Source organism: Tursiops truncatus, chromosome 1, assembly GCF_011762595.2.
Source record: "Tursiops truncatus isolate mTurTru1 chromosome 1, mTurTru1.mat.Y, whole genome shotgun sequence".
NCBI lineage: Eukaryota > Metazoa > Chordata > Mammalia > Artiodactyla > Delphinidae > Tursiops > Tursiops truncatus.
Window position 1 is genome coordinate 150922016 of NC_047034.1, and position 280431 is coordinate 151202446.

The 280431-nt window shown below is 47.6% G+C and overlaps 4 protein-coding genes, 1 long non-coding RNA gene and 1 pseudogene across 17 annotated transcripts; 3 read left to right on the forward strand and 3 right to left on the reverse strand.

The window, feature by feature from the left end:
* Positions 1-4896: 4896 nt before the first annotated feature.
* KCNQ4 (potassium voltage-gated channel subfamily Q member 4) lies at positions 4897-61779 on the reverse strand. Its single transcript, XM_033837063.2, has 14 exons — positions 61127-61779; positions 29169-29259; positions 28386-28512; positions 28002-28177; positions 27234-27359; positions 26722-26832; positions 26435-26530; positions 23347-23435; positions 21419-21580; positions 14451-14671; positions 12618-12717; positions 10298-10429; positions 7648-7777; positions 4897-7072 (listed from the first exon to the last, which is right to left on the reverse strand). The coding sequence occupies exons 1-14, from the start codon at positions 61438-61440 to the stop codon at positions 6860-6862; spliced, it is 2088 nt and encodes a 695-aa protein (XP_033692954.1). The 5' UTR covers positions 61441-61779; the 3' UTR covers positions 4897-6859.
* Positions 61780-73995: 12216 nt separating this feature from the next.
* NFYC (nuclear transcription factor Y subunit gamma) lies at positions 73996-137102 on the reverse strand. Of its 4 annotated transcripts, none has more exons than XM_019938029.3 (10): positions 136928-137102; positions 103808-103920; positions 96005-96076; positions 94470-94583; positions 90821-90916; positions 85801-85974; positions 81893-82051; positions 78200-78307; positions 75678-75737; positions 73996-74720 (listed from the first exon to the last, which is right to left on the reverse strand). In XM_019938029.3, the coding sequence occupies exons 2-10, from the start codon at positions 103910-103912 to the stop codon at positions 74289-74291; spliced, it is 1320 nt and encodes a 439-aa protein (XP_019793588.1). In that variant the 5' UTR covers positions 103913-103920; positions 136928-137102; the 3' UTR covers positions 73996-74288. The 4 variants fall into 4 exon arrangements, with proteins under 4 accessions (XP_019793588.1, XP_019793587.1, XP_073647470.1 ...); XM_019938028.3 differs by having other exon boundaries at positions 136889-137102; XM_073791369.1 differs by having other exon boundaries at positions 73996-74408; positions 136889-137089.
* Positions 137103-137155: 53 nt separating this feature from the next.
* On the forward strand, positions 137156-148705 carry LOC109550405 (uncharacterized). 3 transcript variants are annotated; one of them, XR_012325703.1, is made up of 4 exons: positions 137156-139220; positions 141754-141827; positions 142073-142551; positions 147141-148705. It is a non-coding gene; the product is annotated as an uncharacterized lncRNA (long non-coding RNA). The 3 variants fall into 3 exon arrangements; XR_012325704.1 differs by lacking the exon at positions 147141-148705 and having other exon boundaries at positions 142073-142158; positions 142380-147114; XR_002176911.3 differs by lacking the exon at positions 147141-148705 and having other exon boundaries at positions 142073-147113.
* Positions 148706-156127: 7422 nt separating this feature from the next.
* On the forward strand, positions 156128-217809 carry RIMS3 (regulating synaptic membrane exocytosis 3). Of its 8 annotated transcripts, none has more exons than XM_019938033.3 (9): positions 156128-156266; positions 170948-171120; positions 176427-176593; positions 176960-177207; positions 182529-182670; positions 185893-186005; positions 188547-188648; positions 188986-189125; positions 189841-195802. In XM_019938033.3, exons 4-9 carry the CDS (start codon positions 176991-176993, stop codon positions 190051-190053), a joined length of 927 nt encoding a protein of 308 aa, XP_019793592.1. In that variant the 5' UTR covers positions 156128-156266; positions 170948-171120; positions 176427-176593; positions 176960-176990; the 3' UTR covers positions 190054-195802. The 8 variants fall into 8 exon arrangements, with proteins under 8 accessions (XP_019793592.1, XP_073647564.1, XP_073647578.1 ...); XM_073791463.1 differs by having other exon boundaries at positions 176549-176593; XM_073791466.1 differs by adding an exon at positions 159664-159756 and having other exon boundaries at positions 156172-156266; positions 176427-177207.
* LOC101337746 (general transcription factor IIF subunit 2 pseudogene) lies at positions 217763-218603 on the forward strand (annotated as a pseudogene).
* A 38841-nt stretch (positions 218604-257444) lies between these two features.
* LOC141275689 (uncharacterized) lies at positions 257445-270557 on the reverse strand. Its single transcript, XM_073791457.1, has 2 exons — positions 269785-270557; positions 257445-265600 (listed from the first exon to the last, which is right to left on the reverse strand). The coding sequence occupies exons 1-2, from the start codon at positions 269819-269821 to the stop codon at positions 264654-264656; spliced, it is 984 nt and encodes a 327-aa protein (XP_073647558.1). The 5' UTR covers positions 269822-270557; the 3' UTR covers positions 257445-264653.
* Positions 270558-280431: the final 9874 nt, after the last annotated feature.

The following is a 280431-nucleotide window of genomic DNA, read 5'->3' on the forward strand; positions in this document are numbered from 1 at the left end:
CCCCCTCCTGGGAAAACTATAATTCAAAAAGATACATGCACCTCTGTGTTCATAACAGCACTATTCACAATAGCCAAGTCATGGAAACAACCTAAGTGTCCACCGACAGATGAACTGATAAAGAAGATGTGTTATATATATACAATGGAATACTACTCAGCCATAAAAAAGAGTGAAATAATGCCATTTGCAGCTACATGGATGGATCTACAGATTATCATACTAAGTGAAGTGAGTCAGAAAGAGGGAGACAAATACCATGTGATACCACTTATATGTGGAATCGAAAATACGACAGAAATGAACTTATCTACGAAACAGACTCACAGACATAGAGAACAGGCTTGTGGTTGCCAAGGTGGGGTGGGGAGGGACGTGGGGGAGGAATGGATTGGGAGTTTGGGATTAGAGGATGAAAACTATTATATATAGAATGGATAAACAACAGGGTCCTACTGTGTAGCACAGGGAACTATGTTCAATATCCTGAGATAAACCATAATGGAAAAGAACATTAAAAAGAATGTATATATATATATATATATATAGTATGTATAACTGAATCACTTTGCTGTATAGCAGAAATTAACACAACATTGTAAATCAACTGTACTTCAATTAAAAAAAAAAAGAAGTGTGGATCTCCATTGGTTTCTGAGTAGTGGCTCACGGTTTGGCTGGACGGTCAGGACTCAGAAAGCACAGAATTGGTGGATTGCAGATAAGGAAGACTTGGAAAGAGGTATTTAGGTGGACGTTCGGAAATGGGCGCGGGGTGTGAATATATTTCTATCCCAAGGAAAAATCTCACCAAAGGGCATCCACAGAGAGCAGGCTCTCGATATTCAGATGCTAAGACAGCACATCCTGTGGGTGTCAGTCAGCCTCTCTCCGGAGTCCCTCCAGCGCTAGCTCAACATGCTCTTGTATAATGTGGTCATGGTGGCAAGAATGAGACTACTTATGGGTTCAACGATATGGACTTACCTCACCGAGGCTGGTCTGGCTAAGGCCACAACTGTATGTACGACCCACCGTCAGCAGGGACAGGTGCTGAACACCCAAACTATCACCACTCTGTGGGGCTTCATCGAGCCACCTGGTACCAGGTTGATCCCACTGGATCTATTCTCTCCTGGAGGAGGCGGTGGTTCATCCTCACTGACACAGCCAGTATATAAGGCTTCAGGAAACAAAGGAAGGTAGGTGAGAGTGGCGTCTCTCATGATTACACCAAGTAACCGTCAGTATTAGTTTCCTGTAGTTGCCATAGCAGATTACTATAAACTTGGTGACTTAAAACAACAGAAGTTATTGTCTCACGGTTCTGGAGGCCAGGCGTTGAACATCAGCTTCACTGGGTCTACATGAAGGTGTGAGCAGGGCTGCACTCCCTCCAACACCCTAGGGAAGAACGCCTTCCTTGATTCTTCCAGCTTTTGGTGGCTGCTGGCATTCCTTTGCCGAGGCCACATTACTCCAATCTCTGCTTCTGTCTTCACATTGCCTCCTCCTCTTCTGCATGTGTGAGATCTCCCTCTGCCTCTTTATTATTTTTTTTTTAAATAAAGTTATTTATTTATTTTTGGCTACATTGGATCTTCACTTCTGCGCGCGGGCTTTCTCTAGCTGTGGTGAGCAGGAGCTACTCTTTGTTGAGGTGCACAGACTTCTCATTGTGATGGTTTCTCTTGTTGCGGAGCACGGGCTCCAGGCAGGCGGGCTCAGTAGTTGTGGCACGTGGGCTCAGTAGTTGTGGCACACAGGCTCAGTAGTTGTGGCTCGTGGGCTCTAGAGTGCAGGCTCAGTAGTTGTGGCACACGGGCTTAGCTGCTCCGTGGCATGTGGGATCTTCCCGGACCAGGGCTCGAACCCATGTCCCCTGCTTTGGCAGGTGGATTCTTAACCACTGCACCACCAGGGAAGTCCCTCTGCCTCTTTCTTAAAAGGACACTGGCAATTGGATTTAGGGCCCCTGGATAATCCAGGATAAGCTCCCCATGTCAAGATCATTAACTTAATCACATCTGCAAAAATCCTTTTTCCTTATAAGGTAACATTTTACAAATTCCAGAGATTAGGACCTAATATCTTTGGGTGGTCATTATTCAGGTTACTACAGCCGCTCGTGAAGCTTTTGCTTCGTGTCCCCACGACACTGGCCTCCGATAGTTTGGAGGTCTCAGTTATCAAGGGAAGAAGGGAAGCAACACAGTTCTCGTTGAATTGGAAGCTGAAACTTCTAACTGGCTATTTTGGGCTTCTCATGCCACTCAAACAGCAGACAAAGAAAGAGTTAACATGCTGGCTTGCCAGACTGATCCTCACTGCCAAAGGGAAATTAGGGTGCCGATATACAGCAAGGGCAAGGAAGGGACCCAGGGGATTCTTGTGGGTCCTCTTAGTACTTCCATGTACAGAAGTTAACAAAAAGCAATGGCACTTGGGGCTTCCCTGGTGGCACAGTGGTTGAGAATCTGCCTGCCAATGCAGGGGACACAGGTTCGAGCCTTGGTCTGGGAAGATCCCACATGCCGTGGAACAACTAGGCCCGTGTGCCACAACTACTGAGCCTGCGCTCTAGAGCCCACGAGCCACAACTACTGAGCCTGCGTGCCATAACTACTGAGCCTCCGCGTCTGGAGCCTGTGCTCTGCAACAAGAGAGGCCGCGACAGTGAGAGGCCCACGCACCGCGATTAAGAGTGGCCCCCGCTCGCCACAACTAGAGAAAGCCCTCGCACAGAAACGAAGACCCAACGCAGCCAAAAGTAACCTTATTAATTAATTAATAATAATTTTAAAAAGCTATGGCACCCAGGGCTTCCCTGGTGGCGCAGTGGTTGAGAGTCCGCCTGCCGATGCAGGGGACACGGGTTCGTGCCCCGGTCCGGGAAGATCCCACATGCCGCGGAGCGGCTGGGCCCGTGAGCCATGGCCGCTCAGCCTGCGCGTCCGGAGCCTGTGCTCCGCAATGGAGAGGCCACAACAGTGAGAGGCCCGCGTACCGCAAAAAAAAAAAAAAAAAAAAAAAGCTATGGCACCCAAAACTGTGCAGGACCACTGAAGCTTCAGACCCTTCAGGAATGATTATTTGGGTCACTCCACCATGTAACAAACTCCAACTAGCTGAGATCCTGGCGAGGGCAAAGGGAACATAGAATGACAGTGGAAGAAAGAAGTTTATTCACTCAATTAGTGAAATATATATGATATATAAAGAGAAACATTTACTCAATTAAATGTATCTATGTATCTATCTATGCATCTAACAACTATGGCACTGTGATCAGTTACCAGAAGGAGGTCTACTGCAGTTACGTATATGTTCTTTGCTTGGTGTGTGTGTGTGTGTGGTGTGTGTGTGTGTGTGTGTGTGTGATATTAAGTGATTTTTTTCCCTCTCCTCTCCTTTTCCCTTATTATTATATTTTTTTTTTTTGCAGTATGCGGGCCTCTCACTGTTGTGGCCTCTCCATTGCGGAGCACAGGCTCCAGACGCGCAGGCTGAGCGGCCATGGCTCACGGGCCCAGCAGCTCCGCGGCATGTGGGATCTTCCCGGACCGGGGCACGAACCCGTGTCCCCTGCATCGGCAGGCGGACTCTCAACCACTGCGTCACCAGGGAAGCCCTTCCCTTATTAGTTTAAGATTGTAAGCAATTGCTAACTTTACTCTTCAGTTGTAGGTGCAACTGTGACTGAATTAGAGTAATTAACGTCACTCTAATATGGATTCAGTGACTTAACTCCTGGAGCTGGATACATCTATTGGATGTCGGGACTACTTGTTTTTCTCTTTCCGGGGAGTGAGTTAGAGTCTCTTCATTTGTATGCAGGATAGTTGTTAGATGGACATTCAAACGTGTGGATTGACGTGTGTGGATACTGAGTGTCCAAAGGGGTGGGCGGTGCGAGTTATGAAGCTACTGTCTTTTCGTTCCAGATTCAGCCTTCTGTAATCTGCTCTGTGAAGCTGGAGCTGGGACTCTGCAAACCACATCAGCTTTGTCAGCTAGTTTTGACAACTAGGGACACTGGGGAAACACTGGAAGGCAGAAGGAGTGGAGATTTTCCTTCTTTGCTTACTAACCTCATCGGCAACAGCCTGGTAGCCACAGCCGCTCCCAGCCCTCAGCTACTTTTCTGTACTCCCAGACAAGCTTCACTGTGTCCCCTAGGAGGTACTAGCATCAGCCAGACAGCACCCCCTCTCCAGACCTCTGAGCCCTAGCACTTTAGGGTTCCCCCAATCAAGCCTGTAGGTTCTGTTAGTCCCAACCTCTTCCCTGTACTCCTGCCTTAGGAGTGGGAGCTGCTTCCTGCAGTGGTTCTGTTTGTTCTTACCGTCTACCTACATCAGTGTAACCCATTCCCTATAGTAAAGCCTTTGTGTTGAAAAACCTAGTGTAGTTTCTGTTTTTCTGACTGGACCCTGGCTGATGCAAACTATTAGAAAAGTGGTACTCACTTTTCACTGGGGCACTAAACCAAAAGAAAGTAAATTTGGAAGTGCCGGAGGTCATCTTGAGAGGTCAGCCTGCCTAAGAGGAGAGCTGAGACAGAAGAGAGATCCCTGACACATTTAAGCACCTAGATCTAGCTGTGCATGAAGCCAAATCTATCCCCTGGACTTTTTAGTTATCTGGGCCAATAAATTTCTCCCTCCCTCCCCTTCCTTCCTTCCTTCCTTCCTTCCTTCCACTTAAGGCATATCGTGTTTCATTTCTGTTGTTTACAACCAAAAGAGTCCTGACTAATCCAAATCTCCTCGTCCTCCTGTGCAGCGTTGGTGGTACAGTGGTGAGCATAGCTGCCTTCCAAATCTCCTCATCCCCACCCCCAGACCAGATGCCCCACTCCACAGGCACTGAACAACCAAGACCAACCACCTCCTGCTGAAAACTTTAATGAAATCAATAAGTTAATAAGTTAACAAAGTGAGGTACTTGCATATCCGAGAACCGGGTTGGTGGGGAACCTTGATCGTGGAAGCAGGAAGGGCTTCTTCCCAAGTCTCCTTTGGTCATAGGGTAATCCCATTCTCCTGCCCCTCTCCACAGCTCTGTCTCTCAGGGGGCGGAGGTGTGGCTCTCTGGGGACAGTGCAGTGCAGGTGAGGTGAGCCAGGATAGGCTCCATCCAGGGCATGACGGTCACATGCAGAGGGCACGTGGGGGCAGAGGCTGGGCACCATGGGGCTGAGCAAGATCCAACCCCAGCCCTGGCGCTGGTGCATGCAGGTCCCCAGTCATGAGATGCAGGCAGCTGGGCCTGAACCCCTTACTCCCTGGTGCCCCACAAAGGGTCACCATTGGTCCACTACCCATCACCCTCCTGCCACCTGCACTGGCTTTGCAGAAGAGGGACAAAGGGGTAGGGATACCAAAGAGGTGCTGGGGGCCTGGAGCGGATGGGGGCTTATGCGGTATGGGGGCTGCCAACTGAAGTGAAAAGTGGAGTATGGAAGGAGGGGAAACAGTGCATGTGAGCGCCATATGCAGTTGGTGCCTGACAAATGGTACTCACTAGATGCCTTATAATTCTCTCTGGGAGTGAGTTAGAGTAACTAGGAAGAGGGCAAGCCTAGATGGAAGTGGGCCTGATAACCACCCTGCGGAAGGGCCTGTGGTCTTTCCAGTGCTGTCCAGGCCCCAGAGGCCTAGGCCTGAGTTGTGCTGTGGGGACGCTAAGGAGGGCCCTCGGGGGCAGGCAGAGGCAGCAGTTAGGGCTCCTGGACCTGTGCGGAGCAGATCTTCTTGAGAAAGGGGAGCTGGTAAAGTTCTGGAGACCTGGAGTCACGTCAGAGCTCCCTCTCCTGCCTGGATGTAGTTGGTAGGAGTGGACATTGCCCTGCAAGGCCAGTCCACTGGCCTCAGCTACAGAGGCCCAGGAAAGGCTGAGTGGCTCTGTGCTCAAGTCTCCAAGTGTGGGTGACTGTGTGTGTCAGCGCGAGTGTGAGAGACTTCCTGCATGTCTGGGGAAACTGTAGGGACATGTTTGTGTGATGGTGGGAGCATTGTCTATGGGAGGTTGGGGGGAGAACACAGAAACTTGTGTTGTCAAAGGTGTCTAGGGCCAGAGGGGAGTGAACATTGGCAGGAAGAGGGAGCCCCTGGGAGGGGACACCTGCAAATGGGAAGAAAGGCCCAGACACTGCCCTTTGGGAGGCAAGGGAGAAAGAGGCCCCATGCTGGGAGGTGAGCAGTTGATAAGCCAAAGAACAGGGATGGGGGTCATAGCCAAGCAGCCTGAGACCAGCTACTGCTGGGGGCCCATCTCCCAGTGGGGGAGGGGCAGAGGGACCCCATGGGGGTCCCCAAAGTTGCATATTTAACATAGTTTGCATATATGGTGCCCACCTGCCTTGCGGCAGGGTCCTGTGCTTGTGGGTACCTGTATGGGCACCGTGGGCCCACCCCCAAGTGGGGCGGGGACTTGGCCGGAAGGCTTCCCTGCTCTGTCCAAAGGGCAGGCCAAAGACCTCACCTTGCATAGCTGGAAGCTGACTCAGGGCTCAGGGCCCCAGCGCCCCACTCCCACTCCCGGAGCAGTGCCCCTGCCCGGCGGGCCGTGTCGGGCCTTGATGGAACGGGCAGGGCACTGGGGGGTCCCAGAGGCCGCGGGACAGCCGCCGCTGCTGCCCTCCGTACGGCCTGGCATCTCACGCTCCTGAGGTGGGGCGGGTCGCTGGCACCCACATCGGGTATCTCGCCCACCCAGGCAGCTCAATACTGCGTGTGGCCTCTCTCCCCACGAGGGAGCGAGTTCAAGTAAGAGAGGAGTCCGGAGGCCTCAGAGGGCGGGTCCGAGTGCCAGGCCGAGGGGCTGGCCGTGTGCTACCCCGCCCCTGAGAAGCCCCTCAGTCCATGTTGGTGCTGACCGAGCGGGAGGTGCTGAGAGTCTGTGCGGAGACGGAGATGTCCTCGTGGTCCACAGGGCTTTGGTAGTCGGAGGTGATGTCGGGGTCGAAGAGCGGCACTTGCACGGTGCCCAGGCTGGCCGAGGTGCCAGAGCGCAGGCAGCGCGAGTAGAAGCCCAACAGCAGGTCCAGCTTGTGCTCGATGGACTGCACCTGGGGACAGGGCGCAGCTGGAAGCGGGGCCTGGCCGGGACTGGAGGCGGGACTTGGGGGCGGGACGCGGCTGGGAGGCGGGGCTTTCCCGGGGAGGGTCACGTCTGGGAGACGCGGCTCCTCCGGGAGGGGGGTGCGACAGGAAAGGCGGAGCTTGACCGGAGGGCGGAACGAAGCTGGGAACCTGGGGTTTATTCCCCGCCCCGCCCCCCACGAACGAAATTTAGTTGTGATTGGTTGGGATAGTCCGGGTGATCGACAGAGACAAGTGAGGAGGGGGTCAAATGAAGCAGGTGGGACTTCGACGGGCTTATCTGAGACGCTAGCAACCTAGGGCGGGGCTTGGCTGGAGAGGGTGGGTTTATCGGGGTCGTTTAGCAGGAGTGGGCGGGCCTCCTGGGAGGCGGGGCTTATCTGTGGGGCGGGGTCGGTCGGGCAGGGGATGCCTGCCCCGCGGGTGCTCTGGGCTGCTCTGAGAAACGCACCCTCCCTTTGGGCTTGACCCGGGGGCCTTCCAGAGCTTCTCGGTCGACGACTAGCTCCACCACACCAGCGAAACTCCCTCCGACACTCACCTGCTTCTCCACCTTGACCACGCGTCCCATCATACTGATTTCATCCACCGCCTCCGTGTCGGAGGGCCCTTTGTCGCCCTTCTCCCGGGACTTCCGGTCCCCGGGGCCCCGGCCGACAATCTGGTCCACCCTGTGGGGAAAGGGAACTGTCAAAGGGCCCAGGCACTCGCCACAACTCTCTCCTACAGGAATTTGAGTTTGCCTGCTGAAAGGGGAGAGAGACATCCTGCAAGGTGGGAGCAGGCAATCTGAGGGCGGGGCCAGTTTGATCTGCCAAATGGAGGCCGAGTTAAACGGAGGTACCCGGCCGCTGCTTTGAGGGTTTTCCAAACAGGAGAGCAAAGGCACCACACGCAAGCATGACAAGTAAAACAGCTGCCTGATGGGAGGACAGGCAGGCAACGGTGGACTGGGTAGAGGGAGAGACAAAAGTGGGAATGTGAGTTATAAGGAGGACAAGGCTGGAACTGGATGCACGTTATTTTTCTACTCCTCTATATAGCAAAATTCTTGAAAGCGTTATCTCTACCCTCTATCTTCAGTTTCTCTCCGCCCTTCCTCTCCAAAACCTCCCCAATCAGGCTTTCATTCCCACCATTTCACCAAAACTACTGTTGTCAAGTTCCCAAATGACCTCCACGTTGTTAAATTTGATTCTCATTATACTTGACCTATTAGCAGTGCTCAGCACATCTGATCACCCCTTCTTCCTGCATGTTCTTCATCTGGACTCCCAAACATCAGCCTCGCCCAGTTCTCCTCCTACCTCACTCACTGCTCCTACCTCACTCACTGCTCCTTCTCAGTCTCCTTTTCTGGTTCCTCCTTTATCTCCACAATCTCTAAACATTGCAGGACCCAAGGCTCATTCCTGGGACTTCTTTATTTCTATTTATGCTCACTCGCTAACTGATGTCTTCAGTTCCAGATTTTCAATTCCTCTATACACTGTTGACACCAAATCTGCATCTCCAGCCTACACCTCTCCTCCCAACTCCACACTCCGCTGCCAGATCAACACTGCATTTAGATGTCTGATGGACATCACAAACCCAACATGCCCCAACTCTCCTGAGCAAAACTTGCTCCACTAGGGCTTCCCTGGTGGCACAGTGGTTGAGAGTCCGCCTGCTGATGCAGGGGAAACGGGTTCATGCCCCGGTCTGGGAAGATCCCACATGCCGCGGAGCGGCTGGGCCCGTGAGCCATGGCTGTTGAGTCTGCGCGTCCGGAGCCTGTGCTCCGCAACGGGAGAGGCCACAACAGTGAGAGGCCCGTGTACCGCAAAAAAAAAAAAAAAAAAAAAAAAACTTGCTCCACTCATTGACCTCCCGCATGCCAATAAACAGCAACTTTTTTCCTCTTGCTCAAGCCAAAACCTTAGCTTTATCCTTGATTCTCTCCCTCTCTCTCTCTTTTTTTCTCTTACACCCCTTCCAAAAACCCTGTCTGCTCTACCTTCAAAATATATCGAGAATATGACCATTTCTCCCCACCTCAACTGCTGCCACCTGGTCCAAGTCCCCAGCATCTCTTGCCTGGATGTCTGAAGTAGCTCCCTCACTGGTCTCCCTGCTTCCATCCTAGCCCCTTATAGGCCATTCTCAACACAGCATCCAGGGTGATCCTTTTAAAATATACCTCAGATTTCATCAGTCCTTTGCTCAAGGCCCTCCAATGCTTGCATCTTACTCTGATGAACGCCAACATCTTTGCAGTGGCCTACAGGGCTTTATATAGTCTAAGTGCCATTAGCTTTCTAACCTCATCTCCTGCTTCCCTCATGCCAGGACAGGCACACTGGCCTGCTTGCTGTTCCTAAATCATCACCCCAGGCACCTGCCCATCTCAAACCCTTTGCACCTGCTGTTCCCTCTGGAAACTATTTAAACAACAACCATGGGACTGTTTGCCTCATCTTCAATTTTTTTTTTCTCAAATGTCACCTTCTCGCCTATTTAAAAATCACAAATCCCAACACCCTAACCCTTATTTTTCTCCTTAGCCTTTATCATCATCTGACATATTCTAGTTTCACTTACTATCATCTGTTCTCCTTCAACTGGCATGAAAGCTCCATGAGGGAGGGGCCATTTGCTTTCTACCGTATCCCCACTGTCTGGTAAGTAACAAATAAATACCCAGTAACTATTTCTTGAGAGAACAAATGAATGGGCAGTGAGAATGCAAGCCACAAGAGGAAAAGGGCGAGTTGTAGGTGATTGGGGTCTTGACGTGAGAATCTACCTATACGCTGGGTGGAGAGAAGAGGTGCTGGAGGATTCCAGAGGCAAGAGGTGAGCAGCGTTGAGGACAATTTGCCTATTCCCTTAGGAGATGGGAAGTCACTGATTATCTTAAGCCTGTTACTTCAGGACGAGAAAACAGTCATCTAAAGACGTTCCCGAGGCAAGCAGGTCAGTAGGTTCGCAGGGAGGACCTGCGGCTTGGCGTTTCTTCAGGTTCAACAACAGGTGCGGGCTCTGGCTGCAGAGCGCTGCAGGCCAGAAACTCCAGCTCCCGCAGAGGGCCCTAGGGGGCGCTCGGGGCTCCGTTCGGGAGCCGGCAGAGAGGCTCCAGCGGACCTCGTGCGGGGGTTGGTGCCGCGGCCGCCCTGCCCCCCTCCCCCTTCGGAGGCCGGCTCACCCACCGGCCCTGCAGACTCTTGATCCGGCCCAGCATGTCCAGGTGCCCTGCTGAGTACTGCTCGATGACGTCCTTCACGTCGTATGGTCGTAGCGTCTCCTTGAATTTCCTTTTGGCTACCAGGAACTTCAGGATCCTGTCGGGGGAGGGAGTCTCAGAGGACAGGGATTCTTTTCCAGCCCCCACTCCGTCCTTTGCTACTTTGTCCAGCACGAGGGCAGCTCCTGCTTGGGCCACCGCAAACAGCCACTGCTGGGTGTCCAGCCTGCCTACATACCCGCCGCGCTCCTGCCCCGGCCCCCTAAGTTTGTTTGGTATTCTTTAATGTGCCTGTATCTTCAGTCAGCTGGGAGGGCAGGGACTGGGCCTGGTTTCTCTCTGCTGGGTGGAACACAAGGTAGGCATCTGTGAACACTGTTGCTGATGACAGTTTAGGGAAAGACATTTTTGCATATGCCTATTAGCACTGCTGTGCTGGACCCCGGGCACCCAAAAGGGCATCAGATCCAATCCCTGGCCTCAGGAACACTGGTCTGGGGTGGGAGACGGAGAGGACACAGACAATTATGGGGTGACAAGGGTCATGTCAAGGAATGGAGAAAGAAGACTGGGGACCATGAGCAGGGAGAGCTTGGATGGGGAAGTCAGGGGACAAGTCTTAAGCGTGATACTTTGCAGTCCCAGGGCAAGAGGTGGGGAATGAAGGGAGGCTTTCTGGACACAGACAGGCAAGGAGATGTGTGAGTGAGAGTCAGTTCAGAGTAGCTGGAACAGGATGTGAAGGAAAAGGGTTAATCCCTGGGAGGCAGGGGAGGTGTGTGTATGTGTGGTGGGGCCGAGGGGGGTACTCTGAAGAGCTCTGAATCCCCGGCAGCGACTGGGCCCTGGGAGGTTGGGGCAGTGGGGACGGCCGTGTGGCTTCCTCTGCTTCAGCATAACCATCCTCTGCAGGCCTGTGTGGAGGATGCCCCGGACGGGCAGAGTCCCGGGTGGGAAGACCCACTGCAGGGGAAGAGCTGGGAGAGGGCAGTGGGGTGGAGACACAGGACAGCCCTGAGCAGTGCAGGAGAGAGGACCGAAAGGCTTCTGAGTCTGAGTCCAGCATGACTCCCATGGCTTGGGCACCGGGTGGATGGCGGTGGCACTGCCTGACATGGGGACATGGGAGGAGGAACAGGATTGGGGCATGCTGCGTGTGAGGCGTCAAGGAGAGCTGACCTGAGCCAGGGGGCAGCTCGGGCGTTGTGTTCCAGAAGCTGGGCACTTGGAGGGGAGAGACGGGATGTGTAAAAAGCGGGTGGGGAGAGGCCTCAGACTCTCTGGGAGGAGGGTGCCCAGCTGACTCTGATTTAAAAGGGTTAGGCAGGTGCATGAGGCAGGGAGGAGAGGGGGTAAGTCTAGAAGGCCTAGGGGTGAAGCTGGAGCGGCAGTGTGGAGACAGAGACTAGGCCAGAACTCCATTCCAAGGAGCGTGGGGCCAGATCCCTGGCTGGATGGCTAAAGGGCTCAGGAGACTCTGCCCCCCCTGAATTGTTGAGGGAGACAGCCAGTAAAGCCAGTAGGGCAGGGGCCTTCAAACTTTTTGACCAAGACCCACCATAAGAAATACAGTTTACAGAAGCTAGTATACGCACACACACGCACGCACACACACACACACGCACACACACAACTGAAACAGAAGTTTCATCAACATTTTTATTCTTACTATGAGGGATGCACTCTGATACTTTCTATTCTTTTTTTTTTAATGTTGACCATGGCCCACTAAATTGATTTCACTAAGTTGATTTCAAACTGTTGTGACCTGTGGTTTGAAAAATACTGCTCTGGAGGAAGTCCTGGGGAAGACAGACAGGCAGAGGTCAAGACACCCAAGGAGAGACAGTAAGTCTGAGTCACAGAGGCAAGAGGAGGATGAGACTGAGACACAGAGATGGAGCAAAACTGCCTGTAAGACAGAGACCCAGGGAGAAACAGGCAGATGCCGATACCAGCTAGGGAGAGAGAAATAAAGAGAAGAGAGCCTGACATAAAGTAAGAGAGAGGAAGGGGAGAGAAGCAGAGAGGACACCACAGGTGTGAGCAGAGGGACCATGATGGGCAGCGGTGCCCACCGCCCCACCCGGCCAGCCCTCCAGACACGATGAGTCTGCAAAAACCCTGCTGGGAGCCATATGCTGTCTCTCCACCCCACCCGCCTTCCACTGAGGGGACCAGGCAGGCGGCAGCTGGCGTGCTGGATGCTAGGCCAGGCCTGGCCATGAGGGCGGGCCCCAGACGGGGAGCAGCAGTGGGTGGCCCACCTCCAGCCTCAGTCTCACCTGACAGAGCGGATGACCGTCTTCACGGCAGGCATGACATCGTCCACTGTGAGTTCACACTGGTAGCTCTTCTCCTCTGCCACTTCCTCTGAGGGGCCCTCTGAAAAGTCCGGGGCAGGGGGACAGGTGGTGGCAGCAGAAGGGGCCATTCCCAACCCCTACCACCACCCTTAGAGGTACGGAGAGGGAGACAGAGCCTCAGGAAGGGCCCAGAACCTTCCTGGGGGCACAGAGCAGACCAGGTTCCTGCCCCCCTGGCTGTCCTGCCCAGAGTGAAAACCTCGGTTTGCCGCATGCCCGTCTGCCCCGTGTAAACATCTGCCTGGTGGCTGGCACGCAGGAGCTGCTTTAGGGCACATCTGGTCTGGCCCGGGGTAAACTGCACACAGCCCTAGAGGAAGTCCCACCCGTCCCACCACGCAGGCCAGTGAGCGCCAAAGACAAGGGGCTTGAGGCCTCTGCACATAACTGCGCACACAGCCTCATCCTTCAGCCAGGAGCGAATCAAGGGACTGGGTCCCACCCCCCAGCTCTGCTCCTGACGCAGCCTCTGAACCAAGTCATTCTCCCTCCCGCCCCCACGAGAGAAACAGCTTCTCCGAGGCTGGTGCCCTGCGCTGCACAGACAGGTAATGCTATCCTGGCCTCACAGGGGCAGGAGGGGCAGGAGGCCAGGCAGCTTCTTGGCAGGGAAGAGGAGGCCCCGGGCACCAGCCATGCCCAGACTTCCAGCACCTCCCAAAGACTGGTTTGTGGGGTTCTGTAACTTTCCAGGAAAGGGCTGTCTGAGTGGTCAGCCAGCAGCATGCTGGGGGTTGATAACAGCACGGACAGAGGCAGCATGGCTGGGTCCCCTCCCTCCGAGGTTCCCGTCCCCAACCTCCATCCTTGTCTACCCCCCCAACTCCTTTTCCCACCCAGGGCCCTGAAGCAGGTCAAAGCTGGGAGAAGTCTTCCAGGGGACTTGGTCCAACCCTCCTGTTTTCCAGAAGAAGACACCGAGGCACAGAAAGGGGCAGTATCCTACCTAGGTCACAGTGCAAGTCAGGAGCAGAGCTCGAACTCAAAAAAGTGACCTCTCTAACCAGTTAAAAGCAACCCCACCAGGTTCACAGCCTCACATCCCCAGGCTGGGCTGGCAAAGAGGGCCAGGGTGGGGAGTGTGGGCCATGGAGCTGGACAGACGTGGCTGGGGATACCAGCTCTACCACTCACTAGCTGAGAGAGCTCAGTCTCCACATCCATAAAATGGGGATAGAGACAGACCCTACTTCCCAGGGTTGTTGAGAGAAGTAAACGAGATAATCCACCCCCCAACAGTCAGGGCTCAGTTCAGCAAGGATGGCTTCCTGCTCCTTCCAGAGCATGTTTGTAATACTTCTAGCTTTTGTTGGGCACTTACTATATTCCAGAACTCTTCTGCTCACCTACTGTGGATAATCTCATTTAATCCTCACAACAATCCTATGAAGTAGATATGCTTCTTGTCCCCATTTTATAGATGTGGAAAATGAGGCCCAGGGAGATTAGGTTACCTGCCCAACATAAGTGACAAAGCCAGGATTCAAACCCAGGCAGCCTGGCTCTAAAGTCTGTGCTCCTAACCACTACCAAATGCCACCTCTACATTCTCCTCTGATTCTCAAACTGTCTGGAGCATCAGCAAAGCAGGTATTATGATGCCCATTTTACAGACCAGAAGACTGGTGCCCAAAGATAGTCAACCTGCTGCAAAGCTGGGGCTAGAACCAAGTTATTCCCACCCCCAGCCCAGACTCTGTGTCCGCCCTGCCACCCTCAGCAGGTCCTGGCCCCAGACCCGCAGGGGCTCACCCTCAGCGGAGGCACGGGGTTTGAGTCTCAGGGAGGCCCGGAAGCGGGTGCGGTCATTGAAGCTCCAGCTCTTCTGCACCTTGGTGGGGCTGCTGGCCTCCCCCTCCTGCTCACTGCTCGGGGAAGTGGGCATCGGTGGAGGTGCTAGGTGCTGCTTGGAGGGGCCTGTCCGTCGCTGGGAGCTGCCCATGCGGATGCGGTCTTTGATACCCATCCGCCTGCTGGCACAGCAGGTCGGGTGGGGGAGAGAGCCAAGTTAGCCGGAGCTGGGGGCCAGTGCGAGTGGGGACACTGCTGACTTAGGGCTTGGGGGCAGGTACTGGGGCTGATTCTCCACCAAGGGGAGACTTCCTGGGATGGGACAAGGGTGTGGTGAGGGAGGCCCTGACTCCTATGAGAAGCTGATCCAGGGTCAGTCTGAACAGCTCCCCTCCCCACTCCGACCTCCCACCCCTTGTTGCCCAGACAGATAAGGGGTGCACAGGAGACAGATGTCAGAGTGGAAAGAGTGACAGAAACCCAAGAAGGGAGTCAGAGACAGACAGGGGGACTGGGGAGCTGGGCCTGGCCCAGGCAGGTGGGTGGGTGGAGGTGGTGACCCCTCTGGGGACAGACAGGCTGCTGAGGGATGGAGAAGCTCACCTGGCCACGCACACTGAGTTAGGCCCCCAGCTCCTCCCTGTACACGGGGGCGGGCTGCGTGGAGTTGAGGGCACGTGCATGTGTAGGGTGTGTGCTTGCATGCACACAGGTGCCAGTGTGTATACCTACGTCGGCATGTGTATACACGTGTCAATTTATATTTTCCTCCTTTGCCCACCGCTGCAGCTATCTGACCCCACACTGGTCAGGTCAGGGCTTTAGGACATGGTACAGTTGTACAGGCAGTGCACTGCAAAATTCCAAAGTCTCCATCACTCAGACTTCAGTGAGAATGGTGCCCCTGGAGGTGTGCAGTGCACTGGCCTGCTGGGGCTCTTGGCCCAGCATGGGCCCACAAGTATGCCCAGGCCATGCCTGGTGCCCCTCCTCCCAGTGAAGGTCTATAACCTGTTCTTCTGTGGTCTCCCCTGCCTGAGCCCTGCCCACCCAGACTGACGTCCTGCTTATGTGACCCCCCCAGCCTCCTGAGTCTGCAGTTCAACAGCATCTACATCTCCGTGTACGTGTGAACATACGTGTGTATCTGTGTGTGTACTCAGACTTCCCTTCCCGCACCCGAACTCCTCACCCATTCCCCAAATCTTGGAGGAAGACAGGTGAGGGGAGGCCTCAGGTTCCCGGCGACAGGCCCTGCTTAACCAATACCTGGTAGAGTAACTCTGTGTCCAAGAGGTTCAAGGACCACGTTGTCGCTGTCTGAATAGGACCTATGCAAACATCCCCATCCCATGGCCTGTGGTGTCACCACTGCCTCCCTGCTGTGGCTTGCCACTTGAAGGGCCCCCTTCAGACACGTCTGGGGCCCTTCCACCCCAGACGTCCAGGGCCCTGGCTCAGGAGAGCACCAGCCAGTCTGGGAGGAATTCTGAGATGGGCCCGGGGCTGGGGGAGGACACTGTGTCACCTGGTCTCTGGGACTTTCAGATCCAGGGTTGAGGAGAGGACAGACTCTGGTTTCAGGGCAGAGTGGGAGCTATGGTCCTCCATGCCCAGGGCATGGGGGACAGAGTATAGAGCCGAGGTGCTGAGGTGCGGGAGACTTCGAAACCAGGGGCACCTTCAGCAGGTGCCTTCAGGAAGGCAACTGGGATGTAGGGCCATCCTTAGGGGTAGGAACCTCTGCCCGGAGGGGAGAGGTTACAGGTCAAGGATGCGAGCCCTGACGATATGAGGACAGGGCGGCCCCTGCAATCCAGCATGCTGTTTGCTGGCCCAGGACCCCCTCAGCACATCCCAAAGATTCCAACCAAAGTTTGAGGTTGGCTCTCCCAAACTTTCCTCCGCCGAGCTGTTACTTCAGGCTCTCTTCATGCTGGCAAGCACCCCCCAACCCCGTCCGTGCAGCCCCTCCTTCTGTCCTCCACTCTTCCAAGGGGCAGAGGAAGAGAGGGGGGCGGAGAAGGCCCTGACACTCAGCCAAGGGCCCAGAACTCTGGACCTCTGTGACCGGCACATCACTCCAATGGTGTTCTGGGGGGAGGGGGTGAGCTCCCTGTCACGAGAAGTGTGCAAGACTGAGTTTGCACTCAGCAGGACGGATAAAGGAAGGGGGTGGGGGCTTGCCCTAGAGGTCTTGAAAGGTCCCTCTCCAGCTCTGATCTGTGATGGTTGAAGGAGCTTCCGGCGTGGTTTGTGGGGTTCTGTAACCTTCCAGCCAGCCAGAGACCCTGGACTCCTCTTCAAGGTAACAAGGCACTGTTTTCCCAGGGGCGGCCCTGGATTCCAGCTCCTTGGGCAGCGCCCAGAAAACGGCTCATGTCAGCCTCTTTGAAGCCTAAAAGCTCAAAGAAAATGGAAAGAAACCTGGCACACAGTGGACATCGAAAGAGCTCCTTCCCTCCCTGGCTCCTCAGAACACACAAGGTCCACTCTGACTGCCTGAGCCTTTTCAGCTCTCAGCCACTTCAGGTGGCGGGCTCCAGTGTTACCTCCCCTATTTTACAGATATGGAAGGGGGTGACTCGGCTTCCAGGTCATAGAGCTCCTCTGGATGGAACGAGGCCTGGAACCCAGTTTTCTGTGACCGCAGAGACTATGTTCTTTCCCTGGGGCAAGCCGCCAGGATAGGGTGTCGGGCAGTGATGCTCAGGTGGGGGCTGTTTTGCTCACCAGGGGACATTTGGCTGGAGACATTTTTTGTCGTCACTCTGGGGGGTGCTCCTAGCATCCAGGTAGAGGCCAGAAACGCAGCTAAACATGCTGAACAATGCATGTGACAGCCCCCAACAATAAAGAATTTTCTGACCCAAGACATCAATGGCGCCAGTGAGAAACTGATTGCAGCGTCTGTTGGTGTCTGGGGGATAGATGTGTGGGCTTGACTGGGGCTTCCCCGTGCGAGAGGGTAAGCTCGGGGCACTGGCTGCCCTCTGACTGCTCTGCTGGACCCAACCCCTGTGCTCACTCCCACAGGGATTTCTTTAAGGACTCCATCTGCCTGCCGAAGGCCAAGCTCAGCGGTGGAGGCGTGGCGGGAGGCAGCCTACCCCTACTGGTGCTGCATACAGCCCCTCTCTTCAGGACTGGGAAACAGCACATGGCTGGCCTCGCCCTTCCTGCCCACCACACCCACACATCCCAAGGAATCTTGCAAAGGGGCAGATCTGACCCAGAGACTCCTTGGTTTTATCCTCCAGCATGTGCCCCTGTCCTACAGCCACGGTTTCCAAGCTCATATCATAACATACCAAACTGCATGAGGCCGACATTTATATAGCACTTCCTCTGAGCCAGGCACAGTCTGAACGGAAGCAGACCCTACGATCGTCCGCATTTTACATGGGAGGAAATGGAGGCACAGAGGGCTTATGCCCGAGGTCCCCTAGCCAGGCTCAGATCCAGGACCCATGTTTCTAAGAAACACTGCTTCTTGGTAGAGCAGCCAGGAGCTCCGTCACCCGTCTCCTCCTCATGGGTCCCCTGATCCACAAGGCTCCTGATGCACTTTGGGAAACCCAGGACTCTGTAAGCCCAAGCTGCCAGGCAGTGCCAACAGTATAAAGCTCACACGGGGCCCTTGGCTTCTTCGTGACCCAGCCTCGGCTCCCGACCTCCACGCTGGGCTGCCTGTTCTTTGCCAAAGCCGCGCTCTCTCTCACCCCCTCCCCTTGGTGCGCGTCGCTTCCTTGGCCTGGAAGGCCCTCCCTCACACCCACTCCTTTGGGGGCCTTCTCCGGGTGAAATGCCTGACCCAAGCTCCACAGGCCCCCTGCTTCTGCCTTCAGTTGTGCTCATCACACCGAAGAGCAGTTACTCTTTGCAACTCTCTAGGCACAATGCTTTATTCATCATTGTGTTCCTAGTGCAGGGCCTGGCACAGGGCAGGTACCAAGGGATGTAGTGGCTAAAGGAGGCAGCTAAAGAACTGGGCTCTGGAGTTAGCGAAGGAGGTGCCAATCCCAGCTCCTTCAGGCGCCTGCTAGGATCTAGGTGGTCAGCGGGGAGCCAGGAAGCTAAAGGCCCGGCAAAGGTCAGAGTGGGAAGGACCCTCAGAGAGCCTCTAGTGCAATCTGCCCATTCCATAGATGGGAAACTGAGGTCCAGAGAAGGGAAGCAATTCGGCCAAGATCACGCAGGGGCGCCAGCGGCAGAGCCAGAACTCATCCCAAGGCTCCTGTACGTGTCCCTCCTGGCAGACTGGGCACCAGACCTGACAGAGGCATCCCCAGGAAGGCGAGGGGCTCATCAGGGCCCCAAGGCAGATGGCAGGCGGCAGGCACATGCACCTTGTCTCTGGCCCATCCTGTCCGCCTCTCCAGCCCCAGAACTGGGTGGGGCAAGGAGGAACGGCAACAGGAGAAGGCGAGGGGGTACCTCGGTCTCCAGCTGGCGTGGATCCGAAAGAAACTCCGTTTATTACTAAACATCTGGCTGGAAAGTTGAGAACAAGACACAAACAGAGGTTAGTGGGAAGGAGGCAGGTCGGCAGAGCATGGGGAGCTGCCAGGATGGGGCTGGCCTCCCGTGGCTGGTGGGAGAGAAGGACCCCCCAGCTCAAATCATCCTCCAGCCCACGTGCCCAGAATGCAGAGGTTCTCCAGCTTTGCATAAGGATCTCATGGGGAGCACGTTAAATATGCAGAATTCTGTGCCTCTTCTCCAGAGATGCTCATTCCGTGGGCTTGGGGAGAGGTCCAGTATCTCTGCATTTTGAACAAATGTCCCATGGGATGCAGACGCAGGGAGTCAGTGGACCATGCTTTGAGAACCACTGTCTTAGCACCTCATCACAAAACCCATAGAGAGAGGTGCTGGCCCTGCAATGCCACCCCTCAGGAAGTCCTGCTCCGTGTAGCCCTGGGAACGTGCTCAGCCTGGATCCACCCACAAGCACCACTAAAGGTGTGGCCAACCAGGGGTGTGTGTGTGTTGGGGAAGGGGGTCCTGTCTTGGGCACCCACCCCACAGGGCCCAGAGAGCCAAGATTAAGGATATGGCCATCTGGCCTGAGGCTGGTGCCTGATCTCCTAGAAATCCCAGCTCAGCCCCTGGCGTCCCTGGGAAGAAGGGACACTCCAGCACCAGCACCATAAGCCCCAGCCACACAGACACTGCAGGGCAGACAGACACAGGCCGGAAGTTAGTGATGGCCGAGCTCTCGGCAGTCATCTGTTCCTAGGCCTCGGGGGGCCAGAGACCCAGAGCAGCTGCGGGGGGTGGTACCAGTACTGGAGTCCAGGATAATCTCCATTTTCAGTGTCTTCCTACTCAGGCAGAGTGAGACGAGAGCGAACTGAAGCTACAGAGAGCCCTGGCGCAGGCCGTGGGCCGTGGTGCTCAAATGCCAAAACTTCTGAGTTTCTACCTGTCAGCTGTGGTTGGCTGGGTGTGGGGATAACACTGTAGGACATTCAGATAGTGACAAAGGATACAAGTGGGGCTGCACCGTGGACCCTCTTCCAGTGAACTCCCAGCCTACCCTGGCCAATCACGCTTCCCTTCCTCCCAGAGACCTGGAGGGGCTCTCCCTCTCTACCCACTTCCTGTTCAGCCCCTGGCCAGAAGTGCCCTCACTGAGACCGGAAAAGGAATTCTGCTCCCAGCATCCTCTGCACCAGAACCCCCTCCTCCCTGTTCCCCAGGCCCTTTTAGCCCAGAAACCCAGAGCCCCTGATCAGCCTAAAAACTGCTGATTTTCTGCCCAGAACCCAGAGGCTCAGAGTAGCTTGATGACTTTCTCAAGGACACGCGGCACCAGGCGGCGGAGGCTTTCAGGGCACCTCCACCTTCCGATCCCCGAGTGGCTCACCTCTTCTCCCCTCCCTTGTTCTGGGCCTGGGACTCAGAATCACACCTGAGGCTCAAGGACCAGATGTCCACCTGGCTGATTCAGGGATGATATGTAAAGATGAGACAAAACAAAGAGATGGGTAGGCAACGGGGTGATTGTGGTGGCGGGGGATTGAATCCTTGACCTCAAAACTACGCCTCTACGGGAGAAGCTGCTTTCCCATATTGTGAGTTAGTGGGCCTCCCTTACCCAAATATGCCTGAAATTCCACTATTTATGAACATTTACGTGAGGGTAAGCATTGTTCTTTCTTTGTTCTTCTTTCAAGATGCAAAAGCTCCAGGAGAGGCAGGTCAAGGGGAAAGAGACTGTTGGGACAGCAAAATGTCCCTCTGTAAGGAAGAAAGACATTGTGGGAGAATCCCAGGAGGACCCTCTGGGATTAGCAAAGCTGTGGACAAGGCTTGCACACGACAAGAGCATTAGTCATTGGTTGAGTTTACATAGGCCCTACAGCAGTTCTTAGTCACGGAGCTCTCTTTCCAGGTGGCATCTCGTTCCCGAGAGGCGAGTTCAGCGTCAAGCCCCTTCTAGAGGAACATGCTGGGGGAGGGGGGGGTTCCTGCCCTCACACCCCAGTATGGTGTCCACGATTACCTGAGCTGTAAGCACCTGTGGCCAGCGGCCTCCTCCTCTCTCCAGCTTCCCGGGAGGGATGGGAGTGCAGGGATGGAAGAGTGAGGGGGATGTGGAAACAGAGAAAGAAAGAGGACAATGGAATGAATGGAGGAGGTGATGGGAAAGGATGGTGTGGACATCTCCCCCACTCAGACCCTTGGAACCCAAGGTGACAAAACGATGAGTCCACTCTGGCCTCTCCAGAGAGACCCTCGTTCTGTACCCGTCTGACCCTCTGATGACAACTGGTCCAGGCCTCATGACAAGGCCTGGGAGTCCCCAGCACAGGCCCAGACACCCACATAGTGGCTGGAGGCAGGTCTGAGAGAGGATGAGACAAAGAATGGAAGAGGAGGAGGAGAAGCAAGAGGAGGTGGCAGCCCCGGGGGGCCCCTACCTTTCCCCAGGGCAGAAGTAGGTGCTGCCCGGCCGGTGGCAGGTGGCAACGGGCGGGTAACGGGAGGGCGCTCCGTCGGGTACTGGCGCCCGCCGCACCTCCAGGGGCCGTAGGCCCCCGTTGCGGGCCCGTTGCACGTGCTCAAACAAGAGGGCCAGCTCTCTGCAGGACAGGGCACCGTCAGCAGCAGGCAGGGCCTTGGCACCACCCCCTCACCCAAGGGCACTGAGCTCCTGACAGATCTTGCCAGGCCCTGCCTCTCTGGAGGTGCTCGGCAAACACCCCAGGCCCGCGTGGGCAGGGGTGGGGGTGGGAGACTAGCCTTCCCCCCTCTCTCTCTATACTCAGCTCCTGGGAAACCCTCAAGGGTGCCAAGTATGACAGTGCAGGGTGGGCGCCACTCGAGGGCGCCCTCCCAAGGGGGCAGGTGGGAGCGCAAATCCACCTCACTCTGTTCAGCAAGCCGAGCTCCTGGACGTGGAGCTGTGCCCACCCGGAGGCCAGCGGCAGCCCTGAAATCCTCGCCCTCCAGATGCGACTGGATTTTAGGGGGAAACTGAGGCTGAGGAGGGAGCCTTGATAGTGCAGCCCAGCTTCCTCCTCCTGCAGCATTCACTCTTGCCACCGGGCTCTTGGAGACCAGATTGAGGGCTCAGCTTCTTAACTCTCAGGCTTTCTTGTTTCTATAACAAACTTTCTTGTTTCTATAACCCAAGAAGGATATCTCCTCTCTTTGTCCTCTTTGTCTATTGTATGGATGAGGAAACTGAGGTCCAGGGAAAAGGAGGACCAGTGGACCCAGAATTTCCAAACCAAGCTCTGTTCCTCTTTCCAGAGGACCCAAGACCACCTTCCCAAATCTTTCCTCCCCATCACACACATCATATTTCTAACAAACCAGCCCCTGCCCCACTCCCCAAGGCCTGGCCTTGAGTCCTTAGGACTGCTTCTAGAAAGGATGACTCCTTCTAATCTAACCGGCATCCCCGTCTCTAAGGTGGGAGCTTGCCTCTGCCAGGTGGAGAGATGGGGGGAACCAGTGTGATTCTGGGAGCCCCTCCTTCCCAGTCCCTTCTCTCCTGCTCCTCCCCTGGAAGGCCACTGGGGCTGAGAGGGAGCGGGGATGGGGGCAGCCAGGTGTAGGGGTGAGTGGGGTCACGCAACAGCTGCTCTTGGAGAACTAATGAGGCAAAAAAGGCACCGGCAAAAACGCTGAGCGCAGCAGCCTGGCCCCGCCTTGCTCACTGCCCGCCTGCCCACGGGACTGAGCCGCTCTCCAAGGTCTTCATTCCTGCCTCAGGGCCTGGCCAGGCACCTGGCCACACGAACCTTGGTGATGCTATTAATGATCCCCTGTGCGGAGCCACCCCCGTGCAGTCTTACCCCAGCCTGGGCCAGTGGGGCGAACCCACTTCTGGGCCCTAAGGCTGCTGCCTGGGACAGTAAAATCAGTTACGCATGGGGGTGCTGGGGTGGGTGCTTGTACCCAACATGGCACACACGTTCTTGCCCACGCCACGCTGTCTCTACCCAGCTGTCTCTACCCGGCAATACGCCAGGCTGGCGAGCACTAACACTGCCCCCAACTCAGACCGCGGGGAGTGAGCTGCCTGGGCCACTGCCCTGAGTGGCAACAACTCTGGGTGAGCATGTGGCCTGCTAACACCCCAGGACCCAGGGCTCAGCCAGCAGGGCAGGGTTCCACCCCATGCCCTGTGTCCAGCGTCACCGCATTCCCTGGCATAGCAGAGTGGGAGAGAGGACGTTCCAGGCTCTGGGTGACATAAGATCTACAGGGCCAGCCCCAGATGCTCCCATGGGAGCTGTCACCCCTTTGCCCCCCCACCAGGGTTGAGTCCCAGCCATTTGTCCCCAAGGGGCATTACTACCAGCCACCCACCTCCCCTTCCCCCTGCAGTAGGACCTACTTGAAGGACGGGAGGATGCTGTCATAGTAGTACCAAGTGGCTGTCAGGTAGGCCCGGCTCGTGTCGGTGGAGTACAGGCGCCATGCAGCCTGGTGGTGTGGAAGAAACGGGAAGGAGGTGGTGGGGGACAAGGCATCAGAGAGGCCTCTCAGCCCCCCACCAACCCTCTGCCCCCAAAAGAACCCAGTCCTCAGGCCAGTTGAAGGGTACTCAGAGCCAGAGGCCAGTTCCAACTCCATAGCCACCAGCAGGGCTAGAAGGAGGCCTGGAGAGAAAAGACTGCCCCAAGGTGACGCACAGTCAGCATCAGAGCCAGAGGCCTTGGAGCGTGGGAGTTAAGAGCTGCGGTTTTGTCATCAGGTAGAAGTGGGTTTCCAATCCCAGCTTTGCCACCTACTCATGTGGGCAAATTAAGTAAATGTGCAGAGCCTCAGGTTCCTCATCTGTGAAACGGACATAATACTACTTACCTAACAGAGTGTTGTGAGGACTAAATGGGCAAATGTATATTAAATGCCAAGCGCAGTGCATGGCACATAGCAGGCACTTAATACCTAGTTCCCCCCCTTTTTTTAAACATCTTTATTGGAGTATAATTGCTTCACAATGGTGTGTTAGTTTCTGCTTTATAACAAAGTGACCAAGTTCCAGTTTCTGCTTTATAACAAAGTGACCAAGTTCCCCCTTTAAACACTCCTGTTATCCTGTTACCACAGCTGATAAATATCTATTCATTGTGTATTTGATTAACGTCTTTCTCTCTCCTTAGACTGTAAGCTGTGTCTTGGTCAGCACTGTATCCTCTGGCACCTGATGGGTGCACTGCAAGTGTCTGGGGAATGAACACTGACTGAATAAACCATTGTTACTAATAATAACCCCACCCCCTCCTTCCCAGCTGCCTGTCACTGCCCATGGGATTGACGAGGGGAGGAAACAGCATCACCTACCAACCCCTCAGCACCCATGAAGTTGCAGGGTTTCCTCTGCGGCAGGAGGGATGACGATCAGACAAGAGGAAGGACAGTCCCTCTCCCCCCAGGTAAAGAGAAGAGCCAGGTAGGGACTGTGAGTGGGGTAATCAGTGAGGGCAAGAAGGCTTGGGAGGTGCTGGGCAGGAGGAAGCAGAACTGGTCCCTTCTTCGGGTGCCTCTTGTCCTTAAGGGACGGCCCACTGCTGACCTCACTGGCCAGGCACCCTCCCAAGACAGGAATATTTTTACTTCCTGCTTGCCTAGGCCCCTGGCTTGGGCTGGGGAGCAGCTGCCAGAGCTGTCTCATTAATTATGGGCACCACAATACCAGCTGTCTCTCGGCCTGGCCAGTGCCAGCCGCCTGCCCCTACAATGCCCCTCGGAAGGCCAGCTCCCAGGGAACAGCAGCCATTGTGCCCCAAGGGATGCTAAGAAGGAAAGGTTGGGCTGGTGGCCGGAGATAGTAGAGATGGGAGGGGGGTTCCACCCTGGGGAGGAAAGATAAGGGGGGCCTTGAGTCAGACCTGGGCTGGGGGGTCAGAGCATGGCCAGCTGGGGAGCAGGCCGAGGCAGGCTGTGCATAGGTGCCCTGAACTATTTCTCGCCGAGGTTCCTCTTGCACAAGGCTGAGTCACGGAGTCACAAAAAAATCAGAGTCTTGCCTCAGCCCGTGCCCCGTCGGAATGCCTCAGACAGTGGGGGAAACTGAGCCCACACACTCCTGCTTTTTTCCCACCCGTCTGGCTGTTCCTCCTCTGCCTCCTTGGCTGGCTCAACTCTGACCACCCAGCCACGAAGTGCTGAGGTTCCTTAAAGCCCAGCTCTGGACCATCTTCTCTTCTCCTTCTGTCCTCTCCCCACTGGGCAAGCACTTCATTACCATCCGCACACAAGGCCCAGCACATTCCTCACCTCGGCTGCACACCAGTACATCAGTGACCTCCTCAACATCCCCCCTCGGGGGCTCAGAGGCCCCTCAGACTCTGCGTGCCCCAGCCAAACTCACACTCTTCATGCCCCCAAGTCTGGTCCCCCTCCAGTGAGGAGGGTCATCCACCATCCAGTCAGGCAAGCCAGTCACCCTGCCATCTCCCTCTCCCTCACTCCTGATGTCACCAATTTCACCTCCTAAATACGCAGCATCTGCCTATTTCCTTCCATCTCATCTGTTGCTACCCTAGTCCAAGTCACCCGCCTTGGACTCACCCAGACTGTTCCCAGAGCCTCTTATCTGCTCCCTCCACACACGCAGGTCACCCTCCAATCCACTCACCACCTTTCAGAACACATATCTGATCATGTCACCCCTTCCTCCTGCCCCGTACCTGTTAATGGATCCTCATTGTTCTTAGGAAACTGTTAAATTCCTCTCTCTGGCCCTCAGGTCTAGGCCTCGCCCACTTATCCAAACCCTTCCACTTGAGCTTTCTGTTCCCGTCTCAACTAGCTTCCTTCCTGTTCATCAAACACACCCTGCTCCCTTTCACCACGGGACCGTTGCACACGCTGTTCCCTTACCTCGAAGGCTTCCCCCTTCACCTCTTCACCTAGTTAACTCCTACCCATCCTCCAGCTCTCTGCTCAAGTGTCAGTTTCCCAGTGTAGTCATCCCTGAGTTCCCCTTTAAGGTCAGATCAGGCCAGGTCCCCTGTAAAATGCTCTTCAGAGAACCATTTCTTTCTTTCAACGTGTTTCTCTCGGTTTGTAGCTACAACATTCACTTGTGGGAGTGCTTGCGGGGTGAATTAAGGTGTTGGGAGTAGAACAGGCTTACTGATGACTGCACAGCTGATGGGTGGCAGGACTGGGTTTCCACTAGGGACCTAGGGCCTCTTGTCCAGTCTCCACTCCACTTCAGGCCATGTAGAGTTGGGGTTGCAGTGGGTCAGTGGGACAGCTCTGGCTAGCCCTGAACTGGGCATGTGGTGCAGGGAGAAATTTCTGAAAATCTTAGCCAGCGTCCTAGCTCTGTCCCTGACTTGGCATGTGACCCCAGAAAAGTCACATCTCTCTGAGCTTCAAAGTGGAGTCATAGTTGTGAAGCTGGGACACGAGGGTCATCATACAGAGCTGACACACCAATTCAGTTCAGGGGCTTCCTGGGCGTCCTGTACCTGGATGAGGTTGGCTGCTGGCATCCTCCGCTTCTCAAAATGCTTCTGCCTGTGCTGCTCCTGCACCTTCAGGGCAAAGCCGGAGCCAAGGATGCCCTAGGAGGATAGGCATGGTTCGCGGAATATGGTGATGGTGGGGACAACAAAAGGCAGCAAAGGTGCCCCCACCTCTGCCCATCTGAGGTGCCCACCACCACTCATGCAAATGCTGGACGGGGCTTAAGCAGGATCTGTCCCCAGGACGCCCCCGCCCAGGGCTGGGCCATCCGAAGTGGAGGGGGACTCACGGCAGGCAAGGCAAAGAAGGAGACGCCTAGTAAGGCGAAGCCAGCAGCCAGGACCCTGCCCAGCCACGTGTGTGGTGTCTTGTCACCATAGCCAATGGTCGTCAGTGTAATCTGGGAACGCAAACAGGTTACCTGCAGGGGTGGTTACGGGGGCCACCCACAGGAGCTTGTTGGGTCCCAGGCAGGTGGGAGCCTGATCACAAGGGAGGGGGCCTCCATGGTTGCCCACAGGTACTGGTCACAAGGACTTGTCAAGGGGGCTGGTTAGAGGCATAAGTGGATTCTCCGCCTCCCCCGTGCTGGTGGAGGAGAGGGGTACAGGTCACAAGGACTTGATGTAGGGAACTAGATGGGGTCACATGCTGGTCCACTGGAGGACTAACACAGAGGCTGGTCACGAAGGTCCCAGCCTGAGTCGAGAGGACAGGGACAGGCCCCTAGGTCGGGGTCACGACGATCAGGCCGGGGAGGGTCCCAGGGAGAAGGGCGGCCCTGCACAGACCCTCACGCACCGTCCCCCACCACAGCGAGTCGGCGTAGGAGGAGAAGTCGGAGTTGGCGTCCTTCTCAGCCAGATAGACCAGGAAGGAGGCGAAGATGAGCACCAGAAACCCGATGTACCAGGCGGTGATCAGCTCCTGTGGGGTCAGCAAGGGATGAGACCATACACCTGGCACAGGTGGGGAGGTGGACGGCTCCCAGAATGGCCTATGGGAGGCGTTCTGAAAGGGGATAAGAGTACCCACCTCTCGGAAGTCCCTGGAGGTGGCTCTGCCTGCCTTTCTTTCTCAGCAACTCCCTTCAAGGAGACCCTGCCCCGCCTTCAAGGAAGAGCGAGGCCCTCACAAAACCTCAGAGCACGCCCCGGCCCTGCCCTTGACCCTCCAGGTTCCACGCTCAGACCTCCGCCCACAAGCCCATCTTGCACCGCCCCCCAAGCCCCACTTTCAGGCTTCCATCCCGCCCCACATCCTGTCCCGCCCCAGCCCCACCCTCAGACCCCGCTCCAGCTCCCCACTTCCCTGTAAGCGTAGACCCCCAAACCCGGAAGCTTCCAATTGAGACTCTCAAGCCCTGCCCTTCAGGCCCCGCCTCCTGGCCTGGTTCTGACCTCCCCTCCAGACCCCGCCCTTGCCCCGCCCCCCGAGGTAGCCCCTGTGGCCTCGCCCGCGCTGGGTCCCTGGTCTCCCCTACCACGGCCCCGCCTCCGCTCGGCCCCGCCCCTCCAGCTGCCGCACCAGCTCCGCCCCGGACGCGCCCCCGGACACGCCCGGCCTCACCTTGCTGTGAGCGAGAACCACCGAGCCCAGCAGCTTCCAGGTGCCGCCGCGGCGGTCCATGCGCACCATGCGCAGGATCTGCAGGAAGCGCATGCTGCGCAACGCAGACGTGGCAAAGATGTTGCCCTGCGTGCCGGCGGCGATGACGGCCACCGAGGCCACGAACACGATGAAGTCTGCAGGGGCGGAGAGCGGGCGAGGTCATGGCCAGCGCCGGGGAGCCAACCTACCCTGTGCCTGGACCCGAGGTTGGGGGTTCCTGGGGCCGAGGGGGCGATTGGGAAGGTCTGTTGAGTCTGTGTCAGCAGCCAGGGTCCTGGGGTCAGGGTGTTAACCCTGGGGCTTGGGGGTCAAGAGTCAGGCGGGGCTGGGTAGGCCCATTACCGATGACACAGAAGGGTTTTCTGGCAAAGCGGAAACGGCCCTGCCATCCTCGGTAGCGGCAGCAGCATCCCGCGGACCAGATGCGGATGATGTACTCCAGACCAAACACCACGATCATCACGAATTCCTGTGGGACCAGGGGCCTGAGTTCTGGTCCCCACTCTTCAGGACCGGGGTCTAGGTCACACGGCACCCACCCAGCCCGGAGTCCCTGGGTTAGGGGTACTAGGATTTCCTCACACCACCTCTCCTGGAGGTTCTTACACCTGGATGGACCTGAGGAGGATTCCAGAAGGAAGTGGCTTCTTCCATGTCTTCCAAAGAGACTGAAAGCCCAAATCTATCCTCCCTTGCTGTCCCCATGAGCTGTCTGGGTTTTTCTTCTCCTCATCCCACCCTCCCCCTCCCAGCCATCCCAGCCTCTGTACCCTGACCAGGTGACATAAGAGGTGGTTGGTTGTCTGTCACTGTGACCCTCCAAGGTGCTTCCCGTTAGGGGGAAAACCCCCATCACACCAGGGGTGGTGTTAGCAGTTTTGATCCTGAGAAGGAGTGGCTCTCCTCTGGGCCCATCATAAGCCCTGGCATAGAGGCGGGAGCTCTCCCAACACCTGCTATAAAGCAAGGGATGAAGCCCAGAGAGGGGCAGCCACCAGGTCAGAGAACACAGCACAGCAAGCCACTCTCTGAGCCATGGTATGAGAAGCCTCACTCCACTTTCACCCTCAGACCAGAGGTGCCACCCCGACACAGCCTCCCTCAGACCCAGACTCCGGCACTCACCAAGATAAGGAGACACTCGTTGGCAATTTCCTGGTGCTCTGGGATAGTGGACAGCACGGACAGCACCAGGCAGCTGAAGACCAGCAAAAATCTGCAATAGCAGCATGAAGGAGAGGGTTAGACTGCTGGATGGACAGGGCAGCCAAGGAGCCTCTGGCAGGGGGCTGCAGAGTCAGAGGAGAAGGAGGAGGAGGGAAGCTTCATTTGGGAAGAATAATCTGGAAAGCAGACTAAGAATCAGAGTTCCCTGGAGCTGTGGCTTGGTGCTGGACACCAAAGGGAGAAGCCCCGAGCTCCAGGAGGCTGCTGAGCTCACAGACACCTTACAGCCCTCTCAGTTGCCCTTGAGGCAGCTGCCGCTCACAGAGGTGGTCACTGAGCTGTGGGTGGTAGGTCTGTCTGGGCTGGCCGAGGGAGGGACCCAGGAATCCCCCCTTCCCTATGAATTCCAAGATGGCAGAAGCATGGTTTCACCTGCAGAATGAGGACAATTGCCTCTGCCTTCGTGAGTTCTCATGGAATTAAATACTGAGACAGCTAGGGAAGGAAAGGGGATTGGGGAAGACAGATAGGGAGGGAACATGCAGAGGGGGAGAGGGTGTGGGAGGGCAATCAGGCAGCAGGGAGCCATGCCATCGAGGCCTGGAACTTCCCTGGAACTTCTCGGAGGGCAGTGGAAAGCTACTGAGTGGCTCAGAACCAGATGGTTAGAAATAATCCAACTCATCTGACACTCCCCTCAACCCTAATTGCACACATGAGGAAACTGAGGCCCAGAGGAGGAAAGGGATTCACCCAAGGTCACCCAGGATGTCCAGGACAGGGGTGAGATTAGAGCCAGGGTTTCCAACTCCCCAGTGGATGGGAAGAGGGGAAAGGGCGTGAGGAGAGAAGCTGCTGGACTCAGGGAGAATGTGAATATGTGAGGGAAGACAGGATGTGGGGCACAGGCTGCAGATGCGGCAAAAGGGAACGATGCTGGTCTCCCGGAAGCACTCCTCCTTTTGATGGGGGTGTTGCTCCTGGAAGAGACTCCAGAGGGCATGGGCTTCTCCAGAAACGCACAGACCTACAGCCTCTCCAAAGTGTTCCCAGAGTGTCCCCACCTGGGACTGCTGACACTGCATTCTGCCTGAAACGACTCACCACTGGAGCCTGATGAGATGCTGTTCACGCTCCCCTCGCCCCAGCGCTCCTGCTGGGATGCCCCCATCCCACTGTTCCCTCAGAACGCCCCTCCCAGTGCTCGCCTCCCAAGTCACTGTCTATGGCGCTTTATTTGCGTTCACATTTCATCGCGGCAGGGGCATGGGCTCCGAGTCAGAGAGACCCGGGTTCAAATTCCGGCCCTGCTGTGTGTGTGACCCTGGAAAAGTCACCTATCTTCTCTGAGCCAGTCTCGGCATCCGTAAAGTGGGGGCTGACGGGGAGATGGGGTGGGACATGGGAAGGGCGTGGCTCCACCCTGGCCCACTTACACCTCCCTGGACAGGGCTCCCAGCCTGCGTGGAGGGCAGGTATAGGGCTGCAGCCCAGCACATGCCCCGGGGCGGGGGGGGGGGGGGGGGACGTAGGTGGTAAATGTCAGTAAAAGGTTTTGGTTGAATGAGTGAGGAAGAGGAGGCCTCCTGTGCCAGTTCCAGGCAGGAGCTGAGTCAGCAAAGACGTAAGGCACAGGGAGAGGTTGGGGAGAACACCAGCTCCTCATGTTCAATAATTAACCACAGCAAACACAGCGAACCCAGTGCCGCATCCACCGGGAATGGGGACCACCACCGACACAGGGCTCAGGGGCGGAAGGGTACTCCTGAGGCTATTCCATCCAGCCCCCTCCTCTGGGAGGCCTGCAGCCAAATTCTGATGGGCCTTCACCCCAGCCCTGGACAGAAATCCTTTAATCCCACTGCTCAGCTGACCTCAGAACCTCAGGCAAATGGGTCACGTTTGGGGCTTCCTGCTGAGTGTTTAAAGATTTTTTTTTCCTCACCACTATTCTTTCCATGTCGATAGGTACACATCTCTAAAATGTCCACTTCACAATAGGTTACGTGAAAAAAGCAGATTATGAAACCTTAAAGCAATGTGATTCCAACTTTTAAAATATAGATTTTTAGTGTACACATACCAAGGGTCAGCAGGGCTGATCTCTGGGTGGCAAAATTAAGAATGATTTGGCGTTTGTTTTGCTTTTTGCTTATCTTCATTTCTTAGTTTTTTGGGTTTTTTTTCGGTACGCGGGCCTCTCACTGTTGTGGCCTCTCCCGTTGCAGAGCACAGGCTCCGGATGCGCAGGCTCAGCGGCCATGGCTCACGGGCCCAGCCGCTCCACGGCATGTGGGATCTTCCCGGACCAGGGCACGAACCCGTGTCCCCTGCATCGGCAGGCGGACTCCCAACCACTGCGCCACCAGGGAAGCTCATTTCTTAGTACTTTTAAAGAATAAACATGTGCTGCTTGGGTAACAACAAACTAACATCAATTTTAAAATGCATTTCCTTAAAAATACAAACGGGGGGGAAAAACCTTTAAATTCTGTCCCCACCCCTTTACCACAAGAGCCCTGGCCACTTTTTTTTTTTTTTTTTTTTTTATTTTTATTTTTTTGCGTTACGCGGGCCTCTCACTATTGTGGCCTCTCCCATTGCGGAGCACAGGCTCCGGACGCGCAGGCTCCGGACGCGCAGGCTCAGTGGCCATGGCTCACGGGCCCAGCCGCTCCGCGGCATGTGGGATCTTCCCGGACCGGGGCACGAACCTGTGTCCCCTGCATCGGCAGGCGGACTCTCAACCACTGCGCCACCAGGGAAGCCCTGGCCACTTTTTAAAAATAAATTTATTTATTTACTTATTTGTTTGTTTATTTATTTATTTTTGGCTGCGTTGGGTCTTCGTTGCTGTGTGCGGGCTTTCTCTAGTTGCGGTGAGCAGGGGCTACTCTTCATTGCGGTGCACAGGCTTCTCATTGCAGTGGCTTCTCTTGTTGCGGAGTACAGGCTCTAGGCACATGGGCTTCAGCAGTTGTGGCACATGGGCTCAGTAGTTGTGGCGTACGGGCTTAGTTGCTCCATGGCATGTGGGATCTTCCCGGACCAGGGATCGAACCCATGTCCCCTGCATCGGCAGGCAGATTCTTAACCACTGTGCCACCAGGGACACCCCCAGCCTTGGCCATTTAGCAGGTGTGAGGGTGTGGCAGCCTCTCCCCGAGTCCAGTTCACCTGTCAACGGCCTGCTCAACATCTCTTCTCGGTTGTCCAGGGGCCTCTCAAACCCAACGTGTCCGAAAACAAACTCTCAATTTGCCCTAAAATCTCTCTCCTCTCCGGTTGCCCCATCTCAGGAATGGTGCCCCCTTCCATCCAGGGGCTCAGGCCAAGTATCTAAGAGTGACCCTCGACTCTTCCTTTCCCTCCCCCTCCACATCCCGTCCTTTAGCAATTTCTATTGGCTCTAACTACAGAATGTAGCCCTGGACAGACTAACCCCCATCATCTCACCCCGACTGGTCTCCCTGCCTCCACTCTGGCCCAACAGGAACCCTCTTCAAAGCAATCAGTGTGATTTTCCTACAAAGCAAAGCTGGAAACCAGGACTCTCCACAGAACTCTCCTCTGATTTCCTGTGGCACTTAAAGAGTGGCAGTCAAATTCCTCAGCATGTCCAGCAAGGCCCTGTGAGATCCGGTCCCACCCAGCCCTTGAACTTGATCTGCTTCTCTCCAGCCCCTCCATCATTGTGCTCTGGCCATTCTACCTCCCTGCCATTCCTGGAACACATCAAAAGTTTTTCCATCTCCAGGCTTTGCACTTGCTTTGCTGTTTCCTCTGCCTATTTATTGCTCCCGTACTCATCCAGAACTCTGTTCAAACATCACTTCCTTGGAGAGGCCTTCCCCAGCCACCCCCTCTCCAAAGTAATGGCCCCATCCCCGCTCTCTCTCCCCTGAATCTGCTTTATTTATTTTTTCATAGACTGAGTAAACGAACAGCAGAAATTCACCTTAAACAAACCTCAAAACATCATGTCACCAAAGCCCCCAGTTTGTACCCACTGCAGAGGCTCCCAGAGTTCCAAGCACATCCATCCCTGACCCGTTGGGCCCCCCAGCAGCCTTCCTGAGAAGCAAAGAGAAGGCAAGTCTCCAACCCTGACCAGCTCTATTTGGTAGACACTGTTTAGAAAACGCCTGAACTTCGCCTCCTCCAGCCTTCGTACACTGGCTAGGGGTTAGATGCTCAATACAGTTGAACAGATATACTTAGTTTGTCAGAGAACATCTTGTGTTCCAGGCAGCTGAATAATTATCCCCATCTTCCAGTTGAGGAAATGGGCCCAGGGAGGGGCAGACTTGCTCCAGATCACTCAGTGAATCCATGGCAGAGCTAGGGCCCAAGCTGCCTTGGCCCTCCTGAGAGGTCCTCACACAGACACCCATTCTTGGGACAGCAGAGAGGGATCATGTCTGGAGCTTAGGGATGGAGGGGACAGGGAGAAGGAGCCCTGAGCTGGGATCTGGTCATGTCCGCCAGAACCAGTGTGTGACTTCATTCATACAACAAATAAGGATTGTCTAAGGATTGTCTCTGGCCCCTTCTGAGGCTTCAGTTTCCCCATCTACAAAGTATAGATGGTACACAGGAGCTGGCTGGCTTGGGCCCTCTAAAATCAATCCAGGGCTTCCCTGGTGGCGCAGTGGTTGAGAGTCCGCCTGCCGATGCAGGGGACACGGGTTCGTGCCCCGGTCCGGGAAGATCCCACATGCCGCGGAGCGGCTGGGCCCGTAAGCCATGGCCGCTGAGCCTGAGCGTCCGGAGCCTGTGCTCCGCAATGGGAGAGGCCACAGCAGTGAGAGGCCCACGTACCACAAAAAATAATAATAATAAATAAATAAATAATAAAATCACTCCAGCAGAAAGGCCAGGCTGGCAGCCGCTTACTGGAGCATCTTTGCCCAGCACACCTGGCTGCACCTTGGGGCCCATGTTCTCCCTTGCGCAGCCCAGCAGGCAGAGCTGGGACGGGTGGGTGATGCCTGGCTGGCTCTCCCTGGTTAGAGCTTATTGTGAGACTTACTGCAAGCCTTGGCCCACTCACCCGTTCTGTAACTATCCCACTCATTCAGGAAGGCAGCAAGGAGATTAGGGATGAATAGGTGACTGGTTTGCTTGGATCCATGGTTGTCAAACTACAGCGGGCATCAGAATCACCTGGCAGGCTTATTAAAATACTGATTTCTGGGCCTCATTCCTAGAGCATTTGATTCAGTAAGTATGAACTGGGGCCTGAGAATATGCATTTCTACAAAGTTCCTGGTGATGCTAACGCTGCTCCCCCAGGGACCACACTTTGAGAATCACTAGGTTAGTGAATGGGGGTGGTCGTGGCTGACTCAGTTATTAGCCAACTCAAGGCTTTTTAAACAGCTGTAACCATTGCCGCCCCCCACCCCCACCCCGCCCCGTGGCCTTCCTCAAATTAATGCCAGGGAACCCCAACCCTAACCCTAACCCTAGCCACAGTGTACGAAGGCGGGGGTCGGGGTGGGGGAGGAAAAGCCTGCTGGGGAGGTGGGTCTCATGCCAACCTCAGCTTCACCCCAGTTCGCTGTGTGACCCCATAACTGGTCCCGCTGGCCAAGGCTTCCTGTTGGCCAGGCACTGGCGGGGCCCTCCACGTGCATATTCATAACCCCTCCTCCCAGCACTTCCATGAGAGCAGCACCACAGTCACCATGGTCCTTCAGTGAGGAAACAGGCTCCAAGAGGTGTACGGTGGCTGTACAACTCTGTAAATACACTAAAAACCACTGAATTGTGTGCACCTTAAAAGGGGGGCACATGCGGGGCTTCCCTGGTGGCACAGTGGTTGAGAGTCCGCCTGCCGATGCAGGGGACACGGGTTCGTGCCCCGGTCTGGAAAGATCCCACATGCCGCGGAGTGGCTGGGCCCGTGAGCCATGGCCACTGAGCCTGCGCATCCGGAGCCTGTGCTCCGCAACGGGAAAGGCCACAACAGTGAGAGGCCTGCGTACCGCAAAAAAAAAAAAAAAAAACGGAAAAAAAAAAGATAGAAAGAAAGGCATACTAGGTTGTCCAAAGCCATAGGGCCAGGACCTGAACCCAAGTCCACCTGGACCACCAAGGCATAGTGCCTCTCTGGGCCTCAGTTTCCCTGTCTGCAATATGAGGTGGGGAGTGTCAGCCTTACGACTACCCAGCAGTGGGGTAGAAGGGAAGGGTGAGCCAGGAGCTCAGCTCCACACTCTTTGGGGATGTCCCTGGAGAGACAGATGCTTGAAGGCTGGAGAGATGGGGATATGAAAGACAAGAGGGCTGGGGTAGGGTGGATTAGGCAGCAGAAAAGAGGTTATCGCCTAACCTCTCTGAGCCACATTTACTTAAGAAATGTTCATTGGAGGGACTTCCCTGGTGGCACAGTGGTTGAGAATCCACCTGCCAATGCAGGGGGTACGGGTTCGATCCCTGGCCCGGGAAGATCCCACATACCGCGGAAAACTAAGCCCATGTGCCACAACTACTGAGCCTGTGCTCTAGAGCCCGCGAGCCACAACTACTGAGCCCACACGCCACAACTACTGAAGCCGGCGTGCATAGCACCCGTGCTCCACAACAGGAGAAGCCACCGCAATGAGACGCCCGCACACCACAAGGAAGAGTGGCCCCCACTCACCGCAACTAGAGAAAGCCCGTGGGCAGCAATGAAGACCCAACACAGCCAAAAATAAATAAATAATAATAATAAAAAAAGAAATTGTTCATTGCCATCCACACTCAGCCAGTTTTATTGTAAAGCCAGCAATTAATCATACAGGTCCCCAAGAAACTAACAAGTGTAACACAGTGGTGATATGATGGATGAAGTGATAACAGTGTACCCAGAGGCTGGGGGGAACCCCAAGATGGCTTTAGCAGAGTCAAAGTAGAGGGATCAGTGAAGAGGTGGAGGTGACGAGGACAGGGGTGGGGTGCCCCAAGCAGAGGAAGCAGGATATGTGTGCAAGCAACAGAGATGTGGGAGCCTGGAGGCAGTACAGGGCAGCCGGTAGTTCTAGCAAGTGTGGGCCTAAAATGAAGGGGCAGAGGAGAAACCAGAGACGGCCAGATCAGGCACCCTCAGACCTTACGAACGTTACCTAAAGGCAATGGAGAGCCATTGAAGAGTTTTAACAGAGGGAATGATATGGTCTGATTTGTGTTTCACGACCACAACCCAGGGGCAGTGGGGACCATGGATTAGAGACTGATCAGGAAAAGCAAGTAGGAAGCTCCACAATAGTTCAGATGAGAGATGACAGTGCAACGCGAAAGAGAAGTGAATGGACTGGAGAAAGTGTTAGAAAGTGTTAGGAAGTAGGACTTGATGGTTAATTGGAAATGGGGACAATGAGAGAGAATAACTCATATTTCTGGTGTGGGGACTGGATGGATGAAGGTGCCATGACTGAACTGAGATGGGAGAGCCCAGGGGAGGAGCGGGTGTGGGGGTGATGAGCTCCGTTTTGGACGTGTTGAGATGGAGAGGGCTGGGCAAACACTCTGGGTATGAAGATAGAAACCTGAGCCGGAAATGTGGATCTGGGGGACATCGAGGGAGAGGTGGTGACTGAGACCATGGGTGCGGCTGAGACAGTCCAGAGAGCATGAGGCAAATTTAGAGGAGGAACCCATGGAACCCCAGAGGTGCAGAGGGTGGAGAGACCCTCTACCCAGACTGGGAAGGAGCAGCCAGTGAGATGGGATAGAAACCAGAAGAGAGAGGTGCCAGGCCAGGAGCAAAAAGTGTTTCAAGGAGGGAGTGTGGACAACAGTGTCAAATGCTGCCGAGAGGTCAAGCAAGGCCTGAAAAATGTCCACTGGATTTGGTGACACGTTGGTCACTGGGTACCTTGGCAAGGCCAGCCACGGGGGGGTGGGCGGGCTGGAGCAGGTCTAGATGGGATGAGAAAGGGAGAGGGGCCGTGAGGAAGTGGAGACAGTTGAGTGGAGGTATAACTATTTAAAGAAGTTTAAAGTGTAGAGGCTGAGATCCGTAGCTGGAGAAGGATACGGAGCACAGGGAATAAGCCATTGTTCTTTTTGTGGTTGTGGTTGTTGTTTTAAGATGAGAGAGCCAGAGTGGAAGGAGCCAGGAGAGAAGGAGAAGTTGAAGATGTGAGAGAGAGACGGAGCGATCAGTGGAGTGAAGTCCCCAGGGCAGCTGGGAGGCTGGGATCCAGAGCAGGGGAAGCGCTGGTGCTGAGCAGAGAGGACCCCGGCGGTTTCCATGGTGACAGGCGGGAAGAGGGAGAGACCAGGTGGGAGAGGAGATGGGGGGACAGATGGGAGAAGCCTAGAGAGTCCCCATCAGGGGACTCGACTTTCTCTGGGAAGAGGAGGCCAGATCTACTTTTCAGTAGGGAGCAGAGTGGGTGGGGGTCTGAAGAGGTTTGAAACCGCAGGTGTGGAGAATGGGAAAGTGAGCTGACCAGGCCCTGGAGAGGGGTCCAATGGGAACACAGGACCGTTATCCCCATAGGGGAGGATGGGAGAAAAGACCTAGAACATCGCAGGTGCTCCACACACGCATTTTTGGTTTGGCTTTTTTTGCTTTTTAAAGCATGATGATTCTGAGGGAGGAAGGAGCCTGTGTGGGATGAGGGGACCTCCCCGCTCCCCACAAGGCCAAAGTAAATGCAGTTCCAGGCCCTGCCCCTTCCTTCCCACTGGGTCTCCTTCCTTCCTTCCTTCTCTCCAGTGTCCCTCCTCCCACACTGAGCCCTGCCAGGGTCTGCCCCCCGGCCTGGCCACCAGCCGGCTCTCTCATTTCTGCATCTGGCCTTGGGAGAGAGTGACTCTTTCCTTGCCTCCCAGACCAGGACCCCAAATGCAAGGTTCTATCTTCCCTTGGCTATGGAACCCTGGGGCCAGTCTGTCCCCATCCAGCCAAGGTTCCTGGAGGGCAGAGGCCATGACCCCCACCACCTTCCAGCAGAAAAGGGCTTCTTAAACCCCAAACCCGAGCTGATACTGACGAAGGAACTTCAACTAGACCTGAGAGGCACTTCCTGACAGAGGTGCAGTGTGGCCCAGAGGGTCCCAGGCTCCTCTGGGGAGAACAGGCTCGAACTTTCTCTTGCAGGGGGATAAAGGGTAGGGGCACTCAGCCAGGCCTCAGAGTGAGGCTCTTTCCAAGAATCCTCAGGGGCTGAGACGAGAAGTTTCCCCTGATCCAGCGATTCTAAATATGGCAAAGGGAGCAAAAGCACGTGACCCAGGGCCCCGCACCAGGGCTGCTGCTGCTGCGGCCGCCGTTTCTCTGGGCCAGAGGCCTGTGCTGGGGCTCAGGGCTAGGAGTGAGGTCTCAGTGGAGTCCCAGTTTCCCCATCTGCAACATGAAGGTAGGGGACAACTCAGCAACGGCTAAAGTCCCTTTAGCCTTACAGCTCTCCAGCCGTGGGGCAGAAGGGAAAGGGCTGGCCTTCAGCTCAGTTCCAGATTCTTTGAGGATGTCCCTGGAGGGACAGCAGCTGCCAGTACATAGTACAAACTATGAAAAAAATGCGCCCTCCTGGAGGACCAATTAGAAAAGGCATTCCCTTTAGCATGAAAAATGATAGAAACTGACCCTTCCAAATGACCCCGTTAGAACCAGGTAACCCTTGCCCTGGGCTGACCCACCCTCAAGCACAGGCACCACTCACCCTCTCGGCCCAGCCCTTTGCATCATACAGGGCACACAGGACATGGGGCAGCCCTGGAGATGGCCCTGACAGCCAGCACAGCCCTGGAAGGGCCAACCCCTTGTGGTACCACGTGTCTCCGTGCCCCTCTCCTGGCTGCCGGGAGATGGACGCTTACCCAAGAAAGCACCCCCCCACACACATAGGTTGGGCTGAGACAATCAGACTCTTTGTCTTAGGCATGGAATTAAGGCCCACCATAGAGACCTACTCAATATTCTGTAATGGCCTATATAGGGAAAGAATCTAAAAAAGAGTGGATATCTGTAGATGTAGGACTGATTCCTTTTGCTGTACACCTGAAACTAACACAGCATTGTAAATCAACTAGATTCCACTAAAAATTTTTAGGGCTTCCCTGGGGGCGCAGTGGTTAAGAATCTGCCTGCCAGTGCAGAGGACACGGGTTCAAGCCCTGGTCTGGGAAGACCCCACAGTCCGTGGAGCAACTAAGCCCGCACGGCACAACTACTGAGCCTACGCTCTGGAGCCCACGAGCCACAACTACTGAAGCCCTCATGCCTAGAGCCCGTGCTCCGCAACAAGAGAAGCCACCGCAATGAGAAGCCCCCGCACCGCAACGAAGAGTGGCCCCCGCTCGCCGCAACTAGAGAAAGCCTGCACGCAGCAACGAGGACCCAACACGGCCGAAAATAAATAAATAAATATTTTTTTTAAGTTAAAAAAAAATTTTTTTAAAGAAATAATACATGAATGAATGAAAAAAAAGAATAAAAGATTATGTATGACTTAGGGGAAAAAAAAGAACCATAGAAGCACGTTGGCGGAGGTGCAGAGAGAAGTGGAGATGAGACTGTCGCTCCGGAATCCCATCTCCCCCTCTCGACTCCACAAAGCCCAGATGTGCTTCCTGCTATGAAGCCTTACAAATTCTTCCCTCTCCTTCCGGTAGGTGTTCTCCACCTCCACATGCTTTCTTGAGCCCGTGTGAACGGTCTTGGTCCCAGTATGGTACAGAAGGCGGTGTCTTCTCGACAAGGTGCTTTATGAGTCACAGCCTTGTCCTCTCCCACCTGAACCAGCTCCAAACCCTCCTACTTGTTCTTGCTGCTTCCCTGTACCATGACAGCTAGACTACCTGGTGCACCAGGTAAGTGGGCCGAACAACATGTCAAGGGTGGCAACGAGGAGGGGGCAGGGGCTATCCATCTGTCCAGGGCTGGCCAGGCAGCGCTGACTCCTCAAATAAACAGGGAGCGTGCCCTCCCAAGCCCGAGGCCAGCAAAGTGAAAGCAAACTAAGGGGTGGAATTCAGGCAGCCTGAATTTTGGAGACTTAAACAAGATGGCCAATGGAAACTTGCCCCTGGTTCTACCTGAGCAGCTTGTGTGGATTTGGGTGACTCAGTTTTACATGCTGAGCTTGGCATAAGATTTCATTTGAACAAAGAGCTTTGCTGCTTTTTGTTCGTTTGTTTAAAGTGTGAAATCCACCGACTTGCAGGCTCAGGCCCAAGCACCTTAAGCATGGTTGCAAGGCAGGCCCTTACTCACCCCGCCACCTGACTCTCCACCACTCAGTGCCCCACCTGGCACAAAATACTCCATTGTCACAGCTCTGTTCCCCCCAAAAAAAGCAAACAGAGCTTTTTTGCTCTGTTTTTTGCTCCTCACCTTTGCTCATGCTGTATCTGCCCCTCCTCCAATATGGCTGGGTTAGGTGGGAGCCCCCACTCTATGCTCCCTTAATCCCCCACCTCCAGCTCTACACTCACCTCCATCATGGCATTTGCCTCAACATGTGAAAAGCACTGTTTGAGTACCAGTCTCCTCCCCCAGACCAAGAGCTCCTTGAGGTCCTGTCCTTTTCACCTGGAATGCCCTGTTCCCAACTCAGGATGGGAGCTGGGTAAAAGTTTCCTGAAAGAGGGGACGACCGAGCACTGGACCTCTGACTGGTACTGGTACCCAGGGTGCCCACACCCTGCTGGCCGCTCCCAGCTCCACACCTCAACCCTCCCCGCAGCAGACGGGATTATGAGGGAACTGGGGTGGGCAGCAACACCCAGGAACCCCACAGTCCAGAGCCACAGAGCATTCACTCACTCATTCAGTAAGTACGTATTTACTTAGTGCTCACCGTGAGCCAGGCACAAAGACCGACAATATCCCTGCCTTCATGGAGCTTACGTTCTCATGGGGGGAGATGGACAATAAATAAGACAATGTTCAAAATGTCAGATGATGATGGAGAAAAATAAAGCAGGAAAAGGGAACAAAGAACACTGGTATGGGAGTCGGGAGCTATTCTATAGAGGGTGGTCAGGGAAAGCAGCATTGAGAAAGTGACATTTGGGCAGAAGGAAATGAGGTATGAGAGAGGTGCCTGAGACCTGAGCCAGAGGGTGCCTGGTGTGTTCCAGAACCAGCAAGAAAGGAGTGCTCGGGGCTTCCCTGGTGGCGCAGTGGTTGGGAGTCCGCCTGCTGATGCAGGGGACGCGGGTTCGTGCCCCAGTCCAGGAGGGTCCCACATGCCGCAGAGCAGCTTGGCCCGTAAGCCATGGCCGCTGGGCCTGTGTGTCCGGAGCCTGTGCTCCGTGGCGGGAGAGGCCACAGCAGTGAGAGGCCCACGTACCGCAAAAACAAACAAACAAACAAAAAACAAACAAACAAAGAAAGGAGTGCTCCCAGAGCGGAGTGAGGAAGGGGGAGAGTAGTAGGCAGTGGAGGGAGGTGGGAAGCAGAGCATCTACTGGCTAGCGTGAAGATTTGGGCTTTTAGTCCAAGTGAGATGGGGAGTTTTGAGCAGAAAGTAACATGATCCGACTTATGTTTGCAGAAGATCACACAGGAGGTTGAGTGGAGAACAGACTATGGCACGGAGAGGGGATGGGGAAAGCAATGGCATTCACCCCTGTCTTGAGTTGACACGCTAATGGTTAATCCAAGCGACAGGTGATGGTGACTTGTACAACGGGAATAGAGGTGGCAAGAGGTGAGCAGATACTGACTATATTTTGGCACTGAAAGATCCCTTAGGGTCAATGAATCCTCTCTTTATAGTTGGGAAACTGAGTCCCAGAGAGGGGCATGACCTACCTGTGATGATACAGGAGATCAGTGGCAGAGCTGGGACTGACACCCAGATTTCCCTATTCCTAAGGTAATGTTTTTTGACTTCTCCTCTTTCTGTAGAAGGACCCAGGCACCTGTCCCTCATGCCCACCTTGAAAATTCCTTCATCCTGGCGGCAGAATGGGGCCCGTCCCTGCCCTTCTCGCTGTATGTGTCAGGGTGGCACTGGGTTCGAGGATTACCCAGGCCTCCAGGTACTTGAGCCTGGCAGGGGTCAGGGTCACCTCTTAGAAGCCTTCTGTCCTCTGAATCAGCAGAACTTGTGCAAAGGGGGAAGGGGGAAGGGAGGGAAGAGTCAAAAGAGGGGAAAGAGTTTGGTTCTCCCAGAGCAGAGAGGGCACCAAGAGCTGGCAGGGTGGAACAGGAGCTTGGGGAGGGCCGGGCCCCCTAGGGAGGACACCCTGGGAGTCCTGCAGACTCAGCCATTGAGGATCTCACCCAGGGGGAGGTTTAGGGGGATTGATAGGGGAGGAGCGTTTGGATGCATTTGCTATTAACAAGCAAAGCGTCATGCAAACTCATAGGCCACACCTGGGGCAGTTGGCTACAGCTGCCCTGAGAGCATTGCTCACCATGGGAATCCCAAATCCAGGACCAGCCAGACTGAATTCAGCAAGACTGTCTCCAATGGGCCCTGACAGCTGGGAAAGGCTTGCTGAGTGACCTTGGCCTGCTCCACAGCCAAGGTGGAGGGGTGGTGAGGAGGGTCTTAGGCTGGAAGCACATCTGCAGGCATCTCCCCCCGCAAGTTTCCTCGGCCTTTAGGGGGAGAGGTTCCGCCTGATTCAGAGTCCCTTGAAAGGCAAGGCCCTGCTTCGTGGCTCTGAGAAAGGTGTCAGGGTTGGGGGCAGCAGACGGGGAGGCACAGGATGTGGACACAGCTAGGAACCTGGATCAACAGGCTCTCTATCCTGACTCTGCCACCACTCAGGAGGGGTTGGAAAGCTGTCTCTGAGTTACAGTTTACTTCTCAGGGAGAGGAAGGGGTTGAGTAAGGGTCTCCAAGAGCCCCATGTTTTGCTGATCCATCTGGGACTGATGATTTTGACTTCCCAATGGGAAATGAAGGAGGCAGCTCCTGAAGCTGCCAGTCCTGAGGGACTTCTAGGGTCTCCCGGAGGTGGAAGGTCTTCTACATTTCATTTGCATGGCACTCCTGTGCGTGGAAAGTCTAGAGAGACCTCCTTCTACCTCCAAAACTCCCCTATAATTGAATAATCATAGCAAGGAGGAGTCAGGGTAGACCAAAGAGGGACTTCCAATAGCTCATTAACCACAGAAACAGTGCTGGAGGTCGGGGGAAGGGGACAAATTGCACCTCTGGTACTGACGCCCCCTCCTCTTCTGAGGAAGACAGAACCCTACACGTTTGAGAGCGAAAAGAACAGGGCTTGAATTCAGCTCCGATCCTGATCCCTGCCAGGCTCAAGAATTCAGCTTTGGCTGCATGACCTTGAGCAAGGGAACTGTCCCTCTCTGGGACTCAGTTTCTCCATCTGTCCAATGGGGCCAATGATCCCTAGTGCGGCAGCCTGGAGGCAGGGGTCTGGCCCCGATGAACCCCGAGCTGAGGGGTTGCAGAAAGGCTTGGGTTCACTTCGGGACGCAGAGGAGGTGGACACCAGGCGGGGTTCCTCGGGGAGAGGGAAGCGTTCCTGGGGAGGAGGGCTCCTGGGGGACTCCTCCCCCGGCACGGCCTCTGCCCCTTCCCCCTCAGGGGCCCCTTCCCGCTCAGGGGTCCTCGGGGCTGACCCCGCCTTGTCAGCAAGGGGAGGGACATACTGGAAGGGGCGGGACGCGGTGGTGGGCGGGGCCCCGGGCTGTCCCTGGGAGGGGCGGAGCGTCGCCGACACCCGGCACCGCTCGCGGGAGGGGCGCGGGCGACGCTGCGGCTCCAGTTACCTCCCTGCGGCCTCCCCCGCCCCGCCGGCTTCTTTTTCCGTTTCCAAATTAACAATTGAAAACGCGGCGGCCTGAAAGGCGAGCAGCGGGCCAAGCGGAAAGTGTGAAGGTGCCGCCGCATCCCCGAGGACGGGGGCGGAGATGGGGGCGCGACACCCCAACTGCCCGCGGCTCGCCCACCCATCAACGCTGCGTGCTGGGGACTGAGCGCTCCCGGACCCAGAGGTGCCAAGGGCCCTAAATCGGGTCCTGGCCTGATCCGGCCCCTGGTACTGCCCTGGCCAGTGTTGTAGGACCCAGTGCCCAGACTCGGGGTGGTGCCAGCCCCCGAGGGAGGCGGGGGGGAGGCACTAGGGCTGGGTTACTACTCTCGAGGCTGAGTGCCCAGGAGGGGCAGGTGCCAGGCCACACCCTCATTGCACAGTCCTTTAAGGGCTCCCAGAGTCAGGTAGGTTCGCATGTGAACTCAAACAAGTCATTTCACCTTACTGAGACTCAGTTTCCTCACCTGGCATATGGGGAGGGAAGATACAGCGACCACACAGAGCTGGTTGTGGGGAATAAATTAAATGAGAAGATGCATGAGGCTGGCCACAGTGAACACAATAGATAGTAGCTATTATTATCTTGGGTTGATAATGACGATGATATTGAGCCCTGGGCACACCTCCACCTCCACCCACAGCCAAAGGAGCTGTCCACCAATGGGGAATACTGGAGTTGACAGGCCTTTCCCTCCCCTCACTTCCTCTGGGCTTCCCCAAAGCCCCACTTGACAGATAAAGAAACTGAGGCCAGGAAGGTTCTTGTAAGGGGCTCAGACTCACATGGAAATGAAAAGGGCTACGGCCTGAGCCCAGGTCCTGCGCCCAAGCCCGGGCTCGTCTTATGGAGATGGGTGGTCCCTGGGGTCGGGACCCTGAGCACTGGACCCCCTTCCTCAGTGTTCTGAAGATGGGTGCTGATATCAGGGCAGCTGGGATGAACGAGTGGGTAATGGAGAGAGTCCCTGCTCCCGGGTATCCAGAGGTATGGGCCTGAGGGTGGACACCAGGGAAAGATACAGTTTCTGGGCCCCTGGCCCCCCATAATGTAAGCTCCATGAATGCAGTGACTTATCTATCTTGTTCACCACTATCCCTCCTACACCTGAAACAGGGCTTGGTGCAAGAGCAGATTATCGATAAATATTTGTTGAGTGAATGAATGAATGAGCAGGTCCCCTCTTATACAGCTTATACAGTGGCCTCACACTCCCCACCTAGATGGGGAGGGGGGTTTGGGAAGAGGAACTCCTCTCCCCAGCATGGAGACCCAGGGCAGCAGAATGGTGGGAGACAGAGGCAGGAACCAAGACAGAGCGAAGGAGGACATAGCGAAGAGGCTCCAGAAGGCAAAGTTGAGATCAGCTCTTTCTTCCCAGCCCCCCACTCCTGCCCGGTCAAGCACTCGCCCCATTCCTCCTCCCTCCAGCACCTCTTCACTGACCACCACGATTCCAGCACCATCCTCATCCTCACCCGCAGCCCACTTACCTTGCAGTCTGTGCACCCCTCCCCCATTTACAATCCTACAGTGGCTTCTCATGGTTCACAACCTGAGGTCCTCAGCCCAGAGCTTGAGGCTGTGCACACACTAGGCATCAGCCACACTCCACCCCTCCATACTCCGTCTATTTCCACCCTGGTGACTTTTGTGCTCTCTCCTCTCCTTGAGATGTTCCCCCTTCCTCCCCAAGAATCCCTGATCTGCTTTGAGGAGAAGTGCTCCCCCAGCCCCTGGCTGGGATTCCTGGCCCCCTCTGGGCACCCCAGGACCTCTCTGTGCTGAGACAGTTCCTACCTCTGTCCACTCCCCACCCCCCACCAGCTCATTAGGATCCATCCATCAAAGGCAAAGCCAGTTCTGACTCCTCCACTTCCCGCGGGCTGGCCAGTACATGCTCAGACAGTATCTTGGAGGCAACAAGAAGGTCCAGGTCTCCAGGGCCTTAAGCATCAGTGAGTCAGGAATGTCCCACTGTCCTCTGAAGCCCAAGAGTTCTCAGCAAGGGCATCTTGGGGTTGCTACAGAGGTGGGTGGGTGGGTGGGTGGGTGGAGGGAGGGCCAATGCAAGCCTACCTGGTGGGGCTGGGAAAGAGGACAAATGGAGACGCACACACTATAAGTCTGAATATTTAAAAGCTTAAATCAAGCTAACAAGCTGTTAAATAAAATATGACCTACCCTTCCTGACACATACAGCTTCATAAGGATCTGGAAGGCTAGGCCTGAATTTAAAATCTTGGATCCCTTGGAGTCCCATGTTGGAATCTGGCAGGGAGGGGACAGCCCCTGCTACCCTCCAGTCTCTGGCCCATGGTGTGCCCTCTTCTCTTCCCACACTGGGATCATCCCTCACCAGAGGGGGCCTTGGCTACATTCCTGTGGCTGCCCCCAGCCTGCTCTCATCCACATTGGCTGCAAACAGCTGCCCTTCGACCTAGGAGCACTCACACAACAGTGGCCCTTGGGATGGCGAACCATCAAAGAGGTCTGTGCAAGCCATGGGGTGGGAACTCCAGGGTCCCCTGGAAGGTGTTCTAGAACAAGGAGGGCCGCGCACAGGCTCCAGGTTGGTGGTATGCAGGGCCATAGAGTGAGTGGGCAGAATTCTGGAACCCCACCTTTGACTCACCTGGAGCAGCCCTGCTTTGATGTATTTCATATACTGTGTCACTCCTGTGCTCCTGTGTCACGTTTCATTTAAAGAACCAGATCTACTGCTTAAAAGCTTGCAAAACAGCAGTCAGGACCCTTCCCTCCTACTGAACAATGGGGAAGCTGAGGTTACAGGGACCACAGTCATGCAGCAGTTTAGAGCAAATCCAGTGCTCGATCCCAGGGCTCCCGCTTCCTGGCCAGGCCCTGGCCTCCGTGGGCACATTTCTAATCAGCAAGACCCAGTGCCTCCAATGGACATGCCATTGGGCGGTGGTGAGTGCCCAGTCCCTAGTGGGGTTTAAGCAGGCCTGCTGCTGGGGACTCCTGCCTTGACGGGGGCTGGACCCTCCACTCAGGACGCTCAGCTCAGGAGTGGATTGAGAGGCCAGACCAGGCCCAAGAAGGAGAGGGAGTCCTGGTATAAATAACCGTGGGGGGCTGAGATGTTTGGGCTCGTCTCCTGGGCGACGGCTGTGTTTACCGCCCAGCGAGGGGGGGGCATAGCCCACACATTTGCCTCCCTGACTTGTAGCCAAATTTCTCCAGGAAGGGGTGGCCCAGCATTAGCCCCAAACACTCCAGCTCTGTACCCCTATGAGGTCTTCCCCCTAACTCTGCCCCAACATGGGCCCCAAACCTCCCTGACATTGCCCCCATCCTTCAGCCCCAAATCCTGCATGGCACTGCATCTCCACCAGCCACAAATGCCCCAGCATTTGGTCCCATAAGTCCCAACTCTGCCTAAATCAGTGGGGGGATGGAGGGTGGCGGGAGCGTGAACAGGGCAAGGGAAGGCCCCAAGCAGAGTAGCTGGGTGTGTGCCAGGGATCTGAGCTGGGGCCACTGGGCACGGGGGCAGAGACAAACCTCTCCCACGGCCCTGGCCAAGACAGAGGAGGGCTGCAGCCCCCAGATTAGGAAAGTGCAAATCCCTTTCCCCAGCCCAGTGACCACGCCATGCCTGTCATGTGCAGGGCATTAGATGGCCAGACTCCATCGTGGGAGGGGCTGGCAGGTGCCTGTTGGTCATCCCACGACCAGCTCCTCTCCCCAGCTAGCCAGGCCAAGAGAAAAAAACCTCAGTGCAGCAGGGCAAGTGGAAAGGTCCCCTTCCCCATGGGGCAGCAGCTGCAGCCTGGCCCAAGCACGGAAGCACAGGGGTTGATGTGAGCTGAGTTCCAGCCTGCAGGCCAGCCCAGCCTAAAACACACACACACACACACACACACACACACACACACACTCTCTCTCTCTCTCTCTCTCTCTCTCTCTCTCTCTCCCTCTCTCTCTCTCTCTCTCTCTCTCTCTCTTTCTCTCTGCCCAACCAACTGATGGATCCTGCTTGGGACACCAGCTGCTTTTCACTGAGAGCTCAAAATAGGAGCTGTGTCCATCAGGGGTCCTACACAGGTGCCTAGACACCTGGGCTCCAGTCCCATATCAGCCACTTCTCAGCTGAATGCCCTTGGGCAAGTCATTTCTCCTTTCTGAGCCCCAGTATAAAATAGCGTAATAAATATCTTCCTCCAGTGTTATGAGAATTCAATGGGATTCATCGAGTAAACATTAATTAAGCCCCACAATGGGCCAGGTATGCCTTAAAGCATCAAGCGGGAGAGGCGATGTTCTTCCCAGTATGAGGCAGCATTTTGGACCCAGAGGCTGAGGCTCAGGGATGTGAAGAGACCTACCCAAGACAACACACAGGGGACCTGAGCCCAGGCCAGCTCTGCAGAGAGGTTTTCACTGTTATTTATTGTTGTTAGGGACAATTGAGACTCTTGGGCTGAGTCTAGGCTCTGCCACTGACCTAAGTTTGGTCTATGCCCTGTTCTGGGCCTCAGTTTCCCCATCGGTAGAGTGAGGGGGCCGGGTGGGATCCGTGATTTCCACACCCTGTTGAGCTGGCAGACAGGGACGGAGCAAGGAGCTTGGCAGGCTGGGCCTCCTGGGCTCTGCCCCCTCCCCAGGGCACTCCCGCCATCAACTGGGCCTAACCCGGTGCTTTCATGGGGCTGCTCTAAGGTCACTGTTCTGGGGACCCCCTTAGACCCCAGACCCCCTTTGCAGGTAGCCTCAGGGCCTGCATCCACCCCCTCTGCCTCCAAGGCCTCCCTCAGCTCATTCACACACACCTTCCCCCAAGCCAGCCTTTGCATAAGCAGCTGAACTTTCCATATAGGCAAAATCCGAGGGCTTCAGGCCAGGTCTGGCCAGGCCCCGGCAGGGTTCGTGGGCAGCTCCAGAGGAGACGCTCAGGGGGCTGGGCCGTGAGGGGAAGGCGGAGGGAGAAAGAGGCCAAATGGCTGGCATCCCCAGGGCACCCTGCTAGAGTCTCCCCACAACCATCCTCCTTGCCAGACCCAGAGAGGTGTTTCTAAATTACCAATCTGCCCATGGCACTCCCGTCCTCAGTTCCTTCCTAAACTCTAGCCTCCTCCAGGAAGCCACAGCTCCTCAGCCTGGAGTTCTCAGCCTGGCCTTGCTCACGTTCCAGCCCCTTCTCTGCACACCTCCTGCCCCGTCTAGGCTCCCACTCTCCTGCCATCTTTCAGTTCTTTACAAATGTCATGTTCAGACCCACCTCTGGGCTCTGCCTATGCTAGTCCCTCTGCCCGGAATGCTATTCCCTCCTCCTGTTTGCCTTGACTCCTACTCACGTTTCAGGTCTCAGCTGAAACCTCTTCCTCTGGGAAGCCTTCCCAGCCACCGCCAGTTTGGGACTGGGCCGGCCCCCACAGGACTCCACCCAGACAGCTGCCAGCCTCCTGGTGCATCTCCCCTGCCCCACCCGGGGAGCACAGCAGGGTCTGATTCATTGCTCTGTCCCCAGCACGTGGGATAGGCCCTGGCCCCCGGGGACTGCCAGTCAAGGCTTCCCAAATGAGAGAGGAAGAAAGAAGGAATGAATCTCAGTGTAGAACTGGGGTGGAGATAGGACCTGAACTTTAAGGCTCAACTGGTCCTCACAGCAGCCTCCCAGCAGGCAGGCCCATCAGGGCCAGTTAGGCATAATATGGTGGAAAAGATGACAGCCTCCAGAGCTGGACTTCTGGGGTTTGAATCCTGGCCCCACTACCTACACCCAGGCAAATTACTCAACCTCTCTGTGCCTCAGCCTCCTCATCTGAAAAATGGGCACAACCGTAGTAGCTACCTCCTCTGGCTGTTGAGAGGAAAAAGTGAGAGAAAAAGGGCAAGTCCTCAGAGCAGCATCTGGCGTACAGCAGGCACTCTATAAGCATCGGCTGTTATTGTCTTTATTATTATTTTTTTTTTGCGGTACGCGTGCCTCTCACTGCTGTGGCCTCTCCCGTCGCGGAGCACAGGCTCCGGACACGCAGGCTCAGCGGCCATGGTTCACGGGCCCAGCCGCTCCGCGGCATGTGGGATCTTCCCGGACCGGGGCACGAACCCGTGTCCCCTGCATCGGCAGGCGGACTCTCAACCACTGTGCCACCAGGGAAGCCCTGTTATTGTTTTATTATTATTGAAAGCCATAGCAGCGGGGGACGCTGAGCGTCCGAGACGGAGGTGACTGCCCAAGGCCACCCAGCAGGAAGGTGTCTCTTGCTTTCCCACCCTAACCCACACACCCCACATACACTATAAGTGCCCCCCACGCCAGCCCGCCCACGGTGGCCCGGCAAACCTGCTCCCACCCGCTCACTCCACGGAGTCCCTGCACACTCAGGCTTCACTTCCATCCTCCTGGACATTCACCGCTTAGTGGCTGCAGGACAGGGCTTATGCTGACCATTTAAACTTCAGTGTCCTCTTCTGTAAATGGGGTAATGACAGTGCCTACCTCCTAGGGTTCTGAGAAGGATTAGATGAAGTAGCATGTGGAAAACACCCCACATCTGGCACCATACCCCGTATAGGTTAGACTATGAAACTTATTACTATGTGAAAACCGTTAGAACCCTTGAGCTTCTGAGCCCCCAGTAAGGTGGTCACAGAGCCCCGGCTGCTGCGCAGGGGGCTCCTGAGGAAAGCAAATGCCAGTCTGGCCGATATGCTCTTACAGGCCGTGTATACCAACCACCCTCCCCCACAACATCCCCTCCTCAGGGCTGAAACCAGTGCAGGCCAGGGCGAGATGAGGGGTCCAGGACCCAAGAGAAGAGGGAGCACGCGCCGGGGAGCAGGGAGAGTGAACGCACAACAGGCCCTCTTCTCGTCAAAGCACTTTGTAGTTCATGAAGCACCTGATGCAGGCAGCGGCCCTGGGAGGTGGGCAGGTGGAGGTGATAATTGTCATTCTACATGAATGGAAGCTGGAGCCTCAGAGAGGTTGAGTCGCCTGCCTGGGGTTACACAACCTTTAAGAAACAGAGGCGGGAGCCAAACCCCGGCCTGCTGACATCTGGTTCAATGTTCCTTTAACTGCGGGGTAAGCCCTGATTCTGGGTGACCTAACCCCCGACCCCTGCCCCGAGAACAATCTTGGCAAGAGCCCTGGGCTGGTCCTCACCGCACTCCAGGGCAGGCAGGCCCTGAGGCCCAGGAGGAATAGACCAGGGAGACTGATGGCTGCCCCAGCCCTCTAATCCTTTCATCCCCACCTGGACCCCTCCCAGCTCTGGCCCCAGAGCTCAGGAGGGAGAAGGCAGGATGGCACCCAGACTCAGGGATTTCACGCACCGGTAAAATTTTCAAAAACAATTTAGGGACTGCATGAAGTTGTCAGCTTTTTATTTCGCCAAGTAAGGACATTTTTAAAAAATTCCCAGGCCCGTCATTTCATAAAAGAAAGGACATAATCTCAGACTAAAAGACAGTCCTTTAAATGAAATAAATTGAGCTTTGTGGCCAAGTCACCACGTTGTCCTTATTTCTCTCAGTTTTGCCTTAGGCCACTGAAGAAAGCCCGGGTCTGCTGACGCGTGTGAGAACCATTTTGCAGCTTCGGTTTGGGAGTCACACAGACATGGGTTTGAATCCTGATTCCACCACGGGCAAGTTGTGTCATTTGGTGCACATTATTTCCCCTTTCTGAGCCTCAGTTTCCAATCCACAAAATGGGAACATGAATAGTGCTGCCACACAGTGGTACCTGGAGAGCTACGTGGTCTAGAGTTTGCAGAGCACTGGTTCTGAGACGAGATCAATCAAGCCCAGGCTCCCAGCCAGCGGCGCCTCCCTGTCCTGACGCTGCCTATGGCTCCCCGTCGTCCACAGGGTAAAGCCCACCTCTGTAGCCAGACCCTCTGGACACACCAGACTCTGCAGATCCTGGGGCAAAGAGAGTAGAATAACAGAGTCCTGCCTCAAAGCCTTTGCTCTAGCTGTGGCCTCCACGTGGAGCGCACTCAGGACAAAAATCACAAGGGCTTCCAGCTCACTGCCTGCACCCAGAGGACCCAGGGGTCATTTTTCCACTTCTCTCTAGTCGGCAAAACCCTTCTCATCCTAACAACCAGCCTCAATGTCACCTTCATTCCCTGGCTCGGCAAACATTCACTAATTACCAACCACGCACTGTGCTCAACCCCACCATACAGAAGAGCGCAGAATACACAAGGGAGGGTGAATAGAGATCAGGGGGCTCCAAGGGCCCCCAGTCAAGCCAGGGGTGGGGGGCGCAGGGAGCGATTCCAAGAAGAGGTGGTGCTCAAACTGGGATCTGAAGGATAAATAGGAGTTCGCTAGATGACGGGGTGGGCGGGAGAGGGGACGGACTGTGGGGTGGAAGGAAAAGCATCCGGAGTATTAAAAGCACACCTGGGGACGCTCTAGGTTGTTTCTTAGGCGAGAAGCAAAGGATGCTCGAGAGAGGGCTTCCTGACTTGGGCACTGCCGGTGAAGGGGTCACTGTTGGGGGGAGGTGGATACGTTTGGAGATAGATGCTGAGGTTGAGGTGCCCAGGGGATGAGCAGGTGAGGCGTCCACAGGAAGCTCAGGGATGAAACTGCAGAGGGGGAGGCTGTCATCACAGAGGTGACCCCCCAAAGTCACAGGAGTATGTGCACACACATGGAAACTGTGCATGGAGAGGAGGGCCCAGGACAGAGTCCCCAGGAGACCCAACATTCAAGGGGAGAAGGAGGGGGCAGAGCTGCTGACAGAACCCAGGGAAGAGCCAGGGGGGTGTTGAGGAGAGTCAAGGGAAGGGGGTGTGCGAGCAAGGAAGGGCCCCTCGGGAGGCAGCCCAGCAGCATCCCAGGAGCCACAGTCTGGGTTCAAATCCTGTCTCTACAACTTATCAGCTATGTTGACTTTGGGCCTTAATTTCCCTATGTGTAACCTGGGGCTAATTTACTTTTCGACAAAAAGGAAGATAAAGGGCATGGAGGGAGGCTTGGGTCACATGTTCCCCCGGCCCCCATCCTAGGTCTCTCCCACCAGACTGGCACCAGTCCCCGGAGGCCAGAAGATTAGATGAGCGAATGAAATCAGGGGCTGCCCCCCTCCCTCAGAGTAGAGGGCAGAATGGGAGGCAGCTTTCCTCGGTCCTCGGCAGCTCCAGCACCAGTCTCATCTATCGCGGAAGGGAGGTGGAGAAGGCCCCAGGTGTGCTGTGTCCTTCCTCTTGGCCTCAGTTTCCCCACGTGGGAAACAAAGCCATGAATCTGCCTGAGCTCGGAGGCCCTTCCGCCTCTGATGCTCTGCGGCAGGACGAACGGAGGAAGGGTGAGGGGAGAAAGACCTAATCCAGACCTACTGGTCCTGCCCCAGGGGAGGAGGTCCCACAGGGGTCTGGGTCCCCATTGTCCCCAGGGACTGGTCCCTCCAGAAGAGGGTGGCAGCCGGACCAAGGAGGGCAGAAGCAGAGGTGCCAGGATTGTGCTGACACAGCTGTTCCTTCTCCCCTCCTCTCTCCCTACCCCTCCCCTCCAAGGGGACAGCCGAGCCCGGCAAAAAATAAACCCAAAGGCAGTGACCTGGACGGGCCCGAGGCTCCCAGGGCGGAGTGGCAGGGAAGCAAGGATGGAGATGACCACACCCCCCACAAAAAGCGAAAGGGTGCCTGATCTGACCCCCCCTGCCCCCCCACCAACAGAGGGGCTCAAAGGGAGCGGCTCCATCCACTCTCCTTCCATCACGCTGGGAGGGGTGGGTGCCACCTGCTTGATAGGTACAATGGGCAGAGTAAATCTTGTCCAGGCCAGCTAGACATGGGTTCCCAAGTTTTGGAAAAAGTACCCCAGGGAATCTCACTCTACCTCCTGGTTTGGGGCAGTCAGTCCTTCCTCCTGTCTGACCTCTATCTCGCCTGCTTCAGTGGGCCCATTTATCTCCAGCAAACTGCTCTCCCCCTGTCCCACCTGCCTGGCCTAGATGTCTGAGGAGTCTCAGGAGAAAGCGTTCCCCAGACTTCCCTGCAGGGACTGTGGAGGGCCCCCGGGCCGGAGACCCCGCTCCACCCACTGTTCCCCAAATCTTTGAGAGGAAGGAATCGCTGAGCTCCCTGCTCCCTTGCCTCCCTCCCTCAGGCACTGCCCAATTAGTCTGCTGCCTGGGGCTGCCCCTCCCGGTCTCACCTCCCCAGGTGCCAACCCCCAGGGCACGCAGATCCTGCCCTAGGGACAAGTTGCCCAGAAAGCCTAGAGTCCTGGGGGGAGTGCTTTACGGATGCCCCAGAAGTGTGACCAGCACCCTCTCCCCGGCCCCTCAGAGTCCTCGCTGGGGGCAGGCAGCCTTCCCGGTGCCCTTCTAAGTGCTGCCCAGTCCTCTGAGGAGCTCAGGAAGAAGGTACTGGAGGAGAACTGCCACCACCCCGCACCCTACCCCTACCCCCACCCTACAAAACTCAAGGTCTGAGACAGCGGCTCCTCCCATGCATCCAGAGTCCCTCTGTGCCAGGCAGCCCTTAGGATCCACTTTCCTGCTCAGCCCCATTTTACAGAGGGGGAGAGTGAGGCTCAGGGATTGGGGTAGAGCAGGGGTGGGCACCTTCCCAGTAAGTGTCGGGACTGAGACGTCTAAGTCTCCTGTGGGATTCCCCGTCCCTATTCCCCAGAACGACAAGCTCAGGAGAGAGTGGGGGATGGCCCTCCCCTCCCAGGAGTCCCTGGCTGTCCCCCTGGGCACCAGGGCTTCACTTCCACCTGCCTGGGGCCAGACTAGCTGCAGGGTTTGATAACGAGGCCCACATCTCAGCCGTACAGCAACAGCCTCACATACGCCATCCTCCCTGTACACACACAGACACGCTCACACCTACTCCGTCTCTGCGAGACCCTGGGAGAGGAGGCAGGAGAGCCCAGTGGTCCAGGCAGCCTCTACAGCCTCCTCACTGGGCATCCCTCCCCCCCCGCCCCCCCCCCGCACTCCCGGCGGGGCGCAGGCGTGGTCTGTCTCTCCCTCTGCCTCCCCAGACCTGGTACGGGGTTGATGCTCTTTAACTCTGTTTGTCAAGGGAAGGAAGGAACAGTCAGTGAGATCCTAGGCACCCAGGCTGACGTCCCGGTGCCACCATTACACTTGCTGTGTGACCTTGGGCAAGTGGGTGATGTCCCCTCAGCAGCCCCGCTTTCCTCAAGTGTGAAGTGAGGATATGTGCCACTGTTATGTGCCCACCTGATGTAATGGCGTGAGGGTTAAGTGAGAGAATGCCGGGAAGAGGCAGGGCACGGCGCATCCTAGGCGCTCCTCGGATGTCCACAGAAACGCGTCCTCAGGCTCCCGGCGCAGAGCCGCTCACCCCGTAACCCAGGCGAACGCAGCTCTTGGTCACTCCCAGGTACACCCAGACACACTCACCGTGCTGACAAGGACATCCGTCACACCTCTCTCCAGGAAGGAGGACGATGATGATAATAACGATATAATAATAATAATAACGGTGATAAGATAACGGCTACTATTTGCGCCCAGCATGGTGTCAGGTGCTTTAACTCGGCCCTGACAATTCCAGATGCGGGTATTATTAGTCCTATTTTTCAGATGAGAAAATGAGAGCTCAGAGAGGTTAAATAACTTGCCCAAGGACACATAACTGCTAAGAGTGGAACCAGAGATGAACCCACATCTGTCAGACTCAGATCCCATGCTCTTAACCCCCTGCGGGGAAGCCTCTGGAGAAATGAAAAGTAGCCCCTCTTCCTCCACCTCAGCCCCACAACTCCCATACAGGGGCCTTTAACAAAGGGGCCGCCTACAGGTCAGACACTCAGAATTCCCCTCTGGGCCCCCTAGCCCACAAGAGGGTCGGCCCTGGCCAAAGACCCACATGGGTGCAGGGGAGGAAGGGGGATGAGAAAACCTCCAGCTGGTTTCTCCAAGTCTGGGGAAGTTCCCTGCACAGCCTCCTCTGGGGACACGGCCTTGGCCCGCTCTGCAGAGCCTTCCTCTCTCCTTGTTCCCCAGATAATTTCAGCTCCCCTGACTGGCTCAGAGAACCTTAAATTAATCACCCATTCAAACTGCTGCCATCAGCCCAAGAATAATCACCGCTTGAAACTCTCCTGGCTCCGGCATTCTGAGAATATAGGCTTCTGCAGCAATAGGGATTGAAGTTAGACAACCAGCAGGGCTTCATCGATGGAAGGAATGAATGTACCATGGAGTTGGGGTGGGGTAGCAGACAGTGAGAAATCCAACCTGCTCCAGTGACCCCAAAGGAGAACGTGGAAAGGAGGGAGCAAAGGGGGTGTAAGGGGTAGGGAGAGAGATAGAATAAGGGCTAGAAGCCCGGCAGGATGGTCTCTCCATTATGCCCTTCTTACAAAGACCAAACAGAAGGACCAGGACTGAAAAATAGCGGCACGAAAAATTTGGGTCACACCTTAAGACTTTCTCCATCGCAAAGCCAAGTTCTTGGAGCAGTCTCCCCTATTGGCTGGGCAAGGAAAAATACTATCTAAAGTCCTGATCTGGGAGGCAGAAGGCCTGGGTTACTGGCATAGTTCTACCACCGACTCATCAGATGTGACCTCGGACGAGTATCTGCCCCCTTTCTGTGCCTTGGTGAACCCAGCAGTGCACCGCAGGGCTGGACAGAGGACCTCGGAGGGAGCTTCAGGAGAAGCAAAGGCCAGCAAAGTCCTAGGAAGCCAGCCACACAGTCCCACGAGGGTCTAGGGCTGCCCTCCAAGGCGGATGCACAAACACACACAGATCCATAAGGGCAGACCTGTAGCTGTGAACAGGTGGAGGCAGAAAACGCAAGAGATGGGGCCGACTCAGCTCCGTCCTAGAGGTCTAGCCTGGGGCGCAGGCCCAGGTGTGCGTCTGTGAAGGCAGAGAAAAGGTGGGAGCAGCTGTGCATTAGATTTCTTTGCATTGGATGTATGCTGTGTGTGCGCTTGTGACACCCCTGGGCACGTGTTTCCAAGTGGCCAGGAGTGCGTGCATGAGACAGACCAACGGGCATGTAGCAGGGATATGTGTGTGTGCAAAGTCGTGCACAACAAAAGTGTGACTGCACTGGGTGAGGCTAGGCAGTTTCCACCCGATTCCACAAAATTCTGCCGCTGCCCACTCCCCCAACAGCCCGTGTCCTGGGGGGACAGGGGGACAATGACGCAGGAGTGTGGCTCCTGAGCAGCCCAGGGTTGGGGTGCCGGCCGGAGCTGAGGTGCAAGAGGAAGACAGCACCGAGGCAGCACCAGCTCTGGGCTGAGGCTCCTCCACGCTGACCGGGGGGACCTCTCTTGAGCCTCAGTTTCCTCACCTGCAAATGAGGAGGACCCCAGCACCTGCCTTACCACGCTGCTAAAGGACACAGTGAGAGTGGTTTATAAAGGGCATCAGCACGGTGCCCGGCACATGGCTGATGCTCCACGTGTGACCAGCAATTTCAGTTCAAACTCCAAGGGCCAACCCAGGTAGCCTCAGGGAGCAGCGGGGAGGCCCTGGACAGAGCATCAGGAGTCTCCGGCCTGAGCCTGCATCTGCCACTGATCCACTGTGTGATGTCAGTCTCCAGAGCCTCAGTTTTCCCATAAACAAAATGGGGCTGTCGAAATGTGTGAACCCACCTAGCAGGGGTGCCTGTCTGGGGGCTCTGGGCACCTTCTGCTGGGATTATTTCCAACGCAGGTGATGTTCTTTCTGACAGTCAGGGTGGGAGCTTGGTGGGAGGCACCGGGGTTGGGAGCCTGAGGGGCCCAGGAGCTGCTGCTACCTCCTCCCCTCCCCATTCCCACAGCTTCTGACCCCAGGGACAAGGCTGACGAAGGATGTTTACAGAGCATAAACCTTCACTTAGAGAAAGTTCGCGGGGCAGCTGGGGGCTGGGAGCTGCAAGAGTCTCACAGCAGCGGCAGGCGGCGTGGGGAAGATGAGGGGAGGTGGGGCTTTGGTCTGTACCTGCCCCTTTCAGCCCTCTGACTTCAAAAGGGAGGCCAGGGTGGCCTTTGACAGGGTGCAGCAAGGAGGCGAACATCCCTTCCAAAGGCTCAGAAGCAGGATGGGCAGTGATGTGGTGTTTCTCAAAATTCAGGGAGCAGGGACTGTGAAGGGCTGAGGGCTGAAATCAGGGACTGGGGCACAGGGGGTGTAGTAGGGGCTTGGTGACAGGACCAAGGGCCTAAAGAGACGAGGGAGAGCTTGGAGAGGGGACAGCAATCCTTCCTTCTGGGTCTCAATGAGAAGAAGACAGGAGTCAGCGGTTCCCACTTCCCAGAGGCCTGCGGCTGCTGGCAAAAGCGCTAGAACTGGGGCTGGTCCTCTGGGTGATGTTCCACACCTCGGGGCCAGAGAAGGTGCAGGTTCTGGGTGGGGCTCAGAGGGACATGGCTGGCAGGTGTGAGGGAGGTGTCCCCTGGGGTGAATGGACCCGGCTCACCTCAACTCCCTCCTTGCTGAGTCCTTCTCTGGCAGGCTTTTCTTCTGGGGCCCCTCCCACCAGGGCCTGAGTCTCTGGGAAGGGGGTCCTAGCTACCTGTGCACACTGGACTCCCCTCACTTGGGCTGCCTGTGAGAGTCATTGGGGCTGGGGAAGGATTTGACCAAAAGTGCAATAATCAGGCTAGAATTCCAGCAGCAGGAAGAACTTCCTGGCTCGCCCAAGACCCTGCAGTGAGTGACTGCAGAGCCCCACATCTGGAGCTCCTCACGAACAGGAGAGGCCTCCTGTGCGGCCCCCTCCCCCAGGTCCAATCATAACACCAACCCCTTACACTCCCACAGGCCCTTGCGGCTCACCGAGTTCTTTCCCACCCATTACCTCGTCCAAAAGGGAGGCCCGCAAGGCTGGGGTTTCTACCCACTTGGATGGCCTAGAGATCTAAAGCTCAGAGAGGCGCAGTGATCAACCCAAGATCGCACAGCATGCAAGAGGTGGGGTTCCTGACCCCTCAGCCCACTCTGACCTCTAAGATGAATGACCCGAGATCCCCAAATGTCCGGACGTTTTCACACCACATTTCCTCTCCCAGAGTTCCTGAGAGATGCCTCAGCCCTGGGATCCTGGTGACAAGTGGTCAGAACAACCATGTCCCTGGCCAGGGCATTCCTGGCATCCAGAAAGGGCAGGATGTGGGGCAAAGGTACTAGCGGATTTAGCTCCTGGAGAGGAAGGAGAGGCCCCTCCAGAGGAGGTGAAGACAGTGCTGGCCAGAGGACACGAGGCAAGTCCTTCACCCTCATAGGGGCTGAGAGGCCAGGCCTGGGGACTAAGGACCTCCACCTCAGAGCTCTATTGCTTCCCCAGGCCCAGCCTTGCCGCGGAAAAGTCATCTCCCAAGAGGAGCCCGCGGAGGATGCAGCTGCTCCCTGCGAAGTGTCTCAGCCTCCACGGGCACCCAGGCTGCAGGGTGGGCAAGGGCGCCTCAACGCAGCGGCTCTTCATTAGCAGTCCCCTGCCCCTCATCCCCAACTCCACCGTCCCTGCTACCCCAGCAGAGAACCCGCAGCACTCCAGCAGCCCTCTCTGCAGAGAAAAAGATTCATCCAGGCCCTGCCAATGGGCATTGGGGGTTGGGCTACTCCTAACCATTGACCCTGACCCTAAGTGCGACCTCACGTCCAGAGCATCTCAACTCTCTGCCCCCGCGCCCCCCCCCCCGGCCCGCCACAGGAGGTCTCTGCACCGAATCGTGGCTGCTACCTTCAGGAGCAAACAGGCTGAAAGAGTTCCCTTCCGCTACCCTCCCTGTGGTCAGGGGGCTCCTTTGCCAGCATTTTCCTCCCCTCCGCTCTGAAATTCTGTGGGCCAGCTAGGATGGGGCAGAGGCAGGCAAGCAGACAGCAGAGGGTCAGGCAGGAAGACAGACCAAAAGACAGGTGGAAGCAGACAAGTAGAAGAGTAAGATTCAGGTGGACAGGTGGATAGACAGATGGACAGACAGGCACCCAGATAACTGGACAGGCCAACAGAGGGATGGAAACAGACAAGCAGAAAGACTGTTGGATAGCTGGAGAGACAGAGACAGGACAACTCACACACCGGCAGAAACTCACTCCGGCAGAGGGACAGCCAGACAGGCAAAAGGACTGTGGGACAGTCAGGTGGACAGGCAAGGGGACCACCCAGGAGACCCCAAGACTAGAGGGCCCTCTCTGGGGGCAGCAATAAGGGATTAATATCGGCACATTTCCCAGGGACCAGAGGTCTCTCTCCCGGGCACCTTCGAGCGTCCGAGAGCCAGGCCCAGCCCTTCAACTGATATCTGCGGGGCCTCTCATGTTCCCGGCTGGGCCAGGCCGTCCCCCAAGACTGAGCTCTGAGCTGCCAAAATTCGCTCTTTACATCCAAGAAGGGTCAGTGTTTTTGAAAGTTGTAGGAGCCTGGCGAGGGGGAGGAGGGGGCCCGCAGCGTGAGTGTTTCCAAACTTACTCCTCTCCTCTTTCTTTTTCCCCAGGGTGCCCAGAGCCAGGCCTGGTGCAGCGGCCAGCAAGCTGGGCAGGCTAGCTGGCCAAGCCTGCAGGGCAGGCGGCAGGGCCCACTGCTGCCACTGGGAAGTTGAGGGTGGATGGCAAGACTGAGTGAAAACTCAAAGTCAGACAGCACACGCCAGTGTCAGAACTCTGGTGGCTCAAGGGGACCCCAAACACCTATAATTGGGGACCAGCCCTCGGCTGCGGGGGAGATCGTCCCTGGAGAGGGACATCTCCGAGGGGACTCCAGGTGGGAGGCCACTGTAGCTACAGAGCTGGGGAGAAGGTGACGGAAAGTGTGCCGGGGCCAAAGGGCCCTCTGTGTCTGGGACACAGGGAGACAGAAGTGAGGAAGAGGAAAAGGGAGCCGCACTTTAGTGGCTGCCGATTGGAGAGAGATGGGGGACAAGAAGCTGGACGTGGGGCGTACAGGGGACAGAGAAGCAGGGGTTGGAGATCAGGATGGAAATCAGGAGTTGAGGTGGGGGAGGTCAGAAGCCAGGTCAAGCTGGGGTCAGGACTTGGAGAGCGGGGGGGGGTTTAGGGGCAGGCTGTGGGGGGGAGGGGGGATCGGAAATCGGGTTCAGGCCTGGGGGCAGAGCTATGAGGGTCGGCCGACCGGGGGGCTGGGGGGCAGGAGGCGGAGCCAAGGCGGGGCAGCAGTCCCCCGGGAGCCCAGGCTCCGGCAGGGGCCACGCGGGGCGGCAGCGCGAGGGCACGGTCGGGAGCTCGGGGTAGCAAACTCACATGAAGACGTGGTAGACGAAGGCCCAGCCGCGGGGTCGCTCCAGCACGTTGTAGACCCAGTTCTGCAGGCGTCGGTAGCGCTTGTACGCGACCGAGGAGCGCTGGCCGCAGGCGGAGCCCGAGCCCGAGCCCGGCCCTGGGAGGGGCGCGCCCGGCGGCAGGGGGCTGCCCAGGAGGCCCAGGCGGCGCGGGGAGCCGCCCCCGCCCGCCTCGCCCCGCTCGCTCTGCACCGCCGTGAGCGCCACCAGCTCGGCGCGGGGGGCGTCCGCGGGCAGGGGGGCTAGGCCGAGGCGGCGCGGGGGGGCCTCGGCCATGGGCGGCGCCAGGCGGGGGGGCCGGGGCCCGGGTCCGGTCCGGGGCTGGGGCGCGCGAGGGGCGCTCAGCGGCGCATGTCTCGGACCCAGGGCCGGCGGGGCGGCCCGAGGCGGGCGCGGTCGGCGGGGGCTAGGGGCCGGGCCGGGGCCGCTCCGGGGCCGGGGGCGGGCGCTCAGAGCCGGGGGGCCGCCGGAGCCCGCGCTGACCGCCCTCTTCCCCGGCGACTGGGGCGGCTCTTTCCGACTCCAACTCTCTTATTACGCGCTCCATGCCGCTCGCCTTTCCACCTGCCGCCGGCGCGCCGCTCACATGTCAGCCTCCCCCGCCCCGCCCCTCCCCCGCCCCGCCCCTCCCCCGCCGCCCCCGCCCGCCCCGCGGCCGCCTTCCCAAATCGGGAGGGAGCGAGCGAGCCGGCGAGGCCGGGCGGAGGGAGGGGACGTGCGGAGAGGCGGCGGGAGGGCGCCCCCGCCGCGCGGGCCGCCGAGTCGGGGCGGGGACCGGACCGCGTGGCGGCGGCCCCCGGCTGGTGCGAGCGGAGCGCCGGGCTGCGCGGGGCTGCGTGGACCCGAAGGCCGGGCTGGGGGCGGGATGCCTCATGTGCGGTTGTGGCGAGTGGGGCGAGGAGTCGCGGCCGCCGTCGCGGATGGGACGCGGGTCCCGCGGAGTTTAAGTGTGAGTGGATGCAGAAGTGCCTGCTGTGTGGGCGCAGTGGGTGGCTGTGATGGTGAGATTGAGTGAGGAGGTGCGGTGTGGATGGGCGTGCAGGGTCCGGGCCTCTGGCGGTGGCGGCGTCAGCGAGGTGTGCCCCGTCTGGCCGTGCCCCGTGCGCGTGGGGCGGGGTGCGCTCGTGCCTGAAAGGCCTGTGTGTGCAGCACCGTGGGCCTCAGGTGTGTCTTCTTTTCTGCCCACCCCACCCCCGCCTCTGAGCGTCCCTTCTTTAGGATGAGGGAAGAGCCTCCGCTTAGGCCACTCTGCCCCAGAGAAGAGTCTCCTCTGATCAGAGGGGCCTGCTCCGCAACAGCCCAGTCTGAAGCGCGCCCTTGCCTCGCTTCCAGGGCAGGGCAAGGTTCAGGGCACACAGGTGTTGGGAGGTGAGCTCTGAACCAGCGCGGAGGCCGGACAGCCTCCTCCCCAAAGGCTCACAGAATCGCACCCAAAAGCGGCGAGACTTTCCCCCACGGCACTCCCTCTCCAGCCGGAAAGTTCCTGGTGCCTGACCTACTCTCTCTAGCTTTGGGGGAGGCCTTTTCGTTCCCTTTAGCCCTCTTGGCCCAGCCCACGGTGGTCATATGGGTTTCCCGATCCTCCTTCCCTCGTCCCCTGACGAAAGCTTCGGCCACACCAGCCGCTCCCCCCGCAGGCCCTGCCCCAGGGTGAAGCGCTTCCGCAGCGAACTCTTCCCGGTTCCTCCGGGAGGATCTCGGGGGACGAAGCAGAGCGGGAGGGGCGGGGGACGGGGTGGGAAGGCGAGCTCGATTCTCAGCTGTCAGCAAAGGCAGCATTGATCTGCTGAGCGCCAGTGGGGGAGGGAAGGAGGCAGAGCTGCCGGCGTGCTGGGAGGGGGCTGCAGGGACCTGGGGGACCCCAAACTGGGCTTGACAGCCGTTTACATCCCTACCCCAACAATGACCCTTTTCCCTCTGCGTAGCAGAGGCTGCCTTTGGGATCCGACCTGAATCCCTCTGGCTGCTCCTGGCCCCAGGTGTGCCGAGGGCCAGAGCCTGGTGCCCCTGGGCAGTTTATGTCCCGTCCTCACTGGTAGCTGGGGAAGGTTTCTGGACCCCGGGGCTCAGCTATGAATGCACTGCCCCGGCTGTGTCAACCCATCGTCTCCCCATGAGCTGCAGCTAGCACTCCCTAGATAGGCAGCACTGCCCTCCCAGACGCTATGGGACTGCCTGACTGGGCTTCCTCAGTCAGGGGTCCTGGGGGGTGGACTAAGGCCTGGGGACTTGAAATGGTGGGAAGGAAAGCAGTTGTAAGGGATCTGGGGGGTGTTTCTTGGGGGTCTTCTTTTTTTTTTTTTTTTGCGGTACGTGGACCTCTCACTGTTGTGGCCTCTCCCGTTGCGGAGCACAGGCTCCGGACGCGCAGGCTCAGCGGCCATGGCTCACGGGCCCAGCTGCTCCGTGGCACGTGGGATCTTCCCGGACCGGGGCACGAACCCGTGTCCCCTGCATCGGCAGGCGGACTCTCAACCACTGCGCCACCAGGGAAGCCCTCTTGGGGGTCTTTTTGAGGCTCTTCTTATGCGCAGAAATGGCACTTGAACACAGGTTGCCCTTTATCAACACTCAGAATATCGGAAATGGGGTCTGTTCTGGGAAAGAGGATCATCGGGCTCAGCATCACCCCCGGATGCCACGCCTCTCTTCCCACTTAGGGGGCTGCGAAAGTCCCTTCCTCTCCTTGTGAGGAGCCCTCGCTGCGAGGAGAGGGTCTTTCCTCACCTTTCCCAACTCCAGCTCCGGATGCACCCCTCAAAGGCAGCAAGAGGAAGAAAGAGACTGTGGCTGCAGCTAGAGGGAGGGAAGTTAGATCTCAGGAGGGAGTTTCATGGGGCACAGAGGCGTGTTTCTCCTGTAGGTGTATGTGTAATGGGACAGGCCCACCACTTTTTAAAGTGGGGAGTTGTGGGAGTTCCCTGGTGGCCTAGTGGTTAGGATTCTGGGTTTTTCACTGCCGTGGTCCGGGTTCAGTCCCTGGTCAGGGAACTGAGATCCCACAAGCTGCGCGGTGCGGCCAAAAATAAATAAATAATAAAGTGGAGAGTCATGGAACTCTTCCTAAGGGGTGGGGGGATGGGGGATGGTTCTAGGAGGATGTAAGCAAAGTTAGGTTGGTGTGTGTACGTGTGTGCATGGGAAAGTGGAGGAGGCAGAGGAGAAAGTCCAGTTCCAAGAGGACAGGTGGCCACTCTGAGGGTCACCCGGCGGCCTTCCTGTCCCGTCCGGATTCCCGGGACATGAGCGTGACCAGGAGGAAGGCCTTTCCCCACCGCAGCCTTTAGTGACTAAGACACTTTTCTGAGCACACAGCTGTCTCAGCTCTCTCCCTGCTGGGGGGAGGGGGGGTGGAGCTATGGTTTCCCACCCTCCTCCTTCCCTCTCTCCCACCTGTTCCCTTCACCCCACCCTCAGCAGCTTCCTTCCCACCCACCCCCACCAGCCGCCACACCTCTCCCAGGTAACACTGCCAAAAAAACATCCCGCTCTGCCCTGACTCACTCACTCTGTCCCACCTGGGCAAGTCCATTCCTGGCTCTGGGCTTCAGTTTCCCCATCTGCCCATAAGGAGGGGGTGGGGCTCCAAGATCTTCTGTAATTCATCACTGTCGCTTTCATCCATCAATGAAGCAAGTATTGATTGAGAGGAAGAGTGGGGAGGGAGAGAGCTCCCATTTGCTGAGCACCAACTGAGGCTCAGAGACACGTGGGGACTCACCTAAGGATACACAGCCAGTATCCAGAACTGCCTGTGACCTGTCCTCTCCCCTGGCTGGTGCCTACCCACTGTGCACAGGGTACTGGGATCAGTACTGAGGGGAACCACAGATGGCCCAATCTTTGTTCTCTAGGACTTATTCCTGCCAGGGGTGGAGACTCCTAGGTCTGAAAGGGTTGAGGTCTAGAAGTTGTGGGGACCTTGCGGCCAGGTTCAAGCCTGTCATCGACTGACGGCCTGCTAGTGTGACTTCAGGTCAACCAAGGATGCAGATTTCTTGGAGTGGGAAGGGGGTTTTACGTCAGTGGTTTTCAGACTTTATTAGCAATGGAATCCTTTCTACAGACAGAATCTTAAGGTAGCACCCCAATATGTAAAGAGCATTCAAGCAGAGGTGTTCTGGTTGAATTGAGGTGAGGAGGTCAAGGTTCCACCCACCAGACCTCCTCCTCCTTTCTCTCCACACCCCAGAAACTATTTGGACTTTCTCTCTCTTTTTATTTTCTTTTAAATTTATTTATTTATTTTTGGCTGCGTTGGGTCTTCATTGCTGCACGCGGGCTTTCACTAGTTGTGGCGAGCTGGGGCTACTCTTCGCTGCGGTGCGCGGGCTTCTCATTGCAGTGGATTCTCTTGTTGCAGAGCACAGGCTCTAGGCATGCGGGCTTCAGTAGTTGTGGCTCTCGGGCTCTAGAGCACAGGCTCAGTAGTTGTGGCGCACGGGCTTAGTTGCTCTGTGGCATGTGGGATCTTCCCGGACCAGGGCTCAAATCTATGTCCCCTGCATTGGCAGGCGGATTCCTTTTTTTATAAATTTATTTATTTATTTTTGGCTGTGTTGGGTCTCAGTTTCTGTGTGAGGGCTTTCTCTAGTTGCGGCGAGCGGAGGCCACTCTTCATCGCGGTGCGCGGGCCTCTCACTGTTGTGGCCTCTCTTGTTGCGGAGCACAGGCTCCAGATGCATAGGCTCGGTAGTTGTGGCTCACGGGCCTAGTTGCTCCACGGCACGTGGGATCTTCCGAGACCAGGGCTCGAACCCATGTCCCCTGCATTGGCAGGAATATTCTCAACCACTGCGCCACCAGGGAAGCCCGGCAGGCGGATTCTTAACCACTGCGCCACCAGGGAAGCCCCTGTTTTGGTGTTCTTATAGCTCTAAGTGTTGCTAGAAGTCAGATGAGGGAAAGTCTCCACTGGCAATGGCAGAGGAAGCCTTCTTGGGGACAGGAGTACGGAGGACTTGGAGAGGTGCAGAGAAGTGCAACCAATAATGCCTGCAGCTACCATGAATGAGGCCCAGAACCTTGTGTAGGATGCTTTAACTGCATCTTCTATTTCAGCATCCCAACAGCCCTCCGAGGTAATCCTATTCACACCCCCATTTTACAGACAAGAAGGCTGAGACTCAGTGAAGAGACTTGCCTAGTGTAGCTCTTTACCCCTGTGCTATAGTGAGTGTGTGTGTGTGTGTGTGTGTGTAGGTGGGGTGTGGGGATAGGGAGGATGTTACAGAACATGGGGGAGGAAAAACCAGTTTGACAAGGGGGACAGAAGGGACCTTGAATGCTGTGCTGAGGGTCCAGTTCGGCCTGATGGGAAACAGGGAGACTGAGCATGCCACAGAGGCTCGGGCTCTGTACGAGACAGCTCAGGACGGGAAGATTTGGAGGTGCCAGTACCCAGGGAGGTCGGCAGTTGGGGGGCGGGGACAGAAAGATCACTGAACCACAGGTTATGCCTGGGCTTCCTGGCTCTACCTTTGGACTAGTTGGTGACCTTGGCCGCTCCACCTCTGCCCCAGCTTCCCTGGCTATCGGGAGGACTAAATGCAATAATACATGAGAAAGTCACGACCGTGCAGGGAGCGGTGCAAATGTGTCCCATTGATCTTGTCGCCCTTCAGGTGTGCGTTCGGATGGCGCTGGGAGATGCTGTGAGAACTCCCTGGTCCTAGCACCTCTTCTCCCTGGGAGCGTCTTCCTAGCAGGAGGGGATTGGAAGGGAGGGTTCTCATGGGTGTCGGCATCATGTGCGTTATTTGCCTCCAGAGATCCACCTGCACTGAGAGCAGGAGGAATTATGAGAGAAGGATCGAACCTGCTTCATTTTCCCAATGAGGCCAGAGAGGACAAGAGACTGAGGCCACCTGGCAGGTAGAGGTGCTAGAGGGTCCCAAGGAGTTTCTCCCCCATATCTGGGTGTGCCACTGACCTGTCCCTAGCCCAGCCCCTGCTACCCTTCTGGGCCAGTCAGCTCAGAGCCACAGGAAGCGGAGGGAGCAGTGTCGCTGATCTCAGTGAAAGTGAACCCCCATTGATCTTCAGGGCTGGAGGGGGGCCCACAAGGAGGAGACACTGAGGGAGAAGGGGGTGTGGAAATGAAGGTCAAAGCCATCCCTTCTTGCACCGCTTCTCCTCCGCCTTCAGGATTCTTCCTCTATGACCCCAACTCCTGGAAGACCATGTAGAAGACAATACTACTGCAGCTCTGCTGGCGGGCTCCGCGTTCTCAGTGAGAGCCACTGGGACAGTGGAGTTCCTTGGAAAATGAGGAGGAAGGCCTTTTCTGAGTTGCTGAGAGTACAATGGGAAAAAGCTTCCCTTCTCTCTGGTCCCATGATCAGAGAAACCTGGAGGAGGATTCAGGGAGGGAGAGGACGTGAGTAGGAGGGATGGCAGATTGAGTGTCAGGGAAGGGGACTCTGAAAAGGGATGAGACTTGGTAAGGGACATAGAGGTTCAGAAAGGAGAATGGGGGCTCAGAAGGGAGGCTAGGGGCTCAATGACAGGGATAGGAGGCCCAGTGAGCAGGACTGCCAGGTCAAACTTTTTTTAAAAATAAATTTACTTATTTATTTATTTATTTATGGCTGCGTTGGGTCTTCGTTGCTGCGCGCGGGCTTTCTCTAGTTGTGGAGAGCGGGGGCTACTCTTCGTTGCAGTGCATGGGCTTCTCATTGTGGTGGCTTCTCCTGTTGCAGAGCACGGGCTCTAGGCATGCGGGCTTCAGTAGTTGTGGCACACGGGCTCAGTAGTTGTGGCTCGCAGGCTCTAAAGCGCAGGCTCAGTAGTTGTGGTGCACGGGCTTAGTTGCTCCGCAGCATGTGGGATCTTCCCCGACCAGGTCTCAAACCCGTGTCCCCTCCACTGGCAGGTGGATTCTTAACCACTGCGCCACCAGGGAAGCCCTGCCAGGTCAAACTTGATTGAACACCTATTAAGGTCCCTCCTCCTTAAAATAGTAGATACACAATATAAATGCTGGATAATTAAAAACATAAACAAAAACACGTATCCAAGTTCAAAGGCAAGAATGAGAAATCTCTAAGGGCCAGAAATTCCGGTGGTGAGCAGGAGTTGCAGCTGTACCTCTGAGGAAGGATTCAGCATTCCAGCAGGATGGGAAGTACACTTGCAGACCCCACTAGTGGCAAGGGCTGTGGTAGGCTCCCTGCTTAAAGCTGGGCCTGGGAAAGTGCTGCCTGCCATAAACAGGACTGAAATATCTGCCTGCTAGCCGCCTGGTCCTGGCTTTGGGTAGAAAGAGTACCCATATGATTAGGACACCTTAAGCCCGTTCACATGGAATGCGGACTCAGAATCTGATATTCACGACATATAAAAATCCCAAAAGACACTTCTATAAGAGCTAGTTTGGGGCTGGTGCTTTTCTACAAGGCTTGGGCAGATACAGCTGAGAAATCGCCCCAAAGGGTGGCCTCCATATCCCAGGGTACAGCAGGAAAATGTGCTGAAGCTAACCATCTCAAGGATAAACTTCACAACGTATAAGAAATACAATATTTTAAGAGGCACCTCTCTCAAGGAAGAATTCATATTTAAAGATCTAGAGATAATGGAGCAATCTGAAAAGAAGTTTTAGTTAAAATCTTCAAGAAGATGAAGGAATAACATCTATAGAACAAAAACAGAAAGATATCAGACAGAAACATGTAACAGATATGAACAGAACTATCTAGAAATTTTGGAAATGAAAACTAACGTCACTGACATTTTAAAAAAATCAGTAGATGGGTTAGTAAATACAGGTGAAGAGAGAATAAGTTAATTAGAAGCTATAACTGAGAAAATCCTCCAGAATGAAGCATAGAACAATAAAACAGTTAAACATATGAAAGAAAAGAGACAAAGAAGATTGAATGAGAAACTCCAGCATACATATTATTACTTCCAGAAAAAGATACTGGAAAGACGAAGCTCTTTCCAGAAATAAGACATGAATTTCTAGATTTAAAAGGCCCACAGAGTGCCTGGTAAGATAGCTTTAAAAACAAATCAAAACTACATCTAGACACCCTGTAGCCAAAGTGTAGAAAGACAAGAATAATGAGGAAATTTAAAAGCCACCAGAAAGAAAAAATAGCTTATCTACAAAGGTCCAATAATTGAATTGACAGTAAGCATCTCATCAGCAACAACAGATGCCAAAAGACAGTGGAATAGTATCTTCAGGGTGCTGAAGGCAAATAACTGTGAACGTAGGATCCCACACATTGCCAAACTGTCATTTAAATAAAGGGCAAAATAAAGACATTTTGGCACATTCAATATCTTAGAAACTTCTGTCCCATGGACCTTCGCTGAAAGAGAGAGGCACAAGGGCTTGGGAGCTGGAGAGGCGATGTGGCTCAGGGCTGCGGAGGGAGGCTGGGCTCTGTTTTGGACCTGTCTTCAGCACCAGCCAGCCTGAGGAGCTCAGCCCAGCCTGGCTCAGCCAGGGCCCAGCTCAGGTTCTCCCCTCCTGAGTGCCAGCCTTGCTATCCTCTTATCCCCTCATGGTAGTGGCCCAGCACCCAAGCTGGGGAGTACCACTGCCAGTCTGGCTCAGAGGCCTCCTTGAGGAGGCCAGGCCCAAGTTTCTCATGTGACCAGGTTTTGCCTGGCCCTCTGCCCTGGGGCCCTCTCCTCCTGGGAGGTCAGTGAGCAATGGGACAAAAGCTAGGTCCCTATGCAGGAGTTGGGGGGCGAGGACTTTCATTCTCTGTAGGAAAAGAATCACTTATCAGAGGGGATGAGACCAGTGGGGCTGAGCCGCCTGGGACGGGAGACTTCTTGGAGCACCTGGCTCCACTCAACCAGCTGGTGCCCTTGGGTAATTTCTTAAACTCTTTGAGCCTCAGTTTCTCATTAATGAGCAGGATACCTACCTAATGAAGATGTGAAGATGAAATGAGAGAATCCATCTAGCTTTAGATGTATTTTCCTACACAGAAATTTCTTAAAAGAATCATCTCCATCGAATACTCCTGCCTAGCATATCATCAGTCAGTGCTCAGCAGAAAACTGTTCCCAACAAAAAAGTGACAGCGACAGCCAATGAGCAGCGGTAGGAATGTGTGCAGTGTCGGAGGCCCCATCTTCAGGGAAGAGTTCGTGTTTGTGAACTCAGTCATCAGTTACTGTCATTCTCTTGGTGCCAGGCCCTGAGCTGGGCTCTGGAAGCATGGAGATGACCCTGAACTGGAGGACCATCGGTGAGGAAGACAGCCAAAACCAGAAAGTTCTAACAGACTGTTCAGAGCCTAACTCGTCTTGTGTTTGTTGTCTATCTTTCCCCTCCCCACTCCCACCTCTCCCCCGGCCCCCAACCCAGTATAAGCTCCATGATAGCACAAACCTCATCTGGATGGTTTTCAGCTGTCTTCACAATGTCCAAAACAATGTCTGAAACACAGAAAGTGCCAAAGAAACATTTGTTGAACGACTGTGTATATGAGCACTAATAATAGAGGCTGTAGAAGTTGCTGTGAGAGCATCAAAGAAGTCTTTGCTAACTCTGTCCTAGGAGTTAGAAGTTTCTCAGCAAGGGCCATTTAAACTGGGCCTTGATGTATGTATAGGAGATCAATAAGTGGAAAAGGAAGTAAAAGGACATCCAGGCGTTGGGGCCAGTTGAAAACATGGAGGTGAGTTCAGGGACCAGTGAGTAATTGAGTGTGACAAGAATGTAGAGTTCAGGGGGGAGGAAAAGTGGAAAGACACAAAGCTGGGGAGATAAGAAGGGCTGTCAAAAAGTCTCCTTATTAAAATCTAACCACCTACCCTGATGTAATACTCTGGAGAGGATAGTGTTTCCAGCCCTCACTGTTGCCCCAGGAAGGCCCCTCCCTTCAAAAGTTAAGGGTCTTATCAGGAAAGGGGTTAAAGATCTAGTACCAAAGATCTAGTACCCACTGAGAAAGGGGACAGTCATACCCCATAGTTCCTAGAGTTGTCTGAAGTTGGGATAAGGGTGGGACAGGGCACCTCCCAGATTTGGGCGAGTGCTACATGCTGCCCCCTTGTGGCCTCAGCAGAATTAAGCAGTAAGGAGGCTGGCCAGGTGGTCTGTTCATAATCCCAGGGGCCTCCAGCCCCCAGCATCGCCTTCTGGGAAAGTTATCCCAACCACCAGCTGTCAACAGACCAGACCTAACTGCTCTATTTATTCCACGTATACTCAAGGCTGAGCCAGTGGGTCTGGGGAGGCAGAGCGAAAGGAGACAGTTCATATTTATAAAGCCCTGTCTCTCTCTCTCTCTCACACACACACACACACACACACACACACACACACACACACACACACCACCTTTGGCCAGAAAGCAACTATGTATGCACAGGGGGTCAGGAGACCAATGTTTTAGTTTCAGCTCTACCCCTATTCATGGCATGACCTTGGGCAAGTCACTGCACTTCACTGGGCCTCCTATGTCTCCATCTGTAACACAGGGATCACCATCCCTCTTCCTGTCTCCCCTTGCAGGGTCATTGTGAAGATCATTGGGAGGACAGATGCTGCAAGTGCTAGGAAAAATGTTTAAGAGTGCTCCGGATGTAAGGGGATCGTGCTGGGTATTAGATAGGGGCTCTCTTGGGCAGCACCGAAGTGTTTGTTTACACCCGCATGGGCCCTGCTGGCGGGGAAATTTAAAGGGAACGTGCTCAGTAAGGCAACCGATGGAAACATTTCCAAAATAAGAATGGAAGTCTGCAGGAAAATGGGGACCCATTGACTGGTCTGAAATTTCAGTTATGCTTGGGTTTTCATGAATGGGAGGAAGAGCAGCAAGGTGGGACTGTGCAGTGACCTCAACATGAGAGGTTAGCCAGGAAACGAAAAGAGCTGAGCTTCTGCCTTTTCTGAGCCCAGCCTCCCTTCTGGGTGCTTCTCATTCACAAGCGCTCTCTTGAATCCTCTCCACGTGGGGCTGGGCACGTGCTGTCAGTGAATTACCTGCATGTCTCACTGAGACGTGTTTGGGTACAGGACAGTGGGAAAGGCCAGATGATCCCCTTCAGAGAGAAGTCCAGGGCTAGAACGAAGGGGGCAGACCTGACTTCTCATGGTGACAGCATCGCCTGCTTCATCTGCCTTGATGACACTGGAGGGGTACCATGTATCCAAAACCTTACAGCAAGGAACATCTTTGCTTTTGCTAAAGAATGTTATCTTTCTTTGTTTTAGATATGAATCTCTTACCTGGTCCCATCTCTCTTTTTGCCCTGGTGGTCAGGAAGCTCGGGATCGAACGTGAAACCTAATTTTAAGAACTCTGTAGGTCTTTGCAGCCAGAATATTTGTTCTTGTTTTCGATGATCCTGATTTCCTACTCAACAATATTCTTCCTAATTCTCATCTGTCACATTTTTTCACTGTGTATGTTTTCAGTGCAAGCCGTCTTATTTTTTCTTGTGGAGTAAGGTAAGGTACACTTAGGTAAGTAACTGAAAATGAAACAGATGAGACAGATGTCCAAGTGCTTACCATGGTTAACAGTGGGGGATATTCGGTGAGGGAATTACTAGAGCATCAGGGTCAGACTTGAAATAATCGAATATTAAAGCCCCTTCCCTAACCCTGCTTCACACTGTAAGAGTCCCCCAAAGAAGGGAGTTGCCTAAGGTTTTATGACATATTACTGACTGAGAAGACATCAGTACTTTTCCTGGCAGCCAGTTCTCTGCTCTTCCCATGACCACAGGCCTCATTCTAGCTGTAAATGGCATGGTGAGGGGAAGACGGCTCACCGCTGGCCTCTACGGCCAACAGAGGCCGTGAAGAAGTGGAATGCTCCTTCTGTTCTCCATACTTTCAAGCCCTGGCTGTAGAACCCTTCTGACCTGCTGGCTGACAAGGGGCTTGGGCTACCCTCCATGGCAGATGCCATCCATGCCTTTGGTAATGGGCATGGCTACAGCAGGCAGCTCAGAGTGCCAGCCTGTGCCGAGACAGGAGTGGAGGGACGTACTCGAGTCCTTGCTTAAGGACAGAGAAAGCTTTCTCCATGAGAGATGCTCTCTTCACCCTCGGCCAAGGACACAGGCTGAATCTGGCCCATGTGTCATACGTAGTCCAGGAAATAAGGCAGGCAGGCAACTCTGAGCAGTAAACGTTCTGATGAACGTTTAAAAAATGAACTTCATTTTTTAAATCAGCTGAAGATCTCAATTTGAATCAGACATGCAGCTCAAGTTCCCTTTGCTTTGGACATCCTCCCTCCTCACAAAGGTGTTCCCCTCCTTCACAGACACCCAACCTGAGGGCAGACGAACCTTTCTAAGCCTTTCCCAAGCAAAGTGGTCCCATGAATGTCCCCAGACACAGAAACCCAGACTCCAAATTATCTAAAATGAGATTTATTGCATTTCATGCAGTTTGAAGTCCATGCAGCAAAGGAGACTAGCATAATTTTTAATGCATTTAAAAATAAAATAAAATTAAAACTGGGGGGTGGGGGGCAAATACACAAAGTCCTAGTCTCCTTGAGTCCCTGGAAAAGAAGGGTTTGGGAATGAAACCATCCACTCCCCATGGCAAATGAGTCTCTTAAATGCATGGAATGTTTCCATGGCCTCTGATGCAAATCCACAGAGCTCTGGGGCAAGAGAGGGGCGCGGGGAGAGGAGCACTAGTGAAAAAGAAGCTACACAGGGTCACCTAATTCACCTGAGGGCAGAACAAGGTGGTAAATCCTGGGTCAGCAGCTGTTCCAAGAGTCAGGAGATTACATACACCCCTGAGGAGATTTGCTCCTAAAAGAAGTGGCAGTAAGAACCAAAAAAAGAGAAACAAAAGAAATATTTCTTCAACCACACTCTTCAAGAAAATGCCATAAATATGTTATTTATTATTTTCATTTCATAGCATTGGACACACAGCTCAACATATTGAAATATTGATTCCGTGGAGAAAAAAAAAGGGAAAAAGGAAATAAAAAATATTGCATCTTTCTGTTGTGGAGAATCTCTGCCCCCAGGCGTCGGGCGTAGTGCACCAGTGTCCTAGCCTGCAGGAGGCGCTGAGGTCGGCAGGGTCCTCTGGGGAGGGAGGCTGTGCCCATTGCCCGGGGCTGTATGGCAAAAATTGTGTTGGGTGTCCTTGGCCTTGCCAGCTCAGGCCCTCAGTCGCCGGTCACCTGGGGGGCCTGCCCGTCGGAGGGCTGGTTGGCTGACTGGATGAACATGGGTTGGGCGAGGTCCTGGCCGGCAGGCATGGTGACTTGCTGGATCTGGTAGAGCTGCTGCGAGGGGTGGAGAGGAGAGAGTGAGGTCACCCCTGGGAGAGGGGCATGCAGCTCCCTATGGGCCTCGAGTTGGTTGGGGGCCCCAGATACCTCAACCACCACCCATTGCAAGGCATCAGAGGGAGGAGGGGAAGTGGAGTTCTGCTGTGGTTGGGAGCAGCAGACACAGGAGGCACCAGCCCGGTGAGAGGGGGTATGTGTGGTGGGCGGGGAAGAGGTGCAGGGAGTTGCATTTCCTGTGGCTTTCACTTCTCTGGGCTCTGCCTCTCCCGTTAGCTCAGAGCCTCGAGCTTGCTGCACGCTGTTCCTCTGTGACAAACACAAGCAATTCGAACCACTGTACCAGCAGCTTGGAAGTCAGCATTTCCCCAACTCAGTAATCCTCACTGGCAGGGGCAGTAGGGATTACCCCTTCTCCTCTTTTCCTCAGAATATCTGGCTCAGGCTGAGGCTACGCCGAATCTCCATCTCCTGCATGGGCCCTGACGGGGAGGCAGGTCACCTGGGATTAAATGCTTACTACAGCGAAGACCCGCGAAGAGGCTCGCGTAGCCACTACGGAAGGTTAGGGCCAACTGGACGTGATTTCTCAGGTATTTCCAAAAGAAACCAAAAGCTAAGACCCCCTGCCACAGCAGCCCTGGCATGTGAGCCTGGCATCTGGTGCTGGCAGAAGCCAGAGTTGGGTCCTGATGCCAGTTCCTCTCCTTTCTGGGCAGCAGAGAACATAGGCTTAGGCATGTCATCCTATCATGTCCTCAGGGGTCTCTGGCAAGATAGTGAGAAGGGCAAGGGGGCCGGCAAAGGGAAGATCCCTTCCTCATGAGCTTAGAATTACTGAATTCCAGGCACCTAGAGAGCTTGCGAGGTCACATGTTCTCTGCGTTTCAACTAATCCATGCGATTAAAAAGAGCGTGGCTTAGAGAAAAACTATTCTTAAAGAAAGGAAACAGGAGACCTGCATGCTAGTCCTGGTTCTGCAATGAACAGCTAAGCAAGCACAGACAAGGCACTTCCCACCTCCAGGGCTCAGTTCACTCATCTGTAAAACGGGGACTGGGGCTACATAAAGTCTAGGATTATTGTCAACTCCCACCAAGTCTATAAATCTAGAGGATAGGCAAGACTGTTGTTTCAACAATTTCTGTCCACTCACTGTCAACAGATGATGGGACAGTTGCCCTAGCCATCCAAACCCACAGGTATCACCTGCTACCCTGTCACAACTCCTCACCCTCTGCTCCTGCCTAGGCTGGGTGTCCTACCTGTCCATCCGTGAACTGGCTGAACTGCTGCTGTCCTTGCTGGACCTCTGTCTGTGTGATCTGTAGGAATCAAGACGGCAAAGTAGGCAGATCAGCTGCAGGGTCTGGTCCACTAGTCCACCAGCCCACCAGCCAGGAGAGGGTCGTGAAGGTCAAAAGGACAATGCACATAAAGTGCCCAGAATGAGGCCTGGCACAGAACAGGGGCTTGATGAGTAGCAGGAAAACAAGGGTCCCTCCCCACCCCCTAGCACAGACAGCTACTCAGAGTTGGCACCATACAGAGGACCCCGGAGCATGCAATATTCAACTTCTGCAACCATCTCTCTTAATGTCCACCTAACTACCCCCCGCCCCACCGAAACCAGCCCCTTGCTAAGAAAGTCTTTCTGGGGCCTGAGGCTCAAGTCAAACAAAAACACCTAGCTCCTAGGTACTGACAGGACAGGGCATAACATTTATGGTTTAGGCAGAAACCCTAAGAGTCTGTCTTTCAACCAGTGAAGGCAGATTGCAAAACACTGGGCAAAGTGGTGAGTGGTCCCTTTCATGCTTGGAAGGTGGGCTCCAAACCAAACCCGTATCACCCAGATTATCTGACTGGAATATGAAACACCCTGGCGAGCAGGTGGCCTTGGCCCTGGAAGCCCTTGTGGCAGACCTATGAAGTACTTTTTCCGAGAGAGGCCACGTGCAACCCTCTGGGCCAAGGCGGGGGTGGGGGGGCGGGGGTAAGGAAAACATTTATCACATGTACTTAAAATCTTATGTGGGCATTTTAAATACATTTTAAAGGAAATTTACAGACATGGAGAACTGCATCATATAATGCCAGTTGCTGCAGACAGCTTGGTAGACTAGAAAAAAGACTGAAGAATGTCTGTGTGCGTATATGTTATCTATGGAACATTTGACTAGCTAATGTTTTCTGTGTACCTTCTCCTGGAATCATCACAGCCACCCTGCAAGGTAAGGACTGTCTTCTCGAGTGTCCTCACAATGGGCCAAAAACAACCCATCGGGTCTACCCATGAAGCTATGAGGAAAACAAGAGGACAGGTATGAAAGGGCTTCATGAGGGTTTCTTGCTAGTGTTCTTTGTTTTGGGTCTTTCTCCGCCCACCTGCTTGAGGGCAGGAGCTAAGTTTTGTCTATCTCAGTGCAAAGTAAGTATTGAAGAAATATCTGCAGAATAAATGAATGATCCTGAGACAAATGGAAAATATGTGTCATAGATGAGAAGGTTTTAACTGTGCCCTGTGGCCAGCAGGATTGCCCTTCACATCAGTTGAGAAGAGTTTCATTCACCTTTAAATTCCATTTACACGTTAACATTCATTCAACAAACGTTTACTGAGCACCTACGAAGTGCCACGTTGTTATAATTACAATCTGTTGTTACACAGACTCCGTCCTCAGGCACCCTCTTCTTGCTTCACTCCTCCCTCTCTATACACCCAACTTTCCCCACTTTCTGGCTTTAGTTCCTGGTCTCAAAACTGACCTCTGGGGAACCAAGAACTCTTCCTTCTCATTTCCTCCCACCCTGTGCCATAGAAAGTTTCTGGATCCCAGGCTAGAATCTTACAATTTTTTAAAAAAAAAAAAAAAAAAAAAAGAGGGGTACACTAAAGGGTGGGACCAATCTTGAGATCTGATTCCACGTCAATGAGCCCCAGGAAATTAGGGAAAAGCCCATATTCTTATGCAAGCCAAGGAATGGGTTTAGAGTGGGCCTTTAAAGATCCCAGAGACTACATGGAACTCAGAAGCCCTGCTTTTGGCTCATTCCTCATATTTTCCCAAATGAGATCTTTGGAGACCTGCTCTACAAACTCAGCTCTGTCACCACTGTCAATAGATACATCACCAAAATGCAACTGGGCCAGACGAGTCCAGCTCTTTAACGATCGCTTCTTTTTTTGGGTCTGAGGCAAAAGAATTGATTAACAATGCCTCCCCTTGTCCAGCATCCCCGTCCCCTGCAAATAATACCCACATCCCCCAATCCCCAAGCCCAGGGAGGCAGCCCCCTCGGCACCTGTGGCTCAGCCTTCAGTATCTCAGGGCATGAGAGGAGATGAGGAGGGCAGTCTCTGGTTAGGGGTGCATGAGAAGGTAGAAGTAAAAACCTAAGTAGCTTTCCAAGGGGCACAGGAGGCGCCAGATCACAACAGTCATCAGGTTTAAAGATGGAAACTCAGCCTGACGATGAGGCAGTCTGTCAGAAGGCTTCCTCCAGTCAGACCTGCGCACACACACACTGGGCTTTCTTCAAGTATCCTTGAGGCTTCCCCTGCCTTGAGCTTCCTTGTCGCTCAAGAGCACGATGGTAAGAGACACACTTTGAATCCAATCCTCCGATAAACCCCATCTGTCCCTTGGGGTGCAGAACAGACGTGCGGGGGGTGGAGGCGGCTCTTGCTGAAGGATGAGGTGGCGAGAGTTGTGTGCTGAGCACTTTGTCAGAAGCCAGCTCCAGCTGGTTCCCAGCTCAAGCCCTGAATCTCTGCAGCACATACCTGTTGAGCATTGGTGGCAAGCGTCTGGATCTGTCCCTGCACAACCTGGGTGCCTGATACAGGCTGGGCTAAGCGAATATACTGCAGCTGGCCGGCATTCAGCTGCACCTAGGCAGGGGCAGAGACAAACAAACCACCGGAGACTGAATGCAACCTCAAACAAGCAAACTTTCCACGACAAGAAATGGGGACTGTCCGCTACCCGTCCCCACCCCGACCCCTCCAAAAAGGCCGACCCTGAAAAGTTCCTTTTTAACAGAAACCCAAACAAGCAAAACCATAATATCCCTACCCCGTAAGTCACACAACACAAAAGAGAATAAGTTCCTTGAATGGACTTGGGGGAAAATTCCCAGAGGATCTTGTCATATATGTGAGGACAGCACGGCTGGACCCTCAACATTCACTGGCTCTTAGCTATTTGCTCACAGTCTATGTTAAGATTTGATGCCAAAGACTGTCTGACATTATCGGAACGCTTATACCTTAAGTGTGGGGCCTTTCTCCCCTCCGTCTCCACCCTTCCCCACCCCTGTCCCCGGGACGGCTGATCTAATACTGAGAAGAGCCCCGGAGCCTGCCAGGAGTAACCAAAGCCGATGGCCATCACTCCGCACCACAGCCCTAGAACTGCCCAGCCCCATGCTGCACATCTTGGAAGAGAAAGCTGGCCCGCTTTACTATCTCCGTCCCCAAGAGCCAGGACCAATAGGGGTCTGTGGGACTTTTAGGATCCTTGGTGTTCAGCACTAGCTTCTGGCCAAATACCTCCCAAAGGGAAGCTGAATCAATAAACCTTTCACATAAAACCCCATCGTCGGAAACCAAAGCTACAAAAATGCCCTTAAAGTCCCTCATGCTTAAGATTAAGTCTCAGCTAATACAATAATACCACACGCTGCATTTAATTGTGTGCTAAAAGCCTTAACTCAGCTCTTAATGCTGCAGCACAGCACGGAAGCATTAGTGAGTGCTTCGAGCATGGGGATGAGGAGAGGACCAATCAGCAGAGAAAAGAGTCAGCAAAGGAGGACTCCGGACAGTCACACTCAGGATGTGGGGAATGAAGGCGGCTCCAGGAGGACCAGCAGATTTGGTCTCTCTCTATCTGGAGGCCCAGACACCACCCTCCCTAGCTGCCTAGCCTGCTTTGCTTGTAAGGGTGAGCTTCTTGAGGGTAACAGGCAAGTCATGCCTCTTTGTCCTGGAGCAAAATTTCCCCTTGCCTTCAAGAGCTAACTTCATTGCAGGGGCTTTTACTTCCGTGAGGAAAATGCTGACAGGAGGAAGCTTCTGCATGCAGTGTTAAATCAAACTGCTTCCCTGAAACTTCAGACTCAATGAGGATTTGAACCACCAAGAAAAGACTAACACTGAAGTTCCTGGTAGAACGTTCCAGAATTGTCCGCTTAAGGCAAGATGGAGGGACACAAAATCTAAACCCGTTAATAATCTGGTTCAAAGGAGACAGGGCAAGGTATTGTGACCTGTAGTCATTTCTCTCCTGAGAACACGCCAAGAGGAGCTGCTGGGAAGTTGTGATGCCAAGCCTAAACTCCCCACTACATCCCACAGTGCGGCTTCCAGGCAACATTAAGTTGCTTATGGGGAGGAAGACAGCTGGGTGGAGGCTTGGGAAACCTCATCTGCCGAGACAGATGGTGGCTGGTACCAGGAGTCACCAGAACTCCTGCTGAGGAACATGGGATGAGAGACCGAAGCCTTGTCCCAGGAGTGGGGGAAGGTATACTGCTGGCCATAGGGATTTTACATTTCCCAGCTGGGAAGAGCTCTTTTGCAGAAACTCAAATGTGACTGAAAAGCTGTGAGCCAAACAGTTCCAAGCAGTTCTTAGAAGCAAGCTCTTCTTTCAGGCTTGTGTTTAGGTACTGGTGATGCTCTGCCCTTCAGTCCTCTACCACAAGGGTAGGCCTGGGGACGCTCACACCTTTTTAAAATTACAGAGCAAAGAAGCCTACCCCCTGGGCTTTCAAAAGAGGAGCAAAGCTTCCTTCCTAAAGGTCATCACTAATACGAGCGCTCTGGTGAGTTTAAAAATGCAGACTCCTGCAGAAGGTATACAGTGAAGACCAGGTCCTAAATTCTGCAACAAGTCTTCTGTGCCCCAGAGGCTTTAAAAGACTCAAGTTAAAGTTACTACAGGGCTTCCCTGGTGGCGCAGTGGTTGGGAGTCTGCCTGCCAATGCAGGGGACACGGGTTCGAGCCCTGGTCCGGGAAGATCCCACATGCCGCGGAGCAACTAAGCCCGTGAGCCACAACTACTGAGCCCGCGCTCTAGAGCCCGCGAGCCACAACTACTGAGCCCACGTGCCACAACTACTGAAGCCCACGTGCCTAGAGCCCGTGCTCCACAACAGGAGAAGCCACCGCAATGAGAAGCCCGTGCACTGCAACGAAGAGTAGCCCCCGCTCTCCACAATCAGAGAAAAGCCCATGCGCAGCAACAAAGACCCAATGCAGCCAAAAACAATAAATAAATAAAATAAATTTATTAAAAAGAAAAAGTTACTACAAAGTGTGAACTCTTCTCTGGCTTAGCTGAACTTGTTTTGGTGCCCCCACATGCAAAAATGAGAACCATTTGTGAGAGAAGTCATGGGCTGGTGGCTGCAAGGAATCTGGAATTGATGGGGGTGTGTGTGTGTGGCGTCACCACCCCCAGCCCCACGCCGTGGGGGAAGGAAAGGGAGGGGGGAAAGGGAGATGGAGCGGGGGATGGGAGGGGGAGAGAGAGATGAAAAGGGAAGAGGTAAACAGAGGGATGCACACACACCCCTTTCCTAAGCTTTCTCCTGGCCTATTACTCTGTTAAGAAGAACAGTCCCCAAAACAGAGTTGAGGATACTTTCTGAACTTTCTTCAAAAAGGAAGTAGTTAACCAAGTCCAAGTGAGTTTCTGTATCTGCCTACATTTCATTTACAATAGGAAGGGCAAGGGGCAGGAACAGGCCTGCTCCATGTCACTCATTTTCCACATTTTTTTGTGGCAAATTGACCAATGAATAGATGGCAAGTGTTAAGACAAGGACCTTTTTTTTTTTTTTCCACCAAAGAACAAGTACAAGTGAAAAAGCCAACAAATCTAAGAAATGAAATCCCTCAAGGCACACAGGAAGTAGCAGTCCACAGTGAAGGAATGGGTAAGTTAAATGAAAGCCAAAAATACACTTTGCTGCAGGCTCCACTGGGAACTGACTCATGAATATGCAACAAGTGTATTTATGGCCTTCTCTATACACCTCCCTCTTATTCTCTGCAAATCAAAAGACAGGACTAGGACGGACTAGGACTGCCTCACAGGGCCTCTGGGCCTTGGCACAGAATAGTGGTTACAATGATTTCTCTGCGTAGGCCGAGTGAGGGGAAATGGAGAGGAGCTGCCCCATCGTGGTGAGCCCGAACCTGGATTAAAGGAAAGCAGGGCGTGTACAGTGAAGCAAGTTGTGGTTTGGGGTAATGGGAATATAGGTTTATAACAAAGAGTGTGTGTGTGTGTGTGTGTGTGTGTGTGTGTGTGTGTGTGTGTGTGTGTGTGTGTGTGTGTGTGTGTGTGAGTGTGTGTGTGTGTGTGTGTGTGTGTGTGTGTGTGTGTGTGTGTGAAATCTTTAACTATTTCCTGTTATACTGTTGAGCAAAGTGCCACGCAGACCTTAAGGCAGGGCAGGACTTACCGGGATCTGCTGGATCTCTCCTGTGTTCGTAATGATCTGCTGCATCACCTGCATGGTCTGTCCAGTGCCACTCTGGGCCTGCTGGGCTTGACCCTGCGGCTGGGCCTGGACAATCTGCACCTGCTGACCTTCTCCAACCTGCATGGTCACGGGTGTGGTCTGGAAGGAAGAGTCATGAGAAAGCTGACTGAGCTCCAGCCCAGAGCCATTAGGCCTACCAAGGGGTTAATAACGAGCAGTTCACCGGGAGCAAACCCCCTCCATGGATGCCTGACCTCATCGCAACACTAACAATACTCAACCTACAGAGTCCTTTGGGCTCAGAGCACTGTTCAAGTCACTCTCCAAAATAAAAGACAGGAAGGCCAAACGGATTTTTAGACTCAGAGTACAGAATATTTGCCTTGGCCCCGAATACCTCTATGCTTCAAACGTTTCAACTCTTCACAGCCCCTTCAATGATAGAAAGGCACATACGGTACAAGAGAATCAAAAGCAACCACGATAATTTGCCTGAGACATGGCTGAAGTCAAGTCTGGAGCAGGTGAGTTTAGAGGGCAAACTAAATGGAAAGTGGGATCAGTATGGGTTAACTAAGCTCAGGACCCTGGGCTCCTTCTCAGGCATGCAGGACACTGGAAGAAACACAAAGGGCACACTGGCTTTCACCCCCATTCAAGCAGCAGAGCGACTCCAGCCCACTCTGGCCAGCCAGCTGCTCTGGATCACAGCACTGCTTTCCACGGGCGAGGCAAACACCCTTAAGACCTGGACACTGTTAAGACCTGGACCTTAACTAGGGCTACCCGTAAGTAACGGAATTTAATAAAGCCAGACTTCTAACTTTCTAGAAACAGGAATCGCAGATTTAAGGAATTTCTGTCGAATGTATATGAAGATTCTGTGTTTCACACACACTTAGAGGACTGCCCAATGAAACTTGCTCCTTTGAGAGACAGCAGATTCAAACTGTCAAAAGGATCAGTCATTTCTTTTAATCTCAAAACTTTAGCCCTAGATGTGACCATCGCAGATCCCAGCACATCTTGTGCATCTGGCAGTGGTGCTAGTGGAGCCTTTTAACCACACCTGCACCCCAACCCCTCACTGTGGATATGATTTCTCCCCACTCTGAATTAAGAATCACCTCTTAAGACAACTCTGAGAGTCTTAATGAATCCTGGGCTTCAATCGATGCTGTTATTCTGATGCTCTCACTTTCTGACTGCACAGGTCTACTCTGCATCTAAAGTTACAAGGGAAGGGGATATGTTCTGAGAACTGTAGATGGGACTCAAGGGATTATTAGGTAAGGAGAAATTACTACAAACTGCAAGAGGGTAGGGAAGAAAGATGACAGAGGGCAATACATGCAGTGGGTTAGGTCAACAGGAAACACCTCCTGTACTCACACCATGATTTCCAACTCAGCCTGTTCCCCAAACCTCCAGTAATAAATGTTGCCAATTTTATGACAGAAAACACAGGATTCACTTTAACAAATTACGCTTTTCTTCCAACTTTAATAGGTATTGGTCCTGCAAAGGTATCTGAACTCAATTTGAAACAACGATTCCTGTAGGTCCGGGGAGGTGTGACACAGCACAAGGCCACCCTGAACCAGCCAGACAGCGAAACAACAGGAGATGCTGGGAGGAACCAACTTCACCACCCTCACAAGCCTTATCAGCTCCAAGCTGAGCAAGTCTGGGGTGGCAAAGAAGAGGTAGGTGAAATTCTCGCTGACTAAAAAAAATGCATACTGCCAACTCATCACTGTACTACCAACTCAATTTTCCCAAGAGGATTTCCAAGGTATTTCTAAATTATTTCAGGAAAACGAGGGCTCGTGTTAGCATGGCAGATGTCAAATCACATATGGCATGCCCTGCTGTCGGGGCACAACAGCCATGAGCTTCTTAGAACGGCCAGCCAATCAGAGCCAGCTCTTGGCAGACTCCCTTGAAGTTTGCTTTGTACAGGGATAAGCCTTTGGCAGGTAAAGCTCTCACCACTGCAGAGGCACAAGCATTAGCCAAAGAAAGTCCCTCAGGCATCATGGTGCAGCGGATGCCTTGAGGCAGGGACTGGGCTGTGATCATCTTTAAACCCCGTCTGCCTAAGACTGTGTCTTGCAAAGAGCAAGCACTCAATAAATTTCTGTTACATGGATAAGAAAATGGGCAGGGAATAAATCCTAAAATCATAGTAATATTTAAATCTACCCCTGTCCCAACCTTTTTTTCTTTAGGCAAACCCAGCTCCTTACTAGAATACACATGGCTGTTTGGGATGTGTCCTCTGCCTATCTTTTCAACTTGCCTAGACGTTCCGCTATGCTGACTGTACCCTCCCCTCCTACCATTTTCCCCGTGCTGTTTCTCACCTCCAAGCCTTTGCTCGTGCTGTGCCCTCTCCTGGGAAAGCCCTCCTTCCCTCTTTATTTGATTCATTTCCATTGTTCCCTCTAAGACTCATATTATTCCCTTCAGGGAACTTTCTCTGACATCTCCTTCCACCTCCCTCACATCTTTGTTAGGTACCCACTTTGAAGTGCTCCCATAACACCCTCTACACAATCCTAAGAATATCTTATACTTCCCACGTGGCAAGTGGTATAACCTTCAAGTATTTGTAGCCCCAACTAGATTCTTGAATTCTTTAAAATAGGGACTGTTTTATCCATGCTTGTGTCCCCAACACATAGCATTGGACTTTATCTAAGAGGATGTTCAATGTTTGATGAATAAATAAATTAATGATTGGCAGGGAATTTGGAGTCAGAGCTCAGGAAACATAGTTCTCCCTAGGGGCAGGACAGGGATAAAGATGCAGACGTACAGAATGGACCTGAGGACACGGGGGTGGCGGGGAAGCTGGGACGAAGTGAGAGTAGCATTGACATATATACACTACCAAATATAGATAGCTAGTGGGAAGCAGCCACATAGCACAGGGAGATCAGCTCCGTGCTTTGTGACCACCTAGAGGGGTGGGAAAGGGAGAGTGGGAGGGAGGCTCAAGAGGGAGGGGATATGGAGACATATGTATACGTATAGCTGACTCACTTTGCTGTACAGCAGAAACTAACACCACATTGTAAAGCAATTATACTCCAATAAAGACGTACAAAAACAAAAACACATAGTTCTCTTCAGCCTCTCATGATCCCCAACCATGTGGATGTTACTGCTTTCAGACAGAGAAGGAATCTTCTGATTACTATTGTAAAAAGAAAGTCACCTGACACAAATTTGGTGGGACACAGAAATGATGGGGAAAAGGAGAGGAGAGGTATGCAAGCTGGCAATGATGCCTGATCTCCCCCTTGAGGGTACAAATTCCAATTCTGGTGGGAGACACAGACAGCAGGCACGGAGTCCACTTAAAAGATGTCACTAGGCTTCCCTAGTGGCGCAGTGGTTGAGAGTCCGCCTGTCGATGCAGGGACACGGGTTCGTGCCCCGGTCCGGAAAGATCCCACATGCCGCGGAGTGGCTGGGCCCATGAGCCATGGCCGCTGAGCCTGCGCTCCGCAACGGGAGGGGCCACAACAGTGAGAGGCCCACGTACCGCCAAAAAAAAAAAAAAAAAAAAAGATGTCACTATTCATCATGGGGGCAATATAAAGATTTTTTTCCTCCTCAAACTTTTTAGGGATCCTGGAGAATGTCTTGCTCACTGCACTTTCCTCATATGACCCACAAAGAAACCAGGGTCGAGAGAGATCAGGTGACACATCACCTCAGTGGCTGAATCTGGAGAAAAGCCCAGGTCTCCAGAATTCAAATCCAGTCCTCTACAGGACCGGGTGATCTGACCGCCCCTCTGCCCCAGTCACACTTTGCCCATCCCAAACCTAAGAGGTGCTGTCTGGCTGGGCCGGCACCCTCCGCGGTTCACAGACCTGGCCCTGCTGAGGCTGTGCAATGATGATCTGCCCGGGCTGGATGGTGGTTGTGGAGCTGGTGGTCTGCTGGCCTTGCTGCTGTCCCTGGACCTGGACGGCAGTGGGCTGCTGAGCCAGCGTGAAGTAGTACTGGACGGGTTCGGCAGGAGTCACAGATTGACGCACCTCCTCCTGTGGGGCAGAAGGAGGGGCAGGTAAGAGGAAAAGAACCGGCTCAGCAGCTGCCACAGTGAATTTCCACTCTTCCCCCAAATGGGCTCTGTGCAGTTGCCTGCTGAACGCTGAGCTCTCCACATCTGAAGCCAAGAGAAAGTGGAATTCGAAGAGACCAGTTGTGCTAAATCACACTAAAAATAACAGATTCCATAGGCTTCACAAAACATACAGCCAATTTTCTGAAGTACAGAGTAATCACCCACTGCGTGATGAGTTGCAAATGGGCAAATAATTACTGTAACTAAAAACCACGCACTAGCAGTGCTTGATAGTAAATGCCGTCAAGGCCTATGACCTGAGAAGAGTGCTAACGGCAAGCACCCCAAATACCATGCTCTCAGGCTGGCTCCCAATCTCCCAAATAGGCAGCACTCTCTGTATTTCGTTCCCACCACCTCAGGAGGGAACGAGCAGGGGAAAGGGAAACAGGGCTTTCTCTGGATTGGAATTTCAGAATCAAATGTCAGGATCAAGAACACTGGTAGGCAAGAGCCCAGCTTTTCAGAGCATGTCGAGAGCTCTGTGGTCACTGAGGCCATGTCTATCCAGCATCACATCTGGTTTGGTGGTACTTAGCCACAGAAGCGCAACCCAGGGGGCCTGAGGGACAGCCCCCCAGTGGGGTGGCCTCTGGCCGATCTGCTGGGTGAAGAGACCGTTCCTTCTTCAGCTGACGTTTTCCATGGCAGAAGGAGTAAACAACCCTCTCCCAGCCACCTCGAGCTCACAGCTGAGAGTGTAGGATGTTTACACACACTACGGCATGGTTACAGCCTGAGGGTCCAGGGTTGGCCGGCCCCTGACCACTGACACAGATCGGCGTCTGCTCCGGAGGGCCCTGCGACACATGGTGCCCTGCCTGGGACAACAAAAACAACAGAAACATACAACCACTTGGGCTTGTTGAGCAAAATATCAGCTAAATTTACTCACTTCCATGTTCTGGACTAAGTTTGCCAGGTTCAAGGAAAGAGGAAAAGAAGACACTTCTTCAAGGTATAGAGACCCTGTGGACCAAAGCTCTCCAGAGTGACCTTTACAAAGTTGGTACTGACCCCATCCCCAATCTGTGCTTCCAAAGTCCGTTTCTCATTACAGTTTTTTTGTACTTGCTTGGAAAATTCTACTACTTTCCCTGCTAGAATGAAAGCCCTGTGAAGGCAAAGCCTCGCTCTCTCTTGCTCCCTCCCCACTGTCGCTACCACCTGTCTCCTTGCAGGCACTCAATAAGCAGTTGCTGAATGATGAATGGATTCACAGAGCCAGGCAGACAACCGGAGGTAGGAAAGTACTTTTTTTAACCCAAGTTGGGAGTATGACAAATTCTCTTGAACCCAACAGCTGTTAGCAATAGAAAAGAATCCCTAATTTCTTGCTACCTCTAGGATTCTGTGGCCGTAGTGCAGGAGACACGCCTGTCTGCTAAAGAACGGGGTTGGGTATTCTTTTGCTTGCCCGGTGACTGGGGGCCCAGGATACTAAAACTAGGACTCCTGATATCTAGCCCCTGAGGAACTTGGATCTCTGCATGACAAGGTTCCCTAATGGCCATTCACCCAGTCTAGGCAGACACTTGTAACATTCTGGGTTTCTAAGCTAGTCCTCAAACATGAACCAACTTTCTAAGTTAATGCATTCTGTGCTTCAGGCCCAAACAGTTTGAACCCTGGACATGATCATGCTGAGGCAGAAGAAAAAGGAGGTCCCCTTTTATTTTCATCTAGGTCTCAGTTTCCAGAACAACTTAACTGTGACAACATCACCTCCACTTCAACTCCAACTTCTCACCATTATAAATAAAGGTCAGCCAGTCAACTTGATCTTGGCTGTGACAGGGATAATACTGACACCCTCCTTAGCGAAGAAACAAAGGCCAACTGCTCTTTTCAAGGCTCCTGAAATAGGTTCAATGAATTTATTTTCCACTCAGAACTCCCTTCCCATTCTACAAGAAACATCAACCACTAAAATCCAAACTAACTTGGAAAAGCTCTTGGGTGATGAGAGGGTACAGAGGACTCAGACCCCTAGAACTAACTTGCAGGAAGTCTTAGGGAGTAGGGAGCCACTGGCATTTACCAGCCCTGACCTGTCATTGTTCTGTCTCCAGTTATCCTTGACTGTAGCTAATCTGCAAGTGAATATGGTCTTTTTGCCAGACAAATAGCAAACCCTTTAAGTACCACTTTCAGAAGCTAAAATATCCCTTGCCAAAAGCTGTGAGAACATGTAAAGAGCTTCTCCTATGATGCCTACTGTATGCTCTTAAACTGTTTATGAACTAGGCAGTGTCTAGGACACTTCTGTGAGTATCAAATAGAGGCACCAAGGTTTGTGTTGTGAGGACAGGCATGACAGCTCTCAAATCATTGGAATGGAAGGAGGCATATCTAAGCTTCTTCTGCATTATGAATACTCATTCCGCCAATGGAGGTCAAGCTAGTAAGGGAGTGATTATGATTGGTTTAAAGAAATGGGTGAAGAGGAAATGACATTTCAATGAGCAGGAACTTTCAACTCACAGTTTTAGTGGGGCAGAAGTCAGGCCTCAACTATCTTCTGCTTGAGTAGTCTTGCTTCCCCAAAGAACAAGAAGACATCCCCACGCATCTCAGAGAAGTCAAGGGCCTTAGATGCACAACTCAGTATTTCTGGCTCGTTTCTTTCCCGAGCAGTGGGAAATCACCCCGTGCTAGAACAATCTCTGAATGACTGGATCAATCCAGAATGGGGCACCTGCCCAGCTTCAGCAGTGGCCTCCCCAACCAGAGTGCCTGCTCTTAGAATCTCTTCAGAAGTAGAGTCTGATAGACAACGCCAGAGAACGAGCAGCCTCACATCCTAGAGCCATCACCACAGTGCTGTGCAGCCAGCCCCAGACTGGAAAAAAGCACATTTGCTTCAGTAGCAAGAATGAACTGCTCCCTCCTTCAGAAAGGGTGAGTTCTGGAGAGTAGGTGCTTTTAAAGGACTTAAGGAAGGTGCCAGCCAATTTGGAGCTTGGGAAAACATCATGTCTACAGAGGATTAAAAGTGCTATCTTAGAATTTCAGGCCAGCTTTCAGCAATCTCAACCTTTCAAAGGCCAGGCAGTAGCTCTCCCGAATAGGATGCCGATCAATGGCCTGAACACCTGCAAAGAACTGAACCTGTTTAGTTCAGAAACTGAGCTGTTTCAGCTAGACACACTTTAAAGGAGATGGATCATAGCATTCTGAGTCAGGCTAGGATGTAACAAGGAGCTCTCTGACACCCTAAGAGAGTGAAGCACTGAGGACGCTGGAGGAAGGGAGAGGACATGACCATTCTCTCTAGCCAGCTGGCTCGGCAGGCAGCCCCAGGGAACAAGCAGGAGTTGGTGCAAGGAGCCCGAGCAAGGCCTGATTTTGTCACAGAGCTCACCACCTTGGTCTAAAGGGGGCTTCTGAAACAAATTCCAACAAGGAGAATGGGTGAATGCTATGAACTGTTCTGAAGGAAGCGAAGTGGTCTGAGTTCTTGTGGTGACTTCTCAGAGAGGAGGGAAGCACTAAGAGAGGAACTGAGCCGTGGGCACAAACCTGCAATGTTTCAAAGGCGATGCACAGCGGGACGACCGTGGCAGCCTGCCGCTGTAAACATCCGACTGAAAGCTCCCTGGAACGCCTTACAGCTTCCAGTCAAGGATGTTTACAGTAGCAAAGACTGCCCAGAAAGAACGAAGACGCAGTGAGGCACCCCGCTCTAGGAAGGAGGTGCAGAGGGCTTGCTAACCCAAAGACCCTCAGGCAGGGTCGGGATTACAAAGGGTGTTTAAGATGCCCACTTCTCCTACACTCTCTTACTCGTTATTAACACGAGACGGCACAGGAGAATGGTCGTCACTGAATGACTCCTGTTTCTAAGGACAATACACTATGAAATAATTCATTAAAAACACTTAAAATTTTATTAACAAAACAGAGAAAGCAGATCAAGGCTCAGCTTTGCTCCTGCCAGACTCTGCCACTATCCCCCAAGCATCTCTACTACATCTAGTGAGTCATGCAATCTGCATGCCTAAAATGATGAGCTACACAGGAGAGGGGTCTATCGCAATTGCAATTAAGAGCTTTATGCACCCAAAGTGCTGAAAAACAATGGTGTGACCTCTGGAGAGGAGCAGACAGAAGAGCAGGAAAGGCAGACACTCACATTCTTTCTCATGACTGCTTAGAAAGGTTGCTTAAATGGTGGTTCTCAAATATGGTTACACATTAAAAGCATCCGGAGAGCTTTAAAAAGCACTAATGCCTGGGCCTCCCCCTCACAGATTCTGATTCAGCTGGTGTAGGGGCGGGGCCTAGGGACTGGTATTTTTTAAACCCTAACAGGTGATTCTAAAGTGCAGCCAGTGCACTGTGCAGAGAACCACAATCTAGACTAAGAGAAAACCCAGTCCACTCACTCCAGACACCACTATGCACACACAGAAGCTGTTTCTTGGAAATCTAAAATCTGTAACTTGCTCTCCCATCCCAGATTAAGAACTCTGACAGACTTCCTAGGATACCTCGAAATGAGCTTCACTTTACTGTTGTAACTAAAGTCTTTCATTTTCATTTTGTCTGTTTTCACTGAAATTCCACCTCAGAGGCACTGAGTTAAAAGCATCCCTAAATGCGTAACAGGAGGAGATGTTAAGGATGGATCTGGTCTACAGAAAGAAAAGCAAAAGAAGAGCAAATGACTTGTGCTGAGAGAGGAAAAGGAGCGTATCTGACACCAGGAGGCAAGGCACTCTCTAGTCAGCAGCAGCAGGAGCAATGCCTTCCCAGCTCACCTGACGCTTTGGTGGTTTCAGCTCATCTCTTGGAACAATATCGATGAGAAAGTCAAACTGATCAAATTTTGTAATTGCCATGGCGATATCATTCCTCTGTAACAAAGAAAAGCAGAGTGAAAAATTAGCCTGGGGAGAAACTAGTTCACCTGGCTTTCTACTCTCCAAGTTACAAGTAAGGTAAGATGATGACTTCTAAGCCAAATTAAATACCCATGGCCAAGCCTACAGGCCAAAAGTAGTACAACCAAACTCTTATAAACTTCAAATGATCAGACTTGATGGACAAACACTGACAAAAAAGAGATAAATGTAGCTCATGCTCTACAAACTGTATATTTGAGCCTCCAACTATTACCACTTCTGCTGGATCCTAAATTATCATCCTCCAGATACATCTGTACAAATCTAGCAATCTTAACTGACACATTTCTGGTCATTCTGTGGTTAGCAAGGTTAGACTATCATTCAACCTTATAACTTTTTAAGCCCCTAAATAATATTCTGGCTCTTTGGTTCACAAGTAGTTATAATCTATTTTGAATCCCTTTGCTGAAATCCTAATTCAGTAACTTTTTGCAATATTTTCTAGTCATCGGATCTATATATGTTAGTTCCTACAAGGCTACAATTTTTATTTTGAAATTGAAAATCACAATGTCAAATCCACAGTTTAAATCTTGTTCCACATGACATGAACACTGGAAGCCTGAAGTCACTAGAATAGAGGCAGGGTGGGTAGAGACCAAGTCAGCTGACTAAAGCTACTGAAACCAAGGTCTGCTCTGATGGCGTTCTTTCTAAGAGTGACATTCCCTTTCTTTAAATAATAAAATTAAAAGATTTTTAATTAAAAACCAACACACTATGTATACTTAAGATCTGTGTACTTCACTGTATGACAATTTTAAAGCAAAGGAAAAAACCGAAAAAAATAGTGAACCATGGTGAGTGAGACATATGCTGAAGTGTTCAGGGGAATGTAAACTTTTAAATGCATATAAAAATAGATGACTTGGGGACTTCCCTGATGGCGCAGTAGTTAAGAATCCGCCTGTCAATGCAGGGTACATGGGTTCAAGCCCTGGTCCGGGAAGATACCACATGCCACAGAGCAACTAAGCCTGTGTGCCACAACTACTGAGCCTGTGCTCTAGAGCCCACGTGCCACAATTACTGAAGCCCGCCCACATAGAGCCCATGCTCTGCAACAAGCCACCGCAATGAGAAGCCCACGCATTGCAACGAAGAGTAGCCCCCACTTGCCCACACGCAGCAATGAAGACACAGTGCAGCCAAAAATAAATTAAAAATAAAAACAAATAAATAAACTGACTTTGGAGCAGCAATGGTGGCTGTGCATCTTCAAAAAAAAAATAGATGACTTGATGGATAGAGAGAAAGACAGACATGGGAACAAAACAAGTAAAATGTTAACGGTAGGATCTAGGCGGTCAGTATACAGGTGTTCACTGTAAACTCTGCTTATGTTTAAATTATTTTGTGTGTTAGCATGTTGACTTTTCCAACATAATAAAATGTTGGAGGGAAAAGTCAACATGCTAACAGAAATCCTTAGCAAGCCCTATATATCACATCTTAAAAGAAGGTGACTCATCAGACAAAATAGGAGGGGATGGAAATTTTCCTTCCCTTGTCTTTGTGATGGCCCCAAGCCATTGAAATGCAAAACTCCAGTCCACCCTTCTTGCCAGCCACCAGCTTGATAATAAACCCTCCCGACCGAAGCAGGGCGCATCTTAAGGCTGCCAGGTCTCATTTAAGATTAGTACGATATAGTATCATGTTCTTGATGATGTCACCTACTCAAGCTACCCAAACGGCTCATCAATGGATAGAATGAGGGGGAGAAAAAAAAAATCACCTCCAAACATACACCAAAGTGTTCTACAGAATTTTGGAAACAGATATACTTAAATGGGTCTTTTTAACATTTTTATTTTGCCTTTTTTAATGCTAGTATTTTACTGATTATCATATTTAGTAAAAAAAAAAAAAATACAGAAATCTTAAGTACACAGCTTGATGAATTTGAATAAATATATGCACCCAGGTAGCTATCACCCAGATAAGAACAGACGAAGTTTCCTTCTATCCCTTTCCAGTCAACTTCCTTCCCCTACCAATCTGAGGCAACAACAACTCTGATTTCTATCATCACAGATGGTGACAGTATATGGTGTACGTGCTATGTAATTTTTTCCTCTGGTTTCTTTTGCTTAATATTATTGAGATTCATCCATGTTGTTGTATGAATAAACAGTTTGCTCCTTTTATTGTTGAGTAGTAATCCATTTTATGAATATATCAATTTGTTAATATATTTACATCTTGATGGACATTTGAGTTGTTTCCAGTTTTTGGCTATTATAAACAAGGTTGTTATGAACATTCCAATACAACAATGTCCACACTTGGGTGTACACGTAGGAGTGGTATGGCTGGGTCTTAGAATAAGGAACATGTTTAACTTTATTAGAAAGTGCCAAATAGTTTTCCAAGGTGATCGCACCTTACATTCTGACCAGCAATAAATGTTTCAGTCACTTCACTTCCTTGTCAACACTTGGTATTGTCAGTCTTTTTTATTTTAGCCATTGTAGTGGGTGTAAACCAGTATCTCATTGTGGTTTTAATCTGTATTTCCCCGATGACAAATGATGTTGTATACCTTTTCATATGCTTATTGGTCATCTGGGTATCTTCTTTTTTGAAGGGCCTGTTCAAGTGCTTTGCCCATTTTATTTTTTAATCTGAATTGATCTTGAAGGTAGCTTTAATTGGATCTCTCTAAATTCATAGACTTCCTTCAAGACAGCATAAAATAAGTTTTCAGTGTCTGGCTGCACTAGAATATAGACTTCCCAAGGGTAGGAATTTTTGTCTGTTTTGTGTATTAGTCCCCAGGGCCTAGAACAGTGCTTGGCACATTGTGGGTATTCATTTAATATCTGTAGATAAATGAATAAAAGCATGCATTTTCAACTTTGCAGATAAAGGGAAACAGAAAGCATAATTTACTTCCTTGGCTTTGTTGTTAAAATACTGTCACTATTGTACCTGTCACACCCTTCCTCTTATGTCTGGGAAACCTTTCCTCTAACAACTAGGGCCTGGATGTTGAGCGGAGGGCCTCTAGAGCCAATGACCAAGGGGTCCTCATACAACATGAATGCTGATTTGCTGGATTAAAATAAAAAAGGAAACATGAAAGAGGAAGAAAAGGATTCCCAGGAAAGTAGGGAAGAAACAAAAAGGCTAATGAGGTTAGTGAGACTATTCTTCCTGGGACTGTTCTTTTCTGGAGTCTCTCAAGGCTTCCAACCAGAAGTTGTTTAGATCTGGAAACAGATAAATACCACTTTAGCCTCTGTTTATAGTGAGAGCTCACCAAGTACAAAGTTCAGTCACTGAGCTGTGAAAAACAGGAGAGTTGGAAATTAAGATTCTTGGTGGGGAAGTACAGACTATCTTGGCTATATGGTCTGCCTGCCTCCCAGCAGTAGAGGAAGATGCCAGTTAAACATATCAGCTTGACAGAGTGCTAAGGAAAAACAAAAACTTTGGTCCAAAGCCATGCAACAGAAGAAGGCAAAGGCAGCTCTTGCCTAATTTTCTACAGTATTACCTGAAGAGTCCGGCGCTTGTTATCCTCTGTGTGGATCCAGGCTCGAAGAGTCAACTCAGTGATAAAAATCTGGGCCGCCTTGGCAAACAGCACAGGGGCTTCTGCACTGATCATCTGTAACAGACGTAGGCCCTCCCTGTCAATCACCAGCAAGTCATTCAAACCAGTCAGTTCGTCCCTTACCTCACGTCCTACTCTTGGGCTATGGGGCAAGGGCTAGAAAACAAGATGGTGGTAGCCTTACAAGATTCCAAGGTAAAATAAATCCACGAGTAGGGACAAAGCAGGTAGCAGACAGAAGAAGGGAAGAGGGAAAAAGGATATTTACCTAGCACCTACCATGCACTTTCTTTCTCTCATAATAGCCTTTCAGAGAAACTAGGGTTTAGGAGAGATGAAGTGATTTGCCTATGTCCATAGAGCCAGTAAGTGGTAGGACTTAGGTTCTAATCCAAAGGGAGACAATGTGGAGAAAGATAATGAGTATGAGAGCCAACGGATTTAGGGAAAATCTCTGGCTTCCCATCCTTTTGGGCTTTATTTTTCACATAGTGAAAAGAAAAAGGATAACAACCTTCCAGGGTTGCTGTGGGAATCAAATGAGATAATATATATAAAAGCACCCAGCACAAGGCCTGGCACACAGTAAGTGCTCAAGTAATGCAAGCTGCCTTGCCAAGTCTGAATTCAAAGTTCAAACTCTTGGTCAAACAAAGCTCTGAACCCTTGGTGAGGTGCTCTATGCAGGATATAGCCACGGGAAGAGCTCTGGAGTTAAGGAAGTAGGAGGTGAGAATTGGGATCTTGGTTCTCCTACTCTGGGTAAGACACTTTTAACCTCTTTGTGTCTATTTCCATATCTATAGAATGGTGAAACTAACAATTCTTATCCTATCAAATCTCTCAGGGTTACCATGAGGAAGAAGTGAGCTAATAAAAGGGAAAACTGTGGTAAACTGTTAGCTTTCCACACAAATACAAGAGACTATCAATTTTGAGTGGAAAGAGAGACAGTTGCTCTTTTCCTGTGAGAACTGTAACAGGATGTGGACTCCTAGGAATACAGAAAAGGCCACCCCCAAGTAAATCCTCTCACAAGTATAAATCATGTGAAACAACTTACAGATTGAAAAGTTAGAACAAGTGCAATATCATTATCAAACATTTCTTAGAGCTCAGATCAACAAACTAGAGATTGCAATAAGATGCTAGGAAGACGTCACTGTCCTGTTGATGTGATGATACATGTTCACATTACATAGTGGAAAGAATCGGGCGATTCAAAAAGCAAATACTCAGCATCTTTTCAACATCTGGAAAACAGGATATCCCCAATTTTCAGAGAAGACCATACAACAATTAAAACTGTTCAATTTTAGCTCACATAACAATTTTAGAGAGAATCCAAATAAAAAAGCAACAGACAATATTATTTTCATTTTTGTTTAATTAGACTTTGAGCTCTAGAGAAATGAGCAATAATTTTCCCATCGTTTTACTTTCAATATGAATAATGAAAATGAATGTGAATTCACCTTCACATCTTCATCCAGTTTCATAATCTTCTTAATACGAGCCAGTGGGAGTTCCTGTACTCGGAAATCTTTCTGAAATGAGTAACAACAGGTACATAAATAGTAGGAATAATCAACAGGGTATGACAGGCAGCATGAAACACTCTGATTGGTTTAGTCCCTCCTTTCAGAAAATATGGCAGGAGAGGAAGTACAAATGAAATGAACAAAATACAAGCTCTAGAGGCAAAATACTTCTTAACCAAGGCAGAGCTTCAAACAAAGGGTTTCAGGATGAACTTATGATGGCTTCTAATAGTGCCCTCATGAAAAGTGGCCCCAAACAATACCAGATTCTTTGCCAGCACGATATAGAGATGTATTATACGTGTCTTCCCCTCACCCAAGAAAGTTTACCAGCTTGCATGCAGGTTAAAATGAGACTTTTGTCTTAGGGATTTTCCTCCAGTTCTTCCTTCTAATCAAGGAATGCAAGGGCAAGTGCCAGCAGCACCTGGCCATAGTGACTGTTCTCACCAGCCAGTGTGGCACTGCCTATTTCCTTTTTTTGTTTTTTTTTTTTTGCGGTACGCGGGCCTCTCACTGTTGTGTCCTCTCCCGTTGCGGAGCACAGGCTCCGGACGCGCAGGCTCAGCGGCCACGGCTCACGGGCCCAGCCACTCCGCGGCATGTGGGATCTTCCCAGACTGGGGCACGAACCCGTGTCCCCTGCATCGGCAGGTGGACTCTCAGCCACTGCGCCACCAGGGAAGCCCGGCACTGCCTATTTCTGACCTTTGCACTAATGTGACATCAGAAATTGGGGAGGAGCTCCTTTCCCATCACAGCAGCAAAGGCCTTGTCTCCAAAACCTGCTTGGGGGTGGGGGTGGGAGTAGAAGAGTATGGAAAAAGGGTGAGGGTGAATATATCAGCTGTCATTTAGGAATAGCCCTGTCAATTTTTTCTTAACAAACATGACTAAGCTGGGGAGAAACCATTTAACTTTACTGTGGATAGGATTTAGGAAAGGGATTTTCGATTAGCACTACTCAATTACTTGCAGTTTAAGCGCTTTTTCATTTTATTTTGATACTACTGGTATTTAAACACATGGCCAATGATGGATGCAATTCTAGAAATAAAAATCAATTTTGGGTTTCAGAGCTGCAATGAAGAGAAAGGTGCAAAGGCAGAGATTAGCTAAAATCAGCAAAATCCCTACTGGGACTAGGTGTCAAATGATTGATTCTATAAGTGGTCTGAAATGTGACTCAATATGCTCACCTGGGAATTTACATCATCACATTACGGAGGAAGGAGCTCTTATTTGAGATTTGGTATAATTAACATGCATTAGTGAACTTTCTTTTCCAAGACCAACAGAAAACCTCAACTACACATCAAAGAAGGCAGTGGGGCATTTTGGAAAAACATCACCAGCCTTTCCAGACTCTATTTTATGAATACAGAAGAGCAACTATTAGGATAAAATGTACACCGAGACATCTTACTTACTTACTTACTTACTTTATTTATTTGGCCATGCCGGGCGGCATGCAGGATCTTAGTTCCCCGACCAGGGACTGAACCCATGCCCCCTGCAGTGGAAGCATGGAGTCCTAATCACTGCACCGCCAGGGAAGTCCCAAGACATCTAATTACTCCACCCAAACCCAACAAGCTGCTTGGCTACCACTCACCTCTACAAATTTCCAACACTAATTTTTCATCCTTTCCTTTTCCAAATTAGGTATCAGCATTTTCCATAAGCCTCTAAAAACCTAACCCTGGAGTGGTAGAGGCTTAGAAGTCCAGTTTATTAAAGTTTCACCAAAAGGAGACAGCAGGACACATACTATTCTTATTTTTTCTCCTCCTCTTTCATTTATTACTTCATGCAACTCAACTAACAGCAAATGTATGATACCTACTACTATGCGGAAGATGCAAATATATTCTTACCTTTGAATAGCCAAATAGTTTAATTGTTAGAGACTAACACATGAGAACATTATAATCCCCTATCCTATACTAGAATGGGGGTGTAAAATCCCACACGGAAAGGAAAGAAATGACCAGCTGGCAATGGGAGGTGTGGGGCGCTGGAGTGAGCGAGAGGAACTGGCAAATGTTCCACAGAGGGGCTGAATCTCAATTATATCTAGGGATACTGCAAATCTGCTTGCTGGAAAAGTATGTTAATCAGACAGAAGAAACAGCATGCACAGAAGCACAGAGACAAAACCCTGGCCTATTTAAGTTTTCGATGTATGACCTTAGTACAGAGGGGAACAGTAGGAAAGGGAATGCTGGATTGGGGCCAGATTCTAAAGGGATTTTTAAAAAAACATTTAACTACAGAAATCAATCACTGGTCTTCTTTCTTGTGTGGCATATCACACAAAATGATGATGTTAAACAGAAATGCCAAAGAGAATACTAGGGATGATAATTCCTTTGGAAGGCCTCCCAGGATGATACACAAAGAACAAGATTATGACCACAAGATTTAGGTCTCTTGCAAGCGTGCTCTCATTTGGCTTGGTTATTTAATATAATTCCCACAAGACTGTTCTAAGATTACTTAACTAAAGCCCAAAGCTAATAAAAAGACCTCTTTCCCTAACTTGAAAGAATAAAATATTACTTTTAGAATTTCTATGAGACTATAATTAAAAGAAAAAACAAGAAAAGGTCAAGGATATCATCCCCACCTTGATGATGTGTAAAATGAGGCAGAAATTTACAAAAAGCTCTGCTCTAAGCCCCACCAACCTTTTCTTTTGTGAGAAACTTTCTCATGATCCCCAAACCTTGAGATCTTAAAGGATCTTCAGATGTGTGTGTGTGGCTCATTATCGCTGACAACAGCCCAGTTTTCTATAATCTCAGCCTAGCTTTCCAGTCACATGTAAGGGTTTACAACAAGCTTATTGGAGAGGGGAGCCCCTTCACTATCAGTAAATTGGCTTTCAAGTCAATGCTCCCCTTGTCATTGGAAACCATGCAACTGACATGAGTAACATTAAACTTCTTCTCCCGATGTTAATCCAAGTGGAAGAACAACTAACACATTTTACTCTTGGAAGTGACATCAGCATCGTAGAAGAGCAGATTCTCTCAGAACATTCTCTGCTTTTGACCACAACCAAAGAACTACACTTAAAAATGCTGCCAAGGGGGCTTCTCTGGTGGCGCAGTGGTTGAGAGTCCGCCTGCCGATGCAGGGGACACGGGTTCGTGCCCCGGTCCGGGAAGATCCCACATGCTGCAGAGCGGCTAGGCCTGTGAGCCATGGCTGCTGAGCCTGCGCGTCCAGAGCCTGTGCTCCACAACGGGAGAGGCCAGAACAGTGAGAGGCCCACGTACCGCAAAAAAAAAAAAAAAAAAAACAAAAAAAAACAAAAAACGCTGCCAACTGAAATTGCCGAATTTCAAGAAGTCTGAATTCACTCAATGAGAGCTGAAAGCCAAAGAAAAGTCAATGGGTCTCAGGCTGCACTAAAGAACATCCACAGTCTCAAACATGATGAGAAACCTTTTGCAGGCCTACCTAGTCAGGCACTCACTCCGGCAAAGTCAAGATTCTATCCTCTCGAAAGCAGTGATTCTCAACCTTGGCAACATGTTAGAATCACCTGGGGGAACTTTTGAAAAACAAGATGTCTGCGCTTTACCCCAGACTAAGTGAATCAGGAACTCTAGGGAGTGGAGTCCTGGCATCACATTTTTTGAAAACTACCCTGGTGACTGTAATCCACAGTGAGGGTTAAGGACCACTGCTTTAAAGCCTTGTTGCTCCAAGTGAGGTCCCTAGACCAGCAATGGCATCATCTGGGAACTCAAAAGAAATGCAGAATCTCAGGCTCCAATCCAAACCTCCTAAATCAAAATCTGTATTTCAACATGACCCTTATGTTGTTCACATACAGACAATAAATTCTGAGAAGCACTGCTCTACAGGAAGAGCTCAAACAGCACAGGACCTATTTTTTAACAGTCCACCAACCTTTACCTCCAAGTTCTTATTTAAATGGTTATCTGATTTGATTGTAATGGTGGAAATGTCATCTTCCAATCTGGAGGCATTGAAGAATGAAAAGATATAATTGGCGATCAAAAGAAAGTGACCTAAGCATTAAATTACAGCTAACTGAAGGCTAAATGGGATGTACGGAAGGAGCTTAAAGGAGGATTAAATTTTTCTTTAAGATTCAGCATTACTGCCTCCCCATCTACCCCCCAAAAGAGAAAAGTGAGCTTCTTCTTCCCCCCTTTCGAAGAGGTCTAGAAGGGTAAAATTCAATGCCAAGAAGTCTATTAATTATTGTTCCCAGAGTTCTGCTAAGCAGGAATACAGTATTCTACACAATCATCCTGGTGTACGATCATTTTGGTATGATTTTTAACCAACTTCAATTCCAGCTGAACACCATCTGGGTTTATGGACAATGCAGAGCTTTCAAGAATGAGGAGAGCCTGATGGCCAAGCTGAGATGAAAGACAAACTGCTTTTGCAGAACACAGACCAAAACGACTGGGGCCAATGTCTCTAATACATCATGAATTATATCATCTAGCAAACTTCAATTACTTGTTTTTGGAACATCTTTGTCCCAGTCATAGAGAGACCACAACACCTTATGAGTATTCTCATAAGTTTTATTTATGTTTGGATGGTTTGAACATATGGATTTTTTTAAAAATCTGGTAGATACTTTGAGATGTCAACCTAAGAGGCTCTGACATATCTGAGGAAGTCTGGTTGTAAGTGCTGTTGAGTTCAGGAAAGGCACAGACTAAACACTAAAACGTCAGCCACGTTACACAGGCAGAAGTGCAGTCAGAGAAGCAGATGCCTTCTTCGTGTGCCATGGGCAGAGGAAAAATAAAAGTTTTACAAAGGGACTTTATTGGATTGCATTCTCACTCCAACTTGGCACTATGTTGCTTCACACTAACTCTGAAGCGGAGGAATCTGATTCATTCAAATATTTAACGTGCACCTATTTTATGCCAAACATCATTCTAAGCATCTGATGTAAGAGATACGATGGTAGCAGTCTAGGAGTCTTTTCTCAGGGGTACACAGGAGGAAATTTTTAGTTAGCCATCAATAGGAGAATGATTGAAGAAGACTTTCCTCCTTGATCTTCTTTCTCCTTACTCATAAAACTTGAACTACAAGTGAATTCCTCAAAGTAACCCACTTTTTAAAAAAATTAATTTATTTATTTATTTATTTTTGGCTGCATTGGGTCTTCATTGCTGTATGCGGGCTTTCTCTAGTTGCGGCGAGTGGTGGAGGAGCTACTCTTCATTGTGGTGCATGGGCTTTTCATTGCGGTTGGCTTCACTTGTTGCAGAGCATGGGCTCTAAGTGCACGGGCTTCAGTAGCTGTGGCTTGCAGGCTCTAGAGCGCAGGCTCTAGTTGTGGCGCACAGGCTTATCTGCTCCACGGCATGTGGGATCTTCCCGGACCAGGGATCGAACCCATGTCCCCTGCATTGGCAGGTAGATTCTTAACCACTGCGCCACCAGGGAAGTCCCAAATCCATTTTTAACCTCTGAAGGACTAGCTGTCTAGCGACAAAAAGTTGGTCAACACCACGATCTGCTCTGATGTCAATCAAACTTGAAAATTAAACCAAGTAGGATAAAAATCAAAGCCCACATTCCTGTTCACTGCAGCATTATTCACTATAGGCAAGAAATGAAAGCAACCCAAATGCCCACTGACAGATGAATGGATAAACAAAGTGTGGTATGTACACATACACAGGAAATATTATTCAGCCTGAATAAGGAAAGAAATCCTGTCACATGCTACAACATGGAGGAACCTTGAAAACATTATGCTAAGTGAAATAAGCCAGGCACAAAAAGACAAATACTGTATGGGTCCACTTATGTGAGGTACTTAGAGTGCTCATAGAAACAGAAAGTAGAATGGTGATTACCAAGGGCTGGGGAGAGGGAAAAGCGGGTGGTGGTTGTTTTATGGCTATAAAGTTTCAGTTCTGCAAGATGAAAAAGTCCTGGATATCTGTTTCACAACAATGTAAATACACTACTGAACTGTACATTTTTAAATGGTTAAGATGGTAAATTTCACTGTGTCGTTTTACCACAATTAAAAAAAAATCAAAGTCCAACAAAATACAGAAAAGCTAGGTGCTGAATTTGAACTTCCACAGTTTATGTGACCGCTCGCCTGATCCTGGATTTTTTCTGCGTTCAAGCTGGAGGACAGACTTGCTGCACTGGCCTAGTCCCACCATACCCCAGGAGGGCACTAGTTTTACACCAGGCTTATTCCAGCACTAAAACCTGATAAGCTTAACCATGAGATTATCCCCTCAAAACATGCACAAAATACCCCACTTTTGACTTTATAATTTCATTTTTTTCCTTCCTTCTGTTTTATATCTAAGATAGTACAGATAACTACCACCTTTAGACTGCAGAAGAGAAAGAATGATTTCTCAGTGGAAATCCACCTGTGAACACAGGCCACTCCGAGAAAGCTCAAGCCAAGTTCAACTGCTGAAAATCTCCCATACAAACAAACGTGACCCACAAGTACATTCAGAATATAAATTAGTTTCTCTACCCCTGAAGTCAAGTGGGCATTTATCACAGTAAGTTATTTTGTTTATTTTATTCATTCATTACCTGTTTATAGTCTGTCTCTCCCACCAGAATACATGTTCTGTGAGTGCAATGATTCCGTCTGTCTGGTTCACAATTGGATCCACAGTAACTAGCATAGCCATAGTAGGTGCGTAAGTATTTGTCGAGTGAACAAATAAACTGACTACGTTATGTTAGAGGTTACGGACCAAAGCTCTAAGAAATTGCAACATGAGTTCTACATCAAGAAGGAATCCAGTGTTTGCTCTGCCAGGATGCTAATATTGATACCTTCAGGGCAGGAATGACACATCTAACACAGAGAGCTCCTTCAACATTTGCTGAAATGACACCAAATGGAGCATTCTTCATTAAGGATATGACACCATACTCTGACTTTTATTGCTTCAGATTCATCACTGTGCCTGACTCAGTAACTGTTTAATAAATACTTATCAAATAAATGACTCTGGTTGTAATTACTACATTGTAAGCCCCTCAAGAGCCAGGGTTTTATTTGATTCTTCTATGTCAGAGGTTCTCAACAGGGGATGATTTTGGCCCCCCAGGGAACATTTGCCAATGTCTAGCAAAATTTTTGGTTGTCACAACTGGAAGGGGAGTGCTACTGGCTGGCATCTACTGATTAAAGGCCAGAGATGCTGCTAAACACCATACAATGCACAGAAGAGCCCCTCAAAACAAAGAATTATCTGGCCCAAAATGTCAGTAAGGCTGTTAAGTAACCCCAATCTAAGTGTATCTTTTGACACCTGGAAAGAGTGCCTGCTTACAATAGATTTGTTGTTGAATAAACTGCCCAATAGTTTTCACCAGGTCCTAGAAATTTGGCAGGGCCACTAATCAGGCTTAAGAAATGACCTACAGCTACTGGAGGAAAGTAAGCTCTGCTTTTCTGCATTCTCTAAAAGATCTGCCTCACATTAAAGTATCTCCAAGTCAAAGCATCCACTATACAACCACATGCCTAAAGAGAGGCACTAAGATATAAAAAAACCCTTGTAGTTACCTCACCTAAGGTAAATTATATTTTCATTTTCCTATCCAAAGGTCAGAAATGAACTATATTTTTAGAAATGTGCTTGAGATTAAAAACACTTTAGTCTAAGTTTTGGTTATTCATCTCAAAGCTTTTACACTCTTTAAAAGTTTCTCATTCTTCCTTACCACTGTTAAATTCCGGATTTCTTCCATGACACGAGGCCAGAAGGACTGTAGGCTTTGCTGGGCATCACTGCTGCTAGCACCACCAAATCCTCCTTCTGTGGACATTTTGACAACTAAAAACAAACACATACATGAGACACATTAGAAATAATAAAGTCAGACTTTCTGTCCAGGTTATTTATAGCTTTCCTTGTGGATGTTTTCACTAATTCATTCAATTTCTCAGCCTGAGAAAGTATACAAAATTGTGCTGAAGGGGTTTTTCACACCGGCTTAAGTCTTAGCCAAAAATAAGGAGGAAAGTTTTCCCTTCTATCCAGCTCATACCGCAGAGACTAACAAGGAGCTCCAAGCAGAAAATCTAAAATTGCTAGAAATCCAAACTCAAATCCTAATGTGAATCAAGGACTTTTAATGTCTTATTTTGCGGAGGGGAAAGAAAAAAAGGCACTTGGTTGTCCTAGTCTGGTCCATAATTTTCAATGCCATTCTCTCCAATGTTTTTCAAGTTCTATGTGGCTTCTCACACTCCATGCCACAGCCTGCAGCACATACATTAAGGGTCCCCAATGATTAATACTGTACAGAAATGTAAACCCAAAGTCTTAAAAAATAAGAGCCAAGTTTATTCTTTTGTTTTAGACACTGTGGTCCCACTTCTTTGGGGCTACTGATGATTATTATTCTTTCTAATCTCAAGCTAATCTGCCTCAAAGGACACAAAAACACTAAAGTCTAGGCCAGTAATTGAGTGGACGGCACAAAGTCTCCGAACTGAAATCACTTCCCAGTTCTTTCCTTACCTGAACCATGCTGTCAGGCACAAAGCCAAACAAAGCACACCACCAACTGGAAGCTTTAAAGATGGTTGAAAAACATTGAAGAATTATATTTAGGACAGAGGAAAGAGAGTCAGAACTTGCAATCAATTGCTTCGTGATGGGGGAGGGAAGATGAATAAGCATCTCTACATCAGCTATAAATATAGATAACATTGTAATGTCTTAAAAGATTTACAGGGGGGAAGTAAAAAACTCCAGATGGCTTAAATGCTTATCTGACAAATACTTACACCCAAGAAACAGTTTAATTGAACACAAAGAGCAAGAAACTTAGTGATGTCCTAAGAATTTCTATTCTGGGAAACTATCTGAAAAGGTTTGACAGGCCAGTGACAGGATGCTGGTGGACAGCTATGTAAGTCATTAAGAACTAATTCTGAAGGGCTGAAAGAAACGCACCAAAGCCAGGGGTCACATGACCAAATTGCTACTTTCCAGGCTTCATGTGGATGCATGCTGGGCACATCATTCTCCATCAGCAGAATGGAATGAAGGCTGATAAATCTAGGTTTAGACTGTGAGGATGTTTGATTCACTCTTAAATGTTTGCCTGGGACTGTCCTAGAGGTCTCTAATTTTTTTTTTTCCCTTTTTCTTCTAAAGGAAATGATGAGAGGAAAGAAATGAAAGGAAAACAAGAGTACAATCTTCAAAGCAGATTTCACTCTGGTGTAATGACATTAGTGGCTGATGATGTAATGGGAAAAGGTTTGGAGCCAATTTCTGGTGCTGGAGGCCTACAAGCAGCTCTATACATCAACAGGAACTCTAAGTGTTAGGAAGCAATATGATCTTGGAGTTTCTGGAGGGAATTAAAGCGAAGAATGTTGAATCACGGTTGGAAATGACTAGATAAAATCTTGAGTCCTAAATAACCAAGTAAGATCCTCTCAACTCAGCTCCCATGACATTTTCACTTATCACCATATGCACATGGCCTATACACTATTCTCTTAGATGTACTGAGAACAAAGAAACCAAGGTAATCTACAGAAATTTATTTACTTTTATTAATAGATTCTTACGAGGTACCCATGACAATGATGAGAGTGAGACTCTAACCTTTTTAAATGGGGCAAATAAAATCTTTCTAGAAATGAAAATAATTATCAAAAAAACTTTAAAAAGAATCTAACCTTTCATTGTAGGGACCCCTGTACATGCCTGATCTTAGCAGAATCTGCCACGAAAACTGCTATGGTCAAAGGAGGAAGATGCACAATTGCCAGTGTATCTCTGTATAACTTGCTAATGATGAGTAGGTTTAGTTTGAGTGCAAAGGCCCGTGAGATTTAGAAAGTTGGTAACCAGTTTTGATTGTCCTCTGATCTCTTCCCACAAACATTACCAAGGTACACAATTCAAGAAGCATTTTTAAAACCATCTGTGCACAGTCTGCTTTTAAATCTTGAATTGCCCCAACTAAGGATGTGCTGGTGCAATCAGTTCCCAAACATCTGTGCAGTCAATAGATTATGAATGAATCTTTGGCTGGCTCAGAGCCACACTGTCAGAGTGGGGGTTGGCTACAGAACAGAAGTTAACAAATTATCTGGAACTGATAAATGTATTAAAGGTTAAGTGTTTAACTTGAGAGACCTGTCTGAATTAGAAAATCATAAATGGATAATGGCAAAAAAAATTCAAGTCAGTAATAATGTCCTTTACATTTTACTGCATCACAGAAGTTTAAAACTGGGGGGAAAAAGGCATTAAGAACCACCCAGGCCACCTCCTCTAAAAGATGCTTACAGCCCTACTTCAAGCTCTGCCCAGCTCCCTCACTCCCACCCTAAGGAGTCATTTAGCTTAAACATGAGCTCCTCCCGCTATACTTCTAAGAAACCGGCTCACTGGTAAGGCATTCTTTTCCATCCATCCATCCAGCTCTCACTGTTCTTTACACTAAGTTGAATTTACGAACAAAGGATCATTTCAGCTTTCGATTTAGAGTTACAACTTTTACGCTTTTTCCATTGAGAAACCTCTTTTCATAAATTCCTGACTCCAAAAAAACAAAGGTACTATACTTTCATCAGGGACAGAAGATCCTCTCATGAGGAAGAAGAGAAAATGGCTTGGAGCATGTTTTCTAGCATCTCTGCACAGAGATGATTTGTAGCTAATTATCTTAATATCTCTTGGGGGACTTCCCTGGTGGTCCAGTGATAAAGAATCCGCCTTACAATGCAGAGGATGCAGGTTCAATCCCTGGTCAGGGAACTAAGATCCCACATGCTGCAGGGCAACTAAGCCCGTGCGCCACAAATACTGAGCTCGCGCTCCTCAACTAGAGCCTGCGTGCAGCAAACTACAGAGCTCACGCGCCACAACTGCAGAGCCCACACACCCTGGAGCCTGCGTGCCACAACTAGAGAAGACAAAATCCGCACGCCACAATTAGAGAGAAGCCCGGGCACCAAGACGAAAGATACTGCATGCTTCAACGAAGATCCTGCGTGCTGCAACTAAGACCCGACACAGCCAAAAATAAAATAAAAATAAATAAATAATAAATAAATCTTAAAAATCTCTTGGAAGAACATAAATTGTTGCTATAAATTCCTAGAAAGTGAGTATTTTTATTCAAAAGGCTTTCCCCAAAGCAGATCCAGTCTTCACATGGGGCTTTAACAATTAGATCAAATCTCACGCAACAGATCTTATGAAAACAAGTTGGTGTTCTCAATATTTTCTGACTGTGGCAAAACTTAACATTAAAATAATAAAACCTAATCATAAACAAATTTTGCTCACCAAACAAGTTAAAAAATATAAAGTAACCTTAGTTAATTTTATCACTTATTTTAATAATTAATACATAAATTGCAACTGAATTGATTTTGCTACAGAAGTAGCCTACTTACAACATCTACAACCTATGGCAAATATGCCAGGTTCATCTTCTAGAGTGATAAGAAAGGTATGTATTTAAAAGTAAGAAAGAGATTTATATTCCAGGATCCTTTTTATTCCATGTTAAATTGCTATCGCTATCATGAGATAAAGCTATTTATATATAGTAAGACCAAGCCACATTAGCTTAGATGACTCTTATGAAAAATGCATAATAGAATTTCCCAGATTTAGTTCATAATTAATATTAGATTTATTACTCATGTTCATTAATTAGATTATAAACACTTGAATAAGACTGCCTGTTCAACTATTTAATAAAGACTTAAGGACCAGATGAAATATTGAATGTTTGTTGCTATAAGAAATCTCAACTCCCATTATCTCTTAATTTATCTGGTTTTAAAAACAGTTTGCTTTCCAAAACTAAAATGGGAAGAATCAAAGTCCACCAAGAAAAGGCCACTTCTGCAATGCTCAAATCAACGGCCATCTCTCCACAAGTGTTCTCTAAATAACCCCAAGTGATCACTCCTTCCTGTAAACCTTCAGAGCCCTTAATCTGTACTTCTTCCTGCCCTCACCACGTTACCTTGTATGATCATTATTTATGTATTTCTTACCATATTTCCCCTTCTGATTTATAAGCTTGTGGGTAGAACCTGAGTATGATTTATCTCTGGATTCCCTCACAGCACCTAGCTCAAAGCCTGATAAATAATTACTTCTGAATGAAGGAGCAAGAGAGTTGTTGCATATGGCCTTTCTGAGAAAAGAGGCCTCTTGGAAAGCCTGGCCCTGAATTAAGATTTATTGGGACTGCAAACTATCCTAGGAGTTTCAAAATAAACGAGGTTCTCTCTGGGCCTTGAAAGTATAAGTAGGACTACAATCAGAAATCCACATGACTTGCCGAAGTGAATTTAAGATAAAAGGGCATGGGACTTCCCTGGTGGTCCAGTGGTTAAGTCTCTGTGCTCCCCATGCAGGGGGCCTGGATTTGATCCCTGGTCAGGGAACTAGATTCCGCATGCCGCAACTAAAGATCTGGCGTGCCGCAACTAAGACCCAGCTCAGCCAAATAAATAAATATATATATATTTTTAAAAAAGATAAAAGGGCATGATAGGAAGGGTACACACACACACACCACACACACACGCACACACACACGTCCTGGAAGTTGCAAGGCAGACTGCAAGGCTAGAAACATGGGTGCATACCATTCCCAAGCGTAAACCTTTTGGAAGTCAGAATCTTCTCAGAAAGGTGACCAGGACAGATTAGCAAAGTTTGAAAAATTAATGACAATAGGTAAGTAGGAGAAGAAGGGGCAGGGGGGAGACCTGTGTTTGGCCACTGCCAGGAGGATAAGGAGAAAATCATGGAGGAAATGGGACGATTCAATCAAATTGGGATGATTCAATCATATCACTCAGGGGTAGACAATCTGTCATTCTAATATCTGGTTACTCTTTATCATTCTTGAAGAAAGAGACCTAAGGAGTTTTCAAAATATCCCAGAAGCAGAGTGCTCCTCCTTTAAGACTCCCTTGGAAGTCTTTTAAGCTCTTTCTTTCGACCAGTTACCATTCTCACCAAATCCTCCCTTAGTAATATGCTAGACATGGAAGAGGATGTATCAAAATGACCAACCTCATAAAATACAAAGAAACATAAGGTTTTACTACAATATTCCCTAGTTTCTAAAACTCTGCACCTTTAGGTTTTGGCTCTCTATTTCTTGGCATGTACCTCACTCTCTCTACAAAAATCCTTTACATTATAATATGCCTAAACCCACAACACAGCTCTGTGAAACAACTAAAACCAAATAGATATTGTTGGGAGATAATACCTAAATCCCTATCATCACAACAACTATTCAAGGAAAAAGGACCACAGAAATTTCCCCTAAAATGAAGCCCAATCCTTGCCCATTGCTGCTTCCTATTAAAACACTAGAGCTGCCCCATCCCAGGCAGTCAAATTTTACCTAAAAATAATGCTCTCATTGTCAAATGCAAGCAAATATCTCTTGGCCCAGTTGTGACTGAAAAACAAATCTAAACACTGGTACCATCTTTCACCTTAATGCACCACCACCCCAATCCAACTTGCAGCCTTTAGGCCTTTCAGGCTGAGAATGTCCCCAATCATTCCTATGTGTCTCCAACTTAACATATATCAAGCATCTCCCTATGTTCAAAGTAAATTAACTTCTTCACTTGCCTTTTTGACTTGCATTTTGATCATGTTTTCCTGTCATTAGATGACATGCTTTTTATTTTGCCCAATTAGCAGCACTATCACCTGCATTTTATGTTCCAGTACTGCTCAGGTATTTATTAACATTAGTTCCAGGCTTCTTTATTTGAATTGGCTAAAACTGTTGGGATGTTATATTTCAAATGGGGAATGAAAGATAAAGAAAGAATATTAATATGAATGAATAAGAAGAAAGGGGGTAAGATTTAAGCTAACTTGTGCTTGTTATTTTAGTATTCTTCCAAACTACAAAGAAAAGTGAAAACTAAATTTGAGAACTAAAATTTCTGAAACAATTCCTCTGGACTTCCCTGGTGGCTCAGTGGTTAAGAATCCACCTGACAATGCAGGGGACACGGGTTTGATCCCTAGTCCAGGAAGATCCCACATGCCGCGGAGCAACTAAGCCCATGCGCCACAACTACTGAGCCTGCGCTCTAGAGCCCACGTGCCACAACTACTGAAGCCCACACGCCTAGAGCCCGTGCTCCACAACAAGAAGCCACCGCAACGAGAAGCCCACGCACCGCAAAGAAGCGCAGCCCCCGCTCCATGCAACTAGAGAAAGCCCGCGCGCAGCAACAAGGACCCAACGCAGCCAAAAATAAATAAATAAATTTAAATAAATAAATTTAAAACAAAACAATTCCACCAACATCAAGCTGGTTCTCATGTTTATATAGATGGACATAAGGACCATTATCAATCACAATGTCTAAAAAAGCATTTCAAGCCTTAAGGAGGCATATGTTCTCCACAATAAAACCAACCTTACATTGACAATTTCAGGAGAAAAATAACAATGTTCTGGAAATAAAAAGACCTATGTTTGTGAACTGGCCTGCTGCCTACAAGCTGGTGGCCTTGGGCCAGTCACTTCACTAAGCCATTCCAGAAGCAATGTGTACTGAACACATACTCCAAAGGCCGAAGGGGTGGTCTGGTATGGAAAGCCTACATTTCACTGCTTGAAGATGTAATAAATGAATGAATACAAGGGAAGGCAGGGTGACTAGAGAGAAAAGAGGGTTCAACAGTCCTTTCTTTTCTTTTTTTAAACTTTGTGGCCGTGCCACACGGCATGCGGGATCTTAGTTCCTCAACCAGGGATTGAACCTGTGCCCCCTGCAGTGGAAGCACTTGAGTCTCAACTACTGGACTGCCAGGGAAGTCCCTCAACAGTCTTTATTTAAGCTCATCTAAGGTTTCTACTGAAGCAAGAAAGCACTAAGCCTAGTGCCAGAAACCTTACTACTTAAATTCTAAACATAACTGGGTTCCAGATGGTCATACTTACTGGCAGGTTATTACACAGTATCCCACTACTCTAAGAATGAATAATGTAGATCCCTTTCCCCAATCCCAAACAATGCCAAGTTCAGTGTTTGAGGGTGTGTCTGTCTTGAGCTCCAAAAGGTTAAGTATGAAGCCCCTTTTCAAACTGCCTACAGGAGAAATCATGCTTTCCAAAAGACTATGGGCTGGAAGTGGCTGCATACTACTCTCCCTAAAGATCTGCTCACAAAGATACATTTTCAAATTGGCAGCAGAGATACTCTTCCTTCAAAAACAAAACATGTTTCTCCTTGCTGTCTACTACAACACCATCTTTCAAACAAGGGCTAGATCATAATATAGTTATAGTGTATCTGGGAAAAAAAGGAAGGCAGAGCAACTGGTATAAGCAATGAAACTTAACAGGAAGGCGTGACCAGAACATTTAAAAACCTGTTCCTGTGGAATAGAAATGGTATGTGAACATCTTACTTCACATAGTTTCTTCCTCATGCCTTTACTGATATTCAGCTTACATGACATGTATGTCTATACACTGGCATATATGACAGCAACAAAACACTATCAGTATTTTGTATGATGGAGAAAAAAGACCAAATATTTTAGTGAAGTATTCTAAAGCAAGGGTCCACAAACTACAGCCCACAGGCCAAATCTGGCGTGCAGCCTGTTTTTGTAAATTCAGTTTTCCTGGAAGACTGCAGCCCCCATTCACGTACATTGTCTATGGCTGTTTCCACGCTACAACAGTAGAGTTGAAGTGCTAGAACAGAAACTGTATGACCCACAAGCTGAAAATATTATCTGGCCCTTTAGAAAAATAAAAGGATCTGATAATATAATGATGGGGAAACTGAGTGTCAGAGGTTTGAAAAGCTTGCCCTAGATCACACAGCTGTTACATTGCTTCCTCACCTGTTCAACCTCCATTAGGAGTAAACTAGGCCAGCCCTCTCTACCCCACAGAAATATTTGTTAATCTCTCTGACACTCCAACCTAATGAAAGTAAATAAATTCTTGAAGGAAGAATGACAAGTACGTAACTGGGTTTTCAGACCCTGAGCCTCAAAGAGAATTCTAACATGAGCTGCAGAAAGAATAGTGCCTGTAAGTCTGAGCTAAAACGTAATCTAAAACAAAGAGCCATTTTGCTTACTGGATCCCCTCTGAGACTCAGAAACTCTAAGAACAATCTTTTGCCCAGCTTCTAGCAGGATCCTGTGTTAATGTATGCCCAGGAGAGGTGAAAAGTGTGATTCTGAAGAATGTTTCAAAGATGCCAACTTAAAAGCTTTAGAGTTTTACCCTCAATTGATCTTCACTCAGCTCAGTGCCAAAGATATCAGTATCATTCCAATTTTACAGATAAGAAAGCCGAGGATTGGGTATCTTACGTCACCTGCTCAAGGTCACAATATAGTAAATAGTGCAGCTGGAAATACAAAAGCTCTAAAATTCTGTTCTTGATTTAGTACAGATCGTTCATTCTCACTTTTTGTTGCTTTAAGGTATGTGTATATTCAAACTGTCCAGGGAGATGAGCAGTCTCGGCTTGGATCACTGACTCAAATCCTTAACCCAGAAGATCATTTTTATCCACTTGCTCACAAAATCTCTGTGGCAATCACAGAAGATGCTAATGGCACTGCTATCTCCTATCATATAAACATCCTTCTCTTATTTCTCTGTTGTCTCTCTCCTTGCTCCATCACTCTCTTTTCTATTTTATCCTCCCTCTTGCTTGTCTCTAGGACAGTCAGTAGCACCTCTGAATACTCAGCAGCAAACAGTGGGGGGCAGTAAAGTACAGGGTAAATACATAAATAAAATGTATCGGACCTGGAGGTTCTTGCTCTCTGGCTACTAACTTGTCACTTAACTTCTTGAGGCCTCTTTCACCTCACAGGGCAGCTGCAGCACATAAATGGGAAAGACACATTAGAAGGCCTTGAAAAATACCAAGCATCATATAAACGCCAGATGGCATATCAAAACCACTGCTCAGAGCTACACAAGACATCTACTCCTGGCCTGAATAGTCTCAAACACAGTACCAAGCCCAAACACAAATCTCCCTCACGTATTGTAACAAGTAACCCAATTTGCTTCTTTCTCCCTCTAATTTAGACTACTTACTTTATTATTATTATTTTTTTTTGCGATATGCGGGCCTCTCACTGTTGTGGCCTCTCCCGTTGCAGAGCACAGGCTCCGGACACACAGGCTCAGCGGCCATGGCTCACGGGGCCCAGCCGCTCCGCGGCATGTGGGATCTTCCCGGACTGGGGCACGAACCCACGTCCCCTGCATCGGCAGGCGGACTCTCAACCACTGCGCCACCAGGGAAGCCCCTTACTTTATTTTTAACACGTGTCCTAAGAGTCCTGCATCACATGCATGGAAACAGATGCAGTAAGAAATCTTCTTCCATCTCTTTATAAGCATAAAATAATTTTTAAAGCCCTTTAAACAATTAAATTTAGAATGAATGTACTAGTTCCAAATAAAGAATTCAAGATGGAAATGACTAGGAATGCTCTTAACTTAAATCCTTGGGAATGTCAATGATCAGTAGCCATGCAGGCTCTCCCTCTAGACAAATCCAAAAATATAAAAATGCTTAGAACGTGTCTCCTTGTACACCTCAGACTTCTGTAAGCTAGAAGTATGTGGCTGTTTTGTCTTGCAGAAGGAAGGCAGAGGAGACCTGAAGTCTAGGCAGCATCCTACCCCATCTGGTCCCACCAACCAAGAAAAAGATTCAACAGAACACTGAGCTCTGAAGAGAGCTCTGGCTGCTTCTATCTCCATCCAAGATCTTGGAGTAAAGGGAATATATTCTGAAAGCAGTAATTTTTGAGACTATCTCATGGACTGAAACCAACTTTTTAAAGATTTTTGGGACTAGCACTGATAAGAAGCTTGCTCTCACAGTATGTACAACTATAAGAAATAAATATACCCAGTGACCACTAAACTTTTTTCTCCCCAAGAAACCATTCCTGGCACCCAATACATCTATTTCTACAATTATCATATTCACTTTCTTCACACGTATATTGAATATTATTATTATTAGGCACATTATTTCTTAAGCCTAAAATTTCCATGCTCCTATTTTCTCCCTCGTTCTTATGTAACTATCTTTGTTTCTGACACATCCTCAAGGGAAACATGCCTTGCACTAGCGGAGACAGTCAGTAGCACCTATGAATAGGACACATCTACTGAATAAACAAACACAAGCTCCTCAAGAACTACTTCAAGACCCCAAGTATCTTTGACTTTACTCTGGGTTCTTTTCTTTGAAATGTGCATACGGGGAAATCCCTTCGCAAGTACCTGAGCTCAGCTGTGCAATAACCTTTGGTCGTAATACAATGGAAAAGTCAAAAAAGAGTAGGGATGGGGAGAAACCTGTTCTACTTTAGAAAATGTAGCAGAAGTGTACATAATTATCTAATCATAGACTCCACTGGAAAATGGAATATTGTGCAGGTGAGTTAATCCATCTAAATACTGGAGAATTCTCGATTAAAAACCTGGAGGGTGTTATAAAAGTGCCAATAAGAGCCTGGCTGTATTGATTTGGCTGTATGGGTTCTGCTGATTCACAGACACACAGAATTCTGCACTCTGCTTACTGTCTTTTAGCATTGATTTGAAAGTTAAAAGAAAGCAAGCAAGAAAGGACACGAGAATAAACAAATCCTCCAAGTCAACCAAACTCTAAATCTCCCACCTCCGTGTATACAGCTGTCAGGAACAGAGAATGTAAAGATCACTTCAAAGAATGCAAAGCAACTGAGATGGTTATGCTAATCCCTTGCGTTTGTACATGCTTTACACTTTGGAAAGTAGCTTTCTTTACATTATCTCATTTGTTTCTCACAGCAAACACAACACAGGTGCTAAATATTCCCATCTGACAGATAAAGATACTTTATCCAGGTAGACTGAGGGACTTGCCTTAGGTTACAGGGCAAGTATATGCCAGAGCCAGAACCACAACCCATACGCCCTTATTCTCAGTTTTGTGCTCTTTCACGGCATGTTCTCTTCCCTCTTTAGAACTGATAACTCAGTAGATGACTAAGAATTTAAGAACCTGTGGATCTTCTCAGCCTGGAACATAAATCCATAAAGCCTTTTATCTTTAGTTTTCCTGATCATTCTCCTGGACAAAAGTACTCCAGGGACTTCCCTGGTGGCATAGTGGTTAAGCATCTGCCTGCCAATGCAGGGGACACGGGTTTGATCCCTAGTCCGGCAAGATCCCACATGCCGCGGAGCAACTAAGCCCGTGCACCACAACCACAGAGCCTGTGCTCTAGAGCCTGCGAGCCACAACTGCTGAGCCCACGTGCCACAGCTACTGAAGCCCATGTGCCTAGAGCCTATGCTCCGCAACGAGAGAAGCCACCACAGTGAGAAGCCCGTGCACCGCAAGGAAGAGCAGCCCCCGCTCACCACAACTAGAGAAAGCCAGAATGCAGCAACAAAGACCCAATGCAGCCATAGATAGATAAATAAATAAAGTACTCCAAAATGCCAAGATGTCAGATTCTTACACATTTCGAAGTGGAAAGCTTAAGTTTTTCAAGCTTGTTAAAGCTGCAGTTGCCCACAAGCACTGGGACTTGGGGATATCTGGCCACCAACCAAGAGTAGAGATAAAAAGGTCCAGTAGATCAAGTTCACTCTCTGGGGGCCTGGTGATGAGAAGTCACTCTATCTTTTCACTATAGTTCAGAGCAATAGCCTTAGCCTAGCCCCCCTTACTGGAGCTGTTTTCATAGCTGCACACTTATAGGAGGAATCATCTGGTTAAATTCTATGCAATGTTTCAAAATTACAGCCTTTGCAACACTGTGAACATGGTGACAATGTTATTCTAATTATGCAGCCATTACTCTCAGAATCAAAATCCCTGTTCCAACTACCTTACTAGGGATAAAACTAAGATTATAAATCACAGCTAAAAAATACAAAGCAACTGATTATTTAAGAACACCATGACTCATCTAAAAACATCAATCTCTGTGGTTCAAGATAAGAACTCAAATATAAGAGGTGCCCAATATATACTACAAAGTATAGATTTGCACAGCTAAAGAACACTATAGGCTTCCCTGGTGGCGCAGCGGTTAAGAATCCGCCTGCCAATGCAGGGGACACGGGTTCGAGTCCTGGTCCGGGAAGATCCCACATGCCATGGAGCAACTAAGCCTGTGTGCCACAACTACCGAGCCTACACTCTAGAGCCCGCGAGCCACAACTACTGAGACCACGTACCACAACCACTGAAGCCTGCACGCCTAGAGCCCGCGCTCCGCAACGAGAAGCCACCGCAATGAGAAGCCCGCGCACCGTAACGAAGAGTAGCCCCCACTCACTGCAACTAGAGAAAGCCCGCACACAGCTTTCCCAACGAAGAAGGAAAGGAGGAAGGAAGAAGAGAACACTATAGAACACCTAACACAATTCTAACTTCATATCTATTTGGAAATCCTTCAACTAGTTATCTGACCTTAGTGAATTTAGGATTAACATAAGACAATTTCCCAACATTCTGGTAGTACTCATACTAGTATATAATCTATTTGCACTATGTTTCATTCTGAAAAGAGGGTGGTGTTCACCTATCTTGTTTGACAAAAACTTTAAAAATCACTCCATTAACTGCAAAGTACTATGTTTCATACAAACACATCACATTGCTTAACTACCTTCAAGGGTAGTTTCATGGGCATTTGGCCAATTAATTACCAGTAGAGAAATAATCATGGAGTTCAAGATATAAATAACCAAGTAAGATGGCTGGAAATTTACCACTATTTCTCTAGTGAAAAGTTTCTTATTGCCTTTATTTTAGACTGAGGATAATTACAACATACCTAGCCTAGAAATCTGCTAAATCCTACAGATGAGGCTATCCTAGTCCTGGTAATTTATTGTGTGTGCTGCTCTTCAGTGTTATCATGACCATGTGGATATAAATTACGTGCTAAGTAAATGTTGCCAAATTCCTACTTGTGTATTTATGGTTGGCTTCATGCAGAATGCTGTCATTGAAGACTTTACAAAGCTAACACCAGCAAGATTAAGCCTGATGCAACTCAGGAAAAAAAGTCTTTGCATTGGATGGAGAGGTGGGTGTATACTTAGAGCTTAAACAAGTCTTTGCATTGGCTGGAGAGGTGGGTGTATACTTAGAGCTTAAACAAGTCTTTGCATTGGCTGGAGAGGCGGGTGTATACTTAGAGCTTAAACAAGAAAGCTTGAGGTTATGCATGCACACACACAGACATAAACATATACATAACTAAGCTCAAGGAGCTAATGCATAGCATTTCAAGGAAATACTTGTACTTCTTCAGAAAAAGTGAAGGCCAGATCGTAGGGCAGTATTTCTAAACTTTTTCAGATCAAGGCACACACAGAAAATGTGTTAGTATTAGCTTTCTGAATATTTAACCTATGGGCTGATACTGATATCCTCGCTCAGTTTAACTTGTGACAAGATCGTGTATCACGCACGGTACTCTAAGTATTCAGAGGAAAATGTGGGGCTAGTAGCGATACCTTCACTTTGTTGTGTTTCCCTAGATAAGGGAAGATATAGATATTCTCTAGTTTTAACTAAATTAACATTCCAAAAAAGAACAAGTGACTTTTTAGAGTGAAGAATACTAACTCATATATGACAGCTGCACACTCAGATAATAGGGGTACACAATCAAAAGAGCTTAGAGAACACTGACCTAGAGAACTCTGCCACGCTCATTTCTAGATGTCTCAACTGCAGGGGCCAAACTTTTTTGCGTTTCCATCATTAACAAGAAGCTTTATTCTTCTGGTCCTCTGCCCACCCTCTCCCTTGATTCTCCCATCCATTCTCCAGGTTCAGCTACGATCTTTATGAGCTTAAATTCCAAACATATGTTACCAATTCTGGTACTTCTCCAAAGTTCCAGTCCTGCTTGCTAAACATCTCCAACTGGAAAGCCACCCAGAACTCAAACTCCTTTTGTCTAAAATTGCATCTATCTTCTTCTTTCCCCAAACCTGCTCCTTCTAACTTTTCTGTTTCTATCCTCCAGTTTCTCAGGCTTGAAATCTGAGTCATCCTAGACTCTGTTCAATTCTAATCAACTGCTAAACTTTGTAATAACAGTGTCCATCTCCTGACCTTTCTTCACATTGCCACTATCTCTGTTCAGGTTCTCATCACTTCCATGTAATAATAAAGATGACGGTAATAGCTAATGCTATTCATTTAGGAGTGTGTGCCAAGTATGGTTCTAAGCCTTTTACACTGCTATCTCTTTTCACCCTCATAATAATCCTAAGGATTGTGAACCTAGTATGTGAACTCAATGCATAATGTTCACTGTTTCTACTGTCCTCTACTCATTTCTACATAATGATGCTTAATAAATCTTATAAAAGCACAGCTCTGATAATGCCACATCAACCTATTACCCAAAATCTCCAATGGTTTCCCATTATCAAGCAGAGACAGTTCAAATTTCTTAGCCTGGCAGTCAAGGCCCTCCAATATCTGACCCCAACTTACTTCTTCAGACTTCTTTCTTTTGCCACTCCTTCCTGTCCCTAACTCATCTCCTTATGTTCTAAGCAGACTAGACCATTTACTGCTCTCTTCAGCCCACACTACACTTTCTGAATCATGACCTTCCTCCTTCTGTTCCCCATGCCTGAAGTGCCCATGTGCCTACCTCCCTGAGTCCAACACCCAGTTAACTGCCTTCCTTCATTGCTAAGCCAGAAGAAAAGGTCTCCCCTCCTCTGAATTCTGTGTCCTTTGCTTGTACTTTCCATAGCAGTTTCATATACTTGATATACATCACCTGTCTCCCCTATCAGATTGTTAGATCCTGTAGTAAAATTTTATTTGTATACATTTTTAAAATCTCCACATAAATGAGACATGCATGCAGGTGAATTAGTGAAAGAACTATAAAGCGTCCAACTTTAGTATTTTCTCAATGGCAAGAACTATATAGCTTAGGTAGATAAAGGAAAAATTCATTGTGTCTGGATATTTCCAGTCAAGAGGGTCTTCTCTTTAGTTTTCTATGTAATTGAAACTATGGAGACAGACCAAAATGACAGTACCTCCAAGAAAAAAAGGATAACCAAGTGAATCAGCACTGCTGTTTGCTGTGGTTATTTTAGTCTCCTTTCTTCCTCTGAACTAAGGAACACAAGGTCACAAGCTATGTTATGCCACTTTAAAGTTAAACATTTACAAGCTTATTTTTTTCCTTTAGTTCTGCCTTTACACTGGAATTTACCTTCATTTCTTATCCTCAACTGCCCTTTTTCACTGCAGGGTGTAGAACTGTAATTTAATTTATAGTAAACACTCTTAGAGAAAAACTTTTGGTCAATTACTGAACAGTGGAGTCTGGCTTTGGGATGCCGAGGGGAGTGACAGGAAGATAAGGGTGATAATGCAAATAGAATCTAAGTTCTAAAGAGCCAGGCCCAACAGAGGCAGCAGAAAGAACAGAGTAAAAAGAAAACTAAGCTTCTGGAAAATGCAGACATGAGGTGGATACCATCCAGCTGTGTCTACTATAATTTTCAGTCACAGTATACTTCAGGAGTTAAATATAACATAAGTTACATAATTCAAATTCTTGTTGTTTCAATAAGCTGTACTTTTTGTTCAAATATATGAAAATGGTAAAAAGAGAAAAAATTTTAAATTTCAAGTAGATTATGCTCTACCAGAGAATATGCAAAATAAGAACAAAAATCAAACCTACAAGTACCCAAACACACACACGTGCAGATACATAATACTACTTTGCTGGTAGTAAAGATTAAAGTTAGCATAGTTAAAATATTATTTTGGGAGTATACAGACAATGATTTCTATTTCAGTCTTGTCAAATCCTTAAAACGATCCTGGGATCTTTGTTTATTAAATACAGGTTGGCTTTAAGGACACACTCGAAGAAGCAGGCCCAAACTTGTTTGGGAATTAGCTTGTTCTTGAGGCGTGTTAACAACAACAAGACTAACTGGCATGCAGGTGTTGTATTTGTGTACCTTAGTTTACTTCCTTGTAATGCATATAAGTGACCCAGCTCTCTGGGACAGCTTAGCCAGCTGGGTACAATTAGCTTCCTAGCTTATTCTCAGCTTTCTGAATAAGCAACTGGCTGAGGCAAGAGATCTTCAGATCCCAAAAGGGACAGTAAGTCTGCTGCCACAGAAGACTTTCTAACCACCAGACTCCACATGAAGACTTCTGAACCTCTTCCATGGCCCACTTTCTCTCTGTTCCTTCTGTGTTCAAAGAGCAAACCTGTACAGATGTACCAAAAAGGAAGACAAATATGAAAAATAAGAAGTAAACACGGCCTAGAGGAATAAAAGAAACATAGAATAAACTAAGCAGGAGTTGAATCTCTGACCAGCCACTAAAAAGGCCAGTCATTAAAAAGCTGAAAGACTGAGACAACTAACCTCTCTGGGTCTCAACTTCCCCACTTTACAACAAGGGAACTAGGCTAGATCCCTAAATAATTTCCATTAGGCTAACTTAAGACTATATAAACTCTGTATGCATATTTTATTGGGAATAGGGATAGGCAAAAATAACTTCTTTCACTAAGATGACCGTGTATAAATGACTAGCTTTAAAAATGCTTTTTGGGTTACTGGAACCTCCACAAAAGTATATAGCTTCTTTAAAAGGAGACCCCCATCTTGTTTTAGGAACAAAAAGTTCCCAGTGACCATGATTGCTGTTTTCAAACATACACATCCCTGAACTAGAATTTTATCTGCAGAGGTCAATGCCAATTTTGCCAAACCTTATTCCATCTTATGATTCTTTCAATGCACAGAAAGGAGGCAGACATCAATGCTGACTGACCATGCCTGAGAGGAAATTACTTAATAGGACAGGAAATCTAATAGATCACAAAATATCCACTACCACCACCCCCAGTGGGGGTGGGGGAACCCTAAAAATAGATGACACCAGGCATGTAAAATGGGTGAGAAAGAAACCTCCATGGGTTCCCGCCATTTACCCTGGAAATGTATCTCACAATAGGTATCAACTGTGAGAAATGCATTCCCGCATTTATATTTTGATGAGACCAAGTATTTTTTTTTAAGTCTTCATCCCAACATTTATTAGCTTACTACTACTTTGCAAGCTAAAACTACCTCCCAAGTTTGAAAACTGACAGAAAAGAGATCATATGACCACAAAGCAAACAAAAAGTGGCTCCCATTTACTTTATAAATATTTGGTACACAAACTAAAAATGTTAACCCCTGCTTGGTAAACATCTGAAAATATCACAACCTACCTGCCTTATATTGCAAATCTTAGTATCCAATCAGAACAGGTTCCTAGTTTTTATTCTGGGAGGTTCCTAAATCTAACAAGGGTTTTAAAAATATCAGTGTTCTCATTTCATCTTGTTCTAAGAGGCCCTTAATTTTTGACAGAAGGGTTAAAATTCTTCCATAGGAATCTTGGTAAAGGAATGTTTGATGGTCTCAATGTCTGCATTACACAGGGTCCTGTCAGCATAAACAGGTATATGCAGGTGAAAGTATGTGAAACCAGATTAAAAAGAGATGTACCAGGTTTAAACAAACTATTTCGTAAACATATTAAAAGAATGGCATTTTCTTTTTGATGTCACAGCTAACTCCATAAGCATTTAACCCCTAGTTTAGACTAGTAACAGCTAACGTTAATGCAGCACTTCACAACTTGCAAAGCACTTTGACATACATGATCTCATTTGAGACTCACCACTAAATAGAAAGGTGCTATTTTTAGGTTCCATTTTTACATGTGAGGAAGCTGACACTAAATGGCTGACTTGCCCAAGCTCACAAAGCTGGTGATAGCTGAACACAGGTCTGCTTTTGCTACTGCACAATGCTGCCTCAAATAATGTAATCAGAGTAAACAAATGCCCAAATCTCAGACCCCATCTAAGTCTCCCCCACCAACACACGCACCCACCCTCCAGCCTAAGTTATAGTTAGCTGTAGGTCTTTGCTCCTTATGGAAGTAGAGTTTTCTTCATTTCTCTGGGAAACATTTATTTGGCTAAAGTGTTAAATGAGGAGATCATATTAACACCATTCAACATATACTGGAAAATATCTTAGTCACCAAGGGCTCTGCATAGGCATGCCTAGGTGCACTTCCCCAGGCAGTAGGGCAGATTCTCAGAGTCCATGACCCTAAGAAGGTTAAGAACCCGGGCTAGAGGCAGTAGCTACATATCTTTCCAAGAAGCTAAATCCACCAAGTTCTTAATTTAAAGAGTTCTATCTAGGCCTCATTCTGTGAGCCATTTACCTTCTGCCTCCCCCGCTCCAGGCCTTCTCCCAGGGCCAACAGGCTCATTCAGTATCTACAACTGTTTTTTAAATCCCATTATTAAAAACTGGAGTAACTGGTAACATATAGATCAATGACTTGTAAACAATAAATTTAAAATAATTAACTGTTAAAACGTAATCTTTAACACACATGCCTTTCTCTTAGGACTTAACTTCCCAGAATGACCGTTGCCTTTTTTTTTTTTCCCAGAATGACTGTTTTCTTACCATAAGCATTCCAATTTCCCAAAAGAAGTTTCACAAACATAACTACCTTGAACTCCTGAAATACCATTCTTCACTAAGAACCCTCTAAATTACATAGAAGACAAGGTAGCATGCAAGGAATTCTGAATCTGTTAGGCAGTTCACTCAACTATCATACCAAAAAGGATTTAAATTTTTTTTGCTGGGGGGAGGGAATGAAGAAGAGTGGGAGAGAATGAATACAGCCCCATTGTCTTATTGCTTGAAAACTCCTAATTTGAATCTATAACATATTCCTACTAACCACTGGACTTGAACATCAGAAGTACAGCTTCTTTTCATCTTAAATAGAGCTTTTCAGTCCAAATCTGCATAAACAAACTTTGTCCTTCAATCTTTCAACTCCTCGGCAGTTTTTCAAGGTCACTTTTGCGAACAACGACAGAGGCCTGCATCTAGCAACTTTGACTGCTACACCACTCCAATTCCAAGAGCCCAAAATCTAAACCCCTATCGATCCTCTCAGGTAAATCCTTTACTCAAGGGGAAGGCAAACCAACACCCTCCAAACTTCTCCTCTAATAGGGCCTGCTCCTCTTCCCCACCCAAAGGCTGAGTGCTGCCAGTTCACTGCTCCATACTGAGTCTGCTGCAGAAATGTTCCAATGACCTTCATTCCATATTTGCAAATAAAAAGAAAACAAAGAACTGCTTTTTCAAATCAAGTGTATTATAGATCTTAGTACACGGCATGGAAGATTTCACTATTCACAAGAATAGGCTGGTTACCAATTAGCCAGCAACCTACATTAGTTTCATATCCCTAGAGAGGGAAAAAAAAATACCAAGGGCAAAAGACAGGGTGCCTGTACTCTTAACTTTCCTATTCACAAACTGCAGGTAAATTAGGATTTTAAAGATTTCATACAGAAAATGAAAAGCGTTTTGCTCACATCATTTAAAGGAACCAAATCAACACCTGACAAAATGTGTGAAACTGGCAGAAAAAGATCTGCTCTTGTCACTGCCAATATAGTGGAGATGTTTCTAACCAGCATTATAAGCTAAAATGAGCATTTTAAAACAAAGATTTTTAATTAATCGGTACTTATTAGAATCTAGAAGCAGACAGGTAAATCAAAAAAGTTATGGGAGAATTTCATACTGGCATGTGGGCCTTTACCATTAGAACCTGCATCAGTGCAAATCATATTTTCACACGAATTTAGAGCAGCAATGGTGTTGCTTCCACCTCTGAAAACACAAATGTCAACAAAGTGCATGGAAACAGAAAAAGTCTTACAACAGCTCAGCTTATTCTGTAGGATAGCTTCAGTGCACTTGAACAAAGGAAAATTATTTGGAAAACAGATAAGTTTACCGAATGCAAAGAGAAAGTGCTTTGCTTCTGTGTGCCCCTGAAAAATGATTAGCCTTTCTTCATGTACCTGCTCTACTCAATACTCAACTAGGAAAAGAAATCCTAGTTGAAGGGCATGCAAAATCTAAACAGAGCAAGGTATTCTAGGTGCACCAAAAGGTATGCATGGAATGTAAAGTGGCCATTTTCTGAAACAGTGCAACTTGTCTACACTCTCTGAAGCTAAACAGTTTCTACCATTTTAACACAAAACAAAGAATTAAACTTACCGGGAACTGCATTAATTTTACATGTAGTTATTTATATCTCCTCGGACAGGGAGAATTTAAGTCACTCCTATCCCTCCCCCCCAAAAAAGGACGGAGGAAACAAAAGGCAGCAGGAGATGCAGAAACCTGAGTCTGGAATGTCCAGTCCAGTGAAAACCCGAACAGCTGTCCCCCCACCCCCCAGCAAACTATTCGCCATTTTTCTTTGTCTTTCAGCTGACCCCTGCCTCAGTGAAAAACTCCGAGGCTCCAATGAAGCCCTGCAGCCTCCTTCCACTTTAACAGTCAAAGGCATTCAATCTAGCATGCTATTTGACACCAAACCTTGCCTCCAGAGTGGTCCCATTGGCTGAGCTGCTTTATCAGCTAAGAACACAAAACCATGATTGGCTGCTCACGTCATCAGTTACCTCCTTTGTACACTTCCTGTTTTAAAGTTACCTTGAGAAGCAGAACAGGGGTCAGATCCAGACTTCAAACTACGAGGAACTTAAGGCTTCAAAATGCCTGGCAAATGCACACAGCAGATGCACTAGGGCCACATGTGCTTCCAAAACAGAAGATACTGAAAATTTAGAATTGTTCTTAAAATCATGCGAAAGGGTTGTTACAGTTCCCACCCAAAGGATTTCTTATTGGCTGTCAGAGTTCCATTTAAAAAATTTAAGGTAATTTAACTGCTGCTGATTGGCCATCAAAGATGTCTGTAAGATACTGCTACAGTATCCTATGGCAGTAAACCAGAGAAGCAATGTGCACAAGGTCGGAAAGTTGTGACTTAACTATCTTCAGTTTTCTGTTAAGCATTAACAGAAGAAGAAAAAGAAAACTGGGTGGGCTAAATCCAATGTCACCAAAGAAAATACAGATTCTTTAAAGTAACAAAGAGTGATATCAATGGTCATACAATGGTTTGCAAGATTTCTGAAAAGGCATCTATCATTATGTCCATGGTAATTTTAAAAGCACACATTAGTACCACAACAAATCACTTTATTTTGAAATACAAACTAATCTAAATAGGAAAATTCTGGGATAATGTATGAAGTTAGTGACAGGGACAGTGGCATTTTCAAAAAGTCTACCAGAACCCAAGAGGGAAATATAATGATAAAGGGGGGAAAAATTGGCAAAGATGAGTGAACATCAGTGAATATATTGTTTAAAACACAACAATATAGTTTGATAGATTAATTTATTTAGGGTGGTTATAAAATGTTGCTGATTAGCTTTTAATATAACAGTTTTGATATCATAGAAGATAAACTTTTCTACCACATTTTCAAGAACAAGCAGCAGGGGTGATCTCAAGAGAGATTATAAGTATCGTGGTTACTGAAGACATTCTGGGGTGCTGAAGTTTAACCAGTGGCAGTCAAAGACTTGTTTATGGATTGTGGGCCCAACTGTTTAGGTTTTAAGAGAAGCCTCCTAATATGGTGAAAATCAGTTAATATATATTCTTTTAATATTCAAATAGAAACATCTCACTATTACCTGAGGCCTTTAACAATCTCCTTATATATCTGCTTCCTCTCATCAAAGCAAAGTATCCCAGGACTAAACAACACAACTGTTTTGCCAGGCAGATGAGATCTTTTCTAGAAAAACTTTGGTTGATCTTACATGAGAGGTCATTATAGGCATATGCAGAGATCCAGCAGGTCACTGAAATAGAGGCAAGGCAGACTGTCCAATCACTTTGCCGTATTAACTTCTCTTCGAGAAAGAGTGAGGTGCAGAGAAGTTAAGCAACTGGCCCCTAGCCATTCATCTAGGAGTCAAACTCAGGTCCCATTTAGGGTGGTACTCTTCCCATGGCACTACACTGCTTATCAAGACATGGAGCACCTCAGGGCACATCCAAGGAAATTCTTAGGTGTCACATACAGTCCTTCATTGGTATCTATGGGGAACTGGTTCCAGGACCCCTGCATTTACCAAAATCTAAGGATGATCAAGTCCCTTATATTAATAATACTGTTGGCCCTCTGTATCTGAGTTCAGCATTCACAGATAGAAGCTGACTGTATGTATAGGTAGCATAAATCATTATACCCAACTTCACTAATTTAAAAATTACAAATTTGACTAATGTTTAATTTGATATGTTGTTTAGAGATCTAGCTAAGTATCTGACAAACAGCACTCTATAAGTTGATACAAATTTTATTACTAAACTACTAGAAACATTTAACCAGTAGCAAATCACTTGTATAATTTATAAGGACTTGAAACAACTAAATTATTAAAAACACTATACATTAAAATATTAAGGAACTGCATGGCAATTTCACTATGGCATCTAAACAAGAGCTTAGTTATGCTGACAGGGTGCACTGTTGGATGATTCCTGAAGCTACAAAGAGCTACAGGTATTGTAGCTCTTTTCTGAAAAGTTTAGATCACAGCTTCTGAACAGCTACCAGACTCGAAAGAGAAGGCAGAAAGCCAACAGGCCAGTTGTGTGCCTTATTCACACTAGAGCCTCTCTTAACCTCATAACACTGGGGGTCAAATCAGCTGCAAGGAAGCAAAGAAGCTCCTTTGAAGGGTGGGAGGCACAGGAATATGGAAAACATGTTCACATCACTGATCATTAATTAGTGTCACTACGGCAAAACAATAAACACTTGGAAATCAGGCAGAGCTAGTTTCAAATTCTGATTCCTCTACTTATTAACTCTATGACCCTGGGCTAACCCTGAGCCTCAGTTTCCTCATCTTCATATATGGATATCACCATCTATATCACAGAGCCACTGTAAGGATTAAATGAGCCAGCATATATAAAGTATACTGTACTGTGTCTGAATAAGCATTGAAAAGAAAAGTAAAGTACTAAAGGTCATCCAATCCAAATTCCTTGCTTTACGCAGCGGTTAAGATTCAGAAAGGCCTAGCTCCTTAGGGCCCCAAAGCTACCACAACACAATGTCTCTCTTCTATCTCCAGCATACCCTGCAACCCTGCAGAAAGAAACCCCTGAGCCATAAAGGGCAGTACAGGAGGACTTCCCAGCTGCTACTAAAACTCTTCCCCAGTTTTTATGCCAGAAATCCGTGCCTTTCACCACCAATCCTGGCTGAAGTCTGATTATTGTTCCAAAAGCCTACCCTTTGACTCTGCTTTTGATGTACCAGATTAAACCAAACATGTCTCTTGATACTTTGTGAAGGTCTTTGGCATACTTTTTATTAGTTCTTGGTAGTTTGCAAGAAAAACACTTCAACCCCTATTTCTCATCAACAGTCACCTTAGTAGAATTCAAGCCACTAGTGGGAAGATAACTCAAATTATCCTAGAATTTCCACCTGGCACTCTCACTTAGGATAGCTTTCTCTAGCTTGTCATTACGGTGGACTAAGAGCCTCATTGGATCTCTGCGGTTCTAACTCATATTCTTCCCCGGTCCTGCATCTCAACAGCCCTACACCAGACAATTGCATCATCTTGCCCTCATAAACACCCTGACACAAAACGAGTGCATGTGGTTACATGGGTCAAGCTTTAATGCTCCCAAAGAAGGCAGGGTGGGAATTGATGCGCTTAGTCAGAAAACTGATTTTGAATCACAATTACCTACTTACTAGCTGTATGACCTAGGCTAAGTTACTTAACCGTCTCTGAGCTCACTTCATGTGTAAAATGAAACAAGTAACATTTCATTTTCTTCATGTAAAATGAAAAAATAACACCAACTCACAGAAGTGTTGAGGCTTTAGTGGGTTAAAGCACTCAGCATTAATACCTAGCATGTGGTAGGTATTCAATTAATATTTAAATATACACTTGACTATAGCACCTATCATATAATTACGTTTTACCATGTCTCTATTACCAGAGGAAGGCTTCTTGAAGGCAGCAACTGTGTCTTATTTATATCTACATATATCCTCAGTGCTCAGTACAGAGATATAAATCACACCTGACCTTAGCCATAGTGTCAATGAAATAATAGGGAGTAGTGGGGACTGATGAAAACTGGAGAGTGCATGTCTCATCTAAAGGGGCAGCTATTGGGGAATTCCCTGGCGGTCCAGTAGTTAGGACTCAGCACTTTAACTGCCAGGGCCCTGGGTTCGATCCCTGGTCAAGGATCCCACAAGCCATGCGGCGCAGCCAATGGTGGGGGTGGTAGGGGGCAGCTAGTACTGAGCTCCAACTGATGAGGGCTATGGAAGAATGCTGGTCCACTGCGGTAAGAGCTTCAGATTCAATAAAAGAAGCAAAAGCCAGATCCTGGACACAAAAAGTTGATGCTAGCATAACCCCTGATATAGCATCCTGAAGAATGACTAAAGAACCAGAGTTATGGCAGAAGTTGGCCTCAACCACCATGGCAATTCCTGCCAAGGACAGGGTCTTGCTCAGTACCCCAGATTACCTGGTCTTGAAGGTTACACTGTATTCCAGCAGAAGCAAAAAGAGCAGCAAAGAAACTGGGCTCTTCAGCGGCCTGAACATTTTATTGATGGTGTCCTTAACTGACCCTTTTGGACTAGTAAGCAAACCTGTGGGTTCCAGGAAATATCATAGAAGAGAATCTCTAGAGAAAAATGAACTTCTCATATGTTGAGATGGGGAAACGAAGCCATATTCATTTGACTACTAAATTTGTTGTGTGCCTTATTATATACTAAGCTGATGAGATGGATGTATATAGCAGTTTGGTTTGCACTTATGTTGTTATAAGTTAGTGGGATTGGGGTATTTTTTTTAAGAACACCTTTAATCCAAGCGGCCAGAACCAAGCAGCATTAGTATTTTGGGTTATACTTTTAGAAGTTTTTCTCATGTAAATGAGATGTGAGGTTGAGTTAGTCCCCCCAATATTAGATAATACCATACAAAAATACTATACAAACTGTTTTGTAATCTTGTCTTACTTAAATAATGTGAATAATTTTCCCTATCAAATACAGACCTGTATCATTTATAATAATTGAATGATATTCCACTGAATGGATATAATTTTTTAATCAGTTCCATATTACTGAATAATTTCAATGTCTTCAATTTTAAAATACTGTAAATAGCATCACAGAGAACATCCATTATGCCCATTCCTTGTGCCACTACCCTTATTATGTTTTCCAGAACCCTTGCAACGGCTTCATAAATAGTATCGTTTTGTCTGGTTTAAAAAAAAAAAAAAAAGAAAGAAAAAGGAAACCAGATTGTTTAATGTTAAATCTTTCCATTTTCAATTTTGTTTCAATTTTTTAAAAAACGTATAAGCAGATCAAAGAAAACTGAGGGCTGCCGGATTGTAACTTCTGACCCGTATCCTTCACCTGACTTGGTTCTGAACAACTATTAGCTATTTAGCAAATCAAAATCACCTTCAAGGTTTAAAAAAAGGTATGTCGACACATATCTTAAAGTATCTGACAGATGTTCTGAAGATAATCCCCAAAGAAGTCCCAGAAACATTCTGAGCAATGATAACATCGTTAGAATAAGGAACATGGTGCTGGTGCTCAGTAAATGGCTGCTCAATAAATAAACAAATAAAGTAAACTAATATATGAGACCATAAGTGGATTATAAATTCTGAATTATTTGTTTTTTAAAAATAAATTATATTCTCCAAAGCATAAATGAAGACCAATGGATGGTAAACTACTCTAGAGAGACCAGTAGTTAATAATGCATGTAGAAGGACAACACAGTGGTTGATGAACAGCAAATGCTCCAAAATATGGAGGCTGCTACTATTATTACTGTTATTGGCAACGGGACTAGATGGCCTTTGAAATCACATTCATCCCTAAGAGTCTATGTTAGTTTGGAAACATATCTTATATGTTCCCAGGAAAGTCCCTTCCCACTAACGGCCAAACTATGAATCCTATACAAAAGGATTCATTTTTTTATTCATAAACTCTCTACACCAGAATTACTCAACTGGGCTCCACTCCACAGCAGTCATAACATGAAATGCTTATTAGGTGTTCTCACAAACAGGGTTCCATGGCCAAATAAGTTCGAGAAACAGTGCATAATGTATCCTTTCTCTTGAAGAGTTAAGGTATATGAGCACAAACGTTCTCAATACTAACTCTGCAGAAAAGAAATGCATTTCACATTGCCCATTACTTTGTCAAGGATCCTTTTTTCATCCCCAGAGGACACTTATTAGCATTGTATAAGAACTAATGTTCAATGGAACAGCTTGGGAAATGCTGCCCTAAGCCACTTACAAATTTTAGGGGAATGAAAGGAAGACCACAGGCAAGTCTATTCTGGTCAGAATGGTCAGTTTATTCTTCAAAAATGGTTGGAGTTTTACACACATTATGGCATTTCCCTTTTTAATGAAAATGACATTAAATATCACCATAAATAGCAATCCTCTGCCTCTCAAGTAACTGCCAACCGAGTATGCTTTGCTTCTTAAAAAGGCCCCAACTTTGTCATTTGATAATAAGCAAATTCTAAGCTACTTACCTTCAGGGTACAATAATAGTTTTTGACAGTTAAAAATGACAAAAATGTTCAACTGTACAGATTGCATGTACTTTCTTTTTTCTCTTTTAAATGGACAGGTCATGCCACTGGTGAGGGGATATGTTTTCTTAACACTGGGCAAAGAATCTCACTTCATATAGATAATGGAAAACTTGCAGCTCCTGAGGACAGAGTTAACAGTAATTAGGGGATTTTGAAAACCTTCAGTAACTCTAACAAATTTAAGCCAATGATAAGATATAAAATATTCTATGCTCCAATATCATTTCCTATGAGTCACTGAAGCATTTACTGAAGCACTGCTCAAGATCACTATTTTAGCTCATATTCATGAATGCGTTTAAGAATAATTCTTGAATCTGATTTATAACAATACACTGTTGATTTTAAATGAGGGTGTTCATTTAAATAGGACACCTTATATACCTTGAACATGAAGATTTGAACCTTTAATTTAAACCTATTCTACTGGAAACATTCAAATGCAAAGGTTAGACTAGTCCCTCTCTCTAAAAACTGCACCTTAAGTTTATCCATCAGAAAGCTCTCACTGTATAAAAGAAAGTATAACGGATTTAAACGCTACCTGCAGACAAGTAAGAACTTAAAACAAAATGGAAAATATAACTCCCATGCTGAAAATGAGTAAAGAGGTTACCTCACTGCTATCAGGTACATCACTGCTAAAACATGGAGAGGTGTGGGAAGGATGCAGCAAATTTTGCAACCTGGCAAAAATTTCTGCAGGCAGGGAGATTTTTTTCCTGAACCATTCCACAATGTTGTCTTTCTGCTTACTTCAAAGAAAATGTTATCCAGGTGACTACAAATCAAACTTACAGTCCTACTTCAACGTACTATTTCTACAACTAGAAAAAATTTCAAATGACTATACTGTAAGTCCCTTCCCGGACAAAATGATAAAACCGGTTGTTCTGATTTCAATTATCATTGCTCAATGAATAATCATTGCAAATATGAAGACTTTTTCTTCTCATCAGAATCACTACCATTCAGCACCTGGGGATTAACAGAGGGGATCAGGAAACAACCTAACCCTGAAACAAATGATCCTACGACTTTGCGGATTCATAAGTAATACTGACCTCACAGCGGTCCACTAGAAATCAGCTCCTAAACCACAACAGTACAACTAAATTAGACTATTTCTTTCATGTCAAGTGGCTCCCCACCCACCCCCGCCATGTAGAAATCTTACTGTACATAACAGAGCAGATAATTACAAAGCCTCCTCATCAAGGAAGCTCTACTTGGCTGTCAGGCAGATTTTATGCTATTCTCAAAAGAAAGTGATGTGTTCTCTCACTTATTAAGGTCCATTCAGTGACAGGCACCTACCATATGCTACTGTATTCATTTTTCAGTAAGTACTCTATAAGCTAGGTATTATTAACCATTACTTTACAAAGGAAGAAACTAAGGCTCAGACAGGTTAAGAATCTGACCCCCCCCCCGCCCCCCCACGGAGGGTAAACACCTTACAGAGACAGAATTCTTTCCCAGGTCGGACTCCAAGGTCAGCAACTACACTAGCCCCTCCCAAAGGCACTTTTTGGCCAAAGTATTTCAAATCCATTTCCTCCTACAATTAATCTACTAATATTATGTTAGGTGCTTTGAGTCTCTGTGGGAAAATACTAAAATGACCTTGTAGCCCTCCTAACTAGTCACAGTGCATGCATGCAAAACTGAATAAACAAAATGAAAAGAGAGACTGTAAGACATCAGATAACTCACAATCAGTTTGCTGTGAGCACAAGGAATAGAATGGAAAAGAACAACTTGCTGGCTAAGGAATGTTCTTCTTAGGTTGTATGCCTGAGGCTGGAATGAACCTCAAGGAGGTCATTTGTGACCTTAATAATGTCCTCTGCTATTCTCCCTCCAGTGAATGAGGCAAACTTGTCAAAATACAAAAGGTGCCTTAGAGTCATCTCTGCGTCAAGTCAACGCTTCCAACAGGAGAGGAAATGCTGTCCAGTGGAATGAGCACTAGCCTGGGAATCCAGTAATCTGGCATACACTTGGCTGTGCCCTTACATAGAAATGACCTTATCAAGGTCATCACACTCTTCAGGGCCTCAGTACAAAGGGTGTGCCTGAAAGAACCAAAGGTCACTTCCCGAGCTAAGATATAAGAGTTTTTCTTTTTCTCATCATATTCTATGGTGTTAAGAGAACACTGTTTAAGGGACTTCCCTGTGGTCCAGTGGTTAAGAATCCACCTTCTTCTTCTAGGGATGCAGGTTCGATCCCTAGTCAGGGAACTAAGATCCCGCATGCTGCGGGGCAGCTAAGCCCACAGGCTCTAGAGCCCACAACTAGAGAGCCCTCGCAACCGCAACGAAAGATCCTGTATGCCCCAATGAATATCCTGTGTGCCGCAACTAAGACCCAATGCAGCCAAATAAATAAATAAAATTTTTTTTAAAAAAAGAGAAAACACTGTTTAAGAGTAAGGGCTTCAAAAAAATAGTAAGGGCTTCACAAATTGTGTAAGAATTAAGAGTTACAGACTTATGTTTGAATCTGGGCTCTGCCACTGACTGGCTATGTGACCTTGAGCAAATTACTCAACTCCTCAGTTTCCTCATATGTAAAAATGAGGGTGGTAATAGTACCTATCTCGTACTGTGTGAGGATAATATATATATTTATACCCTTGCTGGTTCAATGTAAGCACTCAATAAAAGGCAGTAACTATGACATTCCTGAATTTTATTCATATATCTTTAGTGGCTCAGTACCTCTGAACTAAGAAGTTAGAGAGGGGAATTTCAAACCTGCCTCAAAAAGACACCTACCATGGCCCCACATTTCACTCTGCTTTCTCTGTAAGTGGAGATAAGGAACCTTGAATCTTTTCTAGTGCCATGAATCAGTTTTGCCCAAATGGAAAATGTGTAAGCAAATGAAGTAACAATTATTTGTTATAAGGATTAAATAAGATGACAGACACAGTCTGTAAAGTACAAAGCATTAGTATGATTTCTGCTTAGAAGACAAAGCTGATGTTCACAAGGTTTTAGTATAAACTCAGATCTACTCAGACCTCCTGGGAGTTCAAGATTTCTAGGGTGGTCAGTTCCAAATTATATCAATAACAAGGCCCAGCAGTTGGCCCTGGGTTAATGCAGAATGTACATGGGCTAATGTAGAATGAAAGTGTCACTGGTGCTGAAGAACAACCGCCAAGAAATGCTTGCTGAATAAAAAAGATATTTATATGTATACACTTGTTTTTACAACCTCGACCAGATTTGCTAAAAAAGAAACTAAGTTATAGATGCTGTAACGGTCTTCATATTTGATTAACTTAATGACTAAGCCAAATGAAGCTGAGATGATCAATGTACAAAATGTACAGCAAGCCCTGTTTTCCCTCATACTTTTGACTCTATCTTCCACACTGCAATGTAATTGCAAACATGAGGGAGGAGACCCTCACCTAATCATATCAAGACACAAAGGAGTTAAGACTTCCAATTCACTGGTCTCCCCTTGAAACCTGAATTATTTAAAAGTTTCCATGCAAAACTGGAATTGCAAATATTTTGTTGTAACCAGTTTTAATTTTACACATCATTGAGGATAAGCATATCCTAGGATCACCCCACAGTTTGAAGAAGGTACTAGGTTTTTAGATAGGTCCCAGTATTTGGGGACAAACATCCTAAAGAACTGGTGATGTTTGAAAAAGCTCCCCAGTGAGCTCTTTACACTATGCACTTGGTAGTTCCTCACTGCTTGGCATTAATCATTTCCATATATAGAAAGACTATGTCAGCAACATTCTGAAGCCTGGTTTTAAAGGATGCAGATTCTTAAGCTTTCTGTACATATTTTCCCCATTATCTACCTGGGTTCAGAAAAACTCCAGCAGTTTACTTTGTAAATCCCTCCCTTCACAATAGAAACCAAGGGATACAATTTAAATACCTAGTTGAAAAAATTATAATCTATATGGTTACCATTCTGTGGTTTGAACAGTACAAAAATTCTTTTTGTAATTATTCAAATAAATACAAATTCTTACTCAAATTCCCCACTCAATACACTCCTAACACCCAGAAGTCAAAGAAAGATGATCCACTGTGAAATATAAAACTATCTGGGAGTTTGACAAGTCAGGCTTATGTTGATAGTATGACATAGTAGATAAAACTACAAGCTTTGACATCAGGCAACTTGGATTTGAATCCCAGCTCAACCACTGAGTGACACTGGACAAGCTACTTAACCTCTCTGATCTTCAATTTTCTCATCTGCAACATGGGGATGATAATGCCTACCTAACAGGAAATGTGTTAAATGTGCTCCAAAATGTCAATTCCCTTCCTCTACCACTTTCCCCTTTTCTCTTGAAAATTCAGTTGCATTCACATAAAACTGAGAAATGTGAAAATCACAGGAGTTTCTTGAAAATGGTATAAAAACTGAAGTGTAACGTCTATCTAAAGCTGAAAGAACCACCTAAGACAGACAAGGAAAAACAAATTAGGAAAACACAGAAGTTTAACAAATGTGTTTCCATGATCCCCAAACCTTGGGAGGAGCAAATGTAGAACAATCCAAGTTACCACAATTCAATGGAAAAGTAAGGTGCCCCCAATAAACTGACTCTAACAACTCTCAATTAGAACAAAAGCTTTTTTTTTTTGAACAAAAGCTTTTTGAAATATGAACCACAGAGAGTTGACAAGTCCTCTAACTTAAGACAAGATGCAAGAAGCTATGCACGAGCTTATTTTTGTTCCCAGCTGCTTATTTTAAAAAAAAAAAAAAGTGTGTATGAAGGTGGGTATATTTTTTAGTCATATATAAAAGGAAATAAATGAGCCAAGATCCAGGATCTCTGTCAAGCGCTCTTCCACTAAAGAGGAACCTAACAATATCCTTTCAAACAAATAATTGCAAAGTATCTGATATTTGCTAAAAAGAGCAGCTTTGGAAACTTGGAAACTCAGCCCTGAACTGTATCTTTCCTAGAACAGTAAAACTTCATGTAGAACATCTCAAAACTAGCAGCACGGTCCTGAGACCCGATAATCTATAACTACTCTCTTAATATAATCCCCAAATCGTAAAATTCCAAAAATGCTTCTGCTTTTTCACTCCTATAGATCTGTCACTACTTAATGCTGTGCCTCCTAGGCTCGGCATTCAGTTATTAAGACCATGCACACCTATCCCATAGAAATCCTCTCTCAGTCTGGGTCTGTTTATTTGCTCCTCACACCACTGCCCAGGTCTGGTAACTACGGACTCCAGGGCTCCACCAAAACCTCAGTGTTTCAAAAGCGGGACTCCCTAGCAAAATTCCTGATCTGATCCTATTGTTCGCCGGGTATGTCTCTAGGGCCCTGATGCCCTCTCCTCCTATACCATGCCCTCAGACCTGGCACCCGTGGACATCAGGGTCATTCCCTGTGTTACACTCCAAGTCTAGCACCCCTGGATCTCGAAGATCCTCTCAACCTGAAACTCGGGTTTCAGTGTTTCCAAACCTGGCACCCTTGGCGCTTGCACGCCCCTATCCCGGGCCATGCACGTTCCATGAAGGGTACCTCTGGAATTTGGAGTGCCTCCCACTCCCGGCCATGCACAGGCTACCCACGAAGTACTGGCCAGACCATCTCCCACTCTTCCCCTTTAAGGCCTCTAGGCTCGCCCCCAACCTCCACCCCACGCCTGCGCCGTAGGGGGTCATCACCCTGCAGCCAGAGAGCCCCAGACGCGCGCATCCCTACAGCCTCCGATTCCTTCATCACCCCCTAGGCCAGAGCCAGCGCGACCAATAACGTGCCAGGTCCTCGGCCTCCCCGCCACCGACCAATCACGAGCGAGCCCCCCCGCCGTCGCCTTCCGCCAATGGGAGAAAGCCCGCGGGTCGGGCCGACAAGGCGTACGGACCCCACGAGCGCAGCGGCGGCGACAGCGGCGGGCACGGCGAGAACACAACATGGCGGCGGGCAGGCCGCACCGAACTACAGCAGCAGCCGCGCGAGGGAAGTGAGGTCTCCGCCGAAGGCGGGAAGCGCCGCCCCTCCCCCCGCCGCCGCCGCTCACCTCTCCCCCTTCCTCCCGCGGATGCTCCCGCACACTCACACGCCTCTGCTTAGAAGTCCAAGGAAGAGCAGGAGCCGCCCCCGCGCTCCTGCGGAGTCGGGCAGTGCAGAGACCTGGGCACGGCGGAGGGGAGGGGGAAGCGTGCGTCAGGGAGAACGGAGCGCGCGCGAAGCGGGGGTACAAACAAGATGGCGGCCACGCCGTTTGCACCGTTTCCCCCCTCCCCCTCACCTTCCCCTCCCCCTTCCCCTCGGCGCTTCGACTCCCAGTGTCTTTATTGCGCAGAAGCTTAGTTGCCTGAAGTCTCGCGAGATATGAGAAGGGGCGATGACTTTGTGAGGCGGAATGAGAGGCGAGAACCTTCTGACCCCGCCCCCTTTGGGGGATTCGGGATTCGGAGGCGTTTAGTAGTGACCTGCGTGGAGCGTTCCGTGTTTGTGGATCTCTGCTTTGGTGCGCCAGCTTTTGAATTTTAGGGGAATAAAGTTTTTGTGAGTTTTTTTTTTTTATTTGGGAGGACGCAGAGCTGGGGGCTGGAGGGCGACGTGGGAATGCCAAATTAAGTGCGCCTTTAATGATAGCTACCAGTACCGTAAAAGAAGGGCTATAACACCAAAACTGTAAAATGACATACTCCAAAATAAAGAGCATCACTTCCCAATAGTGGTCACTTGTTACCTTACGTCGACATGGACATTGCTTTTCTCACTTGAATGCAGTTTAAAACTTTTTAAAAAACAATTGGAAACTAAACTACAATGAACATTATATCTTTTTCATACTTTACTGCTTTAATCTCCACAATTACTTGGTCGAAGGCATCAGCATTATTATTTATTATTATTTATTTCACTGGTGATAAAACTGAAGCGCAAAAAAGGTTAAATTGATCAAGGCTCCGCAGCTTAGTAAGTGTTGAAACTCAGTTTAAATAGCCCCCAAACCTGTAGATAAATGCATCAAATATGTATTGAGTAGAATTAGCTACAGGCGCAAAGAGAAGTGAGACTGCTCCTGCTGGTGGTTACCTTGAATTTTACAAATGACCTTACAGCCTTTCTGAGACTTGGGTTGCAGGGGTCCTCAACAATAAAATCAATACACTATTATTATTTCCTTCCTTTGATTTTATGACCCTGGTGATAAAGTAGTTGAGAATAGTGGAATAAACCCTTGACTTGAACTCAGGGAAATCGTTTTCAACTCCAACTTTAATAAATCTCATTTCAGGCATTCAATGAATATTTGATGAATGAATGAACAAAACCTAACTAGTTATAAGACACCTGACTTCACTGAGTCTCGATTTCTTCATCTGTAAAATGATCTAATTCCTACCTCCTGGGAGTGTTGGGGAGATTGAATGAAATAGTATAAGGGCGAGTGCTTTGTAAATTGCAAAAGTGTTATAAAGAAGTTAGTGATAATGATTTTTCAGACCTGAGAAATGGCGTAAAAAATTAAAAACAAACTCAAGAAATAGTATGTTGAGATAGATAAGCTTAGCTAATGGGAAAAAGCTAGCTAAGTCTTTCTACAAATGTTTATTGAGCAATTATTGCATATACTATGCTTGTGAAAGAGAAGAAAAATGTGCAGGAAGCAGCACAAATTAGTATTATTAGTTATCATTCTTGTAATTAAGTATTGACAGTATATAGGGGCTGCAGTCAGTTTCCCTCTGGGAGTGTGGAAATCAGGTTGCCCTCAGAATTAAACTAATAAAAATTTACATAGTAGAAGAAATTAGCTAATGGTGGTAGTAAACATATTTTAACAACTGGTACTTCTCAGGCACTGATCTACCAGATGTGAATTCCAGGAAGGGTCCAAGAGATATCCCTCTGTACTAGGTGTTAACCCTTCAGTTGCTAGTTTTTAAATAGTAGGTCCCAGGGGAGGGGAGTTGTCAGGAAAGTTGGAACAGCAGCTATTTACCAGCTAGTACCAAAGTATTTCAGTATTTTAGTAGTCGGTATTATAACTGGTGTCAGTCACACTAGTACATACAGGCTGAATATTAGTCCTTGCTGTAGACTGTGGTTATCAATATTCTCTGCCCTTCCTTTTCTAAAACCCTCCCCATCTGGCCTGTCCCTAGGAGGTTATACTTCTCACCCTAATGCCATCAAGCTAGGCTTTGTTTTGGTCAGTGAAATGTGAGTAGAAATAGCTTGATCCAGTTCTGAGTAGAAATGTATGGGCCATCTCATGATTCCACCATATTTTTCTTCAGCCCTGAGAGGATCATGTTCCAAATAGAGCTGCTTTTCTAGCTTTGGTCCCAGAATGAAGATGTGCAGAGCCACAGCTGACGCACAAGACATGTAACGTGAGTAAGAAATAAACCTTTGCTATAAGCCACCGAGATTGTTTTAGTTGTTTGTTACTGCAACATAACTTAGCTGGCCTAAACTGGCAAATACAGTTCTGAAATTAGCTATCTGTAGGGGTAAGCCAAGAGCTTAGCTACAAGCATGATCAAAAAATAAACCAGACTCTGATCCAGTTCATATGAAAGGAATCTCAAGGCAGATGTGATTGTAATTTAATAAACAGAAGCCTAATCAATCTTGTCAACCAATCATTCTGTGTCCTATTTGGAGAGAGATTCTGTGAACCGACGGGCTTAATCGGCCATGACGACTCAAAACAACCCAGTCACAGAGGCAAGCATTAGCATTGTCTTTCTGAGCCCTGTCTCAGTCAGGCCAACCTGGGCATTAACATTTCCTTGTCCGTGTCATCCCTATAGTGGGTGAGAATATCTCAGGCTGCCTCAGCTGAGAAATGCTTCTTAAGATCAATGTTTTTTCCTGGTATGATTCTACGCTCACCCAGCAAATGTATTTCCTGTAGGGACAGAATTTAGCGATCTGTCACCTAGAGGATCCAAGTTCCTTTGATAATTGCATTTTTCATTGTAAATTAATCTATTGGATTCTGGTTTATGTAACTATCAGTTTTTGTAAACTTAGAGAATACGAGAGTCCCCCTGGGAGATGGTTCCATTCTGTGCTTACTATTAAAATCAGGCTTCTGAGTTTGCAAGGCTGAAGACCAGTTCTGGGATGATGGTAAATTCCTTAAAGTTTTGGAACTGTAGAGGGACCTGTCTAGACAACCAGCTGGACTACCTTAAGCTACACCCCTCTATCTCATTGTGTGCCTTCTTTGATCTCAAAGAAGAGCGGTAAGTGCTAAAGAAAGATAAGATTCACATGCTGTGGGAGTTCAAAAAGGGAGAGATTTCTTCCATTTAGTATGAAATAGTGGGAAGAGTTCAGGAAAGATTTGTGAGGATGTGACATTTAAAAAATGAGTAGAATTAGGGGAAGAGCATGGCACGTGTAGGTGACCACTAGAGCAAATATAGGAAGCAGGGAATTGATGGAGGAAATATAGAATAAGAGGATAAGGAAGAAAAATCATCTGGAAAAATACATTGTGGTCAGATTAAGGCTCTTGGGTTTTATTTTCTGGTAAGGAGAGTTAGTGGTGGAAGTTTTTTTTGTTTTACCTTTTTTTTTTTTTTTTTTTGCGGTACGTGGGCCTCTCACTGTTGTGGCCTCTCCCGTTGTGGAGCACAGGCTCCGGATGCGCAGGCTCAGCGGCCATGGCTCACGGGCCCAGCTGCTCCGCGGCATGTGGGATCTTCCCGGACCGGGGCACCAACCCGTGTCCCCTGCATCGGCAGGCGGACTCTCAACCACTGCACCACCAGGGAAGCCCTGTTTTACCATTTTAATCACTTTTAAGAGTACAGTTCACAGGCACTTAGTACTTTCACATCGTTGTGCAACCATCACCACTATTTGTCTCTAGAATATTTTCACCATCCGATACTGAAACGCTGTGCCCATTAAACAATAACTCCCCATCCTCCCCTCCCCCAGCTCCTTGGAACCACTGTTCTACTTTCTCCCTTTGAATTTGACTTTCTCCCTTTGAATTTGAATTTGAATTATATGAATAGTCAAATTCATATAAGTGGAATTATACAATTATATATTTATCCTTTTATATCTGGCATATTTCACTTAGCATAATGTGTTCAAGGTTCATCCATGTCATAGCACGTACCAAACTTTCATTTGTATTTATGGCTGAATATACTATTCCATTGTGTGTACATAGCACATTTTGCTTATACATTCATCCATCAATGGACATTTGGGTTGTTTCCATCTTTTGACTATTGTGAATAATGCTGCTATGAACATTGGTGTACAAATATCTGTTTGAGTTCCTGCTTTCAATTCTTTGGGATACATACCCCAAAGTGAAATTGCTGGATCATATGGTAATTCTATGTTTAATTTTTGAGGAGCCACTATACTGTTTTCCACAGCAGCTGTACTGTTTTACATTCCCAGTGATAGAAGTTTTTACAGAGGGGAGTGACATGGTCAAAACTGTGTTTAAAGACTATCTGGCAGAGATAACAGGATGGAATAGGGTTGCAGAATGACCAGTTAGAGACTTCCACAACATATCAGACAAGATGTAACAAGAGCCTGAGCACATATGTAGCAGTGAGAATGGAGGGAAGAAAATACAAATGCAGCGGTGATATTGCCAACGTAGGATTGGAAGGACTGGACTGTTGATCAGCTGCTGTAGGGGTGGGGATCAAGAGAAATGAAGGTGTGTAGTATGACCCCCAGGTTTCCCACATGGGAGGATGGTAATCTCCAGATGAAGACTTCTGGACTTCTCCAGAGCGTGTCGAGTGGGACATTGTAAGGTCTAGGATGGACACTTGTTGTCTTGCCTGCTCAACACCCTTGCCCTTTCCAATGGTAATGGCACTCTACTTGCAGCCCAGCTGCTGAGCTCTGAAATCCATTGCCCTTCACCCCCAGGCCTCACTTCCCACAAGCTATTCCTGGCCGATGACTGAGCACAGCAGAGAATTTTGGACAGACTTCTTCCTGGGGTAAGTGACACTCTTCTGATGGACAGGTTGGCTCAAGGACTCCTCAGTGACCTCACAACCTTTCCTGGGAGCTGCACGGCAGTCTAAGGTGCTTCCACCTAGAACTCTCGCCTTCTTTCTTCTTCACTTAGGGTCAGACCTCTCTCACTGTCAGATGGTCCTCTCCCGGTCTCTTTTAGGTCTTGCCCCCATTTTCCCTCACGGGTGTTTTCCATGATACATTTCTTGCATTTAATCCTGTCTAGGTGTCTGTCTTCTGAGGATCTGAACTGACATGAGGGGAAGGAGGATGAGATCGTAGTACCTCCTCTCCACCCCATCAGCCATAGGGGTAAGCCTATGACCCAGTCTGACCAATCATAATGATCCCCACATCTTGGCCCAGTGCCTCCTCAGAGTCTCTCTGCATCATTTGGCTCCCAGACCATCAGCTGCTTGTTCCACCTCAACCACAGACGTGGCTGACCAACTCTGAGTGAGGCCTCACAGTTCCACTTCCTGAGGCCAACTAGTTGCAAATATGGATTCTCTGGCTTCTCCTGCAATTTCCAGACCCTGAGGACACACCACCTCACAGAGCATGAGATCTGCCTTCCTAAGCAGCTGCTGAAGGGGTCAATGAAGCAACCTAGAAGTACAGGAGATTTAACTGCCCATCGGGTCAACTATGATTAATGGGGGAACAATCCACTCTCCCTTCCTTCCTCTGATGGACTGTTTCACGGTATAGTTTCTCTATACAACCCATCTATAGGCATTCTGTATGGCCAAGTGGGTAGACCTGTCCAGAGACTAGATGTGTCTCTTCACAGCTCATCGTAAAGAAGTAGCAGCAAACGTTTCCTTGCATTGCTTGCCGTCTCTTCCTGCTTCCCCTGTCCCATTATCCTCACTGCCCTAGGACTGTGCATCCCATATAAAGCTTTAGCACTTAACCCCTTTTTCAGGCTTTGTTTTCCAGGAACCCTTGCTTAGACAGATCACAGTTTCTGAACAGATGGGCACATGACCCAAACTAAGTTAAGCAAGGCCTTCCTAAAGATGTGAAATATAGGAGAGACAGGACTTTTCTTCTGTAGGTCTTGAGCCATAAAGATCTATGGGTGGCTATCATTTCTGCTTTATGGACAGAGCCTGCCTGAGCATGAAGGCATCACAGAGGAAGGCAGAGCTCAGCGAAAGAGAAGGACACAGTGCCCAGACATCCTTTGGGCTCTGAGATCCAACTCTCTCCAATATGTGTAACTGTTTTTGTCATTTCTTTACCTCCCTAAAGACCAGTTTTCCCAATCCAAATCAAAGAAAATGTGGTCATCCCTAGATCCCACGTTGCCTACATTAAAGAGATCGGTCAGGTGACTAGATTTTTGGGCTCAATTTCAAATTCCTGGGAGAGAGAGCTGTTCCTTGGATTAACTTTAGCCAGAAGTTTGCCCCTGAACCAATCAACTTCATTATGAGGTACAGGATCATGTATACACATGGCTGTAGCCACTGTAAGCCTGTGAATGAAGGTGTGGTAGCGTATAGGGATAGAAAAGTGGGAGCAGAGAGTTGGGCAGACCAACCAATGGCTGCCCACTCTCTGAGAATAAATAAGGGGGGAAAGGGTAAAGGGAAGGGGTCTGAGGACAGAACACTATCTAACCCAATGCTATCCTACACTTTACCTAAACCAACACTATCCAACAGAACTTTCTGCAATAGTGGAGATGTTTTCTATCTGTGCTGTTAAATATAGCAATCACCAGCCACATGTGGTTATTGAGCACTTGACGACAGCTAATACAACTGAGCAACTGAATTTTTTTCCTCATTTTATTTTAATTTAAAATTGAATAACTATATGTAGTTAATGACTACATATTGGACAATACAGACCACACTGTTGATCTGCTTGGGAAGACAGCGTGGAATATTGGCTATTGCGTCTGCTTTGGAGTCAGCCCGACCTAGGTTCAAGTCTCAACTCTACTTCTTATAAATTGAACAGATGACCTGACCCCTCTGAGCTGTAGAGTTAAAAGACGTAAAGAACGGTAAACAACATAGGATACCAAAAAGAGAGAAAGGGGCAAAAGATTCTGCAAAGGGACAAAAAGTCAGTTGGATTTAGCAATTAGGAGACTGAGTGAATTAAGACAGAGAAGTGTTCAAAGTGTGTTGGGGTAAGAGCCAGACCAGCAATTTACCTGTCTTTTGGACATCTGTTAAGTATCTTTCCTCTGGAGGGGGATCCCAGGCACGGAGAGACAGGGAACACAAAAATTTTCTCTTAATCCTGATGGCCACATGGGGAGCTAAAAACCCAAAGGCATGTCCTGAAGGTAGGGCTCCAAGGTCAAGCCAGAAAAACAGTCATAAACAGTCAGCCATGGGGTCTGGATCCAAAGATGGGGTTGCCTAGACCAGGAAGCTAGAAGAAAAGAACACCTCATAAAATACCCTCATTACATAGCACTTACTGTGTGACTAGATTGTGAGCCCTTCAGGGTTCAGGGCCATGTTCTTCTTGGTATCCCCATCGTCTAGTAAGTTCCAGACACCATAGTAGGTGTTAAATTAACATCTGTAGAATGAATGAATGAAAGTAAGCCAGTCCACTCCCTGGTGCATGGTAGACACTCTAAAAATGTTAAGTTATCAGAAGGAGAAAACTCTGCAGTGAGAAGGTGCCAGGGTATCCTTCTTGGCTTGGAAACCCTGTTTGTAAGGTCCCCAGCATATTGCCTGGCACAGAGGGATTGCTCAACAAGTGGTCACAAGGGTAATGATTATTAGTGGGGGAGAAAGCTTTTGCATAATGATTGGGGAAAGCCTTGATAATAATAAGAGCTAACCTATGTTGATCTCATTTAATTCTTAGCCCACTCAACGAGATAGATTTTATTAGACTGATTTTATAGATGAGGAAACTTAAAGAAGAGATGTAATTTATCCAAAGTTAGCCAGTTCAGAAACCTCAGGGCTGGAGTTGAACCTGAGCTTCCATGATTCCAGAGTCTAGGCTCCAGCAGCAAAGATTTGGGAGGCAGGAGGATTGCCAAAAGAGGAGTTTAAGGAAGAAAGTTCTGGGGTCGAAATTCACTTCTGATTTCTATACATTTACACAAATCATGATGCCTTCTTCTCCCTTGAATGCCCGCTTCTTGACTTCTTGGCAAGGTCCTCACCCCTTCTACTGAATTCATCTCTAGGCCACCCTTCTGTTTCCTGTCCCATTCAACCATATATACTCTCCTTCAACTTAAGGAAATAGGAATTGAAATGGGGTCAAGGGGAGCTTTTTATTTGTTGCTTTGTTTTAGTTTTAAGAAGGAAAACTCTAGAGCAATTTTGTAAACTAGGCATTCCAGTAGACAGGCAGAAATTGACAATGCAAAAGAGAGAAAAGATCTGCAGAAGTAAGTTTTTGGGGTCCTTGGCACAGATTGGGTAGAGTTTGACCTCTGATAGGAGCTGGGACCCTGAGACTTTTCTTCAGAGCAAAAGAAGACAGAGAATATGGATACAGAAGCAGGAAAGTTCATAAAGGTTAAGAAGCTTAAAATCAAAAGTTAAATTTTGCAGCAATTGATGATGGAATGGTCTAGGACACTGTTTTTCAAATTGCAGGTCCTAGCTTATTAGTAGACCATAAAATCACTTAGAAGTTTGCAACCAGCTTTATTTTAAAAAAATGGAATAGAATTGAAAATTTGAACTAATTACACATAGCAAGGGTAAAACTACTGTGAAACTTCTGTTTCAGCTATATATCCAACTACATGTATACTGTAAAGTTTATTTCTTATTGAGGGTACAGTAAAACATATTTTAAAGCCACTGTTCCAGGATGAGACCATGAGAAGAGTGGCTGATTCCCAGAACTTTCTTTCTCTTCTATGATGTGTGTATATTGGCCTTGCTTTGTGACCAATAGTAGGCACCCTAAGGGACATGAGCCTGATGCAGTATGCCAGAGCTTCCTACGCAGTGGCTATAGCATGTGCATTCCATATGTGCCTAAACATTAGTCTCCTAGTCTTCGGGCTACTCTTTCCTCCTGAGAAGAAAATCCTGAGATTCACTATGATTGGACAGGCTGAGTTCATACCACCACCCTGAACCAATCATTCTGGCCAGTGAGATTGACCAGCTCACCCCTCCTCTTCCCTGATGGAGTCAGCTTCCTGGAAACACATGGATCCTAGAAAGGAAATTAGGGGCTTTTGCAAAGGGGGAGATGGAAAAATGAGGTAATCAACTAATGTTCAATACACATGGCCTTTGAGGTGCCAAAATTAGTTGTAAGTTTCAATAACATTTGTGCTGGTCATTTGCCTGTTTGCTCTGAGCTCTAATCTAGCCTTTCCATGCTCTGCTTTGTACTGAAGAGTGCCAGGCCCTGAAAGGCCCTGAAAAGTACACTTCCCAGACTCCCCTTGCTAGCTGGCTTCCTGTCAGATTCAGCCAATGGGAAGTACAGGTGGGAAATTGTTTGGCTGGAGATGGGATGGCTGGAGGAGAGGCAAAGCCATTTTCTCTCTGCATCCGCTAGAGACTGGCAGCAGCTGGTGGTTATGGGCTCAGACCTTTAGTGTTTCCAAAAGTGTCAGTGGTACTGGAGGGATAGCTCTAGGCTCCAGTGACCTCTGGCAGTTCTGCCAGCAGCATCATTTCAAAAGCAATATTCCAGTAGCATCAACAGCAAGTGCACTTCTGGATCTAGTAAACACCCTTCCATTTGATGATCCTCCAGGTCTAGGGGTGGTAGAAGCTTCCTGCAGCTACTAATCTCTAGTCTTCCTCACCTTACCCTTTTGCTTCCTCAAGCCAACCAGTTCTCTGAAATAAATGACCTCTGAAATTCCAAGCATGTTTTCTGTTTTCTTGTCTTCGCCCTGACTGACATGGCACTGCCCTGGCCATTAGCTGACTGCCATGATTAATTTCCCAGGTGTGCTGTTTGCAGGTGTTGAGCTGGGTGATGCCACAGAGCAGAACATTAAGCTCTCTCCTGGGGCATTGGGACAGGAGCAAGGGAGACCCTGGAGAAAGCACAGAGAAAGCCTCCCACTCCTTTTGCTTCCTCATCTTTCCCTATTAGAACTGTGTGATGGAGAACTTAACTGCCTGCCTCCCAAGATAACTTGACTCCACATTGTGACTGAAAGGGATGGGCTGTGGAATGATGGGGTGGGAATACAGCAAGGAGCACAGTTGGCAAGGGGGCCCAAAATGGACGAGCCGGGATAGGGTGCCCTTGCTGCAGAGTAGAGTTTAGGGAGGGAGGAGGGGCAGGGACTATGACCTCTGCATCCTCTTTTTCAGAGGAGCTGATGGAGGGATAGACCTGTGGTTCTCAACATTTCCTGTCTTACCGCCCCCCAAGTGCTCTGCAATCAAAACAAGAAAACTGACTCTTTTAATGACATTTATCCTGGCTGATACCGGAGGAACTGTTACTGAATCCTTATGTCTAACCTGGCTCACTTCTGTGAGCTCCTGTTGCTACCCAGGCCACTGGGGGTAGTCAAGTCTCTTGAGGCCCTGGAGAGGTAAGATTGTGGATAACTCCTGGAGTCTTCAAAGGGGCAGCCATGCCAAAAACACCACTTCTCTCAGAGACCCCTTGCCACGGCCAGTAGCGTCTTGCACGATGTTATTAAGTCAGTCCCACTTAAGTATGATCCATGATTGGAAACCTAGATCCAGTCAGCCATTAACTTGCTCTGTGATCTTGGGCCGATCAGTCAAGCTCAATCTCAACATTTCCATCTGTTTGAAAAAGAGCAGAGGGATAATTTTTCTAAATTCTTTTAAAATAAGTCATTTTAAGGGGATGGATGGGATGGGAAAAATGATAGGTGTTACCATCTACCCCTCCTTCTTGCCCATCCTCCCTGGGTTTCTGTGAGTATCAAATAAGACAGCAAGCATGAAACTGTCCTGAAAAGTACACAGCCCCACACAAAAGCAAGAAAGTGTTATTATCCACATAGTCGTTAGCTTAGAGGGATGAAGGCAGGGCACAGGCTGAGAGCCAAACAGCTGGAAGGCAAGAAACCTTAACACCAAAAAAGGAAACTTTCTTTGTTCAAATTCTTCCTGGAGTGACACTTTCTTTGGAGCAGACCTGGCACTGGAATCCTCTGAAATGCTGACATGGGTCCAGGAAAGTGTTCAGGGGGCAGGTAGGGCATCCAACAGCCAAAAGATGCTGGAGAAACACCAGGCCTTGTTCCTCAGTTCCTCTGTGATCCAACAAAGGATGCAATGGAAGACGGAGGTTGAGGTTCAAAGCTGGTGTGTGCTGGATCCTCCTCCAGGCTCTTTAACCAGCCACCAAGCTATCTGGGGACCCAGGATGTCATGGGCATGCTGTAACTAATACTGAACTCAGCTGCCCACAGTCTAAACACCATCCTATGTCGTGTTCAAAGAGAACATTGATCTGGGGAGGACCTTAGAGACTGTCTAGTCCAACCAAGGCCCAGTGAGGGGCAAAGACTTTCCAAGATAACAAGTAGTCAGGCTCGTGGGGCTGCAAGGAACAGAAACCAACTCCTGCAACTCCCATGTAAGGACTGACATTGAAACACCAGCAGGAACGAGGCAGCTCTAGGACTCGCTGCTCTGTCCGTGCTCCCTCTGCTCACACTCTCCCCGTCTCTGCACTGCACGCCTCCTCCCTCCACCTTCTCCCACCCTCCTCCTCCCTCCCTCCCTCCCCCTCCCTCCCTCCTCCTCCTCCCTCCCTCCCTCTTTCCCTCCTCCTCCTCCTCCCTTCCTCCTCCTCCTCCCTCCCTCCCTCTTTCCCTCCTCCTCCTCCTCCCTCCCTCCTCCTCCTCCCTCCCTCCTCCCTCCCTTCCTCCTCCTCCTCCTCCTCCTCCCTCCCTCCTCCTCCTCCCTCCCTCCTCCTCCTCCCTCCCTCCCTCCCTCCTCCTCCTCCCTCCCTCCCTCTTTTCCTCCTCCTCCTCCTCCCTCCCTCCTCCCTCCCTCCCTCTCTCCTCCCTCCATCCCTCCCTCCCTCCATCCCTCCCTCCCTCCTCCTCCCTTCCTCCTCCCTCCCTCCTCCTCCTCCCTCCCTCCCTCCCTCCCTCCCTCCTCTTCCTCCCTCCCTCCCTTCCTCCTCCTCCTCCCTCCCTCCTCCCTCCCTCCCTCTTTCCCTCCTCCTCCTCCTCCCTTCCTCCTCCTCCTCCCTCCCTCCCTCTTTTCCTCCTCCTCCTCCCTCCCTCCCTCTTTTCCTCCTCTTCCTCCCTCCCTCCCTCCCTCCTCCTCCTCCCTCCCTCCCTCTTTTCCTCCTCCTCCTCCCTCCCTCCCTCCTCCCTCTCTCCCTCTCTCCCTCCTTCCATCCATCCCTCCCTCCTCCTCCCTCCCTCCTCCCTCCCTTCCTCCTCCTCCTCCTCCTCCTCCCTCCCTCCTCCTCCTCCCTCCCTCCCTCCCTCCTCCTCCTCCTCCCTCCCTCCCTCTTTTCCTCCTCCTCCTCCCTCCCTCTTTCCCTCCTCCTCCTCCCTCCCTCCTCCTCCTCCCTCCCTCCCTCTTTTCCTCCTCCTCCTCCTCCCTCCCTCCCTCCCTCCTTCTCCTCCTCCTCCTCCCTCCCTCCCTCTTTTCTTCCTCCCTCCCTCCCTCTTTTCCTCCTCCTCCTCCCTCCCTCCCTCTTTTCCTCCTCCTCCCTCCCTCCCTCTTTTCCTCCTCCTCCTCCTCCCTCCCTCTTTTCCTCCTCCTCCTCCTCCCTCCCTCCTTCCTCCCTCCCTCTCTCCCTCCCTCCCTCCCTCTCTCCCTCCCTCCATCCCTCCCTCCCTCCTCCTCCCTCCCTCCTCCCTCCCTCCCTCCTCCTCCTCCCTCCCTCCCTCCCTCCCTCCTCTTCCTCCCTCTCTCCCTCCCTCCTCCTCCCTCCTTCCTCCCTCCCTCCCTCCTCCTCCTCCTCCCTCCCTCCCTCCCTCCCCCCTCCCTCCCCCCTGCCAGGCTGCTGCTCACTCCTGGTGCCTGCTCCTTCTTATCTCCACTCGCTGGCATGTGGCTTCAATGGCTCAGGCGCACTTGTCCCTGACCTCCCTACCTCACCTCCCTCTGCCGCCTGACAATTTCTTTCTGTTCCTTGGTTCAAGAGAGCCTCTAATTGCCCTGTCTCAGATTGTTGTGCTGGGCCATTAGTTAAAGGTCACCAGCTAATATATGAGACGGCAACCCTTGGCTCTGTGCTGGCCCCCATCTGCTACGTCTAGAAGCTGGAGGGGCCAAGTAGTCTAAAGCACGGCCCCAACTGTGTTTGTGGTCTGGGGAGCTTTTCTTCAAAGTGGATTTGAGTCTGGCAGGCATGGTGCCGTCCCTGGGACCACGTGACTGGAGCCCAAAGCTCCAGATTTCCTGCCCAGAACTTTCCCCAGAGGATTTGTCATTTCTTTCCTTGAGTTATGTAGCAGACAAGCCTGTTAAATGTCATCCGTGAAGGTCTTCTTCCTTCTCCTTCCTCTCCTTCTCCTCCCTGCCCCAAGGAACTTATGATATAGTGAAGACAGAGGCAGGAAAATAACTAGATTACATCTTTAAGTGTATGAGTGCTTTAGAAGTATAAACAAAGTCCTAATAGCTACCACTACTCAGTACCCTGTACCAATCACTGCTGATCACTTTACATACAGTTTTCTCATTTAATCTTTACAGCTCCCCTGTGGAGTTGGCACCACGTTTGACACATGTGAAAACAGGCTCAGAGAGCAGCTAACAGATAATAAACAGCACAGCAAGGCTCTGATGCCAAAGCCTGCTCTGGCAAGCACTGTGCTGTGCAGCCTTCACCATGCTGTTTGAGCACAGAGGACCACCCTGGCCTAGGGAGGAGGCAGGGATGCCTGGGGAGAGCAGCAGCCATCCAGGAGGAGGTGATAGCCGAGCCTTGGAGCAGGATAGGGGTGGGTGGAGGGTCACTGTCAACAGAGGGAGCCACATGTGTGAACAGTACCAGTGTGAGCAGGGTGCAGGGCCAGGAGCTGTGCCCCTGAGAGTGAGTGCCTCCCTAAATTTGTGCCCTAGGTGTCTCTCTTGCCCCACCCTCATCCAAGCCCTGACAGGAAGGGTAGAGTTGAGGCAGGAAGAGTTTTGAGGAGAAGGAACCAGGAGAGGATGGCAAATTCAACACAGCCTAAGAGATGCAAGTACTGTTGTCTGGTTCCCAGCACCTGCAATAGACTCTCAGGGCACATGACTAGAGTCCAAAGTGGAAAATCCAAGAGGAATGAGAATCTTTAAAATAACCACATGAACAATCCTCTCTGCCCAGATTCCCTACACAGCTTTCTTCTGCTGACCGTCTGCTCTTGTCTTGGATGTCACGTCCTCCAGGACGCATCCCTAGGTCTCCCACGCTTGCCTTAGGGCACTTGGGTTCCTATTCTGGTATTGTCCTTTGCCTGCCAGACTGTGGAGTCCCTGAAGACAGGGGTTGGATCTTCTGACCCTTCCATCTACAGCAGAGCATTTGGCTCATAGTAGCTGCTCAGTAAAAGAAAGTCAGATGAAAGAATAACAGACAGCCTCCAAGGAGCAGGTGTCAAGTTTGTCAGGCCACGTGGATTTTTCCTCTTTGTCTCTGGGGTCCTACCAACCTCAACACTTGGAATCCTACACATGTTCTTCTACCAGGAGAAACCTTAAAAATCATCTAGCTATCTCCTTCCTCCTACCTTTTCCAGACGGGTTGATTGTTGTCCCATTTTCATGTATTTGCCAACAATTTCTTTCTTTTTTTTAAAATAAATTTACTTATTTATTTTAATTTATTTTTGGCTGAGTTGGGTCTTTGTTGCTGCACGCGTGCTTTCTCTGTTTGCAGCGAGCGGGGGCTACTCTTCGTTGCAGCGTGCGGCCTTCTCATTGCGGTGGCTTCTCTTGTTGTGGAGCACAGCCTCAAGGCGTGCGGGCTCAGTAGTTGTGGCACACGGGCTTAGTTGCTCCGCAGCATGTGGGATCTTCCCAGACCAGGGCTTGAACCTGTGTTCCCTGCATTGGCAGGCGGATTTCTAACCACTGCGCCGCCAGGGAAGTCCTGACAATTTTAATCTTATGTCTCCACCCACAATTTCTCCTCTGAACTCCAGACCTAATCAGCTCCTTCTGCAGCCCCTCATCTGGATGCCCCACCGTACCTGAATCTGAACATGTCCAGCATCTCCCCCACCTGGTCCTCCTCTGGGCTCCCCTGATCTGGTGAAGAACATCACCCATGCTTCCTGCTATGGGGATTAACTGAGTTACTATGTATAAAGTCCTTAGAACAGGTCCTAGGACATAATACATTGTCCATAAGTGTTAATTATAATAATAATAGTAATAGTTACAGGATACTGAATACAGCTCCATATGCTATATAGTAGGACCTTGTTGTTAATCCATTCTATATATAAAAGTGAAAGGGTTTTCAGTAGGCGAGGGAATGTGGTCAGAATTGCTTTATAAGGATTTCTCTTATGTGAAAGTTTGGAGGTGGTGAGACCTAGTCACAGCCAGCAGCTGGATTCAGGAGTGAGGAAGGCCATCTGGAGGGGGGGAGTGGCCACAGGGATGGAGAGCAGACAGTGAACCTGGAGAGTATTTAAGAGGTAGATTGGGCAGGCCCTGATAATTAACTGGATGGAGGTGAGGATAACGGAGGAGTTAAGAGTGACTCCCAGGTTTCTGGGTTAGGCAACTGGTACCTTGACCCCAGGTGGGGAGCATCTGGGAGGAACGAGGCAGGCTGGGTTGGCAGAGCAGGTGGTCCCTAGACCAAGTCAACAGAAACATGGAAAAGTTCTCAAAATCTTTGTGCCCTAACTCCTCTGAACCCAAACTCTAGCTTGGTCCTGTGTACTTGTCCAGCCTCATCCCCAACTACCCCAGACTCAGGGCACATAAACCACTGCTCCTCCCCAAAGCTCCACTCTTCCTTCTTGCAGCGGGCTTGTAAGTTCTACCCCACTCCTTCCCCCTCCCTCAAACTCCACAGCTTCAAGGACATCTCTGGGATCCCTGCCCTCTCCCCCCACCCCTACCAGGATTAACATGTTCTCTGCTGTTTCCGGGATTCACTGAATCAGAACTATTTCTCTGCCTGTCTCTCCTAATGGCTGTTTTTCTCAATTCTGAATTGCCGGCACCTGGGATGAGGCCTGATCAAGGTTAACTTCAATAAAACAAATTCAATAAAACTTTGTTTTATTGAATTCGCCAAGAACCTGGCTTTCTTGCATTAAAAGTGGGGCGAGGAGTCGGACCTTGAATCCCTACGCCACCACTTAGAGACTGGGCAAGTTACTTCTGTCAAATCCTGTTTCCTCATCTGTCAAATGATAATACAGTGGCCCCACCTAGAAGAGTTGTTTTAAGGGTCAATGGAAATATTCTATTTTATGTGTTTCGCACAATGCCTAGAACATTGTTAGCTTCCTCAAAAATTTAACCCTTATTTATATTAAGAAAAATATTCCCGCCTTAACTCTGGGAAGCTGCATGAACTGAACCGAGGATTGCAGTTCCCAGTATGGCCACAGGAGCGAAGTGGTGAGCAGCCTCGGCGCGGACTCTGGCTCCGTTTTGCTAAAGCACCTGCTGTGGACCCAGATGGCCCGGCTGGGATTTCCGGGGCTTCCCGGCCCCTGAACAGGTGGGCGCTGGCCAGGGTGTCGTGGGAGGAGCCTCTGCGATGTACTCGGCCTTGACTGTCACAGCCACGGCCGTCCCTTCCGCTCATGCCCTTCGCGGCTTGGGGGAGGGGCTGGCGGGCCAGAAAAAGCAAAAGTAGAGGGCAACTGCGATGTATCCCTTCCAGTTTGTCATTCAAGTCTTTCAAACTTGAGTATGATCACTTCTCTGTAGAAGTTTTTATAGTTTTATAGTTTTTATAGTCAAATTTATGATTTCCCTTTGGCATCCAGGTTTCATCAGGCTTAGAAAGTCTTTTCCATCCCCCAGATTGTGAAAACATTACTCAATGTTTTCTTCTTGTACATTATGGTGTTATAATTTAAATATGAGCTCCACCTGGAATTTATTCCCATGTAGGGTAAGGCCACAGCTTTCTCTTATTTTACCAAATAACTTGCTCGATATTCCACCCATTTGTTGTAAGTCCTATATTTCCCCTCATTTACCTGAAGTGCTATCTTTATCCTACACGGAATTCCCTTGCGTGGTTGTCCATTTCTGTACTCCATTTTGTTTCACTGATTCCTCTAGGTCTGCCTCAATACCATACTGCTTTAAATACATTGGCTTTATAATACGTTTTAATATCAGGTAAGGCGTAGGAATTCCCTGGTTGTCCAGTGGTTAGGACTCAGCACCTTCACTGCCAGGCCTGGGTTCAAACACTGTTTGGGGAAGTAAGATCCCACAAGCCATGAGATGCAGCCAAAAAAAAGAAAAAAAAATATATATATATATATACGTATATATGAATCAACCTCTACCCCTACCCCTAACCCCCTGACCAATCCTTCTGGAAGCTGTTATGGAGCTTTGGAACCCCTGAAATTATATGTGAAGTGTCGTCTGCACATTTCTCCAGAAGGAAAGTCCAAGTTTTCATCAGATGTGCAAGCGGAACCTGATTCCCAAGGCAGCCACTGGTTTACATGTCCCTGTGATGGGGTGCATGGGAGGAGCACAGAGCAATCTTGATTCCTCCCTTCTCTTCCAAATCTTCACAGGCTCTGCTCTCCTCATCCTTCACCTCCACCATTGTTCCATCTACTTCCCTGCCCTCCATCTTGTCCCCCTTCCCCAAATCTAATCCTCCTTGCTGCTCCAGAGCAACCGTTCTATATCACAGGCCTTAGTTGTAGGCCTGATGTAGTTTTGATGATAACAGAAGTTTAGTTAATAAGTGAATAAAATTGTGAGTCCCAGCTCCACCACTGGCCAGATGTTGGGACCCAGCTTCAGGCTCACCACATTGTTGGGGCACAGTTTAACCTTCTCACAGACCAGGTGAGAAGGGATGAGATAGGGTGAGATAGGGTGAGGGGTATGTAGAAGGTACAGCTAGTTATCCCCAGGAGGGTCGCTTTTATTAAATAATCTCAATTATTTTCCTTTTCCCCCACACCTTTCCACTCCCCATTCACATTTTAATCTATGCCCTCAGCAGGGAGACTACTTGTTTTGCTTGCCTTCAGCAAACAATTAGGAAGGCAAACAGTAATAGTATTGTCCCCTCTGTAAATGAGTGAATTAAGAACACTGGAGCCCCAAAGTGGAATTGACCAGCTGAGCAAGGTTAAGTACAGAAAGATGGGGGCAGGCATAACTCTAGGAGAGACTTTATACAGCATCCTCCTCAAGTCCCAGTGCTCAGGGAACCCACTTGGAAGCTCCATTTAGGCACATGCTAGGTCCTAGAGCAGGGCTTCTCAGCCTTGGCATTAGCAACATTTGGGGGTGTCCTGTGCATTGAGGGATGTCTAGCAGCACCCTTCATCTCTTCTCACTAGATGCCAGTAGCAACCCCCAGTTGTGAAAACCTAAGATGTCTCCAGACACTCTCAAATGTTGGGCCCGGGTGGGGGGCGGTGAATCACCCCAAGTTGGAAACCACTGTTCTAGGAGAAGAGGGGCGGTGAGGGGAGGGAGGTTAACATGGGTCTTAGGGCAAGACACTCTCTACTCCCGTACCCTCTGTCTGAAAGGAACACCGTAAAGTCTTTTACTTCATAGCAGTCACTTGGGCAAGTCTTTTCTCCTCTCTGGGCTTCAGGTTTTCCATCTGTAAATGGATTTGATGTTTGTATGTCATTTCCCCCTTCTCTCACCATCTGACATTCCTGGATCTGGTCCAGGGTGTGACAGGGGTACCGCGGTGCCAGTGAGGTCCTGGGAGGTCCCCCAGAGCGAAGGAAGATGAGAAAGAACAGATAGATGTAGAGGTGGAGAGGGGGGCAAGCATGAGCAGGAGCGTTCTGGAGACCTGGAGAGGCTTCGGGCATCCTCTCCACCCCGCCCCTTCGAGGCCTTATTACCATAGGTCGCCCCCAACCAGGCAAACCCAGACTCTCCAGATTCCCTGAGGCCCCGCCCACCACCACAGGCCCTGCCCCACCGACCCCGCCCCTTCCAATGGCCCCTCCCCCGACCGAGACCCCGCCCCCATCAGACCCCGCCTCCTTCTTCGCCTCCCGCCAGCCGGGGCTTGGGCTTTGCACCCGGCGGTGGCTGAGAACCGTGGCGGCTGCGGAGCAGGCAGCGCAGGCGGGCGGAGCAGAGCTGCCCGGCCCGGTTGCGGGCGATGCCCCCGTGAGCCTCTCTCGCCGCCCCTCCCCGCCCCGCGCCCCTGCCCCTCGGAGGCCGCAGCGCGCCTGGGACCGGGCCGCGCCTTCCGCCGGGTCCGCGGGGCGGGGTCCCAGAGCACCTGCCCCGCCTTGCGGAGTCGCCTCGGCCAGCGGAGACCCCTCCGTGTCTGGACCCCGGCCCCACCTTCGGGTAAGTCAGTAGGCCTTGGTCGCCTGGGAGTGGACGTGGGGAGGGGGTTGCGGAGGTCTGGGGGACCACGGGGCGGGGGAGGGGTCTCTGGTCGTGAGGCGCCACGTAGGGATCTTAAGTGTGCAGGGTCTGGGGCGGCGGTTGCGGGGGCCCGGGGGCGGAGCACAGTGTGTGTGATGACTCTGGGGGGCTAAGGTATGAGAAGGGAACATGAGGTGTTTGGGGAAGCCCGGAAAATGGAGTAGAAGGCCCCAGAGTCTTGAGTTCTTTGCTGATGCTCGGAGCACCTGGGGCCCTGATCTTCAACAGCATTGTCTCCCATGGCATTTTTGGAAAGTGCTTAGAATCTCTCCTGGAAAGGGAGCTGGAAGGCAGCCTCCCTTTCTCTCTCCTGCCTGTGCCCTGGTTGAGAAGCTGGCCACTCTTTCCTCCCAGTGAGGCACCATTGTGGTGCCCAGAGGACCCCTACCCCCCACCCTATGAAAGAAAAGGGGTGATGCCCATTCCAGCCCTAGGGTGGGGAGAGGGGGCTTCTGGGAAGCTGGGAAAGGTAGTTGGTCAATCAACGGTGGGAAATCCAGGGTTCAGGGAGGTTTGGCAAGACCCTTGGGGGGCAACTTGGGCACCCTCTCATGCAAGGGGAGGGTGTTTTCACCTGCTGGCCCCCAGGCTGCCTGGACCCATGTCCACATCACCTTTTCTGGATAACCCATCCCTGAGGAGTGGGTTTCTTCCCAGTACCCTGGAAGGCCAGGGAAGGCCCATAGCTCTTGTGGTCCTGGATGGGGTGGGCAATGCCATACCAAGGCCAGAGAACAGAGGCACTGGCTGCACTGCCACCTGGGGGCTGTTTGGATGTGGCCCTTCGTGGGTGGGGAGCCTGGGTGAATATATCAGTGTCTAGCTCCAGCCCCAGGGGTGTTGTCTGGATGTAGAGAAGAAGGCTGCTGCCTCTTTGGTCCTGTCTTCTGCCTGTGATGACTTCTTCTGTCTGGGCTCCTTGAGTTTGGGGCCTGAAGTGGTGAGGAGAGGGCCTTTTTGGGCTAGGCCTGGTCACCAAGGGGTTAACTAGCCAGCCCCACAGTTTCTGCCAGCCACCAATTAGTCTGTAATCAGACAGCTGCCAACTGTCCCTAGGGGCATGTGGGCAGACTAATGGGGCATTCTCTGGTGGAGGTGAGGGGGTGGGGGAAGGGGTCTGTGAAACCTGTGCTCAATCCAAGCTTCGTGCCCTTCAGAGCTTGTTTAGGGCCCACAGACCCCTTCTCCGCCCTCTGTGCCAGCTGCTTGGCTTAGGGACCTCCAGCCATGGGGTTCGATACCTACCCAACCTTCTGCAGGTATGAAGTGCAGAGTCAGGCAAACTTGGCTTCAAACCCAGGCTCTGCCACTTTCTGGCGATGCACTATTGAGGAAATCGCTTCCCCTTTCTGAGCCTCCTTCGTGAAATAGACCCACCTTCTAGGTCAGCTGAGAGGAGTAAATGAAATGGTGGATTTGAGCTGCTTAGCACAGAGGCTGGCACTCAGGAGACCTCAGTAGGTAACTGCTGAACTCCTGAGCACCCCCTGTGCCAAGGACCTGACGGATGGGCAGGCAGGAGCCAGGGGCTGAGCATCCAGCAGGGACCAAGGTCCCATCCCTCGGGGCATGCGGTCTCAGCGGGCCAGGCCTGAACTCTTCTCTCTCCCTCCCTCCTTGCTCACAGACACATCTGGTCTCTGCACATAATTGGGTTTTACTCTGCTGAGCCCAGGGCTGAGCTGCTACTTTCTGGGCTCACCCTGTTCCTAACCAGGTGATAAGCTCTGTGGGGTCTGTCAGGGGTCTGGGTGATGTCTGCAGCTGCAGCAGCAGCTGGCCCTTTAAGGAGGGAAGAAAACAATTATCCAGCCTGGGCATTGCATCAGCTGGAGCCTGGAGGGTCCCTGGGGAGGAGGGGGCAGGCTGGTGGTTGATTTCATTAGTGCCATGTGAGAACTCTCACCCAGGTCTGCCCCACTCCCAGGCTGCCGCCTTCTCCCCAGGGCGGCAGCCCAGCCCCATTGCCTCCCCTACCCCACCCCGGGGGCATCACCTTGGAGGACTCTGTGCACGCCCATGACATGACACGTAGAGGGGGCTGTAGGGAAGTGTTTGTCACACTGGCCTTCTGCTGACTTGGGGTTGCAGGATATGCCTCCTGTAATGGCATTTTGCTGACCATGGGGGTGTCTCTGCCACTCGTATTTGTCTGACCTGGGAACTGTTTCTCCCCCACTGGCATTTTGTTGACCCTGGGGAGGGATGACTTCTACGTTGGCCTCTTACTGACGGTGGAGCTGTTTCCTGCACTGGTGTTTTGCTGACCCAACAAAGGAGCTGTGCTGCCTGGGCTGTGTGTGAACGGAGGCCACGGGTTAGAAACAGTTGTTCTCTGGTTGGAGGTGAGCTGCCTGGGAACAGTGAGTCACAGCGGCAGAGAGGGCTCCAGGTTCTTGGGCACCAGAGAGACCTGGGTTCAAGTCCCGCATCCTCCACCTCCACACTCTGTTATACTTCAGGTCTCAGACACCTCTGGAAAAATAGGAGTAATTTACACCCATACTGCCCCACCCCCATCTGGAAGGTGCTTGGCAGATTAAATGTCATAACTGGATGTACAGCACCCAGCCCAGGACTGGCAGGTGGAGGGTGCAGGCTGCGTGATGATTCTCTTCCCTTTGCAAGTTTGGGCTCCTCACACCTTGAGTTCAAGATGCCTGGACAAGAAAAGGAGGGTTGAGGAGTGGAGAGAAGGGGAGAAAGAGTGCAAGGCCCTCCTGCCTCTGTTGCAGGATGATGTGCTCAGACACCTGATGTACTAAGCACTGTGTGTCAGGCAGCTCCTGCCTCCATGGAGCGGGCATTCTAGCTGGGAGACGGCCCAGAGCATGTGACATGTGTTGAAAGGAGAGATGCAGCGACGGTAGCGTGACAAGGCGTTGAGGAGGCAGAGAAGGAGGGAACCGGGTGTGCTAAGGCCTTGGTGATGGCGGGAACGGGACTGGTATGGTGGCGAGGGCAGGAGTCGGGGAGAGAGGGAAGAGAGGGGGCAGGAGTCAGCACAGCCAGGCCAGATCTCCTGGTCTATCTAGCAGGATACTTTCAACTTGGGAATTATCCTGAAGCCGATGGCAGCCTCTGAAGGATTTGAAGCAGAAGCAGCAGGGGCTGATTTCCAGAGAGCGTGGGCTGGGGTCTGTGGCCCTCAAGCAGATCCTTCTCAGGAGTGACCTTTTGCCCTCTCGTCCCCCCTTCCCTGTGCCCAGGGAGCAGGTTGTTTATGTGACTCACCCCAGGAGGGAGGAGGCCAGTCCCAGTCCCTCCAGCTCCCTCTCTCTGGGTCTCGTTGATGAAATTTATCTCTTGGGCCCAGGTTCTCCCAACCTCTCTGGGGAGCCAGAGGACAAGAGGCAGGGCTTTGGCACCAGCCAGGCCTATATTCACATCCCAGCTCTGCGGTTCTGAGGTGGGTAACCTCTGGCAAGGCACACCTCTCTCTGCACTTCAGTATCCTCAACTATAAAAGGGGGTTGATGTTGTCTGTCCATGGGAAGGATAAAATGAAATTCCAGATAGAAATCACAAAACCCTATTGCAATGTCAGTTGGTATTTTAACTCTCTTGCCGGGCGGTTGACACCAACTTTGGGCCAGGCCCAGGCCTAGGGCTGACTGGGGGTGGAGGCAGGGCGAGATTCACCAGTCTGTGGTTGCACAGGGCAACCTGTGCTTAGAAGGACCCCACGCTTAATGTTTGACTGTCACCATCTTAAAATTCTTAATAATTTTGAACAAGGGATACTGCTTTTTCATTTAGCCCTGGGCCCTGCATATTATATGGCCCCACAAATTGGGTTGGAATAGGAAGAGGCAGGGAGCGACACAGACCTGCACATAGTCCCCAGATGGAGGAGGGGTAAGACGGAGGGCATGACTAACTGTCCCAAGGTGGGTGGGATGTTAATAATAGTAACATTTATTTAGTGCTTACTGTGTGCTAGGTTCTCTGCTAAGCACTTGACATATTCATCTTCAAACAGCCTTATGAGGTAGGTACGATTATTATTTCCTATTATTCATCTATATTATCGTATAGATGAAGAAAGTGAGATTCAGGTTCTCGGCCAAAGTCACACAGCCATCAAGTGCATCAAACCCAGGTTGTCAGATGGGAGAGCACGTGCCTGGACGAGGCATGTCCAGTCCTGGACATACCTGGACTTCACTAGGATGAGGCACCTCCTAAGCTGGGTGGGTCTGAAGGATAACTTGGAGTTTGCCAAGGAGGAAAGAGGTGTGTGGGGAAGGGAGGGCTGTCTCATCCCGGAAGTTCCTGTGCTCAGGAGTGATACTCGGCCAGGAGAGGTGGAGCCAAAGCCAGATGCTTCCCAGGGCTGAGAGAGGAAGCCTTTGGATTTCACGGTTCTGATATTCCAAGCTCAGAGCTTCCGGTCACTCTGTGCCCAGGCCCTGCTGCAACCACGATTCCTCAGAGCTGCCCTGTATTGCCCACTCTTCCCCCACTCCCAGGTAATCTCATTTACCTGACTTTAATGCCCTCTTCTGGGCTCAAGACCTGCAAATCTAACTACTTCTTGGACCACATTTAGATGTCTCATGATCAGTCTCAGGTCCAAACTCAGGTCCCAGCTCTGTCTGCTGGCACCTGCTCTGCCTCGTGTCCCTGGCTCATCTCTGCCACCACCATCCACCCACTTGCTCAAGCTGGAAAGCTGGAAGTCCTCCTGGACACCTCCCTCTCCTTCACCCCCACATTCCACAGCCAGTCCTCAGCAAGTCCTGTTGGCTCTCCTGAATCTCTCTCCCCAGTCCGTCATCTCTCTCCTTGCCCACTGCCCTACTCCGGACCAGCATCAGCTCCCACCTGGACCACTGTGACAGCCTCCTAACTGGTCTCCTTACGTTTCTGTTTTTGCCCGGCTTCATTTCAGGTTTCATACTGCAGTCAGAGTGATCTTCTAAAGATAAACGTTTGATTGTGTCATTTCCTTGCTTAAGACCCTTCCAAGATTTCTTGGAATAAAAGCCAGACTGACGTAGCCTGCAAGGCCCTGTGGGATCTGGTCCTTGCCTACCTTTTTGGATCGTCTGTACCAATTGCCCTCTCCCTGAGCTGCAGGACTTTCGTACATGTTGTTCCCTTATCCTGGAATGCCCTTCCCCTGCTTATCTATCTCCTTCAGATAGATACCAGCTTGAACATCATTTCTGCAGAGAAGCCTAAACTGGAAACTAAACATCAGCCCCTTCCATAGGACCTTGTGTTCTTTACGACACTCATCACACTTGACTGGCTTTTCCTCATCTCTCTTTCTTGCTAGACTGTGGACTCTGTGGGGTCAGGAATCCAGTTTTGCCTGGCCCCAGCACGTAGTAGGTAAACAACGAATTGTTCTGTGGATGAAAGGAATAGATGAATCATTGCTGCAGCATCCTAACTAGCCTCCCTGCCTCCAGGCCTGCCTTTTCCAGTCCTTTCTCTGTATAGCCCCAGAGTTCTAAAACACAGAACTGACCCTGCTACTTAAAATACTTCAATAGCTCCCCGTTGAGGGCAAGAAGGGCCTCAGCTTCTTAGCATGGGATTCAAAGCACGTTATGATCTGCACCCGAGAGCCCCTCCAGCCTCATCTCCCCTGCTTACCCCCTCCCCACACTTTGAACTCCTGTTCTTCTAACACATCAGGCTGTTGTTTTGTGCCTCTGTGCCTCTGCCCTCGTGGTTCCCTCTGCCCATAATGCCTCCGCACCCCTGCTTAGTCTCCCTGGAGAACATCCTTCATTCTTCAAAACCAGCTCAGCTGCCACCTTTGCTGGGAAGCCTCTGAGGAGCTCTCCCGGCCCTCCCTGGGCAGAGTTGGCGCCCCCCGCCACCTCAGCCACATCCACACAGAGTCTACATCTTTTCCTCCTTGTGTCCCATGAAACTGAGCTCTTCCGGTGCAGGCACAGAGATTGTTCATCTTTGTGCCTCCAGCTCCCAGCTTCTCCCCTGTCCTTAGTTAGGTCTTTGCTTGTATACAGAAACCCACTCAAGCCAGCCTCAGTAATAAAGAAGTGTTTATTACGAGAACACAGGGGGTTTGGGGGAACTGAGGAGTAGGAAAATCGTTAGCCTCTGGAAGGTGAGACCTGTAGGCCAGGAGAAATTGAAGCAGCTGCTCTCTGTACCTTGTTAGCTGCCTTCACCTTTCTGTCTCCACACACTGGGTTTTCTCAGCTTCTCCAGATAATGGACCACTTATAGTTCCTGTATTTCATCCCTCAGTTCCAACTACATTCAGAGATAGAACCCAGGGCTTGGCAGATCCAAGTCCAAACTCCCAGGAGAGGATCTGATTGGCTCTGAGGGGGTCAGGTACCCACCCTGGTCCAATCAACTGCAGCCTGCAGGGAAGGAAAACAAAGCCAGACATGCAGACATGGCTCTTGTTTGTTTGTAATCTGGGCAAGTATTATACTTCAAAAGACATCTGCTATAATTCTTACAGTGCCAGGTGGGCCTGGTCCCAGCCTTCCATCTGGACGGCACCTGGTGAAAACAGACCTGCATCGTGACTTCAAGAGGAGTCTTTTCCGGGGGCAGTAGCACCCAGGGCAGGCTCCAAAGAGCCTGTCAAATGTCATTCAGAGGCCTGAGCAGAGAGTTAGGGAGATGAGACCCTGATTTTCTCACCTCTCTTTGGAGTGGGGGAGAGAGGGATGAGGAGGGCATGAGCTGTCAGGACAGTTCTCTCTGCCAAAATCATATTCATCTCCTAAGACTCAGCTCATTTCCTTTTCTCAGTGAAGAACCATGCATGGTAGTTCCTGCTGTGAGACTCCTATTAGATGGTAGATGTAAGGACAATTTGTAAATAGAGAACTGAGCAATTTCTAAGGATTGTTATTATGGGAATGGAATGTGGCAACAGGGTGCCAGCTTGCCACCAGTGCCATCCAAGCTCCTACAGGAGGCAGGCAAGCCTAGAACTTCCTTCCCAGCGTGAGCATGGTCCCTTCAGTGAGACCTGAGATGACTTTCAGTGGCTCGTGCACATGCCACTGCATGGCATTGGCTCACATACTGAGAAAGTTGGTTCCCTTTCAACTCTATCAAGTCCAAGTTTGTCCCAGGAAGAAAGTTGTCAGTGCCATGCTGGTGTGTCTTTAACAACTTTCCAACACTTGCTGCCCTTCTTTTTTTTTTAATTTAAAAATTTTATTTATTTATTTATTTATTTATCTATTTATTTATTCTATTTTTGGCTGTGTTGGGTCTTTGTTGCTGCACACGGGCTTTCTCTAGTTGCGGCGAGCGGGGGCTTCTCTGTTGCGGTGCGTGGGCTTCTCATTGCAGTGGCTCTTCTTGTTGTGGAGCACAGGCTCTAGGCACGTGAGCTTCAGTAGTTGCAGCCTGAGGGCTCAGTAGCTGTGGCTCATGGGCTCTAGGCGTATGGGCTTAGTTGCTCCGTGGCATGTGAGATCTTCCTGGACCAGGGATCGAACCTGTGTCCCCTGCACTGGCAGGCGGATTCTTAACCACTGTCCCACCAGAGAAGTCCCTGCCCTTGCTTTTAAACAGAGATCTTGGGGAATTCCCTGGTGGTCCAGTGGTTAGGACTCGGCGTTTTCAATGCCAGGGCCTGGGTTTGATCCCTGGTCGGGGAACTAAGATCCCGCAAGCTGTGCGGTGTAGCCAAAAAAAAAAAAAAAAAAAAAAAAAAAAAAAAAAAACGGAAAACCACAGAGATCGTGACTGGCAGCTCTGTGTAGCTAAACTTTAATAATATAGCTTTGTTTTCACTGTACTTATTTTACTGTCATTTTCCATTTATTAAAATTGGTATTGGCTTTCCATTTATAGTAGTAACACAAAATTTCTCTTTAAAATAAATGCATTTAACTTAAAAGTGCCAATTTTAAGAAAATAATTGATGGACCTTACAGGCCTATGGAGGTTTGGCGTAAACCACCGAGGGACACACAATGTTATGTGGATAATGCAAAACTGGGATGTCAGGGATGTGGACCTAGATAATCTTTAAGATCCCCTCCACCTACCTGGGGAATTTGGGGGTCTCTTATGCTGTGCCAGCCTACTCCGTTCTCCTCACCTTGTGCCCTGGCTTGGGTTGCTTTCAGAGAATCACGCTGTGATTGTCCCGTAGATAGGAGAACGTGGGCTGCTTGCTTGAGAGGGGGGCTTTTGGAGTTGGGGTGTCTGGATGGGGGTAGGATGCCTCTCGCCTCTGAGGCAGGACTTGGGCACTCCTGGGTGGGGGCTTTGCGGGGTGGGGCAGGAGCTGCAGACTCCACAGTCCTCCAGGTACCCATGCACAACATGGGCCTTAGGGCCTCCCAGAGGGCAGGAGTCCCAGGGAGTGCAGAGGCTATGGGGGCCATGGGTGAGGGTGAGGCTGTCCCCAGGGCTTGGGGCCCAGGGACGGCAAAGCCAGGAGGCTTTGGGGTCTCAGAGGTCCTGTTCTCCTTGCTCTCCCCTTTCCCACCTCTTTGTGCCGCTCACTACCTGCCCCTGGAGATGGGGCAGCAGCCCCAGGGGGCCTCAGAGGACACAGAGGATTTATCCACAGGGCCCAAGACCAGGGCCAGGTGGGCAGGAGGAAAGTCCTGCCTGCCCCTCCCCACTCCCATGTCCACAGCGGGAGGGCAGGCCTTGGCTCCACGAGGGGTGGGGGGCCTGGGTAGTGTGGGCCGTGTGCTTGTGTATCCATGGTGAAGGTCTGAGGGTCTCTGTGGAGGCATATTGTGTGTGTGTGCATGTGTGTAAGAGAGTTTGTACGTAGGTGCGTGTCCGTGGTGAAAGGACCCCTGAGTGATATGTCTGAGGGTCTTTGTGGGAAGGCTCTGTGTGTTGTGTGAGTTTGGGCATGTGTGGCAGGGTGTCTTGTGTGTGATGTGCATGTGGGTCTGTGGTGAATGCGTCTCTGTGTAATGTGTGTCTGTGAGGCATCTGGTGTGTGTATGTGTGTGTGTGTTGTGCGTCTTGGTGGCTTGCACGCTGGGTGTGGTGTGTGCCTGTTGTTTTGTTTATGTCGTCGTCTTTGTAGAGCATCTCTGGCTCTGTGGTGTGTCCGAGTGGCAGTGTGCAAGTGTGTGGCGTGCACCTGGGGCTTTGTGCTCCAGAGAGGGTGCGGGGGCCAGGGGCGTGCCTGGGAAGGCAGAGTGCGTTGAGGGCAGTGTCTGTCTGGGCTGGGGCCGAGGGTATGCTGGCTTCCCGGGAGTGTCCCCAGGGTGGGCGGCAGGCGAGGGCGGCGCCTTCCTGCTCAGCGCGGGGTCTGGTAACCGGAGCCCCTTCCCCCATGAAATATTGATCCCGCCTAGCGGCGGCCCTGGCCAAATAAGGCCAGACCCGCAGGGAGCAGGGAGAGCGGGGTGGGGTTGGGGGGGGCGGCCGCTGTCCGTGGTGCTGCCGCTTCCCCCTCGGCGGGGGCGTTGGCGCTCAGGCTGGGGCGGGACTGGGAGGGGGTGAGATTTCCCCATCCACCAACACCCTCAGCGGGGCCCCTCCCTCTGAGGATGAGCTAGCCTGTCCCTCTCACCTATCTGTCAGTTCTACCACCCTTTCTAGGAAGGGGAAACAGGGACCAAGTGAGTATTTGGCGGGGGAGGGGATCCAGTATCCCTCAGGGCTAGGGTTTGCCTGGGACAGTCCTAACTTACACTTGTGGTTCTGGTGTGATTGTTAGTAGTGTCTCTGTTCACTCTTTGAAAGAGTCCTAATTGCATGATAAATTATGTGCTCCCCAGCAATGAGGCTTTGCCCCAAAGACTTCTTCTCCTGCTTCTCTGCTCTGCCCCTGGGGTTTCTGTAGTCAGTGGGTGTGCAAAGTGCGGTGTGTGTGTTTGTGAGTGGGGATACTGTCTTTCCTGTGCTTGGGCTGAGCTGGAATAAGGGCTTGGGAGCCCCAGGCCCCTTGGGATCCTGCTGCAACCCAGACCCTCCCCAGGGAGTCCAGCTCCCTTCTCTACCAGTCCAAATTCTGCTTTCCATTCAGGCTGTGCTTTTGTTCACGCCTGGGCTTCCTTTGCCCTCCTACGTCCTGGGCTGGGCAGGCCTCTCCTTGGTCTCGATGTCAGGGTGCGTAGGGCCTCCAGGTTGGCCATCTGTGTACTCACAACATCTTCTCTGAGTTCTCCTACTTTGACTTGCTGATTCTCCCTCCTTCGGTGGATTCCATTTTCCTCCTAGCCCTAACTGTAGGTATTACCTCTCACCCTTTCCTCACTCTGTACCCTCCTCCGGGCATTCTCCTTCCTTTCCACACCTCACTTTTCCCTTTTGGGAACACACCCAAATCCTGCCCACTCACACTGCTCTCCTGAACTCCAGGGAATCTGCTTACCTGTCCAGCACCTCCATATGGGAGTTGCAAAATTATCTCATCATATCTAAAATAGGGACTCATGTTTCCCTCAAGCCAACTTTTCCCTCCAGGACCTCATGCTGTGGGGATGGCTCCTGCTCACCCTTCCTGTAAATCATGTTGGATTCTGGTTTCTGCCCTTCCCCTAACCTTGTCCCATCGCTAACTCCAGGCAATCCCCCAAGCCCTCCCACGACTCTTGCACCCCTTTCCTCTTTCCACCAGCACTGTCTGAAGCAGGGCAGCCCTTCTTACCTGCCTCCTGACTGCTCTTCCTGCTGTCGGGCTTTGTTCTGATTCTGCACCGTGTTGGATTGATCTCTGTAAAATGTTACATCTAAACCATGTCAGATTTCACTCCCTTCAGGATTAAAGCCAAACTTCTTAGCCCTACATTCAGAGCCCTTCTTTGGCTGTTCCCAGCCTATGTTCCCAGCCCTCTCTTCCACAGCTGCACATACGTCCTGCTCCAACTGCACTGCTCTGTTCACCAGCCTCTGAACATACCATTCTTTCTCTGGACCTTCCCAGCTAGTTTCCACCTCTTTCCTGCCACCTGTACCTCTCTAAATCCCACCCACCTTTCGAGGTGCTCTGCAGAGGATTCCTCCGTGATGCCTGCTCTGGTCTCCCCATCCTGAAGTGTTCACTCTTTCTGCAGAACAGCCAGGGTGTTTTATCTTTACCTCTCAGTGCTTTGGGTGGTCCTCAGACCAGCAGTGTGGGTATCACCTGGGAGCTTGTTTGAAATGCAGACACTCAGGCTCCACCTTCCTGTGACCCATGGAATGAGAATCTGCACTTGAGTAAGATCCCCAGGTGATTTGTGTGCACATTGAAGTCTGAGAAGCACCGACTGGTGCCTCCACTGAGGGCGGCATCTTGCTTCTGTTCGGGAGTGGCTTCAGCCCCAGGGTGTTTTCTAGTGGCATTCTCAAGTGCCAAGTCTAGCAGCCCCTGTCAGGCAACAGCTGCCACATCTGGCCACAAGTTATGAGAGGGGGGTGGGTGATGGAGATGGTCAGGAAGCATGTGCACTCTTCCTGGATGCTTCCACCTGGAATCTATGCCCCACAAGGCTCTGAAGCTCAAGCTCTGTAAATCCACTAGAGTGACAGGAGGAGGAATCAGTGAATCAATAAAAAGACAGTTATCAAGCAGAGAGCAGAACTTTTCCCTCTTCACAACTACACATTGGTGGAAATGTCTGTTATTTTAATGTATTCCAAATAAGGTCACATCCTGAGGTACCAAGGGTTAGGACTTCAACGTATCTTTTTTTTTGCAGGGGGGCGGTGCACAGTTCAACGCACAACAGGCAAGGATGGTATAGGGTCTGGGGGAGCATGACAGGGGGACTAACCTTGTCTGCAAAGACTCTCCTACGACATGCCATCCAGCCTGGGACTGAGCGCTGAGTAGGGATTAGCCCCCAAAGGTGGTGCGACACAGACCAGGTCCACAGGACACGAGGGTGGGGACGGACTGGAGAAGAGCTTTCCAGGCTAGCAGGAGACAAAGTGGCACTTTTGGGGAATGAAAAAAATGCAAGTGTGGCTGGAATACGGAGGAGGGGCAGGAGTGCGAGATGAGCTGGGTCACTTCACTTGTGGGCCTTGTAAGGGGTTTTTACTTTCTCCTGAAGGAAACGGGGAGCTACGGGAGGCCGTCCCACAGGAGGGATTCATTCTGCCTTGTGAGCCATCTCCTCACAAGACTGAGCTGTCTGAAGGCTGAGGCGTTCCTCTGTGAACCCAGTTCTGAGGGAAGACTTGCGGCCATGTCCTCAGGAGCCCCCTGGCTGAGAGAAGGCACACGGCAGCCCCGTCTGAGGAAGGAAGGCCTGGCCATGGCCCAGCAGCCCTCAGTCCAAGTGGGGAAGACGAACCCTGCTCTCAGGAGCCTTGTTCTGAACAGGAGACGGGGCTCACCCAGCTCTGGGTCTGCCTCACCCTTGGGTGTCCCGAGTCCTTGGAGTCGTGGAGGACACAGGTTGGGCCCAACCACCCAAGCCCCTGCCCTGCTGTGAGGACTATGTCTGAGAACGTGTCCAGGGCAAGTGCGTGACCCCTATGGGCCCCTGAGGCCAGAGGCCCTGAGGCTGGGGGAGACCTGAGCACCCTGCTCTCCTCAGGAGATGTCTGGTTCTTGCCTTTGTATCGGGACCCAGTCTATCTGCTCAACCCATCCCTACCACACACTCAGAGGGCCGCCCCTTTACTGTGTGTGATGGGAGAGGCCCCCACTGCCCAAAGCTGCCTGTCCCTTCTTGCCTGGGCTGAGTGGGCCAGGCTGGGTGGAGGAGAAGTGGGTCAGCTCAGTAGCCATGGCGACCGCAGCTGCTCCCAGCCAGCCTTCTCATCTCCTCGCCACCGACTTCACGATGACATCCTTTGTTCGGGCTGTGGGGTTGGGGGCCAGAGGGGTGAGATTGGGGGCCAGAGTATATATGAGTGTGTGTGTGTGTGTGTGTGTGTGTGTGTGCAAGCTCACACAAGCGCCTGCTCAGAGCTGGTGTGCATGTCTGGCCAAGGGACCCCACAGATCCAAGTAAGACACTTCCTGCTTTCCTGCCCACTGAAGGGATGGGGCTCTTCATGCCTCTGAGCTGGGCAGGGGCTGGGGGCCAGGGGGAGGGTGTGTGTGTGTGTGTGTGTGTGTGTGTGTGTGTGTGTGTGTCTGCCTGCCTGTGGCTGTCAGTGTGGCTACTTCTGTGTGCTTTTGTGTGGATGAGTATCTTAGGGGTGTGTGTGCATGTCTGTGTACGCACATGATTGTGTCTTTAAGTGTGTATCATTTGTGTGGGTCTGCATGGTGTGTAATCACACACTTGAAATTCTGTGCCCTGTGCCTCTCCCGGTTATGCGTAGTGTGTGTGCGAGCCTGGTTTGGAGGAGATAAAAGTCACATAACCAGGAGAGGAGCTGGCAGAGTGCTCCCTACTCAGGCTGGGTGTGCTCCCTGGGTCCAGCTTACCCTCCCCCACCACGTACCAGCTCTGTCACCCACCTGTCTCTCCCTGAGGGGGAGAGTGAAGGCTAGAAACAAGGGATGCCCCCACCTTCTGTAGATGCAGGTTAAAAAAAATCAGTATTACCTCATGAGCTGGTTCTCATTAGTTGGTGAGGCAGCACTGTGTTAAGAGGGATTCTGAGGTTAAGTCTGGCCTCTGACATGGGCACAGATTGGCATGAACAACGTGGTGGGCAGCCCTAGTGCTAGATAAGGGTTGGGGCAGGGGTCTCCAATGCCAGACGCAGCATCTGCTGAGGGACCAGGAGCTGAGATGCTGGCAGGGAAAAGCACAGCTTCACATGTCAGCTCCCACCTCAACTGAGAGGTGCAGGAACCCAGATCCCACACTTATCCTGCACCCAGGGCTGGAGTGGGAGGTGATCCTATTCATCTCCGAGCCTTCCCAGGAAGTGGTTGCACCTGGTTGCAATCCAGACTCATAAGCACCAACACCTGTGAAGTCCTTTACCATTTACAAAGGCACATTATAAATGGTAATAATATAATTGCCCAGCTGAGCATTTAGCATGTACCAATCCTTATTTTTGTAATATTTCATCTAAGAATCCTAAGGTGGGCATTATTATCCCAACTTGAAAGATGAGGAGCTATAGGCTCGGGGGGTTGTTAAGGAAATTGCCCTGCGTTATATGGCTTGTAAGTGACAGGTCTAGGTTTTGAACTAAGCCTGTCTGCCTCCAAAGCCTGTGCTTTTAATTACTGTGCTTTCCTGCTCCTCATTAACCCATCTGACCCCCAGTCCAGCCCGGAGAGTCAGGCTGGGTCCAGATGGCCAGTAGACTCATTTTATAGAAGAGGAGATGAGGGTTCAGAGAAGCTGAATGACCTGCTCAGGGTCACACACTGTGGGTGGAGCCGGGAGTTGGCCCCCTGATACACCCCCAATACACACACTCCTGACTGATGGTCATGTCACAGAGTGTCTGGGGAGGGACACAGACCCCATCGGTCAGGGAGAGGACAGAGGAAGAATAGGGTCTGAGCTCCTTAGCAGTTGGACCTGGATGAGTCCCTTGGCCTTAGCACCAGCAATTTAACATTAAAGTGCCTAAAGGCAGATTGGGGGACCCAGGAGTTTGGACAAGGAGGAAACAGCATCAGAGAGTTTGAATGATTTGCTGAAGGTCACACAACTATCTCCAAAGTCCGTCTCTTTACTCCGCAAGCTACTAGAATCCCTGGAGGACACATGTCCTCTCTAGCCCTTCCTCTAAGCTCCCCTTTTTCCTTCCAGACTCTTATCACATCACCTCCTCCTGGAAGCTACCCTGATTGTCTTCACCTCCTTTCTTGAAATCTGGTGTCTCAGAAGTTAACAGAAGGCTTGTGTAAATGCCCTAGGTGTGTGCTGTTGGGAGGGGCACAGCCCCCTGTGATGGGAACACCACATTCAGATTCATCAGTTTGGTGAGTTTGGGTTGTCTTCAAGGTGAGAGGTGGGGAGGAAGCACCTGACAGGTGATGTAGGACCTGGGAGTTAGGAGTCTTGGTTTGTAGCTCTGGTTTTGTCAACAGCTTTCTGTGTGACCCTGGGTGTGTCTCTTTCCCATTCTCTCTTTTTTTTTTTAAGATGTTAAAATTATAATGTCATATCATCACAATAATCTTTTTTTCCCCATGATTAGCTTTCTGGTTTTTTTTTCACACACACACACTCTATTTTATTTTTACAAGAGATAAATAAACTGACACCAAGCATTGTAAATGCATGACCACAACAAAAGCAACAATGACTGCAATTACCAAACACGAAACACACTCATGCTATGTCGTAATATTGACATTCAGTCCAGTAATCCTCCACTGCAACAGCTCCTTTACTTTGCAGTGAAAATTGATTTGTATATTTTTTGCCTCTGAGTCCTTGTGGGATTTTTTTTTTTATTCAAACAGAAAGTCACAAAAATTATAATCATCCTCATCAGTTCACTCAGTCCCATGTAATTAATTTTTTTTCATCTTGATCTTTTGTTAGCACTTTTATGAATTCATCAGTTTTTCCATTACTCTTTCCCATTCTGAGCCTTGATTTCCTCCTCTGCAAAATGAAAGGCGCAGGTTGGAATAGGGAGGCAAGGCAGTTTGACCTTATGAGCTGGTTCTCATCAGTTGGTGATGCAGCACTGTGTTAAGAGGGATTCTAAGGTTAAATCTGGCCCTGATGAGAAAGAGAGAAGGATTAGTGATGTCTGCTGTGTGCAGAGGATAGGCGGGGGTGGTAAGAGCCTTAGGAATTTGCCATCCCTTACAGCCTAACAGTCCATCACTCTGTGACAGATTCCTTGGTCTTTTCTGTTGAAAGGGTGGGTAGCTAGTTTCATCTTGGGCTTTTGGATAGCCTTACTGATGCTCAAAAGAGGTTTATTAACTTGGTTAGACACACGGTCAAAAGGACCAAGGGGCCCAGGGTGGCCAGGCAGAGCCTGGAGTCCTGCCATTGTCAGGAGTCAGGAGAGGTTTTGGGAGCTTTTCGGGTATTGAGACCCCAGGGTAGAGGTCAAACGTTGAAGGCCAGAAAGAAAACGCTAGGCTCCTTCCTTGGGGAACTTGGAGGGTATCCGCTGGCATGGAGCTTGGCAGGAGTGGGGGGCAGTAGGAAGGGATCCCTGGAGGGGACGTCCAAGCTGTGGCCATAGATGCTGCTATAGCAATAGATGGGAGTCAGCAGGGAGAACTTCAGAGTAAGGTTTCTGTGACCCAGCAAGATCATGGGAGGGTTTCCTTCCATCAGGAGCCATGACCTGGATTGGGAAAGGGACAGTCCTGCTCAGAGGCAGGGAATTGTTGAAGTGACTTTTGTAGAAATTCATTCAGCAATCTTTTAGAACCACCAGGATGTGAAGTGCTGTGTTCTGTGTCCTGCCGGCCCCTCACCACTCTGCCACCATATCCACCTGCTGCCCCTTTCCCATCCCTGTGGTCTGATGGCTGGGGGCGCTGCTGTGAGTACGACTGCCTTCCTCACAGGGGCCAGGTGGTTGGCTCTGACTGGCTCTCTGTCTTGCCCGTCATGAGCCAGGCTGGCTGCCAGAGAATCAACCAGAGCCCTAATTCTGAGCCTGCTGCTGCCATGCGTGTCAAAAGGACTCTAGAGAGCACGTCATCTGACCCCTTCAGTTTACACACAGATGAGGAACCCAGGCCCAGAGAAGGTCACGCAAAGAATCTAATCTATACAGTATACATTCTAATCCCACCTCCTGATTCTGAACTCTCCCAGACTGCCCTACCCTGGACTTGGGACCGGGGGGCAGGCCCTAAGGTCCTGGGTCCAGTGCTTTGGGTCAGTCTCAGCTCCTCCTGTCCCCTTGGGGGTAGCCCCTGCCTGCTGGACCCTCCTAAACATTCGTCAGCTCTCCAGGCCCCCTGGGTGATCCCCGGGTGGTTAAAGATGAGAATGTGGCTGCGGATGGTGCAGAGTCCTGGACGTCAAACCATCTGCTTGTCGGGTTCCATTCATTATTCATGAGGAAACATGAGCCCCTGGCTTGGCAAGGTCAAGAATTTTGTCCCTTACCCTCTTTCCTTCTCTTCCCCTGGGAGCAGTGTTCTTGAGCTTCCTGTCGGCAACACAAGGGAAGCAGTTGCTTCTCCAGCTGTGGTCTGAGTGGCATCTCTGCTGCCCCTCAGATGCTCACGCCAGCCGTGGGAACCTGGGGCCAGAGTGGGTTTTCTCATCACAGATACTTTGCTTACAATTTTCGCAAAGAACCTGGAGACCCGGGGCAAAGCCTGAACAGGAGGGCTGGGCCCCCCTCTTTGGGTGAGCTCTGGGGTGAAGGAGTAGGGGCTGCTGAGCGTGTCTGTCTCTTCGTGGAAACAGGAGACCCGGAAACAGGAGTCTAGGCCTGGCCACTTCTTAGCTGAGTTGGATGGGCAAGGCCTTAACTTCTCTGAGACTGGGTTTTCTCATCTGTGACGTGGAGATAACTACACATGTAACAGAAATACTTTGAGGAGTAAATTAGGCTTTTGCTCTAGCTGGTTCAAAGTATCAGATAAGCCCTCTCCCACCGTCCACCAAAAGACCATGCGCATACCCAAAAAAACACACAAACTGGCACTAGAATTGGAAACTAAAGAGATCATCATAGGCCCAAGTCCAGGGGGACTTTCCATTAGCTGCAAGGTTGATGGGGGATGGATGGAGAAATACAATCCGAGACTCTGCGTACATCACAGGGCCAGCGAGAACAGTCTAGACAGCCACAAAGAAGTCAAAACATGGCTTCAACTCATCCCTACCGTCAGCCCTCATTCACCAGGCTGGCGGGAGCCGTGCTGATCAGGAGCCCAGGTGGCCATTCTTGGCTGTCTGGGGACTGTCTTCCTCTTCAGCTGGAGTGGTGCCTTCCCTTCCCACCTCCATCTCCCCTCTCCTTTCTATGTCCTTTTGAAAAGTCGGATTCCTCAGGGTGATGGGGCCCTGAGCCCTGGGATGGGAGCTGCCCTGGGGAAAGCACTGGGGGCTACAGCAGAGCTGGGAAGGGCTGGGGGCGGAGCCTGCCTGCAGCTGTCTCTCCTGTACTCTGTCCGAGCCTAGGACTTTCAGCCAAGTTGTAGAGGGCGACAGCGGGAGATCCCACCTCTGCACTAAACAGAGCCACGGGCGCCTGCTGCCCTGCTCCCCGGAGTGACTTCCAGCGCCCTCTGTCCTCTTTCCTAGCACTCATCGGAACCGCCATTAAATATTTAATTGCATAACTAGTTATTCACTGTCTGTCTCTCCTGGACTGGAGGCTCTGGGAGGGCAGGACGAAGTTGGCCTGGCTCACTACTGTATCAGTGGCACTCAGCAGAGGCCTTGGAATCTTAGGGGTTTAAATTTTTTTTAACATTTTTTTCCTCAATTTTATACTCAGAGAAAAAATATTTTTCTTTTTTTTTTTGGCCGCACCACGCAGCTTGCAGGATCTTAGTTCCCCAACCAGGGATCAAACCCGTGCCCCCTGCAGTGGAAGCGCGGAGTCCTGGACCACCAGTAAATTCCCCCAAAAATATCTTTCTAAAGTATATTATTAAGTAAAATGATGACCTTTAGCATAAATATAATACTTAAAACTTGGGATCACTTGTGGTGATCATTTTGTAATGTATAGAACTATCAAATCACTATCTTGTGTACCTGGATCTAACATAGTGTTGTAGGTCAATTATACTTCAATTTTTAAAAATGAATAGATAAAAATTTTTAAATTGCCTTGATTATTTTAGGACATCCACTTGCCAGTTTCTACAAGAAGGCCAGTTAGAATATTGACTGGGATTGTGCTGAATCTATAGATTAATTTAGGAATAACTGACATTTTATTTTTGGAATAGCTTTTTTAATTGAAGTATACTTGATGTACAGTATTATATAGGTGTACAGTACAGTAATTCACAATTTTTTAAGGTAATATCCATTTATAGTTACTATAAAATATTGGCTATATTCTCTTTAGGTATTTGTTGAATGCAGCATTAGAGAGAAAATTTGTCTGCTTTGGAAAGGAATTTGGCAATATATTCCAAGAATCAGAAAAATGTTTATGCTCTCAGTATTAGGTAAGATGCTTTTGGATGTAACAGAGAACCCTGAGTCAAACTGGCTTAGGCAATGGAAAACACATTGTCTCACGTAGCAGGAAGGCCAGAGAAGGCAGGCTCCAGGTTGGCCTGAGGTCCTTTCTGTCTCTGTGCCGTGCCACCCTCAGCAGCACTGGCTTCATCCTAGGGTGGGCTCTCTCTCGGGAGAGAGGTCTTAAGGGAGGAAGGGAAAAGACAGACAGACAGAGGGAGAAGCACCCACCTCTAAGCCTGGAATCCAGTGCCCTTGGAATTCTGTGCCCTGTGCCTGGAATCCAATGCCCTTAAGTCAGATTGGGCCAACTTAGTCACATGCCCACCCTTGGACCAGTAAGAGTTACCAAGGTGAATGCCACTCACTGATTGTTTTAAACAAATCAAGATCTGCCTCTAAAACAAGGGATGAGGTGGACAAAACCAGAGCTCCGTCAGGAAGCAGGAAGTGAAAAGCTACCAGTGGCGTTCACACTCGCTAGCCCAGTCACCTCATTTCCAGGAGTTGATCCTAAGGAAATAAGCAGATAAAAATCAGTGGACAGGGCTTCCCTGGTGGCGCAGTGGTTGAGGGTCCGCCTGCCGATGCAGGGGACGCGGGTTCGTGCCCCGGTCCGGGAGGATCCGACGTGCCGCGGAGCGGCTAGGTCCGTGAGCCATGGCCGCTGAGCCTGCGCGTCCGGAGCCTGTGCTCCGCAACGGGAGAGACCACAGCAGTGAGAGGCCCGCGTACCGCAAAAAAAAAAAAAATCAGTGTACAAAGATCTTTATTGCAGTGTTGTTTAAAAGACAGGAGAGAAAGGGAGAGACAGAGAGAGAGAGAGAGAGGGAGGAGAAAGTTGGACTTGATCTAAGCAGTAGCTGTACTGAAATATTTAAGTCAGTCATAGTGCCTCCACACAGTGGAACATACTGGTGGCATTTAAACATTTCTACAAAGCGTTAATAACATTGGAGAGTCTCCTGATATAACATTAAATGAAAAAGAGCAGGATATAAAATTGTATTGGCAGTATGAGTTCAGTTATTTTTTGAAATGTGTGAAAAAGAGACTGGGAGGAAATCGGCTAAGATGCCTGTAGTGGCTGCCTCCCAGTAAGGGTGATTTTCCCTGCTTCTTTACACTTTTCTGTCCCACCCGCTTCAAGCAGGAGGACCCCTTCCACAGTCTGCCCAGGCTGGAGCCAGTTTTGTTCTGCCTGTTCTCATTTTTGGCTGTGAAAACAACAGTCACGCTTACTGAATATTTACTCCGTGCCTGATACCGTTCCAGGCACTTTGACCTGCGCTAATTTAATCCTTACAACAGTCCTACGAGGTAAGTGCTTTCATTTCTCATTTTGCTGAGGTGTTCACTGAAACCCCAAGATGTTCGGTCGTGAGGTCACACAGCTAGTGGGTAGAGGCCTTTGGAATTCAAGAGTGGGTCACATAACTGCACAGCCTCCGCCTTCACCGCCAAACCAGGTCACTTGTCAGGGCAGCCACATGCTAATGAGAATAGTCCCGTTCAACGAGCCAGATTCTGGGCACACCCTTTACATTGACTTGTTCATTTAATCCCCACAACCTCAGAGAGGCTGAGCGCCTTGCCCGAGGTCACACAGCTAGGAAGGGGTGGGGCGGCGGTAGAGGGGCCCAGGGTCTGACGTGGGATCCCTTTGTCTCTCCCGCTGCCCCACAGGGTTGCCTGAGGCCCTGCCGCCCCGTGGATCATGTTTAACGGGGAGCCAGTTCCAGCCTCAGCTGCGGCCTCCAGGAACGTGGTGCGGAGCTCCAGCATCAGCGGCGAAATCTGCGGACCCCAGCAGGCTGGGGACGGGACCGGGACCACCACGGCCAAGAAGCGGCGCAGCAGCCTCGGGGCCAAGATGGTGGCCATCGTGGGCCTGACCCAGTGGAGCAGGGGCACACTCCAGCTCCCCCAGGCTGGTGAGGGGTGTGGGCCCCTCACAGTGACCGGGCGCCCAGGGGCAGTTCTCACGGGTGGGCACTCCTACCCCCACAAATCCTTATGTCACACTTACCATGTACCAGGTGCTGTTCTGGGTCTAGTACGTGTCCTACTCACTGACTCCTTCTGTAACTCTATGTGGAAGGTACTGGAGCACAGAGAAGGGAAGTAAGATGCCCCAAACTGTACAGCTAGTAGGTGGTAGAGTCTGGATTCAAACCCCAGCATTGGGCTCCCGAGTTCGTGCTCCTAACCTTGGTACTCTGCTGCCTCTGCACAGACTTACACACTTATCAGCAGTTATTCATTAAGCAGCCATCATGTTCCTGGCACTGTGCTGAGTGACACCACAGCGTCACGGAAACATCCACGAGATTCAGTCTCACCTATAATCTTCGAGTTTCCTAAGTACAAGTAGCTGCAGACATGTTACAAAGCCACGAGAGAGACACACACATACAAAGACACATGCCTTGCATAATCACATGAATAGCATGCTCGACTGCTCAGGAAACCTACCCTTACGCACATGCACACTCAGTGGCCTGTGGTCATAGAAACACGTCACATGTGTGTATGCATATACCTCACAAAGCCACATTCACACACTACCTTCACAGCTACCTCCTGATAAATACAGCAGATTTTCTCAGACACCTGGTTATAGCATCCTACTTATGCTCAGCCTGCCGGGTAACCCACCTTGTCACACACAGTCACACCTGGAGCTCACGTCACAGGGGAGCCAGCTCCCCCCACCAAGACCTCCTCACTTTGTGGCATCAGCCCAGACACCAGCTGGTTTTGTTTTAAAACCTCTTCCTGCTTATTCTGCTCAGAGTGACAACTTCCCTAAGAAACCTTCAAATAGGCAGCTGGATGGGGGTGGTGAGGTGTGGGGCACTGGAGGATCCGGGGAGAATGCCCATCAAGACTCCCAGCTGGGACTGGGGCTGGGGGACTTCTCCAGGCCTTAAAGTAGACTTTTACAAAGCCCTCCACAGGAGCATGTGGGATGGTCTTTTCCAGCAATCAAGCTGCGATATGGTTTCTGGCTCAGAGAAATGCTGGACGGGGAGGGGGCTTGAGATTATGAGTGCCCCAGGATGAGCATGGCCCCTGTGAATATGCTTGACACTAGGGAGTCCGGAAGATGGGGATCTAGGAATCCAGGAGTTGGGCTGGGACAGGACCAATGGGGTGGCGTTAAGGTTGGGGGACTAAGATTAGGAGGGCCCCCAGGAGTCTGGCCTCAGGAAACCAAGCCCTGCTGATCTCTGGCTGAATCGGCTGTTTCAGCTTCAGACCCAAAGGTCTCTTCATGCCCAAATGACTTGGAGGGACGGTCTTCCAAGGCCAGGACAGGTGCCTGAGTCACTGTGAGAATATCAGTGATCTGCCTGGGACTGTCCACCTACCTAGGCTCCACAGTCAGCAGGCAGGGATTGGAGCAGACACCAGGATGACCTCCAGCCTTGAGGGGAAATGAACGATGATGGGGCTTCCAGATCACTTGTCTCTGCGGTATGCAAGGGCATGGCTGAATGCCTGGGGAGCCAGGGGAATTGCCCACTGCCCTTCTAACCAAAGGTCTCTCTGAATCATCCAGTTGCCAAATGTCAGAGCAGGAAGGGGCCCTGGGGATCTGGAGATCTTCTGGTCTGAGTACTCATTTTATTGATGAGGCATCTGAGCCTGGAGACTAGAAGGTACTTTTTTGGAGAAGGACTTCAAATTGGCCTTCAGAGATGCACCCTGTCATTTACTAGCTGGGCGACTTGGGCAAGTTACTTCCCCTCTCTGAGACCGCTTCCTCATTTGTAGAATCAGGACAATAATACACGCCTTGCTGCGTTGTCCAGGGGATTGAATGAGATAGGATGTGTAAAGGTACCCAGCCTCTTGCCTGGCACGTACTAGACACTTGGTAAATTGTTGGTGTTATTATTACCCATGGTCACACAGTAGGGCCAAAAAAAAAGTGACTAAAAAATAAAAGTGACTTCTCTGGCCTCCACAGCTCTGCCCCTTGCTTGTAGAATACTCCTCTCCTCTTCATATTTACTTGTCCCCATTTTGTTCTCCCAGGCCTTGAGGTTGCCAGTGTCCCAGCTTAAAGCGCCATCCTGGGTCTGGCCTCAGAGGGAGGTATGGGGCCGATCACTGAGGGCATTGGCCCCGGATACTCTGTTCTGGGATAAGATCCTAGCAGGGTGACCCTGCTGCCCCCGGCAGGATGGCTCAGTTCCCTGCAGGGCGGGGCTGTGTGCAGTGGGGAGGAACTCCTCTCCAGGACCCAGTCTCCTGGGCTATGAGTCTGCCCTTCCCAGGTCCTCCATACTGCTCATTGGCTTGAGCCTCACCCATCCTGTGCTCTTTGTTGCAAAGCCTGTTCTATTGCGCCAGCCTCCCCTCTAGTTCCCCTGCCTTCTGCCTGCCCCTTCCATTTTATTCCTTACGTTGCCCTAGAATGGCCTTCCAAAAACTCACCCTGAAACTTTAGAGGACTAGTCCTGGCTCTAACTCCTCATGGGACCTTGGCAGAGTCACTTTCCCACTGGGCCTCAGTTTCCTCTTCTGTAAAATGGAGCTTCCTTCTAGATTTAACATTCTTTAAGTTGTGGGAGCAGAGAGGAAGGTGGGGTCAGATCTTTGGGCTCCCAGGACACAGGTGGGTTCTGGCCTGGCCTTAGGCTGGGTCTACACAGGGCCATCCTGGGCTGTCCTTGCCTTTGCCCAAATGGAGCTTCTCTTTTCAGTACCAAGGACAGTGGCTCTCCCCTCCTAGTCTCTGGGCCCCGGACCAGGGTGGGGCGAGGGCTCAGGATCATTGCAGGAGATCCCATGGGGAGTGCTGCTGGAGGCTGTGTTTTCCTCTCCCTTGTTCATGGTGGGACAGATGGGATGGTCCCTGGAGTCTTTTGGTCTCCAAGGACCACAGAATTATTGCAAGCAACTTGGTCCAGTTCTCTAGGGAGAGAGGCTACATGAAGTTACTCCCCAGATCGACAGAGTTCACAGACTGGACAGGTATGAAACCAGTAGAGGAATTTTCTCTGAGTTTGCAAGACCTTCCTCCTCACCCAGAGACATGGAACTTAATCTCTGCTGAATCACATCTCAAAACAATGTGGAGTTGGTGGAGGGGAGTGAAGAGTAGCATATCAGTGAACTGGGAGTCAGTGGGCCTAGGGTGTAGCCCCAGCTCTATGGGCGCTTGGACTCTAGGTTCCCCATCTGGGAAATGGCACTTCAGGATTCTGTAACTTCCCTACCCAGGGGCTCACAGTAGGTTGGGCAGATCAAAGAAGGTAAATTCTCTCCCAAATGGGTCAGAGCTTTCCTAAGCTCTAGAAGATGGGGGATTGGGGTCACGAGGTGGTGAGGCTCTGACTTCAGCTCAGGGTGTATGTTGGGGGGGTTTGAGGAGAAGGAGGGTGAAGTGTGGCCCCCACAGGCCCTTCTGTCTTCTAATCGGATTAGAGAGGATGTGGCAGTTAGGAGCAAGGGACAGGGCAAGTCCACCCCACCCACAATTATTGCCCAGCCCTCTGTGTGTGGTGGGTCACACACCATTTGTGGGTTTGCATCTGTGTGTGTGATTGAGCGGATGGGTTCAGCTCCTGGTGTTATTATGGTGTGGAGGTCACATGTGTGTGGCAGGCTGTGTCATGTGTACGTATGACTAAGACTCGGTAAGACCATTTGTGGCTGTGTGACTGTTACATGAACATGCACACGACCTTGTACGTGAGATCACCGTATGAACATATGTGATTGTTGGCAATCATGTGTGTCTGCTTACGCCTGTGCGAAAGAAATATGCGTGAGCTAATAAGACTCTGTGTGGGGGGGGGGCGGTGTGTGTAAGAGAGACAGACACGTTGATGGTCTCACTGATTGCTGGTTAGTAGCTGTTCCAATATCCCAGAAGCTGGGGTGGTTCCAGAGGAGACATTCCTCCTTACAGCACCCCACTCCTAGTCCCCCCATCCCATCCTCTCAGCCTTTCCTCTCCCGATGGGGCTTCCTGAAAGATAAGTAGGGCAAAGCAGGAGGAATAAAGGCCCCCTTCTCCCAGGCTGGGGTCTCAAACATCCCCTCCCGACCCACCGTTGGGTGTTAGTGGGAGAGCGAATTTCCAAGGTAACCAGCTCCCCCTTCCCCGCTGCTTTCAGGGGCTGTGCTGCCTGCCTCACCCTGGCCCCTCCCCATCCCTGTAAGCAGCTCCACTCTCAATCTGCCTGGGCCTCTAACCAGTGACAGCAAAAGGCTCCTTTGGTATAGTCCCTATCTGAGCGTCACTTCCCTCCCCGTCAGGCTCCTCAGGCAGCCAAGCTTCAGGAGGGGAAGTCCCTGAAAACCCACAACCTGTCTTCTGTCCGCCCCCCCGCCAGGCAGAGAGAGTGTCTAAAGGGACCACACTGCAATGCTGAGGAGGTTGCCATGGAAACCCAGGCAGGATGGTGCCGCTGCTAGGAGAGGCAAAGTGCCCTATGTTCCATGCAAGGCTGAAGAGGGGACCTAGGGGTAGAGGGCCCCCCGAACAGGAGCTACAGAGACACTGGGGGTGAGCTGTCACCACACAGCTTCTGAGGTTCTTCTGCAGACCTCTCCCTCAGAGCCAAAGTCAGTTCAGGTCAGCCTAGGAGTTTCTTTCTCAGTCTTATTTTTCTAGTGGCTTCTCCACCTCTCCACACACATCCCCCTCCACGTTCAGACCCACCTTGAGAATGGGTGTTAGTTTGCCAGGGTCAGGATTCACATGGGTTTGTTTGTCTTTTATAGGGCCTGTGAGGGTATCACAGAGGTGGGTTGTGATGTCTGGGAGTGACAGGCTTCAGGAGAGTACCTGGAAGAGGAAAAGCAAATCTGGAAATTCCAGAGAGGGCAAACTTTCCAGAAGAAGAAACTGAACCCTTTGGGGCAAGGGCTGAAATTGAGTGGCAAGGTGTGGGTCAGGGGAGCCTGGCAGGAAGGAGACCGAGGGTGGAGGGCTGCAGGGCTGAGCGCTGCCTGCTGACTCCCCACCCGTAGCCCCACCATCTCCACTCTGCCTCCAGCCATCCTTCTAGTCTGCTTTGTCTGCGTCACTGCCCTGAGCAGGGCCAGGGGTCAGGCTGCAGACCGGCTCTAGAGGTCATCGCAGCAGCGGCCCTGCCTCCAGTCAGGGCCCTGCCTCCAGTCAGGGCCCTGCCTATCCTGCCCCCTCCCAAGAGGATGACTTTAGCAGTGATCTCGGAGAAGCCTCCTCAGTGATCTGACCTGTTCCTTCTCTGTGCTTCTGGGGGTGTCACAGAAGGGGCCACCAAGAAACTGCGCAGCAACATCCGGCGGAGCACGGAGACGGGTGTTGCCGTGGAGATGCGGAGTCGGGTCCCTCGCCAGGGCAGCCGGGAGTCCACGGACGGGAGCACCAACAGCAATAGCTCCGATGGCACGTGCGTTCAGCCCACCCCCACCGTGTACCCACCCTCCACCGGGGTCCTCTGGTCACAGGCACAGGGCTGGAAAATCTGCTTGGGTTTCCAGCCCAGTTATCTGAGTTCCTCTGTATCCCCGCCTCCCTCTGTCCCCCTCCCCTGGACACCCGCTGTCTGGACCCCAGTCTTCCTATTGCTCTGGGCCTCTGTCTCCCATCAGAATACCCCAGTGGCCCAGGAGCAGTTCATCCCATCGGTATGTTTCATGCCTCCCACCTCCCAAGACCTCCATACCATCCTGCTCCAGAGGAAAGGGTTGGAAAAGAAAATGGGATCCTAAAATCTTTTAAATCTGAAACAGTTGTTACAGCTCAGCTGAATGGAGTTCTCACAGGTGGACTTGCTTGGAGCTTAGGGCAGGAGTTTGGACTAGATCACTTTTTCAAACTGGATGATGACTTACAGGCAGGAAGTAAAATCTGTTGAGTGGGTCAAAACCAGCATTAGAAAAGGAAATAGGAAATTCAAATGTATCCCATGGAGGAAGGAAAAATTACCTTGTGAACTTTTCAACAGATAGATAGATAGATAGATGCACGTAGGTCTATGACGTTAAGTGTATTTCTTACATATGCATATGTGTTGCAGCCGAAAACTGGAGAGTCTCTGGGTTAGATATCCCTTTGGATCTCTTCTAAATCTATGAAATGATGGTTATATGATTAAGATTTTCTGAATCAGCTTCATCAAAGCCCAGTGATCTCAGGATTCTGTGGCTCTATTATTTAAATTCTATGATCACGTGTCTTGCTACTGAGCCTGCTCCTATGAATGTGAGTAGCTGCTAGGATTTACCGTATGCAGAATGGCACTTCAGATCAGTGCCTCTTACCCTGGGGTCTACCAGCCACTATCAGGCCAAAACCAGTGTCTCATTTAATACAACAACCCTGAGGGATGTTGGTACTACCATTATTTCCATTTTACAAGTGGAGAAACTGAGGCACAGGAAGAGGGTATGGTACCTTTCCAAGGTCACAGCTATTAAGTGGTGGTGGAGTTAGGATTTGAATTAAGGACATTTGACCCTAAAACCTTTTTTCACAATCTCCACGCTCTCTATACTAAGCTCCTGAAATTCTGTGACCTCAAGAGTCTACGTTTCTTTTTGTTATAGTTGTTATCCTTTCTCTCTCTCTTTTTTTAATTGAAGTATAGCTGATTTACAATATTATGTTAGTTTCAGGTGTACAGGAAAGTGATTCGGTTATACGTATATATGTGTGTATATATATATTCTTTTGATTCTTTTCTATTAGAGTTTATTACAGGATATTGAATGTAGTTCCCTGTGCTATACAGTAGGTCCTTGTTGTTTATTTTTTAATATAGTAATATGTATCTATTAATCCCATATTCCCAATTTATCCCTCCTTTCCTCTCCTTTGGTAACCATAAGTTTGTTTTCTGTGTCTGTGAGTCTGTTTCTGTTTTGTAAATAAGTTTATTTGTACTATTTTTTAGATTCCACATATAAGTAATATGATATCATATTTGTCTTTCTCTGTCTGACTTACTTCACTTAGTATGATAATCTCCAGGTCCATCCATATTGTGCTGCATTATTTCATTCTTTTTTATGGCTGAGTAATATTCCATCATATTCATTCATATATCTATATATATATAATGTCACATCTATATATATATGATATATATATATGTATCACATCTTCTTTATTGATTCATCTGTTGACAGACACTTAGTTGGCTTCCATATCTTGGCTATTCATTTAACCTTTTCAGATCCCATTATCCTAAAAATGTGATATTAGGCTATTGCAGACTGTGGCCAATAAAAATGGATGGGCCTTGAAGCCCCTTCCTGGGGTGTGAAGGTTGAGGCTGGTAGAGGAGAGACACATGTCCTTTCCAATAAGTGTATGTAGCCTGTCTCCCCTTCCTGCCTGTCTCTGGCCAAGAGGGACTCAGGCCAAATGGTCCAACAGGGGATTCGTTCTGGGACAACATTTTCTCTCTCTAGGCAGGAGCCTGGGCTATTCTAGGAGATCTTAGAACTTTCTTTGGTCCATTGTAGCCTCTGGGCAGTTCTGGGCCAGCCCTCCCTCACCTGTCCTTTCTCTGCTGGCCTCCCCAGAACATAGGCTTGAGGACATGCAAAAGTAGCACATTTCCCGTGATGATCACACCAACAGCCGCAGTAACTACCGCTGATTGTTTCCTGTTTGTCTGGAGCTGCTCCTGCGCCATCTGCCCGAATCCTCACCATCACCCTGTATGAGTTGGGTTTTATCTCTGTTTTTGTTTTTTGTTTTTTTTTTGGCGGTACGTGGGCCTCTCACTGTTGTGGCCTCTCCCGTTGCGGAGCACAGGCTCCGGATGCGCAGGTTCAGCGGCCATGGCTCACGGGCCCAGCCGCTCCGCGGCATGTGGGATCTTCCCGGACCGGGGCACGAACCCGTGTCCCCTGCATCGGCAGGCGGACTCTCAAACACTGCACCACCAGGGAAGCCCCCTCATCTCTGTTTTGTAGGCAAGGCAAGCCTCTTACCATTTGGAGCCTCTGTTGTCTCATCTGTAAAACTGGATAATAGCTCCTGCCACCCACAGTGGTGGTAAGGGTTAAATGATACAGTGGAGCATTTAGTGTGCTGTTGGCATCTGGCCAAATTTCAATCACTGTCAGTTTTTTCTGTTACTATTTCCAGGCTCCCCACAGCCATGGGCCACCCACCATCGCTTGTCATTAATCTCAAACCTGTAATTGTGTTATTTTGGTCTCAGTTGCTGTTTGGGATACCACCTCACATTGTTGACTTGGATTTCAAACTTATAGTCAACTAAAACTCAGTTCTTAGAACTCGTTCCAGGCATTGAAATTTCTGGCCTTTGTCTCTGGTTCTTGGCATTAACACCCCCTGGTGAGGACGCACGTGTCCAGCAAGCCCTGCCTTTTCAGGGTCGCCTTAGAAATTCTGGCGCTTGAGGATTAAATACCATGATTATGTATGTTTATTAGTCTCTTTTCTCAAGTGGCATCGGAGTATTTTTCTTTAATGTGCAGAGATGAACAGTTCTGTTTGACCCCAGCCATAGTAGTACACTCGCACGTTGTAGAGGGGAGGTTGAGGCACAGAGGGAGTGCCCAGTGCCCCAGGGGCAGAACCACTGCGTCCCGCCATCCAGATGCCCTCAAGCATCTCCTGCCTCCTTCTCCAGGTTCATATTCCCCACCACCCGGCTTGGAGGTGAAAGCCAGTTCAGCGATTTTCTGGATGGCCTGGGACCAGCCCAGATTGTTGGGCGACAGACGCTGGCAACGCCACCAATGGGTGAGTCTTCTCAAGGGCAGGGTGAGTGGGGCAACGGCAGCCACGCAGCAGGAAGGGTGAGCTCAGCGGGGGCCCTGCGTGATGCGATGCAAGCAGCAGAAAGGGGTCCTCGCTCAGGCTTTTGTGCCAGTGAGGAGGAGTCAGTATGCACACTCCTCAGTCCCTCCCGCAGCAGAGAGGAGAGGGTTCCAGCCTTTCTCCGCCAGCCGCCCTGCAGCAGCTTTTCCAGCACATTCCCTCCCTCGCATCACCACACACTCACCCACTCTCTCACCGCCTACTGTGTGCCCAGCTGTGCGAAGTGCCAGGCATAAAATGGTGAACAAAAATCATCATGGCATTGACATCCATGGAGTCTGCTCCATCACTGATTATCTGTGGGACCTTGGCCAAGTCACCTCCCTTCTTTGAGCCTCAGTTTCCTCATCTGTAAGATGGGAATAATAATGCCTGCCATAGTTCTGCGATCTAAAGACAATGTATTGAGTCCCTATTTGATGCTTTGCATGAAATATTTCATTTACGCCTTAGGAACCGTGTCTGATTTGACTTGTTACTTCTAACAGTGCCTGGCACCTAGAAGACTTTTAGTAATTTTCTCATCCTTCTTCTCTGCAGCTAGGAAGTACTCCCTACAGTCTATTCTTGGTCCTTTTAGCTGCAGTTCTGGCTCCCTCCCTCTCTCTCTCCCTTAGATCCTGGCTGTGTTGGCTTCAAGCAGCAACTCCCAGGCTAGCTTCCCCAGAGATGCCTCCTCACCTCCACCCTTCCTTCCCCATCAGTCTGACCTCAGCCCTTACATAGACAGTGTCTAACCTTTGACCTCACAGCAAATGAGGAAGTTGAGTGCAGACAGTGCCCTGCTGTGAACCATGCAGTGGAGCTGGCATTCCATTCCAAGCCAGGACTCCTCCCACTGTACTGCCCTGTCTTCCTCTAAACTGCTTACACAGGAGCCTTTGTCTGCTGGAAGAGGGGTCCACAGGGACCCTCATAGGGTGAATGTCAGCTCCCACTGGGCTCTTGGGTGGGATTTGGCTAATCCCCAGCCCTTGCTTTCAGACTTTTTTTTTTAATTAATTAATTAATTTATTTATTTTTGGCTGGGTCTTCGTTGCTGTGAAGGGGCTTTCTTCATTGTGGTGCGCAGGCTCCTCATTGTGGTGGCTTCTCTTGTTGCAGAGCACAGGCTCTAGGCACACGGGCTTCAGTAGTTGCAGCACGCAGGCTCAGTAGTTGTGTCTCATGGGCTCTAGAACGCAGGCTCCGTAGTTGTGGCACACGGGCTTAGTTGCTCCACGGCATGTGGAATCTTCCCGGACCAGGGCTCGAACCTGTGTACCCTGCACTGGCAGGCGGATTCTTAACCACTGCGCCACCAGGGAAGTCCGCTTTCAGGCTTTCAAGGGCTTGGATAGTCTGCTTTGGGCCAAGGGCTGGGAGGCAGTGAGAGGAACCAGCCGCTTCCACAAGGCTAATACGCCATCACAGCCTAGAACACTTGTGTGTGGTGCCCCCTGGTGTCCTAAACTGGGAAGGACAGGTTTGCCTTGGCTCACCTTGTTAGAGATGTTACAGTGAGACGTGGAGATTAATTCCTGAGACCTCCCCCTCCCTATTCCCCATGGGGAGCTCAGGAATAGCTAGAGGGAGAGGGATGAATTCCAGGATGTCTCCTGAAAGTCATAATTCTCCATCTTCCAAAGTGTGCAAATACAAACAGTTGCTGTTGCATGACGGCTCAGAGAATCTAAAACGGGTGGCTAAACCCAAAGTCTGGCCCATTTTAGTTTTTCTGCATCAGGCTTATGATTCTGCACCCCTTTGAAGGACATCCCAAGTGACTAGTGCAGAATTGCAAATTCTGCTAACCTGTGTCAAACAAAGCCAAGAGTTCTAGAAGTCAGACGACTGATATGACTCCACACACAGAACTTGCCCCAGCTGGATAATCCATTTTGTGGGGCACAGAGAGGAGTTCTCACGCTGTGCTCCCGGGACATCTGCTGCCTTCCCCCCATCCTTTATCAAGGGTACGAGCAGGCCCTCATTTCCAGGACGTGCCTCATGTCCTGGGCAGGCTTGTATCTCAGCGTCTCTCCAAACTGATATCCTTTAAATATTTGTTTGATGTTTGTTTAGGGGAGTGGCTGATGACCACTGTGCAGAAGGTGAAGAAGAGCTACTGAGCCCACAGCCTCCCCTCTGTCTTCCTGACACAGGAAGCTCTGTCCCCAAACTTGCTATTCTGCTCGGTGAAGCAGAACACCCCTCCACCGCCCATAACCAGGCTTACATTTGTTGTTCCCCAAACAGGCCCCTTGAGGGTCATGCCCCCATCCCACCGTAAGGGCCCTGTCAAAGCATTTCTCAGCTGCTTTAACGTGGTCTCCCGAGAGCAGCTCCGGCGCGTACAGTTTTGTCCATCTTGTGCCCTTTCCAGCGCTGGAACATCCTCTGCAGACTGGCATGCTGCATGGTGGCTGGCCGGCCTGCCCCTTGGTCTGGCTCTGCCTGAACTGTCCCTCTTCTCCCTTGCAGGGGATGTGCACATTGCCATCATGGACCGGAGCAGCCAGCTGGAGGTGGAAGTGATTGAGGCTCGGGGCCTGACCCCCAAACCAGGCTCCAAATCGCTCCCAGGTGAAGCAGATCAGCTGGGAGAGGGATTTTGGAAACGAGGTCCTGCCAGGGAGGGATGTACAGCTGAGTTCTGGGTCTAGAGAGTCCCAGCTCCCCACTGGCCTAACCAGTATTCTCAACACTGGAGTCACGGATTGCCTGGAAGGCCAGTGAGTGGGGGGAGGGGGAGGGGAGGATGGAGGAGTCGGTGTTGAGCCCATCTCTCCACCTGCTGTCCGCTGGTCAGCTCAGCCAGCTCACCCTGCTCCCCTCCAGGATCACATGGAGGTTAGGGGATGGGCAGGCCACAGCAGTCTCCCCTGGACACCTCCCCATCCTGCTCTCTTCCATCCCTCAGCCACCTATATCAAGGTTTACCTACTTGAGAACGGGGCCTGCTTGGCCAAGAAGAAGACAAAGGTGGCCAAGAAGACCTGTGATCCCCTGTACCAGCAGGCTCTGCTCTTTGACGAGGGGCCCCAGGGCAAGGTGCTGCAGGTGAGTGTCATGGGGCCAGTGGGGCGGGGCAACTCTCAAAGACTGTAATTTAAAATTTGTCTTATTTATGATTTATCTTGTGCCAGACGCATTAAATATGCTTTACCCATTTTTTGTTACAACCTGGTGAAGGTGTTTTTCTCCCTGTCGATTCATAAGGACACCAAGGTTCGAGGGAATAACTCGGTTGCCCCCAGGTTGCACAGCTGGTAGGTAGAAGCAGGGTTTGACCACCATCTTCTTCCACCTGGTGCTAATGTTGATTGTCCCACTGTGATCCAGCAGCAGAGCGGGAGCTGTGACCCAGGTCCTGGACTCTCAGTCTGCTCCCCACTCAGGAAGGTTGTCATCTGGGATGCTGAGAAGCTCTGGAAGTCAGACCCAGGTTCTAATCCCAGCTATGCCACCAATTACTGTGTATCTTTGGGTTAGTTAATTAACCTCTCTGAGATACATTTCCTTTTTGTAGAAATAATAATACCTAGCACGTCTACCTAGATGGTTGTAACAGCTGAGATAACGTATATAAAGCCTGTAGGGTCGAGCCTGGCACATCTTAAGTGCTCGGTAAGTTGCTGCCCAAAGTCAGTGTGAGTTCTGCCTCTCTCTGTCCCATCTGTGCCCTGGCAAAACTTCTACATGGTTCCTGGACCCACTGCCCAGCCCTGGAGTTGGAGATGTGGCTCAGCTCCTCTCTCTTCCTCCCCACTGGCAGGTGATTGTCTGGGGAGACTATGGCCGCATGGACCACAAGTGCTTCATGGGCATGGCCCAGATCATGCTGGACGAGCTGGACCTGAGTGCCGCGGTCACCGGCTGGTACAAACTCTTCCCCACGTCCTCAGTGGCAGACTCTACGCTCGGCTCCCTCACCAGGCGCCTGTCCCAGTCCTCCCTGGAGAGTGCCACGAGCCCCTCAGGCTCCTAAGGGCCTCAGGAAGAGGCCTGGATGCAGTGTGGGAAGGGGTGCTGCCACCCCCCGTCTCCTCCCCTGTACATAGTCTTCACGTCTTTCTGGACCCCTTGCCTTGCTGCATGCCTGTTGGCTACTGGGCCTGTCCCAGCTGGCAGTGGAGACTCTAGTATGTGTGCGTGTGTGTCTGTGTGTGTGTCTGTGTGTGACCATGTTAGATCTGTTCATTTGTCTGGGTGTATTTGGTCTTAGTGACTATATGGGCTGAAATCCACGTCTCTCTGTGTCTCGTTGTGAAGAAACCCAAAGGAGAGTTGCGTGGACGGGACTCCACTTGAGTCCAGGGGTGGAAGTGGGAGACGCAGCCATTGGTCCATCCCACCTGGTCCTAGGCTCAGGGCAGAGCCTGCGTGTCCCCGCCTGTGCCTGTTCTTGGTGGTCCCTGCTTAGTTTTCTGTCTTGTTCTTTGTTCCACCTCTGCCTCTCCCAGCGCCTCTGCTCTTTTTTGAGGAATGTAGCGTCCACTGCAGCTGGCCACAGCGAGGCCCCTCTGGGAACCCTGACACCCCTCCTCTTCGCTGGGCACTCCGGCTGCTCTTCCCACCGAATGCATCCACAGCACGTAGCATCTCACCTAGCGCCCTGGCCAGGGCTCCGGGAGGCAGACGATGCCGGGCAGCTGAGGGCTTAAAGACCACTTTCTCCCTCGGGCCGGCGCCACCTCCTTCCTACAAGTGAGATTGAAGGAGGTGTCAGTTCCCAGGGTTGCAGGCCAGGTACCTTGGAGGAAAGTGCTGGTACCTCCCTTAGAATTGTTCACCTCCTGTTTCCCTCCAAGCCTCCTCACTTGCGACATGCCAAAGGAGCTCTCCCAGCGGACCCCAGGTGGCGTGGAGTGGACGGTCTTGACATGCAAGAGGTTGGCCTCATAGGGACGTTACCTGCCAAAGTGGGCAGCCCCTGGCGGCACCTGTGTCCATCCCAGTTCCTGAGGGTGGCCTTGTGCCCCTCTGGGCTCGTCCTGGAGGGGCCTGGCTTGTTGAGGATGTGCCCAGGGCAGGGCTGCTGGCAGGAATGAGGAGGGCTGGGGCTGACTTGCTCTGTGAAGCCTGTCCGACCTTTGGGGATTAGCTGCATGAAGTTGATTATTGGGGGCTCTATTTTTTTTTTTTTTTCTCTTTTCCAGACCAGGGTCCATGTCTGGGAGCTCAGATTCACTGAGGCTTCAGCCTCCTGGCTCCACGGACAGCTTGGCTGTAGACTCTAGACCATCACGGTCACCAGCTCTGTATAAGCAATACTCCCCCCTCTCGGCCTCCCTGCCCCCTGCCCTCTGCCGCTGCCCTCTGGAGGGTAGCCTGGCCTGCTCTAGACACCGCGCCTGCCTCTGCTTTCTTTCCACCCTTGTCTGGTTGGAGCTTCCCAAAGCCACTCAAACCCTGACCTGATTGGACAGCTGGGCCCTGGGGGTGGGCACCAGGGCCTGGACTGGACCTTGTGAGATGTCTGCTGGGAATCCTGAAGTCTGGCTCGGGAGTGCCCAAATCTGTCCCTCTCCTTCCTCAGGTCTAGCATGAAAGGCAAGAGGTTGCCCAGGAGGTGGACACAGCAGCCCTTGGGTTCATGTCTGGTGGGGTGGAAAGAGGCAGCAGGAGGGGTCAAGGCCTGGGACAGGCTCGCGCTCTGCCTCTTCCCCAGATATCACCCCTGAGAGCTGCACTGACTCTAACCTGCATACGTGGGGATCCGTGGAGAGGTGCTTGGACTCCATCCATAAGCGAAGCCAGACGGGCCTGGGGGTCGATTCCGAGGCAGGCAGGTGGAGACAGAGGCTGAGACAGAGCCATCCCCACCGAGGGGTCCTTTCTGGCAGGAACCACATTAGGCTGAAGCCAGGGCCTGGCCACGTCCCTCCTGTGAAAACCAGGGGGAGAAGCCAGGTCCCCACTGGTCCTGCCCACAGACAAAAAGTGGGTGAGGGCAGTAAGGACAAGATAAGCTCCTGGGCTCCTGACTCCTGCTGGAGACTCCATTCCTGTATTATCATGGCGGGAACGCTTGTGTGTGTGGAGAGACAGCTAGGCTGAGTTTTCTCTTTCTGCAGAGATTCTCTCCTAGGGTCAGACTGGGTAACGCATGCATTTCTCATGTTTCTAAAATAAGGCAAAGGGCTCTGTGCTCCTAGATCCTAGGGTGGGGAGTGGGGGTGGGAACTCGCTTGCAAGAGCGTATTTCTGTGTCCTGTGGGTGACGCAGAGCAGCCACCCTCAGGATGGGTGAAAACCCTTGACGCCTTCGGGGTGGTGGGATGATTAGTGACCCACAGGACGGCGTAGACATTTGCCGATGTGGCACTGAGCGGTGATACGCAGACCGTGCGGTTACCCCCAGGGAACGGGGGTATCAGTGGGGGTGTCGCCCTCATTCCTCTAGAGGCGCAGGAAGACGGAAGGAGCTACCAGCAGAGGCTGCTGCTGGGGAGCTGAAGGCGGCTGGCCTCTTGCCTCTGAGGAAGGTTGGCTGGTGCAGGGAAGGTTCTAGCCAGAGGTGGGGCCTGACCTGTCGGTGACTTGGGCTGACCTGCCTACGGCCCCCAGCTGCCAAGACTGCCCAAGAGCTGGGCCACGCCACTGTTCCACCTCGATAGTGGGAAGTCATTCCCCACACAAGTTGATGTCGGGGAATTATTTTTAACCCTTTGTACCAAATTAAGTTACTAATCCCCACCTGGATTTTTCTCCCATGAGGGTAAAGTCAAGTGAGACTCCGTGTATGACGGTGGTGGTGAGTGGCTGGATTTAAGGGTCTGTCTGTCAGCCTCGTGGATGCAGGGGCTTGTTTGAAAAGCTGTTCTGGAGCTAGCCTGTCCCAGGAGAGGAGGGAGCACACGTGTGACTGCTGCCCTTCCCTGGAGCGGGCAGCCTCTGTCCCTTGAAGAAGGCATGGCGGGGAGGGAAGGAACATGATCCCCCCAGTGTCCTGACTCCACATGCCCTCTCCTTACCCCAGGGGACCCTGGGGCTGATGACAGGGTGGGCTCTTTGTCATTCCATCTTCCTCTGCTCAGGCAGGATTCGTGGAAGATGTGGCAGAGACAGCAGTGGTCCTGCAGCGATGCTGGGCTGAGGGCAGGAACCATGACAGATGATTCCGAACATCTGTCTTCACGTTTCTGCTCTGTTCAATCTGTCCCACTTCCTTCATAGACTCCTTCCCTAAAGGGAAGTCTGTGATGGGTCTTTGGTATGAATCAGGCTCCAGCAAATGGGGCCAAGTCTTGGTTCTTCCCTGAAGAATCATATCCCCTTTGTCAAGCCATCTCCTAAACTACTCCCCACCCAGTCTCTCCCCCCACCCAGCACTCCTAGGAAAGGAGCCCTCAGGAGGCTGTCAGTATGCAGCAAGCCCAGGCACTGCCAGCATTTCAGGGGGCCAAGAGAGAGGGTGTCTCTCTAGCTCACCACTCGTGGGATCACTGGTTCTCCCAGGGGCCTGACCCCAACCAGGGCAAGCATGCCTGAGCTCTTCTTTACTGCCAGCCTTGAGGAGAGCAGAAGCCTCACACCCCTTTCAAAGACGCTAGAGCCCTCCAAGGGTACTCTTTTGGAAATGAAATGTAGCACAATCTTAGACTGCGTTACCAGGAGCCCTGGCACGCAACCAGGGTTCTTGCTCCACACCCTGCTGTCCAGGAGATGCCGTGCTCCTCCCCTGCCAGGGCTCCAGAGCTCCTGATACCTCCGGTTCCCCATCTTCAGCCCAGAAAGCATCAGGGCTTCAGGAAAGCTGCTCTTCCGCTTCTTTGATTACTTCCTGCACTGTGCGAAGCCCGTGCAAGCAGTTGCCGCCTTTGCTTGGTGGCGGAGACAGGTGGCGTGTTCTTCAGGGCCAGGCGGTGGTCCAGCAGGGTTTCTGCAGTGGCTGCAAGGAGAGGGAAAAGAAGAGGCCTGCTGCCCTGCCGACTGCTCCCTTTCTCTTCCTCTCCCCGGAGTTTTCTTCTCCAATATCCTGACACAGAAAGAGGTTCTCTAAAATGCTGCTTCCTATACTGGATTACCGTTCACTGAATGATCAGGAAGGAGATAGGAATGTAGACTCATCCCTTGCCTTCTCCTTCAAGTCTGCTTTTCACTCAGGTCAGAAGAAATTGGGTCAAAACAAAACAATCATGACTGAAGGGCAGGGGAACCCCGCCCGATCCAGTGAGGCCTGATGGGGGCTGGATAAGCCTAGTCTGGCTGGGAAAGGGTTATTTTGAAAGAGTGCCTGAGCATCTCAGAGCGACGTCAGTGATGCCAAAGAGAGCAACTTGGCCTCCTCGGGCACCAGCTCTGCCAGCTGAGCCGCACACGTGCAGCTCAGGTGTCAGCATGCCCGACGGTGGGACCTTGTTCTCTGACAAAGGGCTTAATCTTTCCATGTAGCAAAGCAACTTCCCCTCCCCCAAACCCTGAGCTCAGGCTTTTGTGGGCCCAGCAAGGCTGTGCCTGTGAAGGAAACTGGCATTCCCGCAGAGGCCCAGACTGGCTTGGGGAGGATGCTCGTCAAAAAGCGTGAGTGTTACTGCTCTGGGAAAACCTTCCCAGGCTCTGATTGGAAACTTGGCCAGTAAGGACAGGAGCCTTCGCCCTCCCTGGGAGCTCACACTGATGCCAGGAAGGGTCCTTGGGACTGGGTTCCAGAGAGCTTGGCAAAGAGAAATGGGCCCTGGGAATTCCAAAGGCAACAGAGCATCCGCCCCAATGGCCAGTGGCCTGGACAGCTGGCTACGGAGAATCAAAGGCTATTATATGCAGGCCAGACTTGTGCAAGACTCCTCACTTTTCTGGGCCTCAGCTTCCTCATGTGCAAAACCAGAGCATTTGCTAGTTACTCCACGTTTCCCTCCAGGTTTTAAGTCTAATCTGGAGTTGATGAGGGTCGTGAGCCTGGTGCACCCGGCACCTGGCTCCACAGGCTGGTTCCTTCCAGACCCGGGTGCCCAGGCTGGGTGCAGGTCCTCACCCGTCCATGCCCAGATGCTGCTTCTGACAAGAACTCTGGGAATCCTAACAGACTCTTCTTCCACCTCTTCCGGGTTTGTTGTTGTTTTCTTACGTAATGAGATTAATTAAGGCTTGTCTACAATGGACTTTTCCCAAGGTGCTGATGTGATGTCACAACCTCAGATGCATCCTGCGTAGGTCAGTATCCCCACCAGCAGATGAGGCTGGGTTGGTCCTCATTTCTGCTTCTAGAATGAGACAACGGGAGAATTTTAAAGGGAGATGCTCTCTGATGGGAGGAGAGAGGGAACTTATTTCCCTTCAAAGTATTTTGCTTCTTGAAACAAAAAATGACTCTTCTCCAGAATGTCTTTTACCAGACACCGTCTCAGCAGGCAGAGTGGCTGCTGCTTTCTTAGGAAAAGTTGGCCTGATTATTCCATCCACTCCTTTAGAATGTAAATTCATAGGAGGCAAGGACCCCTTTTTTAGAATTTCTAAATGCATCCTGCAAAGAGAGAGAGCAGATAGGGCCTGAGAAGCACACTGTTTAGATAAGAAGCAATTAGCCTTTTCTATCTGTGCTCTATACATTTTCTATGCGCAGCATCTTTCCAAACTCGTTGTGGCTCCCAGGTGGCAGGTGGATGGATGGGAAGGACTGCCGGCTGTTTCTTACAACACTCTTGCCAATTCCCTTGAGGAGAAAATTCTTCACATGGCTTCTGCATGTACAGTATTTGGGCAGCAAAAAATGATTAAAGTCCGTTTGAAAATGGTTTCATGTGTTGCTTTCTGCAGATGGTTCTTAATTCTAGGAGAGAGAAAACAGGGTTCCAGGCGACTAAACAAGGAGGAAGAAGATGCCTTGTCTGAGAGGCAGAGAGAAGTACATTTCAGAAAAAGGCTGACCTGGGCTTCTGACTCCTGTTTGGGAAATCTGTTGCCACAATGATGTCATTGGGCCATGGAATCTGACTGTTCCAGGCAGCTTCCTGGCTCTGTCTCCCAGGATCCCTGCTTACAAGCCCTCAAAGCCTTCTATTCCCACAGATTCCACAGAGGATGCCCAGAGCCAAATAGAGGGAAAGATAAGGTGGAGCTAAGGCCACTGCTTTTGACCCACTGCTGCTTTCTGAGCTCTTGGGTCCAGTAGCTCTTCTCAGGCATGTGGCTGGGGTACTCTTGCTTATTTCAGCCACACCTGATATAAGCAGTAAACATAGCTGTTGACCTCCAGTGCTGTGACACCTGGAACACCCCTTCCTCTCCCTCGAGGAGGGACACAGCCACTTCTGGGCAGTGCCATTGTCCTCCTAGGACTGGGTCTGGGAGTACAGAAGATGGACAAAGTATAGTAATGTCATAGCACATGCTTGCCGGGGGAAAGGCTGACATCTGCCATCCCAAGAGCCCTTCAGAGTGACCTCCACTGCTTTGGCTCTGGCCCTTGGCCTTGCAGTTCCAGTGGGCTCCACCTCTAGATGTAAGGCCCGTGAGACCTATATGTAAGCTCTGGTGCTCCCCAGGTTCTGTCTTTACTTCTTTCCCACTTCTGCTCTCGGAGACATCTCATGCACTGTCATGAATTTAAGAACTTCTGTGCTTCTAGCCAGTAAAATTTTCAAAAAAAGGAAGAAAAGACAAGAGGGACAGACAACAAAAACTGAGATCCAGAGAAATTCTTCAAACAGAAGGAATATTGTACATAGCGCATAGGGTTTTGGGGGGATTCAAGTGAGGTAATATGTTTACAGTGCTCAGAACATGCCTGGCACATAGCATTTATTATGTTTGCTATTATAAAGGAAATGGTGGAAAGGCTGAGATGTAAGAAAGAAAAGTGAGCAAAGAAATAAGATTAGTAAATATTAATATATACATTATAAAACTATAATAATGCTTACTTTTTAAAATTAAATATACTAAAATATTGGAGAATAGTAGCACATAAATTGGTCCTTGGAACGTTCTTGGAGGCTAAACACATTGAATAACTTCAATCTTCCTTAAGTATCCATTCTAAAATCTAGAGTAAATACTGAGAAAATAGAAATAGAACCAAGTAGATTCAAAAATCCTAAATACAAACTATGAAGTCCAAGAGTGTACTAAAAAATGATACATCATGATCAACTGGTGTTAATCCCAGAAAACAGGGGTGGTTCATTAGATAAATTCACTGTAATTCACCACGTCAATAGACTAAAGGAGAAAAATAATTATCCTAATGCAGAAAAAGCATTTTATAAGGTTTAATCCTATTTGTAATAAAACTACTGGCAAATAGAAGGTAACTTTCTTTTTTTTTTTTTTTTTTTTTTTTTTTTTTTTTTTTTTTTTTTTTTTTGCGGTACGCGGGCCTCTCACTGCTGCGGCCTCTCCCGTTGCGGAGCACAGGCTCCGGACGCGCAGGCCCAGCGACCATGGCTCACGGGCCCAGCCGCTCCGCGGCATGTGGGATCCTCGCGGACCAGGGCACGAACCCGCGTCCCCTGCATCGGCAGGCGGACTCTCAACCACTGTGCCACCAGGGAAGCCCGAAGGTAACTTTCTTGATTCTATAAGAGACATGTACCAAAAAACCTATAGTAAATATTATGTTAATGAAAACACTTAACATATTCTAAGACCAATGAAAGGAGAATCAATGATGTTTCTTGGACCTGTCAGAGAACTGATGTTGCAAGGCAAATTGCTACCTTGAAATCTGGAAAGACAAGCATGTACAGAGAATTAGAGCTAGTATATGCTTACCAGGAGAACCCACTGGAGCCAAACACTGATGGAACACTTAAATGTTAATATTAACTAATTGCTGGAGGCTGAGTGTGGACTAGTTTGAGATGACAAACAACTGGAGGCTGGGAAGGGGTGCACATGTTGATGGACTTTTTCTCTAGGCATCTACAGTAAAGACCTGAGAAAGACCTAGTGGTTTTATCAGGGGGAGGGGAAGCGAAAAGTTCTGGAAAACATCCAGAGCCTCCTCCATGACAAAAGCCTCCTCTCCAGGGAAAACACTTAACCAGAGCCCACCCTACCCTGGAGAAGGGCTTTTTCCCCATTCTAGGGCCCTCTAGATTTCCTGTCTCACCTAAGGGGAAAAGAAAAGCTAAGAAACACCTGTGAAAAAAATCACAACACAGGGAAATAGACCCATTAAAAGAGTGAGGTGCGGGCTTCCCTGGTGGCGCAGCGGTTGAGAGTCCGCCTGCCGATGCAGGGGACACGGGTTCGTGCTCTGGTCCGGGAAGAATCCCACATGTCGCGGAGCGGCTGGACCCGTGAGCCATGGCTGCTGAGCCTGCGCGTCCGGAGCCTGTGCTCTGCAACGGGAGAGGCCCCAACAGTGAGAGGCCCGCCTACCGCAAAAAAAAAAAAAAAATTGAGGTGCAATCATATTATAGAATGCTTCCTCTGCCCCACAGCTTATCCCCATATGAACAGGGACCTAGTGGCTTACAGTTGAAATAGCTGTAAGACACAGCCTCTGAGGGAAGCCCCAAATCAAGAGGTGGAAATAAAGGGGCTTCCCTGGTGGCACAGTGGTTAAGAATCTGCCTATCAATGCCGGGGACACGGGTTCGAGCCCTGATCTGGGAAGATCCTGCACGCCGCGGAGCAACTAATCCTGTGTGCCACAACTACTGAGCCTGTGCTCTAGAGCCCTCGAGCCACAACTACTGAAGCCCGAGTGCCTAGAGCCCCTGCTCCGCAACAAGAGAAGCCACCGCAATGAGAAGCCCATGCATCGCAACAAAGAGTAGCCCCTGCTTGCCGCAGCTAGAGAAAATCCACGTGTGGCAACAAAGACCCAACACAGCCAAAAATAAATAAAATAAAAATAAATAAATTTATTTTAAAAAAAGAGGGGAGATAAAAATAAGGTCACCAGAGGAATTTGAAATCTATGACATATATAGTTACACTAAATACAGCCCAGCTCCTAGCCAGACTAACATAAAATCACACATTAAGACCTATTTACTTTGGTTCCTGTTACCAATATCCTGTTACCCAATACGTGATGTCCAGCTTTCAACAAAATATTAGACATACTAAAGGCAAGGAAAAAACCCAGCCTGAAAAGAAAAAGCTGCAGAACCAGAGTCAAATATTATACACAATGGGGAGTTGTCAGGCAGAGAATTTAAAATAGCTACGGTTAATAGCTATTGTTAATATATTAAGGAATCTAATGAAAAAGACAGCATGCAAGAACAGGTGAGTAATGCAAACACAGAGAGGAAACCTCTAAAAACAAAAGACATGGTAAAAATAAAAATAAACTAGCAGAAATGAAGAACTCCCTTGATAGTCTCATCATTAAATGGGACGTGGTCAAGGAAAGAACTAGTGAGCTTGAAGATAAGGCAATAGAAACTTCCCATACTGGGGGAAAAAAAAAGTGAAAACAACAGACTGGAACATCCAAGAACTATTGGGGATTTCTAAAAAGTGTACCACGTACATATTGGGAATACCAGAAGGAGAAAAAGTGGAGCAGAAATATTTGCAATTTGTAATGGCCAAGAATTTTCCAAAATTAGTGACACCAAACCATAGATCTAGGAAGCTCAGAGAACATCAATTAGGATAAATACCAATAAGCTTATACCTAGGCATATCATATTTAGGGGGAAAAAAAGATCAATACAAGGAGGCCCATTATCATTATTACCATTTAAAATAGTTCTAGGAATCCTGTACAAAGCCACAAAGACAAAAAAAGAGGCAAAGGATTGAAAAAGGGATCAAGCTATCATGTATAGGTAATTTGATTTCTACCTAATTAAGAAAAAATTTTTAGAACTAATGAGAGCATTCAGCAAAGTTGCTGGATACAAGATCACTCTACGAAAATAAGTTGCATTTTTCTGTAACAGCTATAACCAGCAAACATGAGATATTATCCACAAAAGCAATTTAAATTATTAAGTAATGATTACTTAAGAATATGTAAGACCTCTATGGAGAGAATTTTCAAACTCTAAGAGTTGATTATCTGAATAAATGAAGAGACATTCCCTATTCTTGGATAAGGCAGTTTAATATAAAGATATTAACTCTCCAAGTTAATCTGTAAGTTCAACATAATCTAAAAATTTCAGCTGGTATGTTAACTAAACTTACTCTACAACTTATGTGCAATAATATAAGTCTATGAATGGTTGGATCAACTTCTGTTCAAAGAAGAGAAAACTCCGAGATTGGCATGTGTATACCTGGGAAATTAACATATGACAAGAGGGGCACCTTAAAACAATGGGGAAAAGTGGATTGTTTAAAATATGTATTAGGAAAACTGGTTCACTATCCGGACAAAAAAAAATCCCTACTGTTGGGCTGCACCCCACAGACTTTCAAGCCTTGTAGTTGCCTAGCCTTCAGAGGGAAGAAGAGCCTGGAGACAGTGCCAGAGGCCTCAACAGTTTATTGGACAGGGGATCTTACATGTCCAAAACAAAAGGTCCTGGAGTGACACCCCACTGTATATGACAGGCAGGACATGGCAGCAATCTTTGCTACTTGGGAGGAGACGGAGGCTACCATTTACGGGGGAATTGATGTCAGGTTGGCTCATCAGTTACCAGGGAAACCAGTGGCTGGGGCAGGAGGCAAGCAGGTGGGCAGTTACTGACTAAGCCCTATAATTAAGAGGATTGGATAGTTATGTGAGTGAAGCAGGTCCTGGTTGAGCAGGGGATGTACAGAGAGCAAGAGAACAGCCGTGGGTGGCCTGACTATACACTCCACCCCTATGTACCCTGCACAACCCTTACAATCTTGGTCCACCCCTCTTCCATGATATCCCTGGGTATGTAGAGGCCAGGTATGTAGAGGTGCACTGCAACCAGGTACCACAAATGCAATACAGCAGCAGCTAGAGAGTATCAGGTGTAAGATACCTACTACACCAAAAACAGGGATTTGCAGGACTTCCCTCGTGGTCCAGTGGTTAAGACTCTGTGCTTCCACTGCAGAGGGACACAGGTTCAATCCCCGGTCGGGGAGCTAAGATCTCGCATGCCATGCGGTGCTTCATGTGGCCATAAAATAAAAGGGATTTGCCAAGAGGTGGGCGATTTTGGAGCCAGGCACTTGGCATGCAAGACAGGAGGAAGGTGAGAGTCTTCAGTTGCCCCTACGTGGGTTGTCACCCAGTCCGTGAACTGATTCCCTCCACTCGGGCTAGGACGAAATGTGAGATGTTTAACAGGCACCATGGGAGATGATGACCATCATGCAAAATCAAAGCAGTAACAGCATTCTGAGATAATACCACTCCTGCCTGTGGTTTTTGTCCTGGCCTGCCATGTCACCTGTCCACCCTCTGTCCCCATAGCCAGGGCCGAATACTGGAGAGGTGGTATAACAACGAACCATAGCGTTAATATAATGATGTCTTTCTCTAGTACGGGGCCTGGGTTAATTACCTGAGTAGTGGTAGGTGGGGCGGGTAGAAGACAGGTGAAATCTGTAAGTCCCTTTCTAATCCTGTTCCCCACGGGGCAGCAAACCCAAACCACCAGGGGCTTACCTGCCAGTCCCAGGGCCATTTTATAACATATTCCCCCACTATGGGTAGATCCTGTGATAAGGGCAAAAGTGACTGGGTCAGTTATTGTCCTGACCAACAGTTGGCAATGGTCCTTCAGTCCTTCAGTGGTCAACAGTTGAACTCAGATGGTGTTGACTAGTTCCCTCTGGGTTAACGCGGCTTGGGCACTAGAATGATTGCTCCTGGGTTGTTAAGTTCGTAGGACTTGAGTTAGCCTCCTGGTCCACATGTTGAGAGCAGGGATCCCGTCTCAATTGTTGTTTTAAGTAGTCAATTAGCCTGGCAGCAGTGGGCTTGTAAGGTAGGTGGAAATGCTAGTGTATGTCATTTTTATTGGCCCATTCCTGAACTTCAAAGATCCCAGGAAAATGGGATCTTTGGTTGCTATCGATGTCCATGGGGATCCCTTATGTCACACACAGCTCCACCTGTTGTAACATGCTGTAGACTGAACATAGCTGCTGTCTCATCACACTATACGGTTGCTCTGCACCCTTCCGCAGCTGGGACCAGCAGTCCAAGGGTACTGCTGGTTTTGCCGTTGCCACAGGCCTTTACCAAACTCTTCTGAGTAACTGGCCACGTCCAATTCACAAGCCTGTCCCTGAGTTAATATCCCTAAAGCCTGTGTCTGTAGTTGTTTAGGGGTGGTGGGTCAGGGTTATGCTTGTATTTTGTAGATAATCCAGGTCCTTGTGTTTTGTCTGTATTCACCAGCCATCCCTGTGAAGTCAGATGAGTCACAAGCACGGGGCTGCTACTTTTAAACTGGAAAGAGACTCTGAGGTTAACAGAATATCATCAACATAATGGAAGAAAAAGACATCTCTCGTGGTAGTCAGCTGCCACAGGGCCCCACATGCTAGTGGACTGCCACCAGGATCACCCCCCCCCCCCACCAATGTTCCATTCCCCACCCTTATCTCCGGACATCCTGGCACTCACGGGTTTCATCAGCTTCCTGACTGGTTTACCAATTGTTGGGCTACGCCCCGCAGGCCTGTAAGCCTTGTAATTGTTTAGCCTTGAGATGGAAGAAGAGCCTGGGGACAGCGATAGAGACATCAATAGCTTATTGGAGGGGAATCTTACACGTCCGAAGCAAAAAGTCCTGGAGCAACACCCCACTATGGCAGGCACGCAGGCAGGCCATGACAGCAAACTTCGCTACTCAGGGAAGAGGGAGGCTACCATTTACAGGGGAAATTGATGTCAGGTTGGCTCATCAGTTACCAGGGAAACCAGCGGCTGGAGCAAGGGACAAGCAGGTAGGCAGTTACTGATTAAGCCCTACTATTAAGTGGATTGGATAGTCACCTGAGTGAACAGGGACTGGTCGAGCAGGGGATTTACAGAGAGCAAGAGAACAGCCATCTTGAGGGAATTCCCTGGCGGTCCAGTGGTTAGGACTCTGCACTTTCACTGCCAAGGGCGCAGTTTCAATCCCTGGTAGGGGAACTAAAATCCCCCAAGCCGTGCAGTGCGGCCAAAAAAAAAAAAGAGAGAGAGAACAGCCATCTTGAGTGGCCTGATCATACACTCTCCTACACCAAGATGCAAAGATAAGCCCTAGATAGTTTATCTTAGACCCAAGATTGAAAGGTAAATGTAAAGTTTTTTTTTTAAGGGATAAGGCATAGAAGTTTTTTGTTTGTTTTTTAATATTTATTTATTTGGTTGCACGGGGTCTTAGTTGCAGCAGGCAGGCTCCTTAGTTGCGGCTCATGGGTTCCTTGGTGGTGGCTTGTGGCTCCTTAGTTGCGGCACGTGGGCTCCCCATTTGTGGCATGTGAACTCTTAGTTGCGGCATGCATGTGGAATCTAGTTCCCTGACCAGGGATTGAACCTGGGCCCTCTGCCTTGGAACACAGAGTCCTATCCACTGCACCACCAGTGAAGTCCCTAAAATGTAAAGTTAATAAGAGAAAAATGTAGGGACTTCCCTGGCGGTCAGTGGTTAAGACTCCAAGTTCCCAATGCAGGGGGTATGGGTTCAATACCTGGTCAGGGAACTAAGATCCTGCATGCTGAGAGGTGCAGCCATAAATAAATAAAAGAAAAATTTTAAAGAAATAGTTTTGTGAACCAAGGACAAGGAAGAACTTTTAATATTTCAAAAGCACAAATCATACATTACAAACTGTGTAATGTGATTACATTAAAAGTAAGGATTTCTATTTAATGAATGGCATTATGGACAGAAGTGAATAACCAGATTACAAAATAGTGATTTACAATGTCAAAAATGGCAAGGAGGGCTTCCCTGGTGGCACAGTGGTTGAGAGTCCGCCTGCCGATGCAGGGGACACGGGTTCGTGCTCCGGTCCGGGAGGATCCCACATGCTGCGGAGCAGCTGGGCCTGTGAGCCATGGCCGTTGAGCCTGTGCGTCTGGAGCCTGTGCTCCGCGGCGGGAGAGGCCGCAACAGTGAGAGGCCCGCGTATCGCAAAAAAAAAAAAAAAAAAAAAAAAGCACTAGCCCAAAAATAAAAAGATAAATTGGATTTCATCAAAGTTAAAATTTCTCCTCTCTGAAAGATACCATTATGACTCATAATAAGATGACAACTTAATAGGACAAAGAAAAAATGGGCAAAAGACTTAAACAGATGTGTCACGAAAGAAGAGACACAATTGCCAATTTGATGGAAATGTAAAAGAGTCTAATCACCTTGGAAAACTGTTTGGCAAGTTCTCATACACTTTCCCCAAGACCCAGCAACTCCACTTCTAGCTGTTTATCAGGAAAAATGAAGGCCTATGTCCACCCAAAGACAAAAATGCTCATGGCAGCTTTATTCATAATAGCCCCAAATTGGAAACAATACAAATGTCTAATGCATCTGTCAGGGGTCAATCAAAATATAGAAACTACACAGTAATTTGAACAAGGAAATTTTTTTTACAATGGTGTGTTAGTTTCTGCTTTATAACAAAGTGAATCAGCTATACATATACATATATCCCCATATCTCCTCCCTCTTGCATCTGCCTCCCTCCCACCCTCCCTATCCACCCTTCTAGGTGGTCACAAAGCACCGAACTGATCTCCCCGTGCTATGCGGCTGCTTCCCACTAGCTATCTATTTTACGTTTGGTAGTGTATATATGTCCATGCCACTTTCTCACTTCGTCCTAGCTTACCCTTCCCACTCCCTGTGTCCTCAGGTCCATTCTCTACGTCTGCGTCTTTATTCCTGTCCTGCCCCTACGTTCTTCAGAACCATCTTTTTTTTTAGATTCCTTATATATGTGTTAGCATATGGTATTTGTTTTTCTCTTTCTGACTTACTTCACTCTGCATGACAGTCTCTAGGTCCATCCACCTCACTACAAATAACTCAATTTCGTTTCTTTTTATGGCTAATATTCCATTTTATATATGTACCACATCTTCTTTATCCATTCATCTGTCAATGGACACTTAGGTTGCTTCCATGTCCTGGCTAAATAGAGCTGCAATGAACATTGTGGTACATGACTCTTTTTGAATTATGGTTTTCTCAGGGCATATGCCCAGTAGTGGGATTGCTGGGTCATATGGTAGTTCTATGTTTAGTTTTTTAAGGAACCTCCATACTGTTCTCCATAGTGGCTGTATCAATTTACATCCCCACCAACAGTGCAACAGGGTTCCCTTTCCTCCACATGCTCTCCAGCATTTATTGTTTGTAGACTTTTTATGATGGCCATTCTGACTGGTGTGAGGTGATACCTCATTGTAGTTTTGATTTGCATTTCTCTAATGATTAGTGATGTTGAGCATCCTTTCACGTGTTTGTTGGCAGTCTGTATATCTTCTTTGGAGAAATGTCTATTTAGGTCTTCTGCCCATTTTTGGATTGGGTTGTTTGTTTTCTTAGTCTTGAGCTGGCTGAGCTGTTTATATATTTTGGAGATTAATCCTTTGTCTGTTGATTCGTTTGCAAATATTTTCTCCCATCCCGAGGGTTGCCTTTTCGTCTTGTTTGCAGCTTCATTTGCTTTGCAAAAGCTTTTAAGTTTTATTAGGTCCCATTTGTTTGTTTTTGTTTTTATTTCCATTTCTCTGGGAGGTGGGTCAAAAAGGATCTTGCTGTGATGTATGTCACAGAGTGTCCTGCCTATATTTTCCTCTAAGAGTTTTATAGTGTCTGGCCTTATATTTAGGTCTTTAATCCATTTTGAGTTTATTTTTGTGTATGGTGTTAGGGAGTGTTCTAATTTCATTCTTTTACATGTAGCTGTCCAGTGAACAAGGAAATTTTAATGTTAAAAATTATCAACTCTATCACTGTAGAAGGTTTAAAGAGAAATCTACAGAATATTCTAAAGCTGAGGGAGTGTCCAAGGAAAGAACAGATTGGAAGGGGCCCTCTCCTTCAATCAGGAATTCAAACCTTGTTGAAAAATTTGTAATGCGATGTGAGGTGTGCCGGGAGCCCAAGCCAGGCCTGGTCCATAGCCTCCAGGCAATTAGGGAACATCCCTCTGGGGTACTGGCTGGCAGGGAGCACCTTGGGAGAGTCCGAGTCAGGAACCTACTTGCAGGCTGAGTGATGAAGTCCTAGGATGTGTGTGCCCACGTCTGGAGGGTCACTGGAAACAGCCTTCCAGGGAGCTGGTGGTGGAGGCTGGCAGGTTGGTGCATAGGGAAATCAGAGGCCTGCTCACCAGCAGGACGGTGCCCGAGGTGCACAGAGTCCGCCATGGGAAGCTCCAGCGAGGAGGACACGGGGCTAGGTCTGGGGCTGTGAGCTCACAGGCATGTTCTGGACACACAGCTGGGACATAACATTAATGGATGCTCCCATGGACATGCCTCTGGAGGCAGTGCAGATGGAGGTAGAGAAGCAAACAGAAGCACACTTGATCCAGGAAAAGTTTCTTCCTCCTGCGGTGTCCCTCCACAGCGCCATCTACTGACACAGCTTAATATTGTACTCACTGCAAAGGAGAAACGCGAAAAGGGGGATATCCAACTATCCCAGAGCAGGTATTGACGGGTAGGTTTGGAGTTGACAGGCAACAAATTGACAACTGTTGCAACAGGTGCAATGGAAAAGTAATTTGTGGAAGATTAGTGTAATGGGATACCACTCAGCACTAAATAGAAAGAACTACTGATATAGGCAACAGCACAGATGTATGGCAAAAATGGCACGTTGAACGAAAGAAACCAGACACAAGAGTAAATATTGTCGTATGAAATTCTAGACCACATGAGACTCATTTATAGGGAAAAATGTCAATCAGTGTTGCCTGAGGATTTGGGGTGGATGGTATTGACTGCAAAGGATCACAGAGGAATTTGGGGGAGATGATGGAAACATTGTAAATACATCTGGATTGTGGCAGTGGTTACATAGGTGTATGTGTTTATCAAAATGCATCCAACTGTACCCTTAAAATGGATGCTTTTTTTTTGATTACCACAGTAAGTTTAATGAACATTCATCATCTCATATAGATACAAAAATAAAAGAAGAAGAAAAAAAATTTTTCCTTGTGATGAGAACTCAGGATTTGCTCTTGTAACAACTTTTATATGTAACATACACCAGTGTTGATTATATTAATCATGTTGAGGATGCATTTTATTTTATGAAAATTATACCTCAGTAGTGTCTATTTTTAAAATATCATCTATAAATCAGATACCTGTGCTTGTGTAGGATGTAGAATACCATTGCCTTCCAAACCCTGCTACCTTGTCAATTCCAGGATAAAGGCCTTTGGAGAAAATCACAGCTTTGATCCAAACACTGGAAACCTCCCTCTTCCTGCAGGAGGTGGATTCTCAGAGCGGAGAAGCCTTAGAGGTCATAGAGGATTGTTCTGGATTATTCCTGGGAAACAGACGAGATGGTGGGCCTGGAAGGAAGTTGCCCAGGAAAGTCCAATCATGTTCTCTCTGGGGGTAGGCCCCCGCATTCTTCTCTAGCTCAGCCACCACTGGTCCTGCATCTTTCATGGTTTGGTCATAAGCACAGGTGGTGTGAGGGGACAATGACAAAGGGAGATGCCCTTCAAGACTGGCCAGCCCACCAGGCAGGGATAAGGGATGCAGGAGGAGCAACTTGCCTAAAGAAAAGGAAACTCCCTAAAGATCCTGACAGCCTCTGACAGTGGGAGGCATCACGGATTGACATATAACAGTAACAACCGTGAATAGTAATACTGACAATTATGAGAACAAATTGTAAAGAAGTTGCAGAAGTCTGGCATGCAGCTCCTTTATAAATGAGGCCTAATGATGGGTAGTGACCCAGTAGCTAATGTTTGCTGGTGCTGGTGGGCGAGTGGAGAGCCCACAGTCTTGATCTGTATGTGTGTACTTGCCTCAAAACTCCACAAATCTGTAAAATATGGACTGGTTATAAAAGCCTTCACCTCAGCAAAACCAAAAGAAATCTTGTGAGTTTGAGAATTTCAATTCCTAGGTCTCAGGCATATCAATGGCCCAGAGGGCGTGTACTGAACTTGCCTTATGAATATATGTATACAATGAACTATTTCTCCTCCTAACAAGAACACAATGTGAATAACGGAAGATTGACTAGAGCACCTTTTAACTCAGTGCTCTGAGTGCTGGGCACCCATCTCAGCGAGCTCCCACATGGTATCAAAGTTGGGCATGACCCCAATGTTCATAGCAGCACTATTCACAGTAGCCAAGACATGGAAACAACCTAAACGTCCATTGACAGATGAATGGATAAAGAAGATGTGGTACATATATACAATGGAATATTACTCAGCCATAAAAAAGAATGAAATAATGCCACTTGTAGCAACATGGATGGACCTAAAGATTATCATACTAAGTGAAGTAAGAAAGACAAATATCATATGATATCACTTATATGTGGAAGTTAAAATATGACACAAATGAACTTATCTATGAAACAGAAACAGACTCACAGACATAGAGAACAGACATGTGGTTGCCAAGGGGGAGGAGAGGTGGGGGAGGGATGGAGTGGGGGTTGGGGGTTAGCAGATGCAAACTAGTATATATAGAATGCATAAATAACAAGGTCCTACTGTGTAGCACAGGGAACTATATTCAATATCCTGAGATAAACCATAATGGAAAAGAACATAAAAATGAATGTAGGGCTTCCCTGGTGGCGCAGTGGTTGAGAGTCCGCCTGCCGATACAGGGGACACTGGTTCGTGCCCCGGTCCGGGAACATCCCACATGCCGCGGAGCGGCTGGGCCCGTGAGCCATGGCCGCTGAGCCTGCGCGTCCGGAGCCTGTGCTCCGCAACGGAAGAGGCCACAACAGTGAGAGGTCCGCGTACCGCAAAAAAAAAAAAAAAAAAAAAAAAAGAATGTATATATATGTATAACTGAATCACTTTGCTGTACAGCGGAAATTAACACTACATTGTAAATCAACTATACGTCAATAAAAAAAGAAAGAAAAAAGTGAGCATGTGTAAGGATGGTCGTTTTGGAATTGTCCGCCATGGTGGAGAGTTGGAGGTAATCTAGGTAGCCATCTGTCTGGGGAAGTGGATGAGTATAACATGGAGGAGACACTCGGTGGGATACAGTGCAGAAGTTAGAAGCACAGATGACACAGATAGATCTTAAAAATAGAGTGCTGGGTGAAAAGGCAGTCAACAGACCGAAGTCTAGCATATAATACCATGTATGAAAATTAAAAGTACAGCTCACAGGGACTTCCCTGGCGGTCCAGTGGTTAAGACTTCGCCTTCCAATGCAGAGGGTATGGTTTCGATCCCTGGTTGCGGAGCTAAGATCCCACATGCCTCCGGCCAAATACCCAAGACAAAACAGAAGCAATATTGTAACAAATTCAATAAAGACTTTAAAAAATGGTCTGCATCAAAAAAATCTTTAAAAACAAGTACAGCTCACAAAATAATACCACATATTTTGCAAGAATACATACACGTCAAAATATTTTGAGAGTTTTTTTTTTTAATAAGGGAAGTAGAAGTGAGAAATGGGCATAAAAGAGAGTATCTAAATGAACAAGAAAGGGACCTTGCCCAGGCAGATGACAAAAGCATGTTATGAACTGTGGCCAAATGGACCTCAACTGATTGACATGTTATAGAAGCAAACTGAGAGCTCCAAACCAAGAGTTTTGGACTGTATAAAAGGGCCGGGAGAACAGAATGTCTCAGGAGAATTCCACTCACACCATCCTCAGGCCAAAGCTGCCTCGTGCTACTGAGCTGATCTCCGTACAGGGTTATGGCGACTGGGAACTGTTAGCGCAGGACAGCGTGTGTCTGCGTGTGTATCAGTGTCCATGACATCAGTGTTGAGATGCACATGGGTTAGAATTCAGAGTCCACTTGCAGTTTTCCCTAAGCTTTACTCCCTGTGGAGTCTTTTATATAAAAATAATACGATCTCTATTTATATTTGATGTAAGGAATGGGAATGGACACATGCGCTGAACTCAGGCAGCAAGATAACCAGGACATGGGAGTAGCTGAGAACCCCATCTTGAGAAAGAGACCCTTACCTGAGGGAGGTGCCCCTCCAGGTTGTATGCCTGCTGGTCACCATCCAGTACCCCCCATGTCCACCAAGTCACCAGGATGCTGCGTACCACATTCTCGGGAGTTCTGGGATGGGCCAGGTGCCCCACTGGTAGGGACACAAGGCCCCATAGTGGAGGGTGGGAATCATCAGGCCTGGTGAGGACTGGTTGGGGCAGATGTCCTAGCAGGAGCAGGGGCGACTTATCTGGGCCCAAGGCCCGTACAGGTTGGGGAAGAAGCAGGGTGAGGAGGAGGGGCAGGGGGACAGGCCAGGGTAGAGGTGACCCAGGCAGGGAGGTGGGAAGGGGCAAAACTGGTAAGAGGAGGGAGACAGTCTGGGCATGTGGTAGGAAGAGGACCAGTTTGGTCTGAGTTGCTGGTGACTGAGGCAGGCACAGGGTGAACAGACAGGGAAGTCATAGGACAAGAGGCAGGACAGGAGGAAGAAAGTGAGCTGAAAGCTGAGCTGGGGCAAGGGGAGAAGTATGACGAAGAGGAGGTTGGACAGGAATGAGACAGGGCAGCTTCTTCTTCATGGCTCTCCGTTGAGAAGTGATGGCCTCAGTGTTCTGCATTCTTTCTTTGCTTGATGCCATTATGACTCAGATTCCATCAATAGAGAGTCCAAAATTCTCTGACATTTTGACTTGGAAGATACCTTTGAGATCCATGAGTACAGCTTTCTCCATCTTATAAATTAAGAAACAAAGGCCCAGAGGGTTGTCCAAAGTCACCCAACGGTCAGTTAGGGGCATAGTTTGGGTAGAATCCAATCCAGAGCTCATAAAAACAATCCCAGGCTGACCAGGGAGTGGGTCAAAGTGCAGGGCTCTCCAGCATGTAGAGGGGGCTCCTCTGCTCATTAGGGCCCACCCTGGATAGAGGCAATGGAGATGCCCACCCTCCATCCTTGAAAGGCACCTTCTATCCCTGTCTAGCCGTCGTCAGAACCTGCAAGAAGCCTCTTATCTTCCCACCATTGAAAAGCCCGCTGCATATGCACAGAAAAGGGACTGAACATGAAGGAAACACTAATGCTGACCGGTTCACCAAGCAATAACTGAGCTCAAACGGCCCTGGGATATGGGCACTGGGGGAAGAAGGACCTGGAGCAGGGGGATGGGGATGGGTCAAGGAGAATTTAGAGCCTCCCTCTAGTCATTGCATTAGACGCTCCCACACGTTTCTCAATGTCTCATTAGACATTCACCAGACAGGGATGTTACCTCCATTTTAAGGAAGAAGAAACTATGCCCAGAGAGGCAAAGACACTTGCCCAGGGCACACAGCCTTGAGTAACAATACCAAGACCAGAATCCTGGCACCTGGTTCTGTGCTCTTTCCATTAAATGACTACACTGGGAAGTGGGATGGGAACACAAGGGGACAAGCCCCCGCACCAGAATGAGAATTTGGTTGAGTTTAGAATTTTAGGTTCCATGTTATTTTCTCTCAGAAATTTGAAGCTATTGCTTCACTGTATTTTTAGAATGAGTATTGTAAATTTTCATCTGAACTCTGAAGTCAACATGATGCACACTCCATTGATAGGGAATCTGTTTTCTTTGTGCTTTTAAGATTTTTTTCTTAATCCTTGGTTTCTGAAATTTCATTACAATCTCCCTTTTTCAGTTTATTCTGCCAAGTCCTTGGTGAGGTCTTTCCATTGAGGGTTTCATCAGTTCTGGGAAATCCCTTTGAGAATTGCTTGAGCGGTCTCTCTTCTCCAGTATCTTCTCTTCTTCTGGAACTCTTATTTGATGGATGTTGAAACTTCTGGACCTGTCTCTTAACTTTCCTTTAAAACATTTTCTATCTTTGTGTTTGGGGGATATCTTTTTTTTTTTTTTAATTTTTTTTTTCTTTCTGCGGTACGTGGGCCTCTCACTGTTGTGGCCTCTCCCGTTGCGGAGCACAGGCTCCGGACGCGCAGGCTCAGCGGCTATGGCTCACGGGCCCAGCTGCTCCGCGGCATGTGGGATCTTCCCGGACCGGGGCATGAACCCGTGTCCCCTGCATTGGCAGGCGGACTCTCAACCACTGCGCCACCAGGGAAGCCCGGGGGATATCTTTTGAAAGAATTCTCAGCTTAATCTTCCAGCTCACTGATCTCATCTTCACCTGCATCCATGCTGCTATAGGGCCTCTTCCAGTGAATATTTTATTTCAGATTAAGTTTTTGATCTCCAAGCTCTTTAGCTGATTAATGTCTATGATGCTGTAACCTCTTTCATCTCTGAGAATAGTAATTTTCTAAAGTCCTATTCTGCTTGCTCTGTTTCCTTGGGCTCTTCTGTCTCTGTTGTGTCTCTCTCTTCTATGATTTTAGAATTCATCAAATGTTTAGGATTCTTGTGCACTCATTTTTGTCACTGACATGTCCTGTTAACTAACCTAGTTATGGTTTTCAGGGATTCCTAACAGTTTCTGGTCCACTGGAAGAAATGCTTGTTGGTTACTAGCATTGTAAAAATTTATTAAAATATTTTTTCTTTCTTTCCTATGATTCAGGGCAGAAGAGGGAGGCTATAGAATTATTAAGCCTCCCACCTGGGGCCAGAACTTCTGCTTTATCAGTGTATTCTGTGCTATTACCTTATGTATATATGTATATGTGTGTGCATACCCCTTTCCCTGAACTCTTAATGGGCTGTATTAATTAGCATTCTCCAGAGAAACAGAACCAATAGGAGATATAGACAGATATAGATTATATAAATTTATGTTAATTATATTATAATAATATATTCATGATAATATATTATTAGAGTATATGTATAGTCAATATATATTTAGATAACATTTATAACATGTTTAATTACAATAATATATTAATGTGATACTTACTATATAGGCATTTATTATAAGGAGTTGGTTCATACAATTATGGAGGCTGGCAAATCCAAAAACTTCAGTGTGGGCCCACAGGCTGGAGAACCAGGCGAGCTGATGCTCTAGTTTGAGTCTGGAGGCCATTTGCTGGAGAATTCTCTCTTGCCTGGAGGAGGCCAGTCTTCTGTTCCATTCAGACCTTCAACTGATAAGTCGAGGCCCACTCACACTATGGAGGGCAATCTGCTTTAACAAATGTCCACCTATTTAAACGCTAACCTCACCCCAAAACACGCTCACAGAATAAGGTTCTTGTTGATTGTTAGGACCTTTATATATAATCCAGTTATTAATCCTTTGTTGTTTTTAGATGTTGCACCTATTTCTTTACAGTCTGTCATTTGCCTTTTAGTTTATGGAATCTTCTGTAAAGACATTTTCATTTTTGTGTAGTTAGGCTTGCCTAAGTCTTCATGATTTGTGTTTACCTCAGGGAAACCTGACAACCACTAGGTTACAACGAAAACGTTCTCCTCAGGTTCCCCTAAAATGTTTACATTTAACTCTTTAAGGCAGTAGGAGTAGAGGTTAGGAATCTGGATGCCAAAAGAGACTGCTTGGGTTGGAATCACGGCTCCCATTATGATTATGCTGAAATAAAATTAGTTTCATATGAATTTTGCCTATTTAGACAACAAATATCTTTTTTTTTTTTTTTTTTTTTTGCGGTACGTGGGCCTCTCACTGTCGTGGTCTCTCCCGTTGTGCAGCACGGGCTCCGGACGCGCAGGCTCAGCGGCCATGGCTCATGGGCCCAGCCGCTCCATGGCACGTGGGATCTTCCTGGACCGGGGCACGAACCCGTGTCCCCTGCATCGGCAGGCGGACTCTCAACCACTGCGCCACCAGGGAAGCCCAACAAATATCTTTTAAGCACGTATTTGATGCCAGACACTGTTTATATAATACAGCAGTAAACAAAACAAAACCCCTTACCATTATGGAACTGACACTCTAGTGGATAACAAGCTAACATTTACTGAGCCCTCACTATGTCACTCACTTTACTAAATCATTTAATCCTCGTAACAACCTTATAAGGTAGGTACTATACTATTATTATTCCCATTTTTCCGATGAGGAAGAGGAGGCATGGAGAGGTTAAATGACACCTCCCCACCCCCAACCCAAGGCCACACAACCAGTAAGTGGCAGGGTCAGGGTTTGAACTTGGGCATCCCATCTCCAGAGCATGTGCTTCAAGCCCTCACTACACTATGCTATCTTCTTCCGTTGTCCAGAGGCGACATCTGTGAGGGTTAGGCTCTAGTTTCATACGGCCAAATAGTTTTCCAAAAAGGCAGTGCCAGTTTAGGATTCCATCAATCCTTCACTCATGCTACCAAGTTTTATTTAGCAACTCCTATGCTGGCATTCATGAGGGACAAGACAGACACGATCTGTTGTCACAAAGTGATTACCATATAGTGGGGACACAAATAAACAAAGGGTCCTTAGGAAACATGTGCCCAGTGCTGACAGAGGAGACACTGTCAAGCACTAGGAGCGTACCTGTGTCAGACTTGGTGGTTCAGGAAAGAGAGAGCAAGCTTCTCAGGTGACCTTCTAAGAAGAATGGCGTCGCGCGGGTCACGTGGCTGGGGAGGAGCCTGTGCGGGAGTAGGGGTTGGGAAGAAGAATTAGCTGAGCCAGTGGGGTGGGGTTACTACAGCAGCAATGTCGGTGAAAGGAAATAATAACGAACACCTGGTGGCGAGAGAGAGCAATGGAGGTTTAATTGAGTTTACAAGCTCCTTACAAGCGGAGTTTTAGGGTGTTTCTGCAAGAGATTAAATTGAGCATCAGTCCCTTCCAGAAAGGCTTGGTAAGCCACCTGAAAGAGAATAGACTTCAGTCTATGAAAGGTGGGGAGGCGCCGAAGGCTATTAAGAAAGAGAAAGACATTTCTTTTTTAAAAATTTATTTATTTATGGCTGTGTTGGGTCTTTGTTGCTGTGCGCGGGCTCTCTAATTGCGGCGAGCGGGCGCTGCTTTTCGTTGCGGAGTGCGGGCTTCTCATTGCAGTGGCTTCTCTTGTTGCAGAGCACGGGCTCTAGGCTTGCGGGCTTCAGTAGTTGTGGCGCACGGGCTCAGTTGCTCCGCGGCATGTGGGATCCTCCCGGACTAGGGCTCGAACCGGTGTCCTCTGCCTTGGCAGGCGGCTTCTTAAGCACTGCACCACCAGGGAAGACAGAGAAAGACATATTTAGAATCACGTTTTAGGGACTTCCCTGGCGGTCCAGTGGTTAAGAATCTGCCTTCCAATGCAGGGGATGTGGGTTTGATCCCTGGTCAGGGAACTAAGATCCCACATGCCACAGGGCAACTAAGCCCGCGCGCTGCAACTACTGAGTCTGCACGCTCTAGAGCCCACACGCCACAACTAGAAAGAAGCCTGCACGCTGCAACGAAAGATCCCTCATGCCTCAACGAAGATCCTATGTGCCTCAACTAAGATCCGATGCAGCCAAAATAAAATTAAAAAAAAAAAACCACCAGAATCATGTTTTAGAAACACTACTCTGACTCCAGTGTGTGCAATATAGCGAGCAAGGAAGCAAATTCAGTGAAGAAGCTATTGCACTGAATCAGGAGAGAAAAGTAGAGTGGCCTCAACTGGGCCAGGGATAGTGGGAGCAATTTGAGATGAATTAAGGAGGCAGAATGGGCAGAACTTGCTGGCTCATTGGAGTGAGATATGGGGAGAAGTAAGCTTAACACTCAAGTTTCTGGTTTAGGAAACAGGGTGGATGGGGAATACTGGAAGAGCAGGTTTGTTCGGGGGGAGAAGGCCTGAGAAGGTGATGGGTCCTGGTTTTGACCTATTAGGAATTGTGTGCATTGCAGGACATCAGTTGGCATTTGGGTGGTCTGCCGGAAGCTCAGGAGAGAGATCTGAACTATGGTTGCCCTTTTGAGAGGATTCTGCAGAAATATAATCTTCAAAAGGTGTGTAGAGTGAGAAGGGACAGCACCTGGGACCAAGGAACAGCAGTTATGGCCCAAGACACACTGAGGTGCCCACAAAGGAGACTGGAAATGGCAGTTCGAGAGGCAGGAGGAAACCCAGGAGCAGGGGCATCATGGAACCCACGGGAAGAGAATGTTTCAAGATGAAGGGAGCAATCAGGAGGGGAAAAGAGGACTTTCTGCATTTAACCAGAAGATGGTGAGAGCAATTTTAATTCAGAGTCAAAGTGGCTGGTCAGGGACTAGGAGTAACTCCTTAGAGTACCTGCATCTCCAGCCTTTCTAAAGATGCTGAAGCAAGCTGCCTTCCCTCGAACCCACCCTACACTGGAGAATTAAGGAAAATGGGTTCAGTGGAGGAAATAATCCATTAAGCTATCCACACTCAGGGGTATGCTTTAGGAGATTTGGGGAAAAACCCATAACTGAATCAAGGTGATTGGCTTTCCAGGGTGGTTGTAACCCAATCCCATCAAGGAACTCCCTAAAGGTGGCAATAAATAGAGCTGTGTAGAGGGAGTGTGTCCTTCCTTCCAGGCAGGGGCAGCCTGGGGCCTGAGTGAGCCCTTGCTCATCAGGGAGCACCCTTCCTTGTAAGCCTTGCTCAGCACAGCTTTCTGCCTGCTCTGGTGAGTCTCAGCCTGGTAGAAGGGGCTTCCATCCTGGCTTCCTTTTGTAAAATTATGCTCACTCTTTGCTCTCTATGCCTTAGGCATGAGGGCACCCAGAGAGGTTATCTTAAGAAATACAGCCTCTCGGCTCCTTCTGGTTTAAATGGATTTGGATTTGAATTGGAAGTTTTCCCCACTTAGGTCAGAGACAATATGGCAGAGCAGAGGTTGTTGAAGCCACAGTGGTGGTGGTTCATCCACGGTGGGCTTTAGTAGCTGTGAGGCAGCATTGCTCTGCCTGCAAGTCAGTTGCAGACGCCTGTGCTCTGGACCTCAAAATACAGGCCTGGGGAAAAAAAAGAAGAGCAAGAAACAAAATATAGACCTGGAACCTGCTAACCTCTGTGGCCTCGATGTCTCTGCCAACAGCTGGTGTCAGGGTCTCTCCCTGTGCTCAGGCCAGGTTGGCAGGGAGGACGTGCCCCCAAGCCAAGGCCCTCCGTGCCTCTTATTTTGTGTGGAGGCAGGAGGGCAAAGCAGGATATCTGAATTCTGGGTGGTGGGACCTGGGCGGGGCGCAGGGCGTGGTGTCCACCTCCACTCCATTTTTTCACAACAAACAAACCAATCAAATAAGACCTTTCGTTCCTTCAAAAAAATAAAATAAAATTATTAAACGCCTACAGCACTGAAAGCCACAAACTCTACCCTCATGGTGCTTACAGTCTAGTGGGGAAGAGATACGATAATATAATAAATATATAAAATATAAATTATCTAGGATATTTCACGTTGACTGGTGCTCTGGAGAAAAATAAAGCAGGGGAGAGGGACAGGGAGAAACAGGGTGGTAGGGAAGGCATTTAGGAGATGCCTGTGTCTTAGAAAACTCTTCACATCAGTAGATAGGAGCTCCTGTAATTTTAATTGCTGAAGTACTTCGTTTTCAGGATGTGCCACACTTGTTTATCAAACTCCCCACTTTTATGATGGTTTCCCATCTTCCCTTACTCTGAATCATTTGACAGTTGTTGTATAGCACTCGTTAGATTCCAACAAGGATAACATTTCTGAAGTCAGCATGTGTTTTTTATTTCCTTGCTAGGTTCCCGGACTCCAGCAGCTGGTTCTGGTGTCCTGCTTCCCTCTTCATCCCTAGCTGGCCCACCCTCTGCACCCTCAGCTCAGGTGCACATGGCCTCCAGAGGCAGCAGACCCAAGCCCCAGAGCATTCCACTCAACTTGGAGGGAATCCAACAGAACCAGCGGATGTGGTTGGTGAAGCTTCCTAAATACCTGTCACAGCAGTGGTCTGAAGCTTCTGGAAGCGGTGAAGTAGGGAAGCTGCAGATTGCCAAAAATCGGGGAAAGTCTGAAATCTCATTTATTTTGAATAAGGAACTTACAGACATTCGGAGTACAGATGGACAACCTGCCCCGGTCATTGCTCCCAGGGAGCATCAGCTTGTCTTGCAGGGGGTCAGAGGGCAGGTCCTCACAGTGCTGACTGAGCGTGCACCGGATCAGCTCTCCCTGGAAGGAACGGTGGTACGTCGGGGAGAATGCAGACCTGCTCTGAGCGAAAACTACATGAGGCTGAAGAGAAAGCAAATAGAGGAGCCTTCCAAACCTGCCAGAACCGTACAGAAACTGGAGAAGGTAGTCACGACCAATTATAAACCTGTTGCCAATCATCAGTACAATATTGAATATGAGAAGAAAAAGAAAGAAAATGGAAAGAGAGTGAAGGCTGATAAAGACCAAGTTTTAACCTTGCTATTTGCTGCCTTTGAGAAACACCAGTATTATAACATAAAGGACTTGGTTGGTATCACTTTGCAACCTGTGGCGTACCTGAAGGAAATCTTGAATGAAATCGGTGTTCAGAATGTAAAAGGGCCCCACAAAAACACATGGGAGCTAAAAGCAGAGTACCGGTATTGTCCGGCAGCAGCTAAGAGTGAGCGAGACAGCCCTTTGTCAAGAAGCGTCAACATGAGCGGGACAATCTTCCGATGCTAAAAGTGATGTGAGGCTGTGTTATTGCTAAGAGATAGGGCGATTAAATATCTTTTGAAGTATTCACATTTAGATTGTAAAACAGGGAAATAAAAAAAGATGTAAACAGAGAAAATGTTGTCTGAGGACTGCCCGTCTTTGCTGCATCCCCAAAGAGCTCAGCTCCTCTCAGTCTAAAGAGAAGTGTCATCAGAAACTGGACAGGGGTGGGACCGGGGGTGGGCCTGGAGTGGAGGGCAGGGTTGGCTGGGGTAGGCGTGGAGGCCAGCAAATTCTACATTCTAAAATTACCGAAGAACACAGTTGTTTTTGAAATGTTTAAAACGTATGGTCCTTTCATATGCAGAAACATCAATGAAAAATTATTTAGAGTAAGAGAGTGAGATAATTAAAACTGGCAGTTGCAGGTAGAGGAGGATGGACTCCGACTGATGGAGTGAAACGGGCTGCATTAGAGATCCTTTCCTTACTTCAAGGGAGTTGTGAGTTGTATCTTAAATTTGGATCCCTGATAGTTGCCTGAAACATCTTTTCAAGAGATTCCACTCCGGCAGCAAGCGCTGAAATGAAAATTGACAAGGATAATGGCAACGATGACAATAATAATGGCTAACATTTATGCACTTGGTGTAAGCTAGGTGCTGTGCTCAGGACTTGGTATCATTTATTAGATAATTTTTTTCTTTCAGCAGCTCCACGAGGGAGATGTGGAGTCTCTCTTCTGCTCTCCCACCCCATCCTTCAAAGGCTGCTGAGGGACGTGGGGTTGAGGAATGGTTTTTTAATTTTTATTATTTTGGCTGCGCCGGGTCTTAGTTAGACGTGGAAGTCTGGAGGCCAGAGGAGGTCTGTTTCACTGTGTTGTTCAGGGTGTTCTGCTGCACGGGGACCGGTCTCATTCTTGGAATGTGCCGCGACAACGGGTACAAATGTTTCCTCTGGGCCAGGAGCTAGAGAGGGAGTTGGCGTGCTGTTATCCAGGGTCCAACGGGGCTGTCTGGAGGGGTGGAGAGACCTTGGTCGATGTAGGCTGAGAAGTGGCATCTGATGCCAGGGCTGCGGAAGGAATCATAAGCAGACACGCAGAGCAGAGGTGCCTTCCTCTGCGTCAGGCTTACTGAAGGAGAGATGTGGCAGTGATGGGAAACCTCCCAATAACCAGCTCAGCACCTGTGAGAGCACTGGCCTTCTTCATCTACCAGAGCCAACCAGAGCTGGCTTCCACCAGAGGGCTTGAAATCAGATCTCAGGAGTACCAGTTCACATTCTACTTTCCTTTCTCCTCCATCCTTACACGTTGGCGGGTCCCAAACAGTGGTTCATGAATAGGGGAGGAGACAGCAGGAAGCGAGGAGGGAGCAGAGTGATGAAGCTGTTCCCACGTGGGGAAGGTGAGAAGGCTCAACACCGAGCCATGTCTGGGCGTCCTTATCACTGTGTCAAGACTGTTTGGAACCTAAAGTGACTGTAGGCTATTTATTTCCTAGAGAAGAAAAGGGCGGGTTTGCCAGAGTCTCTTCCAGGGAAGGAGGTTACTCCATAAATGAATATTAAAGAGATGGTAAGAAGCAAAAAGAAAATTAGTTTGATTAAGTCTTGAATATTGCTTATTCAACTGGTGGGGGGAGTAACTCTAGTCAGGGGAGTAAGGTGAAGGCAGCCAATGTTGTGTGACTTTATTCCAACAACAATCAGCTGCTGAGTACAGGCCCAGAGTCAGAGTTGGGGTTATCAAGGGTTGGAGGTTTTCTAGGTTAGTATGATGGGTGGAGAGAGGGGAGAGAGTTGAAGCTGTTTACAAAGATTTATAATGATGGAAAGGTGGAAAGTGGAGACAGGAAGGGACAGACAGATAGTGGAAAGTAAACAGCATCAAGTCCTGGGAGACCCCAGTGGGGCTGAAGAATTACTGGAGTGTAGGTACCAGAGAACCTGAACAGGAAAGATGGGAGGTGGTGGTCAGTGATGTTAAGTAACTTCTGTGAAGTTCTAAAGCCACCAAGAGGGGAAATGGTGGCCTTCCATCAGTTAGACTGGTAGTCCCCAACTCATGCTCATTGTTTCTGTTCTATTACAAATGCTTGGAATAAATCTGACCTTTCCATCTTCATAACGTTCCCTCCTGGAAACCATGGTGTCAGCTTGAATGAATACTATATTTTCTACCACCAATTTTCTCCTTGTTTTCTATAGTTTTTCTAGGAAATAGCTCTTAGGTCCTCCCATACTCTCCCTTCCCATTTATGCTGGGCTAGGTCTCCATCTGTCACATACTTTCTTTTTTTTTTTTGCGGTACGCGGGCCTCTCACTGTTGGGGCCTCTCCCGTTGCGGAGCACAGGCTCCGGACGCGCAGGCTCAGCGGCCATGGTTCATGGGCCCAGCCGCTCTGCGGCATGTGGGATCTTCCCAGACCAGGGCACGAACCCATGTCCCCTGCATCGGCAGGCAGACTCTCAACCACTGCGCCACCAGGGAAGCCCTGTCATATTCTTTCTAAATAATGTCTCTGCCTGAAACAACCAGTTTTGTTTATTCCACACCTGGTATAAAACCTTAAGTGATTCCTTATTCACTGCTTCAAGTCATAGATGTCTACCTAATTTTCTAGGCCATCCACACTTTCTCCTGCTATTACTGAGAGCCTTCCATGAAATCTGAGTTCCAGTTACTCATAGAAGATGAATAAAGGGAATCATGCTCAATGTGATCTCATCGATGTCCTCAAAAGTAACAATTCTTGGGCCTTCCCTGGTGGCGCAGTGGTTGAGAGTCCACCTGCCGATGCAGGGGACACGGGTTCGTGCCCCAGTCCGGGAAGATCCCACATGCCGCAGAGCGGCTGGGCCCATGAACCATGGCCGCTGAGCCTGCGCGTCCGGAGCCTTTGCTCCGCAACGGGAGAGGCCACAGCAGTGAGAGGCTCGCGTACCGCAAAAAAAAAAAAAAAAAAAAAAAAGTAACAATTCTTATTGAAGTTCCAGAATGCTCTGAGTGACGCATGTAGTGCTGGCCAACCTGGGCTAGCTCCCAGAGAGGACACGCGTTTTCAGTCCAACACAGAGGAGCACATGGAGGAGGAATGAGCAGACGAGCTTTTCCCATCAGATCGCGTGGCACAGGACTTGCACTCAATGCATTCTCCCTAAATGAGTGAATGGCTTTCAATGCACGAACATTTACTAAATCTATCCATCCAATTAGACTGCTAAGGACAATTCATGGTTGAATTTAAGTCCATTTGAATAGGAAGTGAAGCTCTGGAAATTTTAAAAGCAAGTGAGGAAAGTGGCTTCAAGGACTTTATGGCTATAGAAGGTTAACAGTATTTGGAATGAAATGAATATCAAAATCATACAAATTCATTCTGAGGATTGCAATTCATTTAACCAGAACAATATGACTAAATTAAGCAAAGCGTGGCTCTGTATCCCAGATGTAGAGAGGCGCTAACAATTATATTCAGAACTGGTAGAGAAGTAATTATACTCCAATAAAGATGTTAAAAAAAAGGAAAGAAAAAACTGGTAGAGAGGGAGATTGAGAGACAGGGAGAGAGTACCAGCTACCTGGTACTACCAAAGCTACCTGCTTTGTACTAAACTCCTCTACTTATACCATTAAAATAAGAACTTATTTTATATATAAAATAGATAAACAACAAGGACCTACTGTGTAGCGCAGGGTAATAACCTAAAATGGAAAAGAATCTGAAAATGAATATATATATTATATAATCATACAAGTATTATATATATAATCAGTTTGTTGTACATCTGAAACTATAAAACATTGTAAACTAACTATACTTCAATTTAAGAAAAGAATTTATTCAATGCTTATTGATTTTTGTCTCCACTGAGAGTCTTTCAAATAAGTCATAGTCATACTTTTTTTTATCGAGGTATAATTGACATATATCATTATATTAATTTTAGGTATACAACATAATGATTCAATATTTGTATATACCGTAATATGATTATCACGGTAAGTCTAGTTAACATCTGTCACCATACATAGTTACAAAAATAGTTTTTTCTTGTGATGAGAACTTTTAAGATTTACTGTCTTAGTAACTTTCAAATGTGCAATAGAGTATCATTAACTGTAGTCACCATGCTGTACGTTATATCTCCAGGACTTATTCACTTTATGACTGGAAGCTGTGCCTTTTGATTCCCTTCACCCATTTCGCCCCCTACCCCTCTGGCAATTACCAATCTGTTCTCTATGGTATGAACCTGTTGTTGTTTTTTTTTAAAATATTCCACACATAAGTGAGACCATAACGTATCTTTCTCAGTCTGACTTATTTCAATTAGCAAAATGCCCTCAAGGTCCATCCATATTGTCACAAACAACAAGATTTCCTTCTCTTATGGCTGAATAATATTCCCTTGTGTGTGTGTGTGCATGCGTGGGCATGCATGCATCACATTTTCTTTATCCATTTATCTATGGATGGACATTTAGGTTGTTTCCATATCTTGGCTATTGTAAATAATGCTGCAATAAACATGGGGGTGCAGACATCTTTTTAATTAGTGTTTTCCTTTTCCTCAGATAAATACCTAAAAGTGGAATTGCTGGATCATATGATAGTTCTATTTTTAATTTTTTGAGGAAACTCCATACTGTTTTCCACTGTGGCTGTACCAGTTAAGCTATGGTCGTCCTTGATGTCTGAGTGAAAGAACTTGCAATCAGAATTCTGGGTGGTGAAGGGACTACACACAAGAAGCCCATCAAGGATTACCAAGAACTACACTCTTTAGAGATTATTTAGCAGCAGGATAGCCCTGGCCTAAGAGATGTTACTCTTTTCCAATTCTGAAGCTCAGCATGAAGGCAAAGGGCAGATGAGAAAGAGATCAAAAGTAAAGATGACAATCGTAGTCACCTGAGGGTAACATTTCCAAGATTTGGGGAATAGGAACAATGCGAGAGGAGAAAAGTAACTCCCTAAGTGAAACCTGATAGCCATTCCAGGACTTAGGCATTAATTTAACAAAGCTTAACACAAACCAAAACTTTAACGAAAATAACTATTTCCTATTTAAGAGGAAATTTTAAGTTGGGAGAAAGGCTTGATAAAGAAGTTGATTTAGCTGCTTATGGGTGAATTTGCCAAGGATGCTTTGGTGTTCCAGATAGCCCAGGTTAGCTGGAGGAATCAGAGGAGGTAAGGGGAATGGTTTGTCTTTATCCTCCATAACGTACCCATGTGGACTGATCATATTAGTTGCTTAATAGTAGATTATTAAAATAAAGGCTTGAGCTGCAAGGCTATATTGTACAGCACATGGAATACAGCCAATATTTTATAATAACTTTAGAGTGTAATCTATAAAAATATCGAATCACTATTTTGTACACCTGAAACTAACATAATATTGTAAATCAACTACACTTCAATTAAAAATAATAATAAAGCTAAATAACTCTCCTAAAGGGACTTCCCTGGTGGTCCAGTGGTAAAGAATCCACCTTCCAATGCAGGGAATGCGGGTTCCATCCCTGGTTGGGGAACTAAGATCCCACATGCCATGGGTCAACTAAGCCCGCGCACCACAACTACTGAGCTCACGCGCCTCAACTAGAGAGCCCGTGTGCCGCAAACTACAGAGCCCACGCTCTCTGGAGCCTGCACGCCACAACTAGAAAGAAGCCCGCACACCACAACAAAGAGCCCCCTCGCTGCAACGAAAGATCCCACATGCCACAAGGAAGATCCCGTGTGTCACAACCAAGACCCGACATAGCCAAAAAACAAAACAAAACACCCCAAAACTCTCCTAAAAATAAATTTTAAAAAATAAAATAAAGGCTTATTTGTTAGGGTGCAGTGAACCCTCCAAAACATTGATTCTCCTCTATCTCTGCCCCCAAATTTCTCACCTTTAGTCCCAGATGAGTGTGCTGGCAAAGCACTTGGTGAGGAGGCTTCTCCTGACCATGGCTGGTCTGAAGGGACCTCATCCTTAGCTGTTTGTTGATTTCAGGGAAGCCAAGGTGTTAAATGTCTTAAAATTTCATCAAAATAGGATGGACAGGGACTTCCCTGGTGGTGCAGTGGTTAAGAATCTGCCTGCCAATGCTGGGGACATGGGTTTGAGTCCTGGTCTGGGAAGATCCCATATGCCACAGAGCGACTAAGCCCATGCGTCACAACTACTGAGCCTGTGCTCTAGAGCCCAAGAGCCACAACTACTGAGTCCTCATGCCACAATTACTGAAGCCAACGCACCTAGAGCCCATGCTCTGCAACAAGAGAAGTCCATGCACTGCAACGAAGAGTAGCCCAAGCTCGCCACAACTAGAGAAAGGCTGCACATAGCAATGAAGACCCAATGCAGCCAAAAATAAATAAATAAAATATATAAATTAAAAATAAAAACAGGATGGACAGCACAGTAGCCCTGCCCTGACAACTGCTCAATCTTTTTTTATCTCTTTGCCCTTCTTCAGCCTGTTTTCAGAAGTAGATACCTGCTCCTTATTTAATGCTATGGAATGTCTCTGAAAAAGTATCAGAGCCCCATCTTAAGGTTTCTGTAGAGGACCTGGGAGTGGGTGCTTGGAGCTTGTTGGTTCACTCACTCGTATGTACCATGTCAAAAAAGGGGGCTTATTTATTATAGGACTAACAGCTTCTTACTTATAGAGCAAAGTGTTCCAGTACCAGAAACATTTTTCAGTGAGGAATTGCTGATAACTGCAAAATTATTTTTATACTCTTTAAACAGTACTCGAGGAACATATTCATTGGCCCTAAGGGTGATCAGAGATTGCTTTGACAACTCGAATTGTGAAGCCCTCTTCCTGTGTGGTTCCTTTACTTCCCTTGATCGTGACCCCAGTAAACTCTGTCAGCATCAGTACTTTAACAGGATGTTCCAGACCCCATCTTAGTTGCCACGACCAAGATTCTGAATCAGCCATCCTCTAGGAAGCCCATATTCCGTTTAGAAAAGGAGTATAAAGCAGCAGTTCCAAAACCTGGAACTTAGATGCTCAGTCAAACCATCTCACAGAAATGCTGAATCTCAGCCTCCTGGGGTGGAACCCAAGATAACTATATTTTTAACAAGCTGCAGTTGGTTCTGATGCCCAGGCACATTTGGGAACCACTGATACAGATTCAGATTAGGCTATAAATTGCATATTTATGCCACTCCATATGACTAATTACAGTAAATAGGCTGATGCCAGAGACAGCACAAATTATTTCAGTGACAGACTGACTTTATGCTGATGTGTCTAAGTTAATCATCATTGTGCTAAAGATAATTTAACCGTTATCCTACTTGACTATAGGAATTTCTCAATCTGTTTATTTTTTTATATATAATAGACTCATACCAGATTCCCCTTATCAAGTTGTATGTTCCCACAGCAAACCATGTTTAACGCTGTTTGAAGCTTTAGAAATAACATCATTTAAAAGCCGAGTTGTGGCTGCTTGTCCCCATAAGTTTTCATTTATGGTCATCACCCACCTCATCATGGGTGATGTCAGAGAACCCTTTGTTAATATTTCCTTGGGCAGCCAATGAGCATTTTCAAGTCTCCTGAATTTTACCTCCTACTTCGATCAATTTATTGGTAGAAATTTCTGTATTCAGTAGGTTTAGCACACTAGTAAAATGCCACCTAAGATTTTGTTTCTTTTTTTAACTTTATGCAAACATCCCATAGAGCAGTAATTCTCCAACTTTGGTATACGTAATAATCACCTATAAGGGAAGGAGGAGCCTTTACAAATGCAAATCCTTGGTCCCCACACCTGTAGACTGATTAAGAAGACGTGGGTGAGGCCAAGGAATCTGCATTTTAATAAGTGCCCCCCCCGGAAGATAATTATGTACACTGAAGTTTTTGTGCACTAAATACTAAGGTATTATTTACACTGTAGTACTCACCTTGAGTAATTCTGATATAGGTGATCTGCAAACCACACTGTGAGAAAAGAGGATACTCACATAAGAAATGGGAAAGTGGAAAATTTCACCTACCTCAAGACAAGATTTTAGACAATGCATAGGACATCATCACCCAGGAATAGCAGCATTGTGGACCTACTTCCATGATTACTTACATTCTTGGCAGAATCTTGTATCACTGGACAAGTCATGGTATGAACCCAACTCTTCGTGAGGTTTTTTTCAGTCTCATTATGGGTCCAGGATGTTCCATAGATATAATTCTTTTCAACATTTTTTTGTTGCTTCTTCATAAACAGAACCTTAAGGTGATTGCTTCTTATCTTGTAGCATTAAAACACTTGACAGATAATATCTTCACTTAAGTTTCACTTAGGCTATTGGTATGGTTTATTTCTTATGTGTAACGTCATTATGAGTTTTAAAGTTCTAGGTGAACTTTCTTCCCCCCACGATTGTCATATTTGTAATAGGTGTCTCTGCTGCATGTCTGTAACTTACAGTTTCAACCGTCCTTATTATCGCATCGATTATAGAGGATTTCTCTTCCACGTAGATTCTACTAAAGGTGAATATTTCCTTTCTGACTGAAGTCCATATCACACTTGTTCATATCAATTTTTCTCTTGTGTGGATTCTCAGATGAATGTGAAGTGTTGAAGCCTGAGAGGAGCCTTACCACACTCATCACATTTATAGGGTCTCTCTCCCCATGGGCTGTCTTATGAATGCCAAGTTTCACACTCAGAAAAATTCTTACCACACGTACCACACTGATACATTCCTCTCCCGAATGGGAATGGGGTGTATAATGGAGAGGAGTGGAGCACCTGGTGAAGCCCTTACTGTCCTCTTCATGTGGATCTGGTTTCTCTCCCATGTGGACTCTGATGACCTCTAAGGTCAGCAGCTCTGTAATAACTCTCACCACAATGACCTCCTTCATAGGGTTTCTCTCCTGCATAGATGCTTTCATGATTGCAAATGTTTTTGTACTGGCTGATACCCTCAACGCACTCGGCACATTTGCAAGGCCCTTCTACTGTGTGAACTCCAAGGTTGTGAGAAGTTTTTATTTTAGCTCATCTAAAAAGGGTGTGTGCTGGACTTCCCTGGTGGCACAGGGGTTGAGAATCCGCCTGCCAATGCAGGCGACATGGGTTTGAGCCCTGGTCCGGGAAGATCCCACAGGCTGCGGAGCAACTAAGCCCGTGCGCCACAACTATTGAGCCCACGCACCACAACTACTGAAGCCCGTGCGCCTAGAGCCTGTGCTCCACAAGAGAGGCCACCACAATGAGAAGCCCGCGCACCACAACGTAGAGTAGCCCCCGCTTACTGCAACTAGAGAGAATCCCATGTGCAGCAATGAAGACCCAATGCAGCCAAAAATAAACAAACAAATATGAATCTCATGCAAATAAATAAATAAATAAATAAATAAAAAGGGTGTGTGGTAGGAAGCTTCTGATATGGCTCCCATGATATTCATGCCTCCAGGTAATCACAGCCTTGGATAGTTCCTTCCTCTTGAGTTCAGGCTGGACTTAACAACTTGCTTCTAACAAATAGAATAAGAAAAACTAACAATATTAATTTCCCTTTCATTTTCTTAAACTGAAATGATATGGTAATGGTGATGGGGATGCTACTTCTGTGATCAGGTTCCAAATGACTGTGACTCTGTCTTGCTCGTCATCTCTTTCTGGCTCTTCTTGCATGTTTGCCTGATGGAGAGAGCTACCTGGCAAGGGACTAAGGGCAGTCTGCAGCCAACAGCAAGTAAGGAACTGAGGCACAAAATCCAACAGCCTCAAGTAACTGAGTCCTGCTAATAACCATGCTTGGAAGTGGATCCTTCCCCTGTTGAACCTTCACTTGGGACTGCTGCCCCAGCCAACACCTTGACTGAAGCCTTGTGAGAGACTGAAACAGATGACCCAGTGTAGCTCTGCCTGGACCCCTGACCCACAGAAACTGAGATAATAAGTCTATGCTGTCTTAAGCCACTAAGTTTTGGGGTAATTTGTTACGGAGCAATAGATAAATAATACAGCGTGTAGTGATATCTCATTGTGGGTTTTATTTATTTATTTATTTTTGGCTGTGTCAGGTCTTAGTTGCAGCACACGGGATCTTTCGTTGCAGTGTGTGGGCTTCTCTCTAGTTGTGCCGCTTGGGCTCCAGAGTTTGCAGCCTCAGTAGTTGCGGCGCACGGGCTTAGTTGCCCCCCGGCATGTGGGATCTTAGTTCCCCAACCAGGGATTGAACCAGTGTCCCCTGCACTGGAAGGCGGATTCTTAACCACTGGACCACCAGGGAAGTTCCTCTCAGTGTGGTTTTAATTTGCATTTCCTTAATGACTAATAATGTCGAGCATCTCTTCAGGTGCTTATTTACCATCTGTGTACCTTCTCTGGTGGACTATCCATTCATATCTTTTTTTAACTCGGGTTGTTTGCTTTCTTATTGTTGAATTTTGAGAGATTTTTAAAAGATATATTCCGGCATACTCCTTTGTCATACAAGTGTTTTCTCCTAGTCTGTGGTTTGTCTTTTTATTCCCTTAACAGTGTCCTTCGCAAAGCAAAAGTTTTAAATTCCGATGAAATCAATTTTTTTCTTTCATGGATTGTGCTTTTGCTATCTTATCTAAGAACTCTGCTTAACTAGAAGTCATGAACATTTTCTCTTATGTTTTCTTCTAAGAGTTTTATAATCTTATGTTTTACATTTAGATCTCTGATCCACTTTTTTGAAAAACAGCTTTATTAAAGTATAATTCACATACCATACAATTCACCCATTTAATGTGTAAATTAAATGTTTTTTTAGTATATTCAGAGTTGTGCAACCATCACCACACCTAATTTTAGGACCTCTTTATCCACACACACCCCCCAAAAAAACCCCACACCCATTAGCAATAAATCCCCTTTTCCACTTTCTACCTTTAGCCCCGAGCAACCATTAATCTACATTCCATCTCTTCAATCTTGCTTATTTTAAGCATTTTATATAACTTGAATCATACAATATGTAATATTTTGTGACTTCTTTCACTTAGCATATTTTCAAGGTCCATCCATGTTGTAACATGCATCAGTACTTCATTTCTTATTATAGCTGAATAGTCCACTGTATGAATATACTATATTTTATTTACCCACTCACCAGTTGATGGACATTTAACTGTTTCAGCTTTTTAGTTATTATGAACACTGCTGCTATGAACATTTGTGCACACATTTTTGTGTGGACAAATGTTTTCGTTTCTCTTGGGTGTACCCAGGAACAGAACTGCTGGGTCTTTTGGCAACTCTACGTTTAACTTTTTGGGGAACTGCCGAATTGTTTTCCAAAGTGGTTGCACCATTTTACAATTCCACCAGTAATATATGACAGTTCCAACCATCACTGCTTGTTACTGTCTTTTTGATTAGTGACATGCTAGTGAATGTGAAGTGGTATCTCAGTGTGGTCTAGCTATGATCCATTTTGAGTTAATTATTAACAGTGTAAATTGTAAATCAAGGTTCATATTTCTGCATATAGACATCCAGTTCTAGCACCATTCATTGAAGACTTTCCTTTCTCTACTGAATTTCTATCGCACCTTGGTCAAAAATCAGTTCATCATATTTGTGAGTCTATTTCTGGGATTTCTATTATGTCTCATTATTCTCTGTTATCCTTTTGCCCAGATTACACTGCCTTGACCGCTGTAGATTTACAGTATGTCTTAAAATCAGGTATGAGTCCTCCAGACTTTGTTCTTCTTTTTCAAAATTGCCTTGGCTAGTCTAGTTCCTTTACCTTTCTATATAAGTTTTTGTTTGGGATTGAAATAAATCTATAGGTCAATTTGGGCAGAACGGCCATCTTAACTATGTTGAGTCTTCTAACCCATATGCATATGTCTCTTCACTTTAGTTCTTTTTTTCACCTCTTTCCTTAGCACGTAAAACCTCACATAATTTGTTATATTTATACTTAAGCATTTCTTTCTCCTTTGGAACTAATACAAATGGTACTGTTTTTTAAATTTGTGTTTCCAGTTGCTCATTGCTAATATATAGAAATACAGCAGATTTTTGTATATTGATCTTGTATCCTGCAACCTTGCTAAATTTTTAATTCTAAGAGCTTTTTAATAGATTCTTTGGGATATTTTACATAGACAATCATAACATCTGTGAATAGTTTTATTTCTTCCTTTTCAACTAGAATGCCTTTAGTTTTCTCCAGACTTATTGCATTTGCTAAGACTTCCACAGCAATATTCAATAGGAGTAATGACAGTAGACATTCTTGCATTAATTTCCAGTCTTAGGAGGAAAGCATTCCATCTTTCACCATTAAGTATGATGTTAGCTGTAGTTTTATTGCAGATGACCTTTACCAGACTGAAGAATTTCCCTTCTATTCCTAGTTTGCTGAATTTTAATTATGAATGAGTGTTAATTTTTTTAAACTGCTTTTTCTGGACCTATTTATATGATCATGTAGTTTTTCTTAAATCTGTTAAGGTGGAGAATTACATTGATTTTCAAGTGTTGAATCAGTCTTGTATTCCTGGAATGAACACCATTTGGTTATCTTTTTTATATTTTGCTGAATTTCACTTGCTAATATTTGTTGAGGAATTTTTGCTTCTATATACGGAGGGCAGGGATATTGTTTTGTAGTTTTCTTGGATCTTTGTCTCGTTTCGATACGAGGTTACTGCTGACTTTATTAAAATGAGCTAGGAAGTACTACCTCTTTATCTTCTGGAAGAGATTGTGAAAAATTGTTGTTGTTTCTTCCTTAAATGTTTAGTAGAATTCACCAGTGAAATCATCTGGACCTAGAGTTTTCTTTTTTGGAAGCCATGAATTAGATTTCTTTAATAGGTATAGGACTATCCACTTTATTTCTCCTTGAATGAGTTTTAGTAATTTGTGTCTTTCAAGAAATTGGTCCATTTCATTTAAGTTGCTGCATATATGTGCACAGAGTTGTTCATGGTATTTCCTTATTATATTTTTAATATTTGTAGGGAGACTAGCGATGTCCCCTCCTTCATTCTTTATGTCAGGACTTTGTGCCTTCCCTCTTTTTATCTTGGTCAGTCTGGCTAGATATTTATCAACTTTACTGATTTTTTTTTTTTAAGAATGAGCTTTTGGTTTCATTGATTTTCTCTATTTTTCTGTTTTTGATTTTATTAATTTCTGCTCTTATCTTTATTATCCCCTTCTGCTTGCTTTGAGTTTATTTTGCTCTTCTTTTTCTAGGTTATTTAGTGAATTACCCACTTTAGAGACTCCAGAACCATAGTAACAAATCCTGATTAAAATAGGCAAAAAAAAAAAAAAAAAAAAAGGAAATCAGACAAATCTATAGATGCAAAAATTACATAGAAAACATTTTATTAAGATAATTAATCATAAAATAATTAATAGAGAAACCAATATTATGATATCAATAAATGCCAAAATGACATTGGATCTCATTCAGCATTATTTTAAAAATAGGTAGAATGTTCAGATCAAAACTACATTAAGGGGCTTCCCTGGTTGCGCAGTGGTTAAGAATCCACCTGTCAATGCAGGGAACATGGGGTCAAGTCCTGGTCTGGGAAGATCCCACATGCCGCAGAACAACTAAGCACATGTGCCACAACTACTGAGCCCGCGTGCCACAACTACTGAAGCCTGCGCACCTAGAGCCTGGCTCTGCAACAAGAGAAGCCACCACAATAAGAAGCCCACGCACCGCAATGAAGAGTAGCCTCCACTCGTTGCAACTAGAGAAAGCCCACATGCAGCAACGAAGACCCAATGCAGCCAAAAAATAAATAAATAAATAAATATTTTAAAAAACTACATTAAGAATACAAAAAGAAAAAAAGTACAGAAAATCCTCACCCTCACTCCTGTCCCCCCAATTATTTTATTAGTCCCTTGTTTATCCTTCCAGTGTGACATTATGCAAATATAAGCAAATATGGATATATATTCTTTCTCCTCCTTACATAAAATTCATTATATATATATTTCTATAAAATATATATTTATATACACACATTGTTCTTCACCTTGCATTTTTCATTTAATAATACATCTTGGAGGTACTTCCATTTCAACAAGGAAATTTTCCTTATTTTTTATTACAGCTGCATACCATTCCACTGTGTGGATATAGTTTATTAAACCAGTTCTCTGTTGGTGAACATTTGTGTTGTTTTCTATTTTTTACTATTGGAAACAATGCCAGATATTTGCAAAGCACATGTACAAGTGTATCTGTGGGATAGAGTCTCAGAAATAGAATATCTGGATCAAAAGGCAAATGTATCTACAGTGTCGGTAGATACTGTCAAATTCTTCTCCATAGGAGTTGTTCTATTTTGCAAGCCCCACGGCAATGTATGAAAATGCCTACTTCTGTATGCCTCATTAACAAGTTGTTTTTAATTTTCAATTTTTTGCTAATCTCATAGGTGAGAAATGGTATCTCAGCATGGTTTTGATATGCATTTCTCATATTATGAGAAAAGTCTGTGATCCTTCCATACATTTAAGGGTCACTTGTATTATGTCTGAAGTCTCTTCACATTTTTTTGTGTGCTTTTTCTTCTTAATTAATTTATTTTTGGCTGCGTTGGGTCTTTGTTGCTGCGTGCGGGCTTTCTCTAGTTGTGGCGAGTGGGGACTACTCTTCGTTGCGGTGCGCGGGCTTCTCATTGCGGTGGCTTCTCTTGTGGCGGAGCACGGGCTCTAGGTACATGGGCTTCAGTAGTTGTGGCCTGCAGGCTCTAGAGCGCAGGATCAGTAGTTGTGGAGCATGGGCTTAGTTGCTCCGCAGCATATGGGATCTTCCTGGACCAGGGCTCAAACCCGTGTCCCCTGCATTGGCAGGCGGATTCTTAACCACTGCACCACCAGGGAAGTCCCTGTGCTTTTTCTTCTTGATTTCTAAGAGCTCTTGATAAATAGGCAGATGAATCTCTTTGTCTGTGATATGGATTGGAAATATTTTCACCAGTTGTAATCTTTTATACAGTTTGTATTCTTCCTCAGGGAACTGGTGAGGAAAAGCCTTCCTTTCCTAAAGCCCTCCCTCAGTGTCTCTTTCCCACTCAGTACTCACTCATTCATTCATTCATTCATGGGGATTCAACAGAATGGATGAAGGCAGAGCCTGGGGGGAAAAAAGAACCATTTCATGATCTTATATATCCCACTGAGTTGACACTCCATGATTAAACCAGTTACACTTACTTTTGTTTCATAATGTTTTCATATTTTACAATAGGCATGTATCATTTTGTAATTAGAAGAGTTAATGTTGTTGTCAACAGGGATTGGGAAGCATTAGACTGCTTGCAAAATCCTGAAAAACATAAAATAGAAAATAAAAATCATCCATTGACACTATTAATATATTAGTATATTTCTTTCCAGTTTTTTCCTCTATGTATGTGTCTTTATATCTGCTATATTATGCAAATTTTCCTAAGTCATTAAAAATGATTCAAAAACATCACTTTTTTTGTTGGAGAATACTGCATCATAGAGATATACTATGATACAGTATGACATCCTCTGGATTGTGAAGTAATCCTTTCCTTCTTTTAAAAAATGTAGGGCTTCCCTGGTGGCGCAGTGGTTGAGAGTCCGCCTGCCAATGCAGGGGACACAGGTTCGTGCCCCGGTCCGGGAAGATCCCACATGCTGCGGAGCGGCTGGGCCCGTGAGCCATGGCCGCTGAGCCTGCGCGTCCGGAGCCTGTGCTCCACAACGGGAGAGGCCACAACAGTGAGAGGCCCGTGTACCACACACACACACAAAAAAAATGTAGAAATAACACATGGTAATGTATACTTTTTACACATAATTTATTTGATTATTCCCTTAACATAGATTCTTAGATGTAAAATTTCTCAGTCAATTGGCATAAACATTTTAAAGCCTTTTGATACATACTGCCAAATTGCATACTGCAAGGGATGCTGCCAAAGTATTCAAGGGAAATTTAATTTCTAATAAATGCACTGAAATGCATTTATTAGAAAACAAGAAAGGCTAAAAATAAACTCTAACCATGTAACTCAAGACGCTAGGAAAAAAAAAAAAGATACACCCAATAGAAGTAGAAGGATATAATAAAGAATGAAAAATTAGCAAAAGAGAAAATAGCATGTAAAAGCTATTTTACATGCTACTGTCTTGATTAGGGAAAATACAAGTAAACCCACTCCTATATACATTTAGTAAAATGGCAGAACATGCTTCTGCTTTTCAGGATTTTGCAAATCCTAATTTTAAAACTAACCAGAGAGAAAAGTCAGGCTGTCTCAAAAGAAACAATAATTAGACTAATAACAGACTTTTAATAGCAGCACTAGAGGTTAAGGAATTACTGAGAAAAATGAAATTCCAATTTAGAATTCTATATCCAGCTATGCTATAATTCACAAGTAAGGGAGAAATAAAGAATTTACTACTCTCAGACATACCTGCTGAAAAACTACTGAAGGATTCATTTATTTACAAAAAAAAATACTTTTACAAGACTTAGTATGTGCCTGGCACTATTTTAATCATTCTACAAATATTAATTCATTTGATCCTAATAACAACCCCATGAAGTAAATAACACTATCATCTCTCTTTTACAGATGGAGAAATTGAAGCACAAAGAAATTAAGTACTCTGCCCAGGGTCACATAGCTAGAGATCTACAGAGCCAGATATCAAACCCAGGCAGGCTGACTGCAGAGCTGGTGCTTTTAACCACGATATAAGCTGCAACTGCTCTGGGAGGCTGAGGAAATGGAACTCAGAAGGAAGGAGGAAATGCAAGAACCAGTGGTAAGAAACTGGTAAATGTTCCGGTTAATCCAAACTTGTGTTGGCTATTTACAACATATAATAATAGTGATAAATCTGCGGTGTGTTAAAAACATGATGAGGGCTTCCCTGGTGGTGCAGTGGTTGAGAGTCCGCCTGCCAATGCAGGGGACACGGGTTCGTACCCCGGTCTGGGAAGATCCCACATGCCGCAGAGCGGCTGGGCCCGTGAGCCATGGCCGCTGAGCCTGTGCGTCCGGAGCCTGTGCTCCGCAACGGGAGAGGCCACAACAGTGAGAGGCCTGCGTACCGCAAAAAAAAAAAAAAACAACAAAAAAAAACATGATGAAGTTAAAACCATGTATTGATACAACAATAACATGTAACATGAGAGGAGGAGTAGAGTTAGTGTTCTGTTCTATCTTGTTAAGGAGGGGCTTAATTTAACAGTTATGCAAGTTAACATAAAACAAAAGGAGATAAAATGTAAATACTAATCTTGTAGAGGTAAATAAAGGGAGAAGAAAGAAAACATAATCCAATGGAAAGAACAAAATGAGAGAAAATGAAACAAAACTCCCCAAATCCCAATCCAACAGATTTTTTCAAAAATTTTAGCAAGCTGATCCTACAATTTATATGAAAAAATAAAGGGTTTTAAATAGCTAAGAAAATTACTATAAAGCTATACTACTCAAAAATGTGTTACTGGCACAGGGATATACAAATAATCTATTGAAAAGAATACCTGTCTGATAGCTTAGAACACGATAGAAGTTAAAATCCATGACTTTGTTCTAAAACATTAGCATAAAAAAAATATCAGGGCTTCCCCGGTGGCGCAGTGGTTGAGAGTCCGTCTGCCGATGCAGGGGACGGGGGTTCGTGCCCCAGTCCGGGAGGAGTCCACATGCTGCAGAGCGGCTGGGCCCGTGAGCTATGGCCGCTGCTGAGCCTGCGTGTCCGGAGCCTGTGCTCCGCAACGGCAGAGGCCACAACAATGAGAGGCCCGTGTACCAAAAAAAAAAAAAAAAAAAAAAAAAATCAAAACTGTAATGTTTGGTGAATCAAGCAAATTGCAAAAAGATAACATACAAGATGATGTTATCTATGTAAAAATTTAAGATACCATGGACATACGGGTAATAAAAAAACCAAAAACATACAGAGGAACAACACATAGTAACTAAAGCATAATGGTTACCTCTGAGCAGAGTTGAGAGAATAGAGCATGAGGCTTTAGTTGTATCTGTTGCTTTTTTTTTTCCATACCAAAAAAAAAAAACCTGAAGCTCTTATGGCAAAAAATTTAACATCTACTTAATCTCAGTTGAGAAAATAGCTGTTACATTTTCTGAACTTTTCTGTATGTCTGAAATATTTTGTACTTCAAATATTTTTTAAATCTAAAAACAGAGAGAAAGAAAATAAAAGGGAAGAGACAGAGAGGAAAAAGAAAGAGGAAGAAGGAAAAGACACTAATATAAAACCTCAGTGTTGTGAGAATTTTATTAATATAACCTGCATTCAGTGGTATTTGGGTGCCATCACAGTCCTCAGGGATACCATCCCCTTTCCCAACTTAGGCCAGTGGTCCCTGGACAGCTCAACTGGCAGTCCTCCTAAAGAGCCCCAAAGCCTTTCTAACCCCCAAATGGCTGTTTAGTGGGGATGCAGAAAAATACATTGCTCTTAGGTGAAGGACTCAGTGGAAATGTTGACCAACTTTCTCTGTTCCCTACCCAGATTTAGAGATGACACTGGGTCACTGACCTTCTCATAACCTCCACTGGTCCAGGTCTTCCCTTTTCATTGCCAGACCCCCAGGCTGTTCTCTAGTTAATTTATGCCTCCTGAAGGGGGTCAAGCTTATTATTGCCTGCATATATGATCCTTCCTTCTATTGGAGGGATAATGGTCCCGCCTGACTTGGGCCACGTGGGGAAATGATGGGGCATAGAGTTGCCTTCCAAGGGCCCTCACAGCAACTCTTCCACCTCTGGCCCCAACTGGCCCTGATGCCACTGGGGTCCATCTCTACCCACTACAGACCACACTCTGGTTAGCATAGATCTCCAAGGAGAGCCCTGTACTGGAAGTTGAGACACTTGCTGGAGACTTAGGAGAAGCCTTGGGGCTTCCCACCCCTATGGCCCCTCCCAACTACCTCCCAGGCACTGTTCTTTTCCTTTTTCTTCTAACCATTCTCTACCATTTCAGACTTGCTTTCCTCTCCTCTAACTCCCCTCTGTAAACCCTGACCCAGCCCCCTTTTTTTTAGCTATCTCTTCTATAGACACTTACCCTGAACATGCCTCACCTGGGAATTTCTACAATCCATGGTGCAAAGCTCCCAGCAGCCTGATGACATGATGGGCAGGGAGACACTCAATCAGGGCCAGGAGGCTTCCAGCCTAGAAGGGCACTTTGCCAGGTAAGGGGCGTCTCTCCCAAAAGGAAGGCCTTGTTAATCCTTGGCCCTGGATAACTCATTGGTTATGTCTAACATAAACCTCTTTGAGATGAAATATAAAACAAAAGAAGAGCTACTGCTACCAGATTCTGGTGGAGTCCCCCTTACGCGGAGGTGGTCAGTCCAGAGCCTGACACATAACTTCATTAGGGTGTACACAGGATTTTTTTTTCCTGAATAGATACACATTTTAATGTATGAGTTTTGACTAAAGTATTTTCACAGCTGATACAGTTTTGGGGGTGTGGATTCTTATGCTGAAGACATGTATTTTTAAATTTACTACACTGATTTAATAATTTGATAATTTTTCTCTAAGTCCATTAGTATAATCATCAGGTTCACAGGATTTCTCTCCTGCAGGGATTAACTCATGACAAAACCCATGATCTGACTGTGAACACACTTTCTAAAAAGGCTTCAACATGTTGACCTTGAAGTCCTTACCCCACTATCACACAAACAGGGGTTCCCTCCCACATGGATTCTCATTCAACAAATATTTACTCGGTGGCTACTCCTGCCAGGCACTGTGCCAGGAGCTGGGGACACAACGGCGAGCAAAGCACACGCAGCTGCCCTCTCTTGGAGCTGCCAGAATCGTGGTAGAAACAGGCTCTCTGGGGAAGGGGGAGATACGCACATACCTACACCTGCATGGTTTTCTCCCACCTGGAGTCAAATGGATGTGAAGGCCTGACTCGCTTCTCACGCACACAGGGTCTCTACCGCGCATGGACTCTGATGTGCATGAAGGTTTGTGCTGTAACGGAAGCCCCAACCACAGACACTGAAATCAATGGTTTCTCCCCTGAGTAGACGCTCTGCAGAGAAGCTCTGTGTTCTTAAGAAACCCTTTACCACACTTGCACATTTGTAAAATTGCTCTCCTGTGGGGACTTATGGAACTCAAGGTTAGTGCTCTTTCCAAAGCCCTTACTACATTTAGCACATATAAATGGGTTTTCTCCTGTATTAATTCTTAGATAAACTCGAAGATCTAAGCTCTAACTGAAGAAACCCTTATCACACACCCATCACATCTGCAGTTTCATTCTCTGGAGAACGTGAAGATTCACTGTGATCGAAATCCTTCCCACACTCCTCACACCTACAGGTTTCTCTCCTGTGTGGACTTTCTGATGAGCATGGAAGCTTGTACTTTAAGGGTTTCACATTAAAATGGTTTCTCTTGTGTGGACCCTCTGATGCTCTTGGAGTCTAGGTTCTGTCTGAAGCTCTCACAACACTCCACATTTGTACGGTTTTGCTCCAGTGTGGACTCTCCAGTGGATGCGAAGGTTGGGGCTCTGATGGAAGCCCTTGCCACACTCCTCGCACTTAAAAGCTTTCTCTCCTGTGTGGACCCTCTGATGCACGTGAAGATTCCTGTTATAACTGAAGGCTTTGCCACATGTATCACACACGAAAGGTTTCTTTCTCGTGTGGACTCTCTGGTGGATGTGAAGGTCTGTGCTCTGACTGAAGCTCTTGCCACACTCGGCACAGTCATAAAGTTTCTTTCCTGTGTGGGAAAGGGGATGCTTTAAGAATGAGAAAATGTTTACAATGATGAAAAAATATGACCGTCAAGTTAAAAGACCTCAAGGGAGGTTATAAGCAATAGAATATCAGACTGGAGAATGTAAGAAACTATGTTAGTGGATTAAAAGATCAACTTGAAGATGGGACTTCCTGGTGGCGCAGTGGTTAAGAATCCACCTGCCAATGCAGGGGACACGGGTTCAAGCCCTGGTCTGGGAAGATCCCACATGCTGCAGAGCAACTAAGCCGGTACACCACAACTACTGATCCTGCACTCTAGAGCCTGCAACTACTGAGCCCACGCTGCACAACTACTGAAGCCTGCGTGCCCCAGAGCCTGTGCACTGCAACTACTGAGCCCGTGTGCTGCAACTACTGAAGCCCGGGAATCTAGAGTCCGTGCTCTGCAACAAGAGAAGCCACTGCAATGAGAAGCCTACACCGCAAGAAAGAGTAGCCCTTGCTTGCCACAACTAGAGAATGCCTGTGCGCAGCAATGAAGATTCAACGCAGACAAAACTAAATAAAATTTTAATAAATAAATAAATACAAGTTCTTTAAAAAGAAAAAAGATCAACTTGAAGAGTCCTACTAGGACTCAGAGGAAAGGATTTTAAAAATGGAATTATGATCTCGAAGCTCCTATATATTACATGTATAAGAGATTCAGAAGGAGAGAAGAAAGGATATGAAATAATAATAATAAATAATGAGAATGTACTTAGTCTGAAAGAGAACTTGATTCCTTAGATTGAAACTATTTTCCCAGGACCACTTAGGAGTGCTAAAAAAAAAAAGACAAACTAACATATACACCTACCAGGATGAAATTTATGAATTTCAAGGATCAAGAAAACATAAGCATACAAAACATTAAAAAAGCAAAACAAGTTACTCCCTTGAAAAGAGACTGAGACTGACCAAAGACAACAGTACAATATTTTCAGAGTCTTGAGGGAAAAAAGACTATCAGCAAGCAAGCTAAACCTAAACCAATGATTCCCCTACAAGGACAAAAGGAAGGAAAAAAAGGAGGGACAAAGATGTCCAAAATTTGTCAAAATAAAAACTCGTGAAAAGGGAAGACATGGAATATAAAAAGTAGAAATGAATAAATTAAAGCTTTTCCTCTTTTTCCCTCAACAAAATCTCATGAAATATCAAGGGAAAACTCCCCATGAGCTGAAGGCTTCAGAGATGAATGGGCTCAATGACAGGTAAATATAATTACGGGGTTGGGGGGTGGCGGGGAGGACTGCCTAGCTAGGCACATCCTGGTAAAACTCCTAAATTCCAAAGAAGGGAGGGACGAGAAAAACTGGTTAAACAAACAAAAATAAGATAAAATAAGACAGAGAAAATTACTAAACGAATGAATCAGATCAGAATCAGCAGTATCCGAGGCTTAAAAACAAAGATACAATGGCTCGAACATTCTCAGGGAAAATGATTTTGAATCTAAAGGTCTCTACTCAGTCAAACTACTATGCAAGGGACTTCCCTGGTGGTGTAGTGGTTAAGAATTCGCCTGCCAAGGCAGGGGACACAGGTTCAAGCCCTTGTCCGGGAAGATCCCAAATGCCGCGGAGCAACTAAGCCTGTGCGCCACAACTACTGAGCCTGCGCTCTAGAGCCCGTGAGCCACAAATACTGAGCCCGCATGCCACAACTACTGAAGCCCACGTGCCTAGAGACTGCTCCACAACAAGAGAAGCCACCACAATGAGAAGCCCGTGCACTGCAACAAAGAGTAGCCCCCGCTCACTACAGAAAGCCCGCATGCAGCAACAAAGACCCAACTCAGCCAAAAATAAATAAATTAAAAAAAATTAATTTCAGTATATCAATATATCATACAATGGGATATGATATACCCAGTTAAAAGACTGAGATAGGTCTAAATATTTTGACATGTAAAGATATCTAACATATGTTACTAACTAAAAGGAAAGTTACAGAACTAATTTTTATAACATAAACAGATAAATACACAAATAGAAACAAAACAAATATGTATCTGTGAGCTTATATATTTTCTGTCTGCTTATATGTAATATAAATAGAAAATAGTCTGAAAGATACTTTTTACTTTATATGCAATATATTTTGTTTTAATACCTTTCTAATTAAATAAGTAATTACAGGGAGGGGGGCATGGGGAGTGACTGCTTAATGGGTATGGGGTTTTCTTTTAGGGTGATGAAAATGTTCTCGAACTTGATAGAGGAGTTAGTTACACAACATTGTGATGTACTAAATGCCACTGAATTGTACACTTTCAAATGGTAAATTTTATGTGAACTTCACCTCAAAAAAATATATATATAAATGGCGGAGGGGGAACTCAAGTTTTTACTTAGTAGCAACATTTTTCTTTCTTCAATAGTGATTTGGACACTCTGATATTTGAATCTCAAGCCCTCACCTAGTTAAACACTTTAAGAGCTCACAGCTTTAAACAACCAAGGGAACAAAAATTCTCCAAAGAGCAGTTGTCCTCACCCACTAAGACCAGGTTGCCATAGATCTCCAGCATCACCTCTTTGGACAGGGCCCTCTGTGCGGGGTCCAGCTGCCCCCACTCCTCCTCGGTGAAGTCCACGGCCACATCCTTGAATGTAACGTGTTCTTAAGACACCAATGAACAGTAATTCCTCTTCAGTGAGCAAACATCTACACCAGCTTCCATGGTACAAAGGGTACAAACTTGGCAACACTGAGAAAGGTAGACAGTATAAAGGGGACTTCAGAATTTTGTCCTAAGCTGTAAGAATAATTTAAAGAACAATAAAAAAATTTTAAAGATATGTATATCTTTTGCAGAAGCTCACCAACCCTAATAATATGAGGAGCTCTTAAAAATCAATTAAAAAAAATAAAATGCTCCCGGTAAAAATGGACAAATGGTAAATAATCTGAGTAATTTCAAGAAGAAAAAAAATTACCAATAAACACATAAAAAGACATGCTGCCTCACAAATTATCAAAGAAATGGGTATTCAGATAACGAGGCATTATTTTCCCCTATCCTTGGGGCAAAGATTAAGACTTATAATACCCACTACCAGTGAGAGTATGAGAACACACATACCCCCATATACTGTTGGAAGGAGTATAAATTGGTATAAACTTTTTTGGAGAACAATTTGGCAGTATTTATCAAACATATCTTTTGATCCAGCATTTCCAATTCTGGAAATTCATCCTCATAAGATAACTAATGACTTCCCTGCTGATAAACCCAATGGAAAGTTTTCAATCCTTTTTATGCTTGACTCCTTGGCATTATTTGGCCCTGTTGACCACATGGTGTTCCTCAAAACTCCTCCGAGAGTCTGGATATCATAGTATCCTAACTCTCCTAACACTGTGGTCAATCTTTCTCAATCTCCTTCTCTCCAGGTCAATGTGCGGGTTTCCTGGGTTGGATCCTAGGCCTTCCTCTCACTCTCCCTATGTGATCTCATATATTCTGATAGCTTCAAACGCCAACTGAATGCTGACAACTCTCAAATGTACTTTGGCAGCCAAGACCTCAAGCTATACCTAGAGTTCCAGACCCAAATATCTCCTTGGTGAACATCCAGTGTGAAGCATAGTGCCTGATCTACAGTAGGTAATCAATCAATTTCTACCAAGTGAAAGAAATATCTATTTGGATGTCTTCAAAGACATCTAAATCAACATGCTCAGTTCTGACTTTATCTTCCTTTCCAAAACTGCTTCTCTCCCAGAGCTCTCTAACTCAGGAAACCCCACCTCCAACCACCCAGACGTTTAGGTCAGAAAAAAAGAGGTCATCCTTGACTTCCTCTCTCCCATCCCTCACATGATCCGTCACTAAATCTTTTTTTTTTTTTTTTTTTGCGGTTCGTGGGCCTCTCACTGTTGTGGCTTCTCCTGTTGTGGAGCACAGGTTCCGGACGCGCAGGCTCAGCGGCCATGGCTCACGGGCCCAGCTGCTCCGCGGCATATGGGATCTTCCCAAACCGGGGCACGAACCCGTGTCCCCTGCATCGGCAGGCAGACTCTCAACCACTGCGCCACCAGGGAAGCCCACTAAATCTTTTAAAATCTCTCTTTTACCTCCACTGCCCCCACTTTATTCTGAGCCACCATGACCTCACCTCTGCCTCTTAATTGGTCTATACCATCCTGCCTTCCTGCAACATAATCTCTACTCTGGCTCCTCTTTTTGTGCCCATTCCTTAAATATTAATATTTGTGTTCCTCAAGATTCTTCTCTGGTTATCTTCGTTTTCTTCTCTTCTCACATATCAGCTGGATGATCTCAACCAAGCCCATGACTTTAATGATTATATACATGGTGACAACTCATAAATTTGTGTCTTTCACCTGGATCTGTCTCAGACCTTGATATCTATCTACCTTCTAGACTTCTTTAATTGGATGTCCGACAGGTGCTTCAAACTGTCTTCTAACTCCCCTCTGCACACACAAGCACACACAGAAACACAGAGGCTCCATCTCCTCTGTTCCTTCTCTCAGTGAAGACTATCACCTTTCACCCAGTTGCCCAAAACTTGCATTTCAGCCTTAACTACTCCCGTTCCCTCACTCTCCACCAACATACACAGACCCACAGTGTTATATATGTTTTAGATACGTACTTGGAAATGTGCATATTCTTTATATACTTATTTTTCTACAAAGCCAAGTTCTATTCCATTTCATTTCAAAGTTATATTTCAACATAAAGTTCATGTGACGCTGGCTAATTAGCCAGGCTGATACTTTTATTATTAAACAAATCCAAGGATTCTTTGATCTATCATTCTTTTTGGAAGCCCAGCACCTTTAAACATTTAATTAGGAAGATATCATTTCTATTTTCAAGCAAGCTTGTAGATTCTTAGACTATCTTAAAGACTAACCACCAAGTGTAAATATAGCTGCATCCACACCTGAACAGTGGCTAGGTATTAAAATGCCCTTGATAAGAATTGGCAGTTTTGGGAATAGACAGGAAGGTGTCCTATGAACTGAAAATGATTTTATGAGATTACTTAAAAGTTAGTGCTTTCCTTTCCAATCACTGCACTGTAAAGAAGTCTAATATGGGTACAGCCACTGTGGAAAACAGTGGTTCCTCAAAAAACTAAAAATAAAACTACCATATGATCCAGCAATCCCACTCCTGGGTATATATCCAAAGAAAAGGAAAACACTAATTTGAAAAGATACATGCTCCCCAATGTTTATAGCAGCACTATTTACAATAGCCAAGATATGGAAGCAACCCAACTGTCCATCAACAGATGAATGGCTAAAGAAGATGTCACACACACACACACACACACACGCACACACACACACAATGGAATACTACTCGGCCATAAAAAAGAATGAAATTTTGCCATTTGCAACAACATGGATGGACCTAGAGGGTATTATGCTTAGTGAAATAGTCAAACAGAGAAAGACAAGTACTGTATGTTACCACTTACATGTGGAATCTGAAAAAAAAAAAACACAAACAAAAGCAAATGAATGAATATACCAAAACAGAAACAGACTCACAGATATAGAGAATCAACTAGTAGTTACCAGCAGGGAGAGGGAAGGGGGTATGAGCAAAATAGGGGTAGGGGAGTAAGAGGCGCAAACTACTATGAATAAAATAAATAAGCTACAAGGATATATTGTACAGCACAGGAATATACCCAATATTTTATAACTTTAAATGGAATATAATCTATAAAAATTTTGAACCACTATGTTGTACACCTAAAACTAATACAATATTGTAATTCAACTATACCTCAACTTAAAAAAATGTCTAATATGAATGAGGATGTGATAGATCTTTCAGTGTGGTTATTTGTATTTATTATGGTTCTAAGAAGAAAGATTAAGTTGTATTGTGGGAAAACTCTAAGAATGAAATTCAATGTCTTTTATAAAGCTTTGAAATAGTTTACTAGTGATCTGTCAGTCTTGAAATTCAAACATCAACATCATTAATGCTTAGTCTACAATAACTGTAACTTATTTTCTAAGACTATATATTATGTGACTCAAAGGCACACTTAAGACGTATGTTCTGGATATCTATCCACTGTCTTAATTCTGTTTCTCAATCATCACAAACTTATTTCCTATAGAGAGCATTCACTGCAATGCAGTCAAGTAACAGAAAATTTCTAAGTCTAGAAATACAGCAACTTCAGAAACAAAGTTGATGAAAATAAATTCCCAGTAATTAGGCATGTTCACACTGTAGTACTAATTTTCAATTCTTAATTATGAGAAGCTTTTAGGAACTGGCTGTAAAAGTGAAATATTCAAGTTGGTCTTGAATAAAGAGACACTGCTAATGTTTTGTTTATTTGACCCTAAGAATTTAGCCTGATAACAGCTGGCATTAGAAAATCTATTAACATACATAATCATAACAAGTAAAAAAGGAAAATCCATATGACCATCTCACAGGATGGCAAAATAGCATTTAATAAAATAAATCAAATTCTAATTGAAAAACACTTTTTTTTTTTGGCTGCACCATGCGGCATGCGGGATCTCAGTTCCCCAGCCAGGGATTGAACCCGCGCTCCCTGCACTGGAAGCATGGGTTCTTAATCACTGGACCACCAGGGAAGTCCCTAAAAACACTTTTAAAGGACATTGGTCTAGGTAGTGAAATAAACAGACAAAACATAAACCCAGATGAGAATAACAGATTATCAATATGCAATGATAATATTTTGACTTGGTCTTAAATATCGGGAGATTGAAAATATTTGTAAAGGAGTCTGTTTTACAAATTTAACCAGATATGAATAGTGAATGATCACGTCAATTAAATTTTGTCATTTTTAAAAATTTATTCTTAAATACAGTAGAAATGTGTCATTATAAATGCCTAAAACCACAGTTTTTAATGCCCAACCCTAGGTTTTATTTCAGCTATTAAAGAAGCAACATCAAGTGTATTTAAGGCTGTATCACTACAGATTGTGCTGAAAAATCACTTGCAGTGTTGCAACGTCTCACATCTATAACGATCCTACACACGGTGAGTAAGTAGTACAGGCACACATAAATTAGCTGCAGATATAAATTAAGCCTATGATCTATTTGATCTCATGTAAAGAAATACATTTTTGGTTCTTCTTCATATTCCTTTTTGTAAAATGTCTGCAGTATGGCTGTACTATTTATTCACTTGGCTGAGGATTTTTTCTAAACAGTGCATATTCTTTTTATATAATATAAAAAATGCAGTGGCAACTTTGAGTGTCTAATCTAGCCCACTAGTTTGACGAAGTGCTGGCTTGTATGTCTAGGCTAGACACAAATTATAACTTTTTCCTAGGGTATGTACTGACATAATTAACATTCATCTATGGAAAGAAAACTTGATGATAAAAGAACACACATTTCAAATAACCCCCTCCCTCCCACTCTCGCAATGAGAATCACATTTCATTTGCTATTTTTTTCTGATAACAAAAGTGCTATTATGGAAGATAAGAGAAAACTACAAAAAAAAATACAAAATATATAATCATATTGCCCCCAAATAACTACTATTTACATTTTGGCATATATATGTAAGTTTTAAAACTTGGGGATATTCTTTACAACTTTTTAAAACATTTTTCAATTAAAATATCATGAACATTTTCCCCTATTAGTAAATACTCTTCTATACCTTGTTAATGGCTATATAGTGGCTCTTCTCATGGTTATATCATAATTTAACAATCTCCCAGGACTTCCCTGGTGGCCCAGTGGTAAAGAATCTGCCTTCCAATGCAGGGGATGCGGGTTCGATCCCTAGTCAGAGAAGCAACTAAGCCCATGTGTCACAACTACTGAGCTCGTGGGCCTCAACTAGAGAGCCACAACTAAAGAGAAAACCTGCATGCCACAACTAGAGAGGAGCCCGCACGTCACAGCAAAGAGCCCACGCATTGCAACGAAAGATCCCGTGTGCCGCAACTAAGATCCAACACAGCCAAATAAATAAATAAATATTAAAAACAAAACAACAGGGGCTTCCCTAGTGGCGCAGTGGTTGAGAGTCCGCCTGCCGATGCAGGGGATACGGGTTCGTGCCCCGGTCCGGGAAGATCCCACATGCCGCGGAGTGGCTGGGCCCGTGAGCCATGGCCGCTGAGCCTGCATCCGGAGCCTGTGCTCCTCAACAGGAGAGGCCACAACAGTGAGAGGCCCGCGTACCGCAAAAAACAAACAAACAAACAAAAAACAACAACAACAAAATGTCCCTATATTGGACACTAAAGTTACTTACCACTTTTCATTACCATAATGATACTGCAAGTTATATCATTGTATTTAAATTATATGCACTTATCCACTCTTTTTCTCAGGGTAAATTCCTAAAAGTAGAATTGTTAGCTAAAAGACTTCTGTTAGGTTTGTTAGGTAAAGACTTCTGACACATATTTCCAAAGCCCTCCAAAAAGTTTGTAGCAAGATGACATTTAGTTTAAAAGTATTTGAGTGTCCTGGTTTTACCAGTAAGTGTTTTTAAAAAACACATCTCTGACAATTTGATAGGTGGCAAAAATGCCATTTCATTATATTATAACATTTCTTGGATTACTAGTTAAGTTGAAAAATAGTAAACCAGATGCTACAAATATTTATAAGATTTACAGGTCAATAATATCATGTCACAAAAATCAGGAATTTCACCTAACTGGAAACAAAGAAAAAGGACTACTCCTTTCCCCACAACTGAAAAGGAAAAATAAGACAAAACAACCCAGTGAGCTGAGAGCAGAGTGGCAGGCAGTTGGAAAGGACGGGTTGCCCTGCAGAGATGCCAATAGCAGCGCTGCTGTGGTATATGGAACCTTATGCCAGCTGCAGGGTGGGAAGCTTAGCCTGACCTGGGACCTCTGAGGAACTGGGACCATCCCATGTTAGTACCATCCTCTAAGCTCTGGCAGAAACAGAAGCATATTTCCTCTGGAGAAAAATTTCCCATAGGACTCAAATAAAGATCAATCAATGAGCTCATAATTAAACTCATCAAAGGGGAGAGTGAGCATAAAACAGATTTACACTACCAACAACTACAGATATTTAAACTATCAGATACAGAACCAGAACAGCAATACATGAATTATTTGAAAAAATAAAAGATGCAATTATAAGATGATAAAGCAAAGAAATTATCTGAAAATAACATGCAGTTGTGAAAAAAATAACAAATGGAATGTCTAAAGATGCATTAAAAAGGAACTTCTAGGAAGAATGTATTTCAGGAAAAAGAAAAGTGATCCCAGAAGGAAAGGCTGAGACAGAAGAAAGAATGGCAAGCAAATAAATGATAAACATATATGTAAATCCAAACAAACATTGTCTGTATAAAATAATAATTCTAATAATATCTAATTTATTAAGAGGACAGAATTAAAATGCAAAAAACAGGGACTTCCCTGGCGGTCCAGTGGTTAGGGCTCTGCACTTCCAATGCAGGGGGCACAGGTTCGATCCCTGGTCGGGGAACTAAGATCCTGCAAGCTGCTCAGCAAGTCCAAAAAAATAAAAAATAAATAAAATGCAGAAAACAATAGCTTTTAAGTCAATGGGGGATGTGATCAGTAGTTCCTAAGTCCTTGCATTATTCTGAAAGAGGTTAACATATTGTTTAAACCTAGGCTTGCAAGTATGCACGATAAAATGTCAAGGGTAACCACCAAACGAATGGATATAAGTTATAAATTTCAAACATGTAAAGAGGAAAAAGAAAAAAAAGAAAAAACCCTCTCCACTTAAAAAACAAACAAAAAAAAGAAAGGAGGGGAAAATACAGGAAAAATGGACAAATAAAATTAAAGTGCAAGACAGTACAAACACATCAAATATATCAATAACTACACTAAATGCAAACAGACTAAACTTGCTAGTTAAAAAGGTGCTGATTATCAGATTGAGGGGGGAGGAGACAGAATTGAGCTATAAGCAGTTAATGAGAGATATACCTAAAGCATAAGGCCCTGAAAAGGTTGAAATGATGGAAAAAGGTAAACCAGGTAAATAATAAACAAAAGAAAGCAGGAATAGCTATACTAATGTTGAACAAAATAGATTTCTAGACACAAAGTGATATAAAAGGTCACTACATAGGGATAAAAACTTTAATTCTCCATGAAGATATAACAACTCAACTTGTATGTACCTCATAAAACATCCTCAAAGTAATATATTTTTTTTAAATGGAAGTACTACAGAGAGAAATTGACATATCTACTACTCAAAGAGATTCCACACACTTTTTTTTCTCAATTCTTGATGGGTCAAGCAAACAAAAATAAATCAATAAAGATACAAAAATTTTAAACAAGTCAGATCTTATGGACACCTATAGACAGTTTTAAAAATTGTATAGAAGTATTAAAAATTAGGGGATGGGCTTCTCTGGTGGTGCAGTGGTTGAGAGTCCGCCTGCCGATGCAGGGGACACGGGTTCGTGCCCCGGTCCGGGAAGATCCCACATGCAGCGGAGCAGCTGGGCCTGTGAGCCATGGCCGCTGACCCTGCACGTCCGGAGCCTGTGCTCCGCAGCGGGAGAGGCCACAGCAGTAAGAGACCCGTGTACGGCAAAAAAAAAAAAAAAAAAAAAAATTAAAAAATAAATAAAATAAAAATTAGGGGAAAATGCTGTTAAGTAATTTCCAATTAACATTATTATCTATGACCTAGGCTGCTTAGCACCAGATTTCTGTTGGTAACAAGAAAGTTGAGATGCTCCTTTACCATGCTGACGAAAAGCCCTCAGACCCTCTCTGGTAGAAGAAAAAGAACACCCATAGCCCAGCCCAAGAGTCATCCTTGGATTTTAAAGAACACAAACCCTGGTCAATGAATAAATACACTCACTTTATTTGGGAGAATCCTGAGGCTTCAAGATATTTCTGAAGATAAGTGTTCCGTTATGGATATGGAAAGAGCACTACATACGAGGAGTAATAGATGGGGGTTTAAGTTTTGTTTTTTCCAAAAGTAAACATCTGACATGAAGGTAAGGAGGATAAGGATGATAAAGATTTATTCAATAGATATTTATTGTACCTACAATGCATCAGATATTGTTCCTGACTCTGGGGATACATTAGTGAATAAAACAGACAAACACTGCCCCGGTGGAACTAGCTTACATTCTATCAGTATGTGACAGGGAAGAAACATAATACATAAGTATACTATATAGTAGGTTAGAAGGTGATATGAAGGTTAATTTTATATGTCAACTTGGCTGGGCCACATTGCCTAGATATTTGGTCAAACATTATTCTGGATGTTCCTGTGAGGGTTTTTTAGATGAGATGAACATTTAAATGGGTGGACTTTGAGTAAAGCAGATTACCCTCCTTAATGTAGGTTGTCCACATCCAATAAATTGAAGGTCTTAATGGAATAAAGACTAACCTCCCTAAAATGAGAATGAATTGTGCCAGCAGAAGGTCTAAAAAAAAAAAAGTTGAGGGGCTTCCCTGGTGGCACAGTGGTTGAGAGTCCGCCTGCCGATGCAGGGGACACGGGTTCGTGCCCCGGTCCGGGAAGATCCCACATGCCGCGGAGCGGCTGGGCCCGTGAGCCATGGCCGCTGAGCCTGCGTGTCCGAAGCCTGTGCTCCACAATGGGAGAGGCCACAACAGTGAGAGGCCCACGTACCGCAAAAAAAAAAAAAAAAAAAGTTGGTACCTACCCACTTACCTTTAGAGAATATACATTCTACTCAAGCAAACATGAAACACTGTAAAAATTGATCATAAACTAGGCCATAAGGCAATTATAAACAACAAAAAACAGTAAAGACTTGAAAGAGGTATAGAAGTTCATATACAGGTATCCTTGCTATCTGCCACTTCGTTTTCATGAAAGACCTACATTAAGACCTACATTAGCACCTGTTTTCGCTAACAGAAAGAAATCTGAAAAGCATTTTCACTTTCATGAAGAAAAACAAAAATCAAAAAAAACATTCAGCACTTGTTTTGTAAAGAGTCATTACAGAGGCAGCACATACCCAGGGCTGCTAGAGTGGCACTGCCAAACTTCTTCCCCAGGAACTTCACTCAGCATCAAGCTTCCATAGCTTTGAACTGTGTCTGTGAGCATCTGTGCTTTATCTCGATTTATTTTGTGCGTCCATTAGCAAGATGCGTCCTAAAGTAATTGATTCTTTCCACCATTTTGGCTTCGGAAAGGTTTCATAGGAACACCCAACTTTCAGATAGCGGAGGAAACCTGTAGTACTCAAATCTTCTCTAGCTCACCTCCTTCAGTCTTCCTCAATCACCCCAGTGCACACTGATTTTTTCCCCTCCTCTAGCACTGTTATCACTGAGTGCGGTCTTCAAACTGACACTTAAGAGTGGCTTCTTTTCATATTACTCATTGTATATGTGAGTAATAATCACTATTTTATACATGTACATATTAATCTCCCCCAAAGAAACCATACACGTTGAAGTAAGAATTGTATCTAAGTCAGTTTGTTTTGCTCTTACAAATAAATGAGCACAGAGCAGCCATGATGAAGTAGATAAATGAATGAGCAACATGTTAGGGAGAGAAGAGACCTAACCTAAAGAAGGGCACCAGGCAAGAAAGTGCATTCCTTTCAGAGTCCTTCATTTCACCGATTAGGCCCAGCCCTCAAGGTGTGCACAATTCAGGCTCAGTCCCTGGATGAGAAGACTTGTCCACTGACAACATGTACAGCATAGGCAATGGGCCTAAAGACAAATCTGGCTCCACCATTTCATAGCTTGGTGAACTTGACAGGTCTCTAAACCTCACTGAGCCAGCTGCTACATCTGCAAAATGGAAATAATGTCCACTTCTCACAACTGTTGTGAGTATCAAAAGAAAAAGTCAATGTTGAGCATATCCAGCACATCCAAAATGTGTTTCCTTCTCCTTTTCTTCAAGAGTATGTATACCGGGACCGAGAAAGGAAATATGCATCTCACCTGGGAACTGGCCGTCTCTTCTTCCTCAGCAAGGTCAAGGAGTTAAGGAGGAAAAGCTGGAAAAGAAAGGAGCCATGAGACAAGCCTGCCTTGCAGCCCCCAGAGTGGCCAGCCTCGCCTGAACCATTCCCTCAACCAGCCTGCCCTACGCTGCCTTCTCCTCTCCACACTACAGACTGTTCACCACCTCAGGTAAGAGATGGGAAACAGTCTATTCTAAGTCCACGGTCTCTCCCTGTTCTCTGAAGGTGTCACCTGACCCAAGCCTTGCTGAGGAACGTCCACAGCCCCAGCAGCTCCAGAACCACTTCCTCCTCCAGACCCTGGTCTTGGCTAGTAGTTTTGGCAGGAAGCCTCAGGTCACAGGTGTATCCTCTCAAGATGGGGTCCAGCTGCCTGAGGAGTTGTGGTCTTCTTTCCTACCAGCATGGCTTGTTCCTGTGGGCTCAAGAACAGCAAGAGTGCCACAGTCGGAAATCCAGCCGGGCTCAAAGTTACACTAAGCGTCTCCCAGGATACATACGGAGGAACTCCGGCTAGGAACCTCTGGCCACCGGGACAGCAAAGCCGGCGGCCAAACACTTGAAGGAGAAACCCGAGACATCAGAGGGTGGAAGCGCCCGCACACACTGCTCTGGGGGAGATATGCGGCTGACCCGCCCCGCCGATATGCTGCGATCGTAGCCCCGACCTGGGGGCGCCCACAGCCGGGAGCAGCGGGGCACAGGGGGCTAAGCCAAGGCTGGAGTCTGAAGGAGAAGGGGATCCTGGAGCCACGGGGCGGGGGGGAGGGGGGGTTCCACGAACGCTCCTGTCTGCGGTGAGCAGAGCCGGTGACTGTGCCTGCTTTAGAGAACCTGGTAGGATCTGACCCTCCACAGCCAAATCGCGGGTGACACACTCCTTCGGGGACCATCGCTCCCGGGGCCCCAGACTTGGGGCTTCAAGTCCCTCAAATCCACCCCTACTCTGGCCCTCTGATATCTATCTTCCCTTTGAACCTGAGCGCCCCCCTGAACCCCAGTCTTGCCGGAAGTAGCTCCTGCCGCTGCCAAGAGCCGCCAGACTCACCTGGCTCAAGCCGGGTCCCGGGTCTCTGGTTTCCCGGCCCGGGGCCAAGCCCGCTGAGGCTGTACTGCGCCTGCGCGGAGAGAGCCCGGCGTCTCCCACAAGACCCCGCGGCGCGCCGCCTCGGTCTCTCCCGCCGCTGTCTCCATCGCCAGTTCCCCTGGATGTGGCGTGTGGAGGGTTCTCCTTCAGCCTTGCCAAGGGCTAGAAACGCCACTTTTTAGTTTCAGTTCTTGGGATCCTACAGTGGCAGTGCCATGTAGAAGCTTGCGACCTACTACGGAGGTTTGAGTGGGGAGGGGAGGGTGTGCAGGCTGGGTGAGACTGCGCGCTGGGACTTCTCCCCCTCACGCTTGGGAGCCTGGCTTTGTTGTCAAACCCAAGTTCATGTGCCCAGTCAATGCCCAGTGAGACCAGGGTTTGGAGCCAAGAAAACAGGGCTGACCAAGGAGAGCAGGGCAACAGGGTGGCTCATGATCAAAAGACCTGCGATCCCTGATGACTTGGAGGAAGAGTGTTTATACGCAAACTTTCGTGGGGGGGGAAGGGGGTGCTTGCAGAGTGTGTGACCTTCTTCTGATTGGTTGGTGGGAGGTGTTCCAGGAATCTCAGTCATCAGCCTTCTGGTTCCAACCAGTTTGGGGTCTATGTGCTTATGCTTAGCATAAAGTTACCATCCTCTACCTGAGTGGAGACCTTAGTTCCTGTACAACTAAGAGATACAAGCTGCATTATTGTTTCTGTATTCCCTCACTCCCCTTATTAGTAACTGTTTGAATCTGCCCTTTGGAACTCAGGGAAGGTCTAAGAGGCTGCAACCTTTTTCCTACAAACAAAAAATGGGGGACACAGAAAGGCTTTCGTGCTTGGGAGGGCCCCACGGGGTCCTGCTCAGTTTCAATCGCCCCTTTTCTTTGCTACTCCTCAATCATGAGGGGACCCAGGTGTTGGACAAAAAAGGGAATAACATTTTGGATAGAGAGATTAATCATAAACTCAGCAGAGGAATGTGTTTTTAGGGGGACTCAGTTTCAGTTTCTTGGGGTTGGGGGCTGAGAAGGGGAAAGAGACTGGCATCTCTCATTTGGCCAGTGGTCCTTTCCAGAATGTCACCTCATATGCACCTCTGGGCAGGCAAGTGTTCTAAGGCAGGGTGGGGAGGGACCCCTCGGTGCGGCCCGCCCTCCCGCACGGTTCTCGGACGGGGAGGCCTGGCCCAGTGTGACATCTTCCTATCCTCTGCGTCCGTCCCCTATCCCCGGCTAATGTACTCAATATGGTGTCCTCTTGGCGGCCCCTCTGCCCTGCTGTTTCTATACGGGCTTCACTCCTTGCAAGCAGCCCCAATCTACATGGGGGAATCTCTTGCAACCCTCTTCATGGTACCAACTCGGGTCCTTGGGCTCTTTAATTAATAGAAATGGATAAGAGGCCAGATGAGAAAATCAGGCAAGGCTTTATTGAGACTCGTGCTGCAGCATGAGGGAGGGAAAACAAGTGAAAGATTCCCTTGCTCGCTACCGGAGGAAGGGGGTGAGGCTGGGGGCAGATGGGGGGGTCGGCAGGAGGGGTGGCGGAGGTAATCTGCCCACCCCCTGGTGGTGCTGAGCGCAGGGGGCATGGGCAGTGCCCTGCTTTTGCTCTCAGCACCTCAGGAGTGGTAGTTGGTTTTTGGCCTTTTTGTATCTTACTGTTCATAATTTGCCCCAACTGCGCATGCATGCAGTTATTTTTAGTCCCTTACAGTTTCTTTGTACTTTGTTGCTCAAGGAGACGTTTGTCCAGGTGCAAGCACTCCAGTAAAGTGTCCTGGGTCCCAGGTCCCAGCCTATCTCACTCACTTGATTTTTGTAGAGAAATGCCAGGGCAGTCTCTGTCAGGGCTGACTCATGACTCTGCTGACTCCCATCCCCACCCTCTGACCAATCTTCTGGTTACATGAGGTTGTAGGGGTTATGGGGCAGGTCTGAGAAGATGGTTGAGGATGGAAAAGTCGGTTTGGTCACCCTTTAAGTCCTGGAAGCAGAGAAGTTGTCTGACCCCCAATTATTTGTGCCTCTTTTTACAATGTGGGGTACTTGATGCCTCACCTGTAAATCCTAGTTTCTATCCTAGGCTAAAGGGCAAATCCCACTTAACATCTGTTAGAGTTACATAACATCCTGCACATGGTTGTATCAAAATTTTAAACTAGGGCTTCCCTCGTGGCGCAGTGGTTGGGAGTCCGCCTGCCGATGCAGGGGATGCGGGTTCGTGCCTCTGTCCGGGAGGATCCCACATGGCGCGGAGCGGCTGGGCCCGTGGGCCACGGCCGCTGGGCCTGTGCGTCCGGAGTCTGTGCTCCGTGGCGGGAGAGGCCGCAGAGGTGAGAGGCCCGCGTACCGCAAAAAAAAAAAAAAAAAAAAAAAATTTAAACTATTCTCCCATTGTTGAACCTGTAGCTATGGTAGTCAGCCCTATTCACAAATATTCTGGGTTCCCTCTTCTTTCCAGTACATGGTAGGATTGCAATTTCCCATCCCTTGGAAGTTAGTGGTGACAATGTAACTTGTTTGGCTGCAAAATACAAGTAGAAGTAATGTGTGCCACCTCCAAAAGGAACCTCTTAAGAGCCAGCGCACAAATTGTCATGTTTCTTTTCCCTCTGCCCCGGAAATTGTAACGTTCATTGTGGCAAGCAGCCTCTAAAATGGCCCCCAATGATCCCCTTCTCCTGGTATTCAAGCCCTCATAATCCCCTCTCCTTGAATGTGCACTGAACCTGGTGACTTGCTTCTAATGAATAGAATATGACAAAAGTGATGGGATATCACTTCCAAGATTAGGTTACAAAAAGACTCTGGCTTCCATCACGCTTGGCCTCTTTACCCTCCACTGCTCCCTTAACCACTTTAAGAGCAGCCAGCTGCTTTGCTGTGAGATGTCCACGTGGTACCTGCAGAGGGCTGTGTGGTAAAGAGCTGATGTATCCCGCCTGGTAGGACCTGAGGCCTGCCAGCAGCCACATGAGTTAAGTTTGGAAATGGATTTTCTGAGGCCTGCCAATCATCACATAAGTGAACTTGGAAGCACGTCCTTCCCCTGTTGAGGCTTGAGATGACTGTAGCCCCAGCAGACACCTTGACTGCAGTCTTTTTTGTGTGTTTAATGAAGTTTATTTATTTATCTAGGCCATGCAGCATGGCTTACAGGATTTTAGTTCCCCAACCAGAGATTGAACCCGAGCCCTCGGCGGTGAAAGTGTAGAGTCCTAACCACTGGACCGCCAGGGAATTCCCGATTGCAGTCTTAAACGCCAGAGGATCCAGTGAAGCTACGCCCAGATTCCTGACCCACAGAAATTGCGACAAAATAAATGTTTCTTGTTTTAAGCCACTAAGTTCTGGAGTAATTTGCTATGCAGCAGCAGATAACAAATACATTCAAAATGGTTCCAGAGTGGGGCAACATGGAGCTGAGGCCCCAGCCTATCCAGCCTGGGCAGGTATGATGGCTGAGAAACAAATCTTTGTACTTACAAGCCACTAAGTAGATTGGGGGTTGGTTTAGTACTACACTAACCTTTGCAAATGTAAATAACACAATGATAAACATCTTTGTACTGAAGTCATTTACTAAATTTCTAATCATTTGCTTAGGACAAATTCATAGAAATGGAATTGCTCATTTAAATGGTATGACAGGGACTTCCCTCGTGGCGCAGTGGTTAAGAATCTGCCTGCCAATGCAGGGGACACGGGTTCGGTCCCTGGTCCAGGAAGATCTGACATGCCGAGGAGCAACTAAGCCCGTGCACCACGACTACTGAGCCTGTGCTCTAGAGCCCACAAGCTACAACTACTGAGCCTGCATGCCACAACTACTGAAGCCTGCACACCTAGAGCCCATGCTCCGCAACAAGAGAAGCCACCACAGTGAGAAGCCCGTGCACCACAACGAAGAGTAGCTCCCACTCACCACAACTAGAGAAAGCCCGCGCACAGCAACGAAGACCCAAGGCAGCCAAAAATAATAAATAAATAAATAAATTTATTAAGTAAATAAAAAAATAAGTAAATGGTATGACATTTTAAGACTTTTAATGTACATTACGAACTAATGGTCCAAAAAGTTATGTTGATTTACATTTCCACCACTGAGGGGTAGTTTGATTCACCAAACCCTGACCAGTTTATTTACCTTTCAGTCATAACTTATGTGTTAATGAAAAAAAACCTGTTCATTACCTCCGCCAAATTATCTTTTAAATATAATAGTTTCTAGCTCCCGGTACCACAGTCTTGGTTCAGGCCTTCATCATTCCTTATGTGGCCTACTGCAGTATTCTACTCAATGGCCTTGCTTTCTGCAATCAATGTGCCACTCAGCTTGCCTAAGTTATCCTTCAAAAAAATAGTAACCTGGTCATTAGTCTCCTTAAACTACTTCAATGCCAACCCGTGTATTAGTTATAATAGACTAAACTGCTATAACAAATAGATCTTACAGTGTACTGGCTCAGGAAAATAGAAGTCTGTCTCTTCCTCATTTCACAGTCTGGGCAGCTGGTCCATGTTGGTGGGTAGCTCTTTTCTGTGTGGTCATCAGCGACTGTCTTAGTCCATTCTGGCTGCTATAAAAAAATACCACAGACTAGAGGCTTATAAACAAGAGAAATTTATTTCTCACAGTTCTGGGGGCTGGAAGTCTGAGATCAGGATGCCAGCATGGTCGGGTGAGGGCCCTCTTCAGGGTGGCAGACTCCTCCTTACATGGTGGAAGGGGCTAGTAAGCTCTGTGCGGCCTCTTTTTCTTTTTAAGGAAACATAAATAAGTGCACTGACATACCATATTCACAATGGAAAGTACCAATATTATAAAGATGGCAGCTGTGCCCACGTTAACTCCTAAATTCAGTTCCAATCAATAACCGAACAATGAAAACATTTTTCATCGCAGACATTTTCAAACTTCACAAAAAAGAATAGTGTAATGAACTCCATGTACCCATGAACCAGCTTTGACAGTTATCAACATTTTGGCAATCTTGTTATAATTACAGGGATTTAAGGGGAAATGTGTGTTATTTTCCTGGAGAATTTTAAATCAGGACCAGAAATCATCATGTCATTTTGCCTGTAATTACTATAGTTTGCATCACTAAGTACTTATTTATTAAAGCCATAACCACTATTATCATACCTACACAAATGAATACTTATTCCTTAATATCATCTAACTTTCCATCCACATTCAGATTTCTCAGGTTGTATCCAAAGATGGCTTTTTACAGCTGGTGTATTTGAATCAGGATGTAAACAGTCCTTACGTTGCTTTTGTCCTTTAAGCCTCTTTGGCTGTGTAACAGCTTCCCTTCTTTTTATTTCCTGCAGTCTGTTTGTGCATGTGAAGGAAGGGATGTGGGTGGGTGCGTGTTCCAGTGGTATGTGTGTGGGGCCTCTTTTAAAAAGGCATTAATCCCAGTCATGAGGGCTCTACCCTTATGACCTAATCCATTCCCAAAGTCCACACCTTCTACTACTATCACCTTGGTTATTAGGTTTTCAACATATGAATTTGGGGGCGGTGGGACACAAACGTTCAGACCATAGCAGTGACCCAGACTGACAGTGGCTCTGCCCTTTTCAACACATTGCTTCCAAAGTTGACACATTCCAGCCCCTAGAAGAGCACCTCCACTACTAAAACACCATTCTCTGTGGTCTGGACTCCAAGGCAATTGCCTCTTAACTGGTCTCCCTATTTGCCCTGTTGCCATCTCTACTATCCATTTCCCACACACAGAACTTTCCAAAAATAAACCAGACTATACTACTCTTCTGCTAAAAATGTTCAAAATCTTCAAAACCTTCCCATCACATTCAGAAGGAAATCTCACATAATCTGGCACCTAATGCACAAAACTCACCTTCACTGCTCTGCTCCAGCCACACTGGACTTCTTGCTGATTCTCCACAGGCCAGGCCCACTCTTGCCTCTGGACCCGTGCACAATCTTTCCAAGGCTCCCTCCTTTGCTGCATTCAGGTCTCTATTTAAAAGTCTCCTCTTCTCAGAGGACTTCCTTGGCCACTCCATCTTAGTTTCCTATGAATTCAATCACCTGACAGGTGTTTGTTTATTTTTTTAATGTTTTACTTATCAATACCTGGGGTTATTATATATTTGTTTGATTATTGTTGTTTGAGTCGAGTGCTGGCATCATGCCTTTTTTTGCTCACTGCTATATAATCAGTATACAGTCAGAACAGGGGTCAGCTCTGGTTTGCTGCCTGTTTTTTTCTTTTTTTTTGGCCGCACTGCACAGCATGAGGAATCTTATTTCCCCAATCAGGGATGGAACCCGTGCCCCTTGCAGTGGAAGCATGGAGTCTTGACCACTGGACTGCCAGGGAAGTCCCCTGCTCACTGTTTTTGTAAATAGTTTTATTAGAACACAACCACACTCGTTCGTTTACGTGTCTATGGCTGCTTTCATGCTATAGCAAAGTAGTTGTAACAGAGACTGTAGTGCCCACAAAAGCCTAAAATATTTAATATCTAGCCCTTTACAGAAAAAGTTTGCCAACTCCTGATCTATAGCAATTAATAAGGACGTATCAGCTTTCTATTATTTGCTCAGTGGATCTTGTTCCATTCCTTTATTTTCCATCCTTTCTGTATGATTTTGCTTCAGTCTTCTTGTATGCAGTTTATACCTGGATTTTAAAAAACAATCTGGTGGTCTCTGAAAAAGTATGGATTTTTAAGGCCTTTCTGGTTAAAAGAAGGAGGAATGAAGAGTATTTCTTTTACCATCTTGATTAAAATATAACGAAGACAGAGAACCCTGATGCAAGAGAAACAGCTGCTCTGATCTTAAAGATACTTTCTACTGCTGCTGTGCTCTATGAAACGTCTTGCTCAAAAATCAGACTAAATCCCATCTCTGTCCAAAAGAAAGCAGTAACTGTTATACTAATTAAACACATTTACTACCTTCCTAGCTAATTTCTAGACCTGAAAAAATTATTTGAAGAATTTTTTTTTTTTTTTTGCGGTACGCGGGCCTCTCACCACTGTGGCCTCTCCCGTTGCGGAGCACAGGCTCCGGACGCGCAGGCTCAGCGGCCATGGCTCACGGGCCCAGCCGCTCCGCCGCATGTGGGATCTTCCCAGACCGGGGCACGAACCCGTGTCCCCTGCATCAGCAGGTGTACTCTCAACCACTGCGCCACCAGGGAAGCCCCATGAAGAAAACATTTTTTTTTAAGAGATAGTATTAGTTCATGAAATAATTTGACAATATCACCAATTTATCTTCTTCCTTCCTTCCTTTCTCCAGAAAGGCACCAGCTCTTTTGATTTGGGGTTAGGGATAGCACCTGATTATCTACCTTTTGCAATGTAAGTTATAAGATGCTTCTGACATATTTATAAAAAAAAAAAATAGAACGTTATTATTCCTTAGGAAAGGTGATTTAATCCATTTGCATTTATTGTGATTAGTGATATACTTTGACACATTCCTGCTGTTTTATTTTTGCTTTCTATTTACCATGCCTTTCCTTCATTGCTTTGGTTTTTCTTTCCTGTTTTCTATTGGAATTACAGCTCTCTTTTTCTCTCTAGTGATTTGCGGCCTAGTCTATTTCTTTCAGTGGTTAACCTTCAATTTTTAACATGCATATTCAACAAGGTATAAAGTTAGTATCTCTATCCTTTCCCAGATCAAAGATTTTATAACACTTTAGCCCTGATTCCTCCCACTTTTCCAACTTTATTCTCTAGAATATTCATTTTACCTTATTTCTAGCCCTCTCCCAAAGCAGTCATCATTTAAATTACTTACACCCAACATAAACTCAGCTTTACCAACTTGTTTACAACTTGTTTGTTCATCGATATTTCTTGCATCCTACTCTTCTCGGGTGGCTGATGTTAATGATGGTTTCTCAGGAAAATGAGATTTCAGGTGATATTTTCGTTGAGAGTTTTTTGGCCTTCTATATACATATATATATATTAATAAGCAGGTATTATAAAAGCATTAAAAAATAAACCTATCTTCAAACTGGAAAAAAATCAACCTAATGTCCGTGTATAAACACTTAAACAGAGAAAAAATAGCATATTTCAGTGTTCCTGTTAAAAGGAAAAAAGTTAAAGTAAAAATATCTCAAAGTGTAACATTCTTGAGGGAAGGTGGGTGTGAAAAAGGATAATCTGCTTACATTATGCATGACTATTTTCAAACATTTCGGACTAGACAAAGGCACAGGCTTCCAATGAAGAAAAATGGGCTTCTGGGGATTTAAGATCATATTTGACCTGAGTGTAAATAACATTTTGGTTTTCTTCCTGCCAAAATCATGTTCTGGGGTTGAGGTCATACAGGAAAAGAATGAAGTCAATGGTAGAAAGCTCCCCACGTAGCAATTTTTATGTGTCCAGTACTAGAGTCCAGGTGTCAAAGAAGTCTGGAAATGTGAGAATAACTTTTTATTGTTGTTTTTTCAGATAAATGGTCATATCTCTAGCTTTAAATATAGAAGTACTTTGCCCACAAACATGTCTGAGGTTGAAAGAAAACATGTTAAACATATTATTTGAAAACATAACTAGTTATTGTTTGAAATTTTTTCTTGCAGCATTATTTACGATAGCCAAGACATGGAAGTAACCTAAGTGTCAACTGATGGATGAATGGATAAAGAAAATGTGGTATATACACAATGGAATATTACTCAGCCATAAAAAAGAAGGATATCCTGCCGTTTGCAACTACATGGATAGACCTGGAGGGCATTTTGCTAAGTTAAGTAAGTCAGACAGAGAAAGACAAATACCATATAATCTCACTTATATGTAAAATAAAACAAAACCCAAACCCACAGATTACAGAGAACAAATTGGTGGCTGCCAAGGGCTGGGAGTGGGGGCTGGGCAAAGTGGGAGAAGGGGGTCAAAAGGTACAAACTTTAAACTTTCAGTTATAAAATAAGTAATAGGGATGTAATGCACAGCATGGTTAATAATTAATAATACTGTGTTGCATATTTGAAAGTTGCTGAGAGAGTAGATCTTAAAAGTTCTCATCACAAGAAAAAAATTTTAGTAACTGTGTGTGGTGATGGATTTTAACTAGACTTGTGCAGAACATTTTGCAATGTATACAAATATTGACTCATGTTGTACACCTGAGGCAAACATGATGTTACATGTCAGTTATATCTCAACTTTTTAAAAAAGATAGGGAATTCCCTGGTGGTCCACTGGTTAGGACTCTGCACTTTCACTTCTGAGGGCGTGGGTTCGATCCCTGGTTGGGGAACTAAGATCCCACAAGCCACACACACACCCCCCACAAAAAAAAAAAAAGAAAAGAAAGATAAATTGAGCAATATATTAAATATGTTCAAGAAAGTAAAACACTACAATAACTTGTGATCACAACAATCACCAACAACAGGGTCTTGGCAGATATAAGAGTCTTCCAATTATATGTAAATGTCTAGTACCCCTTATCCTATTTTATTCAATAAAAATATATGTTTTATTAAAAGAACTTCAAATTCACTTGACTTTACATAAAAATAATTTGTATATTTGATTATTATTAGACATGATTTTCTGCACATCTCACAAATGTGAGCTCTAGAGCCATGAAATGCATTAGAATTAGTGAGATTCATGATTTTGTTTTATTGCCTGACAATGACTTGGTTTAAATAGAAGAAAAAATTTTTTTCTTTGTTTCAACTTTTTAAACACCTATTTAATTTTGTTTCATTATGGTTCATACTTAGCTAACTATTTTACTCTATTAATTAAGAAAGGGAACAAATAGTTTAATTCAGAGCTCAGATCATGATACCAAATACTCATTCTAGCAGCAATGAGGCAGTTCCCACCCTTCAAGGGTGTCTGTCTTCTTGCTGTCTTAAACTTTACATTTGCTCAGATACTAATATTACTGCTAAAGTCAGGAGCTGAGAAAGAGCTAGGAGGGGAAGAGAAAATGTTAAATAAGGCAAAGTGACGGCTTTAAAGGGAAGTGAGAGAAAAGGCAGTCAAAATAGAAAAAAGATCCCTGAGTTTATAATTAATTTACATATATACTTCTGTGGTTTGCCAAGTGATTTGGTGTGACTACCTAAGTTTAATTAGCATACAGTCTCAGAATGAAAACTCTGTAAGACAAGGCTTCACTTAGATTTGATGGATATTCAGAAAATCACTCTCATTCACGTCTTTGTAATCATCACCCTGCAAAAATGTTAATGAGGGAAAACAATTCCAAGTTCACACATATAATCCCAAAACTTATGCTTACAAGAGAAAACCTGATTTTGTGAATATAGGTTCAAGCTCAATGCAGTACCTAAGCTTCAACCAAGTCTGAAGAAAGGGTTTAAAGACTCATATTAGCAAGCAACACTTAAAGTGAAATACAGACTTTTCACTTAAATCATTGTGAGTTCATGTGTCTTTAAAGGGAATACACAGAATTTATGTAATGTCAAATTATAAAAGAACTGCTAAGAAGTTCAAGGAAGCAGAAACACTTTTCAATATAGCTTGATATGATACCTATGGTAGTCACCTGGAAATTTCCAAACAAGCCTGAGATATCTCTGAATTGACTTCCTAAACAAAAAGGTAATAATTGATTTTAATAATAATATAGACAATTTAATTTTATTTCAATCAATAATATTGATTTTAATAATTTCCTTCCAGAAGTCTCACAAAGTATTATGACACCTAATTTTTCTAAACTAAGTACCCCAGTTATATACTGCTTTAGGTTCACTCCTACTTATGTAGCCACTCCAGTAAAATAGGATGGATTTTATTTATGACTATTTATCTGGAGAAATGCCTCTTTCCCTGTACTAAGTGCTTAGAGTAATACAGAACACAGCTGTTTTCTTTCTGCAGTGTCCGGTTAATCAGGATTAAATACACACATGCACATACACACACATGCACACACACACGTTTTGCACAGAGAAGAAAACATATTACACAATGTCCTCAGCTGAGCAGAGCAGAAGACTTCATAACCGTCCCTGACTATTATTTAAGAGGAGGCTCAAGAAGGCTCAGTAACAACTGCCGTAACTACTCATAAGTGCCACGAAATGGTTAGAGATCAAGTTCATAGCACTGACCTTCATCCTACATAATAAACCGTATTATTTCATTTATATTTGGCAAATCTGGTTACGGTGATTTTAGGCTTTGAAGAGACAATGATGGTGTTTCCCAGAGATCTTAATAGATATAATTTTAAGGAGATGTGATCTCTTGATGAAGCCTTTGCCACATTCAGTGCACCTGTGGGGTTTCTCGCCTGTATGAATTCTCTGATGCATGACCAACACTGATGAGTCTGCAAAGGCTTTGCCACATTCTCTGCATCGGTATGGTTTCTCGCCTGTATGGATTCTGGAGTGTTTATAAAGGGATGAACTGTACCTGAAGCTTTTCCCACACTCCTTACATGCAAATGAGTTCTCGGATGTGTGCGATTTCACATGTTGAGTAAAGGAAGAGTTCCAGGTGAATGATTTCCCACATTGACCACATTCATAAGGCTTCTCTCCAGTGTGGAGTCTCTGATGGACCATGAGTTGTGCTTTATGCGTAAAAGCTTTCCCACAATCACTGCACACAAAGGGTCTCTCTCCACTATGAATTTTTTGATGAGCTGCAAGGTGTCCCTTACTGTTAAAGGCTTTCCCACAGTCACTGCATTCAAAGGTTATTTTTTTCCTTGTATGCTTTTTTTCATGTCTAATGAGATGAGACTTCTTTTGGAAGGCTTTCCCACATTCACTGCACCCAAAGGTTTTTTTCCTTCTGTGCTTTTTTTCATGTCTAATAAGACACAACTTGTTTTTGAAGGCTTTTCCACATTCCTTGTATTCATAAGAGTTTTCTCTGATATAACTTTTATTATAACTAAGAAAGTATAAGTTAGGTTGCAAACACTTTCCATTTGATTCACATTTATGCTGTTTTTCTCTTGAAGAAATAAAATTTATATTCAGATTACAATTTTGGACTGTCTCATTGGTCAGTGTTTTCTTGAAGGTGAACATACCTTGGTTCAAAAAACTGTCTTTGCTTCCTTCTCCTTCCTGTCCCTCTAGCTCATCATCAAGTAAGCAGATAACTTCTAAAAAGGAGTAAAATGAAACATTCTCAGTTACTCCTTCCAATATCATGTAATAGAAAGAAATTTTTAAAGTCTATGTTTTAGGGCAAGGATGCCTATTCTGACCACTTCTAGTCAACATAGTACTAAAGTCCTAGCTAGACCAATTAGGTAAGAAAAAGAAACAAAAAACATCCAAATGGGGAAGGAAGAAGTAAAAGAATCTCTGTTCATTGATGACATGATCTTGTATTCAGAAAACCCTAAAGATTCCATGAAAAAACTGTTAGAACTAATAAATTCACCAAAGTTGTAGGATACAAAATCAACATACAAAAATCAGTTGTCTTTCTATACCCTAAAAGCAAACAATCTGAAAAGGAAATTAAGAAAACAATCCATTTACAATAGCATCAAAAAGAATAAAATAAACTTAACCAAGGAGATGAAAGACCTGTACACTGACAACTACAAAACACTTCTGAAAGAGATTAAAGAAAACACAAATAAATGGAAAGACATTTTCCATTTTCTGTGTTCTTGGACTATTGTTAAAATGTCCCAAATGTACCCAAATGTATCTACAGATTCAGTGCAAGCCCAGTGGAATTTTTTGCAGAATTTGAAAAAGCAATTCTAGGGGCCTTTCCTGGTGGTGCAATGGTTAAGAATCATCCTGCCGGGACTTCCCTGGTGGCACAATGGTTAAGAATCCGCCTGCCAACGCAGGGGACATGGGTTCAAACCCTGGCCTGGGAAGATCCCACATGCTGCAGAGCAACTAAGCCTGTGTGCCACAATTACTGAGCCTGCACTCTGGAGCCTGCGAGCCACAACTACTGAGCCCATGTGCCACAACTACTGAAGCCCACGTGCCTAGAGCCCATGCTCTGCAACAAGAGGAGACACCCCAATAAGAAGCCCGCGCACTGCAACGATGAGTAGCCCCCGCTCGCCACAACTAGAGAAAGCCCGTGCACAGCAATGAAGACCCAATGCAGCCAAAAATCAATAAGTAAAATAAATAAATTTATATATATATAAAAAAGAAGAATTCACCTGCCAATGCAGGGGACAAGGGTTCGAGCCCTTGTCTGGGCTCGCACAGCAACAAAGACCCAATGCAGCCAAAAATAAATTTAAAAATAAATTAATTAACTAAAAAGAAAAAAGAAAGAAAAAGCAATTCTAAAATTCATATGGAACCACGAAGGACTCCCAAGAGCCAAAACAATCTTGAGAAAGAACAATGCAGCAGGCCTCACATTTCCTGTCTTGAAACCACATCACAAAGTTACAGTAATCAAAACTGTACTTTATGGTACTGGCATAAAGACAGACATATAGACCAAAAGAAAAGAATAGAGATCCCAGAAGTAAGCCCACGCATATATGTTCTTCAAGAAGTGTGCCAAGACAACAAAGGGGAAAGAATAGTTCCTTCAACAAATAGTGCTGGGAAAACCAGATACCCACATGTAAAAGAGTGAAATTGGACCCCAATCTTACACGACAAAAATCAACTCAAAATGTATTAAAGACTTAAACATAAGATCTGAAACTATAAAACTCCTAGAAGAAAAGATAGGGGAAAACTTCAGAATATTGGTGCTCACAATGATTTCTTGGATAGGGAACCAAAAGCACTGACAACAAGAGCAAAAATAGACAAGTGGTACTACAGCAAACTAAAAAGTTTCCATCAAGAAAAGGAAACAATTAATAGAGTGAAAAGGCAACCTACAGAATGGGAAAAAATATTTTAAAAACATATATTGGATAAGTCATTAATATCCAAAATATATAAGGAACCCTTACAACTCAATAGCAAAAAACGGGCAAAGAACTTTAATGGACATTTCTCCAAAGGAGACATACAAATGGTCAACAGGTATATGAAAAGATGCTCAACATCACTAATCATCAGGGAATTGCAATTCAAAACCACAATAAGATATCACCTCACACCTGTTAGGATGTCCATTATTAAAAAAATAATAATAATAACAAGTGTTGGCAAGAATGTGGAGAAATTAGAACTCTGGTACACTGTTGGTGTGCATGTAAAATGGTACAGCCACTATGGAAAACGGTATGGAGTTTCCTCAAAATATCAAAAATTGAACCACCATATGATCCAGCAATCCCACTTCTGGGTATTTATCAAAAAACTTGAAAACAGGATTTCCTAGAGATATTAGCACTCCTGTGCTCACTGCAGCATTATTCGCAATAGCCAAGAGTTGGAAACAATCTAAATGTCCACTGACAGATGAATGGATAAAGGAAATATGGTATATACATACTTTAAAAAAGAAGGAAATCCTTCATATGCTACAACATGGATGAACCTCAAGGACATTAGGCTAAGTGAAATCAGCTAGTCACAGAAGGACAAAAACTGCATGATAGCACTTACATAAGGTATTTAAAATAGTCAAACCTATATAAGCAGAAAGTAGAGTAGTGGTTGCCAGGGGCAGGGAGGAGTGGGAAATGGCGAGTTGTTCAATGGGTTTAGAATTTCAGTCCTGCAAGATGAGGAAGTTCTACAGATCCCCTGTACACCAATGTGTATACAGTTAACCATATTGTACTATACACTTAAAAGTTTGCCAATGAGGGTAAGTTTCATATTATGCATTTTTTTCTACCACACACATGCAAAAAGTCTCTGGTTTCAGGTCTAGTCTCCCATTCTGGAATACAAAACGAAAAAGAAATCTGTATTTGTCCTGCCCTGGGCATTAAGAAGAAACTGCTGAAATGGAGGCTTCTGGAAAACAATAATGAGAACAAGTAGCTTTTTCTATTTATAAATATGACTTTCCATTCTGTGAAAAATGGTAAAACAGGTACAAAGTAATGTTATAACAGTGACAAAGAAAGTTAAAAAGGGCTCTTAACAAGGATGCAGAGTAGCTCTGAGAATGGGGAGAGCCATTTCAGAGGAATGAATGAGGAGGGTAACCAGGGGAACAAGGAGATAAAGGCATTCTGAGAAATGAGAAGAGCTAGACTGGGTTGGGGAAATTTGACCAAGTCAAAATCTACAACATCTAAGAATTAAGTTATCCTGTTAGGATGCTCCCGAGTCTCCTTCACACACTTCTCCTTCTCCTTCCTCATCCTGCACACAACCACCAAAGAACTGTCAAGCCATGAACTCCCTTTTACCTATAGGCACTTTCCTATATCCTCTCTAGCCACCCAAGCCACAGTTGAGGACTATTTGTAGAAAGTTCTCCAACTCCACTTCTAGCTAGGATTCATTCTCCAATGCCTACACATGCCCAGGAACACAGAGGCTCAGCAGAACGTTGAAAAGAGACCAGATGTCAATTCTTTTGCTTCTATCATCAGTTATTTCTACTACTTGATAAGAATTTTTCCTGATAAATAATCCTATTTTTTTTATAACCTCTTTCAACCTTCCAGATGTACTAGCCTCCAAAACTCTGCTTTGCCCCTGACACCACACTCTTTAACTCAAATTTCACATTTTGGTTTCCACACATACAGATTCCATTATTTCTGGGGATCTGAACCATCAGACTGCTAGGCTTTACCAACTTTTGCCTTTATATACTGTGTGGTTAAGAAAGTTAACTCTGACTACTGTTACTACGGTGCCACACCGTGTCCAAAACAACATAATCACCACTCAAAACCCTACAAATGCTAAGTCCACTGATATAATAATGTTAGGGAAAATGGAGGAGAAGGCAATTCTTCACTGTTTCTGAGATTGCCTTCCATCAAGGGAGAACCTTATTAGTGTAACAATTTGGACTCTTACCTCATTCCTTATTTCTCAAATAAACACAATCTGATTACATTATTAGAAACAGATGTATGGAAAGATCTGCCACCATGTTGAGGAGGGAAGAAGAATGAGGATTCTAGGGACTGAGAGAACCAACAAGCACTTCGATAGAACAGGCAGCGCGAGGAGCCAGAGCGGAGAGGAAGGACATCCTCCCACACAAGAGCTGAGAAACAGAAAGAGCGGCCACGTGGAAGAGTGGAAGTGAAGGTGTCACCTGGGGATCTGAGGATGTTGTGTCAGGTGTACCCAGTCACTTTCAAAGGTGTGTGGTTTTAAGAGGTGCTTCCTGAAAAGTATTTCAGAGGTGCCTGTCCCTCACTCACCAACTGGGATCTCAGTTCCAGAGACTCCCATCTACCTGCTTTCTCTGACTCACCTGGAGAGCGCCAACGTGGGTTCTCTCCCTCCACCATCCATGGCTCTTGTCCTTGCTCCACCTTGAAGATCACTTTTGTTTTGGTGACTGGACACCCTGTTCATGGGAAACAACACAGAACTGGGGACAAAGTGCTAGGAACAAACGACTACCTCACAATTTAGGTTTGCCTCCTGGAGTCTTAGGGCCTGTGAAGATAACATGTTTTAGAACAGAAAAGACCCTTCTTCATTTGGGAGGTAGAAGCATTAAACATACTACCTGATCCCCAAAGGGGATTATGAATCTTTGACCGGACTAAGCTGGTGGCGCAGTGGTTAAGAATCCGCCTGCCAATGCAGGGGACAAGGGTTCGAGCCACGGTCCGGGAAGATCCCACATGCCGAGAAGCAACGAGGCCCGTGCACCACAACTACCAAGCCTGCTCTCTAGAGCTCGCAGCCGTAACTACTGAGCCCATGTGCCACAACTACTGAAGCCCACGCGCCTAGAGCCCGTGCTCCACAACAAGAGAAGCCACCACAATGAGAAGCCCACGCACCGCAACGAAGAGAAGCCCCTGCTCGCCACACTAGAGAAATGGAAAGCCCGCACGCAGCAAAGAAGACCCAACACGGCCATAAATAAACAAACAGAAATAGCAAAAACAAAGAAAAAGATTCTTTGACCACTAAAATTCAGGGTCAAACTTACTAATGCTTCAGAATGTTCACAGGTTTCTCAAGTCTTAAAGGAAGGGTACTATTAGTATATCCTGAGTTACACAGGGAAGTTGTCCTTACCCACCGAGATGAGGTTTCTAAAGTTCTCCAGCATCACATCCCAATACAGCTTCCTCTGAGAATATCCCAGCAGCTGCCACTCCTCCAGGGTGAAGTCCACGGCCACATCCTGGAATGTCACTGATCCCTGTAATAGTATATTCATCTTCGACCTGAAGTGAGCACCACTGGGGCACGTGGAGGGGATTCTGACCAATTCCTCTAATTATGTTCATATGTTCAGAGTTTGCAGTAAGTTACCTAGAATAACTAAAAACTATGTACTTGATTTAGAATTAAAATTTGTGATAGAAGAAAATCATATTAAAACTGTCCCACTGGGCTTCCCTGGTGGCGCAGTGGTTGAGAGTCCGCCTGCCGATGCAGGGGACACGGGTTCGTGCCGCGGTCTGGGAAGATCCCGCGTGCTGCAGAGCGGCTGGGCCCGTGAGCCATGGCCGCTGAGCCTGCGCGTCCGGAGCCTGTGCTCCGCAACGGGAGAGGCCACAACAGTGAGAGGCCCGCGTACCGCAAAAAAAAAAAAAAAACTCTCCCACTATATACATATACACACATACGTATATATACATACGTATACATACATATATATGGAGAGAGGGAGAGGAAGAGAAGGAATAAGATACTACTAAGTTCACTGAGCATTGTCTTGGCCTCATGTATTCTGCTTATACAACGGGACACTGAAAAACAGTCATATGAAAACGGCTACTCATTTATGACAAATCATCAAATTTTTTTCTTTCATGATAAGTTCCAAGAAAATCTTTATCTATGGAATTGTTATACCTTATTCTCTAGGTCATGGCCAATAACTTCACTGATTGGGCATCCTGTTTTTATGACTGCCAAGATTAAGCATAAATTTGCATCTCAACATTACAAAGTATGTGCAGACTCTATGGCCTCTATATCAATTTTCTAATTTTTCTTCAATTTAAATTTCAATCTATATTTTTCCCATTTATATTCTTACCTATTAATACTTTTCCACTTTAATATATGGAGCTTTACAAGTCACTTCAAATTCACCAGAAAGCAAAGTGGAATTTGAATGAATAAATGGATGGATAGACGTATGGATGGATGGATATGTTGCCTGGAAGTTGGTCGCTTTCTGTGGCTCATGAGAAAGGACACCGATCTACGAAAACAAGACAGGGGGAGTCCCCTGCCTTTCCAGCCTAGAAATAAGTACCTATGTGCCAGCTACAAAAAAGGCTACTGGGGGAAGAATGACCTGTCAAACAAGCAGGGAAGTCCATGTTATATAGAAAGACCAACTTGTCCACTTTTAATCCTGATATGATCACAGGAAACTTGGATAAGGATGGTCTCTCTTGGGTAGATGTATACATTTCTGCCCATTGATCTATTACAATTTATTGTTAATTTCTGATCTAGTGATTTCTTTTCTCCCAGAAACTTATCCCAAAGAAATAAAAATTGATGGATATGAAGATTAAAAGCCTGAGTTCTAGAGCCAGGCAACCGAGTTCAAATTCAGCTACTCCACTTACTAGCAGCAATGACCCTCAGAAAGTCACTTAACTACTCTATACCTCAGTTTTCTTATCTGCAAAATGCTGATGATAATAGTACACACATCATAGGATTTTTATGAGGATTAAATAAGTGAATACATGGAAACCACTCAGAACAATATGTGGTAAGCACTCAATAAGACTGTGACTATTTTTAAAAATAAAAAAGGGGAGAAAGGGAGAGATGAAAAATGTTTTTATATCATTGCTTATAATATGAAAACACAGACAATAGCTTAAATGTCCATTAACAGTGTTGATTAAAAAAAAGATGCTGTAGAAAGATATTGCTTTGGAAAGAGGTTCCATTTATATTTGTAGGTGAAAAAAGTACGTTAAAATATATAACATGGGGGCTTCCCTGGTGGCGCAGTGGTTAAGAGTCTGCCTGCTGATGCAGGGGACACGGGTTCGTGACCCGGTCCGGGAAGATCCCACATGCTGCAGAGCAGCTGGGCCCGTGACCCATGGCCGCTGAGCCTGCGTGTCTGGAGCCCATGCTCCACAACGGGAGAGGCCACAATAGTGAGAGGCCTGCGTATCGCAAAAAAAAAAAAAAAAAAAAAAAAAAAAAATATATATATATATATATATAACATGATCCTCCCCTCCCCTTTTAAAAGAATACGTATGCAGATACTGAGACACACAAGCTTGGTGGTCTCTGCAAATAAATAATAGCTATTTACCAAAATGTAAATAATTGTTATTTAGGGTTGTAAAGACAGCAGAATCATATGTAACTTCTATTTTATTTTTTTACATATTTGTACTTTCTAAGTGTTTATACTGTATTATTTTTTCAAATACATACATATACACATACATGTAAATATATACAGTTTAAAAATATACATGTAAAATTTAAACAAAGGTCTATAATGCCCTACAACATCTTGGTTCCACCTCTTCTAACCTCATCTGCTTCAATCCTTCAAGCACCCTCCTATAGTCACTCTGATCAGACATTCAGCTTTCTTGCTCTTCCTCCAAAATACCAAGGATGATTACTCAGGATCTCTGCACATCTCTTCTGCCTGGGCTGTTCTCCCACAGGGAAAAATCGAGATACTGCACAGCTCACTCTCTAAATTCCTTCAGGTCTCTGCTTACAGGTCACTTAGCAGTGAGGCTTTTCTTGACAACCTCAGATAAAAGAGCTTCCTTGCTCATGGTCACCACCACTCTGTACACCCTTACTCTGTCTTTTTCTCCATTGCACCTACTATCAGATGACAGATTGTGTATCTGTTTGATTTTTGTTTCTCTACCTCCATGAAAAACATAGATGCTATTTTGCTCACTGTGGTGCACCAAGTACCAGAATGGTGTTTGGTCCACAACAGACACTCAGCAAATATTTGCTGAATGACTCAAACTCCTTGTTACATGTTTTCAAATGAAACTCATTAAGCAACTTTGGCCCAGCTGAACTGTGATGCAGAGGACTTCCCTGGCAGGCGAGTGGTTAAGACTCCACGCTTCCACTTCAGGGGGCACCCGTTCAATCCCTGGGCAGGGAACTAAGATCCTGCATGCCGCTGCGGTGCGGCAAAACTTTTTAAAATTTTTATTATTTTTGGCTGCACTAGGTCTTCGTTGCTGCCCGTGGGCTTTCTCTAGTTGTGGCGAGTGGGGGCTACTCTTTACTGCAGTGCACGGGCTTCTCATTGCGGTGGCTTCTCTTGTTGCAGAGCACGGGTTCTAGGCACGCAGGCTTCAGTAGTTGTGGCACAGGGACTCAGTAGTTGTGGCGCACGGGTTTAGTTGCTCCGCGGCATGTGGGATCTTCCCGGACCAGGGCTCGAACCCGTGTACCCTGTATTGGCAGGCGGATTCTTAACCACTGCACCACCAGGTAAGACCCGTGGCAAAGCTTCTGAACTGTGATGCAGCAAAAAGAACAGTCTGGGAATTGAAGACTGGATTTCAGGCCTGACTCAGCCACTAACAAGCTGTGGGACTCTAGCACCATCTCCTTAAAATGAAGAAGCAGAACCAGAAGACTCCGAAAAGTCCTTCTAGCATCTTGAGGCTGTGATTACTCTGTAAACTAGTTCTGCATTTAGGTAAGGGGAGAAAGGGAATCAGCATAACCCCAAAGGGCAAATATAACAACTAAAATAGTTAAGGAGCCAGCTTAATTGTGAAGGAAGCAATGAGAAAGGAAACGCACTGGTGTGAATATGTGTTTGTGAGAGCCTGAGAGAGAGAGAAAGAGAGAGGGGGACTCAATAAATGTGTTTAGGAAAGCAGCAGAATTTCTTCTGTAGTAGCTCTTGATTCTTCTTTCCCTTGACCATACCCTCATTCTCCTCCTGTGAGTTTCATTTTCCTGTGGAGCCTGACCACATAAAGCCATACTTCATTTTCTGTAATTCTCACCTCTCTCCTCAAACATTTGGGACAACACCTCCATAAACACAGTCCTTGATGGTACTTACATGTAATGCCATGAGTCAAGCCCTACTCTCACTAGATAGTAGAGACAGAAGTTGATTCTTGTCTCAACTGAAATGGGGTAAAAATGTCACAGGTCAGGAGAGCCTCTTCCCAGGGTTAATCTGATGGAGAAGCAACACTCCTTCAACAGGAACCTTCACGTTGGGCCGCGATTCTTTAAACTCACCATCCTGTGGCCCTAGGTTGGCTTTTTGTAGATTTTAACCAGGGCCGCTGGAAACTGAAACAGGCAGGAATACGCAAGAGGGACCCTCAGGTTCAATTACACAGTCTTCCTGCAGAGACACCAAGAGTTCTCTCAATAACAATGATCACAAGTTGAAGTTCATTTAGCATTCACTCCTCAAGAAGAATACAAACTAACTCTTTGTTTTAGGCAAAGTACTATGTTGCAAAAATAATGAAATTTGGGGAAAATGGCACTGAGTTTGAATACTCGCTCCTCCACTAACTAGCTGTGTGATTTGAAGCAGCTTCATACCTCCCTGTAAAACGATGAGTACACTTACAAAGTCATCGTGATAAACAAATGCCAATACTTTAAAATAATGTGCTTAACAGTGTCTGGCACTGGCTGTATTGATTCTCTTCCCCGCCGCTTTGAAGGGGTTTACTGCCTTCGACGAGTCAAAAATCTTGTGGAATGAGATGAGTTACGGTTCAACGCACAGGCGGGGTCTCCGTACACGGGCCGCACTACCTACAGCACAGCAACGCAGATGGGCCTGCCACGCCCCAGCCAGACCTGAGCAGAAAGGAGCCCAGCCCTTACTCGGCTTCCTCTGAGCCAAATGCCCCCGCGCATAGGCGTTACCTACAATTTTGCTTTCTTCACATGAACTGAGAAGTCGGTCTCTGCTCTCCACCTGTCCCTCAAGCCCTTCTAGCTCACCCGCCGCTCAGTACTGAAACACGTGGAGGAACGAAAACACTTCCTGAGGTCCCTACTGAGCGTGTGCGGAAGTAGCGACCCACCCAGACCCTCCCCCCAGGGTTCTCTGAGGAAATCCACCAGAGACTACATTTCCCATAAGGCTCCTGGAGTTTATGTCCGTAAGGCCTCAGGGACTTCCTCTTCATCTAGCGGAGATTTCTAGTTTGATGTAGTTTGGGCTTCATGGAGAATCATATTGAAAGGAAACGTGTACGTAATTTTTACTGATTAATATAAACGTGATATATAGAAAACATATGCCATATAGACGTGGTAAATAGAAAACAGTAATTTATTTAAAGGAAGAGTTTCTTCTTTCATTTTATTTTTAAAAAGAATTAAACTTAGTAACACTGTAATAACATATCATCTGTAAATAGTTTTAAAATCTAAACTATGTAAATTAATATATTAGATCCCTGTTAAAAAGGTTTTTAGTTTCAGACAGCTTAGTTATGAGTATATTTCAAAGCTTTATTACAATCTAGCTGTAAGGGAACAGCAAGAGGGCAATTTCAAGTTTCACTCAGGGAAAAGAGTTTATATAGGAAAAGAGAAGGGTTACATAATCGTTGGCGAGCTATAAAAATGAGAGTGTATCTAACAGGCATCAGGTTGGGTGGATAACTAGTTTCTATAACAAGTCTTAATTCCATTAAAGTCATTTAGAAATTGCTTATCAGGAATGATCATTTTTTCCCAGAAGGAAGTAATGAATTATAGTATGCAAAAAAAAAAACCCTTTCCCCAGACGAGGTTTGGGACAATTTCTCTTCTATAGGTTTCTTCAGACCTCTCTCCTCCACCCCTCAGCTCTCTCTCTCTTTTTTTAAAAAATTATTTATTAATTTATTTATGGCTGCATAGGGTCTTAGTTGCGGCACATGCGATCTTTCGTTGCGGCATTCGGGCTTCTCTCTAGTTGTGGCCCACAGGCTAGTAGTTGTGGCACATGGGCTTAGTGGCCCTGTGGCATGTGGGATCTTAGTTCCCTGACCAGGGATCGAACTCACGTCCCCTGCATTGGAAGGCAGATTTTTAACCACTGGACCACCAGAGAAGTCCCTTTTTTTTCTTTTTTTTTTTAATGTGTGTATACTGTCAGGCCTTATCGTAAGCATATATCTAATATTCATTCAACAAAAACATGTTGCCTGAGTTCCTGTTATATACCAGACATTGATTTGGGTATGGAGTAGTGAGCAAAACAGACAAAAATGCCTGCCTTGTGGACCTTTAGATATTGATAAATGCTATGGAGAAAAATAGTGCAATGAAAGGGGATAGGCAGTAGTGGAGGGCTGCAGTTTTAAACAGAGTAGTCCAGGAAGGCCCCTCTTAGGAGATATTTGAGCAAAGACCTGAAGGAAATGAAGTTGCAAACTCATGCCAGATGAAAAAGGGTTTTAGGTAGAGAAAACAGCAAGAGCAAAGACCTGAAGCAGAAAGTGCCAAACACATTTAAGGAACAGCAAGGAGGGCCATGTACCTGGAGAAGGGAGAATAATAAAGAGGTAAGGAGGGGTGAGGGCCCAGACTGTGGAGGGACTTGTAATCAATGTAAGGACTTTAGCTTTTCCTCTGAGTGAAAATAGAGGCTTCTGGAGAATTTTGAGCAGAGGAGTGGCATGGTCTGACTCAAGTTTTAATATGATCACTCTGGCTGCTGTGTGGAGAATAAACTGGAGGAAAGCCAGGGTACAACCAGTTAGGAGGTCATTAGAATAATCAAGAAGTGAGATGATGGTGGCTCAGACCAAGTAGCAGAAGAGCTAGTGAGAAGTAGTTGCATTCAAGGTCTAGTTTGAAGGCAGACTCAATATTGATTTACTGTAGATCATATATAAGTTATGAGAGAAAAAGGAAACTCAAGGATGATTCCCACGTTCCAGGTGTGAGGAAGTGAAAGGACAGAATTGCCATCAGATGAGATGGAGAAGGCTGCAAGAGGAGCACATCTAGGGAGAAGGAGAGAGAGCAGGACCTGTTTTGAACGTGTTTAGTTTGAGATGACGATTAGAGAAAACCAGGTGGTGAAGTTGGACAAATACGCTTGAATTCAGGAGAGATGTCTACAAGAAATACATTTGGGAGATATCATTATATAGATAGACTTTGAAACCATCAGACAAATGGGGTTACCAATGAAGAGCATATATAGAGAGAAGAGAAGAGGTCTGAGGATAGAGCCCTGGGATATTCCCAAGTTGAGAGTTTGTAGAGATGAGAAGGACTCAGCAGGGAGACTGAGAAGGAAAAATCAGTGAAGCAGGAGGAGAACCAGGAGAATGTGGCTGCTGTAAGCAACGTGGAAATAAATGCTTCACAGAGAACCGAGAGCTACATCGCGTCCTGAGCTGTTAATAATTAAGGCCGACGACTTGGTCATTGGATACAGCAAGTAGAATTTTATCGGTGACCTTTACCAGAACAGTTTCAGCAGAGTGGTGTAGGGGAAAGCCTATTTGGAATGAGTTTAAGAGAACATGACCTGAAAAGTCTAGATTGGGGGAATTTCAGTGAGACAAAGAGATGGTTTCTGTGGAAAAAAAAAAATTCAAGAAGGAAAAGCGAAAGATGGAAGGGGAATGTGTAGATTAACAGAGTGCTAAAACTAGCATTTTGGTGAAAGTTTGATGAGGAACAGGATATTATTTCCCCTGAAAATTACTTAATTACCATTTTTCCCTTTGTAATTAAGTAATTAATTAAGGGAAAAATGGTAATTTTACAACGTAGAAATGTGGTGGATGCCACCCTAACCAAGTAATTAAAGTTAAAGTGACCAGTAATGGGAATTCCCTGGTGGCGCAGTGGTTAAGAATCCACCTGCCAATGCAGGGGACACGGGTTTGAGCCCTGGTCCGGGAAGATCCCACATGCCATGAAGCAACTAAGCCTGTGGGCCACAACTACTGAGCCTGCGCTCTAGAGCCCGTGAGCCACAACCACTGAGCCCGCATGCCACAACTACTGAAGCCTGCGCACCTAGAGCCTGTGCTCCTCAACGAGAGGAGCCACCACGAGAGGCCTGTGCACCGCAATGAAGAGTAGCCCTTGTTCTCCACAACTAGAGAAAGCCCGCGTGCAACAGCGAAGACCCACCTCAGCCAAATAAGTAAATAAGTAAATAAATAAAATTTTAAAAAAGTAAGATCACCAGTAATAAGTTTGACATTGTGCCTCCTGACATGAAATACTAAGAATATCACTTACATGATATACTTGCCCAAATGCATAACTTGAATCTAATCATGAGGAATCATCACACCAACCAAAACTGAAGGGCACTCTACAAAATAAGTGGCCTGTACTCTCCAAAAATATCAATGTCATGAAAGACGTTGAAATGCTGAGGAATTGTTCCAGATTAAAGGAGTCTGAAGAAATATGAACTAAATACAATGGGTAATCCTGGTTTGGATTCTGGACCAGAAAAAAAAAATTAAGAAAAACATTATTGGTTTAAATGCAATGTGGTATCTTGGATTGGATCCTAGATCAGAAAAAGGACATTTGTTGAAAAACTAGTGAAATATGAATAAAATCTGGAATTTTATTAATTGTGGTTAATTGTGATAAACTGGTGTTGGCTTCTTAGTTGTGCTCTGGTAATAAAAGTTGTTAACTTTAGGGGCAATAGGTGAAGGATATATGGGAACTCTCGGTACTAGCTTTGAAACTTTTCTGTAAACCTAAAATTATTCCAAAATTAAAAATTTCTTTAAAAAAGAACAGTATTGAGACAATTGGGGAATTTTATAGATGATAGATTATAGTATTATATCAGTGGTAAATTTTTTTTTTATTTTGATCATTGAACTGTGGTCATATAACAGAATGTCCATATTCAAAGGGGTGAAATGTTATTGGACATCTCAGCCTCACTTCTTCCTTTTTTTTTTTTCTGCCCACAGCATGCAGCTTGCAGGATCTCAGTTCCCCAACCAGGGATTGAACCCAGGCCACTGCAGTGAAAGCCCAGAATCCTAACCACTAGGCACCAGGGAACTTCCTCTTCTTCCTTCTTTTGGTAACAGTCCCTATTTTTCTTTTGGGGGACTACTCTGCTCCTATTACATGAGATCTTGGTGGTAATGTAAATCAAGGTTTTCTGTGGTGTCAATCTGTCTTTTCAGTGGTATGCACTAGCTCACTGGAAGTAATACGCTTTTAGTTTTGCAAAGGAAATTACTAAAAGACTAAAGTGCTTCTAAAAAAATAAGAGACCATTGTTTCTTCCTCATGATAGGTGAGTTTAACACATTTGCAATTAATATTATTATCGATATGCTTTTATTTATTTCTACTTTTTCTTTTGCTTTCTATTTATTATATCGTTTTCTGCAACTTTCACCTTTCCTGCTCTGTTGGATTTATGAAGTTTTCATTATTGCCCTCTTCAGATTTTTAAGTTACACATTATATTTCTAAGCTTTTCTAGTTACCCTTACTTTTTTTACACCTTTATAAAGCCTAACTCTCTTTTTCCAGAACTCAAGGACTCCTAAACTTAGATCTGCCTTTCTCACTTTTTCTGTTTTCTTCTTTTCATTATACTTTTTGTATTTCATTCTTAAAAATTAGTATATATGATATAATCAGAAAAAAATGAAGTTTCATTGGGGGAGAAAACACCCTATCTGCCATCTGTGTATAAATAAAAGAGAAAGAAGGTATTTTTCAGTGATCTTTTTATAAAGTAAAAAAGGAAAGAAAATCTCAAGGTATGACAGACTCTTAGAGGTGGGAAAAATCGAGGGAGTTCTCATTTAGATTGTGTATGGCTGTTTCAGCCACAGAATACAAATAGACTAGAGAGTTCTGGGAATCTGAGATGTTTGGATGGAACTAAGCATAGTTTTGGTTTTCTTCTTGCCAAAATCTCGTATGGCCTAAGCCAATGGGCTCAGTGACAAAAACTCTC

Excerpts from the sequence above, each read along its gene's own strand:
- KCNQ4 (XM_033837063.2), bottom strand. The coding sequence starts at position 61,440 with ATGGCCGAGGCCCCCCCGCGCCGCCTCGGCCTAGCCCCCCTGCCCGCG. Across the intron at positions 29,260-61,126 it reads TTCGTCTACCACGTCTTCAT|ATTTTTGCTGGTCTTCAGCT; the intron begins GTGAGTTTGCTA and ends CTGCTATTGCAG. Across the intron at positions 26,833-27,233 it reads ACTCGCTGTGGTGGGGGACG|ATTACACTGACGACCATTGG; the intron begins GTGCGTGAGGGT and ends TTGCGTTCCCAG.
- NFYC (XM_019938029.3), bottom strand. The coding sequence starts at position 103,912 with ATGTCCACAGAAGGAGGATTTGGTGGTGCTAGCAGCAGTGATGCCCAG. Across the intron at positions 94,584-96,004 it reads AACTGGATGAAGATGTGAAG|ATGATCAGTGCAGAAGCCCC; the intron begins GTGAATTCACAT and ends CGTCTGTTACAG. Across the intron at positions 78,308-81,892 it reads GAGAGATCCAGCAGATCCCG|GTGCAGCTGAATGCCGGCCA; the intron begins GTAAGTCCTGCC and ends GCCCCTGCCTAG.
- RIMS3 (XM_073791460.1), top strand. The coding sequence starts at position 176,991 with ATGTTTAACGGGGAGCCAGTTCCAGCCTCAGCTGCGGCCTCCAGGAAC. Across the intron at positions 177,208-182,528 it reads ACTCCAGCTCCCCCAGGCTG|AAGGGGCCACCAAGAAACTG; the intron begins GTGAGGGGTGTG and ends GGGGTGTCACAG. Across the intron at positions 186,006-188,546 it reads GCTGGCAACGCCACCAATGG|GGGATGTGCACATTGCCATC; the intron begins GTGAGTCTTCTC and ends TCTCCCTTGCAG.
- LOC141275689 (XM_073791457.1), bottom strand. The coding sequence starts at position 269,821 with ATGGTGGAGGGAGAGAACCCACGTTGGCGCTCTCCAG. Across the intron at positions 265,601-269,784 it reads CCCACGTTGGCGCTCTCCAG|AAGTTATCTGCTTACTTGAT; the intron begins GTGAGTCAGAGA and ends ACTCCTTTTTAG.